Source organism: Vulpes vulpes, chromosome 13 (assembly GCF_048418805.1).
Source record: "Vulpes vulpes isolate BD-2025 chromosome 13, VulVul3, whole genome shotgun sequence".
NCBI classification, from domain to species: domain Eukaryota; kingdom Metazoa; phylum Chordata; class Mammalia; order Carnivora; family Canidae; genus Vulpes; species Vulpes vulpes.
Genome location: NC_132792.1, coordinates 33,824,406 through 34,112,763, shown reverse-complemented (window position 1 = coordinate 34,112,763; position 288,358 = coordinate 33,824,406). Strand labels below are relative to the sequence as shown.

General features: G+C 41.7%; 1 protein-coding gene across 6 annotated transcripts; it reads left to right on the top strand.

The window, feature by feature from the left end:
• Positions 1–128,350: 128,350 nt before the first annotated feature.
• Positions 128,351–286,533, top strand: GRHL2 (grainyhead like transcription factor 2). 6 transcript variants are annotated; one of them, XM_072734126.1, is made up of 16 exons: positions 128,351–128,945; positions 175,518–175,713; positions 181,561–181,628; positions 186,232–186,625; positions 198,348–198,403; positions 201,750–201,906; positions 206,162–206,273; positions 226,723–226,817; positions 243,802–243,960; positions 250,302–250,389; positions 250,851–250,990; positions 255,446–255,477; positions 266,369–266,460; positions 270,563–270,648; positions 281,664–281,728; positions 283,648–286,533. In XM_072734126.1, the coding sequence occupies exons 1-16, from the start codon at positions 128,926–128,928 to the stop codon at positions 283,760–283,762; spliced, it is 1,875 nt and encodes a 624-aa protein (XP_072590227.1). In that variant the 5' UTR covers positions 128,351–128,925; the 3' UTR covers positions 283,763–286,533. The 6 variants fall into 6 exon arrangements, with proteins under 6 accessions (XP_072590227.1, XP_025850567.1, XP_025850565.2 ...); XM_025994782.2 differs by having other exon boundaries at positions 266,366–266,460; XM_025994780.2 differs by having other exon boundaries at positions 128,592–128,742; positions 266,366–266,460.
• The last annotated feature ends 1,825 nt before the right edge of the window (positions 286,534–288,358 follow it).

The following is a 288,358-nucleotide window of genomic DNA, read 5'->3' as shown; positions in this document are numbered from 1 at the left end:
TCCCAGTGGGGCTGCCACGCAGAGTGCTTGGGAGCACCTTGGCTTGTCTAGGTTCCTCTGAAATTTTTTCTTAGTTCCATTTCTTTTCAAGATTTTATTTGTTTATTCATGACAGAGAGAGAGAGACTTTGCAGAGACACAGGCAGAGGGAGAAGCAGGCTCCATGCAGGGAGCCCGACGTGGGACTCGACCCCGGGTCTCCAGGATCACACCCCAGGCCGAAGGCGGCCCCAAACCGCTGAGCCACTGGGGCTGCCCCTCAGTTCCATTTCTAAGAGTACTCCCTACCTTAAAATAACTGCAGATCTGGATTCTCTGACATAAATCTTGAAACCTTTAATTGGTTTCACCAATGGGTGCTGGATAGAGTCCAGGTTTCAATCTTACTAACATTCAAAAATTTGAAGACCTGCCGATCTTCATGTCTCTATGTGGAAATTTACCTATATGCAAACAACCATATCTACAGAGCCCAACCAAATGCAAATCAACCCTTCAGCTCTGTCTGCTCTTCTTTTTCAGCTCTGCCTTTGGGAGAGTTGGATAAACAGAATCAACAGATCCTTGCCAGAGGGGGAACTGCTAGCTGCTCTCTTTCTAACTCCATGAAACAAAAATATCTAGTGGGGACCTCGGAGGTCCCTAGTTTTGCTTATTGGGCTTTCCTGTGTGCAGCAGACTTCACATCTGCATTAATTATCCACATTCCCAGGGGGCCTGTATTTCTCTGGGGTTTGGGGTTTTTACCCTTTGGAGCAAGATTACGGGCCACCAGCAGCCAGGTACTCTCCACTCTCCACTTGGAGCCTGCTTCCCCCTGGCCTTGCTCAGCCAGCACGGAACTCCCGGAAGTTGTAACCAGAGGAGGAGGAGGAGGAGATGGAGCTCTTTCCTGATGGGTAAATATTGACTTGTGGTTTTGTATCATGGCAATCAAGGCCTTGCTTGCCCTGGCCCTCCCACACTCTGGACTCCTACTCCTTCCATACACTGCCCCCACCATTCAATGGCACAAATGATTAGATTTCCCATAACCTGAAAAATAAGCATTAAAAAGGCTCTATTTGGTTCATTCGGGTCCTTATATCTTGGATTGTCTTTCTTCTGTTTCTCTGTCTGGTAGAAGCTTCCTCCTACTTCCAGGCCTTGGAGAAACCTTGCTGGCTCAGCCTGACGCTCTACCCCACACAGCAGCACTTCATACCTCGCCTACCTGGGACCAGATGGCCCACCAGCTTTGAGCCGCCTGCCTTTGGGAGTCACTGTTAGCTGTTCCTCACATGTGCTCTCTTACCATCCGGACAAACATCTCCTCGAAGCCCTGTCTCTGTAACATAATGGCCCCTTGCTATCAGGCAAGGTGGGAGCTTCTGGAGGGCCAGACCATGTTTCTGTGTGATTGCTTGTTTTTGTGGCCTCCGATCCTGGGCACAAGAAGTAGCATAGGCAAAACACATTCAGTTCAAGCTGATTGAATTAATTAGAATTTCAAAGACAAAGACAAAATAATTTACTTCAGAGATTATCACATGTCCAGAGAGACAAAGTGGTTTGACTCTACTCACCATCAAGTTATGACGGAGGAAAGACTAAGCCAAGTGTCATGAATAAATGTTTCCGGAATACTTGCCTTTTGTTTAACACTCTACACAGCATCATGGGGTCAAAAGAGAAACAAGAACCTTTGTTTTTTCCATAAGAAAGGTATACTGCAACCCCCTAACAGTTAAATTATACTGTAGCCAACCCTCAACAAAGGCTTCCTGAATTAATTAATGAAGAAATCAGTGAATGGGTGAGCCACATATCTTTTTATTGTTTAAACTCTCTAAAGTGCACACATATACGGGAAAATGCACACATTTTAAGTATACCACACGAAATTCTCACAAGGTGAGCATTCGTTCACCACCACTCCTGTCAAGAAATGAAACTATGCTGGGACCCAAAAGCCCTCTTTGTGCTTTCTCCCTCCTCTCCAAAAGTAACCATTTTTCTGATTTAATCATAGATTTGTTTTGCCTGGTTCTGCTCTTTTTGTAAATGGGTAGCGCAGCATGGTTCCCTTGTGTCTGGCTTCTTTTGCTGAATGTTATGTTTGAAAGACAAGTATGTTATGGTATATTAGTCGTGGTCTGTCCATTTTCATTGCTGTGTAGAATTTCATTGTATGATCACACCATCTTCACAACCACTAACTAGTCTGAACCTTAACATGCCTGGTTTTAAATACTTGTCTCCGCCACATGGTACCTGTGTGATGTGGGGTAAACTGAAAAATATCTGGTGCCTCCGTTTCTCCATCTGTAAAATGATGATACTAGTAGCTTTTAATATAAAAAGAATTACCTTATGCTCACAGATCTGTATCATTTAAAAGAAATGGCTACACAGAATCTCATCATATAAATGCATCATAATTTATGTAAGCAGTCACCTGTTGATAGACATCTTAAGTTGTTGACAGATTTTGCTATCTTAGTGCAAGAATTACTAAGAATATACTTTGCTAAACTTTTGCAAATATATTTTGGGTTAAATTTCCTGTCAATTGTGTTACCAGATCAAAAGACACCTGCATTTGAAATTTTGATCACATTTTTCTCCAAAGAAGTGGTGCTAATTTATGGCTTCAACAACTGCCTGTCAGACAACTTGATTCTCATCAACAATGAACATTACCAAATGTGTTGATTTTTGCAAATTGGATGGGTATAACATTTTTATCTTATTGTTTTGTTTTACATTTAAAAATTGTAGGAACTATCTGCAACCATCTATCTGCTCTTATTTTTAGTTTATTTTTCTACTACATTGTTTTAGCTTTTGTAAGAAAATTTTAAGACCCTTTATAAATTAAAGAAGTTTATACATTCAAGAAATATGGAACATATAGTTTCCAGCTTATCATCTGTCATTTGATTATATTTAATGTACATAGTTTAACTATTTTGTTGTACAATTTATCAATACTTGCCTTATGGCTCTAGATCTTGTGTTTTGCTACACCATTCTGAGATTATATATATATATATATATATATATATATATATATATATATTACTTTTATGGGTTTTTTAAAATATTGAAATCTCTACTCTATTTGGGATTTATTTTGATAAGTGAACATGGCAGGGATTGAGCTTTATATTTTTTTCAATCAGTTTTCTCATAATTTATTGAATAATCTAACTTGTCCAACTGGTTTGGAATGCTACCTTCAAAAGATACTAAATAAGTGTATGTGTTTGACTTTCTTTGTGAATTCTCTTCCATTTCATTGAATTACTTGTCCATTTCCTCTCCAGAAGAAAATAGGACTTAAAAAAAAATTATTTATTTATTCATGAGAAACACAGATAGAGAGAGAGAGGCAGAGACACAAGCAGAGGGAGGAGCAGGCTCCATGCAGGGAGCCCGACATGGGACTCGATCCTGGGTCTCCAGGATCACACCCTGGACTGAAAGCTGCGCTAAACTGCTGAGCCACCCGGGCTGCCCGAAAATAGGACTTTATTCAGTCTTAGGCTTTAATATCTGTTAGGGCCAATTATTCTCTCCACTCCCACCCCCCAAGACTTTATTTGTATTTATTTCTTTGAATTACAGTATCATTTTATAATATTCCTTGTCTTCCAAGATACTATTTTATTGAACTGACATTTATGGGCTAATTTAGAGAAGTTTGATTTTATATTATTGTTTTCTGTTTATTATTGTTTTCTGAAATTTTCTCTTATATTGCTCATTTAAAATTTTTCTGTTTATTGTTTTCCACATTTCTTCTACAATGTCTTAATATATACATTTTTTGCTTGTGATGGTAAAACAAGATGTTCTTTCTATTATATTTCCCAGCTGGTTATTGTTTATTCATATTCAAACTATTAATTTGTATACTTTAATGAAATCACTACCTCTTAAAACTCTCTTTAGTTCCCAAATTTTGGAGTAAGCCTCTTTACCCCTCTAAAAATATAACCACATTCATTAGTAAGTCGTGGTCACTTTACTTTCCAATATCTGTATTTCTTGTTTCTTTTTCTAACTCCATTGGAGGGTGCTTCTGGAACTCTGTTAAGCAACAATGGGAGAGTGAGCACACCATCTTATTCTTGATTTTCATGTAGTGCTTTCTTTTGGTTTGTGGGAAGACCTGTGGTTGAGTCAAGATCAGACCCTCTTAACTCTATTCTAGGCCATGCTGAAAAACTAAACTTCGGTAAAGGAATTTCTCCATGAACCCTGTCACCTCACAGGAGCTGTGCACTGGAGTTTGAGGTCAACTCAGTAATAAAGTATTTGTTGTCTTGCTTTGTTTACCAAGTGTGTTTCTCTTTGTCAGTCTCTGTAGAGGTGAATAATGTGAAAAGGGTAGTGCATGAGACCGCATTTCAGCTTCCTGGTCTCCCTGCCAAGCAATTTCCCACCCCGTTATGTCATTTCCATTAATATATTTTTCACTTGTTAACTATAACTCATTTACCATTTGACATTTGTAACTTATATATGTTTATTCAAATAGCCTGATTTTCTTCCCCAGTATCATGTTTTTAAAGTTCTGGGACCAAGTTGCATTTCCTCATATAGACCCAGGCCCCAGTATGAAGTCCTGCATGCAGTAGACTCCAGATAAATAATTAACTGAAGTTAATTATGTGAGGGCACTTTGAAATTAGGAAAGTTTATGTAAAACTTGAAGATCTTAATAACAATGAGAATGGTCAGTTTAGTTACCTCTCAGTGTTGTTTCCAGAATAAAATGAGATAAATGAAAAGGAGAGTATCTTGAGTATTTGTAACATTGCTAAGGCTGATTTTCCACTCCACCTACTGTGTTGTAATGAAATGATGATTCTTGTTTGTCTTCTTCCTTTTTTTTTTAAGATTGTATTTATTTATTCCTGAGACACACACACACACACAGAGAGAAAGAGAGAGAGAGAGAGAGAGAGGCAGACACACAGGCAGAGGGAGAAGCAGGCTCCCTTCAAGGAGCCAGATGTGGGACTCAATCCTAGGATCCCGGGATTACGACCTGAGCCAAAGGCAGACGCTCAACCACTGAGCCACCCAGGGATCTCTTTGTTTGTCTTCTTGACTAGACCATACACTTCTTAGGACAGGACCAAGTCTTATTCATCCTTGAATTCCTGGTACCCACCCCAGGTCTTGGCATAGAGTAAGTACACAATATTTGTGGAAGTGAATAGAACAGCAAAAGGTCTTATTCTGATATGGGGCCAGTTGTACTCTTGGTCTGAGGGTCACATGAGACACAGCTCTAATTCTAAATGGCCACAACAGACCAACCACCAAAAATGGGACCCAGCTCTGGAGATCTGCCAGTGCCTTGGAGCTCCCCACCTTTGGTTTCTGATGGTTTGTCCGGTAATTAATCACATGGTGCTTGGGGCTATTTCTTCTTCAGTTAAATGCTATTAAATTATTTTATAATTTGGGTTTTAATCTCATACATTTAGGTCATTTCCTAATTAGATGGCATTCAACTTGGGGAAAAGTATATTATTATATCTGCTAAAGATTCCTGCACTCCTGGTACAAAATATTGTCCCTGGCCCTGACCCAAGCTCATAAAAAAGTCTTTTTTTCCTCCCTTCTATTTTTGGACTGATCTTTTGACTTCCTCAGCTAGATTCTTTTTATACTTTTAAAATCCAAAATCTTTTTTTTCCTACCCTTTGGATTCCTGGATCACTCAGTGAGAACAATAATTGCTATTTATAGAGGGATTACCATATGCCAAACACTGTACGGAGCACTTGACATAGAGAAGGTATCACGACACATGCTTTGCAGATGAGGATATACTTGGAAATTACCTTACTCTATTCTGCTCGAGTAGGGCAAGACAGTCTGGCAGCCTGTATTTCAGGATGCATGCAAGGTCCCCATAGAGAGCACTGAGGATGGGTTGCACTTCTCGAAATGAAGAATAATGTGACAATATTAAATAATTGTTAAATTGCTCAGGTGACTTAGAGGCATTTGGAAAACTGGGTGTCATAAGTGCCAAGGCATACAGTTTTCCAAGGTGCAAACTATGGCTTGGGAGTTTTGAAAGAACATTTGCTGCTTTTGCTCTGCCTTTGTGAAGACCTTATTTGAAAACCATATTCTATGTGAGACCTCATCACGAAAGCATATTTCAAGGACCTTGGAGAGGTCCTAGGAGAGTAGACCAAAGTGACTCTACGAACACCCGGGAGCCTGACTGGAAAAGGCCTACCAGGGGCTTGCATTGACCTGGATGGGAACAGTAGGTGCTGAACTTTTTAAATCATGTCTCTTATCAGTAATACTAAATAAACATTGTGCCCATGCCTTTGTATTTGTATATTATTTTAAAACTAACCATATACAACTATACCATTATATTATGTATGGTATAAAATACACAGAAGAAAGGATTAAAAAAATTTTATTTGTTTCTTTGACACAGAGAGAGAGAGAGACAGAGAGACAGAGAGAGCACAAGCAGGTGGAAAGGCAGGCAGAGGAAGAGAGAGATGCAGCTTCCCCGTGGAGCAGGGAACCAATCAATGTGGGCTTGATCCCAGGACCTTGGGATCATGACCTGAGCCAAAGGGAGCCGTTTAACCAACTAACCCACCAAGGTGCCCCCCAAAAAAGGATATTTTTAAAGGACAAGAGAAAAGGAAAAAAATAACATTTTAACAATGATTTAAATGATCTATGATTACCAAATTACTGAAAACTGTATGACTAAAAGTCCATTCTTAGTAGCAAGTTCTTCTTATTATTTAAAAATCGTATTTCATACTTAAGCCTAAAGTCAGTTGATTTTAATACCAGGTTTTAATGCATGTCCTAGGTTTAAATGGTACCTCATAAATATATACAAAGCCAAGTGCAAGAATAAATCTTTGGCCACATTTACTGAATCATAATATTTGTTTTTCAATATGTTTACATTATCTACTATATAGAAAAGAAAACAAAAGTGCAGGGAAATACAGAACTTTCCAAAGCCCCCAGCTAGGGCCAGAGCCCCAGTCTCTTGATACCCAGGACAGCACTCCTCCCATACTCAAAGGAAAAACATTTCCCACCCAATGACATCTTTGCTTTACAAATACTGTCATGTCATTTCATCTGTATATGTTTGGGGTTGTGTCCCTCCAAATAATTACAGGGCTTTTTTTTTTCAAGGCAAGAACTATGTCTCTATATTGTATTCCCCTGGTACTCAGGGGACAGTGGTAAGAAAAAAGGAAAGAGGTAAAGGAATCTGCTTTCACGTCTTCAAACGGAGCAGCTCCACTAGCTGGGGATACCAGAATATGAATGTCCTCCTCCTGGAAAAATGATTTACTCTTTGTAGCACAGATGCTTTTTTCTACCTTGGCTTTTCCCATCTGTTCCTGGCACCCTGGACCCAGGGTGTAATGATCAGGGGTTAAGCTAACTTTACTTACCTTTTCAATCATAAGTGTTGAGCCAGTTTTTTCCTTGTTTGCAATGGCTTATTAAATTGCACATCGGTTAATTAAGCACTACAAGCACTTCAAGTAGCAGATTTAAAAGAATCATTTATTCAAGTAAAATCTCAGCAACAGGATTAACCAGGACCTAGCCTGCTCCTGAGGGAAACTTGCAAAATGGCCCCCCCAAAATCTTCTTTGGTGTGTCTCCCATTTCCTGATATATTTCTTCTTATTCCTCATGGCACATTGTTTCTCAAAACACATGAAATCATATCTAGATATTTCCCACTGGACTCCTGAGAATAAGTGTCAGGTAAGACCCAGCTATCTCTTAAGAGAGAAAAGAATATAGGGTTAAGTTCTCCTGGTAGGATTTGCAGGGTTCCAATGCCATTTCAGTCCAACAAAACCGAACTGGAGCCCTATGGTAGAAATTTGCCTAGCACTCATGTAAGCTTCTAGTAAATTCATGTTTCCCTCCTCACCTCTTTTGGGGAAATTGATCCTCCTTCCCTACTTCAATTGTGCAGTTCTATCCATGGCTGCCAATCATGATGTCCCACTCTACTTACATTAGGACTAGAGATGGGATACAGGCCATGCTAAGGAGACACCTTCACTATGCCAAGGAGACTTTTTAAGATTGAATGTCTTTGGTGGTGGTGATGGAGGGGCCCTGCTTTCTCCATTGACCAGGTTGGGAAGATTTGAGAGAGTATATATAGCAGCCATGGTTCCTCTGTGTGGAATGAGTCCATCTGCCTTTAGAAGAGAAGAAGAGCTTCTAAGAGTACAGAGAAGCAAAAATGAGAGTGGAAAGACAGTCTTCTTTAGCTATAGCTTTCCTTGTTACATAAACTCTAAATTGCCCCTTTTGCTTAAACTAGTTGCACTGAGTTTCTGTTACTTATAATCAAAACTCTCCTGATTAGGACAACTCTCCCTTAGTGGGTGCCTGGTTTTGTTCCCAGTGTTCAGGCAACAAAGAGGAGTATGATTCTGTATCTGTTTTCAAGGAGCTCAGAACCTATCTGGAGAGGAGAAGAGAGGAAATTTTATCAACAAACAACAACTGCAAGGCAATGTGATGGCCGCCAGAATAGGAGTCAATATAGCCATAGGGTTAGGGGAAAGAATTCAGGAAATGTTAAAACTAAAGATGGAAGGTTAAACCTTCAAGTGTCTGGAGTCAAAGCAGATAAAGGCCCAGTCGGATGGGCATTTGTATCCAGTCCTTTTCCCTTGCTAACTGGGCAATCTGCTCACCTTCTCAGTGCCTCAGTTGCGTCTGTAAAATGGAGACAAACATCATATCTACCTCATGGGTTACATTTTCTATGATGCTGGCTGCTTGCTTTCTCTGGGGAACAAGTGGGACAGAAAAGTCAATAAAGTCATTAAATAAGGCACCCCAGCCCAGGAGAGTTGCCCTTCTGTCTAAAGGACTATCCTGGTTGGCCAAGTCGACAGTGGGACTGGTCCCTCCCCCTTCCTGCTCACCAGGAAAAGAAGGTGTGGAACTGTGGCACGGTCATCAGGGAGCTGGCTCTAGCAAGCCAGAGGCAGGCTGGAGCAGCTTACTAGACAGATTATGCACATCTCGTCCTAATTCAGTGTTCAGTGATCTCGAGTTGGTACTTAAAATCAGCCATGGTAGGTTTATTTACACCAATAGAATTAGCAAATCCAAAGCTTTCCTGTTTAGAGAGCTTGTTGTTACAATGTTTACCAGCACACCTTGGCTGAAGCCCTGAGAGCTGAGACCAGGGCGGGTTAGGAGATGAGGGATGACAGGCCTTCAGCCACGGTTTAGTTGGTCATGTTGCAGGAGAAAATCCAACAGGACTGGTCTGGTGAACTGTTCAGAAAAGCATGAACCAGCAGCTTGACTGACCTTCTAGGCTCAGGGTGAGATAGATTGGTTAAGTAGCCTTTCTTCTTCCACCCAGCTGTTTGGGAGAAGGAAAACACTTGTTCTTTTAGATGCGGATCTGGCCTATGTTGAGAACTAAAAAAGATGTCAGCAGGTATTCCAGAGTAGAAATAGGTTGTACACCACCCTCAGCCCCCACTTTTTAAAATGAAAACCATATGGTCCCCTTTGATATTAATTACTAGTTTTGAATGAAAAAAAAGGAAATTAGACAAAGAACTAATTTTACTTGAAAAAGAAAACCTTAATCAGAAGTGATATAGAAAGAAAGGCTTGCATAGTATTTTTTATATGTCCTTATCATGTTGGGAAGGTGTGTCCTCAATTTTCCACTGGACTTCGCATATGTTTATATATCCTGGCAGAATGTATAAATGAAAACCATTGTGAATAATAAAGCACCATCACCCTTGATGAATTTGGATGGATGGAATATCTGCTCTTCAAAGGTAAATGTTGAGAAATCCAGAGCCGAATGTGTATCGGATAGTCTGTCTTCACTGTTATAACCTCTGCTGGTGTGAAGTCTCAGTGTGCTGCTTCCATTCCAGCTGACATTATCTGAACCAGAGAGGATGATGGATTGAATCACTTAGCAAAATGACATGGGCAAAGTAATACCGAGAAGTGTATTTTTCTCTCTGCAAAAATGAAATGATTTCTTTTTTCTTCTTTCAAGACCAATATCCAGTTTCTAGACTCATTAAGCTGTCATTTTTAAAAATCGTAAATTGACATTTCTGGTCACATCAATCGTAGTCGCATTGAAAATTGTGAATACTGGGACGCCTGGGTGGCTCAGTGGTTGGGCATTTGCCTTTGGCTCAGAGTGTGATCCCATGATCCCAAGATCGAGTCCTGCATCGGGCTCCCCGCAGGGAGCCTGCTTCTCCCTCTGCCTGTGTCTCTGCCTCTCTCTCTCTCTCTGTGTCTTTCATGAATAAATAAATAAAATCTTAAAAAAAAAGAAAAGAAAAAGAAAATTGTGAATACTAAAAAAAAAAAAAAAAAACAGTTACATAAAATTCCCACTTCAGAAATGTCTGGAGATTCTTTTTTATTTCTGTGTGAATATGTATGCAGAAGAGTATGCACAGCTATGGGAAGTGTGAGAAATAGGTAGCAGTTAATTAAATGTATTCTGGATATTTGGGGTAAACATTCTAGGTTTACTCAACATTTAGGCATCTGCCATCTTTGTGGACTACAGCTAATATTGTTCTCTGGAGAAGAAAGCTCCAAACCCCAGAACTTATTAAATGCTAAATACCTTGTCGAGGAAAGCTTGAAGCTAAAAATGTCAACTCTAAAATGTCAGAAAATTCTGAAGTTCTCATGGCAATGTTAATTTGCTCTTCTCGTAAGACATTTTGATGTTAGTAAGAGTATTATTAACATATGAGGAAAATGCATCTCCTTCTGAATCATGTTGAGTAAGCTCCTCTTAATTAACCTACAAGATTCCTCCATTTCCTGGCTGGACTCAAAAAAGACTATCTTGGTGCTGTGGAACAAGAAATAGAAATGGGTAGAATCTATGGATGGTAAGCATCAAGAGGAGAGAAATGTTCTTGGAAAGGCTCTGAGTTCAAAAGGGCCATGGCCAACTGCACATTATTTTATCATGACGCAAGTTAATGGCAATTGAATTTTATGCCAGCCCCATCCAAGGAGAAGAAGGTGGCCCTGGGACTTGGGAGGGCTTGGAATCCAGGGAGAGTCACACAATGATGGGGCTTTGGATCCCACAGCCCACAGTCTGCTTGGGTGAGCGAAAGCTCAAAGCTTTGGCTAAAGTGTTCTTAATCCCTGAATGGTTCCTGAAGCTACAGCCAATGTCATTGGTTTCAGATCGATTCTTTTGTCCTGCTTTCCAGTAGATCATGAATATAAAACTGTTGAAAACGGCACTCCAATCAAGGAAAAAATCTAAAATAAATCTCTGAGATCATTTGATGCAAGTATCTCAAAACTGACCCTGGGCAGGGTAAGTGCTCAAGGCACCAGGATTGAGACCATGTTAGAGTCCTGGCCCTTGCTAGCTAACCGTATGATCCTGGACACATCATTTAAATCTCTGACTTGGACCTCTTGTAAAATAGAGCAATACATATTCCATATTTCGTATGTGTGTCTCTGTGTGTAGTGTGTCAAATCAAATGAAATAATAAATTATAAATACTTCATCAAGTACCCAGCCTAAGATATTATGATTTATTTATTTAGATTCTCTCCTTCTCCCACTCCATGTCCCCATCTTCCTGGCTAAATACACATGTTGTTCTAAAAAGAATTTAAAAGAGGATGCTTTATACATACTCTTTACTTCTTTCTCTTCCTAACCAAATTATTTATCTATGTACCTGGGGTTTCTTGTTTGGTGAGAACAAGCAATGCTGTTAAAGTAATGTACAATTGGTTAACGTTCCTTGCACTAAGACATCCCCACTGCCACATCGGTATCTGTTCCATCCGTGAAGAATTTTTTTTTTCATCTGTGAAGAATTTTGATTGGAATCAAGTCCAACCAGGTATCAGGGGTGGCTCAAGGTATATTCCCCCCCCCTTTTTTTTTGAGCAATAGTAAAGTTTATTGAATGATAGCATACAAAGTTCCCAAAGAGAGAGGGGACCCAACAAGGTTGCCTCAAGGTATATTCCTTAGAGAACAAATCTGAAGCACTCCATAAACCAACGCAATGATTCTCCACTGTGGCTGCACATCTTGTTCCCTGGAGATCTCTAAAAATACCAATGCCCATAAGAATCAAGAGCCTTTAAAAATTTCATACCATTGGACTTGGAAATTACACTTTTAGGAATCAATCTACTCTAAGGAGACATGTGAACAAAGACATATGGGCAAAGCATCTCATGCATCTTTTTAAAAAGCATCTTCAAAGTCTAATTAAATGAATGGAGAACAGTTACATAAAATATGATGTACCTAAAAGCAATAGCAGATCTGTTAAATGACACTTACGCTGTGCTATCAGAAGTCAGGATATCATTATCCTTGGGGTAAGGATAGTGACTGGGAGGTTATAGAGGAGGTAAAAAGGGGACTTACTGGGTGTTGGCAATATTGGATTTCTTCACCTGGTTGCTGGTTATGCAAGTTGAATTGCTAGAGAGAAATGTACTTTCTAGATGTATGTTGTACTTCAATAAAAATTTAACTTAAAAAAATACTAATGCCTGTGTTTTACCTCCAGGGGTTTTTATTCAATGCCTTGGGATCAACCTGGGCATCAGAATTTGTTATGCCTTCTCAGTGAATTTTAACACTCAGCCGAGATTGAGAGCCACTGACGAGGTTCGTTTCGAGCATTCTCACACACAGCTTGCAGAGAACAGTGTAGAAGTAGGCATCATGGACTGGTATATTCATTCTTCACACAACCTATGCCATCCCTTCAATATTTTAACATAGAATCATTCCCATCACATGGTGACCTGGGCCAGGTATAGTATAGTATGTCAGTCCATGCTTTGTGCCTCTCATCAGTGGCAGGTAAGGGAGATGGCATCCCTGGGTCTTCGTTTCAGCCCCTGCCAGAATGAGTGCATGGCCTGGTCTTTCTGCCCATGGAGCCGGTGGGTGGGTGCTTCCACGATGAGACCATAGGGATCACCAGGAGGGCCTCCCCAACACACACATGCAAAGTATTTCTCCCTGTGGTTTCCTAAAGGTCTTCACTTCCTTTTTGTGAGGATTTAAATTCCTGCCAACAAGTGAGAACCTCTTTTAAATGCCAACTGACCCTGGCAGGTTATATGTAGACTATTGGCCATTTAAACCATATTAGTACAGGGATGCCTCGGTGGTTCAGTGGTTGAGCATCTGCCTTTGGTTCAGGTCAAGATCCCAGGGTCCTGGGATCGAGTCCCACCTCGGGCTCCCTGCAGGGAGCCTGCTTCTCCCTCTGTCTGTGTCTCTGCCTCTTTCTCTGTGTCTCTCATGAATAAATAAATAAAATCTTAAAAAAAATAAACCATATTAGTACAAATAGATGCTTTTAAACAATAATTAGTACAAGTAGTACTAATAGATGCTTTTCAATAATAAAATTATTATAAAAAGCTGTGGTGTCAGGACATAGAAGCAAGGTTTTTTTCAGCCGCAGGACTGATGACATTTGCGCTGAATAATTCTGATGTGGGGAGCTCTCCTGTTCCTGTCAGGATGTTGAGCAACATCTCCAGCCTCTACCCACAGAAGATGCCGGCGGCACTCCAACTCTCAGGTGGAATCACTAAAAATATCTCCAGACATTGACAAATGTCCCTTTGGGGGTAAAACCCCCTCCAGTTGAGAACCACTATACTATACTGAAAGGATGAGAATTTTGATGGAAGAAGTAAGAAATTTTGCAACATAGGGAGAGTTAGAGGAGGCCAAGCCTGGAAAACTTCGGGTAGAGGGGTGTCATACCCTTTTACTTCTCATGATCCACTTGTGTCTCAGCCCAGAAAACCCTCCTCAGTGTTCTGAGGTGAGAGACAGGTACATCACATGGAACAGCGCCCTGCACCTGCATGGAATCTCTGTGTCCTCTGGAACCTGCCTGGTCTCCTTTCCTTCACTGCCTCCGAAATGTGAGATGTTGTGAAGTTAGGGCTAATTGTGAGATGTTGTGAAGTTAGGGCTAATTATGGGAACCATCCTACCCTCGCTTCTCCCCTTCAAAAACATCTCCAGTTTCTCATGATGGCACAGCTGCCTCTTGTGAATGTCATGACTCCTGGTATTCACTGGTATAACCTCATGTCATTTATCACCTGTGAGACCATAACACATATTCCCAAAGTTTCTTAATTCGAATCTGCCCAAATTCTAAAGAACTCCCTTTTGTTTTAACATTTAGAGGCATTTTTAAGCACCTAGAGGGAAGGCAGAGGAGCAGGCTGGCAGGGGGCTGAGGCCCTGCTCTCCAGGGTGACCAGAACTGCTGCAAGCCACCTTCTTTCCCCACGGGTCCTCTTCCCACCTCAGAGCAATAATCTTAAAAGCTGTTTTCTGAGACTCTCTCTGACAGTGTTTTCTGCCTATGTCTTTCCATTCCACTCTCTTCACCTGAGGCTTCTGTTTTATTCAGGTGACAGGACCCCAAGCCCCTCTCTCTGAGGAATCAGCAGCCAACACTTTCTCCCACGGGCAGAGGAGCCAGCACACCTGTGGATGCAGACACCAACACCCGCCCATCACCATCACCATCACCAAGATCCTCTGTCCCCTGGTCCACCCAGCTGTGCTCCTGACCCTAAAGGGGCTGCCATTTTGCAATGAGAGACGCTGAATAAACAAAGCACTAGCAGAGGAGGTTGGCTCAGACTTAATAGAGGATGTGTGCAGGCCTTCAGTGCTCCTCGGCCCACAAGCTTTAACCACTGTACAAACTGATTTAGAACACTAAAGCCTAACTGTTTGTTTAGTGCCTTTATTGACTCACTTCCCGCCTCTGAGGCAGGTGGCCTCGGCCAGCCACATTGTTCTGATCTGTTCTCCTCCGTGACACAGTGGTTCCCCGTTGAGAGTTCTTTTCTTTATTTCATTTTCTGGTCCTCGAAACGCTGGGCAATCACCTCGCACTTACAGGTGGAGTGTTGCATTTTTAAAGAGGCATAATTCACTCTAGTGTGAATTTTCAGCTGTCAAATTGGGTTTGTGGCAAAATAGATACTCATACTTTCCTCTTGGAAAGTGAAGGGCCCATTTCCCCTGCGACCATGAGCAGCGTTGTCCCTGTTCTGGTATATTAACTCTCTCTGACCTTGCTTGTTAATGGCCTCCAACGTGCCCTAATATATAACTAAGATGGGCCAGAAAGCTTCTGCCAACCTCCCAAAGTGGCAACTTGAGAGAAAGAAACAGAATCGTTGTTCTCATTGTCTGTTGGAACAGTAATATCATTTATTAAGCATATATTTTGTGCAAAGTACTAAGCCTAGTTTTCTTGTTTTTAGATACATTGGCCCCTTTGATCCTCACCATAAACCTTGTGCTGGGTATTATTGCTCTCTTTTATCAGATGGTGAAGCTGAAGACAGAATGGTTAAGTAGCTTGTCCATAGTCACTCAAAGTCCTGAGGCACAGCAGGAATTTGATCCTAAGTCTGTATGACTCCAAAGCCTAAGCTATTCCCTCTCTAGCACTCGACTGCTCATCTAGGAGAAAAATAAACCCATAAGACCCCAGGTCGCAGGCAGCATGCACATGGAGTGGTCCAGGGAGCTAGGCCTGCAGTGGCACCAGTGGGCTTGCTATGGTCCGGCCAGTCAGAGTCCACCTGGCAACTTCCTGCAGTGGCACAGAGCTGACATCCTCTTTTCTGTGGCCAGAGCTGTCCTTGGACAACTTCCTCAAGCTTTCTTGTCAGAGAGCAGAGCTCGTGTGTCACTTGATCTTGCCACCAGTAAAGGAAGCTGGGAAAAACACACATATTCACTCAGTCACACACACACACACACACACACACACACACCGTGGACACACACAAGTACACTTGTGTGTTGCTCAGATATGCGCACATGCACATGTATTCATTCACAGACTCACACATGCACACACTTGGACATTCACACACATTTGCATGAACGCACATATATATGCATATGTATGTATGCACACACTGATGTACACACACGTACAAATTCATCCAGACACATTTACACCCATCCACACACATCTACCCTCAAAAGTTCACTTTCATACTCATTCACACTTCCACTTGCATATACTCACATATACACACACATCACACACACACACTCACAGATGCAGTCAAACCCCTCCACTTACATAAAGTCATACCTTCCCACTCACAAACATCCATTCACATACACATTCATACACACACACACAGCCAAAATTCACATAGACACACAGGTATGTACACACTCACACACTCACTCACACACATCTACCTCTTCCTTCCTGCATGAAAGCTGAGTATCTGGTGTGGTGCAAGCCAGGAGGCCGACAACCAGCATAATAAATTGGAAGAGGGTGGCACACTGTGGGATTTTGTGACTCTAAAGCCATTTGAAATCATTGGAGAGCTTACAGCAAGGGCACTGGCTTTGTTTTAAGGAAATGTGGTCTCTATCCTAACTTTATTTGCTTCCAGCTTTCATGAGTCAGGTTTTTGGCACCAGGCCCTTTGCTCAGAGTACCCACTTTGGAATCACACACTAGCTCTGCTACCTTGGGCGAGTTGCTTTGCTTCCCTCTGCCTCCATTGTCATCTGTAGAATGGAGATAATAACGGTACCTACTTCATGGAGTTAAGAGCACTACACAGGCTAGTACATGTGAAGTTCATGGGCGAAAGAAGGGCACATATTGTTCAGTAACAGTGGGCTATGAGTGGCCCAGGTTTACCGTTTCATTAACCAGGGAGGATGGGTATCAAAAGCAGGCTTCAACTGAGATTTTGATATGGAAGCGAGGTCCAAGGAGAGATTTGCCAAGTTCTAAGCGCTTTCTGCCCTGGTGGCTGTGATCTATAAGCTCTTACCCTTGAGAAAGCTTCAGGGCAGGGAAAAGCTATCTTTCCTCCTTCTCATTCTGAAGTGTCCTTGAGTCCCTTAGACCAGCTAGTGATAACTCAATCACCCGAGGCCAGAAAGGCGGCATCTCAGATTGCTGAAAAGCCCAGCTTTGCACCTTACTATCCTCATCCCCCTCCACCACCATGTCCTCCCTCTACCGCATCTCCACTTCCACCCTCAATTAAATGAATCCTTATCTTGTGAAAATTTTGTTAAACCCTTGGAGAAGGAGGCGCGCAACAAAGAATTTTATTTTTGTGCTCAGCTCACTTGAAAGCAGCTAGAGTTTAAGAATTTGCACAATCAGCAGTCCAAGAGATCTCCTCTTAAAAGTTACAGAAGAACGTAGAATTATTTTAATTAAGAGTAGTTAGACCAGTGACAAACTATGTTGTTTTATTTCTTTCCTTTGGTCAGATTCAGGATCATTTTACAAAACTTCCAAGTCTTCATTATCCTGATCACCTTTCTCTTCCTGTTTGTTCATTTCCTCATGGGCATCCCTCCTCCTTCCCCCTCTTTCCTCCCTCCCCCTCAGCAGTTTATTACTTAGGCAGCAGCCACTCTGGATCATGCTTTCTCTTTCCTTCTTTGCTCTGTGACAGTCCACATCCTGGTTCTGTCCCCACAGGGAACTTCCAACCTGCCTGCCACCCAAGTAGGCCAATGCTTCATCAGAAAGGCACTATTTGCCTTAGAATTCCAACTATTTTGTTATCAGAGCACTCATCTCATCAAAGGAATGACCTGAAAAAGGTTTGGCACAGAGATAAATGGAGATTTCCCAAGCAATTTTCCTTCGTAATTTGTTTTTTAAGTTTGCGCCCATGTTTACCAAATAATTTCTGTCTATGCCTAGAGACTAATTGGAATGATACTCACTTAATGCTAATAATCATTGGGGAGGTGACTTAGGGTGATTTTATTTAATATATTGATTTCTGCTTTGCACTGTTCCATATCAATTGACTTAAAATGAAGAAAAAATTTAAAAACATATACATAGCAATACAGTAAAAGTTTTTTTCAAATTCTTTAAAATGCACCATTTTTTTCTGCAGTAGTTTTTGAATATCTCATTCAGCTGGCCAACTAAGGAGTACTTTTTTCTGAGCTCTGTTCAAGATAGGTTTTGAGGTAAAAAGAAAGTTACTTTGGATATGGAACCAGCATTTTACTTCATTTTGGAAGGCATGGTTGAATTATCAACTCAGAAAGTGTTTATAAAACAAACCTATGGAGGCTCAGTTGGTAAAGCGTGTGACTCTTGATCACAGGGTTGTAAGTTCAAGCCCCACACTTGGTGTAGAAAACTTAAAACTCTTTAAAAAAATTTAAAAATAAACAAAATACACCTTATGGGCATATCTTTTTTCAGATATTGTTTTGTCAGGTTTCCCTAAAGACAAGCAATATAGTCAGTTGGGAAGAGTGTTCAGGGGTCACAGTGTGTGGGCTCTTCCTGGCATCTTGGAAAAGAAAAGAAAATGAATGCCAGTTTTCCCTTAGCATAATTAGTTACACTTTGGATAGACATCTTGGGCTTAATTTCAGCTTCCAGTTGAAGTCTCACTTCTTTTATTCAAATTTATGTGGGTGAAATTCATCTAACTTTGTAAATAATTGCAGATAATTCATTATCTTTGTTGTGTGAACATATTACAATTTATCCATTCTACTGTATATGGTCATTTGGGTAGTTCACAGTTTTGAGCTATTATGACCTGTGAGACTATAAATATTCCAGTACATGTCTTTCGGTAAACATATGTTTGTATTTCTGTTAAGCATGTGTGTAGGAGTGAAATAGAATATGCAGATATTCAGCTTTACTAAAGACTATTAAATAGGTTTCCAAAGAGGTTGTACCAATTTACATTTCTAACAGACAAGTATGAGAATTTCAACAGACTGTCTTTTTCCCCAACATTTGTGATGGATGATAACCCTGGAAAGAAATACTAGTCTGGACCAGCAGACGATAATGCATATCTGCTGAACACCATTCATTTTCTCATTAATTTTCAGATCCAAACATCATTCTGAGAGAAGGAGGTATGTCTCAATGCCACTCCCTCTTGAAGCTGGAGGAAATTCTATGCAAGCAACTGAAGTGTTTTTCCTAAAAGCCTTACTAAGCTCCGTATCTCCCACTCTACCCCACAGCTTTGATTTTAGGTCCAAATGCCTGTCTGTTAATTTGTTACGGGAATGTCCTGGTCATGCTAGAATTTCTACTGTAACATTACTAGTTTCAAATAACAAAGTCTAATGCCATGATCCCTTATAGCATTTTCCAGGCAATCAACCAGTAAAAAGGGACATATTTATAAACTCTCAGGCCTGACCTTGAAGGTCTTCAGAAAGTTTTAAAAGGAAAAAGAAAGTCCTGTCTACGTTTCCTGGCCTGGCTGCTCATCAGACTTACATGGGTAGTGTTTCAAAATACAGCACCTCCATCCCCACTCTACAAGTGAATGGCATCCCTTGGGGTTGGGACTTGGGAATCTATATTTTATAAAGTTTTCAAGTGATTCTGATTTGACTAGAGACCACTAGTAAAACTTTAGAATCATTTTTGCTGCGAGATAGTTAAAAAACAAAATAAAACATAGTCATCCAATACAAATACAATAGTAAAATCCTAAAAATAAGGAGGAAAAAAATGAATGAAAAATGAATGAAAGATCACCCACATATTTTCCTCTTCCTCAAAATATTCAGTTGAAGTTTGCTCTGATTCCAAGGTAATAATAATTATAAGCAAAAATTACATGGCACTCAGTAGTTTGCTGCATGGTTTCACATATATTATTTCATTTAATCACTCAAGCCTTCTTTAAGGCAGAAATAATAAACCTCAATTCACAGAAGGCAATACTGAGGTTTGGAGGTTAAGTTACTCTTGTAATGATGTACAAGCATTACACGGTAGAGCCAGGACACAAACCCACGTCTCCTGATCCCCAATTTTATGTATTTCTCACTACCTCCCAGTATTCAAAGAGTCAGAAAGCTACCTGGAAGCCAGCAGGAGCTAAGTGTTCCCACAAGTCTGAATGATCCTGTGAGTCTTACTGGACTCCCCATCATTCTCCTTCCCCTCTCCCTTTTCTCTTCTCCTTTCCTATGATATGCTTTTAATGTCTCCCATGCACCAGGTACCCTGCAACATGTTAGGGAATCAAAGATTTTTAAAACTCTGATTAAAAATCCCCTTCAGTGGGGAGAGAGAGATAGATCCTTGTGTGGTGATCCACCGAATGTCACAGTCATTTCTAGAGAAACAACAGACTACCACAATTAGGCCAAAGTGAGAAGCAGAGATTATGTCCTGATTGCCCATTCAATTTGGCATGTGTATTTATACTTTCTACTTAGGCAAATGATTAAAGGTGAAAAGAGCTTGCTTTGATGTAGTCTCACTTCAAATAAGAACTGTTTTATTTTGACTGTTAGCAGACCCTTCAAAATGTGCCATTAGGTTTCTCATCTATATTCTATAACATGTGTTTACCCTCTCCTGACTAAATTTAGAAGCATGCTGTCTTATTAGTGCTTCATTTACATACTCCTTAGAGAATTGTCAATGTTCAAAATCGATGTTATTTTTTTTAAAGATTTAAAAAAATTTTTTTTTTTTAATTTATTTATGATAGTCACACAGAGAGAGAGAGAGGCAGAGGGAGAAGCAGGCTCCATGCATCGGGAGCCTGACGTGGGATTTGATCCCGGGTATCCAGGATCACGCCCTGGGCCAAAGGCAGGCACCAAACCGCTGCGCCACCCAGGGATCCCTAAAGATTTTATTTATTTATTCATGAGAGACACAGAGAGAGAGGCAGAGACACAGGCAGAAGAAGAAGCAGGCTCCATGCAGGTAGCGTGAGGTGGGACTGGATCCCGGGTCTCCAGGATCACACCCTGGGCTGAAGGCGGCGCTAAACCTCTGAGCCACCCAGGCTGCCCCAAATCGACGTTAAATAAGGGAGAAGCTCAGGGATTTCCTCTGGTGCATAGGACAAACAGCTTCCCATATATCAAGAAATAGATCTGTTTATGGTCAGCAATGGGGCTAGCTAGACAAAGTAGGAGTGGGTACGTCTGAATTCTATGTGTGTGGCACAGGTTGGTGGCACACTGATTTTTCCAACATTCTATTTCAATAGTGACAAGAAACTATTCACTTTATTTTCAAACACTTAACAATTATTCAACAATGATAAGTAGTTGGCAGATGCCCAGTGAGCACCAGCAGCTTCTTCAGCTTAGAGTCTACAATAATGAAGGAGACAGATATGTTCCTGCCCATACTCCCCACTTTCCAAGTTGACTACTGAAGGCAAATTAAACATTTCTGGAAGAGTGAATGTGGACAATGCTCTTAAATATGACACTTGACATCATTGCTTAACCCACTTGATGTTCCTGAAGCTCTGCGCATGACTGATGGCTTATTAACTGGATTCTTTTTTGCCCTTCGGTTTCTGTGTCTCTGTTCTTTCCAAGTTCTCATTTTCAGGAGTGCTCGGTCTCCTTCTCATTTTCATTGCATCTCTTCTGGAAAACCGTGGTATCCTCTTGCCTGCTATCTCTTCTCCAAGGTCTCTAACTTTTGTAGCATCTTTCATTTATTCATTGGAGTTATGTTTTGTTTTTCCCCTTTCCAGCTCAAAATAATCATAACTGACAACTTTGTGTGTTTTGAAAATATTTAAAGAGAAAGCTCCATCCATTGTCTGAATCACCAAGCACTCATTGAGAGCCTTCTTTGGACCAGGCATGGCACCTGGGTACTGACCCCAATGGAAAATACTGAGGCAGGTTCAAGATAACATAGTCTGGAAGTGACAGGCTCAAACAGTCTTCTCATCCTTAATTCTGGTTCCTTCCATATGTTGCAAGGTAGTTCCTTGGGAAGCAGACTCTGAGATGATGATTGGTGTGCAGGAGAGTTGTAAGGAATACTCTTGGGACCAGAGTCTGTAGAAGGGAAGGGGAAGAAGTAGGACTGAATAGAGGGAGAAGTTGGGTGGCAATGCAGCTTCAAAGGACGTCTTAGAGTTCTGAACATGGGATGGCTCTCCAGAATGGTCTGCTCTCAAATAAGACTCACAGCGCGAGGAGTGAGTTCTTCTGTCACGAGGGGTATCTGGGTGGTACATCTCAGCATCCACCACACCTCCCACATTGCTAAGATTCATTGCAGGTGACTGATTTGACTTGTTCCCTTGAGCTTTAGATAAAGGATGGGAAGCTTGTGGAGAAAAAGAGCTAAGTTCCTGTAGCCAGGACCATTGCCTTAGGTGATAGTAGAGCAGGAAGAGGCTGGAAGGATCAAGTTCAACCAGATAAATGAGAAAAGGCCAAGGTCAGGCCAAGGTAACCTGGCTCAGGTCTTTCTATCCCTTGTGCCTGGAGTATTCTTCACTCATCTTCATGTCTCTTGTCTGCGTGAGACATCCTCTGTGCTGTCTCCTTGGGCCCAATCCAAATTAACATCTTGGAGACCCACTTGCTTAATATCCTAAAATCTGCTTTTGTCACATACATCACTCTATGGCCCATTGGGGAATAATTTATTCAAAATTTCCCCCATATTTTGCCAAAAGCCTCACGACGGCAGACATTTTTTTAAACATGGTATCTCTCATGATTAATGGGTGCCTAGTACATATGCTCAATAAACACTTTTTTTTTAAGGTTTTTTTCTTTTTTTTTTTTTTTTTAAGATTTTATTTATTTATTGACACAGAGAGAGAGGCAGAGACACAGGCAGAGGGAGAGGGAGAAGCAGGCTCCATGCAGGGAGCCCGATGTGGGACTTGATCCCAGGTCTCCAGGATCACACCCCAGGCTGCAGGCGGCGCCGAACCGCTGCGCCACCAAGGCTGCCCAATAAACACTTTTAAAAATGATTAAAATTGCAGTAGAAGGCTGCATCGGAGTCCTTTGTTTACACCAAGTGGGAACTGACACTGGCATGATTAAGCAAAAAGAAGGTTATAGAAAGGCTATGGAGAACCCCCAAAGTCACAGAGTTAGAAACAGGCAATACCCAACTGCTCTGCAGGGGGTCATGAAGGGGGAGTTCCTGGACAAAGCAACCATTTTCAAATGTCTGCCATTCAGCCTAATGATCAATTTCCATAAGGGAGAGGGAGTATCTGACTGGTCTAGCCTGGAGAGATGAGAATGATCCCACCAAATTATATCCAAAAGGAAGCTGGGGAAAACCAACCAAACCAAACCAAACCAAACCAAACCAAACCGACTTCCGTGGTAGGAGCCAGAGTGAGAAAGGAGGCTTGACTACCCAGGAGGTATTAGGGAAGAATCGAAGATGGCAGCTAAGAGTCTACCCTGCTTTCCTCTATCCCAGTGCCAAGCATTATGCCTGCTGCTCTGCAGATGTTTTAAATATCTGTGTGTGTTGATGCCTTTCCCACTGTAAGCACTTGAGACTCTTGTCACTGGACCATGCTGAGTCCATTAGTAGGCCTGCTGGAGAGTTTACACCTTGGAAGCAGCCTGCAGCTGATGGCAGATGAGAGTTGGTAGGTGAATATCTCAATTTCCTCACCTTTGTTCTACAGTGTCACTCAGAGGTCCCACTGTGATTGACCTCAGTTGCCCACAGCAGGTACCTGCTCTTTAATGCACGCTATAGACTTCCTTCTCTTCCCTGCCTCACTTCCCCACACCCCTACTGGTGCTTCCTAGAATTACTTCCCAAACAAGCTACTCTCATTCATATCCTTGTTTCAGGTGGGCTTCCTAAGGCAGGCCAGAAGGTGGGGCCATGAGGAGTGGCGAGCTCTCAGCAATTACATGAAGATGAGTCACACCATCAGGAGGCATCAGAGAACCTTTGGTCTCAGTTTGATTCTTTCTTATGTTCTTCCCACCCTTGCAAACTTCCCCCCAGCTTTGAGCTTTCCATGGTCACCTGCACTGGTACCAGTGGGTATGTACTCAGAATGCTAACTCAGTTTTCAATGAGTCTGAGAGAAAAGTAGTCAGGCGGTGTCTTAGTACATTCAGGCTGCTATAACAAAACACCACAGACTGGGTGGCTTATAACAACAAATATTTGTTTGTCATAGTTCTGGAGGCTAAGAAGTCCAAGATCAAGGCACCCGGGCATATGCAGTATCTGATGAGGGCCTGACTTTTAGTTCCTAAATGGCCATCTTCTCTCTATGTCCTCACATGGGCAAAGGGACAAAGGATCTCTCCAGGGTCTCTTTCATAAAAGCACTAGTCCCATTCACCTCTCAAAAGCCCCATCTCCGAATCCTATCACCTTGGGGTTAGGATTTCAACAGTTGAATGTGGGTGAGGGGAACAAATGTTCTTCCACAGCAGGCAGATAAACTGCTGTCAAAGCAAACCCCTACACACTGCCAAAGCTGACTGGACATGCTCTGGGATCTTTGCTGCCTGGATGGCCTCTCTGTGGCTCCCCTACTTGCCTGGGATTTCCATAGCTCCTCTCCCAAATGATCACCTACATCACCCCTAAAGTGATGTAGGTGAACCCCACAGAATGATGTCACTTCAGTGTCAGGTCAAGGATTGAGGCCCTGTCTCCCAAAGATCTTTCTTAAACACAGATCCCGTCATGACCTATGTTTGCTCAAAACAATGACTCCCCATTGTTTGTAGGATAACATTCAGATTTCTAAGTGTGACTCTTCTGACTTTTCATACATGCCACGCACCAGCCTCTCTTAGCACCTTCTTCCACCACTCCTCCCTGTGGCCCCAGGGGAGCCACACCAGACTACTATTCTCACCATCCTGCAAATGTGCAACCTGTTGCCCTATCCCTGCAACTTTGCTCTTGCTGATCCTTACTCTTGAATGCCCTTCCCCCTCGTCTGGGGCTGTTCCACACCTAGCTGGAAGTTATTAGCTCTAGCTAATAACCACACCTAGCTCTTTCTGTCTGCTTTGTTTTTACTGTCAGCAAACTTTACTGCAGTTAGTTATATGCAAATCTGATTTCCCTAATAGAACTGAAACTACTTGAAGGCCAGATTTATAGCTTCAGATTCCGCATGCCACTAGAGCTCCAAATACTTTTCTGCTTTAAATGAATAACAATAAGCTCTTTATTTTTTATTTTTTAAAATATTTTATTTATTTATTCATGAGACACACACACACACACACACACACAGAACTAGAGATACAGGCAGAGGGAGAAGCAGGCCCCATGCAGGGAGCCCAACGTGGGACTCGATCCCAGGACTCCAGGATCATGCCCTGGGCCAAAGGCAGCGCTAAACTGCTGAACCACCCGGGCTGCCCCAATAACCTCTTTAAAAAGTATCTTGCTCCTTCATTGTTATCATATCTTCCAGGAAGGTAAGTTAGAGAGAAACCATTTCCACTGAAAAGTCACTTTAATATAGGGCTCTCTGAGTAATAGCAAAATTTTGCCTAAATAGCAAAATTGCAAGCAGCATAAAAAAAAATCTGAGAAATGTTCCTGGTACAAACCTGAAGGTTACTGGTGTGCCCAACTGGTTCAGTCTGTGGAGCATGTGACTCTTGATGCCGGGGTCCTGAGTTTGAGCCCCATATTGGGCTAAGAGTTTACTTTTAAAATAAAGCAAATCTGAAGTTTCCACAAGGAAATGAGCCTTCCAGTGCTAAAATCTTAGGCCATCTCCTGGAATGACCTTTCTCTCCCAGAAAGTTTTATTTTTTTTTAAGATTAATTAATTAATTAATTTGAGAGAGAGAGAGTGTGCACATGCATGGGGTGTGGAGGGGCAGATGGGGGAAGGGAGGAGAGAATCCAAGCAGACTCCACACTCAGCAAGGGGCACAGAGCCTAACACAGGACTTGATCTCAACACCCTGAGATCAGGACTCTAAAATCACAACCTGAGCCAAAACCAAGAGTCAGATACTCAACCAACTGTGCTACCCAGGTGCCTCTGAGAAAGAAAGTTTAAAAGAAAGAAAATATTTCAAATGAAAATTTCAAGTACAATCAACACATATATATGCAATTCCTCAAAAGGAGCTTCCCAGCATTCCCTTTCTCCTGCTGATAGCACCTTCAGCCAGGAACCCTCGGCAACTGCCACTTCAATAGTTTTCACTCTGCTCTTAGGAACTGGTGCAGCCTAAGTAACAGTTAAGAGTATTGACACCAAAGAAAACCTAGGCTCTCAAGGGACAAGCAGGGGCTTTGCTAAAACCTCAACAAGTTTCACCAAAAAAAAAAAAAAAAGTGAGGCAATAACTGCGACCAGGCTCCATAACCATTGTGGAGGAAAAAAAGCTACATCTCAGCTAGTGAAAAGCTTGTTGGTTACTTTGGACTTGGCGTGTGCCAGGCACCATGAGCAAAGCCCAGTGCTTGCAGGTCTCACTTCATCTTCACAGGAAACTAGGAAATAAGAAGGACTTCTATGATTTGCATTTTGCAAGCAAGGTTTAGAGACACCAAGGAGCTACCCAAGGTCATGGTACCTCTCAGCTGCAGGGCAGAACTGGAACCCATGACTGGATAACCCTGAAGCCTGTGCCCCAACCTGCTACTTGCAAACTTGGGTCATGTTAGAATCATCTGGGATCTTGGGAAAATGTAAAATAAATCAGACAAACAAACAACAACAATAACAAAACAAAATATATAGCATGTTACATGGTGATAGAGATCTAGAGAAAAATATAGTAGAGAAGAGGTACAGAATGGGGAAATGGTAGGTTGCAATTTTAAATATTGTCAGGACAATGGTCAGGAAAATAATCATTAAGTTAATATATCAGCAAAGGTCTTGGAGAAAAGAAGAGGGAGCTGTGTAGATATCTGGAGGAAGAGATTTCCAGACAGAGGCTAGATGGCAGGTATAAGGTCCTTTATAGAACAATTGGCCAATATGGCCTGAGTGATGGAGGTAGGGGTGGGTAGGTAGCAGAAGATGAGGACAAAGAATCACATGGGACCTTGTACCACTGTAAAGCTTTTCCCTTCTCACTCTGTAAGTCTACTGGTCAAATTATTCATATTCAACTTTTTTTTTCATATTCAACTTCAACACGCATTTAAAACATCTTATATATGAAAGTAGAATTGGCCTAAGCTACATTTTTAATGTAATCTTCAAAGTTGGAGCACCTGAATAAACATTTGGGACCAGGTCCAGAGAAGGGAGGCTGGAAAACTAGGGGAAATGGTGGAAAGGGGCATTTGGGTACACTGAAGGTGCTAAGGGGCTACCCAACCACCACAGCCCATCCTTCCTTAGAAATGAGAAAGATCACAGGGGTTACTTGGAAAATTTGAGCTACTTCATTTGAAAAAGTAATGGCACATGGATTTATAAGCATTCTCTTTCCAGTTCTCTTCTTTCTGAAACAGAAATCAGCAATTTTTTTCTATCCTTACCACCTACCTGGGTTCCTTAATTTTTATCCTGCTCTCCTAACCATGCCGTAGACAATCTCTGTTTAACCAGCCATGATCCCTTTTTTGGTCTTCTCAGCTTGATCTCCTTGTCCCCATCCCCACTTCCAACTAAACCATTGTTTGAGGTGGTGGCCATGTTCCTACTGTGGCCTGTGCTCATGTCCCATACTTATACTTTCCCATGCTTATCTCACCTTGTGTCTAGGGCTTGATCCCTGTGGCAGGCTGTTGGACTGGTGGCTCTCAATCATACCTCCACATAGTTGCCACCTGTGTAGCCCCTCCTACATTGACCCTGAGATGGGCCATGCAACTTGCTATGTTAGCAAATATGAAGCAAGCAGAGGCCCCATTAGTGTTTACACATCGAGGCTTGCACTCTGGCAGTCGTCTGCCCCACTGTAAAATTGCCTGAGCTAGATTACTACATATCGAGAGAGATCCTGATGGGTGAGATGCCCCCTTGGGTACCGGTCCAAGCCAAGTTCCCGTGGAATGCAGCCATATGATGTCAGCTGCAACAGGTTTAGCAGAAAAGCTACCCACCTGAGCCTGTTCCACCCTCAGACTCATGATTATGAAAACATAATCAATACTGTATTTAAGTCACTAAGTTGTGATTCAAATTGTGACAATAGATAACAAAAACAATCCCCATCTGATCTGGTCCCAAATCTGTCAGTCCCAGTCACACCTGTGGCAGGGTCACTTTCTGCGCGTCTACATGCTTTTACCGAGACCTGCTGACCCAGTTGTACCTGACTCCCAGGTGCCACAGGCATTTGCTTTGGGACGGTTTTATATCTTGGCTCTCTGAGCAGGAAACCGACTGAGAGAAAACTGGGCATACAAATATTCATTATTATCATGCTGTGTTGTGACTTATGTGTGCTTCACCTCATTCATTCCTAAGACTTTTTCTGTTATGATGATGCTGAGTCATTGTTTGGAAATGAATTCAAATATGCACTGTCAGACAAGGAGCACAGTACATATGGTTTAGGGTTTGTTTGTTTCAAAAATGCACTCTGGGATGCCTGGGTGGTTCAGTGGTTGAGCATCTGCCTTCGGCCCGGGGCATGATCCCTGGAGTCCTAGGATCGAGTCCCGTATTGGGCTTCCTGCATGGAGCCTGCTTCTCCCTCTGCTTATGTCTCTCCCTCTCTCTCTCTCTGTTTCTCATGAATGAATGGGTAAAGTCTTTAAAAAAAAAAAAAAAAAGGAAAAAAATGCACTCTTCATCTCTTCATAACAGTGTTGTCTTTTGTATTGCTTTCATCTTCCCCACAACCTTTAGGGTAAGAGAGAGTCCACAGTTTCATTATTTTTTTAAATTATTTTTTAAGGGACAACTGTTTTATTTTTTTTTATTTTTAAAGATTTTTATTTATTCATGAGACACACAGAGAGAGAGAGAGAAAGAGAGAGAGGGAGAGAGGGGAGAGAGGCAGAGACACAGGCTCCATGCAGGGAGCCTGACATAGGACTCCATCCCAGGTCTCCAGGATCAGGCCCTGGGCTGAAGCCGGTGCTAAACGGCTGAGCCACCTGGGCTGCCCAAGGGACAACTGTTTTAAAACAACTTAAATATTTCAAAATTTAGCTCCAGAAATATTTGAGAAAAACTGATACTTTGCAGTAAGAAAGCTACATTTTCAGTTTTGAAGGGCTACTTGCAAGCACAGGCTAATAAACTTATTTTTGGTCCATTAAAGGTACACTACAGGGCTCCAGAATTTTGGAGGAGTGGTCTTCATTTGAGAAGTAGTCACATTGTGGCCTGAGTGGTGGATTGACAAGATATTGACACATCCGGTGGCAGCGCTCCTGGCCAGGAGCACAAGGGCAAAGGTGATTAGTCTTGCCTGTCCTCTATTCTTGGCCTTGGGCACAGTACACACTGAGGTATGCTTCACACATATGTACTGCACAAGTGAATGGATTATCTCATGTATGAGGGATGCAGTACCTTGGAAATGATGTTCAATTTTCTATAGGAAACCGTATATCTTGATAAGTAAAAAAAGAAAAAAATCTATAAATGAAGCTGGTGCTCCAAAATTGATAAAAACAAGTTCAGTACTTTCCTTTGATCCCTATGTCAAATATTGATGTGAAAACAAGTTCAATGTATGAACAAATGAACTCTACAAAAGGTCAGTAAGAAATGAATTGCATGTGTGCTTACTATGCATTTCATTTGAAATCTGAAAGAGAAGGTGACATTTGGAAAGCAAAACAGATTTTAAGTACCATTTTTCTGATTAAAAGGAATAGTTGGCTTTATTTTTAAAAACAAAGATATGTACAATTGAACAAAATAAAAACTACCTCTATAAACAATAAAAACAAATTGTTGTCTATCCTATACCCACAAAAGTGAAGTTATGTTTTGCAACATGCTTTATTTTCTTACCAATGTGTCATGCATAACTTTTCATTTTTGTTAAATATTCGCCTTTGTTATCTTTTCAAGGGTTGAATTGTGTTACTCTGTTTATTGTGGGTACTAAACTATTATAGTCAATTTTCTCATTTTGGATGTTTATAAATTTTTTACCATTATAAATAGTCCTATTTAAACATACTTCAAAACGAATCTTTGCAAATATATGTGATTTTTATAGCCAAACTCCAAAAAATGGATTTCCTGAATTAAGTAGCATGCATTCAAATCTTTTGATACATATTGTTATATTGCCTTCCAGAAAAAAACATTGTTTTTATTTCTATTCCTCCCTACTTAGCTCCTGGACATTCATCACCACTAATTATTATGATTGTTTTTGTTCTCTTTTTAAATATGATAAATGAAAATAATAGCTCATATTTGAAAATTAGCTGATTATTAGTGAGATTGGGCATTTCTCTTATTATATCTTTGATTATTAGTGAGATTAGATATTTTAATATATTCAGGGACCATTTATGCATCTTCTTTTGTCAAGTACCAGTGCATATCTTATGACTATTTTTTCTATTGTAATGTTTTTCTTTGATGTCTTACATAGGAATGATATTAACTCCTTGTGATGTGATTTGCAAATATTTGCCTATGTGGTCATTTGTCTTTTAGTATTGTTTGATATTTTTACTCTTTTCTAAAATAATGCAAGAATCTTAGAACAATTTTCATGGATTTTAATAGTATCATTTGGTCTCATTTTGCACTTGATTATTTTTATTGAGTTTCAGATATTGTATATGTAAAACTGTAGAAAAATTTCAGGTAATGAGGATGCTATCTTCCTTCAGAGAGGACCTAACACTTACTTCTGGAAGAAAGCTTTGGGTTCTAACAATCCCGGATCACGCTAATTTCATTCCCAAGTCGGAGATGATTGAAAGCTGTGTTCAGTATAAAGGCTCATCTATTTCCACACTTTATCCAGATGAGATGTACCTTTCAGGATGCTGAACCAATGCATGGGAGTTTACTGGAGGCTTCCTTTTTCAATTAACCTCATACTTTATTTTGTCCCCTTCACTCCTCAGGCTCTCAAAAGCGCTGTTGTCTACAGCCTCTCAGCCACCTACTTTGGAATTAGCTAACACCTCTAGGAGTAAAGCATCCCCAGATGCTGAGTGCATGTCCCTGAGTTTCCTTCTTCTTTTAGACCTTGACCATGCCATTCTTCATGGGCTTCATTCAGCTCTCAGATGCCTCTAAGCAAATGTATTTCAAAATCTGTTCAGTTTTTAAAATTGTTTTCAGCAGTATGATTGATCTCAATTGCTTAGTCTGCCCTTGTTGGAAAACTGAAGTTCTTCTGAAAACATTAATTCAGTTGGGATGTATTTAATTTTGGGTGAGTTATCTTTTCATTCCCAGTATAATTCATTGAGTAATATTTTTATAATGACATGAAATATTATCACGATCATACTGTAAACGATTATATAAATCATGATTATATAAATATTTGGTCTATTTCTGGGCTTTCTATTCTGTTCTACCCTTTTGTATATTTCTGCACCAGAACCATGTCATTTACTGGATACAGTCAATTGCTCTAATTTTATATTGCATTTCAATATCTGGTGAGAATTCTTTTTTCCTTTCTGCAAAAATTTCTTGGTTCTTCTCATGTCCTTGTTCTTTGGAGTGAATCTTAGGATTTTTAAATTATATTCCCCCCACCACCAAAAAAAATCTCATTGAAACTTTAATGGTAATTTTAGTAAATTTATGTATTAATGTGATAATTCAAAATTTTTAATATTTAGTTTTTAATGCAGAAGTACGGCATAAAATCTATCCATACAGGTGTTTTAAAACTTATCGAAGTCTATAAGTAAGTTATCTTTTATTCCTGAGCTTTCTTAATATAGTATCATACATTACCTGTGGTTTTTCAAGTAGTCAATGTCTGCCATAATGATCAATTTATCTCATCTTGCTCAATATTCATACCCGATTTCTCTCTCTCTCTCTCTCTTTTTCTTTTTTTGATTTCCCTTTTTATCTTATTGGATTAGCTAGAATATCCACTATCCAGAACAATGTTAAATAATGAAGATGATAATGGACATCCTTGTATTCTTTCTGATTTTTAATTGGATTGCTTGTAGGCTTCTCTCATTAAGTATAATGTCAGCTATTGATTTGAGAGAGGTACTTCACTGAATGAAGTTTTTTTTAATGAAGTTTTAAAAATAAATATTGATAAAAGCTGCATGATCTTATGTAAAATATGAGATGTAAGATAGATTATAGCTCATCTGCTTCCTATAGCTTATATCTGTCTCTTCGGTTGGGGTATACCTGCTTCTTAGGGCTGCTATAACAAAATGCCATAAACTGTATGGCTTAAAATGACAGAAATTTATTCTTTCACAGTTCCAGAGACTAAAATCCAAAATCAAGGTGCTAGCAGCCTCAATTCCTTCTGGAGGCTCTGAGGAAAGGCCTGTTCCTTGCCAATCTCCCAGCTTCTGGTGACCTTTAACAATTCATGGTATTCCTTGGCTTGTAGATGTTTCATTCTATTCTCTGCCTCCATTTTCACATGGCCATTTCCTTTGTGCCTGTATCTCTGCGTTCAAATTTCCTTCTTCTTAGGAAGACGCCAGTCATACTGGGTTTAGGGCTCACTCTGATCTAGCATGACCGAATCCTAATTGGTTACATTGGCATATTAATAAGGTCCCCCTGACAGGCCCCAGGTAGACATGATTTTTTTCAGGACATCATTCAATCTAATGCAGTTGGGTTCTCCAGAAGCAGCTTTAAGATGAAGATTCTGTGCAAGCCATTTATTTAAGGAGGAGTCATTTATTTGCTCCCAGAAGAGGCCAGGAAGAGAACAGAAGGAGCCAAGCGAGGTTGTAATGGCAGGTAAGCTTTTTTTGGAGACATGGTTCTTTGATGTAATCAGGGAAGATCTAGCATAATAAAAATTATGCCTCATATTGGTCCTAGTTGAGGCAAGGGAGCTGGACTCCAAACCATGTTCATCATGAGATAAAGGTTGCCTGGAAAGGTATAAAATCCCAGGCACTTCTATCTCTGCACCTGCAAGTAAAGTGTTCCAGTAACTTGAAGGACACGTTCCAAAGCAGAGTCAGAGTCACAAGTGGTTAGAGTAAAAACTCACCAAAACTAGGCGAAGGGTACACAGAAATAGTGGAGATCCCAGGAAAGTCAACAGTGTCTGCTGCAACATGTGGTTATTTTTGGTGTATGTAGATTTATCAGTCAAAAAATTTCATCAAGTCTGCCCATTATTTTTTCTGGAAATCTGCCAAGCCTACTTAGTATAGCTTCTAGCATTCTTCCCTTGGTAAGCCCCAGAATCCTTCAGTTTCCTTCAGTTCACCATTTACAAACAAGGTACTATACATCCTGCTTTACTGTGCTCATTTATAACTCTTCACATTTTATTTATTTATTTATTTATTTATTTATTTATTTATTTATTTATTTTAAGATTTTATTTATTTATTCATGAGAGACACACACAGAGAGAGAGGCAGAGACTCAGGCAGAAGGAGGAGCAGGCTCCATGCAGGGAGCCTGACATGGGACTTGATCCTGAGTCTCCAGGATCAGGCCCTGGGCTAAAGGTGGCGCTAAACCGCTGAGCCCCCCGGGCTGCCCCTCTTTACATTTTAGTACAATCTTAACACTAGATGTGTCCAACAAAGCTCTGCAGTATGCAGTGACAAAGAGTTGCCAAGCAGAAATATTGGCAATAATAAGAGAGCATCAGGAGTGAAGGCAGCCAGCTGAGAAAGTAACAAGCGGTGAGAGACAGATACTTTATCATCCAAGTGATGGATGCAGGGACTTTACCAGGCAGGAGAGAGAGAAGCAAGAGTACACAAGTTCTGTTACACACCCTCCCATACACACACACCACATACACACACACACACAGCAAACATACAAACGAATCCACAAAATCTCAAAAATCAGAATATTGTAGGCCCTGTTTGGGTCTGTGCTATAACCACTCTGGAATCTAGACATTCTGGGGGGCTCACAAGAAGACTCTTTGAGGGGCACCTGGGGAGCTCAGTGGTTGAACGTCTGCCTTCAGCTCAGGGTGTGATTCTGGGGTCCTGGGATCGAGTCCCGCATCAAGCTCCCTGCATGGAGCCTGCTTCTCCCTCTGCCTGTGTCTCTGCCTCTCTTTGTGTCTCTCATGAATAAATACATAAAATCTTTTAAAACAACAACAACAAAATAAGAAGATGAAGGATTGATTATAAGTTCAAAGGAAAGGAGACTGTAGGCAAAACAAAACAAAACCGGGATGACTTCTTCTCACAAAAAATGAAATGTGACAACGGGAGCACCGAGCAGCTCTGCACAGGGACCCTTGCCGGGGTCAGATGTCAAGGGACCGACTGAAGACAATACCTGTGAAGGGACATAGAGGGAGCCAGCGAAGGCAGGGAGGGCCTTTGGACTGTGTTGCATGTCTGAGCCCTGTGAAGGAGTTAATAGGAAGAGTCTCAAACAGCGGGCCGGTCCTCAGAAAGCGTCAGCCAGGCTGAGGGGAGCCCTGGAGCCAAGGTCTCCCCGTGGAGGAGTCCTGTGTCCAGTGACGCCCAGGAGCGCCATCATGCTTGGTCACTGGCTGGGCACAGCCCCTGGGAAACATGGCCATGGGTGACACGCATGTGACAGTAGATCCAGAGGGGCTGCAGTGGGGGCCATCAGACAATCACACTCCCCCTTCATGGCAACCACAGTCCCATCTAAGCTGCTGGGGCACCGCAGAGAAATACCATTTGTTACAGTCTATGAGGCTGATATGAACTACCTGGAGAAACTTTGGGCTGCAAATGGTCACAAATTATAAAACTCTTTGGAGCTTAAAGAGTTATACTCTTGCAGTTATCTGAACTCCTTTACCCAGAACTGTGCCCTTATTGCCTCATGACGCCTGTTACCTAGGGCTCATCTATAGTAGATAATATTAGAAGGCATCAAAGAGATTCTGGAATTACTGATAACTTGTGCAGACATGGCCAGAAAGAGAACTTTGAGCCTCAGAATATCAAAAGATAACAGAATTGTTTGCATTTCTCTAAATGTACATAGGGTTGGTGAGGGTGATCAAAGTGAGTTTTTGTGAAGGAACCCAGGTAAAAGAGAAACAACCAACACCCCTACTCCAGTTGCTCAGAATTCTCCAGCTGTTCAGTTGTCAAAGGAATAGAAAGAATGCTTTACATGCCCAAGATTTCAGAACACCGCTGAGGGGAAGAGTTTTAACGGGACAATGTGCATCTGCAATGATGCAGTTTGTCAGAACTGTCAGTTCAAGAATTATTTGTTCAACTGGTGCTTCCTCTACATCAGGTTGAACTTGTTTACCAACATACAACACCTAGGGGTTACCGCCTGGAAATTATGAGAGGTAAATACAGAACACGGCAAAAAAGGAAGTGCCTAGGTGCTGGCAACTTACTGACTTAGTTATGTCAAGAGCTGATGACAGCCAAAACCATAAATAGCATCAGTATTAAAAAGTTTAGATGAGGGGCACCTGGGTGGCTCAGTCAATTAAGCATCTGCCTTCGGCTCAGGTCATGATCCCAGGGTCTTGGGGTTGAGCCCGATGTCAGGTTCTCTGCTCAGCAGAGGGTCTGATTTTCCTCCACCTGCTCATGCTCTGCCTTGCTCTCTGTCTAAAATGAATAAATAAAGCTTTACAGAAAAAGAAAGTTTAGAGGAGTTCATGCCTGACAAATCATTAACCGTGATTTGAGGGTACCCTGTTTGGGTCTTCAGAGGGTGACACCAGAATGATTTGTCTTGTTTGGGCCATAACAGTATCAACCAGGGCCTCTGTGAAAGCCAGATTGCTGGACCAGATGTACAATGGTTCTAATTTAAATATTCTTAAGTAAATGAATGTATGTGAGGAAATTCTAAGGCAGCCTTTAACTCCTGTGGTTGTGTTAGCTTCCAATCATTGCACTTTTGGTGGCATTGCCAGGCTTTTCAACAAGAAGACAATTTCATGGTCACCACGCAGATATCTTCATCAGCTCAGCCCTGGAGGATCTTGAAGCCCACCTAGTTTGTGAGTTTCTTTCGACACAAGATGTTGAACCACAAGTAACAGCAGCTGAAAGAACAGAGTTGGTGGAAAACTTTTTTTAAGATTGATTTATTTCTTTTAGAGAGAGAGGGAGCACACGCGCGCGCACGCGCACACACACACACACACACATCCGCACACATGCATGCGCAACAGTTAGGGGGTGGGCAGAGGGAGAGGGAGACCGAATCCTCAAGCAAACTCTCCACTGAGCACAGAATAGGACGTGGGGCTCAATCCCTGAGATCATGAGATCATGACCTGACAGAAATCAAGAGCTGGATGTTAACCAACTGAGCCACCCAAGCACCCCTGTGGAACCCCTTTTGAAACATAGGATTCCAACCCATAGAAATGGAGCAATTCTGGTAGAAGAGATAGTTGGGGAGTATTAGGGATGGAGTGTAGACAGCACTTTTTTTTTTTTTTCAATACCAGACCATTTAATTCACAGCTCAAGATTTCTCTTTCAGTGTCAGGCTTCCATAGACAAATGGCGAATTTTACTCTGTTATTAACCCCAAATGAGAAGAAATGGAGGCTCCACCCCATCCCAAATGATTAATAGTTGCCTTGTGAGTGGTGGATTTAGTTTAATAACTAACCCCTCTTTTACAACAACACATTGAATATGATTAAAGATGTGTCTTGAGATTACATTTCCTGAAATTTTAAAATATTTTTTAACTAGAATGAGTTTTATATAAAGAACTATTGAAGGGTTCCCTAGACTCGATCTTCCGTCTAAAGTATAAGCCTTTATATTCTGTAAAAGGGGCGATGGTGCCCTGTACGAGTGGTGTGGTGACTGGAAGACCATTATGGAAAGAGGCGAAGAATCCAGAGCAAGCTACCTGGTCAGCTACACATGCCCATCCTCTTTCACTGTTCCCAGTGTAGTCCCTGAGACACCTCTTCAGGGCATGTGGCAAAGGAAAACAATGTACTTAGAGTTAGAATGGATGCTTTTTGACTGTATGATTACAGAATGCCACACCATACACAGCAATCAGAGTTTTCTGGTGAATGTCGATGGGCTTTTCTAAAAAAGCAGTATGTGATGACCTGGAAAGAACACAGACTTGAGTCAGAAGACTTGGATTCCAGTCTTGACTCTGACACTAGCTTTGTAACTTGGGATAAGAACCCCTCCAAGTTTTACTTTCCTGGCCTTTATGATGGGGAGACTCCCTCAAGGAACTCAAAGAGAGATGCCCATGTTGTCTTGGCCAAGAAGGGATAATCCTGCCCACACAAGCATTTTTACAGCCTTTTGTACCTTGATTCCCAATATCCCCCCCAGGGCTCCTGTCTTTGGCCATACACTCTGTAGACACCATTGCGGTCCAATATCAGTGTTTCCTGGGACACAACCCTGATATCACCCTTTGATTCAACCTACCATTGGGGGGGGTGGGGGATGCCTGGGTAGATCAGTGGTTAGGCGTCTGCCTTTGGCTCAGGGCATGATCTGGCATCCCAGGATCAAGTCCCACATCAAGCTTCCTGCATGGAGCCTGCTTCTCCCTCTGCCTCTCTCTTCTTGGTGTCTCTCATGAATAAATACATAAAATCTTTAAAAAATAAAAGGCATCAGGGCACTCCTTGAACTAGCTTTCCAGGACTCTAGCTGCAGGAGAAGAAGGCAATAGGTGGGCCTCAGACTCTTAAGGCCTACTTGGTTTCTAAACTAGCTCATAATCTAGTAGCTCATAGCTTTCCTACTGGGACTTGGGTTCTGGGCACTACCTCAGCTGAGAGAACAGGCAGTGACTTCATCCTCCAAACCATAAAACCTTCTGCCAGTTGAATTCAGGCAGCCTGATTCTTCACCCTAGATAAACATCTGTCCTGACTATAAGCCACAGGGGGATATCTTTAAGTCTGAGGGTGGAAGACCAAACATTAGCCAAAACCAAAGAGTTAGAGGAAAGGTTGGGCTCAGCCCAAATGAGTCCTGGCTGCATTGAACAATCAAAAAAGTCACCAAGGAGAATCTACTCCAGCCATGAGTGTGGAAGGCAATTAAGGGCTCTGAAGAGGCAAGAGTGGTAGCCTGAGAGCTAGGAGGCCTGGGCTCCTGGCTTGGCTTGGCTAGAATCCAGCTGTCCCTATAGCTTCTGCCCTCCTCATCAGTAAAATGAAAAAGTTGGATGAAGTCATCCCCTGGTCTTTTATAGGAAAGACTCTATGAATACAGGGATTGAGTGACATGCATTATTTATTCCTCAGTGGCACCCCTCCCCCACCCCCAAATGGACACGTGGGAAAGCGGAAGAAAAGCTAAACTTTCCAATCTGGTTGATTTGGGAAAAGAGGCCCTCAGTTCTTAAGAAATTGAGTAGAAGCAACACCTTGGACTTAAGCACAATTTATGCTAAACGATGCACCACTGATCTCTATAACACATGTTCTCATAATTCCTGATCTCAGGAGATAGGCTCCCTTCTGTTCATTGTGAGGAAGTTAGCAGAAGTGAAAGGATGTGGGTAGCAGGTAATAAGGAAAGCACGATTGTCAGGCTCCATCACTGTGGATTCCTGGGAATTCAATTTGGGGAATATCAGAGAAGTAAACAAATCTGTTAATGGTGGGAAACAGAGTTCAGCTCTGCAAACTAAGAAGAGAGACTGGGCCAGATACTAAAGGCCCCTTTCCTTTCAGAGGCCATCATTTCCATCTTCTTGCTGATAAAGAGGATGAGGCAGGAGCTTACATTTTACCTGGAATGCAAGGTGGTACTGTAAATCACATGTTCCAAATGTTGAGCAGCCCGACAGGAAATAAGAATAACAGAATTTGGCAGAAGGAAGGTGAGAAAACAAGAAGCCAGAATGCCAGTGATTCTGAAGGAGAGAATCAAAGGAGCCAGAACACATGTCTCCTCCAGGATCAGCACAGAGGACTTTGGGGTGGAAAAAGGTCCCAGGCCAGTGGAGAATGCCCAGTGGGTTCTCCTCCAAAATCTTCCTTGAACCTGCATTTTGTCTCTTAGCCTATCAGAGGAATTTCATGACAACCCAAACCCATTTTACCACTGTTTGATCAAATCATTTATGTGAAAACTCTTTATACTGTGTATGCCACGTATGCCTCTTATATCATCAGGCTTCCCGTGTTTCAGCCACCTTTGGAATATTTTTGGATATTAGGGAGCCAATAAATAAGAATGACCATGATGATGATCATCATCATAATAGCTAAGGGCTGGAAACTGTCCCATTCACTTTAAGCATATTTTCTCACTAAGGTATCACTGTTTTACAGATAAGAAGCCTCAAGTCAAAGAGTTGAAGTAATTTCCTCAATGTTACAAGGCTGGAACTCTAACTCAGAACTACTTGCACCCAAATCCATATTTTTAGTAAACCCATATCCTCAAATAGGCTGGACAATGCAGCCAACAGTGAGCATGGGGGCATTTAGTGAGCACTCACTAATTCTCAGATCTCCCATGCACTTTCTATCAATAATCTCACTTAAATACTCATGGAAGCCTACAATATATGTACTATTATTACCATTATTTTTTGTTATTGTTATTGTTATTGTTATTGTTATTGTTATTGTTACTGTTACAGAAGGCAATGAGGTTCCACAATTTACCTGGGATTACCTGGGAATCCAAGCAATAAATTTCAGATGCAACTCTGAGCAGTCTGACTTGTAAAATCATGCCATTAACCACTGAGTTAAATTTAGAGAGAACCCTTTCAACTCACTGACCCAGCAACACGTGCTGTATGTTGAAAATAATCTGAATTTCCAGGGCAAATCCTATCTGTTCAGCAAGTTCAATTACATATTTTAACTGCTTAGGGCTCTTTTCCCAAGAGTGGTGTTTGGTACTTGGTTGATCACCAACAGTGAGGATCTTGGAGCAGTTTCATTGCTCCCTGATTCATGCTTGGACTTGAAATATTTATTGCACATCACCAGCAACTTCCCAGGCAAAGGAAATACTCCTATGTGAAGTGAAAAATGATGAGTTTTATATCCCCATGAAACTTTCTATAAATCTTCCTAAAATTGATTCATAGCCAACTCCATACTTACTTTGCTGCCATTTACCATCCTGCCAGGGCATGAGCCCTGTCACTAGTAAGCCAGGCTCTCAGAACTATGCTGGCTCTTCCGAGGAGAGCCTCTGTGTCATAAAGGGCTTTGGGATTTTCCAGCGCTGGATTTCTATTTGGCCAAAAGTTCTAATCTGTTCCAGGCTTCCTTCCCTCCCCCATCACTATTTCCAGACTTCCTACACTTTTGAAAAGACCCACTAAAGCGTTTCTAATGTTCACCTCCATTTCCTTCAGTGAGTTTGGAGGTAAGTTTCCAAGAGTCTTATCAGCATGAAGAATCTTGAGCTTTTTCTGATGTAATCTGCCCACTTCCCAAATCCTCCACATGAATCCATCGTAATTTGATTCCAGATTAGAAAAAGAAAAAACATCGGTTCTTCCGTACAAATAAATGCAGGGTGCTCCAAGGGCTTCACAATTTCTTTGTCCTTATCTCTTGTATAACACATTATCCATTGTCATTTGAGGAAGAAGTTTCTTTTGCTTCCTTAATCTTTTGTTTATTGTTCATTGTTTTTGTCTCTTTGGATGCTTCAAAATGGCTATCTGCATCTTTCTTTCTTTCTTTCTTTCTTTCTTTCTTTCTTTCTTTCTTTTTTTTTTTTTAAGATTTTACTTATTTATTCATGAGAGGCACAGAGAGAGAGGCAGAGACACAGGCAGAGGGAGAAGCAGGTTCCATGCAGGGAGCCTGACGTGGGACTTGATCCTGGGTCTCCAGGCTGAAGGCGGCGCTAAACTGCTGAGCCAGCCAGGCTGCCCTTTCTGCATCTTTCTTTCTATAACTATGTTTTTGTCTTTTTAACCAGAACTTGCCGAATCTTTAATTTTCTCATCTGTCAAGCAGTTGGACTAGATGAGGGGCAGCAACCTTTTAAATGTAGAAGACCAGATAGTATTTTAGGACACGGTCTCCATGGCAACTCCTCAGCTCTGCCCTGGTAGTGCTAAAAGCAGCCATAGTTGATACACAAGCAAGTGGGAATGGCTGTGCTCTAATAAAACTTTATTTATGGTCACTGAAATGTAAATTTTGTATCATTTTCATCTTTCATTAGATACTATTTTACCACCCACATAAAAACATCAAAGCCATTCCTCCCTTGCCATTTATATAATGAAGCAGTGGGCCAGAGGTGGCCCTAAACTAGATGATCCTAAATTTCCTTCTTATTCTTAGTATCATGGCATTTTAGAACTAGAAGCCTCAAATCCAGTCCCCCTTGTGCCACAGAAGGGAAGAGTAGTCCCCAAAGGCAAAGAGACTGACCCACACTTATACAGTCTGCAAGTGAATGATAGCTCAGGACCATCACAGGAGTCTGTTGGCTCACAGTCTGGGTCACCTCTACCACTGTGCCCTGCGTACAGCATGTAGACACATGTGCTGGGTTCCATTTATCAGCAGAGATCACTAAAAAGTTACAAGTTAGAGGTGCAGTCAGTTAAGCATCCACTCTTGGTTTGGGCTCAGGTCATGATCTCAGGGTCTTAAGATCGAGCCCTAAGTCGGGCTCCTCATTCTAGTGCAGAGTCTGCTTGAGATTCTCTCTCCCTCTCTCTCCGCCACTCCTGCTTCTGCTCTCTCTCTCTCTCAAATAAATAAATAAATCCTAAAAAATAAAAGTTACAAGTTAGGGTACCACTCTATTCTTTCCTGGAAATTTGATATCCTAGTCTTTAAGTAAAAACGTGACTTTGAACACTTTGAGTAAATGCATAAAGTACTTGCTTCTAATGAAACACTAAAGAACTTGTGTGCATATGCCTTTCATTGTTGGTGTTATAGTTAAGGTCAAATTAGACAATGGCTTAAATCAACTCAGAGCAATTTATAAATATCTAGCATTTGTGACACTTTGATTAAAAAAATAAATTAAGTAAACGTATCTAGAAAATTTGGGGAGTGGTGATCTGAAGTACTAAATATAAGAATATCCATACATAAACACATATACACACAAAGAAGGAAAGATTTTGACTTGTCCCCTCAAAGACTGGTAATATTAGCACAAACAAATTAAAAACTGCCTTAGACAAGCTGTGTATGGGACATGTCACCTCTACCCACTAAGGAGTCCTACAAAGGTTTAGTGAGAAAAGCCTTGTTGCAGCAAGATTGAGGGAATCACAGTGCAGCCAGCCTAAAATATGAGGCACTATTGTAAAATCTATCATTTCCCATCCAAATGGATTGACCAGGCAATAAGACAAATCATAGAAAATCTCACATTTTCTTCTCCCTTTTCAATTGTTAAAAATGGATGAAGTATTTTGAAGGGATGTGTGTGTGTGTGTGTGTGTGTGTGTGTGTGTGTGTGTTGAAGGGGGGAGAAGGTAGCTGCTTTAAAAATTCAATGCTTTACCTTCTCTTTTTGGTAACAAGGAAAATAGGAAGCTGAAGTTGGGATAAGAGGGAATTTCATAAAAAACAGCCTAATAAAACAAGTTTTAGAATGGTAGCATAGGGAGGAGGAAGTGGCCCAGAAAGAGAAGCCTGTTCCAGCAACTCCCATCTGGAAGCTGGCTTACACTTTCTGATTCTTCACACAAAGTGTACAGTTTCTTAACTTCCAAGAGGGTTCCTGCCTTAGCAGCCATCTCTGGCAAGTGATACAGGGAGAGACAATATCGCAAAGAGAGAGATGAGAGACACTTCAAGTAGCTTTGCGGATGACACATGTTTTTCCATAGTCACCCCATTGTGAAATGCAGGCTCACTCACCTTTCTAACCCATCCCTGAGGCTGTCTGCACACCACTGGGAAGAGGAGGGATTAGGGGTTGTAGCAGCCCCAATGATGCAAGCTCAGGTCTCCACGTAGTGGCCATGAGACTGATCTCATAACTAGTCAGGCCTTGGTGACTCAATGACTCAGCAAGATGCAGTGAAGCTCCCAGTCAAGAGCCAGAATACATCCTTAATATGTAGGGCCTCATTTTGCAGGTGCTAAACCATTGCCCCTCTGCTCCCCAGACCTTTGGGGAGCTCAAGGCTTCATCCCACAAAAGGAAAAGATCCAGGCTTACTTTGCAGAGTAGGAAACGATTGGCTTAACTTTTTTCTCTAGGGTCAAGAGGCCCTTGGGTAGCCCAGGTGGCTCAGCAGTTTGGTGCCAGCCTTCAGCCCAGGGCATGATCCTGGAGTCCTGGGATCAAATCCCACGTTGGGCTCCCTGGATGGAGCCCGCTTCTCCCTCTGCCTGTGTTGTGTCTCTGCCTCTCTCTCTCTGTGTCTGTCATGAATAAATAAATAAAATCTTAAAAAAAAAAAAAAAGAGGCCCTTGGCCTTGGTTTATCATCTCAAATGTGGTGGTGCCTTCTCTGTTACCTTAGCCACAGATACCACCCAGTCCACACTTGGAAAAGAGAATCTGGGCACCCCATGTCCACTCAATCAGAAGTCATAGTATTTTTGCTTTCTGCTCACCTGACTCCATTCTTGGACATATTTGATTCCTCACCGCTCAGTGCTGTCTTCCTTTTCCTACCCATTTCTAGATTTGTGGACTTTTATTTATGTTTGCTTATTCTGTTATTATTTATTCCTGCCACCAGTATCATATGCCACCACATGCAGGCTCTGCGCCAATGCTGGTGGAGAGCAAGAAAAAGGAGGTCTCTGTGTGCTGGGGATGTAAAGCTTAGCAATGAACAAAACAGATGAGACCTAAGAGATTTCACATCTGTTCCATGTAGTGAGTGCTATCAAGGATATCAACTCACTAAATATTTATAAAGAACCTACTAGAGCCAGGCTGAGGGACCAATGGTGATCATAAAAAGACTCTTCCATCCCTATTTTCGTGAAAACAGACCGTTAATCAAAAAATGACACTCATGAATGCTACTTACAATCTGAGTGTCTAACAGGGGAACTTGGAGTCCTGGAGTGGGAGTCAGGGGTGGCTTCTGGGAGGAAATGGTGTTGAAGCAGAGACCTGAAGTGGGGGTAGGAAGCAATGAGGCCCACCTAGCACAGTGTCTGTGCTAATTGGCAGCCATTCACTAAATTGTAATATTTAATATAAAATAAGTAATTAGCATTTCTTTGATAACACTCTGATCTTCTGGGTGGAGGTCCCCACTCACATTATTCTCACGTTCATTTGCTTTCTGGGAGGAACTTATTGCTAACAAGCTTCTATCTGCCTGGGCTAATTACTACCCACAAACATAAGACCAATAGCTAATTTATATTTTGGCTTCTGGGATGGAGGTCTTACCACTCTGATGAACTTAAATCCATAGCAGTCCACCCTTCCTTGGCTTCTGTACAAGCTGGAAGATTAAGGGGGAGGAATAGGTATGGCTTGATGGATTTGTAACAATAGGAGGCTCAGGGAGTGAACAGGTGCACAGAAGCATGGCTATGCACTCAGGACAGAGCGTGGGTCACAAGTCCTCATTTCCCTCCACTGCTTATTCTTTTCAGTGCTTACTGTCCTGAAATACTGGCCAGAAACATTCCCAAACCCCAGGAACACAAAGTTCTTGTTTTAGATCTTCTCTAGGAGGGTTGGGGGTTGTCTCTGAGCAAGCCATTTAGTGACCTATTGTACTTGCCTGAAAAAGAGTCATGGGACAGCCCTGAGCTGACTTCCTAGAGGGTGGAGGAGAATCCTCATTAAGGTAATTTGAAGGCACTTAACAAAAATGAAGTTCAGGGTCAGTACTCTAGTGTGGCTCCTAATAAAACCCTTTTAGGAGGAGGGCTGTTGAGGAAGCAGGGGATGGGCAACAGGAGGAGGAGAGAGGGTAATGCCTGGCCAAGAAACTGGCACCTGTGCTCACTGGACAACATCTTCTCCCATTATTCCAAGGCAGTATTTCTGCAGTGGGAACAGGCTACAAGATCTGATCACACTCAAGTGGTCACCCGTTCTCCTGAGCTTTATTTGGGGGACTGTAATTCACATCCCAGCCAGCAGGAGGGTGTCCGCTTTTTTTTTTTTTTTTTTTTAAAGATTTTATTGATTTATTCATGAGCGACACAGAGAGAGAGAGAGAGAGAGAGAGAGAGAGAGAGAAGCAGAGACACAGGCAGAGGGAGAAGCAGGCTCCATGCAGGGAGCCCAACGTGGGACTCAATCCCAGGACCCCAGGATCATGCCCTGGGCTGAAGGCGATGCTAAGCTACTGAGCTGCCGGACTGCCCGAGGGCATCCCTTTGGATGCACACAGCCACATCCTCTCATGCCTTTCTCTAGTCCCAGGTCATTTTCAGACGTATAATAATTTGAGGGCCTCACAGATATTACCCAAATTGCTCAGATATGAGCTGTAGGAAGAATTGTTTTAAACTGTCTACATAACACAAAGAGATGGAAAAATATTCCATGCTCATGGATTGGCAGAATTAATATTGTGAAAATGTCAATGTTACCCAGGGCAATTTACACGTTTAATGCAATCCCTATCAAAATACCATGGACTTTCTTCAGAGAGTTAGAACAAATTATTTTAAGATTTGTGTGGAATCAGAAAAGACCCCGAATAGCCAGGGGAATTTTAAAAAAGAAAACCATAGCTGGGGGCATCACAATGCCAGATTTCAGGTTGTACTACAAAGCTGTGGTCATCAAGACAGTGTGGTACTGGCACAAAAATAGAAACATAGATCAATGGAACAGAATAGAGAACCCAGAAGTGGACCCTGAAATGTATGGTCATCTAATATTCGATAAAGGAGGAAAGACTATCCATTGGAAGAAAGACAGTCTCTTCAATAAATGGTGCTGGGAAAATTGGACATCCACATGCAGAAGAATGAAACTGGACCACTCTCTTTCACCATACACAAAGATAAACTCAAAATGGATGAGAGATCTAAATGTGAGACAAGAGTCCATCAAAATCCTAGAGGAGAACACAGGCAACACCCTTTTTGAACTCGGCCACAGTAACTTCTTGCAAGATACATCCACGAAGGCAAAAGAAACAAAAGCAAAAATGAACTATTGGGACTTCATCAAGATAAGAAGCTTTTGCACAGCAAAGGATACAGTCAACAAAACTAAAAGACAACCTACAGAATGGGAGAGGATATTTGCAAACGACATATCAGATAAAGGGCTAGTTTCCAAAATCTATAAAGAACTTATTAAACTCAACACCAAAGAAACAAACAATCCAATCATGAAATGGGCAAAAGACATGAAGAGAAATCTCACAGAGGAAGACATGGACATGGCCAACATGCACATGAGAAAATGCTCTGCATCACTTGCCATCAGGGAAATACAAATCAAAACCACAATGAGATACCACCTCACACCAGTGAGAATGGGGAAAATTAACAAGGCAGGAAACAACAAATGTTGGAGAGGATGCGGAGAAAAGGGAACCCTCTTACACTGTTGGTGGGAATGTGAACTGGTGCAGCCACTCTGGAAAACTGTGTGGAGGTTCCTCAAAGAGTTAAAAATAGACCTGCCCTACGACCCAGCAATTGCACTGTTGGGGATTTACCCCAAAGATTCAGATGCAACGAAACGTCGGGACACCTGCACCCCGATGTTTCTATCAGCAATGGCCACAATAGCCAAACTGTGGAAGGAGCCTCGGTGTCCATCGAAAGATGAATGGATAAAGAAGATGTGGTTTATGTATACAATGGAATATTCCTCAGCAATTAGAAACGACAAATACCCACCATTTGCTTCAACGTGGATGGAACTGGAGGGTATTATGCTGAGTGAAATAAGTCAATCGGAGAAGGACAAGCAGTGTATGTTCTCATTCATTTGGGGAATATAAATAATAGTGAAAGGGAATATAAAGGAAGGGAGAAGAAATGTTGGGAAATATCAGGAAGGGAGACAGAACATAAAGACTCCTAACTCGGGGAAACGAACTAGGGGTGGTGGAAGGGGGGAGGAGGGCGGGTGTTGGAGGGGAATGGGTGACGGGCACTGAGGTGGACACTTGACGGGATGAGCACTGGGTGTTTTTCTGTATGTTGGTAAATTGAACACCAATAAAAATTAATTAAAAAAAAAATAAACTGTCTACATAAGATAGCCATGTCTTAGAAATAAAATAGGAAAATTAGAGGGAAAATACCCATGATCCTACTAACCTAACACATTACTACTATTCCCATTCTGATGGGAATGATTCCATTCCATCAGTAATGATTCCCATTGCTACTATTCCCATCTTTTCTGAAATGCATTTTTTTTTACAATTGTGTACATTAAAATCAGTGTCCTGTTTTGCTTTATGTTTCTATGTAGTCTTCATAATAGTCAATTTGAATGGCTGGATACTGTTCATTGAAAACATAGATCATATTTATCTTAATTTTTCCTTATGACTCTACATTTTCTCACAACCAGATTTCCCAGGATGGCACTGGTATTGGTCCAGGAAAGGGCCTGAATCATGCTGGCAGAGCAGCTCTCTGCTGAAGGCTGGCTCAAGTCATGGATGCCTTCTTGGAGTGAGGCTAATTGCCTATCAGTCAGGCAGCACTCCGTACTGTAGATGATAAGACTGTCCTGGACCCTGGATTTGCAAACTCAACAGGAACCTTTCTCATTTCTCATCTCTACAGGTTCTTGCCTCATGCTCTCTACTTTCTTGAACACATGGTGGATGGAAAATGGCCACTCTTTATTTCCTGGGTTCAAATCACCATTCAGGAGACATTCCCAGACTGACTTCTGTCTCTTAACAAATTTCCAGAGAGGGAATCTGATGGCCCCACTTTGCCTAATATCTCTTCTCTTCTGTCAAATACAGGCAAGGAGGTGGAGTCACTTGGTACTCACTGGAGGCCTACACTGTTTGTACTATGAACGATGAGTCCCCAGCCTCATCCCAGGCCATCCCTCCAGTTGTGCCCTGTATTCTGCTACTCCTCTCCTTTTCAAAGTCGTGACTCCTGCAACCATCCCAGCCTTCCTTCAGGCCTTGGCTTCTCCCATCGTTCACGTCATTTTTGGGTCAGCAAACACGTTCTATCTTTTGACTTAAATAACAAACCTTCTTTGGCTCCATGTCTTTCTCCATTTAACACCCAATCCCTCTGCTTCTACTAGTAATAAGATCCTCAGAAGAATTATCTATATTACTGGATCCAACTCATCTTCCATTTTCTTCTCGGCTCCCATTTGAACTTCATCCTTCCAGGTCCACTAAAATTACTCAGGTTAAAGTCACCAAGACCTCTATCTTGGCATATTTCTATCCTCATCTATGTCAACCTTTCAGAAATATTTCATATAGTCAACCACTCCTTTCTTGAAATATTCTCTTCTGGGCAGCCCCGGTGGCACAGCAGTTTAGCGCCGCCTGCAGCCCAGGTCCTGATCCTGGAGACCCGGGATCGAGTCCCACATCGGGCTCCCTGCATGGAGCCTGCTTCTCCCTGTGCCTGTGTCTCTGCCTCTCTCTCTGTCTCTCTCATGAATAAATAAATGAAATCTTAAAAAAAAAAAAAAAAGAAATATTCTCTTCTCTTGGATTTGAGGATACCAGATATAAAAGATGCTCTGGTGTGCCTCTCAGACTCCCTCAGTAAGGCCAAGCAACTCATTCCTCTAGTTGTCAGATGTGTTGGTGGTTGATAGCTCGAAGCTCAGTGCATCTCTGAGAATTGCTCTCAGATAAACAAAGAGTCTTGCCTAAACTTAAGCGCCCCTTCCCAGAGATAGCCCATACCCAAGGACTGGTTGATGTGAGTTGATGTAAGGGTGCAAAGCCCATTTGCCTCAATTTGGGACAACTCTAAAGGTCTGTCCCTGCTCCAGAACTCTCAGTCGGGCTGGTTAGACTGTATCACATCTGAATTTCTCCTCTGCCCCTTCCTGCTTCCCTCATTTCCATAAAGATGCTATTCCTTAAATCTCATGAATCTCCATCTCAGAATTTGTTCCTGGGAGACCTGACCTAGGATAACAAAGCCTCCTGGTTTTCATCTTACTTCTTTTTCTGCCACTTGGATTTCTTACAAGTTCATTTCTGCGTATCTTCATTCCTGGTTTCTTCTCTGCTTCAACAACTTTAAAATCTCTCTTTTTTTCTCTTCATCTCGCTCCTTCTGATCTCTCTCTAGCCTTCTTTTCTTTGTTTGTATTATCTGGTTGTTACACAGGTGCTAAATAGAGAACTGATAAGATAGTGGTCCCAGTCTCTCAGGTTCCTTTAGAAATAACTACGTAACCCAAAGGCTGTACTCCGATTGTCTGAAATCTAAAGAAGAGAGAAACTGTAGGATGGATTTCATCCATTGGTTCAAGTGAAATGAGTGCAGCAATATTTATTCTTCCATAATTGGTTAAGTAAATAGTATTTACCCACAGGCTCCTGAGAGGACCTGATATACAAAATCAAACCAGTGATGGTGAAATTATGTACTTAGCAGCTATTTTGCTATGAGTACATCTCATTCTTTCTCTTAATTCTATAATATAGAATTATTAGTAATCATAAATTATAATTATAGAATTCTATAGAATTCATTTCTATAACAAAGAAGAAGAAAGAACCAAAAGTTTGAATTTGCAACAGCTGTAAACTCTTCAGCAGGGTAAAGGGAAATAGAACACTTTGTCCCAAAGAACTTTGTAAGCTAAGGCATCAAGAAGAAATCAGCTTCCTGGACTGTTAGGTACAAATGAGATCATCTAGCAAATTAGGAAATATCTGTTATGTAATGTAGTGCTCATATCCTCAGCATATTACGATATATCGATCACATACAGGTGATGCTTAGCCCTTTGTTCTGACCCATGCACCATGATTATGTAAGATGTTAACGTTAGAAGAAGCTGAATGAAGAGTATAGGGGAACTCTCTGTGTTAGCTTTGCAATTTTTTGGGAAATCTAAAGTTAAAAGGTTCAGTAATATCCTGTTTAATCTGTAAGTCCAGTTTGATTAGTCCCTCTGTGATGCTGAAATTGGGTATTTGGTGACTCCAGCCCAGAGTATTACTATAAATACCAAAATCAGAGGGCAGATCTTTGGATAGCAAAAAGCTCTCATAAACTCATAGGAAAGGCAGAGTCATCCTCAGGCCTGCTCACAGCAGCTATGCACAAAGATACTGAAAAGACTGGAAGCTGCCCAGAAGTACAGACTGCAGCAAGCAATGCTAGAAGGAAACTACTGATAAATGCACAGCTAGTTGGGCACATTTGGTGCACAGGCAAACAGAACCACATATTTCATGGAGTGTGACTGAATTATAATGCATTTCAATGGAGGACACTCATAATGATGCTCTTAGATGACAAAAAAAAAGATTGAAGTTCATTTTGGCTTAGACAGAAAATGCTTCTTAGAAGGTGCTGCTCAACTCTGCTCATACACCCTCTACCCATGAGAAATGTAGTGGAGAAGGAAAAGCATGGGATTTGGAGCTAACATCCCACAACATCTGACCTTGGGTAAATTCCATCATCTTTTTGAGTCTTAGTTTCTCCATCTATAAAATGAGAATAATGATAGATATCCTGAACAGGTTGTAGTGAAGATTCTGTATTAAAATCTTTATAAAACAGTTAGCAAATACCTGGCATTCAGAGAGCATGAAGAATCCAGGAGGTGATGATATTTATTTGCACACCTGACTGTCTGGGATTTAGGGTTGATACTCAGATCACCCCTCCAACTGTGGCATTTTGGGGCTTCCTCCCTGTGTGATCTCTGGGCATAGGAGGAACTGATATGGGTCAGGTCAATAATAATCAAGTTATTGAATATAATATTCAAGTTATCAAATAATATTCAAGTTATTGAATATTATATTCAATAATAATAAGTTCCAATGATCAGGGTAAAATTTGTGGGTTGAAGAGCAAAGAGGTTAGGAGCCCTAGCATCTTTATGGTCTTGGCTTGACTCTGTGTCATCTTCCCTCTGCATTTTTTTCTCACCCTTGAGTTCCCATGAGTCTGGCAAAGTAGATGGATCTGGGGCTCCCATTGCCCTCCAGCTTCAAGATGGTGGTGGGTTGCTCATGCCAGATCTTCTCTGAGCCTTCAGGAGAAGCACTCCTCCTTTGGATTAATTGTTCCTGAACCTTTTCACAATAAGAGTAATAAGATCCAGAGAGCCATGAAAGCCATTAGCCCGGTTTTAACCGAGGCCAAAAGAGTCCTTCCTGCTCTGAGGTACATCCTCATTTATCAGGGCCAAAAACTCCGGGTGGTCATTTGGGGCCAACGTCTGGAATAGAGAACTGATGATTACCTGCAGATCCCCCTCAGAATCCTCAATGTAGGAAGAAGTAGAGAGTTCTTTTATGACTAACATGGTTCCTTGAACCCCACCAAACTGCAGACAATACTAGATGCCCTAAAGTAGTTATCTTTTGTCTGTGTTTTTTTTTAAATATTTTATTTATTTATTCATGAGAGACACACAGAGAAGCAGAGACAGGGGCATAGGGAGAAGCAGGCTTTGTGCGGGGAGTCTGATGCAGGATTCAATCCCAGGACCCCAGGATCACGCCCTGAGCCAAAGGCAGATGCTCAATCACTGAGCCACCCAGGCGTCCCTGCCTGTGCTGGTTTTTAGGACCTGTCCATATCCCTGATTCAGGCTGAGCCCTGGTTTACCAGTGCTCCCATTCTCTATCCTTTGAGTCTTGCTGCAAAGAAGCTTGTCTCAGCCTCATGTTTTGTGTCTATGGTCTAATGCCCTGGCAAGAAATGCATACCCTATGCCTTAGAAAGATATCTGTTCAAATGGCTCAATAGTTAAGGATTGATAGTAAAGAAGAAAGTGCCAGATACCATGAAAATTCATGCATATGAATGTCTTATGGATTCAGATGTTACGAGAGCACAGTGGCCAAGCATAGTTTCCTTGTGGAAAAAGTTGGTAATTTAAAGTAGCTGCTCGAGTTCTCTGGAAAGCACTGTCACTTCCTAATTCTCACTTTTCTACTGATTTCCTGAGTCCCTGCTCACATGCTCTTACCTTATCTGCCTCCAACTGGGACTTAGAACATGCTTAAAACCAATTCTCAGCTGCCAGGCTCTTATTTCTGATCACAAATGTACTGCATCGTTTCAAGGTTTAAACATGATAATAATATCACATAAGATTTGGTTGATAGCAGTGCCCTGGTTTGAACTGCTTAAAAAAAGAGATCAAAATCCAAACTAACTGGCCATGACGTTGTGAGTCTAGTTTCCTCTGGAACTGCTGACATTCAACTCATTTCCTTTCTCAGGAGGAGGGAACAGGTTCCCTTTCTTTTACCTCCTTGCCTCTTCCTGGTCAGATCTATCCTGTCAGTGTCCGCAGGCATCTCCTTATTAGGTTAGTGGCTTCCTCAGGCCTGTCAGCTCCTTTCATTTGATCTTTGGTCCCCCAAATCCTCTTTCCATCACCCACCACCCCCTGATCAGTGGGCACCATGATAACTAATCAGGAAGGGGTGAGTAAATAGGCTTTTTTTTACTCTTAGATGCAAGTGTAAATAATGATGCAGTGAGACAGGAATTCTATTTCAGCCAAGCAAGAGGCAATTGTCTGTGCACATTGGAAAGATGAACTTGGGGTGTCTGGATAGCTCAGCTTTTGATCTCATGGTCATGAGTTCAAGCCCTACTTTGGACTCCATGCTTTAGAACATCCATCCCCATAAGTGTAAAATGAATCTATGGGAGAACCCAACTAGAAACATGAAGAAATCAGTTCATTGTTAAGATGATAAAAATAGGGCAAAATGGACAGATATTCTGTCTTTAGCATTCCTTTCTTCATCCTCCTGCATCCCCTCTTCATAAGACTCAGAGCTCTAGCTCAGCTCCATTCTGCCTGCCTGAAAGCTAGCCCCATGGGCTCACTTTCAAAATGGGGACCGAGAATCTCAAACATGTGGTAGTATTTGAAACAGAGGAACAGGTTACTAATGGAGAACTTAAAAGATCCTAAGTGTTGATTTGTTTGAATTAAATATGGACCATGAACATGGGAACCAGGCTTTCCTAGCCTACTTAATTACTGCATGCTGACTTCTGCTGGTATCTTTCATGTATCAAGCTGGCCCAAGGAAGGGGAACAGCTTAGACATATGCAGAGACATGCCAGGGTACCAAATCATCAAGGCGGGACTTTCTGAATCTTTACCCATTTTCATCTTATTTCCCCAATCTTCAGATGGGTGGATGGCCAAATAAATGCAAGGTTCCAGGTTCTGGGGAGAAAAATATAGCTAAGCCACATTTATGCCCCTGCAGAAAGCAGACATATATTTTCATTTTCATGAGAACAGTTTCAGCAGAAAGAGCTCAAGACTGGACAACCACAGGAAAAGTAGAAAGGGAGATAACTAGAAAGAATAGGTATATAGAAGGGCTTTGTGTTCCAAACTATCCCAAGCCTAGGCTCCAGGAGTCTTAGGTTCTGCCCATCTAAGCCTCCAGGGATCCCTGTGGTGGGGTTGGGTAGAGTCCCAGCTAGTCTCCTCCACTTTTCTGAGGAAGCATTCCCTCGGGAGGCCACTTTCTCTTTTTCCCATTCAACCATGTGAATTCTTAGACCTCCTGGCCTCCGAGCCCTGCTGTGATTCCACTGGGGGTCAACTGACCCTTTCCTCAACACCTGAAGTTCTCAGAAGACACCAGGGCATATTTCAAGAATGTTGTATATGAAAGCTGAACATCTCAGTAAAATAACAACTCCATCCTTCTAATTGCTCAGGCTAAAACCACGGGGTCATCCTTGATTCTTCCTTTCTCTCACATTGCACTTTTAATGGTCAATATCCCTTTGGTCCTACCTCCAAAATATAGGTGGAATCTGATGCCTTCTTTCCATTGTTACCACCTTGACTAAGCCACCATCATTCTTCTTTTGCATATTTGCAGAAGCATCTTAACTGGTTTTCTGACTTTATTCTTGTCCTTCTGCAATCTGTTCTCAACGCAGCTGTCAGAAGGATCTTATCACTCCTTTGCTACAAATGCTCCAATGCCTTCCCATGTCACTCAGAGTAGGAATCAAAGTGCCACAGAGTCATGACCAGCCCAACCCAATCTTGCTGACTTATCTCCTCCTTCATGGTTTCACCAGCCTCCTTCTCATTTCTTGGAGACACCGAGTACACTTCTGCCTCAAAACCTTTGCCCATGCTCTTCCCTTGGGGAAAATACTCTTCCCTCAGAAACCAGCCCAGCTCTTTTCTCACTCCCTTCATGCCTCTACCCTCATGTTGCCTAATCAGTTAAGCCTTCCCCCATCACCCTCTTTCCTAACCCTGACCCCGATTTATTGTTCTCCTTACCACTTATTACCTAACTCATTGATTAGATTTGGTAGTCTCACTACAAGAATGCCAGCTCTGTGAAGACAAGGACTTTGTCTACTTGATTTACAGCTATATCTCCAGGGCCATGGAAAGGAGGCACCCAGGAATTTTTTGAATGGCTAAGTGAATAGAAATTAGTTGGGGCACTGTATATTACAGTGAAGGATGACGGTAATCTAGATTACAACCCTGATTCTCAAACCTTTCTGAACCATTGGATCCCTTCTTAAAGTGAAACAAAGGGGTTGAAGGATGGGAAGAGTTAGGAGAGTAGAGGCCAATTCCCTGAGGAAGTCCCCAGCACACCAGCATATCTTGGCTGAACTACATGGGTCAGGAGCACAATTTGAAGACCGATGATCTAGGAGATGATTTTAATATTGTGACTATTTATAGTGGTTTAGAGATTGTTTGTCTTTGGGCTATAAATTTTGGCACAAATAGGGATTCTTTCAAGATGTTCTCTAATTAAATACCTTTACCTCAAAAGAAGCTCACCCTCTTTCTGAGAAAATAGAATTTGCTTTGTAGCAATCAACTTTATGATGCAGTCTTCTGGAACACTATGTGGTGAAAAGTAGGGACTTCTTGTGATGGTATTTTGGCATTGAGGTCATTGAGGTAGAACCCAGGAGAAATGTTTCATTTGACTTTTTTGGTGATAAGAGAAGAATCAGAACCAAGATATTTGTGTTCCAATAACCTTTCATGAAGTGGCTATCTTGTGCCAGGCTAGATGCTGGAGATGCAGTTAAGAACTAGACAAAGGGGCAGCCTAGGTGGCTCAGCGGTTTAGCGGTGCCTTCAGCCCAGGGTGTGATCCTGGAGACCCGGGATCGAGTCCCACATCAGGCTCCCTGCATGGAGCCTGCTTCTCCCTCTGCCTGTGTCTCTGCCTCTCTCTCTCTCTCTCTCTCTCTCGTGAATAAATGAATAAAATCTATAAAAAATAATAAAAATAAAAAAGAACTAGACAAAGTTCTTGTGCCATGAAGCTTCCATTTGAGAGGGCCAGGCAAATAGTAAACACATACACAGATAAATGAATTATTTATTTTCAGTTAGCCTTGCATTGGTATAAAGAAAAGAAATCAAGACTATGTCATAGAGATTGATGAGATCTGTCAAATAATTGTAGACTTACTCACTATTTAATTGTCCAAAAAACTGGGCACCTGGGTGGCTCAGTGGTTGAGGATCTGCCTGTGGCTCAGGTCCTGATCCCGGAGTCCTGGGATCAAGTCCTGCATCGGGTATCCCATAGGGAGCCTGCTTCTCCCTCTGACTATGTCTCTGCCTCTCTTTCTGCATCTCTCATAAATAAATAAATAAAATCTTTTTAAAAAATTGTCAAAACCATTAATAAAAAAATTAATCAAGCTAATTTCTATACCTCAAAACTGAACAGTGAATTTCGCGTTCAGAATGATTGTCCAGAAAAGCCAGGCAAATTATTTCCCTTATACTTATTTTTTAGAAGGAAATGAGAAAAAATAGGAAGGAGAGAGGAAAGAAGGAGAAAGGAAGGGGTAAGGCTATGTTCTAGAAAAATTTCTTGCAAGGTGGAGAAAATCCAGTTAACCAAAGCACGCCACTCCAGAAAAATTCCAATCAAGGATTTTTTGAACCAATTAGAACTGTATCTTATTACTTTGGCTATTTAGATTGAAAATCTAGGAAATAGTGCTTATATTTATTTATATTTCCTGATTTTTAAAAATTGCCTTCTCTCTAATAGAGGAAATCCTGGTGTGGTTTTTATAAATGTCATTTTGCTTTCAAGCATATCCCATTACTTAATCTAGTTCCTTTTAGATTTACAAAATGACATCCTAATCATCTGTAGCCTTTATATAACTGGAAAAAAATCGTGTCTGCAAAAGTGACACATTTGTAAAAGTGATGATTTTTTAATATCTTTTCTAGATAATGCAATTTAACTCAAATTGATTCACATTATTACTGACTTTGAAAAGAGCTGAAGACCACTAGACCATACCAATTGCTTCCATTTTTCTTGATTGACAAATAAAAGGCAAAGGCATCCTTCTCAGAATGAGTGCAATTAAACCGAGTATGACATGGGTGGGGGCTACATGATTTAGATGCAATTTCCTTCCCATCCATAAATACAGCTTTTAGAGCCAAGGATAAAGGACATGATGGGGGCATGAGCTTAGAGTAGAACTGATATTTTTCAAAGCAAATTTCTGTCATACTGGGTTTTGTGGAGAAAACCAAGTGCTTGGTCACAGTAGAGGTACTCTGGAATGTTCCTAGGTGGTGGTGGTGGCATCAATCTAGGTAGACATAAAATTAGAACAGTGTAACCAGTAAGATCTAGAGTTCTAAAGTATGGTTCCAGGAGATCTCTGAGCCATAACTGGAAGTTGGTTCATCCTCTCCTCCACCATCAGGCACCCCCATAATAATTGCTAACTTTTGAGTGCACAATAGATGCCATTTGTTTTTTGTTTTATTATCTCATGCAACTACCTTGCAGATGTGAACCATTATTATACTCAGTTGCAGATACAGAAACTGAGGCTTGGTTGGATAATTTGGACAATCTCACATACCAGTAAGTAGAGGAATTAGGATGCCAACTGAGGCAAGTGGCTCTAGAAGCTACATTCATAAATACTACATCATGAAAAGCTCCACTTTGATCCATTGTATGTTGGCATCTCTTGTAAAATTTTGTTAAAAGTGAAAAAAAATTATATTGTTAAAACAAACCACCTCCTCCCCAAACTAGGTTTGAAGACCACCCACTTAAAATAATCAGAACAGCTGTACTCACTGCAGCTGTACCTTGCAAAGAGGGGTAAATGGTAATCTCCAAAGGAGGCAAAAATGTCCTGGGGAAAGGACTTAGAGCCTTCTCACTAAGCCCAGACATCTGAGAGAACAATAACAAAGAGGAGACAATAACAGTAATTAATAACAACACCCATCATTTATTGAGTGCTTGCTCTGTGCTAGGCATTAAGGCCTCATGCTAGGTATGTTACATGGATTATCTCAACTGATCCTTCCCCAAACCTCCTGAGGTCAGTACTACTGTTACTCTGAATTTTAAAAGGAAGAAACTCACACTTAAGCCTTGTGTCCTGCCCAAGGTCATGCAGGACTCCTAAGTAACACATATTTGAAACTTATCTCTCTGATTGCAGAATCTGCGTTCTTAACCACTAAACTCTATACAGCCCAAAGTCAAGCCACGCTGAATGTCATGAGGAGTTAGGGTCAGGTTAATGGCCTGAGTCCAAAACAGGCAGATATAAACCTGCTAAGAAGAAAGTGCAGTAAGGTACAGCACCGCAGAACGTATTCATCAATCCATTGATTCAATCTATTATTCAATAAGTCTTTCTTTTTTAAAAATTAAATTTTATTTTAATTCCAGTATAGTTAACATAGTGTTATATTAGTTTCAGGTGTAAATATCGTGATTCAACAATTGTATACATAATCCGTGCTCATCATAATAAGTGTCCTCTTTAATCCCCAACACCTATTTCTCCATCCCCCCACCCACCTCCTCTCTGGGAGCCATCAGTTTTTTTCTACAGTTAAGTGTCTGTTCTTAGTTTCTCTCTCTCTCTCTCTCTGTCTCCTTTTTCTCCCCCTTTGCTCATCTGTTTCGTGTCTGATCTTGTACATATGAATGAAATCATGTGGTATTTGTCTTTCTCTGACTGACATATTTCACTTAGCATTATACTCTCTAGCTCCATCCATGTCACTGCAATGGCAGGATTTCACTCTTTTTTATGGCTGGATAATATTCTATTTATCTTGGAATGGATTTTTTATGGCTGAAATCCATATATTCCATTATACATATATATATATATAGGTATATATATATATATATAGCTATATAGATAGATATAGATATAGATACATATATATAGAGATTTTTTTAGATTAAAACATTTTTAAAGATTTTATTTATTTATTCATGAGAGACACAGAGAGAGACAGAGACACAGGCAGAGGGAGAAGCAGGCTCCATGCAGGGATCCCGATATGGGACTGGATCCTGGGTCTCCAGGATCATGCCCTGAGCTAAAGGCAGGCACTAAACTGCTGAGCCACCCAGGTATCCCTATATATATATACATATATATATATATATATATACACACACACACACACACACGTATATATATATATACAGATATATATAATAAATATATATATTTATTAAAAAATATATATATATGTTTTATTCAACAAATGTTTCTTGTATGCTCACTGGTTCCACTCATGAGCTCTTTAATTCACTCAGCAAACATGTACTGAGTGCTTCATCCTGAGGAGATAAAGATAAGTAAGTCCCTGTCCTCAGAAGCTCCAGCCTACCAGAGAAGTTGTGTTGACAAATCTCTAAGAAAATAATCACTAACTCAAACAAACCAGGGCCCACTAACCAAACCCCACCGCTTTCTGGATGGCTCCCTTCCTGTTCATGGAGCCTGGTATCGGAAAGAGCTACCTCTCTGCCTATGTATTTGAAAAACTGATTTCAGAGCTCCTGCTGTTGCTGTATGCTGCTAACAGGGACCAATCTGCGGGAGACAGCATTTTTTAGAAAAAGATTATTTGTTTGTTTGTTTATTCATTTATTTATTTATTTATTTATTCATCTGAGGGAGAAGGTGAAAGAGAAAGAGCATAGGCCAGGGACGGGGCAGAGGGAGAAGGAGAAGCAGACCCCCTGCTGAGCAGGGAGCCCGACACAGGGCTCCATCCCAGGACTCTGGGGTCATGACCTGAGCCAAAGGCAGATGCTTAACCAGCTTGAGTCACCCTCGCGCCTGGAGCCAGCACTTTTTTACTCACTTGTGAGTTCTGAATATTCAGAAGTAGACGCAGGTCTTAGGGGAGGGGATGCAGACGGAAAGGCCTGCGCCCAGGGACGCCAGGATTAGGGCCGCTGAGGGCAGGCAGGCACGTGCAGCTGGGGCTGGCTTCAGGGGGAGAAACACCCCGGGAGAGTCAGACGCCAACGGGGCTGAGGGCAGGGAGGGTGGGGACAGTGACATTGAGCACCTGCCTCTAAGCGGTGGCCCTCTGACCCGGGGCCCCCACATGCCGGCGGCTGGTGGCAACTCAGGCTGGAGGCGGGCGGGGACCCAGCCGCTTGAAAGGCTGGTTGGCCGAGGGACCGCAGACCCTACACGGGGCGGGGGGGGGGGGGGGGGGGGTTGCGGGAGCACCGTCACCATGAGGGCTTCCTGGGGAGTCGGTGCCCAGCCAGTAGGCCGAGGACAGGGAGCAGGGCCGGCTGCAGGGGCAGGTGACTCCGGGCTGGGCCTCGGGCGTCCATCCACAGGCTCTGGTTCCTAAAGAGCCTTTTGTGATGGAATTTTCACAGGCTTTGCTGAAATGAAGTTTTCTTAAGTTTTGGTTTGGTTGCAATGACCTTTCTTTTGTGAAAAAGTAGTGATCGTTCAATGGTCACCGTTTCAGACGGCTTACCTGACAGAGCAAGTTGGCAGCGCTACATGGCTCTCCAGTATTGTCTTATTCTGCTTTACTGTTTATTTTATCTTGCTTTGCTTAACGTTCTTTTCAACTGCCTTACAGAATCCAGATGTCTGGGAATGAGGCTCAAGGGGAACGGCAGAGGGTCTTAGCAAAGGAGTGACGCACATCTGCATTTTGGAATGAAAAGTGGTCAGGAGGTGAGAGTGACTTCGGAAGGTGGGGTGCAGGCAGGGAGGTCAGGAGGGCGGAAGCGCAGCTGGGTGTGGAAGAGGCCTCACCCCCCGCAGAGGTGCTCAGGGCAGGATGGACGGAGCAGAGGCAAGAAATGGGGGGTGGGGGGCTGTGAAGCTCCAGAAGCTGAAGGCCTGCTTGTTCCCCTCTGGGGTCCTGGTGTCTGAGGCCCTGCCTGGCCCAGCTGGTCACCACGCACGCTTGCTGACCACCAACAAACTCGGAGGCTGACCGAGTGCAGGAAAGGAGGGGCAGAGGGGGCGGGCTGGTGATTCCCGGCCCCCGCAGCTAGGTGGATGACAGTGCCCACAGCTGGGATGGAGGGACACTGGGGGACAGGCAGGTCTGGGGGAAGATGGCAACTCCTGCTTCGGAGGTGTTGAATGTTAAGGGTTCATGGGACATCCAGGCAGAGAGGCACAACGGGCAGACCCATCATAGGCCGGGAGGGCCAGGGAGGGGTCAAGGCTAGAACCCTGCCAGCTGGGGGAGATGGGGGAGATGCTTAAACAGCTCTCTGAAGTGACTGTAAGTCAGCAAGCGAAACTTTATTGAACATTCCAGAATACATCAGTGGGGGAAACACCCGCCAGCCCCCACCATACTTCATTATGAAGTGCGACATGGTGATATGGTGTCATGGGTGATATGCTGGGACTCAGATTTACTTTATTATCCCTGCTTCAGAAACCCAGAATCTTCTCTATCATATCCTTGATATACCCAACATCCTGTAGCAACTTAAATGTTTCCTAGTTTTGCTTGTTATGAATTTCAAATCTTGAATATATATGAAAATCTTCCAAAAGATGAGAAAATATTCTAAAGAAGTTTATGCACTGTAGGCTTTATCAGACACACAGTTTGAGAAGGTTAGGGAAAAAATGCTAAGATAGTTCTTTCCTCGCAAATTCAGATTTGACTGGTTAACCTGGTTTCTTGGATAATGTGATACTTATTCTAACCTGCCTTTGCTGCAAAACTTACAGGTAGGGCACCTGGGTGGCTCAGTGGTTGAGCATCTGCCTTTGGCTCCCCGAGTGATCCTGAGGTCCCAGGATCCAGTCCTGCATCAGGCTCCCTGTAGGGAGCCTGCTTTTCCCTCTGCCTATGTCTCTGCCTCTCTCTTTCTCTCTGTCTCTCATGAATAAATAAATAAAATCTTTAAAAAAAAAAAAAAACTTAGAGGCAAAAAAAAGACAAGTGAATAAGCATTTGAGATGGGGATGAGGAAGGACACGTTGTTGGAGGCACTCAGCGTTTGGCAGGCACTGTGCTGGGCACTTGCAATAGACTGTCACCGAATCTTCCCAAGTGCACGGCAGGGCAGCACCGTTTAGCCCTTACAAATGAGAGAACCGAGAACCTTCAAAACTTGTCTGCAGTCACATGCTCGATAAAGTGGTAGAGATTAGGTTTGAACCCAAACCTGTCTCTCTCAAGCCCTCGGCAAAGCCCAGGATGTACTCTGATTTTTGCATTTGCTGTTTACCTCAGGTCCGGTTAGGCAAGTCCCCACTCCAGAGAGAGCTGTGTCTTGGGCTTATTAGGGCTTGATTTCCATGGTCACCAGGAAGGTATCCCCTCCCCAAATCTTCCATCATCAGATCATTCTGCTGCACTTGAGGCAAGAGGAAACAGAGAGAGAGAAGAAAATCAATGGAACACAGCATGTTTACACCCCAACAGCTCTGAGCAAAGTAGGCAATGGTCAGCCTATGAGGACACTTGATCGTCATCAGGCCAGGAGACCCCCACCCGGGTCAGGGCAGAGGTGACCTGTCCAGGCAGATAGCCTATTAACAGATGTCACTACAGAAGCTGGGAGGAACCCCAGGCAGCGACGGAGAGGCTCTGTCACCACTCAGCTTACAATCCAGCCACCTTCACTCACTTGGCAAAAGGTTTTTGGAGAAGTTAAAACGGAGCATGTGGCCAGCGTTTGGGGAAATATTGAAGACCTGGGCTCCAATACAATGAAACTTACTGTTGTAATTTCACTCATCTCTTTAACAAATATTTTTTGAGTGCCAGTTTTGTGACTGACCATGGGTGGTGAGTAAAACGGACACAGGTTCTTGCCTTTGTAAAGTTCATCATCTGGAGGAGAGGGCACAGACAGTAAACAAACCCAAGTTATAAAACTACCAATTGGAATCATTGCTCTGTGGGGACAGTGGTGTCAGACCTCTGGGGGTCTTCTGTTCAAATCACCATCTTGGGGAAGCTATTTGGTGGAGGGTAAGGCACCCAGCAAGAGTCAGCTCACACTTCCTGAGCACTAACAGGTGATGGTCTAGAAGACAGAAGTTACCTTCTACCTCTCATGCTGCTCTTGGGTGAGTATTGGGAATTGAGAAACGTTCATGAACGTGAGGGCAGTAGATGGTTGCTTGTTTAAGAATATTTATGCCTCAGGGGTACCTGGGTGGCACAGTTGGTTGAGTGTCCAACTCTGGTTTTGGCTCCGGTTGTGATCTCAAGGTTGTGACATTGAGCCCCACATCAGGCTTCTTCTCAGTAAGAAGTCTGCTTAAGACTCTCTTTCCCTCTCCCCCTCCCACCTCTAAAATAAATTTAAAATCTTAAAAAGAAAAAAAGAAAAGAATATTCACGCCTTCCCTTACAGCTCCATTGGTAAAAGTATATTTCCCTATCCCTTCACCTGGGTGACTGGCAATGGGGTGCCAACAGTTGTAATGCAAACTCAGACGGTTGGGATTGTCCTTCTGTTCCTTTGTCATGGCTGTGAAAAGAGCTTGCCCTTATAGCTGCTGCCCCTTTGGCTTGGACCCCAGAGAGAACACACAGACTATTAAACCCAATCCACGAGAGAAGCCCAATCCAGCTGGAGCTGGAGCCCAGTGCAGTCACCACGGATCCACGCAGACTTGAAAGCGTGAGAAGAAATGCCTGCTGTTGTAAGCCACGAGTTTTGGGGTGGTTTGTTACACAACAGTATGTGGCAATCGCTCATTGATACAACCAGTAACAGTGCCAGGAGGTAGTTGGGAGAATTAAGCTCCTCTTGCTCAAGCTATCCCAAAACAAACAATCTAACTGAAAACAATGGATATACTATGCAAATACAGCACCCAGAAAAAATCCTCTCTTAACAACTGCCTTCCCACCATATTCTAACTCTCAGCTGCCACAGGAATGCTGGAGCTGCCACTGTAGAGCACTGCTTCTGCCTCTGGAAGTGGACATTGCTGCATGGGCATTGCCAGCTCCAGGGGCACAGGTGACTCTCTTCATGCCATTCTTGACCTCCTGGTGGTTCTGAACTTTTAGGATTAAAGGCAGAAACTTTCATTTCCCCTGCACCTTCCACTGGTTCTCTCTCTCTCTCTCTCTCTCTTATTTTCCTTTCCTTCTCCACAACCCACCCTGACATTTACTGTAAATAGGCTCTGACTGGTTCTGTGTGGATCAAATGGCCACCTGTAGTCCAATCAGCTGGACCCAGGGTACAACATCAAGTTCAGTGAGCATGACTGAGGGGTGTCTGGGTGCTCAGTTGGTTAACTGTCTGCCTTCAGATCAGGTCATGATATCAGGGTCCTGGGATGAAGCCCCCACATTGGGCTCCCTGCTCAGCAGAGAGCCTGCTTCTCCCTCTACCTGTGTCCCTCTCCCCACTCGTTCTCTCAAATAAATAAATACATACATACATACATACATAAATAAATAAATAAATAAATAAATAAATAAATAAATAAAATTTTTAAAATGAACGTGACTGCAGGGAGCCAGCTTTCTGTGAATGAGTATAGAGTGGGAAGTTCAGGGGGCATTACAAGCTGAGCAAAAAGCCCCAGAGCAGCCTATTTCTGGGCTGGGCCATCTCTGTTATTCCTCTGTATACAAATAGTGCTGAATACTCACCTGTGACTCCTGGGAGCTGCAGACACCGACTGAGTGATTACAGTAGCATCTTTACCCTGGAACAGAACATCGACCACGGTAGTGATAATAAACCCAGTTACAGGGCAGTGTTAGGGGACCAAGATTTCTCATCATCCTCAGGTAACACTGGGCAAAGAGCCAGTTAAGCGATGACACTGAAGCCCTAATGTTTTCCCTCCAGAGTTATAGGGCACCAGCTGAAGTGAACCCCCATTACCATTCTCAATACCCTCTGAAAGAAGCACATTTCCCAGAAAGTCAGGAGTGTCTGTTCCCCATACCAGCCTCAACTAACCATCACAAGTACAACTTCTCCACTATCAGGTAATTTTATCAATAGCAAAATCCACTTACTACTAAAATATATATTTAAGGAAGGCAGGCAGTTCTTACTGCAAAGTTTCAATGGCTAGATGGCCACAGCTTCGGTTGGCCTGGGGGTAATAAGGCCAAAATCAAGCCATGAGTCAGGGGAGCAATAAAAATCTGAGTCAGGTGGCACCTGGGTTTCTCAGTGGTTGGACGTCTGCCTTTGGCTCAGGTCACAGTCTCAGGATCCTGGGATCGAGTCCCTCAGGGACCCTGCTTCTCCCTCTGCTGTGTCTCTGCCTTTCTCTCTCTCTCTCCCCCTCTCTTTGTCTCTCTGTATCTCATGAATAAGTAAATAAAATCGCAAAAAAAAAAAAAAAAAATTCTGAATCAGACTTCCAGTCTAGGCTTCCAAGTATAGCAAGGTTTCCTAAATTATATGCCAAGAAGCACTGGTTATAGGGGACATGATGAGAAAAACAACAACAAAAGAATTTCGTGGTTAAATAAGACCCAGGAGATCAGATTCAGCTTGCTAAGCCAGCAACTAGAAGCTAGAAGCTCAGAATCAAGAGTGACGAAGAAGCTCCAGAGTTCAGGCTCAGAAGCTAGAGTAGAATGACAGCCCGGCTGTGTAAAAGCTGGAGTAGAGTTAGAGACCAAGTGCTAAGAGAATACTGGGACAGGAGAGCTGATTCACACCAGGGAGACCTAGGACAATTTCCTAGATTGGGACATGTGCCTACCGTGCAGTTGGCATTCGTGTAGACGCAATGGTGTAGATAGGATTTGCACAGCACTTGGCAGAATGGCAGATAGGGAGGTAGGAAGGCCATTTTGGGCAGAGGAAACGTTTGCACAATAGCCTGGAGTGTGGGGTTAGCTCTGTCTGCAGGTGGTTGGAAAGGGGGGCATGAGACTTTCGCTTTGTGCATTCTCAGCATCTCCCCAGGGAAGGAAGAGCGACTTTCAGCCTCGTGCTGTTTCGGGGCACAGCCCTGGAATGAAACAGGACCCGGCGCCCTCATCAATGCCAGCTTTTGACCGAGATTGGGCTGAGCCGGGGCCAGGCAGCCCCAATTCCCGCCTGGACAAAGCGGAGACCCAGGCTCCCCTGGCACGCGCCACCTGGGCTCAGCAGGGCTGAGTGTCCATTACCCCGCGCTGCAGGCTCCCAGGCAGGGCCCCGGCTGCTTTGTTCACGGCTGCTCCTTGGAGCGAGAAGAGCAGTGGTGCTGGTATCTCCTCCCCAGTCCAGACTCTCGCTTTGTTCTGCAGGACAGCTCTACCGTTGTGCGTCCTGCCACCCACCCCTAGGTCTTCCTCTCCTTCCACACTGCAGGCCAAGGGAGGGGGGGATGCTGTGTCCTCAATTTAAAAGGCTTCAGAGCTCTTGGGTAGGAAGGGAGGGTGGAAAAGAGTCGTAGGCTGAGAACGTCTATGGGAGTGCAAATGTCCAGCACTGAGCCTCTGGCAACACTTGCCATGAAACTCACATTTAAAATATAACATAAAACAATTAGAAAGTTTTCCCTTGGTTCAGTAGTATTTATGAGAAACCAAAGAAGCCTGGGAGACATTAATCAGAATCAGAATCATTTTCGGGCCTCCTTCACCAGCTGAAGTGAACCCCCATTACCATTCTCAATACCCTCTGAAAGAAGCACATTTCCCAGAAATGTGCTTCACATTTCCAGCTGGTGATTTTTTTTTAAAGATTTATGTATTTATTCATGAGAGACAGAGAGAGAGACACAGGCAGAGGGAGAAGCAGGCTCCCTGTGGGGAGCCCGATGTGGGACCTGATCCCAAATTCCAGGATCACTTACTGAGCCAAAGGCAGATGCTCAACTGGTAGGCCACCCAGGCATCCCCTCCTCCAGTGATGATCTTTAATTTCTTAACAGTCTTATTAGGCTCCTAATAGTTTTTCCTGCCTATAAAATGGGCCACCTCAGTCCACAAGGCAGCTCCTGTGACATATGATGATGGTGCTGATACTCCAGAGAAGAGAAGTGGAGCCCTCTTCTGCAAGAGATCCTTCCAGTGAACAACTAGCAACTGCTGAGGACAGTGAGCAGAGAGAGGTACTTCAGTATGTAAGTCAGAGCCAATGTACTTAACTCCCTCTCCTGTCAAGTGGGGATAATCACATCTACTTTACAAATAGTTGCGAAGATTCAGTGAAATAATAGGTATAAAGCATTTCATGCAATGCCTGCACTTCACAAGTGCTCAATAAATGTTAGCCCTTTGGTGTGAAAACCACTGCCCTACCTGTCAAAGGTGTCCCTTTTATACCAAACAGGTGAGGGTCCACACATTCATAGCCCTCGATCCAGCAATCCCTCCACCTCTGCCCAGAACTCACCTTAAGAAACTATACAACCAAGGGGTACCTGGGTGGCTCAGTCAATCGAGCAGCCCACTCTTGGTTTTGGCTTAGGTGGTGATCTCAGGGTTCTGATCTCAGGGTCATGAGATCAAGCCCTGAGTTGGGCTCTGCATTCAGTGCAGAGTCTGCTTGAGATCCTCTCTCCCTTTGCCTCTGATCCTCCCCCCTCACTCATGCATGCTCTCTCTCTCTAATAAACAAATAAATAAAATCTTAAAAACAACAACTATACAACCAAGAGGAAATGAGGTATAAACAAAAGGGTATTCTCTGCAAAGTTAGAAAAAATAGAAAAAAAACTGGAATGGTTAAATGATGAAGTACGCTTAATTATAAAACATCCATTTTACGGACTATTCTTCTGTAACAATTAAAAAGTGTCACAGGCAGAGGGAGAAGCAGGCTCCATGCCGGGAGTCCGACGCAGGACTCGATCCTAGGACTCCAGGATTGCGTCCTGGGCCAAGCAGGTGCCAAACCACTGAGCCACCCAGGGATCCTGAGAAAGGATAGTCTTGCCAACAAATGGTGTTGGTACAATTGGGTAGGCACATGCAGAAGCCAAAACACTTAGACCTTACATTATACCAGACATAAAAACGAAGTCAAAATTGATCACAGGCCTAAATATGAGAACTAAAACTATAAAACTTTAGAATACAACAGAGGAGAAAACCTTAGTGACCTTGGATTAGGCAAAGATTTCTGAGGTATGATACCAAAAGCACAATCTGTAAAAGAAAAAAAACCAAAACTGATAAGTTGGACTCCATCAGAATGAAAAAGTTTTTCTCTTCAAAAATACCACTAAGAAAATGAAAAGAAAAACCAGGGGGGGAGAAAATATTTGTGAATTGTATATCTAACTAAAAAGAAAAACACTTATAATTCAGTGACAAGAAGACAACCTAATTTAAAAAGGGGCAGAAGATTTTAAGTCATCTCACCAAAGAAGACACATAAAAGGCTAAAATCCACAAAGAAATGTTTCACATCATTAGTCATTAAGGAAGTGCAATTTGAATTCAACAAAACCACTTCCCACCCACTTTAAAGGCTACAATTAAAGAGAGACAATGGGACCACGTGTCTCGCTCCTCCGTAGAGCATGCCATGCGAGACCTCAGGGCTGAGTTGGGCACAAAGCCTATTTTTAAAAAAGAGAAAGAGAGAGAGACAATAATAAGTGTTGGCGAGGATATGGAGAAATCGGAACCTTCATGCATGGCTGGTGGGAATGTAAAATGGTGCAGCCACTTTGCAACAGTTTGGTTGTTTATTTAAAAAGTTAAACAGAGTTACCATATGACTCAGCAATTCCACTCCTACCTATCTGGCCAAGAAAAATGAAAACATATGCCCACACAAAGACATATGTTCACAGCAGCAGTGTTCGTAACAGCCAAAACTTGGGACCAATCCAAGTGTCCATCATCTGGCGAGTGGATAAACAAAATATTCATACAATAGGATATTATTCAGGAGCAGACTACTGACACATAACTACAATGTGGATGGACCTCAAAAACATTTTACTAAGTAAAATGAGCCAGACACAAATTTACATAGAATTTCTAGGAAATACAAATCTCTAACACAGAAAGCATATCAGTGGTTTCCTAGGGCAGGGGAGGAAAGCAGGAACTACAAAGCAGGCACAAGGGACTTTGGGGAGTAATGGAATTGTTCTAAACCTGGGTTTTAGCGATGGTTGCACAACTATACAAATTTATTAAAAGTCCTAGAATTATACACTAAAATATGTGGATTTTATGGTATATAAGTTATGCATCCACATAATACTTTAAAGATTGTATAGCAACATAAATAAATTATGGTATGTTAAGTAAATACAAGAAAGCTAAAAAAAATATGTAAGTATTCAAAATACGTGAATGATGACAACCAACGGATGAATCAGAATAAAGGTGAAGGAACTATGGAGCAATAAAATGGGAGATTTTGTATGTGTATCTTTTACCAAAATGTTCCTTAATCATTTTTTGTTATTTTGAAAAAGATAAAGAGTGAGACAGACTGTTTGGTATTTGGTCCTTTAGCTTTGCAAGGGATCGGAGAGAGGATAATAACACCTCCTCATTCTCTGGTTCTTTTCTCCAACATTGCTAGAGAGGTTTACAGACATTAGAGCTCATTAATCCTCAACAATCCATGAAGCAGGTAGAGAATAATATTACCTTCCCCACCCAGCTTAATCTGATTCATTTAATGGTATAATTTATTTGAATTTAGGATGAGGGCTTTATACGAAGCCATTTGTAATCATATTTTTCTATATTCTGAATCTCTACATATGTATATCCAAAAACAAATGGATTACATTTTAACCACCGCCTCTGAACCTGCCCCCTTCTCATTGTCCTCTTATCCATTCTGAGTTAAAGCTGAGGTGTCTTGTTACCTTAGCTTCAAAACAAAAAACACTTGGCATGTCTAATGCTTCTGGTGGGCCCAAATGGAATCTTTTTGTGCTATCCTTAACTCATCTGGACTGCAGAAATGAGCGTTCAGGCACTAGCTTAGCCAGCTGATGAATAATGGATCACTGTGTTTCAGGTAGGACTTACTTTCTCTACACCACAAACAGGTGAGATCCCATGCTTGAGAACAAATGATCCCTAAATAACAAATCCTGAAGAACGTCCTTGTTTCACAAGTATTCTACTGCATGTGCTGTCGCCCCAAATGACCTTCTTTACCTATTTCTCCTTGGCTTCTCCTTTAAAAAAAAAAAAAAAAAAGATTTTATTTATTTATTCATGAGAGCCACACAGAGAGAGAGAGGCAGAGACACAGGCAGAGGGAGAAGCAGGCTCCATGCAGGGAGCCTGACGTGGGACTAGATCCCTGGTCTCCAGGATCACGCCCTGGGCTGAAGGCAAGCTGCCCGCCTTGGCTTCTCCTTAAGTACCCTCTCCCCACTCCACACTGAGAAGCATTTCTCTCCATGCTTTAATGGATACAGACCTGGGTTTTCCCCCTTAACAGGCTGCATTACAAAGCATATTTGCTTAGGTGCTTCTCTCCCTCTATTAGATTGTGAATTCATGGAAAAAGAGTTAATGGCATAATCACTTTTGAATCCCAGCGCGTGGTGATGGTGAGGATCCTATTAGTCTCCTAGGGCTGCCATAACAAGTACCACGGACAGGGTGACTTGAACGATAGAAATTTATTTTCCCACAGTTCTGGAGACTAGAAGTCCACCATCAAGGCATGGGTAGGGTTAATTTCACGCTCTCTCTCCTTGGTTTATGGGTAACTATCTTCTCCCTGTGCCTTCAACATAGTCTTACCCAGTATACATCTGTCCTACTCCCCCTTCCTTTTTTTTTTTTTAAGATTTATTTATTTATTTTAGGGAGGGAGAGAGAGAGAGAGAACAGGGAAGGGGGTGGAGAGGCAGAGAATCTCAATCAGATTCCACACTAAGTGCAGAGCCAGACATGGGGCTTGATCTCACAACCCCAAGATCTTGACCTGAGCTGAAATCAGGAGTTGGACACTTAACCAACTGCACCACCCAGGAGCCCCTGTCCTAATTAAGGACACTAGTCATATTAGATTAGGACCACCCATATGACACCATTTTACCATAATGACTTCTTTAAAGGTCTTGTCTCTAAATATAGTCATATTCTGAGGTACTGGGGTTTGAGACTTCAACAATGAATTGTGGGGGGGGGGGGGGCACAATTTAGCCCATAACAACAGTGACGTAGAGGACAGAAACAGCTGCCATTTATTCAGTGCTTACTACTATATACCAGACTCTTGACTTTCCACCTGCTATCTCTTTTAATCTTCAATAATCCTATGATTATGATCAATATTTTGTCATTCCCAATTTATAGATAAGGGAACCAAGGAGATTCCCTTAAGTCACTTACCCAAAGTCAGAGAGCTAATGTGTAGTGGAAATGAAATTCAATATCAAGCTATTTTGCTTCCAGAATTACACTTCCAATCACCATGTTCTGCTAGGCGGTACATAAGAGAAGTGCAGTGTATGTTTGAAGAATGACTGAATAAGTAAATGAAATAATAAAGAACACAGACATGTAACATGTAGATAGAGTTGTACCACAGACCACGTCATAGTTCTCAAAACTTATGGAAATTACATGTATCAAAGTTTGCTAGATGGTTACCCTAAAAGGTAACTTCATTTTTGTATTCTGATGCCAGATTTTTATTTTATTTAATTTTTTTAAAGATTTTATTCATTTATTCATGAGAGACACACACAAGGAGAGGCAGAGACACAGGCAGAGGGAGAAGCAGGCTCCACGCAGGGAGCCCGACGTGGGACTCGATCCTGGGACTCCGGGATCACGCCCTGAGCCCAAGGCAGACACTAAACTGCTGAGCCACCCAGGTGTCCCATGATGCCAGATTTTTTAAGGAATTCTGTCAAATTTAAAGTTTTTTGCTTAAAAAATAAAAGCTGGGAGATGCTTAGGTCATGTAGTTAAGTGACCCACTCTTGGTTTTGGCTTGGGTTGTGATCTCGGGGTCCTGAGATGGAGCCCACGTCGGGCTCCTCGCTCAGTGGAGTCTGCTCGTGGATCTCCCTCCCTCCCCGTCGTACGCCCTCTCATGCTCTCTCTCAAATACATACATAAAATCTTTAAAATAAATAAATAAATAATAAAAGCTGAAGTTCTATATTCAAAGAACTATATAGAGCCCCCAGAAGTTTCACACATGGTCAGTTTCAAATTCTGTCTTTTTTGACTGAGGAAATGAGCTCAGTGAGGTTAATGACTTGCTGTTACTTCGTTAGACGATAACGCATTAATTATGCATCATTGTTATTATTTATCATCACTGTGCTTTTTTTTTTTTTTTAGCAAGACCTTTTCAGGAGGTCTTTTTTTTTTTTTTAAGATTTTATTTATTTATTCATCAGAGACAGAGACAGAGAGAGAGGCAGAGACACAGGCAGAGGGAGAAGCAGGCTCCCTGCAGGGAGCCTGAGGTGGGATTTGATCCCAGGACTCCAGGATCATGCCCCAGGCCAAAGGCAGTGCTAAACCACTGAGCCACTGGGGCTGCCCCCATCACTGTGCTCTTAGGTGTGGAATAATCACCTTAGGTTCTCCTTTTCCCCAAGATCATTCCAGAGAAGTAGGGGTGTTAGATAGTCTGGTGGTGACAGTAGGGGCTAAATCAGCCACCTTTCAAAGCCACCTTCTAAATTCCTTTTTCCACTTGCCTTTCCCCCCACCACCATCACAAATCATCCAGTCTAGAGAAAGGGGGCTTTTTCTCCCATCCACTGGCTTGGAGCAGTATTTCCTACCCATTGCTGATGAAAAGAAAAGCAAAGTTCTGCAAAATTCCCAGGAAGATTAAGCACGTTATGGAGTGCTGCCAGAAAACCGACTTGTGTTCACAGCCACCTGCTCTTGACAGTGTCTCCTAGTGGTGTGTTGGGCCCCAAAAACAGAATCATGGAAAAATCACAGGTCGTTAGAGACAGAAAGGAACTCACACCCTATTTAGTCCAACTTCCTTAGAGGAGGAAATGAAGTTGCAGGGAATGACTGACTAACCCAGGATTGGTTGAACAATTAATGAGAATATTGGAAGCAACTGGCCTCTTCCAGGGCAGAACTAGGCAGTCTGCATAAAGTTTCCCTCGCACCTCTCATCCTCTTTACAGCTGGGCAGTATGTTCTAACACGTGACCTGCATGCCACTCATGGTTACACAAGATGCTTTTACTTATTATTTTTCAAAATGGGCCAACAGTTTTTTCTTGTAATAGCTTTATGTGTTTGTTTTCAATTGATATTAGAAAAAATAATTAGTTCACAAAAGCTATGACTCCACAGGTAAAGCAGATTTAAAAAGAAATTAACAATTTTATTAAAAATATGTTTATTTGGAATGCCTGGGTGGCTCAGTGGTTGAGCATCTGCCTTCAGCTCAAGTAGTGGTCCTGGGGTCCTTGGGATGGAGTCCCTGCATCAGGCTCCCTGCAGGGAGCCTCCTTCTCCCTCTGCATATGTCTCCACCTCTCTCTGTGTCACTCATGAATAAAATAAAACCTTAAAAAAAAATATATATATGTTTATTTATATTTTTTTAAAGTGAGTTGATTTAAAGAAAAAATCCATAAATAACTTTATAGACAGTATGATTGATGATAGGGCAAAAATTGTGCGGTGGTACGCAATTTGTTGAACTGTGAGAGACACTGAACAAGGATAATTCTCTCCTTTTCATAGATGTATTAACTGGTGGGTGGAGAAGAGATGGTATCTGCTCATAGATACAACAAAAATATTTTTATTTACAGATCGGGAATCTGTTTGCCCAGTCCTTACAAGCAAGCACCAGGACTACTGGTTTATATTCACAGGCCATCGGATTACAATGCTTTCAGAGTGGCCGTCGGATAAAGCCTTCTCCCCTTGTAGATGAATATTACAAATACATTGTGAAAAGAGCAGTTGTATTGAACTCTTACTGATACACTTACATGTGTAGCACTGAAATGATGAACCAGAAAAGATCCTGCTGTAAATGTTCTCATGGTAATCTGTCACTTATCAGATCCCAGTCTTTTATCTGAAAATTGGCAGACTGGACAGCAACCAGTCTACACTTGTCTATACAGTTGCTGTTCTGACATGTTTACTGTGAAAAAAATACACTTTGTTTTTATAGGGTGAATAATATCCTCAAAGGGCAACTTAGGTTTCCCATTGCCCAATTTAAGCTGGTCCCAGATATCCTTAGCCTTTAAGTAATCTCTTTCTTTATCTAAAAATGTCTCATTAAGTCCTCAAAATTCGCAAAGTTGAGTAATGAGTTAAGGTAAAGCTTTCTGCAGAGTTTTTCTGAGGCTGTTTCATTGTTCACAGAGTTCCCACCTTAAAATTTGTGTCTAGAACATTTGGAATCAATGAGCAGAGGCTTAAGCCCCCCCTCAGAGGAGGATCAAGCATTAATCCTCAAATTTGAAGACTGTGGGCCCAAAATTTTAAATCCAGTATCTTCTTCTTAGCCCAGTCCCCGGAGGCCCCGGGATAATCCATCAAATCTCCCATTCCTACAGAGACACTTGTGGTAGTGTTTTCTTAGAGAGACATGATGTCAAAGGAGTATCCCCAAACAATTGCAATGATGTGAGCCCCGCTCTGTGGTCAGATCTCACAAGCATCTGAATGGCACGCAAGACTACAACAAATGACAGGGCAATCCCTGGGCTGGCTTTCAAAACTTCTCAGGGAACATTATGTTCAGGGCCCTTTTAGAATGTTTACACTCTCCTTTGTTTAAATATGTTTTAAGACATTTACCTGATCTTAAAAATGTATCCTTCTTCTTACCCCTGAAACTCCTTTTAATCAGAGGCCAATGAGACCATCGTAGCTTAGACCTTCCAAGTGTTCAAACTGAATACACGCTGATGATTAGAGTCTCATGAGATAAACACAGCTCTGAGCCTGGAGAGAGTTTACATGCCTGGTGCGGGGTTGGCACTCCACACAGTCACTGGAGCCAAGCCCTCACCAGCCAGGCTCTCTCATTCTACCTGACGCTGTACTCTTTTCCCAGTTTCACTCTAGGTGTTCTGGGACCCATGAGGGAAGCAGCATGCTCTTGTCTGGTTTGTGGTCTTGGCTGGCCTGCCTCCCACTCTGAGCTCCAGCTCTCACTTGACCTCTTGCTCCTCCCCAGCTCTCTCACCTAACTCCCTTATTACTCTCATCTTCTCCCCATTCCCATGGTCTGAGGTCCTCCTTCCATCTGTCCTCTGACTAGAAACTAAAGCCTTTTGATTAAACACTTCCCTCTTAGTTCACGAATTTTATGCAACACATCTGAAAGACCCCGTTGCTTCAAGTCGACATTCTATATTCACCACCAAAGGGAAATGTCCATATTCTCTAGATTTTCTTCAAGGGGAAACCACATCATAAGGAATTTGGGTTGGAGATATAACCCTTAGAATTTTTCTGTAAAAACTAAAAGAAGGGGCACCTAGATGGCTCAGTGGTTGAACTTCTGCCTTCCGCTGGGGACGTGATCCCAGGGTCCTGGGATCAAGTCCTGCATCAAGCTCCCCTCAGGGAGCCTGCTTCTCCCTCTGCCTGTGTCTCTGCCTCTCTCTCTCTGTGTCTCTCATGAATGAATAAATAAAATTTTAAAAATAAATAAATAAAAACTAAAAGAAAATGGCAGAAAAATACAACTTAAAGGAGATGTTTAATATACAAGAATGCATCTTGTATTTTGGTATCATCACAGGTAAGATGCCTCTTACGAGATGTTGCTAATGCTTCCTGACCAGTCCACATCTCCTGCTGCATGGGCAATAGACCAGGTGAGCCTCTTGCCCCAGACTCAACTGACTTCACCTGATAAGAACATCAGTCTCTGGGATGGCCCATGAGTAGCCTGTGACATTTATGACTCAATGGTCAGTCAAATTCTTCTCTCTGGATTTAGGTAAAGACACTCAGGTGGAAGTTAGTTATGGTGGCTGGAACTGGATGACCATGCAGACTTGGGGACCAAATGGCCATTTTAGGCTATGCGTAGTAGACAAATAACTGGAAGTAGCCAGCTAGCAAGGAAGAAGTTAAAGGAGACAACATACAGAGAGAGACTTTGCTGTGAGGGAGAGAGTTAGAAATGCGAAAAGAAAAAAAAAAAAAAAAAGAAATGTGAAAAGAGCATATCACAGAGCTGCCTTCCTTTCTGTTGGCTCTTCCAGGACTCCAATGCATGTGTGTCCTTTCAATAAACTTTATTATTTCTGGAGTCAGTGTTCCTGATTAAGACAAAACTGGTGGTGAGGTGCCTGGGTGGCTCAGTTGGATAAGCACCTGACTCTTGATTTCAGCTCAGGTCATGATCTCAGGATCATGAGATCGAGCCCTGTGTTGGGCTCAGTGGGGAGTCTGCTTGAGATTCTCTCTCCTTCTGCCTTTCCCTATTTTCTCTCTCTCTCTCTCAAATAAATAAATCTTAAAAAAAAAAAAAAGACAAAAACTGGTGAAAGTACTGAGTTAGTCTATAGGACACTAATGGGTGACCAATAGAACTCTCTTCTACAGCAGGTTGCTTGTGACCTCTCCTCAGTGTTGGCTTGGACTTCGGCCTAAGAGATACACCCAACCATGTTCAGTCCTCATTCCAAGACACTTGCCTCTGTCATTTTGATTTAAAGGAGCTGTACAATCTCCTGCTCATCCAGTGCTAAATCTCTTTAGTATAGAATCACAGACCCTCACTGTAAGAAAGAAATGATGCTATCATGCTCAACAACTCATCTCATGGTGGAATCACCTCTGTAAATCTCTGGCCAATCGTTTTCTAGCCCAGATTTGAATACTTTTAGTGACAAAAAATTATAACTAAACCCCTTGCATAGCTATCATTTACTATACCATTGATTGAATACCTGTTGTGTACTAGTCACTGTGCTAGCTATCCTATAAACATTTTATTTTCTGAAAACAGAAAATTTATGTTTTAAAGGAGAAAGAGAACCAGCATTTATTGAGCACTTACTGTGTGCCTTTCTCTTTATAGATGCTGTCCCTTATTAAACTCTAAAACCCACTGGGATCATTTTCAAATGAAGGAGCTAGGGCTCAGAGAGGTCAAATCATTTCCCACAATCACAGCCACACATCTAGTCAATGGTAGCCAGTTAGAACTTTTTGCTCTCACTGAAAAAATTCCTATTAACTTAAGCAAAAATAGAGGCTATTGGGAAGATATGAGTAGTGAATGGAATTTAGAGAATGCTAAAGAAATAAGAAACAGGGATGGTAATAATTCTATTCTGTAGGCAAACCACATCATAAGGAATTTTGGTTGGAGATACAAGCCTTGATGATTCTCTTTATTTTTTATTTTTGGGGGAAGGGGCTCAGCTTCATTCTTTTTTTTCTTTAAAAATAATTAACATAAAGGGACCCCTGGGTGGCTCAGAGGTTGAGTGTCTCTGCCTTTTGCTCTGGGCATGATCCTGGAGCCCCGGGGTCCCAGGGGAAGCCTGCTTCTCCCTCTGCCTATGTCTCTGCCTTTCTGTCTGTGTCTCTCATGAAAAAATAAATAAAATCTTTTAAAACTAAAAAAAAAAAAATTAACATACAGCGTATTATTAATTTGAGAGGTAGTGTTTAGTGATTCTTCAGTTGCATATAACACCCAGTGCTCATGATGATTCTTTTTAAAGACTGGAAGCTGGGCAGCCCAGGTGCCTCAGCGGTTTGGCGCTGCCTTTTAGCTCAGGGCGTGATCCTGGAGACCCAGGATCGAGTCCCACATTGGGCTCCCTGCATGGAGCCTGCTTCTCCCTCTGCTTGTGTCTCTGCCTCTCTCTCTGTGTGTGTGTCTCATAAATAAATAAATAAAATCTTAAAAAAAAAAAAAAAGACTGGAAGCAAATGGTGGGAAAATTGAACTTGAAGGAGATGTTTCCTATATAAAATGTCTCTAGTATTTTGGTATTCTCATCAGGGTATTCTTGTCAGGGCTCTGCTCAAGGAAGAATCATCTCTGGCCATTTTCCACCCTCATGTCTCTCAGCTCAAGAGAGAGGGTTCTGGGGAATTGAATCCGATGGGGCCAACTTAGGTCACATGCTCAACTCTGGGCCAGGAGTGAATAGTACATATTGATTCATTGAGCCACCAAGACTGCTGTCAATGGGGAAATGTCATTTCCCCAAAAGGAACCAAGCCATTGCTTTTAGAATAAAGAGGAATGGATTCTGGAAAGCAAAACAACAAATGCTTACCACAGTGATAGAACTGGCATTTAAATATTCTCTCCACCACTTTCTAGTCTGAGGAATAACAAACTTGTCTTTCTGGAGGATCAATACCTGTTTCCCTCCAACTTCTCCTTATTGGTCCCGGGTTTCTAACTTGGAGCCACACAACACCAGCCTATTCTTTCTTGCATCTGACAGTCCTTCAATTATTTGAAGGCAATTAACATACTCTCCTCCCTGCTCCACCCCAACACCCCAATCCTAGTGTCCTCAAATCTGGCTATAAATATTTCTGGTTCCATAAACTCTTCCTCACATGACATGGTTTGAGTAGCTTCTCCACTGGTGGTTCTCCTTAAAACCTGTTTCAGACTTTTTCTTTTTTCCACTTAAAGCATGGGGACCAGAGGAACTCAAGGTTAACACTTCTGATAAGCGTTGTTCAAAGCAGAGTAGAGAAGAGCATCTCGGAATCACAAAACCTTAAAGACCAAATGGTCGTTTGCTTTTACATGCTGCCTAATGCAGAATGCCCACCAGTGCCTAGTGGGCCTGGTTCTGCATCTTAGCACTGCCATTAGTTAGCTACATGGCCTCAGGTGAGCTCTTTATGCTTTGTGAGTAGGTTTCCTTCCCTAGTACCTAATCATAATACCTATTTATGGCCACTGTAATTATGCAATGAGACAATGCATGTAGAGTATTTGGCCCACTGCCTAGCCCATAGTAGGCCTTCCATATACTTACTATTATTACCACTTATTATTATCACTCTACCCCAAAGGCCATTCAGCCTTTCCATGGCCACTAAATGTGGGTCATTGCCAGAGAAACCATGTCTGTCCTGGATGCCTGGGTGGCTCAGTTGGTTGGGTGTCTGCCTTCAGCTCAGGTCATGATCCCAGAGTCCTGGGATGGAGCCCCACATCGGGTTTCCTGCTTAGTGGGGAGCCTGCTTCCTCCCTCCCGCCCCCCCCCATGCTTTTTTTCTCTCATGCTCACTCTCTCTCTCAAATAAAAACATAAAATCTTTAAAACAAAAACAACCAAAAGACCCCATGTCTGTCCTTCAGCGTTTGCTCAAAGGCACACACAAAAAGCATGAAGTTCAGAGTTTATAGACACTATCAGAAGGAAATATCAGTTGGGAAATAAAACGATGGGGGAAAATGTGCAATGCCACAGGGTAAGGAAACTGCTTTTTGGTACTTCCCTTTGGGTAGATAAAGTGCAAGCTAATTTTGCCTTTTTCGTTTGTTTTTTTTCAGGATTTACCAGAAGTAGTCAGTATGTCAGAATCTGTGGAGATCAAGGTCTAATTACCAAGGGGTAAAAAGTATCATGCAAATATTTGTTATTGATAAAATACTTAGTAATTGAAGTGGCTTCTCATACCCAGAGTAAGCTCTGCTCACAGGACTCTCAAACTTGGATTTATGGTTCTCATGCTAATTAAGCAAATAAAGCAGGCCTGGAGTGTACATGTAGCATATGCCTTAGAAAACAGCCATCATCCTTTGCCACTCAATGACACTGACTTTGAGGGTGTCTCGGCATGGCTAGGAACCAAAGAAATGAAGGTAGTGGTCTCTGGTACAGTGATAGGTGGCATCAGACACAACTGCGGCCATTAAAGGGTATGGACTAAGGGGCTGTCTAGAGGATGGTCAAGAGAATTGGTGTTGGAGTCAGAAACAGTAATTAGGGGCACCTGGGTGGCTTAGTCCGTTATGCCTTTGGCTCAGGTCATGATCCCAAGGTCCTGGGATTGAGCCCCACATCTGGCTCCCTGCTCAGCCAGTAGCCTACTCTGGCTCTGCTTTTCTTACCTCTCCCTCTGCTTGCAGCTCCCTCTGCTTGTGCTCTCTCTCTCTCTAATAAATAAATACATAAGCTTAAAAAAATAAGAAAATAAAAATAAAAAAATAAAGTGTGTGCATCCATAAGGGGTCATCTAGAGAATAGTCAAGAGACTGGGTTAGAGTCAGAAACAGTAGCTAAGCGTGCTTGGGTGGCTAGGTTGGTCAAGCCTCTGCTTTCAGCTCAGGTCATATTCTCAGGGTCCTGGAATCGAGCCCCATTTTGGGCTCCCTGTTCAGCGGGGAGTCTGGTTCTCCCTCTCCCTCCCCCTACTTGTGCTCTCTCTCTTTCTCACTCACTCTCTCAAATAAATAAAATCTTTTAAAAAAGAAAAAGAAAGAAACAGTAACTAGATTCTGTGACTTCTAATTTGTCCATGAAGGATGAACTCTAAGACTTCATCATGGTCCTGTGAACCCCTGGCACTGCGCCTCTTAGAAGAGGAGTTCAAAACTATATGAATGAATGAACTGCCTAAGTTCAGATCCTGGTTCTGTACCTACGAACTGTGTGATTTTAGGCAAGTTCTGGAACATCTCTGTGTCTCGATCTTGTCTGTAAAATGGAGACCATAATAATACCTGTCTCAGAGTTGTTGTGGAAATTAAATGAGAAAATGTAGACAGTTTAGAACAGCACATTTCACACAGTAAGAAGAGCTCAGGATCTGGGAGTTGTTACTGTTCTGACATTTCGCTATTATTAGTACTGACTTTTGATCAGTCCTGGTCAATGATCTGCACACAAGAATCTTCACATTATACAGATACCTAAAGAGTTAAATTGCCACAGTAGCAGCTGTTTTACCACCAGCAATAGTCAACAATGAGACAGCTAAGTTTTTGTTTGCTTGTTTGTTTCTGCCAATTGAATTTTAAGATCCTTTGCTTCACTATAATTAACTCTTTGAACTAGCAGGGCTCTTTCTATGTAATCACCAGCTGCCAATCCTTTCTTGCCCTCCCATCTCACTACCAGGACTCAAGTGATGTGCATCCAATGATGGACTCCAGAGCTTTGGGAGCACACAGAGGAAGGAGAAGCAGCCACCATTTATTTGGAGGTGACTTAAATAATTTCTGCAATGAAGATGGACTGTGAAAGAAGGGGGAGGTTTGTTGTTTGTTTTTAAAGAAAACTAACTTGGCAAAAAAGTTTTTAAGGTTTATGTATTTGAGACAGAGAGGTAGAGAATGTATGAGCAGCGGGGAGGGGCAGCGGGAGAGGGAGAGGGAGAAGCAGAGTCACTGCTGAGCAGAGAGCCCTACATGGGGCTCGATCCCAGGACTCTGAAATTATGACCTGAGCCAAAGGTAGCTGCTTTACCAACTCAGCCACCCAGGTGCCCCTAATTTGGCAAATTTTTAAAAGCTAATTGCTTGGAGGGGCACCCAGGTGGTTCAGTGCAATAGGCATCCAACTCTTGGTTTCAGCTCAGGTCATGATCACACAGTCATGGAATCGAGCCCCACATCAGGCTCTGCGCTCAGTGCCGAGTCTGCTTCAGATTCTCTCTCCCTCTGCCTCCCACTCTTTCTCTCTCAAATAAATTAATAAAATCTTTTAAAAAATTAATTACTCGGAAATTTTCAGAGTGTCGACTTTGTTTTAGCCATGTTCCCTTTAACATTGCAACCAATTTTCAGGTCCCAACTTCCTTGGCTTCCCCCTTCTCATCAATGATAAATATGATACAGGGAAGTTAAATTGATATAAAAAAAAAACATTGGAATCAAAAGGAAGTCATGTGCTGCATGGGGGTGTATGTTTGTGTAGACTCCCCATTATGCTATATATTATATATATAATATTATCCTGATCTTTCGTTATTTTAACACAAAACTTTCTTCCATTATGTTTTATCAAAACAGTATTTTTAACTTGAAAAATATACAGATTATGTACAATTTATTGAGGAAAAAACTCAGAACTTTACTTTCCTGGGTGTCTCTTTCAGCTGTGCTAATAAAAGTAGCAAATGTTGGGCAGCCCTGGTGGCTCAGCAGTTTAGCGCTGCCTTCGGCCCAGGGTGTGATCCTGGGGACCCAGGATCGAGTCCCACCTCGGGCTCCCTGCATGGAGCCTGCTTCTCCCTTTGCCTGTGTCTCTGCCTCTCTCTCTCTCTCTCTCTCTCTCTGTCTGTCTCTCTGAATAAATAAATAAAACTTAAAAAAAAATACAACATTGCAAATGTTACTGGACTGTCCCAAGCCAGACACCATCCTTCAAGGAGTCTATGTTTTGTTCTCAATAATACTAGAGCCTTTTAAAATGAAAAAAGGGGGGAGAAAAGTCAGGGGACAGGGGAATGACTTTTCACAACTATTACCTTTGGCATTTTGTACCAGTCCGGACCTTCTGAGGAATTGAGACAAGAAGCACATATTCATTTTAGACATTTAAAAAAAAGGGCGGGGGGCAGCCTGGGTGGCTCAGAGGTTTAAGCTCCTATCTTCAGCCCAGGGTATGATCCTGGAGTCCCAGGATCGAGTCCCACATTGGGCTCCCTGCATGGAGCCTGCTTCTCCCTCTGCCTGTGTCTCTGTCTCTCTCTCTGTGTCTATCATGAATAAATAAAATCTTTAAAAAAAAAAAAAAGTCCTGAATGTCTTTACAGTTTCTTCCTTGAGCTGTCTAGAGGGAATTATTTATTTTGCCTCTTTACCTTGCAAATAGCTAACGGCTTCCAGCCAAGGCTCAACCCAACCCTTTGTGCCCTGCAGTCATTTCTGTGTCTTTAAAAGAAAACTGATTCTCTGGAATGCTGTGCGTGCACATGCCTGCCCGACTCAGCAGGCCCCACCTGCTGAGCAGGTAAACCAGATCCTCCTGCCGGCCTCTGCAGCCACATTCCAGCCAGGCAAGCTCCCACTCTCTAATTGTTACCTGTCAAACAGGTCAACCAAGCACTTGGGTCTGGTCCAAACATGCGCATGTTCCCACGAAACCCTAAACCTGCAAACCTTTGACCTTTCTATAGTTCCCCCAATTCCCTTGATTATTTTAACCAGGGCCGATTTAAATCCAAAAGATGACTTTTTAACGGGAAAGACCTAGGTTCTTTCCTCCCCTTCTTTTCCTCCCCTAGGTTCTTTCCATGTACCCTTTGGGGTTTCTGGACTAGCACACTGGTCGTAATTTAAGTTGACTGGAAGGTGAAGATAGGGGTAGCAAAGTTCCTGAAATGAAATCTCCTAGCCCTAAATCATTCATGGAAATCACAGGTTGTCCACCCTGACCAAATGGAGAGTGAATTCCCTGGGGTGGATAAAAATCAAAGTGCTTCCCAGGTAAAAAATTCCCTTCCTCTCCTTTCTGGCACTGGGCTGGCAGCAGAGATTATGGCCTGTGGGCTCAGCCCCAAACCTATGACAGGTGAGACCTTGAGTAAGTCACAGCTCCCTCAGCTGTGCTCAGCTTCCTTTCTTTAGTAAAGAGTAGAAGGAGGTGACACAAGTTCTAAGGCCTCTTCCAACACTACTCAAGGTAAGGGGATCATGTCACAGGACTGCTGATGCTTCTTCAGCATCTGGGATTGGGTGAGAGGCATGGGTGCTACTAGGGGAGCCCTGGATCATCTTGGGTCCATTGTGATGAGTTACCAGGTCTGGGGACTTTACTCACATGTGGGCTTCCCGTCTTGGGACATCTGGATAGAATACAAGACATCCTTCTTCCCCTGTTTCCCTTCAGTGTCTCAGCTAATGAGTTCAGTCTTTTTTAAGTGGGAGAGGGGATTATTTTGATTGCTTGGTAGTATGGACTACCCTTTTTATCCTACTGATAAGGAATTCAGAACCAAAACTGTAAGCTCACTGAATCCAAACACTTCGTTTTACAGATCAAGAATCTGAGGCCTAGAGGGGGATATGAGTTACCAGATGTTCCTCAAGTAGTCAAGCTGTGGACTTAAGGGACTGTGGGAGTTGACTAGCACGATCACAGCCAGAGAAGTAACGTTGGAAGATGCTCCCTCTGCTCCAATTAAGGAATTTCAAAAATCCAGGCAAGGAATATAAGCTCTCTTCTGAGATGGGAGGTGCTATCAGGCCAGTTGGCTGGGGCAGTGGGGGTGGGGGGTGGGGTGGTGGAGGAGGGGCGTGGGTATGGGACGTTCTCCTCTTGGGCTGGACAGGTTATTCTACAAAAAGCTCAGGATCACTGTGTGCAGAGCAGGATCTGGCACTTCCTGCTCATTCATCCAGCTCAGACTTGTCTGCCAGAACCAAACATGCAGGGCTGGCTCCCAAGAGAGAAACTTCCTTGAGGCTCTGTGATGGTGGAGTCAGGCAGTCTGCAGGCCTGCTTAGCATCCTTTCTTACCAGCTGCTCACTTTAGGGAGGGCAAAGTGTACAGTGCATGGGCTCAAGGAGGGGGACTCCAACCAGAAGCCTGCCTGGCTTGATCCCTGGAGAGCATTAACTCATGAGGACACTCTGCACTGTGGGTGCCGTGACCCCCTGGCCCACCTCGTGCCCTGACACACAAAGGGGCTGTTCAGATGGAAGGGGTCTTCAGAGGTCAAACTGGACGAAAGGGCACTTTGTCTCCTTGTGAAGACCTTTGGGAACATGTAGACCACTTTGTGGTTGCTTTAAAATAAACAGTCCCCAGGATTTACAGAACACACCTGATTAGCATTATTTTCTCATTACCAAACACAAAACTTTCCACACATGATGTATTGTTTAGCCATCAGCTTCCATCAAATGCCAAATGTCCTAACTTTCATGCTCTTCACAGGCTCACTCCACCATGTATTGGCTGCGGAGCACTGAGCCAGTTACACCAGCTCCCTGGGCCCCAGCTCCCTGATCTGCATACTGGGAACAATTGTTCTACTTAAGACATGGCTTCATTGTGTGGAATAAATGAGATAGTGTTTCCTGCCTGGTAATGGGGCCTCCCACATAATATGCATTTAATGTCAGCTTTTTGTTGTTGTTACTGATATAAAACTTATAAAGATAATGACCCACGTGGCCCAGTTTCAGAATGGTATGTCTAATGATCAAAAAGTAACTTAAAAATAATTTGGAGTTCCTTACTTGTCATTCTCCAACACTGTGAAGGGGGGCTTCTTACACACCAGAGCTGTTCTGTCCACAAGCTGCCTTCAGTCCCAGGCTCCTTCCCCTGCCATCCCTCACACTTCTCGATGTCTCTACTTGCCATCTGTTGGTGAAACAAACAGATTTTAGTATCAAAGAATCCAAATTGTTTTTTTTTTTTTTTCTAAGATTTTCTTTACTTATTCATGACAGACAGAGAGAGTGATAGAGACAGAGACACAGGCAGACAGAGAAGCAGACTCCATGCAGGGAGTCCGATGTGGGACTCGATCCCAGGTCTCCAGAATCACACCCTGGACTGAAGGCAGAACTAAACCACTGAGCCACTCAGGCTGCCCAAAGAATCCAAATTGTGATAAGGAAAGGCACTCTGAGGGAGAGGGTCTTCTGGATCATGGTTCGGGTTTTCCTCCCATCCTCCTCCTCGGTTGGCTACAGCTCATCCAAATGACTACATGGCAGTAGTGATAATGGGTGACTGTGCCTCTCTGACCCTTTCTTTAGGTCACCACACTGATCACAAAGCCAGCTTTCAGAGAAAGGAGTCTAAAGGCTGAGAGAATCTTCTCACTGGATAATCAGCTTCCAAATCCTCAAGTGTTGACAGCTCTCTTGAAAGCCTTGCCTTTTCGAAAATCATAATGGCCCAGGGCTACCCCAAGCACACTCCACAGGGCAGGGTCAGAGCCCTGCCCCAGGCAAAAGCAGCCGGGCCTCTGGGAATGGATGAGGAGGTTTGCACGACATTTGGCCTAGGGGTTGATAAGGAAGTCAATCGGTCAAGGTCCTACCTGGAACAGAGGCTGTACTCCACAAACCGTTGTTGAATTGGGGCTGTCAGAACCCAGCACATCCAATGAATCACCAAATCCTGTCAGTTCTACCTCCTAAGTCTCTCTCAAATCTACTAAATGCTCCACATCCTCATTGCTTTGAGGTTTTGCATTTGAATCAATGTAACAGCATCCTAGCTGATCTTCTAAGAATCCTTTATGTGGCCTTTGATGGTTGAGCTGAGATTTCTCTCTCCAGTCTCACTCCTGGCTGCTTCCCAGCTTTGATCCAGGACACACCGCACCTGCTCTTCCCTCTCCCTGGGATATCTCTCCTGCCTAGCCCCTACCCATTTCCCAGGGATCTGCTTATGCATCTCTTTCCTCAGGAATGTCTACACTCTACCAAAACCAGTTTGTAACCTCCTCCCAGGCTCTCGGCAGCACGATGACAGGCACAGCGTCCGTCCTGGTCACTGCTGCAGACCCTTCAGTGGGCCCTTCAGGAGGTGTTTTCTCATTTAATCTGTAGGACCACCGAGGAACACAGGTGTGACTGTGCCCATTTGACAGATGAGGAAACTGAGTTTCAAGACATGAAATAACTTGCCCACAGTCAGCCACCTGAGACAGAGGCAGAGTCTATACTAATCCAGATTTATGCGATTGAGGCCTATGCTTTTAACTTCTACAAGAAGCTGCCCCCAAGAAGGCTCTATTCTCTCTGTAATTAAACAAGTCAGAGGTCAAATAATTAGTTAATGAGGCTCTGAGGCAATAATGAGAGAGATCAAAAGATTCTCCCGAGCCTCAAATTCTAATTCAAGTGAACAGGAGACCTTTCAAAGGAAGGTGTGTGGGCCTTGTGGGAGCAGTTGCTTTTTGAGCCACTAGAGTAGCCATTTTCACTCCCGTAAGTATTTAAAAGACACCTTTACAGCCACATTTTGAAGAACTTTTTGATAATGCGTAGAAAAGAATTCTGGGGTATAGCTGCACATTCTTTAAATATTTTATTTGTTTATTCATGAGAGACACAGAGAGAGTGAGTGAGAGAGAGAGAGAGAGAGAGAGAGAGGCAGAGACAGAGGGAGAAGCAGGCTCCCCACAAGGAGCCTGATATGGGACTTGATCCCAGATTCCGGGATCAGGACATGAGCTGAAGGCAGACGCTCAACTGCTGAGCCATCCAGGCGCCCCTAGATGCACATTCTTGCTTGTAGTCTAGACACTAGCAGTTAGAAAGTTTGAGGAGAGAATGAGGTCTAAAAAATCAGTGCTCCAAAAACCGAGATACAGGGAGTGGCCAGAGTGACCAGAAAGAAGAGTCCACTCTGAGACTAGGAGGTGGAGGCTAGGGAGGATGACACATGGGAGAGCTCTAGGCGATGTGTGGAGGATACAAGAATACCAGTTCTCTCCACTTCCAGAGACCACCCCCACCCACCCACCCCCACCCCCAGAGCTCCCAAGTTCAGAGGAGAGAAACAAAATTAGATGCAGAAGGAACAGACTGTCCTGGGACTGGTAGTGGTTAGAGACATAGTGGAGGGAGTTTGAATTTGAACTATTTTAACCAGCATGGAAAGGACATAGCAAATAGTGTGAACCAAACGCTTTCTAATACCTCACCCAGGTATTCCTAAGAGGGCTTCAGAATGAAATGTCTTGAGTTAGTACCAAGAAGGCCATGAGGACAACAACTGATCTGGCCATCTGCCCTTACAGAGAAAAAAAGTAACATTATTTAGGCACAGCTTTTAGTTAGAAATAAATATGAACAGGAGCAGAAAATTAAGACTCTAAGTGTGAAGGGAAGAGTCACATCCAGTTGTTTTGGCTCCTTCCCATCTTGCCTTTGCTATGTTCCAGAGCCCTCGCCTGCCTGACCCTTGGTTTCTCTCCAGCGGCTGGTATATATGGGATCCTGAGAGGATGAGTAAGATTATTAATTCAAAACTTAGAGAACAGCAAGATTTGCTAAACAAATGATGTGAGAAAAGAACGTTTTTCTTAAACCAGCCATTCATTGTTAAGTCCTTTCCAAGACAAGGTAAGGTAAAAAAAAAATAATTAAATAAATTAAAAATTAATATCGAAGTTAAATAGGGAGAAGTGACATTGGTGCTTATAAACATTTCTTGAATGTAGAAATATACAACTAAAATCCACCAAGTCATCAGTAGCATCCATAAAGTCAGCTAAAGAAAAAAATCACATCAGAAGGGGAACCATTTTGGGGCACCTAGATGGCTCAGATGATTCAGCGTCTGATATTTTATTTTAGCTCAGGCCATGATCTTAGGGTCATGAGATGGAGGCCCATGTTCAGCTCTGCACTGGGCACGGGGTTAAGAATCTCTGTGTCTTTGTCTCTCTTTCTCCCCCTCTGCCCCTTCCCTGCTCTCTCCCTCTCTCTCTAAAAACAAGACAAAACAAAACAAGACAAAAAAGAAGGAGAAACATGCTTTACAGAAGGTGCAGTGATGGTCTGCAGAAATCAGCCTGTGCCTTAAGAGTGAGCGTCATAGAAGAATGTGCAGGCCATATCCCCAAATGGAAAGTATTGCTTCTGTTTATGGAAGAAATACGTTTAAACTTGAATGTCAGAAAAGCACATGAATCAATTAGTGGCTGACTGAAGCAATTGAAATGCATCCAATTTCCTACCTGTAAAAGGTAATAACGAATGATAATGGCCTACGATGGGATGTGAACACTGAGAAGCTGAAACACCAGTGTAAAAGGGAAGTGTTTGTATGTTCAAACAAACACATGTATGCACACATACTTACACACACAAAACAGGATTTGGGCTGCTCAATTACATCAACAGGACGTCCTTCTCTGGAAAAAGTAATAGGGCTGAAGATTGATCTGTGTCCAAAGCAAATAATCAATGCTGTCCCTGATGGGAGCTTGGGAGGAAAAGGAGCCATACCCTGGAGTAAATGGCTGAAGCTACCTGCAGAGGAAAACTAGCCTAACTTCTCCAGTGAAGAGGGAAGGAAAAGCTACCCTGTTCAGGTTTCATTAATACATTTATAGAATATATTAAGAAAGTACAATTCTAATGTGGGCCAAATCCAGAAGGACTTTGTAAGTTTATACATAAGCATTCTATCAGTCTATAATGTGTCCTTGAACTTGCCAAGGCTTTCTGAGAAGACATCATCACTTCCCTCCAATTCTATTCTTTTTTTTTACTTTTTCTTTTAATTTAAATTCCAATTAGTTGACATACAATATTGTGTTAGTTTCGGGGGCACAATATAGTGATTTAGCCCTTTCATACAACACCCAGGGCTCATCACAGGTGCCCTCCTTAATCCCCACTCCCTATTTCCCCCATCCCCCTCACCCACCTCCCCTCTGGGAACCATCAGTGTGTTCTCTATAGTTAAGAGTCTGTTTCTTGGTTTGCCTCTCTCTCACTTCCCTCCAATTTTAATCTAATTGGGTAGATAAAAACAAATGCATATGAAAGTACAGGCTGTCTACAGCAATGGATGAATGAAGAAAATGGTTTAGTTGCCTGGGGGCACAGGGAGTCAGAGAGCAGAAGAGCATGTGCTATGGGATTAGTCAGAGAAGGACAGTCCCATTAAATAAACAGATCTAAAGAATTTACTTAGACTTGAAATGTCCGGGATCCCTGGGTGGCGCAGCGGTTTGGCGCCTGCCTTTGGCCCAGGGCGCGATCCTGGAGACCCGGGATCGAATCCCACGTCAGGCTCCCGGTGCATGGAGCCTGCTTCTCCCTCTGCCTATGTCTCTGCCTCTCTCTCTCTGTGTGACTATCATAAATAAATTAAAAAAATTAAAAAAAATATTTAAAAAAACTTCTTATTAAAAAAAAAAAAAAAGACTTGAAATGTCCTAGCTCTGACCAGGATGCCCAAATAAATCATCACAAGGAAACTTGCTGAGTATCTCCAGGACTTAGGACACTGTGAGGCTTCCTATCTGCAAAGTACCTTACATGTGTTACCCTCTTTAATCCTGCCACCACCACCAAAGGCATGTTCTAACACCATCCCCGTTGTTCAGGTGAGGAAACTGAGACACAGAGAGGCGAATCACTTTGCCTCAAGTGACAGAACTAGTAAGTGGCCTGGGATGTTGACCACCACTCTCTCCCTAGCTAGAGAGTAAATGCTCAGTAACTGTTTGGGTTTCCAGTCAAGCAGAAAGGCTACCAGAAGTCTCAGCATTAACCCAGTATTTCTGCTAAAGTAACAACTGCTTTGAAGCACAGATATTTGGTTTGGAAATCTCAGAGATATCAGTGTATTATACAACACAGCAATCATGCAGAGGATTTTCAGTGAACTACTACCACTCAAGATATTCGCCAATTAAATGTTGAAGGGTCTTCTCTAAACATTCCATTCAGCTTATGATGTTCATTATAACAAGCAGAATCTTGGCAACATTTTTCTTTCCCAAACTAGAATGTCTGACTCTGCCTAGTTGTGTCAGTAGAGGTTAGGTCTAATGCATACAACCTGATTTCTGGGCTTAGTCTTTGCCCCTTTTAAATCTATAAGAGGCTCAATTAACATCCATAGGAGTTGGAAGTCTTACGCAGTGACATTTTGGAACAATCCAAGAAATATTTACCTTTCACCGAGGTTTCATTTGAGGTGATCCAGTGGTCTCTGGTGGAGACCACCCCCTTAGACCACCCCCATCTTTATCTTAGTAAAGATGCGGCCTGATAGAGTATTAGGGTTAAACAGCACAAAATGCTAAGATTCCCAGCACTTCTTGTGGCATCAGGAATGTGTTACATTGTTTTCTTATAGCCACTCACACATAATGTTTGGGCCCCATTATTACAGTTAATATATTACACAAATCACTTGGATTTTTCTCTTTGGTATATTAGTAGAAGAGTATCCATTATGCAAAAACACATAAGTAATGTGCGACCTAAAATATATGGCTAATAAACCAGAGAGAGCACTTAACCCTGATAAATTCTAACGTGAGTACACAAGGGAACATACACAAGGATGGCTCTTGCAGTGCTGTGGTGTTTGGGAACTGGAAGCAATGTGGGTGAATGCCCCTGGAGGTGTGGATGGGGAAAGCATGGTGGAAGCACAGACTGGAAGCCTCTGCAGCAGACAGGAACAACAGATTGGATGGAGTGAAACATGGATGGAGCAACAGGGATGGAGTGAAACATTAACTATCTGAATGAGCCTAGAGTACAATGCATTTACATTAAAAAAAAAAAAAAAGTACAGGCACAAAAAGCAGCAAAACACATTTTTATAAGCATCCATATGAACACACATATATACTTGTATCTGCATCAGGTGTGCTAGGATGGCTGCCCACAGTGAGGGTAAGAAACTTGCAGGGAGGATGGAGTAAAATGGAATAAAAAAATCAAATGAGAGAGGGCCTCGCGTGGACCAATGAAGACCATACTATGAACTGACAAATATGAGGAACTGAGCACTGCCTCTGAGGTCCCAATCCCAGAGAAGTACATTTAGCCCCAAAAGGTTTTAATCTTGGGTGCTCAGCCCTGTGGCTCCTGAGTGAGGTGTTTGTAAGGTTAATGATTGCTAGGTGGGTTTCTTAAGCTCCCTGGATTTGCTTGGATGCTCTTTAGGTCAGAGGCTTTCAACCTTAGCTGCATGGGAGAGACACTTGGGGAGAAGTAAAAAACAAAAACAAAAACAAAAAAAAGCCACTTCTGGGCCCCACCCCTAGAGCTTCTGTGATGAGCCAGTGGCAAGGCCCAGGCATCTGTATTTTTCCAGAGCTCCCCCATATAATTCTAATGTGTATCCAGGATTGAGAACTCTTGCTTTAGGCTTTTGCGTTTTCTTTTCTATTTGCCAATGTTGCATTCTTTGGCATTGGAAAAGAGACTGCTGAAATCAGATAATTTCCTTTTGCCAAACATTAATCTCATGGTTAACAGAGAACACCAAAGATAGCGTAATTCATGTATTCATTTGATTATACAATTAAAACTGTTGGCTGGGTCACTGTGTATGCATAGGGTGGGTACTGCATAATTCTAGGGGATGTATGCACAGGGTAGTTTATGCAAATGAAGCTCCTTGGAGTCAACCAGTGCACAACCTGCTCTGTTGTACATAGCAGCCTGAGTGTCCACTGTGTGACACACACTGGGCTAAGTGTCTTGGCTCCATTGGTGAACAAGATGACATGGTCACTGCTCTGGTGGAACTTCTAGCCTCCGGGGAGGGTGGTCGCAATGTGATTTCCATGAAGTATATGGCTGTGCAATGGTGGGAAGGGCACCTCAGGAGCTCAAGTCAGGGCCCCTCACCCAGTCTAAGGGTCATGGAGGGCTGGTGGGAGGAATTGAAATTTGGATCAAAACGTGAAAGATAAGCACATAGGATGGTCTGGGGTGTAGCAGAAGGACAGTGCTATCCACCAAGAGGAAGATCCCTGACAGGGTACAGAGATTTTACTGTGCTCATAACATAACAGATGAGCTGAAAGAAAGAGTGAGTGGACCTGACGCACGGTTGAGAAACTGGTACTCCAAAGGAGGGCAAGGTCTGGCTACAAAGGCAGCTGTGGACCAAGAAGTTAAGACCAAGTTAAGAAGTCTGGGCATTATCACATGGGTACTGGGGAATAAAATAATAAAATATGAGACTTTGATAATTCTGGCAGCAAGTACAGTTGAGCAGTGGGGAGGCAAGAGTAGGCACAGAGGACAAGTTAAAAGACTATTGTGCAGATAGTGGTAAGAGTTGGAGTGGCTTGGACAAGGCCTGGGAAAGAAGAGAAAGGGACACATGTGAAGGATATCCCAGAAACACAGGCCATGGAGACTGCCCAAGGGAGAGGGTCGACAGTAGACAGAGGTGGGCCATTCACTGAGTTAAGGCACAGAAAAGAGAAGATGGGGTAGAAAGAGGCAGGGAAAGTTGGGGATTTTACTTGAACTTGTTGGTTTTGAGGGGGGCTAGTCTTGCAGGCTGAGTTCCTGGGAAATAGGCTCTGAGTCACAGTTTGATGAACAGGGTGTTTCTTAGGGTATGCTCTTGAGTGCAACACAGGAAGGAGGGCGAAGAAATAGGAGTGGGCAGAGGTAGAGACGGAGCTGCAGGGCAGGCCTAATGACAGCCTTGGCTGAGGTAGAGTATATTTTCCAAAGATGGCCACACCTATTTATGGCCCATCCCACATGTTCTTCTTACAGTGAGCTGGATGCTCCTCCATTAAGAGGTAGGGTCTACACTCCATGTTCTTGAACTTGGGGAGATTTTTAAACAGCTTGACCAGAGTGATGCTGCATGACTTCTGAGGCTAGGCCATAAATGGCAGTAGGGCTTCTGCCTAGCTTCCTCTCTTGCCATATGCATTTTAGGAGCCTGGAGTCAACAAGTAAGAAGTTTGGCTTCCCTGAAGCTTCCACACTGGGAAAAGCATGTAGAGAGATCACACAGAGCTAGAGAGAGATGTGCAAGGAGGCCAGCGGTCTAGCCCTGTGCCATTTGAGTGTGCCCAATCCAGGTGCCTAACACATGAGTGAGTGAAGGAGTTTTTAAATGCACCCCATCCTGGGGCACCTGGGTGGCTCAGTGGGTTGAGAGGCCAACTCTTGGTTTCAGCTCAGGTCATGATCTCAGGGTTATGAGATCAAGTGGGTTCCATGCTCAGTAGTGAGCCTGCTTGGGAGTCCCTCTCCCTCTGCCCCTCCCCCTGCTATCTCTCTCAAATAAATAAATAAAATATTTAAAATATATATATATCCAGCCCCAATCTCCAAGCCACCCCAGCGACACTGAGTGGAGCAGAGATGAATGATCTCTGCTCCTTCTCCAACCTGGAGCCCAGCCCAGACTGAAGATTCATGAGCTAAATAAGCGTTGCCATTGTCTAAAGCCATTATATTTGGAATGGTTTGTTACACAGTGCTAGAACACCGGCCCATCACTTCCCCTCTCAGGGAACTTTAGACCTAGGATGGCCTTTCAGAGCCGTTCCAAGTTGGGCCAAGATGGTGGAGGCTTTATATCCCACACTGATGAGTGATTGGATGCAACTGCCCAAGAAGTGGTGTGACCTTGGACAAAGGGAGTCTCTCTAACCAAGGCAATCCTGGAAGGGGTGGAAGGTTGGATGCAGACAGCATTCTCTGCAGCTGGGGCAGAAAGTACTTCCCTGAAGGGAGATCTGGACAGCACATTGCCGTGACTGTCAAAGCCAAGGACATATTGAGCCAACTACACAGTCTAGAGCTTGGGAGGGCATGCTGCTGAGAAATACTAGCCTGTGGCACAAAGTTTCATCCTGTGGTCTGGGGACAACCTGCACTGCATCATGTGAATGCAGCCCCTCCCCTGACCTGACAAATCGGCACTCAGGATGGTGAGTCTCCTTCAGATGATCCTCATGCCTGCTGAAATTGAGAATCTCTGGATAAAGATGATATCAAAACCACAGGGGAGTAGATGAGGGACTCCAGGGAGATTACATAGGACAAAATGAGAACCCTGGAACCCCACCACCATTTGCCAAGGTAAGAGTGGGGAACACAAGTGGTTTCCCATAGCAGCAGGCACCAGTAGCAAATGCAGATGCGAGTCCAGGAAGGGTGAGAACACGAGTATTTATTGGATTTGGAAACAAGGAGGTTCTTGTTGGCTCCAGCCAGGGAGTAAGGGTGGCTATTAATCATGCGGGGGAGATATGGTGAGATTTATCCTGAGCTGCTTCCTGGCTAGGGTTCCTGGGGCAGAGGAAGGGCCTAGAGGTAAGAAGAACCACTGGAGGATTAAATGAGAGTTGTCTAGGGATGGGTCTTGGGGGCACCTGGGTGGCTCAGTAGTTGAGTGTCTGCTTTTGGCTCAGGACATGATCCCAAGGTCCTGGGATCAAGTCCCACAGCTTCTTCTCCTTCTGCATATGTCTCTGCCTCTCTCTTTGCATCTCTCATGAATAAATAAAATCTTTAAAAAGGAAAGAAAGAAAGAAAGAAAGAAAGAAAGAAAGAAAGAAAGAAAGAAAGAAAGAAAGAAAAAAGAAACTGACAACAAAGGCAGCACAGAGTAAAATAGGAAAGAGTAAGTGAGTTGAAAAGCTAAAGGTAAGACTATAACCCATCAGGGAGATGAAGGACTAGATAAAGGAGCTAAACCCAGAAAGATGTTTTACTATCAAATAATCCTCATCTTTACACAAACCAAGGCAATTCAGAGGGGCTCTCATTTAAACAGTCACTTTAGTAGCCAAGAGAGCAAATGTGTTTGGAATCAACAGAATTTGGTTGGATTCCCAGCACACAAACTAGTATCTCCTTGGAAAGCCACTTAAGTTTTCTAAGCATTCATTTCCTTATCTGCAAAATGGAGATAATTATGCCTAACCTGCTACTTTGCTGCAAGGACTATAGCTCATCCATTCATTCGGTGAGGATTTACTAAGCTTTGCCATGTGCCAGACACCACACGAGCACTAAGACAGAACACCACAGGCCAGCCCATCTCCTCCTGGAGCTTGTCCTCTAGTGAGAGAGCCCAGCGTTGAATCGATTGTAACAGTATTAACATCAGTGCAGTTGTGGTCAGTGCCCAGAGGCAAAAGAAAGACCAAATACGTTAGATGCTAACTAGTGCTTGGGACATAGCAGGGCCGGGAGGAACAGTATTTACAACCATCCTCACCGCGGGGCAGGTGTTGATCAGCACCACGGTTCGGGAAAATTTCGCCAAGAGAGAGTCTATATTCAGTATCTGTAGCTTCTCTCTCTCTCTCTCTCTCTCTCTCTGCTGCTTTCCCCTCCTGAGGAACTGTAGTATTTCACATTTTTCGTATCAAGATTAGTACTTAATTAGCACCATTAAGCGCTTCAGGGAGAAACCAGCACCCGGGGAGGAGAGAGCATTGTTTCTCCGCCTTTGAAATTACGCGTGAGTTTGGAGGCCTGCGTCACTCGAAATATAAACTTGCTCTTAAAATTATCACATATAAAAATGAAGAGTTTTTAAAAGTGTTTTCTCCTTGTGCACTCATTTATTAGAAACAGCACGAAGATACTTTCCTGTGATGTTAATCTGTGCAGTGTATTGGCACCTCTTTTGGTTTTTAAAAAAATGTTGAAGTTCCTGTTGGCATAAAGCTGATTCATCTGGCAGGGAAGTTGGCCGGCATGAGTCAGGAGTGAGTAGGAGAGACATTCTACAACTTACCAGTCAGAGGAGTCACTGCCAATGGCCCCCACTGGACTCGCACGTCCATACCAAGCGTGGGATTTATACTCTGCACGACTCAGCGACACACTAACTCCATTTTACAGCTGAGGAAATTGAGATTCAGGAGTTGACAGAGCTTGTCCCAGGCCTTGGAACGGTGACTTGCCCCAGGCCATATGTTTCCCAAAGCACCGTCCACTACACCCCCTGTCTCTGGAAGAGGAAGAAGCCAGAATGGAGCTGTGATGCTGGGGAAGGGGAGGGCCCCTGTGAGGAGGTCAGCTGAGGGGCTCCAGCTTCTCCCCCAACTGCCACTCGCTGAGCACACCCCCGCCTACGTCAGCAGGAGCCAGTCCCTCACACCTGGGCGGCTTGGAGTCAGGGACAGTGTGGCCGGGCTCTGAGGGAAGACAGCAGGGTGGCTCAAGTGAGCCTGGGCCTGGGAAAATGCTGACTGGGCTGGGCCCAGAAAGGAACGTGGGCAGGTTAGCACAGCTGCAGCAGCTTTGCCAGAAGTATGTTGTGCAGGTGAGAGAGAGAGAGAGAGAGAGAGAGAGAGAGAGTGTGTGTGTGTGTGTAGGAATGTGTGCATGAGAGAAGGTGCATGTGAATATCTGAGTGTTCCATGAGCTGGCGTGTGTTCTGCACATGCATAGGTTGGAGAGCCAGCGTGCATAAGAAAGCACATGTTCCTGCATGTGCCTGAGAGCACATGTGTGAATTGTGTGTGGTAAGTCTAAGTGTGTGTGTGTGTGTGTGTGAGAGAGAGAGAGAGAGAGAGAGAGAGAGAGAGAGACTGTGTGCATGAAGGGTACAACTGGAAAAGTTCAGAAATAAAGGTGCTATTTAGTGCCTCTGGGTTATACTGAGGCACACCCGCCCCTGACTACCTAGGACACCACTTGAAATTTCTTTACAGGGGAATCTGAAGGAACAGAACCCCAGCCTGAGCCATGAATCCCCGGGAGTGAAATTCCTACACACCAGCAGGTATTATTTAGAGCCTTTCTCAATTAGCAATCATAACACCTGAAGCTTTGAACAGTTGTTGTATGTTTACCTTTCTCTTCAAATTTACTCTGTTGGCTCTCATAGCCAGCCAAGTTCAAACAACCTTCTGTCTGGCAGCCACGAAAACAACGCCCCCAGCCCTCACCCCAAAGCAGTTACAACCAGACAGAGGTTGGAGCCGATTTCCACAAACTCTGTGTGTGTTCTTCTGCCTTTTTATTTAATTGTGCCTTAAGATGTACCTATTTCCATCAAGGATTCGAGGCAGCTTACAATATTAAAAACATGCGCCTCCCAAAAATGCTTTTTTTAAAGATTGTACTTATTGAGAGACAGACTAAGTGTGGGGGGCAGAGGAGAGGGAGCTGAGAAGGGGACTCGACATGGGGCTGAATCTTAGGACCCCAGGATCATCACTGGAGCTGAAAGCAGGTGCTTAACCAGCTGAGCCACCCAGGCACTTTAGAAACACACACACACAAGAAAACTCAGATCAAACCTCAGGAGAAGCCACCGGAGAAGAAAGATGTTTCAGGGTGTGTGTTCTGGTGCTTAATTTTCACTGATGGTAAAAGAGACACATTAGAAGCATAATAACCGAGTAATGGTTAAGACTGAGTCATTAGGAGTTACCCTGTCTGGATTTTAATTATTGTGCTGTTTGCTGAAATTCTCCAAGCCTTGCTTTTCCTGTCACTAGAAATGGGGACAACAATAGTACCTACCTCATCGGATTAAGAACCAAGTAAGCCAATACATGTAAAGTGCTTAACACAGTGTCTGGCACACAATAAGCAGTCAATTCAGTTGTGTTGTCACACAGTTGTTTCACTGCCATTGTGGAATTTTAATTACCCCCACATTGCTGCTCTTTTTGGTTGTATGAGCAGACCTCGGTGGGATTTCTCCTTCTTTGGCCCCATGTGAAGACAGGTAAAGAGAATGTATTATTGGAGTCTGGCCATCCACTAGCCCCAAAGCGGACACTATGGACGAGTGCCCCTGTGCATGGCAGCAAGATTATTTGGGCTGCACCAGGGCCTGTGAAACTTGGGATTTCTTTTTAATTTTCGTTTTTAGTTTTGGCTTTGTTTGCAAGCTCTGTTGGACATATATGTGGGCCAGTTTGGCTTGTGGATTCTGCAGTCACAGTTGTGGAGCTGAGCTGAGCTGAGCTGAGTTGAGGTGATGCCATGTATTCAGCTGCAGGTCAGGTCCACTGAGACTATTCCAGGCGTATAGTCCTAGAAGACCCATGGGCCTCTTTCTGGGCCAACTTGAGTTCTGTTGCTCTCTGAGAAACAACCTCTTCAGTGGAACCGATGTCAGAGAACACTGGTAGCCTATTTGGTGGACACAGCCTATAGCACAAATACGTCTGTGTGGGTTCTGTATTCCACCCAAAATACTTAGACACGCAGCCATCATCATATCCATTATTTTCTAATTATTGTCAGTGGCCAAGTGAAAGATGATCAATCACTTCTCAAAGATAATTAAACTTTCAGGAGAATCCCTCTGAGCCCACCCACCTCCCAGCTTCCCCTTAGCTTTGCCTTAGTTCTCTAGGTTTCTGAGGCCAGGGTCATCTGGACAGGCAGGTGTGGGGGAATTACCCCAAGAGCTATCCATCTAATCCTGCCGCACTATTTGTTTTCCATGTGGATATCTCCCATTCTCTCCCTGCAGCCAGCGAGATGGATTCAAGGGCTGCAGTGGTTCATTTTTTACCTCTGCATCCCCACTTCCGTCTCTCCCCCTCTGATCTACTTCGTGCCTGGCACTCAGTAGGTATAAATGTATATTTATAATTTTATAAATATATAAAATATCTATAAATGTTTGTTGAATCAGAGTATGAGTATGAAAGCAAGTGAACAAAGGAATGAGCTATTTCACAGAGAATATGTTAAAGTGGAAGTAAACTCTAGAGGCCGACATGTAACACTCAGGGAAACGGAGGCTGTGGCTGACTCAAGATGTGCGGAGCCTCAGCAGCAGGACTGGGGGCCAGGTACCGCCCTCTCGCTGTGCAGCTCTGCTGCTTCTTATCTCCCTTCTTAATCTTCAGTTACCACTCTTCTCAGAGAGAGACTTTGGGAGTCTGTTGGGGTATGTGTCAGTCCCACCTCTCCCTGAAGTCATCATCAGCTCATTAACTAGGGTACAACTTGGCCTAGCCTCCCAACAAAACCAAATCAATAAATATTGATTAAGAGCCTACTATGTCGACAGTCAGGTGAGAATGAGGGAAGGCAGGAAGCACAGAAGAGAGAAGCTGTGTGCAGCTTCTCTTCCTTATTAATGGTCAATCTGACACCCCAACGCGGCCGGGTGGCTCAGTGGTTAAGTGCCACCTTCAGTCCAGGGTGTGATCCTGGAGACCCAGGATGGAGTCCCACGTCGGGCTCCCTGCATGGGGCCTGCTTCTCCCTCCGCCTGTCTCTGCCTCTCTCTCTCTCTCTCTCTCTCTCTGTGTGTGTCTCTCATGAATAAATAAATAAAATAAATAAAAAAAAATCAGACACCCCAGTTCACACTCACAACACAGTCCTGAGGAGGAGGCAGCAGGCATGCTTGTTGGCTGTCTGCTAGGAAAGACAAGGTGGGAAGGTCTGAGGTCTCCGCTGGCTCTAGAGAAAGCCCCTTTCTCCCTCAGGCAAGAGGGAGGGGAGAATGTTGTGTAAATAATGAGTTCAAAACTGCACCCTGTTCATGTACCAGAATTCCAAGAATGATTAAACCTGATGATAGCTCCAGGATAAACAGAAATTTAACATTGCAGTTGCCTGTGCACTTTCTCTCTGTCTCTGTCTGCCCTGCTCTGTCATACACATGTACGCACACAGCCGGAACGTTTCCGACCTCCTAACTGGTCCATAAGAAGGCGGTGTAGTCTGCTAGGAAGGTAACACTGGGTGCACTCAGAAGATGTGACTGCTGTCGCTGCTCAGGCACTCCTTCACCATGGTCCTAGCTTCCTAATTGTTCCAGGGCCCTACTTGTCCATTTTTAAAAAGTAGAATACCAATATCATTATTTACCTACTTTGCAAGGATGCTGTGACTACACAGCTTGATAGACATAAACAATCCTTAGAAACTGAGCTACTTTACGCTGAAATAGTCTTTCAAAGTTGAGTGTAGACTTCAACTAATTGATAGTAGGATAAATGTCCTTTTTTTTTAAAGATTTTATTTATTTATTTATTTATTTATTTATTTATTTATTTATTTGAGACAGCACAATGTGAGAGAAGGGTAGAGGGCGAGGGAGAAACAGCCTTCTCCCTGAGCAGGGAGCCAAACGGGGTTCAATCCCAATGACTTGAGAAGAAGGCAGACATTTAACCAACTGAGCCACCCAGGCACACTGGTAAGTGTGTCCCTATAGGAGGAAGCACTAGAGAGCTTTCTGTCTCTCTTCTCTCTCTCTCCCTCTCTCTGTCTCTACCATGTGAGAACACAGCGAGAATGCAGTAGGCTGCCTTTGGCTCCCACCAAAGCTAAATGGGCTGGCACCTTGATCTTGGGCTTCCCAGTTTCTAGAACTGTGAGAAAATAAGTTTCTGTTCTTTAAGCTACTGTCTATGGTATTTTCTTACAGCAGCCACATAATGAAACTCAATAAATCAAAAAGGATAGAAATAATAGAGTATGTTCTCCGATCACTATGTAATGAAATTAGAAATCAGTAGTAGGAAAAAATTGAGGAAACTCATAAATATGTGGAAATTAAACAATTTCCAAATATGTGGAAATTAAAAAAACACCTTGAGGTGAATGAAATGAACATACAGTATATCAAAATGTACAGAATTCAGCTAAAGCCCTGCTTAAGGGAAATTCATAGCTGTGACTGTTATATTAAGAAAGGAGAGGGATCCCTGGGTGGCGCAGCGGTTTGGCACCTGCCTTTGGCCCAGGGCGCGATCCTGGAGACCCGGGATCGAATCCCACGTCGGGCTCCCAGTGCATGGAGCCTGCTTCTCCCTCTGCCTGTGTCTTTGCCTCTCTCTCTCTCTCTCTCTCTCTGACTATCATAAATAAAAATTAAAAAAAAAAAAAAAAAGAAAAAAGAAAGAAAGGAGAAAGATCTTAAACCAATAACTTGATCTTCCACCCTGAGTTACTGGAAAAAGAACAAACTAAACCTAAAAATGAGCAGAAGGAAGGAAATAATAAAGATTAAAGTGGAAATAAAGGAAGAGCTAATAAGAGGGCAGAAGGAGCAAAAATGATGCACACCTTTTGTGAGCTCACCAGCAGGATGGACATTGACCAACTGCTGGACATGGCCTACAGGCAGTTGATGCAGCTGTACAGCACCCAGCAGGGACAGTCTCAGCCTGGATTTTTTGAGGAAGCAGCACTCACTGTTGAAGTACCTGCACAATGCCAAGAAGGAGGAGGCTCCCCACTTGGGGAAGCAGGAGGTGGTTAAGAGAAACTTATGGGACATGATCCATCCTGCTAGAGATGGTGGGCAGCATGGTGGGTATCTACAATGGCAAGACCTTCAACTAGGTGGAAATTAAATTAAAGTAAAGTAAATTAGGTAGAAATTGAATAAAATAGAGACTAGAAAGACCATAGGGAAAAAAATCAATTAAACCAAAAGTTGGTTCTTTGAAAAGAACAATAAAAGAGACAAACATTTAGCTACACTGACTAAAACTCACCTATAAATGGATTTGGATTTAAATGACATTTTACTATGGATAGAGACCTCAGACCTCTACTCATACTTTACAATTGCCCAAGAAGCTGAAGTTTTTTGGTTTTTTAAAAGATTTTATTTATTTATCTGAGAGACAGTGCAGGAGCAGGGGGAGGAGTAGGAGGGAGAGAGAAGCAGACTCCCCACTGAGCAGGAGCCTGATCTGGGGCCTGATCCCAGGATCCTGGAATCATGACCTGAGCTGAAGGCAGATGCCCAGTCAACTGAGACACCCACATGCCTGAGGCTGAAGTTTTAAGACCCGGTGATTTGGCTAAGGCAGAGGCAAGACTGGAAACCAAGTGTCCTGATCCCCATCTAGGGCTTATGACATTCTACCCCCTTATCTAACTTCTCACACTATATCAAACGCTTGTATGTCAACTCATATTTGAAAGGCAGTAGAAAAATCAATGAAGAGAACTTTGCCATGATATAAGCCGAGAGATCCTTGAGTAAGTCAAATCCTTGTTTCTTACTTTGTCTTCTGTGGAAGTCAACAAATGTCTTAATTTGACTCATTTGAAGAAGGGATCGCTCTTCCAAGCATTGGTCCTATTTTCCCTGGTTGCTTAAGAACAACCCAAGGCTATAATAGATGTGCTAAGAGAGAATTTAAATCATGCTTCAATAAACAGCTGTTCTCTTTCAGGGTTATACTGATTCTTTTGGGATTATAATCCTGCACAGGAAAAAGTTGAACAGTGGAGGAACCAGGGTATGCACTGTACTAAAGCATATGGTCTATTTTGGGGTAGCAGATTCCCCAGAACATTCCCTGAATCTCTCATAGTATTTCAGAAACACTGCCGAGTGTGTATGGCAAAAGCTGCAATGACCCAACTCTGTGATTTCTGAGAGAATTCTTGATTCTTTTCTGAGGAAAGATGAGCCTAGTGTTACTTCCAAGAACATAATCAAAATTTCAGATGCTGCTCTGCTGGGAATCCCTAAGCTGGTCTCCCTATTGAGCAAGCACTTTATGGTAGCCCCTATCATCCCGTGTAGGGGCATGACCACTCTCAAACATCTAGATTTTGCCTCTTTAAAGTAATATTTTCTCATAACGAGAGACATACCTTCACAATATAGCTGAGCTCACTCTTCTCCTTGATATGAATTTCATTCAGCTAATGAGAGAGTTAGGCAGGGAGAGGCAGGGAGAGGATTTTAGTTGCAGTCAAATGAACCTGGGTCAAAGGACAGAGTCTTATAGTCATAATAACAATAGATATTTCCTGAACACTTGCTATTAGCCAAATCATGTTCAAAGTACTTTATGTGGATTAACTCACTTAATCTAAAAAATTCTGATATAGGTACTATTTTTTACTCCATTTTATAGATAAGAAAACTGAGACAGAGTGGTTAAGGAATCTGCCCAAAGTCACAAGAGGCTGGGCTCCATTAAGTCTTTTATTTTTGAAACCATGCCACGTATCCAACCTTTTAAAGGAATTAGCTTAAGATTTGGCTCCACCAAGCAGTGTTTGGAATTATATAAACAAAGCCTCTGTCTTACAGTTGAAAAGACTAAACTCTAGAGTGTTCACGAGTGTTCATGATAGGAGAGTTAATTACATAAGGCACAATCATATAGCTTTAGTTTCAGTAGTTAGAGACCATGACACCACACGTCTAGATAGGTACTTCTAAAACAATTCTGGATCTTTCTGGGAAAGGAGAGAGCCTTGCCCAAGGGTTCTAGAGCCTGGCTGCTCATTAAAATCACCTGAGAACCTTTAAAAAAATACTTACGCCTAGGCCCATTGAATCTGAATTTCTGGTGCATAGCTGGGACAACCGTATATATATTTTTTAATCACCCAGGGGAATGCCATGCATAGTGAAGGTGGAAACCCACTCCCTTTGCCAGTATTTGATATATTCTTGCTGCTTGGCCATGCCAACATTCTATTTAGTTAAGAACTCACATGGTGACGGTAGAACAGGATTGGGGCATTTTAGAAAAGCAAAGTCAGTATGGCTGTTGGGATCCCGAATTCTTTCTGTAAATTAAGCACCACTCATATAGCACGTAACCATTTCTATATAAACATGACAAGTTAAAAGAAGGTAAGTGCTGGAGCAAACACAAGCTTTTGGAAGAAAACTGGCTTGTGTTTGTCTAATCCAGAAAGGCATCACCATACTTACCTGATACTTGCATATATCTCAGCCTTTGCCTTTCCCTCTCTTGGCATGCAAAGGCCTGAGGGTCCCAGACTAATCTCTGGCCTCAAAGCTAAAATCAGGTTAAAGTCTAAAGAGATTCAGTTATTAAAACAAAACAAAACAAAAGCAACAAAAATAAAAGTGTGGGCCAAATGAAGGACAAGCAGTCTCTCCCAACAGAAAAAAATTAGCCCACTTGCCCAGAGGGCAAGTGCTAATGTACAGGACAGGAGGAAAGAAGTGGGAAGGAGATAGAATGCCATCTCTCCAGCAGCCCCCCACGCCCTCCTGAACTACATAAACAAACACTCATTTGAGTCACTTTGCTTCTCCTTTTTTATCCTGCACAATGATAAAGACCATCCCTATGGTGTTTCAGGGCTCCTTATATAAAAACTGCATTTTGTCCATTTGAATAAATCAATTTGAATGAGTCTTTTTTTTTTTTTTTTAAGCCTGAGATCAAACAGAGGTGAAGGAAAGTGGGGAGTGGGGTTAAATGATCCATTTGAGATGTTTGCCTTGGGTTACATGAGAGGGAAAACGGAGCATGCACCACTGGGCCATGCAGTGCAGGGCTTTCCCAGCTTCGCACAGCATCATACAGGAAGGAGAGGCATGGGCTTACCCTGATCCCTAAAAGATTCAAGGTGCATGTTGAAATCCAACTCCCTTTCTAAGGCAGAATTAACCTGAAGACGTGAGTTAATAAAAGCTCTTTGATGAGCAGTGATGAGCAGTGACTAAAGCATCAGGATCCAAAGAAAACAATTACAAATGGAAAAGTAGCTGAAACCGTTCCTTATATTTGCCAATGAAATGCAAAGTGGGTGCTAAGAGCATTAAATGTGCCAACGATTTGTACCTAGGATCAATTTACCTGTGATCAGACACTGAAGACAAGACGATGTTATTAAAATGGTCACAGTGGTGACAGCTAGTGGTCTTGCTTTGAATTCCAAAACCTCTGAATTTTTTTATGAGTTGTCCTCTCTTTTGCACATTTCATAGCACACGCAGTAGGACCCAGCTGCAACACTCTCATTCCCCACCCCCTCTCCTACCCCCTCATCTTTTAAGTTTTGGCCCACATGCTAATGACAAAGGGAGCACCAGGAGGGAAGGCTTTCCACTCCAAGATGCTTTGGTGCCCAGCATGGGCTGGAGTCAGAGAAGGAGGGGGTTCATCCCCACCAGAGGCTGAGTGTCTCAAACAAGAGCCTCTGCTTTTTGTCTGAGGAGGAAAGCCTTCATGAGGAGGCTGATCATAAGAAGAGATAGGGATACTGTTGGCCAAGGTTTCTTAACCCTCTTTATTTCTGGCTTGCATATTCACTGACAAAAATCCGCATTGTTAAGGAGCCGTCTGCAACCTTTTTATATGCATTTAAACAAAGTGAATTTGCTTTCTCTAATTCCCTAGAAGGAGGGAGGAGAATCACTATTTATTAAATTTTGAAGTATTCCAGGTCCCTTACAAACGCCCTCATTTTAAATGCTGTAACCACCCAGTGAGGTCAGCATTATTAGCTCTCTTTTATACAGATAAAGAAAATAAGATTCAGAAAGGGGAGATAACTTTTCCAAGGTCACTCAGTAAACCCATGGTGGAGCCAGGTTTCAAGCTTAAGTGTGCTGCGTTCTGGGACCCTCATTCTGCTTCTCTATAGAGGTAGAATGCTAGTTTTTCCTTTTTGGCCCATCATTATCTTCCTCCAATTCTCTTGCCTCCTATCCTGAAGGGTGGTTTTATCAAGGACAGCATCTTCCCCCCACATGTTCCTCCTTCCTAATGACGGAGCAGTAGCCCCTGATTGGGCCCCTAGAAGGCCTTAGCACAAGCGTGGGAATTTCAGAGCAACTGCAACCTTGACAAACTTTTGTGACTGGAAGAAAGGATAAATGATAGCCTGTCTTCTGATATTCCAATCTTGCTTTTCTCTAGCTCTTTTCATGGTCCTTCTTGTTAATATGGGGACATTTCTGTTCCAGCTTAGGTCATAAGGAAGGGTTAAAAGCGTGGGCTCTGAAATAAGATAGAGCCGAGTTAAAATCAATGGCTTGGCTTTGCGTGACTTCAGTTTGTAAAATGAGGATGATTGTGGAATTTTGTGAGCAGTAAGTGAAATAATGCAAGCAAAGAGCTTAGAGTGGCAGCTGGCACATGGAAGTGACCTTGTTATTGTTTCTCCTCCTCCTCCTCCCCCTCCTCCTCCTCCTCCTCCTCCTTCTCCTCTTTATTACTATTATGACTTCCTCTGGAAATAGGAGGCAGGGCAGGGGCGCAGAATTGTATGTCTGCCAAGACGGCACAGTCTGGTGTGTCAGTTCTCAGCCATCAGCAGGTTCTCAGGGACCAGTAGGGAAGCTGTGGGCAGGGGAGGCAATGCGGTTGGCAACTGAGGCAGGTCCTCTTGTCTTTGCCCTTTCCTCTGGCTCCAGAGACCTCATTGGTAACTTGATTAAGAACTGGGGATGGAAGTTGGAAGATTGTGGGGAACAGAATAGAAAGAGCTACCAAGATTGGACCTTGTGTGAAATACAACTGTATGAGCACAACAGAAACAAAGTGGGCTTGGGATTTAACCAAATATGTTCCAATTTGCCTTCACTGCTTTTGAGCAATTTACCTTCGGGCACATTATTTCATCTCTCCTAGTCTCAATCTCTCTACCCTAATGTTTATTGAGCTGCTTCATATGCCAGGTACCTTGCTGATCACTTTGTATATATATACAGGCTTACAATCGCATGCACTCTGCAAGCTGTATTGATATTCTAGTCTATTTTATGCCACTGCCTGTGAATATCTCTTGAGCCATATATTGTGCTGGAAATAGGGATGGGATTGTCAACAAGGCAAGCTTGCTCCTTGCCCTTATGTAGCTTGTATTCTGGGGGTAATTTGAGGTATGAGTGAGTTACCATGTCTGGCACGCTGTGACCTCAGTAAATGTCTGCTCTCCTCCTTTGCTGTAATTCACCCCATTGTGCTCCAAGTTCAACTATTAAGCTGATCACATAAAATTGACAGTTTTAGAATCAAAATGGGTAAGGAAGCAGCAATTGCATATGGTCTGAGATAGCATGAAAAGGGAGAAGGCCTGCCTTGATTTAAAGCAGTAATAGTAGCAACAACCTCCCAGTGGAGCTCCCAGTGGCACTGTTTTTCTTGACTTCCCAGGAAGGCAATTCCACCCCTTGCTTTGTTAAACCTGGTTCTAAAAGCAAGGCATCAAAACAGACTGTTGAATGCTCACTGAGGTAGAAAACCAGAGCCCAACAGCAGCGTCCCACACTAGGAGCCAACAGGTGGGAACAGGGGAATGGCAGGTGAAACAGCAAACAGAGATAGGCTGGCTGGCTCGCTGCCCACCTGGACAGACTGACCGACCAGACAGCCTTATCCCAGAGCAGGAGAACACTGCTGGCCTTTCTCCCGGAAGCCAATCTAATGAAGAGACAAGTGCTCCAGAAAAAAACAGTGCCTATTTGAATCCAAGTGAGGGGGACGCCCAGAAAAATGTACTTTGCCCAAAACTAATTTTCCTTCTGTAAAAATTGGGCAGCTCAAAGAATTAGAATCTGCTAATTTCTAAATGCCCCCACATAAGCATTTGATTATCAAATCTCATTAATAGTGCTCTCAAGGACAATTACCTATCATTATGGATGTATTGCTTTACACTTTTAATTAGGATGATAATGTCCAGTGTAAATAAAGCCTTCTTTGCTAATTTCAATTGTGCACAATGAATAGACTTCTTTTCTTTTTTCTTTTCTTTTCCTTTTCCCTCCTTTTCCCCTAGGGTTCTCTGGACTGAATTTACTCTGGTTCTTGAAGTGTGGCAAAAGTAAACAAGATTTTGTTTGGATTCTACTCTTCAATTTCTCTGGATTAAAACACACAAAAGTGCCAGAAAGTTATCCCAATGAAAATAATTATGAGACTAGTATGAGACTAGTTTCAGAAAATGTTATAGAACAAAACAAAACTAAACAAAACAAAATCTAGAGGTTTTTATAATCAAAGAGTTGGGTGGGAGAATAACTGACTTATTTCCAATTGCTTTGTATTTCCACAGAATGGTAAACAATTTAAAAATTCATGTTAAGCATGCCTGGGTGGCTCAGTGGTTGAGCGTCCGCCTTTGGTTCAGGGCATGATCCTAGCATCCCGGGATCGAGTCCCACATTGGGCTTCCTGCATGGAGCCTGCTTCTCGCTCTGCCTGTGCCTCTGCCTCTCTCTGTGTCTCTCATGAATAAATAAATAAAATCTTTAAAAAATTTTTTATTTAAAAAAATAAAAATTCACATTAAATTTTAGCTAAATGGGTATTCAAGTCATTACAAAAAGGATCCCACATGGTAGATTAAATATTTCACATGATTACATCAAATTCAGTTACAAGAACTAAAAATAATCTATATAAAATTTCTGAAAAATGAGATGAAATAAAGAATACACACACTCACAAAGAAATAAAAATCATTGAAATAAGTGACTTTAGTCTTTCCTTGTGGCTCTTAGTGATCTTCATCTAGTTAGTGAGAATTGACTAATCTCTGGGGAATGTGCTAATGGTCCCCAGGGTACAGGTGTCCCTCACCTGACAGAGCCAGCTTGTCTCTGGAGAAACCGCTGGGCTGGCGGAGAGCAGTCAGGAATGGATGCCACGCCTCGCTTAGAAGAACAAGAACATCTCCCCAGTCTGTTCTGAATGCTGTTCTGAGGCTAAAAATAGAGCAAGACTTATTAATGGGTTTGAAGTTTGAGAGCGGAGTGGAAAATAACTCGTAACAAAAATGCCAACTTAGGTGGTTAAGATTGAATGATTATTGTATTCTTTCTCTCTACAGTGCTTATTGAAATGAATTCCATTACTTTTGCAGTGAAAAACTAGGAAATAAAAAATATGTGATGCTATTGGGGTGCCTGGGTGGTTCAATTGGTTATGTGTCTGGCTCTTGGTTTGGGCTCAGGTCATGATCTCAGGGTTGTGGGATCCAGCCCTGCTTGGGGCTCTACGCTCAGTGAGGAGTCTGCTGGAGATTCTACTTCTCCCTCTGTCCCTCTCCCTACTCATACACAAACTCTCTCTCTCTCAAATAAATAAATAAATCTTTAAAAAATATATAATGATACTATATAGGGTAACTAAAAATACTATCTTAATTGGCTTATTTAAGGGAGTTTTATAATTGTTTTGATGATTTACTCCTGATCCCTCAGTTGAATAACTGTTTATTTTTGTGTACCATATCCAGGTGGGATTTATTCTAGGAATGCCAGGCTAATTAAATATTCAAAAAGCAATTAACAATCAACCCATCATACCAAAAGGCCAAAGGAGGAAAATCATATAATCACATCAATAGATGCAGAAAAGGTATTTGACAAAATCCAACACCCTGAAGAACAGTTTAACTTAATTAAGGCTTCTTGTTGCCCCAGGGAAAGGACCCCCTTCTTCCTCTCATTGCTTTTCTTTTTCTTTTTTTTTTTTTTTGATTTAGAAAGTGGTCCAAAATCTTTAGGGATGAGTCAAACTTAACCAAAGCCATGTTGGTCCAAACTCCTATCCAGATCTACTCTATTTAAGAATGTTGGATAGCAGGAAGCGTAGTCAGGTGACATTCCTGGGTGGAGTGCTAGCTAGTTGCCAAGACAGGAGAAGGCCACTAAGAGACTTTTTGGCAGGCAAGGTGAATGGACTGGACAACGGCCAGCATTTTCCATTTGCACCTCACCAGAGACATAACTGTCCTGACAGTCTGAAAGGCCCCTGTAGTGACCTCTGTTGGCTTTTTCTATTGGGACTGTATTCCTCTTCCCAGCATTGCCTTGGGGACCCTTCCCCTTGTCCTCATGGATACCATTTTGGTGGGTCTATTGGTCAAGGTGCTGGGGTGGGCAGGCAGGAGGCCATTTGGCCAGAACTAGGCCAGTTAGATGTTTTCTCTCTGGGATCTGAGTCTTGAGGTAAGGGGCAGAAGACAGTGTGCCAGCCTTGTGAGGAGACCATCCACCCATTCCTGCTGACTCAGAACCTGAGAGTAGCCCCAGTTTTTGTCCCTCCCGAGCCTGAATATTTGGATTTCTTCTTAAATCTGTCAGTTATTTATATGTTTCCACTGAAATCCATTTCTGGCCAAAGTATCCAGAACTAATTTCTTCTGATTGAATCTTCAGAGACATAACTCATCCGGTCTGTGTGTGCACACATGCGTGCATGCACTCATATGTGTGTGTTTTGCCCTGGAAGCAGGGTCTGTTCTCTGTATTCTTAGTCAATCATATAACAAATACATATTCAGTCTACTACATATATTCCTTTCACTAACATCTAGGTCACTGAGCTAGAAACAGAAAGTGAAAAAAGGAGTAAGAGTCACTGTTTTGCTTTGAAGCTATGGAGTGTGTGTGTGTGTGTGTGTGTGTGTGTGTGTTTATGTGTTGCCAGGAGAAGAATCCCACCAACTTACCACACCACATTTTAGAAAGTGCCTTTTGGATTATGAGCCCAGTCCTTCTAAATTGGTGGCATTGGGGTTGGTGTGGGGAGTGGTAGCTATTTCTCCTGCATGCTGCAAGGTGAACACTTGATCTAATCTAGACCAATCATATTTTTATCCTAGAAACTTAGAATGGGAAGGGACAAGAGGAGTGGGAGAGAAGGAGAAAGAGAGGAGGGCCAAGAGGGAGGTTGAGAGAGAGTCAGTGGGTTTCCTCCATTTGGGTCAACCATAAAAACTTGAGTGGAATGGGAAGTCATCTTCTGCCCATCGAGTGGATCGATAGCAGAGCAAGGTAGTATGCCAAGAAAGAAGAACCATCAGAACCATCAGAGAGAGACCAGGAGGAGAGGCAGTGAGAGGGTGCCCCGGGCTCTCTAACCACACAGCAATGGGCCACAGCTCCTTTCTGAGACTATCTGCACATCTGCCTTTGGATTCTGTGATCCCTGGACCCCAATAATGTATTCCCACTGGCAAAACAAGTTCAAATACTTGCAACTCAGAGTTCTAATTAGAATGACATTCTCTAAGGGTAAGAAGAGACAAGAGCCTTGTAGATGTTGCTTGTACATAGTAGGTAGTAGCATTTCATTCCCCTTTCATTAGAACACCACAGAACATTCACCTTTCCTTGCATCCCTAAATGCTACGGTAGGTCTTATATTTCAAATTGTGCCCTTCGCTGACTCCTTTAAGTGAGATTAATTGAATTCTGTTTCATAATGGAAAATAACTATATACAAATGCAAGTTCCTGTTTTTTATATTTAAGGTAACTAACTACTCCCAAGATACTTGTAAAATTAGATATTGCAATATTGGCATATTATGCTTTCGTTGCTGTGTTCTACTGCAGCTCAATAGCCTCCATTTATATGTTCCATGAACACAGAACATATTATCACCACAGACTAAGATTTGAAGCCAGTCTGACATTCACATTGCCCTTCACAAGGACACCATCAGAGGTCACATGGTGAATTTTACCAATATAGGCTGATAACTGCACAGGACATAAAACCAAATCTTTTCCTATGACAGTTGCCATGACTAAGAATTCTTTGATCCCATTTAAATTCTCATTGACATCATTCATTAATAGAGCTACCTAGAGGGTACTGTTTATACCTGTGCACTCACCAATAGAATATACAACTAATTATTTTATTTATTTATTTTTAAATTTTATCTAATTTATTCATGAGAGACACAGAGAGAGAGGCAGAGACATAGACAGAGGGAGAGGCAGGCTCCATGCTGGGAGCCCAATGTGGGACTCGATCCGGGGACTTTGGGATCACGCATGGGCTGAAGGCAGGAGCTAAACCGCTGAGCCACCCAGGGATCCCATTGGCCTCCATTTTTGATCTTTATTTTGTATCTCACCTTGTTTAGAACCTAGGTGGGAAAAAAATGCAATCTATTGGAGGGTTCTTTGGCAGTCCCAACAAACCATTCTTCTCATTTTTCCAGTCCTATTTTGCACATGCTGAGAGCTCCAGTTTCTCCCAGTTGCTAGTTAGGGCAGATGTATTTTGCTACATTCAGAAAATACTTTCATAAACTCACATCTGCAAAAAGTTTAAACATCCTGACGTCAAATTCATAACTGCATTCTGCAGCAACGTCATTGACTTTATTCACACATTACAAAAAACTCTTGAAATGTTTATCCTCTTTTTCAGTTTGGCAATGTCTTCATCCTGTATGGTCTCATTTATCCTAGTTCTAGTTACAGGTTTCTATGACAATGACTAATTTGTGTTCTTTCGATAGTCATTCTTTATGTAATAAACACAGCAATATACAATTCTTGTCAGAATCCTCCCTATCCCCCCGAGGGCTGCCAGTTTGCCTATTATCAGAGGCAATAAGGAGCTCCTAACATGACTGGACACAGATGGCTGTCAATGCCATGTAATTTGTGGGAGCTGGGATTGGAGCCTCTCTTTGGGGACAGGCTGTTCCTTTCACAGGGCTGAGATGCCTGGAGCCCAGAACAGAGAGGGTAGGGAGGTGGGCTGATCCTGGCTAAGGACCCATTTTGCATTTCACCCCTAAGGCAACCAAGCACCAGTGTACTCACCAACGCTATCTCCCAGGTTTCAAACTGGCAAATTCCATTCTCAGACTTTCCTTCCCTTCCCTTTTCATTCCTTCCAAATCTGCCCATCCTCACTGTTGGTATTTTTTTAAAGTACAAAAGTTTAGTCTCAGTTCAGATTCTGTAGACTGGTGGATACTTGGTTAATTCCTACCAACCAGGGGACACAACTAACATCTGAAACAAGAAAGACACAATCAGATTAAAAAGGCAAAATGTCTGTGGCAAAATATAGCAGCGAGGAAAAACAAAAAAGGATTTTAATTATTGTGGAGAAAATATAACCATTGCAGAATCCAAAATGAAGGCTGCTTTTTATAGGAGACACAGAATGCTCTAAGCTCTCCTGTAAAATTGAGTTGATACTCTTAAGAAGCATGCACACCAACAGATTACACAGTGTCCTCACACATATATAAAACTTTTACAAGCCTTTGTTTTAATGAATTATTAAAAGCAAGTTTTAGAGTGTATTATATATGTTTATTAATTTTTTGAATATTCACTTTTTGGATTTGCTTGTTCAAGTTTATTGGCTCATTTGCCATTGGATTTTCTTTTCTTTTTTGGGGGGGTGGGGATTGTCTTTTTCTTATGGATTTATACAAATCTTTCTTTTTCTCTTTCACTCTTTCTATCCTTTCTCTTTTTCTTTTCTTGTTTCTTTTTCTTTTGGTCTATTCCAAGGTCATGAAGGTATCTCTCTGTGTTATCTTCTAGAAGGCTTATTGTTTTACTTTTAACACTTAAAATTACAATCCACCCGGAATTAACTTGTTTTATGTAAAGTAGAGGTTAAGTTCCTTCCTTAATTTAGATATCTTATTGGCCCAGATTCATTTTTTTAGAAGACCATCCTGTTCTTCCTACACTGCATAGAGCTTTGTCATAAGTGAAGATGTGTGAGACCATTCTGTCCATTTGTTTTTTGGGTTTGTTTCTTTTTCCTAAGCTTTAAAAATTACCCATATGTGGAAGGCAGTATCTATGATGGCTCCAATGAATAGCAGGTGGAGACCTCCTTGATATTCATATCCTGGTTTCATTCTCTCCTACGCTGCACCAAGATTGGTTTGTGTGGCAAGAGAAGGAAAAATGAGGTTGTAAAAAATGCAGATGCTTCTATTTCCTTCTCTCTTTCTCTGTCACTTGTTCTAGGGGAAAGATGTCATCATTTGAGGATACTGAGACATCCTTGTGGAGAGATTAACATGGTAAGTAACTGAGCCTTCCATCCAATAGTCCATGGCACAACCACGTGAGAGAATTTGGAAAGAGATCCTCTAGCCATTGGATGACTGCAGACCTAACTAATGGCTTGACCACAACCTCATGAAAGACCTTGAGGTAGAACCACCTGGCAGACCTGCTCATGGTTTCTAAACCTTCAGAAACCAAGTGAGATGATGTATGTTGTTTTAGTCTGCTATATATTGGCAGTTTGTTTCACAGCAATTGATAACTAATATACCATTGTTTCATTTTAAAATGCTTATGCATTCAAAAATACAAACAGAACTCCTAAATTGTTCTTTATGAGTTGCTCCTGTTGAAATGTCAAAGGCATTTTTAAAGCAGAGAATTGTCAAATAATTAATGCCTTACATGCCATAAATTTACAGGCAACTCTGACTTTGAGCACACTGTCGCTACAAAAACTATGTAGCAGCAGCTGACAGAATGAAAAAAAAAAAAAGCAAGATTAAATCTAAGATGCCAGGATAATTTCTGAAGATCCTTCCTTCTGGAGTATTGATGATTCTGATGGAAGCCTAATCCTTTAAAATCCTTAGAATCAAGAGCAATCACCTATCTTCTCCCTTCTTCTCTTTTTTATTCCTACACTGACAGTCTTTTTGAAAAAAAAAAAAAAAAAGAATCTATTTATTTTTAAGTAATCTGCCCAATGTGGAGCTTGAACTCACAACCCCAACATCAAGAGTTGCACACTACTGACTGAGCCAGCTAGGCAGCCCTCCAGTCTTGAGGTACTTGAGTTAAACTGCTTTGAATACTCACTAGAAAATTCAGTGAGTGCCTAAGAGACAATGTACACAGCTGTTCACCTGGAACAGAGTCGATGAAGGGGCCTGTTAGAAAGCAAAACTGAGAAAAGAAAGTTGATGTCCTTTCTTTCTTGGCCCATAGAGCTGGGATAAGCAATACATGATTCTCCATGGGCTGGCCTTATTTTCTACAAGTCTTGTGTGCTCATTCTCTGCATCTCTGACTCCAAGGCCTGGCCATGAACTTGCTCCTGATAATTTGTGAGGCTTCTTTGTTCCTGGGGACCTACCTAGCTTTGGGGAACCTGTTTTCTCATCCAGTTTCTTTCTGCTCCCTTTTCTTTCTTGGTTTGGACATCACCTGATATTTTGGGAAAGGAATTTCCTGTTGCAAATCTGGTCCTTAGGAACTTTATCCTTAGCTCTGTCCTCAATGGCTCCCAGTAAAGAGTTATATCATTTTCCTTAAGTGTCATATTTTCAAATTGAGTGCCCCCCCCATACATGTGCACACACACATACACACACAGACCTCTGTAGCTCTCACACATTCAGAGGCCGATGAAGCATGGAGACCTCAGCCAGACCCACATATTCTGGTTGTTGAAAGCCTTGTTTAAAGCCCTCCATACCAGGCAGCCTGGGTGGCTCAGTGGTTTAAACTCCTGCCATCTGCCCAGGGCGTGATCCTGGAGTCCCAGGATTGAATCCCATGTCAGGCTCCCTGCCTGGAGCCTGCTCTTCCCTCTGCCTGTGTCTCTGCCTCTCTCTCTCTCTCTCTCTCTCTCTGTCTATCATGAATGAATAAATAAAATCTTAAAAAAAAAATAAAATAAAGCCCTCCATACCCACCTCCACCTGTCCACTCCTTTCTCTGCAGCATTACAGCTAGACAAAAATGGAAATTGGGTTCTGGATTTTGTTGCTTTTTTAAACAAATTTTTGCTTATTAAAAAAGTAAGCTCACATGGCAAGTAGAGAAACAGTACAATGAATCCTCTCATACCCATTTGCCTAAATTCAATAATTATGAAAGATTTTGCCACATTTGCTTTATCTAATCTTTTTCCACTTCTTGTTGAATTATTTTAAAGCAAATTTCAGATATCATGTCATTATACTTCTACATATTTCCCCATACATTTCTGAAATGTTAGTTGTCTAAATCAAGATCCAAACGAGGTCCACAAATTACATTCAGTCATTTGTCTTTTAAAGATTTATTTATTTATTCATGAGACACACACACACAGAGAGAGAGAGAGAGAGAGAGAGACATACATAAGCAGAGGGAGAAGCAGCCTCTTCTCAGGAGCCCGATGCAGGACTCGATCCGGAATCCCGGGATCACGACCTGAGCCAAAGGCAGCTGCCCAGCCACTGAAGCAGCCAGGCATCCCTCATTTGTCTTTTAAATCATTTTAATGCAGATTCCTCCTCTCCCAACCCCACTTTTTTTCCCCCATGTCATTGACTTGTTGCAGTGAATCTGTTTCTTATTGGCTTCCCAATAGTCTGCATTTGCCTCTTTGGCCTTTTGGGGTGTCCTTAAATTTGTTTCCCTATTTTCCTTATTTCCCAAGGCTTGATAAAATTTGGCTTCATTTTTAGTCAATAACACCTCGAAAGTGGTGCCATAGACAGTGGTACTATGCCTCAGAAGGCTCATAGAGTCTGCTTGTTCTACTTTTAGTGATGCTAAGACTGATCAATAGATTTAAGGTGGTGACCACATAATAGCTCATTCTAAAGTTTCCCATTAGCCATTCATCATATTAGTTTAGTTGGGATCCATTGATGATCCCAAGGGAGTTTGGAAGAGGAATCTTTGCTACAAAGACCTGGCCCACTGGTTACAATTTACTTATACAAATCAATTGTACAGTTGACCCTTGAATAACACAAGTTTGAACTGCACATGTCCATCTTATGCAGATTTTTTATAAATACAGCATAGCACTATAAATGTATTAGCTCTCCTTATGATTTTATTAATAACATTTTCTTTCTCTAGTTTCATTTACTGTGAGAATACGGTGTATAATACATGTAACATAAAAAATATGTGTTTATGTTATTGGTGGGGCTTCTGATCAACAGTAGGCTACTAGTAGTTAAATTTTGGGGGAAGTCAAAAGTTGCACATGAATTTTTGACTACACTGGGGGTTGGCGCCCCTAATCTTTCTGTTATTCATTCGTTTAAAGATTTTTATTATTTATTTATTCATGAAAGACACACAGAGAGAAGCAGAGACACAGGCAGAGGAAGAAGCAGGCTCTGTGCAGGAAGCCTGATATGGGACTCGATCCTGGGACCCCAGGATCATGACCTGAGCCAAAGGCAGGTGCTAAACCGCTGAGCCACACAGGAATCCCTCTTTGTGTTGTTCAAGAGTCACTGTACTTCTTTGCCCTGAACCCCCAAAAGATATGGCTGCCACTCATGGCTATATCTCCATGCTCTAGACACATGCTCCATAAATATTAATGTGCATATGAATCTTGTTAGAATATAGATTCAGTTCAGGAGGCCTGAGACTCTGCATTCCTAATTAGCCCTCAGGTTAGTCCAATATTACTGATCTGTGGTTACACTTTATGAAGCACGGTCCTAGTGTACCTCTAACATCTAATATCTCACAGGAACCAGAAGGAGCTATAAGCCACTCGGAGATTTTCAAGAAATTTCCTGATGATATATGACAACTGGCCCTAAGTATTAGAGAGAACCTCAGAACTGGACAACACTATAGGGCTCTCTTCCTGGCAAATCTGCCCTTTTCTTTTCTTTCTTTTTTTTTCTTTCTTTCTTTCTTTCTTTCTTTCTTTCTTTCTTTCTTTCTTTCTTTCTTTCTTTTTTATCTGCCCTTTTCTAACTTGGAAAGTACCACACGGGACCAGTCATGGCCTCAGAAGTCTTCCATATATGACTTCTGTCTCCAACGTAAGAGCTTATGACCATCTCCTTCCTGCTGGGTTGGACCACCTAGACTTAGTTATCTCCTTGTCCTCTCTTCATGCACATCTCTGCCTGAAGCTCTGCAACTAGAGATGGGAACAGTACAGTGAAAGTTATACTGTGTTCTGGTTTTCTCCTAAACCTAGTATTCTGAGAAGGGCATGGACCAGTATGCGACACAGAGACCAACCTACTATCTCCACAGTACCCTGGGAAATGTCAGGGCTTTCTGCCAGAGCCACTCAGGAAGAATTGAGATCATGTGATGCAGGGGATGGAGGAAGCTGTATCAAGATTAGGGCAGATAACAAAAATAAATCATCCCCATCAAACAAATGCTACTGGCACTTGCCCTAGATTTTTTACAGTCTGAATCTCAGTGCTCCCAACTGGCCTTCACTAATGCATGTGTCTTGGCTTGATATCCTAGATCATGGCCTACTTTTAGTATTACCTTTTGGCCCATGTACTCAAGTTTCCTCCAAATACCCTTTCTGCCATTTTTGCTCCACCTCCCAATTTTCATTCCTGGTCTGTGACTCTGCTCACACTTGTGATTTTGGATAAGGACAGTTCCCTCTAGTCTGTAGCCCTGCAAATCTCACATTGGACCACATTCAACTTGGATTTCCTTAGCAGAAGACAAGAGTAGCTGGATTTAGGCAATTGGACTTAAATTGGGGTAGGTCTCAATTCATAGATTAGATTGGATTAGATTACCCTATGTGTACTGCAGAATTGCTGAAGGTTTACAAACAAGGAAGGGACAATCTCATGATATTAGGAAATTTGAATATATTTTTCCAGGTTCAGACATTTTCAAGAGTATGTTGAAGCATCAACAGTGAGCATGCCTCATTAAAAATCTCAGAGAGAACATTTTGTTCTGCAGTTGCCCCAGCCATGGTCTCTAGGTTCCCATTTTGGCATTTTCCCTTGGGTAAATGTCCACCTCTTTTCAGTTTATTTATAGTTCATTTAGACCATCAAAGCAATAATCATTCCCCAAATAGGGAGTGATGCTCTGATGATCAGTGGGATACATGAAAAGAATTTTTATATGAAAGTGAACATGAAGAGAATGGTATTAATATAATACCCGACAACTACCCTTCCATTTTCTCCATCAAATCAGTTTGTGTTATTTCCTTCAAAATTTTGCCTAAGTATTTTTCTTCTATGAAGTCATTCTTGACTAAATCTACCACATTTTTTAAAAAAGATTTTATTTATTTATTCATGAGAGACACAGAGACACAGCAGAGGGAAAAGCAGGCTCCATACAGGGAGTGGGACGTGGGACTCGATCCAGGGTCTCCAGGATCAGACCCTGGACTGAAGGCAGCCCTAAACCCCTGAGCCACCAGGGCTGCCCTTTTTTCTCTTTTTAAGCAAAGGCCAGTCTCCCAATTCTTTCTTGCTAAGATAACCCTTATTTGTTCAAATGTTGAGTGGAGATTCCTTGATCTCGTGGAAGGTGGATACAGCTCCTGATCTATACTGGTCATGTGACCCAGTGCTGATCAATGAGATATAAAGGGAAGTTTGATGAGGGATTCTGGAAAAGATTTTCATGACTGAAGTGAGTGCCCTGCCTACCTTTTTCTTGCTTTTCAATTTGGTTGTATATGATACTTTTTACTTGAGAGGTAGACAAGCACAAGGACACTGAACCCAACCTCTGAGTTATGGAGTTGCCAATCTGATGCTAGCAATCACCTCCCCCTGTTCATCCTAACTTTTTATCACATAAGATAAATTAACCAGTCTTGGGTAAAAGCCCCTGCTAGCTGGCTTCCCTTTGACTTGCTGTTGAAAGCATTCTTAACTATTATAATTACCTATCTCATAGAGTACTGTTGAAACTTAAATGAGGAATCCAGTTTAGCACCTAGAATATAGAAGGTACACCATATATACTCCTGGAATTCACTTATTTATTCAACATTGCAGGTGAAAGCACTCAATTTGATATCTCTCTCAATCGAAGTCCCTTGACCATGGAATAGTTGTAGGATGGGAAGGATGCACATAATTCAGAGTATTTGTCATTTATTCATTCATCCCATATTTACTAAATGCTAGGTAAGGTATTAAGCTCTGGGGAAACAATGATAAGCCTAAAATAGGCATAATTTCTGTCCTCCTGGAGCTTAAAGTGTAGTGGAGGCAGATGGCCAATGATCAAACATCACTCAAGTAAATGTGAAATTACAACTGTGATAAGTGGTTTCAAGAAGAGGAGCATGTTGATCCTCATTAATAAATAATGGAGAAACGCATCTTCCCAATATAACTACCCTGAATCTGAGAGAGAGAGAGAGACTTCCCTGATGATGAAGTCCTGACCTGAGGGGAAGATAGGAGCTAGTTAGATAAAAGAGAAAAGAGAGTCAAGGTTTAGGGAGGTAGAGTAGTAAATTCAAAGACCCTGGGCAAGAAGGAACAGGATCTCTTTGCACTTTTATGTTTAAATCTTATTTTTATCAAAATTGTATAACCATGTAGACATATGTGTATAAGGTATGTATATATATATATATACATATATATATATACATATATATATATATATATATATATAATGATATCCATAGCTTTGTCAGCCAAATAATTACATTAAGTAATAATATAGACTATTACATTGATTAATGCATATGAAAAATAGCAGTCCATGCCTCATCCCGCCCCACTGTCCAATCCCACTCCTAAGAAGCAATCTATTTTTATGAGCTTTCTTTTTAAAATTCTAGCATTTACTTCCATATTTCTAAATAATAATGCTGATTGGCTGACCCAGAATATATTTCCATTTTTTTCTTTCTTGCCTGCCTCCACCTTAGGGTTTGGGAAACCGAGATACCAATCTTTCCAGCCACTTTTGCAGAGAGGGATGACTGTGTGACCCAGTTTTTGATTAAGGACACAAACTCATACTGGCAGCTTCTTCTTCTTCTTCTTCTTCTTCTTTTTTTTTTTTTTTAAGATTTTATTTATTTATTCATGAGAGACACAGAGAGAGGGAGGCAGGCAGAGACATAGGCGGAGGGAGAAGCAGGCTCCATGAAGGGAGCCCGATGTGGTACTTGATCCCAGGACCATGGGATCACACCGCTGAGCCACCCAGCCGTCCCATACTGGCCAATGTCAGCGAGGGAATTGCTTTCCTGATACATGGTACCACTGAGGCTCACACCCTCTCTTTCCTCTTCTTACTGCCTTAAATATAATGGTTAAAGTTGAAGGGGTCCTCTGTATCCACAAGAAAAAGGCCAAGAGACTCTCAGAGATGTCAAAACAGAGCATCAGAACTGAAGCAAGCAGCTGCTAACTCTCAGATCTTTTTTCTTTAAAGTGAAGAAAACGAAATTTTATTTTTCTAAATCACTATTAATCAGCCTTGATGTTACTAGCAGCTCAAGGCATCCCTGACTCAGTATTTATGTCGCTAGTTTGTGATTTATGAGATTTAGGCAACAACTATTGACTTTCTGTTATAGTAGATGAGGACATCACTCTCCGTCAAGACCTGCCATTTCCTCCTCCCCCACACGACACCACTGTCTTCCTCCCTCTACCTTCCTGATTGAGTTTTATCAACAGTTTTAATAAATTACCATTCAGTAACTCCATTACTATGATCACATGAATATTATTTGCTGTCAAACCAAGTATATACTAAGATTAGTATGATAGTATTTCCATTCTTGTATAATTTCTTTCCCCCTGGAGCTACTGAATGCTAACTATGTATTTTGTTTTCTATGGCTTTCCACACCCTCAAAAAATTTCTCAATATAACTTTCCACAATGTTAAATGTAATCGTTGGGTTCCACCTCCTCCTGCCACCCAGAGACCTCTGTTGAAAGAGGGTTTCATTGCTCTCTGAGCCTGCTACAAAGCCACCATTCTGACATCCCTCCAACTGCCTCTTCTGCTGACTCCCCTATTTTCTGAGTTTTAAGACTATCTTTCTTGGTTCTGTCTCATTCTCCTAATTTCTAAAGGAGTACATTGTCCAAATTTTTCTGAGAAAGAGTGCATGAGAGGCACTTTTGAGACTCCATTTCTGAAGTTGAATTTCATCCTACTTTTATACTTCATTGATAACTTGTGTAGGCATACAATTCAGTATTCAGAGGTACTGCTTTTAATAGCTTCAAGCTGGCAATGTTGTTGAGAGAGCTAATATATTCTGATTCTTGAGCCTTTGTGTCTGAGCAGTTTCTCTGCTCATTTCACTTTATTTTTACTCTCTGGAAAGGTCAGCCCAGAAATTTAATCATAATTGCCTCAATTTACGTCATTTAGAATCCACTGTACTGCACACTACGTGATCAATCAGGAGACTCACAATGCTTGAGTTCTCAAAAGTAGTATTTTGTCTTTCCTCTAAAAGTTTTCTTCCCAACCTTTTTTCCATTCTTTCTGAAACACCTATTGGTCACATATTAGATCTTCCTAACTGATCCTGCAATTTTCTTATCTTTTCTCTCTTATTGCCTATATTGCTGTCTTTTTATTCTACTTTCTGGAAGGTTTCTTAGATTCTATCTTCAAGTATATGACAAATGGCTCTATTTCAGCTTTTCTATTCTATTTGTATTTATTTATTTATTTATTTATTTATTTATTTTTGTTCATTTATTCATGACAGACACACACACACACACACACACACAGAGGCAGAGACACAGGCAGAGGGAGAAGGAGGCTCCATTCAGGGAGCATGACATGGGACCTGATCCTGGTCTCCAGGATCATACCCAGGGCTGAAGGTAGTGCTAAACCGCTGGGCCACTGGGGCTGCGCAGCTTTTATATTTTGAAGTCCACAATTCATTTTGGTTCTCTGATTATTGTTTTATTGTTTTTAAACAGTATGCTTTTTTCATGACTGTAACACCTTCTTATATATTAATTTTATAATCTTTATCCCATCCCTGTACTGTTTACCTCAAGATCACTCTCTTAATTAGATTTTTGCTCTGGTCTTTATACTTCATTTTGATGGCTTCTCTCAAATCTGTGATCTCATATTTATATTTAAGAGTGTGGCATATTAGACATTCCCTGTGTGAGCATGGGACTTGCTGACTAATGCGGGGAGGCATGAGTGGTGGTAGTATACACTTGGCTCCAGGTTCACGAAGCTGAGTAGAGAGAGTGAGGAGATGGTGCCTTCCTGATGAGCATTTGGTCTTTCACTTACTCTCCTTGCTGTTAGGTCCAATGCCTCACTCTTGATGACTGATGTACCTTAGATTAAAGTCCGCTGGGTTCCATTTGACACGTCTGTCTCCTGCCAGCATGGAGGAAGGATAGGGTTTGGGGCTGAGCCGTGCCTCCCCTAAATGTTAAGTTGTGATCCCCAGTGCCACAGAATGTAATTGTAGTGAGAGGGCTTTTAAAGAGGCAATTAAGATAAAATGATAATATGAATTAAGAAAAAAGATAATATGGCTGGGTCCTATTCCACTATAACTAATGTCCTTATAAAAAAAAGAGATTAGGGGCAGCCTGGGCCCGGGGCGTGATCCTGGAGACCCAGGATCGAGTCCCACATCAGGCTCCCTGCATGGAGCCTGCTCCTTCTTCTGCCTGTGTCTCTGCCTCTCTCTCTCTCTGCATGTGTGTGTCAAAAATAAATTAAAACTTAAAAAAAAGAAAAAAAAAGAAAAAGAGATTAGGGGATGCCTGGCTGACTCATTTGGCGACTCTTGATCTTGGGGTTATGAGTTCCAGCCCCACATTGGGTGTAGAGATTACTGAAAAATAAAATCTTAAAAAAAGAAAAGAAAAGAGATTAGGACACAGACATGCATTCACAGTGAAAAGACTATTTGAGGACACAACCACACATCGGCCACCAGCTTTAGAATGAAACTAACTGCCAAATCCTTGACTCTTGGACTTCAAGCCTTCAGAACTATGAGAAAATAAATTCCTGTTGTTTAAACCACATAGTCTGTGGTACTTTGTTAGGGCAGCCCTAGCAAAGCAATAAGGTGGGAACTTGATTATGCTGCTTGGCATGAGGACGTAGGGGCCTAAGAGTTTTGTATCCAGATTTTGAATCAATCCCTCTGGTTTCAGCCCTATTACTCACTCCCACCTTCAATGATAACTGGAACCTTGATTGCTCTAATCTTTATGAGGTTCTGCAGGCTAACCAGGCTTGATCTTAGAGCCTACAGATGCTCAGGTTCATCTTTCACAGTTCAGCTAAGTCATTTCTTTCTCCTTTAGTTACTTTCCAGTTACTAGATTTTGTTGTCATCTTTAACCTTATCATCTCTTCTCTTATTCTTCTACCAGTGGGACTGCAGGAGGAAGTAGAGATAAAGACGTGTTCAATGCACCCTGTTTTATTTTATTTTTAAACAAAGAGGTTTTTTTTTTAAAGGTTTTATTTATTGATTCATGAGAGACACAGAGAAAGAGACAGAGATGTTGGCAGAGGGAGGATGCAGTACTCATCCCAGGACCTTGGGATCATGACCTGAGTCAATGGCAGATGCTCAACCATTGAGCCACCCAGGTACCCCAGTGCACCCTGTTTCAACAGGACCACTCTTTTTACTAAAGAGTTACTAATGGCCAGCCCAAGAAACTGAAACATTTGCTAACCTGAAGGAAATATGCAAACCTCAGCTAACTGCTAGCTGGATTCCACACCATGGTTCAAGTGCCTTTATAGAATCAGTAAATGTCCATGCAAATACACCTATCCATGCAACTGTGAGAAATAGAAGTGGCCCCAAACAACAAGGAAACTGCTCTTTAATGCTCAGGTGATTAAGTAATAAATCTTTTTGTTGATTTCAAATTCAGGCATCTGGGTCCATTTCATTCTTCCCAGGGTTTCTTCTTAGGGATAATAGCCAATAAAACAAGTTAGTGTTTTTATAGTACAAAATACTATGGCTCTGCAGTATATTCAATGACAGTCATACTGTAGTGGCCCATTGTATGATAATATGTGGTGGGCAAACAAACAGTAGCCAGACTTGTTCACTAGAACTGTAAGCCATTAAAACTTGAGATTTCTGTCCAGATTCTGCAGAAGTGGCATCCTTCTCCCAAAGCCTCACTATAAAAGATTCACCATAAGGGTGCCTGAGTGGCTGAGCTGGTTAAGCTTTTGATTTTGGCTCAGGTCATGATCTCAGGGTCCTGGGATTGAGCTGCCACTGGCTCCCCACTCACCAGGGAGTCTGCTTGCCCCTGGCCCTGGCCCTGCTCATGCTGTCTCTTTCAAATTAATCAATAAAATCTTTAAAAATAAAAAATTAAAGATTCATCATGATAAAACAGCAATTTAGTATCAAACATTAAACTTTTTGCTTTAGGAAAATGTAATTAGTCATCATAATAGATGCTAAAGATTACTACTAAAATGTTAATAAAATAAAGAATTCTATTTTCCTTTTTTTTTTTTAAGATTTTATTTATTCATTCCTGAGAGACACACACAAGAGAGGGGCAGAGACATGAGCAGAGGGAGAAGCAGGCTCTATGCAGGGAGCCCTACTTGGGACTTGATCCCCGGTCTCCAGGATCCCGCACTGGGCCGAAGGCAGGTGCCAAACCGCTGAGCCACCCCGGCTGCCCAAATTCTATTTTTCTTGCCTGTGAATTTAACTACAACTTTAACCTCACAAATGAAATAATTTAGTTTAAAAACAATATTCTTTTATGACTAGCTTTTTATCTGAAAATTTGCTTTGTTGCTGCCACCAAAAGTGACCATCAAACCCTAAATTGTGCGGAGACTTTTAAGTCTATGATTAATACTGTGGCAAATTCCAGGCTCATTTTTTGATGTGCTAATTGCTCCAATTAAAGACAGTGGTCAACCATTATATAAACAATCACTAGGTTGGGAATGGAATGATGCTGGAGAAGAAGAAACGAATCCTCAACATCACTGACCAATAAAAAGAAAAGTTTGGCCAGAAATGCATTTGTTTTGTTTCCACCAACAAATTTGTGACAAATATGATAAAAGCTTTTGGATATTTTTTTAAAATGGCTGCAAACTAAATATGATGGACAGACTCACACTTGTTTATATTTATTGTCTCCTAAAAATGACAGTAATGAAACACAAAGAATAAATACACAGGAACAAAGGGCATGAAGGAGGGGTCATCTGCAAAAGATGTACTTCAACACAATTCTGCAAGATGGGGTGGGTGGACCAGTAGAAACTGGTTTAAGAGAGCAGCAAAAGCTACTTTCGAATATTGTCTTAGGGGCACTAGGGTGGCTCAGTTGGTTAAGCATCTGTCTTTAGCTCAGATCCCCATCTCAGGGTCCTGGGAACAAGCCCCACATCTGGCTTTCTGCTCAGTGGGGAGTCTGCTTCTCTCTCTCCCTCTGATCTTCCTCCCCCCTTGTGCCCTCTCTCTGTCTCAAATAAATAAATAAATAAATAAATAAATAAATAAATAAATCTATCTTTAAAAAAGAAAAAAAAAATCTAATATCATCCTAGAGGTCAATAGAAAAAGAGCTCGATAGGCTACCAAGCCTCAGAATGCCCTGGGTCCAGAAATCAGAAGGAGGTGCTGATGAGGGGCTCAGGGTCCCAGAAGTGGAGAAGAGGTGAGAGGCAGGGGCTTGAGTGAATGTAGGCATTTGGAGTTATTAGATCTTCAGGTCTCCTGTCCCATTTCTTGCAGCCAGATGATTACCTCCAGCCAGAGAAACAGCAGAGAGACTTGTACACCAGGCAGGAGCAAGGCACCTACAGGAAAGAAAAGAACAGGAAAAATTACATAGTAAGCAATGACTTACCTGGACCCCTTCCCCTGAACTGCTTCCAGAATATTGGCAGCCAGCTGAAAGTCCCTTCAGGTAAAAGATTGTAGATATTTCTCCTGAGAAACTGAAGAGCTCAAAATAAAAGAAGAATCTATGGAAAGAAGAAACTCCATCTGATCTCTGAACAGCAAGCCCACTCCTGCCCACCCTTAAACGTAAAATTTCAGGTGGGTTATAGGACTTAAGTATGAATCGGAGAGTCAAAGGTTTGCAGACATTTGATAGAAGCCTTCAACACAGTGAAATTTTAGAATACTAGAGAACTAAGGAGCATAATTATGACATTTCAGAATATTAGAAATAAACAGACTACTCTTCACAAAGAAAGAAAAATTCCAGGTCACAAAGAAATGGAAATCAGGGTTTCACTGGAATGCTCAATAGAAACACCGGATATTAGAGGAGAAAGAGCAATTTTTATCAATTTCTGAATGAAAAATTTCAACTTAGAATCCTACACTTGGTCAAACTTTCTTTCAAAAGTAAGGACTGAATAAAGCCATTTGAAGTTTTGCCTTCTGTACTCTTTCTTGGGTTGTTACCAGAACATGTGCCATGAAAAATGAAGCGGTAAACCAAGAAAGAAGGCACAGGACAAAGAAATGGAGTTCTTGCTCTGGAGATGAGAGAATGTCTCAAGATGACAACTGAGTCCTGAGACAAATTCATCTCCTTTGGAATAGGAGGACAGTGAACTTTTGGAGGGATGTTTTCGGTGGGGGGAAATGGGATTATTTGATCTTTTGGAAAATAAATGTAATAGTCATTTGATAGATACGTTGCAGGAAAAATATAAAGATTGGTGCATTACTAAGTAAACAGATGAAAGGTTTTGTAAGAAAGAAAACAACCACAGTACACTAGTTGGCTCTGTTGTCACTGGTATTTGCAGTCACCAGTTACTACCGCTAAATGGTGAAAGAGCTATCTATGCTGGTAGAATGGTGGAAAGGGAAACTGTATGAAGTTTGAAAGATCTAAATCCTTTTCGAAGAGCGACAGGTGGTCAAAGCACAACATCTAAATTGATAAATCAAAAGATATCAGTATAAATTATAAAGCCTTTGAGCCTCTTCTGTAGAGGAAATCCTGAGCGCCTATCTGTGACTTCAAAGGAGAGCTCTGGGTGTCAAATCACTTTAAGTGCAGTACAAGTTTTATAAGGAGGAGCCTGTGTGAATGAGCCCATGGTGTGGCACCTGTCAGTGTAAAGTGGTAACATCTGCCTTTATTTCCAGATGTAAACAAAATTAATTATTTTGGAGGTCTTTCAATTCCTTTTTCCTGAACGATTTTTTTTTTCTTGGAGTCTTGTTTTTGAGTGAAGAGAAAAATCTTAACATAAATCTTGGATGGAATTGCAGCTCTAAATAGACAGTTCAGAGTGCTATAGTTTAATTTCATGGAAGAATAAATCCCTCTCAGTGGCATAAAAAAAAAGTATAAATTGTTAGAAATGGGGAGGTCGGGGCGCCTTGGCTGGCTCAGTCCTAAGAGCATGCAATTCTTGATGTTGGGGTTATGAGTTCAAGCTCCACCTTGGGTGTAGAGATTACTTAAAATCTTTATCCAAAAAGAAAAAAAAAAAGAAAGAAAGAAAGAAAAAAGAAATAAAGAGGTCAATGACAGAAGAGATGGCTAAAAGTGGAATGTGGATGCTTTTAGAAAGGAGATTAAGAAGGTAGAGAAACAGTGGGTATTGTATTATATTTAAATGTTATATTTAAAAAGTGTGTGTGCTTATACTGTGTGAGAATAAAAGTTTTAATTGATTTGCTGAGCATGAAACATGGAACAAACAATCAAACAACCTGTCTCAGGGCATAATTTTTGGGAAATATCTGGTCCATAAAGATTAAAAATAGAAGTTGGGTATCATTTCTGGCAATGTAGTATTAACTTGAAATAAAATATGACATACTCTCCATGCTTTCCTTAGTTCAACGATTCATAGGTATGGACTACATTCCTGTCAGAACTTTCACCAATGTTCTTTAGGAACAAGTGGTTATAAATTAAACCTTTGGTAATCTGCGTTGTTCCCAACCAGGAGAAACAGAACCGCAAAAAAGTCAGCTTCATCCTGAATTGTTTCCATAGCAACCATATTAAGCTGGAAGGATAAAGCACCTTTGTAGTCGCTGCTTCTATTGAATTACAATGTAAATGTTGATGCCTGCCTGGAAACGTCAAATGACAACAGGTTTGTAGAAGGGATTCGGTGGTTGTTTGCAGCTCTGGAATCCCAGGCTAGAGTGGAGATAGAAGACACAGGCCTGGGCCATCTTAGCGTCTCTTCACCCCAAATCTTCTCACCCCATCAAAACCACCCCACTCTTCATCGGCCTAGCCCATGAAAGGATGCTCATCGATGTGAAAATCTGTCATCTACCTGGTATCTTTTACACATCGGGACACGAAAAGTGTTTGTTCTGGATAAGAATGTTAAAAATGCAATTACACAACAGACTCGGCAATCTTTGTGTCTTTACCCTTCGGAGCACAAGGTAAACTTCAGGCCCTCGCTCTTCTGACAACGTCAAAAAGTGGGTGTTCAAAGCCTTGCGGTCGGGCCGCGCGTTCGACCCCGGCCGGCTCGGGGTACCTGGTTCCGCTGTCCTTAGGCCTTCCGCCTGACCCACAGTCCCTGGTGGTTGCACGTGTTGCTTTTTCCCTCCCGCCCCCCCGCCCCCCCGCCCCCGGCCCCGCAAGAAGGAAGCGTGGCGTAGGTCTGCTCAGGGCAGCGACCCCAGCCCCCCGCGCTGCCGCCCCGCTGCGGGCGCGCCGCCGCTCCACTCAGGTACACTACGGCGTGAGCTACCTGCACTTGGAGAAGGGCCTTACCTGAGCGCGCCTCTGCCAATAGCAGCTCACCTGAGCGAGCTTCGCAGCCAATCACCGCGCAGCTCGTCCCTCGGGCTCGTATCCTTTAGTGAAAGAATTCAGCTCCTTGCGAGAAAGTTACCTGTGGCCGCCCAAGTCCGCCACTTTCCGCTCTGTGGCCGCCCACTGCCACGATCCAGGAGGACTCCGCGCCGCCCGGCCGCCTCCGAGCTCGGGCCCCATGTGAGGGCCCCCCCTTATCCCACCTTTCCGGCTAGGTGAGGGCGCGAGCGGGCGAGCGAGCGAGAGTGGTGAGGGGGGACGGAAAAGCAGAATTACCTGTAGCTCTTGTTCTGCCATCTCGGGCGCTCTCACACACCTTCACCTGCACAGACTTGAAAGTCCAGTTTCACCAGAGGCTGAGGCTCCAGGAAAAGGGGAGCGAGTTCATTGGATCAAACATGTCACAAGAGTCGGACAAGTAAGTGGATCACACGCGCCGGCTGCTGCTGCTACCACTTTGGGCTGATGGCAACTGGTTTGTTATGTTTTTGTTTTTGGTGTGTGCTTTTTTTTTTTTTTTTTTTTAACTTGCTATTGTTGGTATTTTTTTTTCTTTCTTTTTTTCTTTTTGTTGTATCCAGACTCTTCCAGATTATGTTTCTACCTTGGTTAAGTGGAGAAACCCTACCAGGATGCGAATGTTTAATCCCCCCCTTCGGGCCTTGAGAGCCGCAGCAGGTTCTCCTTTTTCCTCCTCCCTTGCGGGGGATCTCCGCTCCCGCCTGCCAGGCGAGCCCTGGCCCGCTGGCCGAGCTGTGGGCAGGCGAGGCGGGAGGCCTGCTCCTCTCCCCCTTAGTTGCTCCCACCGCTTCGGGCTTCTGAGGCCATTTGGAAATTCAGCCGCGTTCCCTCGATTCGTGCTTAGGGCCTGCGAGCAGAGCGGGTCCCGGCCGCTTTTGTGTGAGCGCAACAAAGAGCCTTTATACCGGAGCAGAAACGGCCATGTTCCCGGGCCCGCCGGGCTGCGTGCGCGCCCGCCCGTCGCCCCTGTGCCGGGGTCCCGGGGGCCCGGGGTCCCGGGGTCCCGGGGGCCGCCCCGCCCCGCCCCCGCCCCCGCCCCGCACCGCGTGTCGCCTCCCGCAGGTGCGCGAGCGCGGGGCCCCAGGAAGTGAGGGCAACTGATTCGGGGCCTCGAGCGGGCACCTCCGTGGGGGCGCCAGAGGGCCCCGCGGCCGCCCGGCTCACCCCGTCGGGAGGCGCGCGCGGCCCCGCGAGCGAGCCGGCGGCCCTCCGCGGCCCGGCCTGCGCGGCGCGCCCCGGCCCGGCCGCCACCCCGGGCTGGCTAGCGAGGCGGCGCGGGTCGCGCCGGGCCTTCGTCGGGCCTTCTCCGGGCCTTCGCCTGGCCCCGGGCGCCCCGAGGGCGGCGCGGGCAAGCGCGTCCCTTCCGTCCGGGACGGGACGGGACCTCCGGGCGGGCCCGGGGATCGGCGGCCTGCGCGGCCCCCGCCTCGGGGCGGCTTTGTGCTGGCCGGGGGGGGGTGGGGCCGAGGGCGGGAGCGGAGGGAGCCGGAGGTGGGTCCCGCGGCCTCCTCGGGACTAGGCGGCGACACTCCCTCCCCCGCTCGGGCGCGCTCCGGGCTGGGACTGGCCGAGTCCCCGGGGAAGGGCGAGCGGCCGCCTTTCTGCTTCCGCGGCGACGCCGCCCTGGTGTCTGGGCCTCCCCAAGGAGACCTTCCCGAGGCGCCGGGGCCGGGCCGGGCGCCACCAGGCCGCCGGGGCCCCCCGCCCTGGCCCGGGACCAGTCCCGGGTTGACGGGCCGCGAGCGGGCGGCGGGAAGGCCTTAGGGACCCGCCCAGGGCGCGGTGGGCCCTCTGCCGAGTAGCGCCGCCGGTAGAGAAGTGCCTAACGGCCCGGGCTGTCACCCTTGCGCGGCAGCGACGGCGACACCCCCCAGAACCACTACCGGATGATAGCGCGGTCCCACCCATCACCCCAGAGCGGCTTGCCCCACGACTGGTGCGGACGGCGCGAGACGGCCGCGCGGGGCAGGGACGGGGCGTGAGGGGTCGTGCGGAGCCCCCCGCTGCGCCACTCACATGCTCGCTGGAGCCTTTAAGAAGTCATTGCCCGAGCTTGAGAATCCCGGTGGCCAAAACCCGGAGATGACAGCAGGAATTTTTGGATTGTTTTGATCTTCGTGTCGAAAATGGTTGCAAACCTAGTGCATATCAGATGCGACTTGTTGCAATTCTTTAATTAAACCCCACGATTAGCATTTGGTTGCCCTGCTTAGTTTTGTGATGCAACGTGACTCCACTGAATTCGGAATGGGAGCGGACCGATTTTTATTTTAACCTGCTGTTACTCCTAGCACCAACAGACTGTTTAGTATTGAAAATAAGTTCTGCTTTAGCAATCTGGTTTCACCATGATGCATTACTTAATTTTTATTGGTAATAACTATTTGGGATTACATATACTTATATGTAATGAAAGTAGCTTTTATCTAGTCATACTTTCCAAGACTTAATTTTGTATCCCGGTAAAAGTAATGCCATTAAGAACAATACCCACAAAAGACTGTTGGACCCCACTTGCCTCTCTCTCTCTGCCTGGACTATTGAGAAACGCTTAAAATTAATAAATGATAACTTGGGTTTTTAGGAATTCTAGCTTTGTTTTCTTAATGTGGAGGACCGGAGGGGTGGGTCTGGGTTTCACCGGCCTGAAGCTTATGCAACTGTGTGTGTTAGGTGGGGTGGGAGTGTGGGCTCTAACAAAAAAGAGCTGAAGAGAGAAACCTATTCTGGCTTCCTTCCTGCCAGAACAAGCAAAGAGTCCCGAAGCTTGAGCTTTATCCGTTTCATGGTAAATCCACCCAGAAGGCCTGTCTGTTTTCTAGAAGTAACCTGAAAGAATACGCACGGGATATTTTTGCGTAAACCCATCAAAGTGTAGGTAATCTTTTGGATAGCACAGAAGATCATTCCAGGTCGCAAGTCTCGACTGAAGTAGCATCCAGTCATCTTTTTTATGATTGTGGACTTTTCAGATTGTAATGTTCTGCTTTTTATGTTCTGTAATGTTGATGCTATCACTATTTTTAGGACAGCTTGTCTTTGTACATATTTGAAGATTTTCTGTTCCTCCTTAAATTCTATAAGATTTATGGTCTTTGACAACAAGCTTGTGTATTTTAGTAAGGCAGTGATAGATTTAGAAACTTTATTTTTATTGTCAAAATATATAAAATATATTCAGGGAGAATATAATATTACATATACGGATATAATTTTATTTGATACCCACAGGTATTTTTCACTACACAGATGTTTTCTGGTTACAAACTATTTGCAACACATTCACATAGGCATTATGGGAGGGTAAAAAAATGTATGAGATGAACCAGCCCTCAAGGGGTTCACGCTCTCAAGGAAAGCGAGCTGTGCATAGACATAATTTTAATTCAGCCAATACCTGGCAAGTGCCTAAAAGCCACAATGTAAGTATGATAATGTATTTATCAGGTCATGATATCTCGATCTTTCTTCTCCTTACTCACCCCGCTTTTGCCTAGGACAATTTCTTTTAGTCATTCTATGTGTTTAAGGAGTCCGGCCGTTTTTCTAGAAAGGAAACAGAAAATGCTCAAAGTTATAGCTATCTCATACGGTAGGAACTTTCAAGTAACAGGATGAAACATTTTAATTAAACTTTCTACTCTAGTTTCATAGATGCATGCTTGTATATTTTAAGATCACAAGTATTAAGAAGTAATAAGACAATATCCTCCTCAAACCATTAAAAATATCTTTTCATTTATTTAACAAATATATCTTGAGTGCCACTATATACCAGGCATTGATGGTGGCATTGAAATTCACTAAGTGAATAGAACAGAGTTCTTGCCTTCATGATGTTTACATTCTAGTAGGGGGAAAAACAGACAGTAGATCAATCCAGAAGGAATATATAACAAATGAGAGGTAATACATGGTATGAAGGAAAGCAAAGTAGGCTAAAAAGATTAAGAATAATGGGAAATATTTTATATAAGATGGTCAGGGATGGCTTCTGTGATGAGATGACCTTTGAGCAGAGACCAGAAGGAAGTGAGAGATCAGGCACTGAAGATACCTGGGACAAGAATACAGGTAGATGGAAGAGCAAGTGCAAAGACCCTGAGGTAGAAGAATACTCGGCATATTCAGAAAGGAGCCTGTCATTCAGGGAGGTAATTATGTAAACTAACAAAACTATTCTCTCCTTAATAGTCCAGATATTTGTACATTCAAGAACAGACAAAATCATACTAATAAATGATCCTGGCAATGGAGAGGTAAGTACATAATAAGCTAATAGCATCAGCCTTATCTCTTTCCCCAAGTATCACCAGTTTAATGGTTAAGGTCTAGTGTTCTTTTCCCTATAATGGATTAAATTCTGCATACTCCTTAACTTAGAGATGAACAAGTACACACATCCTAGAAGACTCCTGGGAATTAGAAGTGAAGAAGAGAGACCAAGTACAAATGGTGTTTGCTCTGTCACCCTTAGTGAAACCTACCACTCTTCAGCTCCTTTGACATTAGCCACCTGCAAAATAAAGCTTGCCTTTCCTGTCTTCCTCTTGCCCTCATTCAGTTTCTACAAACTTATATCCTCCAGAAAACAGGAACTTATCCACTGTGTTTGGAAGGGAGACACTACAGTGTGCTTGGTTAGCTTGGTATATCTTCAATGAAGTGAAGTGTAATACACAGGCAAAGGTAACCTACCTGAAAAATAAGAAAATCCTAGACAGCAAGATAAAAATTTTAATTGACTTAAAAAAAGTTGAATTATGCATGTGCCTAATAAATACACTACTGTGGTTACGTGTAATGTGCTTAATAATAGAAATCTCCAAGAAGCCCTTTAAATCATTGCTTCCCAAACTCATCTGATTACAAAAATACCACTTGAGGCATTTGGTAAAACTACAGATTCTTGGGTCCTACCTCAGAACTGTGAAATCAGAGGGGCTAGGGCATCTGAATTAAAAAATTATCCCAGGAACATTTTATATACATTTTTATGATAGGGTTTATTAGTGAGATCATGCTTTGAGTGCTCAATGTTACTTTACATAATAAATTCAGTTTATATGCTGACTTCTCCAGTGTTTATCCAGTGCGACAGGGAAATGAAACCTGGGGGCTTTATTTTACATTCTTTGTGCTATCCTGTTTAAGCAGCTTCTGATACAGTTTTAACTTGGCTTTAGAATTCTTTGGCCTCTTGTCAATTTTGTTTGCTTTCATTGTTTTGCTGAACTACCCCTTCTGGAAGAATGGGGTCCTTTTGACAGGTCATATATTTCTAGAGCTGCTAAAGAACTGATTTGGAGTGATGTCACTCATGTGGGCCTCTGCCAAGCCTGTAGCTAAAAGGTCAAGCCCAGATTTTAGGCTGGAGCCCACTCATTAGGGTGCTAGGTTAGAATTAGGTCAACCTTGACCTTCTGCTGTGTTACATTAGAACCTAAAACTGGTGTTCATTTTTTTTAGGGACAGTCATTTCATTGAATTTGGAATCTATTTTGTAGTACAAAGTCAAAGATAACAAGTTCCAGTCAGATGTTGGTCCCTGGTGAAATGATTTAATGGGATGATGGCTGCAGTTTCATTTCTAGGGCTAATGGTAGCTTTAAGTATTAGCCTGATAAGATGGTACTAGACCTGTTGTCCTGTAATTAGGTTCTGTTTTAAACTGAATGCCAGGATCAGGCCACCCAAATGGGCCCAGTGCCATCTGATTTAAGGAGGATTAAGAGTAAGTGCCGGATCAGTTGATGAGGAGCTATATCTAGCAATTTCTGTTAGACTCTGCAAAGTCAAAAGGAGAATTTAAACAAGTGGTCAGGTAAGTCAAACATACATAGGCACATTTAAACAACAATATCCAATAACCCAAGAAGTATTTGTTTGAAATCTATAGATAATTTAAACAAGATTATTATTTTGATGTTAGGTTTTTAAATCTAGGCTTAGGTAATTCATGCAAATGCTTCCGTTTCTCTTGGTGACTTTGACATGACTAGGCATACATTTCTGGTTAAAAAATGAACAATTGAGATAAAGAATATTTTCCCTCTTTCTCCCTAGTCTGAGCCAAACATTCCCACCTCTCCCACTCCCCCCCCGCCCCCCCCCCCCCCCCCCCCCCCCCCCCCCCGGCCCTCCTTCCCTTCCTTCCTTTCTTCCTTGGTTTGTCTCTTGATAACTACTTTCTTGATGTTTTTTCCTCTCATATTACTTGGTGGAAATTGACACATGCACAGGTTTTATGCATCGAGATGAACATGATTTTAGTTGTCATTTTAGTCAGCGAACTTTGCTGCATTCTCTTAGCATTTACATTGAGCATCAGCACCCCATCCTTGCTACCTGAGCCAGAAGTTAAGATGGCCGAAATGATGTTGCCTTATTTAATTGAAGTCAATGGAGTTTAACCTTGGAAAACGTTTCCTTTTGAGTTATTTTTAGCCTAAGTAAAGCCTTACCCTAAGTTACTTAGAGTCCTCACTTATGATGCCTGGCCTCCTATCAGGGTGTGGACCTTCTCTTCCTTTTCGAGAGGTATTCAGGGATTCATGCTCAATTATAACAAAGTCGAAGCTGAAATAGAGTAGTGATTGGTTGGCAGACTTGTCCAGGAAAAATTCCTTAGCGAGCAGCAACAGGTTGAATAGGAATTTTTGCTTTGGCCCAGGAGGACTAGTGGTTGCTTAGTAACAACAACATGTACCTGGGAGTCCCGCAGACAGCTTCACAGGTCTTGGGAAGGCCCCAAAAGTTCAGATTCACTTTACTCTCCACCTGCCCTGTATATTTCCATCCTTTAGAGAAGTCCCAGTTCAGTTCAAATCCATCCATCCATCCATCCATCCATCCATCCATCCATCCATTTATTACTAGGAAATTATTTTTTATTCTAAGGCTTTTAATGGTAAATGGTAAAAAGGACTGGACCACAATGGATTAAATTGGATAAAAACAAGAAAGTATCTCTTTGAGGATCTACCTCGCAACCCCCACCCCCACTCATTTTTAGTGGGAAGAGGATTTAAAAGTGTTTAACTTGTGTTTTGGGGACTACCAGGATTAAAAAAACATTATTTCTAAAAACAGAACATTTTGAATTGCTATATGCCACACAAGTACACCTTTTTAGAGTTCTTTGGAGAATCCTAGAGAAGCTGATCCATTTTAGGGGATTTCAATGTACATTTCAACAATAAGTTGGGTTATGGAGATTGTTTATGCATTTGAATGGGCATTCAGTGGGAAGCAATTGCTGCCTGCAGCGGATGAAGAGCCTAATTTTACTTTGTAATGAACATGGCAATGAACTTTGTGGGAAGCACTTTTAAAGTGATCTGACTTCACATTCTCTCCCAAGGAAATGCTTCCTTTACAAGTGTGAATGCAGACACCCTCCAGAGCAGAAAAAGAAAGCAAGAATTGCTTGCTGCTTCTCTTTACTTTGGCGCGGGCCTTTCATCTGAATGCTGGATGTACAAGTATATGGCTCACCCCCTGGGCTGTAGTCTTGTTTTTTAAGGTCTCTGAATTTAGATTGGAGTTGCAGAAAAGGCGTTGAAGTAAAGAATGGAGAAAAGAGAGGAAAAGAAAGAGGAGGAAGAAACCGTGCTTTAGCCACTGTTGAGTTGCCAGCGTTTTTCTCAGTAGGAGGGTCCCAGCCAGACTGAAGTCTAGTATGGGATGGCATGTGGTTTCCCCTTCTGGGGATTTGATATTGACTTTAACTTGAAGCCTAGGGCAGCCCAAGTGGCTCAGCGGTTTAGCACCGCCTTCGGCCCAGGGCCTGATCCTGGAGACCTGGGACTGAGTCCCTGCATGGAGCCTGCTTCTCTCTCTGCCTGTGTCTCTGCCTCTCTCTCTCTCTCTCTCTCTCTCTCTCTCTCTCTCTCTCCTCCCCTGTGTCTCTCATGAATGAATAAATAAATACAAATCTTAAAAAAAAAAAAACTTGAAGCCTAGAATCCTGGAGCTAGAATGAGCCATAGAGATCACACAGGGCATGTGAGTAACCAAGTATAGGATTTGGAGCTAAAAGTTTTGTTTAAGGAGAAAAGTGCCAGGCATTTTTTTCTTCTGTGTTGCATGTTGAGGTTGTAAGTATAGGTTGAAAATCTGACTTTTTAACTAATTTGAGAAAAATACGCTGTCTTTTTTGGGGGGAGAAGGGAAGGGAGACTGGGGCCGGGGAAGAGGCATTGCCTATTTACTTCTTAAAATAGAACCATGAATATATGAAACACCTGTTTAAGATTCTGATAGTATTAGTGTGAGTTGGAATGGACTTTCCTTCCCACACTCACCCCAAATCATTGTTTTTAGTTCTCAGTTCATTGAGCCCCATAAAATAACTGCTTTCTGTACTTCTTGGATCTAACTTCTCAAAGAAGCAAGGAACAAAGGTAGTTTTTGCCTCCTTCCTGAATTGCCAGGAAGATAATTAACATAAGATCAGAGAATTCTTTTTTCATTTTTTTCATCTGTAAAACAAAGTTGAAATAAATGATCTCTGAGGATAAAATCACCTGCTGCAACATTTTGTGCGTCTCATTTTCTCCCTCCAGAGGGGTCTAGACTTGGTGGTGGCTCAGAAGCAGTGATGGATCTTAGCAAGATAAGAAAGTACTGGACACAGTGGGACCTGCTTCCACTCTCATGCCAGCCTCATCCTGTTACCAAAATAAAAGGTGAATCTTTTAATAAAAGATGACAGAGAAACAGACTTCTGGCAGGTGGGAGGAATTCAGAGGGCTCATGGAATTCAGAAGGGCAACTAGGAATAAAATCAGTGGTTTACCTAGAGGACACCTGCACAGCTTCACTGTGGGCTGATACATAAATGATATAAGAAAATTAGATAAAAAGAGCTGGCAGGTACTCTGAGAACTCTTTCCAGGGAGAGCCTAGGGAGTGGGTTACTCGGGGCAGGTTTGTGGAGCGAGAGTGAGGCAATATCAGAATGGATGGAACACTGAGTAAAATTTAGAAAGCTGAGATACTTAAATGGGATAACTTCTCCCCCTCCCTCTTGCTCCTCCTTCCCTCCTTCTTTCTTCTTTTTTTCTTCTCCCTCTCTCCTCCTCTTCCATACTCCGTTTCCTCTTAATAAAACGTAATTCAGGGACACCCGTTTCCAGACAGTATTATGAAGCCAATAGTTTAGTAAGTGTTTAGAGAAGGTATTAAATAATACATGGATGAAAAGAGTATCTGTGGTTCGCTTCAATTATAAGATAATATATTATTTCACATCAGGCACTTAATGACCATTCACTTAGGTCTGGAATAAAATCTCCTTCTGTTACTGAGTTATGTATATATATAGGATTCGCCGAAGTCAGTTTTCTCTGAAGTCAGTACTGATACCAGGACGAAATAGATAATGATAGATAGATAATAGATAGCCCTTGGAAGGTTTACGTGTTGGAGGACTTTTTATAGGTTACATGACCCTTGAGGTACATTTATACTTCCTCTGCAGACCATGATTTTTTTAGCTGCTTTGAAATCTTGGTGTCTACTTTAAAAAAATATGTATATCTTACATATTTTTGAAAGCATTTTAATAAAGGACAGATGCCTCAGTAGAAATATGGTCAAAGAACATGAGTAGATAATTCACAAAAGCTATAAAAAGCTAGGTTTGGGGAAAATCCATTTCTAGGGGGATTATAAATGAATACAAACTTTCTGGAAGGTACTTTGGCAAAACCGGCTGAAATGGTACTACTTGTTGACAACACACCTGAATTCTAGTTATAGCCATCTGTCTTACGGAAATAAACGAGGATATTAATTGTAGCATTATTTTTGAAAGTGAAACATCCGAAAAACCCTTATGTTCCCAGCTACCAAGGATTGGTTTAGTAAGCTGTGCTCAGTGAGACGGATACTCTGGAAGCTTTATAAATCATATTATGGAAAAATATTTAATGGCAGGAGAAAATATTCATGACGTATTTTACTAGAATGTTTATAGCATAGAAAATAAAACCTAAATAATAATAATAATAATAACGCCACAATAGATCAACAGTGATTTGACAGTGATTTGCTTTCTGTATAGAGAAATCATAGGTACTTCTGTCTCTGATTTGTGCCTCTCCATGTTTTTCTAGTTTGCATTATGAGCTTGTACTGCTTTTGTAATAAAAGAGAAATATTTAAAGGTTATACTTTAAAACAGTCATTCTGCCAGGGATTTTTTTTTTTTTTTAAGTAACAATATGTACTCTAAATAAAATGGAAAAATGTGCCTGCTTACTACTGGTTCAAGGTAGAATGTATTGGCTCCCCCACAGAAGAGGCACGCCACCTTGCACTTCACTGCTGGTGCACCACATGTGTCTTCTGCACTGTGCCTCACTCACCTGTAGATTTGTTGACGTTATGTCTCAACAACTCTGTATTTTTGGATTTGCCCAATGATCAGATTCCAACTATTTTTCAGAATAGCACAAATGGGTGTAGGAGTTTCCAACCTTCGTATAATTTGAAGCAGAGGAATGACTAAGAAGGACAGAGTATGTAGGCTGTGCCTGCGTAGCTTCCCTTAAAGAAAATTCTCTGTAGGGGAGGCAGCCTTCACTAAGACTCCACCCGAGTGTTCTTGGGAGAGGCTCTGGGTGGTGAATCCAGTTGTATTTAATCTTTAGGAGTAACAGGGAGAGCCCAGAATATGGCTTCCTTTAAGAATAAAAAGCAGTTGTAGGCAAGTTTGAGTTTCTATTTTTTTTTTTTTTTACCACAGTTTATTTTTTTCCATAACATAGACTTGCATTTTCCCTGGAGGGCCCGAGTGTGTGACTCATCTACCTGCTTCTACAAGCTGGTACATAGATCATGCCAGATGCACGCTGGAGTCTGTTAGTTAAGCTGTATGAGATTGCATCACTGGATTTCCTGCAGGCTCTTTCATGGAGCCTTTGTAGAAAATGTGAAATTATTTGCTTATCAACATATCCAAGGAGCATCCACAGCAGGAGAACAAAAAGTACATGATGGGAACTCGAGAGAGAAAATAGCCTTACAGAATCACTGAAGTTATGTCAGGAAGGAAAAACAAAAAAACAAAAAAACAAAACAAACAAACAAAAAAACGAGGGGTGGGGGGAGAAGCTTAAAAAAAATGGAAATTGAACTTTGCAAACAGGAGCAAACCAAAACAACGCTTGGATGTGGGAACAACACAAGAGTTTGTGAAGCAGAAACTGATATGGTGGGTATGCCTTTTGGTTGTGGATTCAAAAGTGAAATTTGCAATTACCTCTTTCTCTCCTAGGCCTGCCTGGTTTCTCCTCCCCAACATGCTCCTTCTTTTTGTGCCGAAATTCATCAGACCTCTTATACTCTGTCTTACATTTTCAAAAATCATTATTTTCTTTGAATGTTTAAAGTCTAAACATAAGCACGTATTCTTACGGAACTTGTGGGAGAGATGAATGAGGACTTTTTTTTTTAATCCTGTATTTATTTTCAATTTTAATCAACAACCCAGAAGGTATGGTTTGTATTCTATTCAGCCACACAAAACCTCAATTTTGCTTTTTGAATTTGCCCACACATTTTTGGGACACAATTCATTTGACTGCTTCTAGTGTCCTAAAATTGAAATAAACTGGGGTAAGCGATGGTTTTTCTCTTTCCTCTCATTTGAAGGGCCCATATGCTTTTTTTGTCTTCCTGATCCTTCCTAAACAATGAAATATGTGTGTGGTAGATACTGGGATACATTTAATTACAAGTCGCAAGTTTTTCTATTGCGGCATACCCATGCTTGGCCAGGTGAATAAAATTGCACATTCTATTCAGAGCTTTCAGGACTAACCAGATTTTGTTGTTGCTGTTTGTTGTTGTATCACATATTCCTGGAATATGGAGGAAATTGAAAATGTTATGATTCCGAGATTCTACTGTACTGGACATATGATGGACTATTTTATAAATCACTGTTTCTGAATGACCCACTAAACTGCTTCCAAGCCCATCTCCCAGATGGACTTTCATTGTAACTATTTTATGAGGCACTTTGGGATTTGCATGTGTGTTTTTTTTAAGCACCATTTCTTGGGGAGACTTTTTTCTAATTCTGAACATAATATAGAGTCCTGAGGAAAACTGGAAATTAGAAAAAGGTATATAGAAAAAAAAATCACTCATAATTCCAGGATCCTAATACTATGTATTTCCTTACAGTTTTTAATAAGTGCCTGCATGTGAATATGGTTATAAAAGAGCATACAAGTTATGACAACTCCCCCCCCCCCTTTTTTTTAACATCACTCCTGCCACTCTGGGTTTTCATTTAATGTTACATTATTAGCATTTTACTAGTCTTTTAAATATTCTTCCACATAACGCTTAAAGATGAAATCAACCATCTTCTATTTTTATTTAGGTTGTTTTGCTTTTTCATTATTATAAATCATGCTTATACACAAATCTTTGTATCTTTGGTTATTACATTAGAATAGGTTTCTGGAAGTATTGAAAAGACATAAATATTTTTAGGTTCTTGATTCATAATTTGAAAATGACTTCTAGAAAGATTATAAACATTTTTCTCCCAGCAGTGTTAGTGTCTTGCACATCGTGTCATCAGTAAATGAGAACTACAATTTTTTTGCCCATTTAAAAGGCAAAATAAAAGTGTATTTTTGTTGTAATTCTCAGTTTCATAATTAATGAAGTTAAACATTTTCTCAGATGTTTATTGGTCATTTATACTTCTTTTTATTGAAGATCTGGCTCACTGTAGCTACTACATATGGTTGTGTTGTTATGGTCCTGGATGCGGGGACCTTGGGGCTGAGATCCAGCTATGCTTCACTCTGGCCCCTGCCCAGGGAAAAGGGTACCTTCCACCATCTGTACAAATGCACCATATGGGTTAGCAGTGCCCTTTTCTTATTTTCCACTCATTAAAACAAACAAACAAACCCTGTGATGCTGGTATTTTTATTATTGATTTGTGAGAACTCTTTACACACCTGTAATTATTAACCCTTTTGTCAAAATTCTGGCTATTGTGTCCCCAACTTCTTGTCATTTAATTTCATGATTTAAAAAATGTTCAGAGCTTTATGCTTTCTGATGTCAAATCATATAGCTCTTGTGTGTATGTGTGAGTACTTTCATGGCTTTCATGATGTGCAGTCTGAGATCAACCTTTAGGGGCTTAACTCATTACATTTTTTTCCCTTTATTTTAGCCTCAGTTTTAAGGCACTTGGGGAAAAAAGATCCTTGATAAGGTAAATTAATTCATACTTACTTGTAAAAACATTAGAATATGCAATCATTTTCAAAACTACCACAGAGAGATCTGAACACTACTAACACTTTGACGTCTATATTTTTACTGTGTTGTCTATATACATACATACAAATGTGTGCAAAGATGAGATAGTAATTTACATACTGTTTAATAACTTATCTTTTACATGAATATTGATCATGGGTAACTTCCCATGATGATAAGCATTTTTAATAGCCCCATAGTTCTACATGGAATGGAAGTGTCCAAATTAACCAGTTCCCTATTGTCATACATCTAGATTTTTTTTCTCAGTTTTTTACTATTAAAGTGAATATTTGCATGATTATCCTTTGAGCTAAATTTTCACATACTTCTTAGTTAGGAAAACTAAGTTAGTCCTTGAAAAACATTCCAGTGAATAGAAATCCCTGATCATTTGCATGCTCTTCTTAAAGGCATTTGGTTCATATTTCCAAATTGCCATCCAGATATTTTCTCCTCATTAACACTCCCACCGACAGTATATCTGAGAGAGAAGGATTTCTCGTTCCTTCCCAACAATGCATATTATCCTCTTTTTAGTCTTTGCCAGTTTGGTAGGGTAAAAATGGTAAGTTATTTGGGACTGTATTTCTTTCCATTTACTAAAATCGTGTTTTCTATCTCAGGAGAGCTTTATTATTATTATTTTTTAAGATTTTATTTATTCACGAGAGACACAGAGAAATCGGCAGAGACACAGGCAGAGGGAGAAGCAGGCTCCATGCAGGGAGCCCGATGTGGGACCCGATCCCGGGACTCCAGGATCACACCCTGAGCTGAAGGCAGACACTCAACCACTGAGCCACCCAGGCATCCCATGTTTTGTTTTTAAGGTGTAAAATATTTTGATATCTTAAAAGCTCTTGTTGGGATTCTGTAGACAGTTTAGCATCAGTAAAGAGACTCTGTTAGCAGAACATTCAGGCATGGAGGCATGGTCTCTTCTCCCAGTCACTGGGTCTGAGAACTGTCCCTAATGCACAGCACACATTCTTTGCAAATGAAAGCAATGACCCAAGTCTGCACTCAATCTTCCTAACCAAAGTTCACAAGTTCGGGGAACTGCACCCAGGGACAAGGAGCCTATATCTCCAAGCTGACTGATGATGACTGAATAGAGGATGACTATATTCAAACAACAACAAATAAGTGGCCACCACACACATCTATTCCACCTTGTGATTTATCGAGTGCTTGTTGGTCAGGCACTGAGCTGGGCACCATGCCAGGTGCTGAGACCCCAAAAGATGAAACAGACCACTAGTGTAAGGTCTGAGAACCTTAAACAATATAATTCGAAAAAAAAAAAAAGTAATTTAGAAAAAAATGTACACTTACCTTCCATTTTGGAGGCAATTAGTTGTGGGAAAATTGGAGGCAGGAAGGTCCAGAATAAGACAAAATAGTGCAAGTCTTCAAATTTTCTGCTTTATTTTGCTTTGAAAAGACCTGTCACTTTATTTCATTTCTGACTTGGTCAGGCTTTCATCCTTTTGCATTTTTAAGGGGGTCTATTATTAGTGGTTTAAGAAACACTTCAGTAGGGACGCCCGGGTGGCTCGGCGGTTGAGTGCCTTCCTTTGGCTCAGGTCATGATCCTGGAGTCCCGTGATCGAGTCCCACATGGGGCTCCCTGCATGGAGGCTGCTTCTCCCTCTGCCTGTGTCTCTGCCTCTCTCTCTGTCTTTCATGAATAAATAAATAAATCTTTAAAAAGAAAAAAAAAAAGAGAAACACTTTGCTTGTTTATCTAAATAGTAGGGCTATTTAGAATGGAATCACTTTTCAAAGATAAATCTCTAGGGCTCTGTAATTAAACTTTATGTTAAAAAACTCTTCTAGAGCAATGGGGTTAGAACAAGTTTGTGTTCTTTGTCATATACATATTGCTTGAAGCGTTAAAGATAGCATCTGTGGAAACTGGAAATTTATGGAAGTGATTTGGTACTTTTCTCGTTTAGAGATTTTATTTATTTATTCATGAGAGACACTGAGAGGCAGAGACATAGGCAGAGGGAGAAGCAGGCTCCCTGCGGGGTGCCCGATATGGGACTGGATCCTAGGACCCAAGGATCACACCCTGAGCCAAAGGCAGACGCTCAACCACTGAGCCACCCAGGTGTCCCAGATTTGGTACTTTTCTAAACATATACAACATTAAAACATCTAGGACAATTAGAAATTTATTTTAAAATGTTGGTGGCCGGCTGCATTAATCAGGAACCCGTATCTGGTTTGTTAATTATGGAGGCTGTTTTCTTCAATCTTCCTCTAATGGTTAACCTTTTGGATATACAACTTTTTTCTTCCTAGAGACCTAACAGAGGGCATGCAAAGGAAAATTCAGCTAAATTAGTTTGGCTACTGATTAAGGAGGAAAAAAATATTTAATTCCAGTCGAAGGTGGAACTCATTATTCTAAATATATTCTTTGATTATCTAGGATTTCCTGTGATATGTGTTACCCTTTCTCCTGTTATTTCCAATTTTCCTGAAGCTGTAAATTTAAGAGTTGTTTGATTGGGAAGTCTGCCATTTGCAAGGTAGAAATAATGGCCTTCCCCCATAAAAACTATAAAGCACCATGCCAGGGAAGGGCAATCTTTAAGTAATTGGTCATATTGCATGTTTTTCTCTTTTTGCCAGTCTGACCCTAGAAGTATTTGTCCATGACTTTATGATTTTTTTTCTAAATATTTTAGTGGCTACAGATCATTACCTGTGTGTTTGCTATCATTGACTATATATTTAAGGAGAAAAAAAAACAAGTACCCCTTCTGTAATTCTTTTGCTCCTACCATTTTCAACAGAATTTTGAGTTTGTTGAATAGCATTCTACATATGTTTCTAGGTATTATATCACAAATTAATGTGTATGTATTTGAGATTTTTTTAAATTTTCATTTTTTTCTACATAAACGATTTTATACATGTTGTTACATGATTTTTGATTGTTTCATGTCAATATAGAAAACATTTTTTTTAATGGCTGCACAGTATTCTACAGTATGAATATGTGTGTGGCTAAAGGATGAATTCATAGAAATGAGGCAAAGGCTATGCATATTGAAAGACAGATTGTCCCCCCAAAATGCTACTTTAATTTATATTCTAATCAATAATGTTCGAATATATCCATTTCTGCCTACCCTCAAGCAGTGGATCTTATCAGTCTTCAAAATTTTTCCTAACATGTATCTATTCTCTTACTTTACATTTCTTTAATTATATTTATTCATTTTTAAGATTTTATTTATTAGGCAGAGAGAGAGAAAGAGCATGAGTGAGGGGAGGGGCGGAGGGAGAGGGAGAAGTAGAGTCTCCACTGAGCAGGTTCACCGGTATAGGGCTTGATCCCCTGACCCTGATCATGACCTGAGCCCAAGTCAAATGCTTTAACCAAATGAGCCACCAAGCACACCTCATGTATTTAAAAGCCGTTTGTTTTTTTTCTCTTTGGTGAATTGTTGATGCTCTTTGCCTATTCTATTTTGTTGTTGGTCTTTTTAAAAAACGGCTTTGTTTAGGTGTAATTGATATACAAAGAATTACATGTATTTAATGTGACATTTGTACATACATTAATGTACAAATCAGTGAGTGTGGACAAATGCAAACACCTGTGGTACATCACCATAATCAAGATAATAGACCTATACAACACCTCCCAGAGGTTTTTCTGTTCGTGTGTGTGTGTGTGTGTGTGTGTATGTTAAGAACACAACATCAGATTTACCTTCTTAAGAAACTTTGAAGTGCATAATACCACATTGTTAACTACAGGGACTATGTTGTATAGAATTTATTAATCTAGTATGATTGAAATGATAAACCAGTTGTATAATAACTCTCCCTTTCCTTCCCCAGCTACTAGCGCCAATATTGTATTCTCTCTTTCTGTGAGCTTGGCTACTTTAGACACCTCATATAAGTGGAGTCATAGAGTATTTGTCTTTTTTTTTTTTAAGATCTTATTTATTTATTCATGATAGACATAGAGAGAGAGAGAGGCAGAGACATAGGCAGAGGGAGAAGCAGGCTCCATGCCGGGAGCCCGACACAGGACTCATCCAGGGACTCCAGGATCGCGCCCTGCGCCAAAGGCAGGTGCTAAACCTCTGAGCCACCCAGGGATCCCCTGTCTTTTTGTATGTGGCTTATTTCACCTAGTGTAATGCCCTCCAAGTTTATGTTGTTGAAAATGGCAGGATTTCCTTTTTTTTTTTTTAAGGTGAAATAATAATCCCTTGTATGTATACACCACGTTTTTCTTTATTCATTCCTTTGTTAATGGATACTAGGTTATTTGCACATTTTGCCTTCTGTGAATAGTAATGTGATGAACAGTGAAATGAAGACATCTCTTTAAGATCCTAATATCAATTCTTTTCAATAATATACACAGAAGTGAGATTACTGGATCACATGGTGCTCTTGGCTTTTTCCTGATGATTTTTTTTTCCTGATAAATTTTAAGAGCTTTGTATGTACTCAGAGATTAGCCTGTTGTCTACAAGTTTGTCATGTGTCTTTTGACTGTGTTGTGTTTCTGGCTTTGCAAAGATTTTTAATTTTTTGTTAGCTTAATTCGTCTGTTTTCCTTTTCCTTTTTTTTTTTTTTAAGATTTTATTTATTTATTAGAGAGAGAGAGCAAGAGAGCAAGAGAGAGATCATGAGCGGGGTGAAGGGCAGAAGGAGAAGCTGACTCTGCTGGGCAGGGAGCCCAATGCGGACTCCATCCTGGGACTCCAGGATCATGACCTGAGCCGAAGGCAGACACTTAACTGACTGAGCTGCGCAGAAGCTCCATGTTTTCTTAAATGGCTTCTAGGTTTTATGCCTTGCTTAGGAAGGCTTTCTCTGTTCTAAAGTTCCAAACAACCCCTCCTCTAACACTAGTTTCTTCCAAACTTTATTCTGCCATTCTCTGATTTAGGATTTCACATTTCCATTGAAAGCTTTGATCCATCTCGAATTTACTTGATGAAGAAGTGAAGTAGAATTTTTTACTTGATTGCTTTTCTAGATGCCCACCCTATTGTGTCAGTACCACTTATCGAATAACACAAACTTCCCTTTCTTATTTAAAATCCAGCTTTTATCACATATTAAATATCTATGTGTCTTGGGACTGTTTTTAGCTCTTTTATCTGTTCCACTGACCTAACCATTTATGCTTCAGAAGCAACCACGTACCTATTTATTCATTTATCTCTATATAATGTTTTCATATCTGAAAGTGCCGTTCCATCTCATTACTCTTCTTTTAAAGTGTCTTCCTGGTTGTTTTTCCCTTTTTTTTCTTTTCATTTTCATTATAAAGTTTAGAATCAGCTTCTGGGTTCTCAAGAAATCCTAATTTGGAAGTGGGGAAGAAGGAAGTGACTACATTAAATTTTATGGATAACTTTGGTATAGAGTTGATACTTTATTAGTTTTATAAATTATCTTTTATTAATTTTGTATCCTTCGGTGCCTGGGTGGTTCAGCTGGTTAAGCGTTGGCCTTGGGCTCAGTTTATGATCCCAGAGTCCTGAGATCGAGCCCTGCATTGGGCTCCCTGGTCAGGGAGCCTGCTTTTCCCTCTCCCTCTCTGCTCCCTCTGCATGTTCTCTCTTCTCTCTCTTTCTGTCAAATAAATAAATAAAATCTTAAAAAAATTTTTTGTATCCTTTATTAATTTTATTAATATTGCTAATACTATATCTATTTAAGAGCAGAGTATGTCTTGCTTCGTGTATTTTAATCTTTGATGTTTCTCATCAGAGATAATAGCTCTTGTGCATTTATTGTTAAGTTTATTTTAAAAACTTTTCTCAAAAGTATTTTTTTGTATTATTTTATTTTTTTATACTTTTTTTTAAAGATTTTATTTATTCATTCATGAGAGACATACAGAGAGAGAGAGACAGAGAGGCAGAGACACTGGCAGAGGGAGAAGCAGGCTCCATGCAGAGAGCCTGACGTGGGACTCGATCCTGGTTCTCCAGGATCACGCCCTGGGCTGAAGGCAGCACTAAACTGCTGAGCCACACAGGCTGCCCTGGTATTATTTTAAGTGGAGTCTTTCTTTCTTTACATGTTTTAGCTGGTTTTATATAGGAAAGATTGATTCTTTTTTTTTTTTTCACATTTTAAAAATTTAAATTCAATTTGCCAACATATAGTATTAACACCCAGTGCTCATCCCATCAAGTGCCCTTCTCATTGCCTGTCACCCAGTTACCCCATCCAGATACTGATTCTTGAATGTTATTTTGTATCAAGCCACCTTATTTTATTGATTTTTGCTTGTAATAGTTGTTCCCTCAATTCTCTTGGGTATCAGTCATGAGGTCATAGTGTGTGCAAATAATGTTTATTCATCTCTCCCAATTTTTAAACCTTTTACTTCATTCTCATTTCTAAGTGTATCAATTTGTCACTATAGAACAATGTTAGTTAATAGTAATAGGTGTGAGAGTGGACATCCTTGTCTAATGTCCTCAGGGTTTTAGCATTAAATATGATCTAGTCTTTGGAAAGCTCCTGGTTTTATGTGATCTTGTACCTGACTACCCATATGAACTCCTCTATTCTAATATCTTTCTATCCATTTATCTCCCCGTTTTCTGTCTCAAATTGTCCATTAAGTAATTATGTTGTCTACAAAATAATTATCTTTTTCCTCTCCTTTCAGTATTTCAGATTTCTTTCTTTCTTTCTTCTTCTTCTTCTTCTTCTTCTTCTTCTTCTTCTTCTTCTTCTTCTTCTTCTTCTTCTTAAAGATTTTACTTATTTATTCATGAGAGACACAGAGAAAGAGAGAGAGAGAGAGGCAGAGGGAAAAGCAGGCTCCATGCAAGGAAGCCTGATGCGGGACTCGATCCCCAGACCCCGGGATCATGTCCTGAGCCAAAGGCAGACGCTCAACTGCTGAGCCACCCAGGCATCCCAGTATTTCAGATTGCTTAAATCTTTCTCTCTTATTACATTGCTCAAGATGTCAAGTACAATATTGAGAAATAGGTAGCAGAGGCCATTCTGTAAAGGAAGTGGTTGTTATGTCTCACTTTTACATGTGGCAGTACTATAGGTTTCTTGGCTCTCAAGAATGATTATCATATTATATTATTCTCTTACGGGGATCCCTGGGTGGCTCAGCGGATTGGCGCCTGCCTTTGGCTCAGGGCGCAATCCCGGAGTACCGGGATCGAGTCCCACATCGGGCTCCTGGCATGGAGCCCACTTCTCCCTCTGCCTGTGTCTCTGCCTCTCTCTCCTCTCTCTATGATTATCATGAATAATAATAAAAAAATTATATTATTCTCTTACTATAATGATATCCATTAATAAATTTCCTAAGTGTTTTTGGAGCTGTCTTGTATACTTGGGATAAGCCTTGTGTGGCCATGATATAAAAACATATTGATAAATTCAGTTCTTCAATATTATTTTGAGGATTTTAATGGCTATATTCACCCCAGTCCCACTACATACTGGAATTAGGATCTTTGTGACTTTGGGTAAGCCCCTTAGTCTCTCTATGACTCAGTTTCTTCTCCATAAAACAGGAATAAGAGTAAGAGATCTTGCCTCCCAGCATTGGGGTGAAGTATATAGGTCCATGGTACATAGGAAACACTCAGTGAACTTCCTTTTCATTGTCATTGTTACTGATCCTGTTCTCTTGCTTCCTGTGTGTGTGTGTGTGTGTGTGTGTGTGTGTGTGTAGGTGCATGCTATCTTTTGTGTTTTAATATCCACGTTATGCTATTTTGCTGATTAGAGTGAGATGGGACTCTTTCCATGTCTTACTAGGCTCTGCAACAATTCACACAATGTTGGAATGATCTATTCCTTGAAGGTTGCCTGTGCCTGGTGAAGGTCCTTGACTAACCTTTTAGTTTCTTGTATGCTTCCTTTGTCTATTCAGGCTGTCTACTCGAGGCCAACTTTTAACATTTATATTTTCCAGGAAATCATCAGTCTCTGATCTTTTCTTTATCAGTGGTATGTCTTCTAATTTGTCACTCTTTTTTTGTTAATTGAATTTCCTCTTCTACTATTACCTTCACCCCAGCCCCACCCTTATACACACACATACACACACACATTCACACACATACACAGACATACACAGAAGACAGCTCATTATTACCTTTATGGATAACTGACTAGAAAAAATGGGGCCACAGGAGAAAAGACTTAGTGATTCATGTAGATAGAACTGAGACCAACACTTGAAAATGAGATTTTGTCTCATTTCAGTTAAAATATACATAAGATTTTGGCTCAATTTATGTATAAGTTAATTCAGATCCTCCAAGAAGCCATCATTAAGATGAGATTAAATAAGTAAGGACTTGGGACGCCGGGGTGGCTCAGTGGTTGAGCGTCTGCCTTTGGCTCAGGTCATAATCCCGAGGTCCTGGGATCCAGTTCCACATCAGGCTATCTTCTGGGAGCCTGCTTCTCCCTCTGCCTGAGTCTCTGCCTCTCTCTCTCTCTCTCTCTCTCTCTGTGTGTGTGTGTGTATCTCATGAATAAATAAATCAAATCTTAAATAAATAAATAAGGACTTTATAAAGGAAAAGACTTATCCCAGAGTCCTCTAAGGGAGTGTTGGGAGGGCCCTGGGTAAGGCAGGGAAAGCCTCAGGCCCAGAGGCAAATCTGACCCTGAATGTGGGAGAGAGGGGGGAATTGGGTGGAAGCCTCTTGCCTGCCCAGCAGTCTATGGAAGTGTCCTCAAAGCCTTCGGAGTCCCAAGTTTGTGCCATCAGAGCAGTTCTGCACCTGTGTTAGCACTCAGGCTGAGTTTAGTCACTGGTGGGGGCCGTCTGTGGGAGGGCTGGCTTCAGTGGCAGCTGGGCCGTTGTCTGTTCCCTCTAGGCTGCTGGAGGTCTACAAGGGTGCACGTGAGTGTCTGTCACAGAGTAAAAGCTTCCTAACAATGAAAGCTTTCTAGCAGGGCAATGAATCATTTTGTAAGGTAGAGACTTCTTACTGGAGATGTTTAAGCAGAAGGATGTTGTGCACAGGTGTAGGGTGTGCTTACATTTGAGAGAGAGTCTCTGTCCTTCTGTTCCCACACCCCCCAACCCTTCCTTTTCTCTCTTCTGTTCTCCCCTTCCTCTACTTCCTGCTCTTCCCGCCCTGCATCCTTCTCATTCTCCTCCTTTCCTCTCTCTTCTCTTTGTCTCTTTTTCTGTCCCTGTCTCTCTCTGCATACCCGCCCCCCCCCCCCCCCCACATGCATGTGTGCACAGTCACAGGCACACGGTTGGGGATGTATAATCACTCTTCCTATTTCTTAGGCTTTGCTTACAAATAAAAAGTTTCTTTTAATATTGAAATGAAACACTTCAGCACCTCTATCCCTTCCCCCTCCGCTCAGGCTGCCTCCCTCCATCCACTCCCACCACCCAGGGTCCTGTCTCTTCATTAAGCTCATGAATCTTGCAGGTTCCTTGGGTCAACATTTCAGTCCTGGTTCACAGCAGTCAGGAAAATAATACTGTGACATGGGGCCAGGGAGCCTCCATTCCTTCTGCCCTTTCTGCTCCTGCTGTCCTTTGGAGTCACTGTTGGAAACCAAGGTGTGTTGTTTGTGGGTCACTAAATTTTCAGGTTTTGATGAGAGGCAGTTTAAGGGTGCTTTGTCCCCCCTGAGGCACACCTATAGTGCTGGAGGCTGGGGCAGGAGAGACTGCCTACATCAAGCATGTAGGATGCCCACGAAGACCTGCAGATCACACCCAAGGCGTCAGCCTGATGGGCCCCTCTCCTTCTGGTGAGGTTCCCAGTAGAAACTCCTGGTGGGGCAGCTGGTTGGCATGTGACTCTTGATCTTGAGGTTGTAAGTTCAAACCCTACGTTGGGTACAGAGATTATTTAAAGAAAATAAAATCTTTAAATCTTTAAAAAAAAAAAGCTTCAAAAAAAAAAAAAAAGAAAAGAAAAGAAACTTCTGATATCTTTTGGCAGCTGACTGGCATTGCAGTCACTTCCATCTACCAGGGATGGCTTAATAATTTCAAACTTTCAAATGTCAATGTTAATAGCTAATATATAGTCTTACTGTGCCACAAGTAGGAGTCTAAGGGCATTACATGTATTAACTCAATTATTTCTCCCATCAGACCTCTGAAACTTGATGAGAAAATGGGGCACAGAAAGGTTAAGTAACTAAGCCAGGGTGCCTGAGCTAATTGGCAGCAGAGCTGGGATTAGAAGCCCTGAGGTCTGTCTCCACTTCTGAATTTAGTCATCATGCTTCCTTGCCTTTGAAAGAGAACAGGCTAGGTAGGGGTCATGATCCCCTTCTCAGGAGAGTCCTGTGCCCACTCACCTACTTTATTTCACCAGAAAGTTGGTAGTTTAGTGGGTGAAAACTGGCCATCACGAGCTGCTTCTGGGCTGCAGACATGCTTCATATGGCTCCTATAGTGTTTTTGTAACATGTATTTTTAATTTTTATAAAAAAAAATTACTTCGTTTAAAGTATTGAACAATACTAAAAAGGTTTGTGAAAAACAACAGTTTCCTAAGACCCATCTGCTCCCTGGATTCTGGTCTCCAGAGGCAGCCATACTGAACTTTCCCTTCCTACTCGCCTCTATGTCTCAGTGACAAATACTTCATGCATTCACTTTAGGTATTATCTATTGACGTCCAACCATGGAGAGGTTTTTTTGCCAACCAAAATAAAAAATAGTGTTATTAATTCTGATGTCTCTGAGGCAAAAGGAAAGGAAGGGGGGGAGGGGGGAGGGAGGGAGGAAGGAAGGAAGGGAGGGAGGGAGGGAGGGAGGGAGGGAGGCAGGAAGGAAAGAAGGGAGGGAGGGAGGGAGGAAGGAAGGAAGGAAGGAAGGGAGGGAGGGAGGGAGGGAGAGAGATGGAAAGAGAAGGAAACTATTCCACATTTCAGCCTCAGGTCCAAGTCAAGGGGCTGCCCGGGAAAGGCAGAGCAGGGCGCAGGGGCCCCAAGGGGGACCAGCCCATGGGTCTGGCTCCTCGGGCCCCACCGGGAGGCCGCCTGCTTCAGTTTGGGGAGCCCAAGCTCTGGACTAGGAATGAGAGAGGAGTCGGGGCCATTCCGTTCTGGTGCCCTGGCTAGAGCCAGAGGTCAAAGCTCCCCCGTGGAAGCCAAAGCCACTGTTTCCTGGTGCATTAGAGAAAGCCAGAGGCCAGCGTTACTGAGCCCTGCGGTGGCACCCAGAGGGCACGAGCCCCTCAGAGGTGATGCTCCAGCGGGGCTTGGCAGCCCGCCTTGTGCTCCTCCGGGGTCAGGCCTCGCTCAGGGGCGCTGCCGTCTGAGCTGGGACTGCCCTGGGCTGCTCCGGGGGTGAGCTCCTGCGCTGCTTCCTGGGTTGAGTAGGGGCGCCCAGGATTCGGGTGCCTCCCGTGGGGCTCCCGCAGGCTGGCTCCCCTCAGACTCTCCCAGTCCCTGGCCCCAAGGCTCCCCTTCGCGTCGGACCCGCAGGACCGGGGAGGCAGGGCCGGGGAGGCAGGGCCGGGGCGGAAGGCCCGCATAGGCCCGCATCCGTCAGTGGGGCCAGAGCCGCAGGGAGCCGTGCAGGGCACGAGGTGGGCGCGAGGTGGGCGCGAAGTGGGCACGAGGTGGCCGCGGCTCTGGCTCAGGAGAGCGGCGCGGCTCCCACGGCTCGCCACGGCCCCGGGCGGGGCCGCCTCCAGCACAGTCCTCGCCGCGCGGCCCTCGAGGCCTGTCCGGGCAGGCAGAGGCCAGAGGCCAGAGGCCAGAGGCCAGCGGCGGCGGCTGCGGCGGCCAGGCGGGCGCGGAGCAGCGCTCGGGAGGCGGGGGCGCCCGCAGGCCTGCGCACAGGCGCCCGGCGAGGCCCGTGACCCCGTGACCCCGTGACCCCGGGGCTGCGGCCTGGCACCAGCGCTCGAGTGTGGCGGCGGCGCTGCTCCCGGTGGCGCTCGCGGACCCCTCGGAGGCCCGCCCCGCGCTGCCTCCCGCGCTGCCTCCCGCGGTGCCTCCCGCGCTGCCTCCCGCGGTGCGGGGGACGGAGGCGGAGGCGGAGGCGGAGGCGGAGGCGGGCGCGGGAGTGCAGGTACGTGCCTGAGCCCCTGCCTATCTGCTGTGGTGCGTGACGCATGGTTGGTCAGACGCGGAACTCCTCGTCCTCAGTTTCGGGGGCGCTGCTTCAGCGGCCGGATTCCGAAGACGCTGACCCTTTGCGTGTGGCTTTTTCTTCTCTTTGGAAGCTTTTAAAATCATCTTCGTATCCTTGGTTTTCCGGAATTTCATGATTAATACCTCGGTTGCCCCCGCCCCGGCTTTTGTACTAGGTATTCCGTGGGCTTTCTGATCTGGACCTTCAGGTGCTCTGTTCTGGAGAGTTTTCTAATGTTATTTCTGTGATAATCACTTAACATTAAGTTCTCTTTTCTCCGAGGCCCGGTGGCTCAGCGGTTGAGCATCCGCCTTTGGCTCAGGTCGTGATCCGGGGGCCCGGGATCGAGTCCCGCCTCGGGCTCCCTGCCTGGAGCCTGCTTCTCCCTCTGCCCGGGTCTCTGCCTCTGTCTCTCTCTGTATCTCCCGTGAATAAATAAATGAAATCTCTCAAAAAAAAAAAAAAAAAAAAGTCCTCTTTTCTCATTACGGACCTCATACTTTCTCACGCGGGGCCGCTTGGACTGCTTTTCCACTTGGCTCACGTTTTCCCTCCGTTGTCTCTCTGTCTTTTACTCTGCTTTCTGGAGTTGCACTCACCTTCATCATCTGAACTTTCCATAGGATTTTTGACATTTTAGTCATACCTTTTTTTTTTTTTTTTAAGTTTACAAGAGTTTTTTCTTTCTTTTTTAACAGCCTCCTCTTTTCACAGTATAGGTGCAGTAAGCTCTTTTATCACTCTGAGGATATTACATTTATTTTCCTCTGGTTTTTGCAGAGTCTCTATTACCTGAAACTTGTTGTGTTTTTGCTGCAGCCTGCTTTTGTGTTGCCCATCATGATCGTGCCTCTCTGTTGAGCTGTTAGTGGCTGGGTATTTGATGGCTGAGTGCAACGGCTACTCAGTAGCTGGCTGGAAGCTGTGTGCCTAGAGTGGCAGCCGGGGCAGCATTGGGCTGGCTCCTTGACTGGCTCATTTCTCTGAAGGGTGACAGGCAGTGCGTTTTCTTTGGGTTACCCCCCAAAGTCAGTATCTCTAGGTCTTTTCTCTAGTGACTCCAGAAGCCAGTGACCGTCTCCAGAGGACTCTGTGCTTATAAGTGAGGAAATGGGATTTTGGAAACTGGTAGACTGAGGAGAGTCTCATGGTTTATTATGTTGTCTTGTCACACAGTCCCTCTATTTTTATTCAAGGGCCTTATCTCTCTCCAGTGCTTGGTGCCCCCAAACCCAGGGCCTTTTGTGTGCAGTATTACCTGAGAATTCACTGTCCATCTACGCTAGGATGTGGGAGAGGTAGATGGTAGATGCCTGACTGACTACTGGGGGTGGGAAAAGAGATTTAGGGAGGGAGAGGCTCACTGTTTCAATTATTATTATTATTTTTAAAAATTGTATTTATTTATTCATGAGAGACAGAGAGAGGTAGAGACATAGATAGGAGGGAGAAGCAGGCTCGCTGCAGGAGCCTGATGGGGAACTTGATCCCACGACCCCAGGATCACAACCTGAGCCAAAGGCAGACATACAACCACTGAGCCACTCAGGTACCCCTCTTCCAATTACTTTTAACCAGCTTCCTGTTTTCAGCCACTCCCCACACTCCTACATTCCAAGATCCAGTTTGCTTCTAGTTCCTCCAGCTTTCGTGTTCTTTTTAGTACTACATGATGCGCTCCTTGTATATTCCTCTATATGCATTTAAACTTCATTTACTCCACTGTGCTGGGGCAGTTGCCACTTTTCTAATTTATGTCTCTCTCTAAATTGATTTATCTGATGGGCTTTTGCCTCCTCTCCCAATCTTTTGACCTGTTTACCATTTTAGTGGGGTTTCTGATAATATGTTCAACCTGCTATATTTAACCAAAAGTCTCTCAGGACTCTTTATACCATTTCCCTTTTCTTTGTTTGGCATTCTGCTTCTGGGATATTTATTATCTCCACATTTGTTCCTCTTTGTCCCTGATTGTCTAAAATCTAGTGACTCTTAATTTCTGTTTCCCTTCTACATTCACTGGGATTATCTCAGGCCTTTCTCCTCTCATTGATTCCATTTTCAGTTCCCTTTTTGTTCTACTAATACTGTTGTTCTGGTCCTCTCTTTTCTTAGCTCTGCAGTTATCTTTTCTACCTAATTCTGTTGTGCCATCCCCTTTGTACTTTCGTTTTATGGAATTCATGTTCTTATTATATTTTATAGTAGAAAGCAACTTCTGGGAATTTTATTCTTTTTGGAGGGGAGAGATTAGTTCAGTTTTCTTATGCATGCTATGTTCTTTCATTATTTGATATCCTGTAGCATTTTTTGCCCTATTTTTTTTTTTTGCCCTATTTCTATACCCCTTCTTTTTGACTTGTTCATGCTTGATTTGTTCTATTCAGACCTTGTTTTGTTATAGTCAAAATGAATGATTTCTTTAGTGTCTTCCCCCCATCTGAGACCTGTTTGCATAGCTTTTTAAACCCAGCTTGAAGCCTGGGCACTTGAAGATGTGGCAGTGTGGAAAAAGTTCAGCTTGGCCTTGTGTAGCCTATGAGTGACTTGGTGAAATGCTCTGTGTGGCATTGACTTTACAGCTGCAGGAAGGCATCCTTTTCTGGTGTGTGTGTGGGGTCTTTTGGTATTAGGTCGGTTCCCTATGTGGCCAGGGAGTACTGGGGCCTCTGCTTCTGCCAAAGAAAGTCATCCTAGCTGTTCATGTCTCTCATTTGCATTCTCACTCCCGATAGCCACTTGGGTTAAAAGGAAAGGGTACCTGAAAATGTTGGCACCATTGTTAGTAATTCATAGTGGAAAATTGTCAGAAACTTCAGCTAGAGCTTTTAATAGTCTCTCTGCCTCTTCTCCAGTTTTCCCTCCTTCAAAGAATCTTGCTGAATTTATCTACCATTTTGTTTCCATTTCTGCTAAGTTCCTCTTCACTTCTGGGAATATTTATCAGCGATTTCTTCTTCCATTCAACCTAACCCCTCTGGCTAGACCAGAGCTCCCAGGACAACAAAGTTGACAGAGAGAGGGTCCAGACAGCTGCCACGATAATGTCAGCAAGTCACAAAAGCCACCGGGACAAAAGACTGTGCTGACTAGCAGTCCAGTGACTTCTTCCTGTCAAAGAAATCAGAGTGTGCACTGTATTTGATTGAGCTCTGTAGGACTTTTTTATTGGGCAGAATTCTAACATTTGTTGAGGAATCTGTGTAATTTTTTAAAATGCCCACTTTCCTTAGCAACAAGACAGACAAGATGAGGTTTTCATAGAGGGTCGGCTAATATGAAAATTACTGACGTTTGTCTTTTCTTCAGACTTTCAGGTATGTTTGAAGTAGTTTGTTACAAGCTTCACAAGCATTGTAATTAAGCAGCTACAATTCCTAGAAAGCTTTATGTCTCCTACAACCCCACCTCTATTTCTAATTGGCTTAGCACAGATTTGGCTATAGCATCTGCATAACATGGTTGACGTCAAGGAACAGAACCGCACATTTTCCTGCAGCAGTGACTCTAGGGAGGGGAGGTAAGGCTAACCTTGGATTTACCAACACCTTGCTTATTCACACTGATCTTGTCACGTGGTTAGCAGGAGAGTTGGCGTGTCAGCAGAGTCCTAGATGTTCTAGAGCTTCCAGGCTCAAAATGATCCCCTTTATTCATAATGTGGGTTTAGCCACTGTGATTTTGTGCTTTGTCTGTAATATAGCATGCTCTCTTTGAACTCTCTAGTATCTCTTCCCTCCTAATTATCATTTATTAAACTTCCATTGGCTTTTCCCATTACAAAAGTATACTTGCTAGGGCACCCCGCAGTAGCACCCACACAGTCTCCTCTTCCCTTAGTGGAGCTCCACCTGAGTTCCAGTCTCTCCTCATGTGTTTGGTCATAAGAACATAACCATTTGGCACGCTGCTGATCTTCATCTTAGGTATTTCTGCTAGTACCTCCCTGCAAGTCACTGAAACAACTTACTATCTTTCCATCAATGGCCCTTCAGTACTGAATGATTCACTCTTAACCAATCACATTATGTATCATGGTTGAGCTCATTCTTTTCCTCTTTTCTCCTAGATGAGAAAGACCCCAAGTCCTTTTCATTTCTGGTAAAGTCGGATGGTGGAAGTAATAATTTATCTCAAAAGATTTTCCCAAGCTGTTATTCATCTGTCCTTGGGCTTACCGAGGAAATATTAGTGAGAATGTTCCATAATTTGGTGCTTTAATTTCTGTCTCCTGTATTGCTCTGTGTGAGGCACATTGGTACCAAAACCTTCTGTTTCTTCACTTTAAGCACCATCTGTTGGACTGTGTGACATGGCATCATGCTCCTTCACTGATGAAATTTTGAGGTACACACACAGATATGCTATTTTTTCCTCATTTTTGTTAGGTCTTATGAGAGGGAATTTGTATTACAGCCTCACTTCTATGTGTTTAACTTGACATTCTTACACACTTTTAATGTTTAAGTGGTCAGAGTTATCTGTTTTTTCTTCATGGATTCTTCCATTGTTTCTGTGTTCAACAAATTCTTCCCAAATCCAAGAACAAATTAAAGATTTATTTACATATTCTTCTATATTTTAATATGTGTGATTGAATACTAAACTGCATTTAAAAATTGTCTGGAGTTTATAGTAATGGTCTCAAGTAAGGATCTAACTACACAGACACACAGATGAAATAAAAACCCTCATCTACTTGCCCCAACATTGTTTATTCCAAGAGAAATTCCTTCAGTCCCTTTCCTTCCTACTTCTCTCCATCCTTTTTTCCCACTCTTCTTTTCTTTCCTTTTCCTTACTCTTCTTTTTCCTTCCTTCATTCTTTTAAAATTTCTTTAAATGTATATAATTTTATACACACACATAATTTACATAAATGCACAGTGTAGTTGTATTATACACAGTGTTTTTTTGTGCCTTTCTTGATTTGGTTTTCCTGCTACTGCTTTCTGCACTCCTCCCCTTTACCTACATCACACATGCCACACCCCAAAGTGTGTGTATGTAAAGATACAAGTGTGTATATATATATATATATATATGTGCATATTCCTATTCATTCACATAACATGTACAAATGTAAAATTAGAGAATCTTTTAAAACTTCAAGCACAGAGGAATAACTGAGTGTTTCTGATAATTTTCCAGAAGAAGATAAACAAGTAATTGGTTCTTATTTTTCTCACAGTGTTCTCAGAAGCCCATCTAAATTCTAATGAGGTGGGCAGCCTGGGTGGCTCAGCGGTTTAGTGCAGCCTTCAGCCCAGGGCCTGATCCTGAAGACCTGGGATTGAGTACCATGTCAGGCTCCCTGCATGGAGCCTGCTTCTCCCCCTGCCTGTGTCTCTGCCTCTCTCTCCCTCTGTGTCTTTCATGAATAAACAAATAAAATCTTAAAAAATTCTAATGAGGCAAACCAAAGTTTCATGGTTTTTCTTATTTCCAGCATTTTTATTTTAGGTGAAGTTTATTATAGAGTAAAGCCTACGTAGTTTCTCTATTTTGTTTTAGAGGAGGAACATCTTGCGTTATCAGTGTGTGTAGTGTGGACTTTGCATAGGCTTTCACATTACTTCCGTGTGTAGCATTTATGGGTCTGTAATCTATTTCCTTATCTATTAAGGATAAGGTGTAGTCTAACGTTTTTACCATTGAGTATTTCTGTTAATTTTGAAGAATATGAACTAATTCACATGTTATGTCAGATTTTTCCTGTTAGGTTCAGATTAATCCTTTATCTCTTTGCTGGACCATTTCAGTGGTCTTGATTTCCTAGCACCCTCTTTTCTTTTTGATCCATTTACTGCAGCTCCAGTGATCTTTGCAAAACACACATTTGATCAGGTTGTTCTGTTGCTGAAGACCCTGTCTACCTAGCCCATCCACCTAGAAGAAAGTTTAAAATTCTTGAATTAAATGATAAGTCCCTGCATAATCTGGCCTTTGCCTGCTTTCTTCCTTGTTGAAATGCTGTGGTCCAGTTATACTGCCCTTGAGTTAGTTCCTTGACTGGGAGAAGGTCCATCCTGCTTCAGGGACCTTACATATGCTATTCCTGCAATGCCCTCTTCACCTTTCCTTTTCCTTTTTTTTTTTCCATCTGACTGATTTCTCTTCCTTCGAGTCTCACTTTTTTTTTTTTCTAAAAAGAGAGAAAGTACAGAGTTGAGAGGACCAGAGGGATAAAGAGAATCTTTTTTTTTTTTTTTTTTTTTAGATTTTATTTATTTATTTGAGAGAGATCGAGGGACAGAGAGAGAGGGAGCAGACTCCCCCTGAGCAGGGAGCTTGATGACACATGGCTCTATCCCTGGAAACCGAGATCATGACCTAGGGTGAAGGCAGATGCTTGATGACTGAGCCACTCAAGCACCCTGGGACAGAGAGAATCTTGATGTGGGGCTCCATCTCCTGACACTGAAATCATGACCTGAGCCAAAATCAAGAGTCGGACACTGACCCAGACACCCCAGAGTCTTAGTTTCCCAGTAACCCAATCCTAAATAGCTCATCTCAATCTAAACTAGGGCCTGTGTTTGCACTCTCTGAGATGAAGGTTCAAAGATGGAATTGAGCCTGTAAGAATTTCATTAGGGTAACCACCTGTGAGAAAACATGGGAGAGGAAGCTGGCAGTGATGGGAAGGGCTCTCAGACCCTCAAGGACATCTGGCCCCCAGTGAAGGAGAGCGGCAAGGTGTGTTGAGTGGAAACCCTCAAGACTCCCCTGTATTCTTTTTTTTTTTTTTTTAAGATTTTATTTATTTATTCATGAGAATACACAGAGAGGAGAGAGAGAGAGGCAGAGACACAAGGCTGAGGGAGAAGCAGGCTCCATGCAGGGAGCCCGACGTGGGACTCGATCCTGGGTCTCCAGGGTCATGTCCGGCGGCGCTAAACAACTGAGCCACCCCGGCTGCTCGATTCCCCTGTATTCTAAGGAAGGTTCAGCAAGGCCACTGGGGAGTCTTTTTTTTTTTTTTTTTTTTTAAGATTTTATTTATTTATTCATGAGAGACACAGAGACAGAGAGAGAGAGAGAGAGAGAGAGAGAGAGAGGCAGGGACATAGGCAGAGGGAGAAGCAGGCCCCATGCAGGGAGCCCGACATGGGACTTGATCCCTGGTCTCCAGGATCACACCCTGGGCTGAAGGCGGCGCTAAACCACTGAGCCACCCAGGGATCCCCTCACTGGGGAATCTTTAAGCCAAAGTCAGCCATAAGAGGAGTTCCCTGCCTTCCAGGACTGGGCCTGTCCTAGTAGTCCTGCCATGTGTAATGATTGGCTAGCAGCAGTCCATGCCTTCACACAGATATCACGATAGATTTCAGAGCTGGCAGTGGGCCCTTGATCATTATGGAGGACGGTGAACTGGAGGCCAGCACAGGATCCACATGACATAATTCTTTTATAACGCCCTGTGCTTTTTCTTCATTAGCACTTGTCAAATCTGCAGTGGTGTACTCATCTGCAAAAGCTTCACCAAGGCAAAGACTGAGTCTGTGCCTTTTTATCACTGTATTCCAGTAGTTACAGCGATACCAGCCCATAGTTGGCATTCAGTCAATGTCAATCAATGTCTTAATTTCGAGGTTTATGAAAGAAGTGCCTCTGTGTATGAAATATGTGCCTTCCACGATACAATTTTCTGTTACATCTTTAGACCTGTTCTCCTGTATCTAAGGATTGGAGCCTATTATGAAAAAAAGTCCTCAAATGAGAGCACTGGGATTAGATTTTTGTTGGTTTCTAGTGGAAGCTCTGGTGATAAGATTACTGGAAGGAAGAAAGATGGAAGGAAGAAAGGAAGAGCTGGCTGATATTTTGCACAAAATATGAGATGCTTTTTAAAATTCCATCTCTCTTCTAAGTAGACCTTTTGGTCACAAATTGGGAGGGTTCACAGAATAGAAATCTATTCTTAAAAGGAATCAGAGGGAGTTTTTCCATTGGGGTGAAGAGGGAAAGGCGTACAGTAGAAGCCTCATGCTTTGGAGCGACGAGTCAAATAAAGGTTGCTGTGACCAGCCTTTATGTGTGAAGCAGAGAAAGGAAGATCAAGAATTCTGGATGCCACAGAGAAGAATATGCCCAGCTTATTAGTTCTTTTAAGCTAATTCCTTCAATCCAGTACTTGTCTATCAGCTTGGATGGTCTTTTCTTTCATTTATATTTAGTTGCATAAACAATATTAAATAAAATCTAAATAGAGACAAATCACTGACAGTTCCATCTGCAAATGTTCATTGTTTTAATTTTATTTTTCTAGCTCATGACCTTATTTCCTTATTTATTGACTCACACACTTACTTGATTAAACACTGTAATAGGATAGTCATCAATAATCAGTTACTTAGCAGAATGCCCCTCCATCTGGGTGTGTCTGAGGTTTTTTTCATAATTAGCCTGGAGTTACGGATTTTTAGAAAAGAACACCGCAGAGGTGAAGTGTCCTTGTCGCATCATGTCAGCATGTGAATGACATCATTAGTGATGTCAACCTTCATGACTTGGCTAAGTAGCAGCTGACAAGTTTCTCTACTGTAAAGTTAACTTTTCCTCTTTCCAAATAATTGAATCAGTTTTGATTATATTTTTTCTAGAAGTATTTCCATTTTGTCTAAGTTTTTAAATGTATTAGTACTAAGGAATTCAGAAACTTTTAGGTGTACTGCATCTGAAATGATGTCTTCTTTTCTTCTCTAAAATTTGACTGTCTTGCCAGTTTGTTAGTTTTCTTTGTCATTTCAAAGAACTGACTTTTGATTTAATTTGTCCTTTTTATGTCTTAATTTGTTTTATCTTTAGTAGATTCTTCTTTCTTTGGAGTAGTTCAATTCTTTTTTTTCTAATATGTATACTTTGCTCTTTAACTTTTGGCTTTTATTCATTTCTGATAAAAGCATTCAAAGCTAAAAAATGTTTTTACCTTTAGGTGCCGATTTATGTATATCTCACAATGTATAGGGTGTATTTTATCATTTAGTTTTAATTTTTAAAAATTTCTTTTAAGAGTTATTTTTAACCTGTGAATATTTGGAAGAGTGTTTTGTAATTTTTAATTGTAGAGCATTTAGAATCCATCTTTTTTGTTGATTTAGAATTTAATTATGTGTGGTCAGAGAATTAAGTTGATATTATAAGAATTCTTTGAAATAGACAGTCTTGTTTAATGGCCCAATACAGTGTCAATTTTCTTATGTATCATGGGAGCTTAAAAATTTCTTATGTATCATGGGAGCTTTCTCTTTTAAAATTCATTTTGAAAGCATCTGTCTTTTAAAGGCAAGGTTAAATCATTTTCACTATTGTAATTGCTGATATATAGGTTCTTATTATCCCCGTGCTATATCATCATTTTTATTCTTATTTTTTCATTGAAAGATATTTCTTTTACTGTTATTTTTCTATAGCAATTCTCTAGAATAGCAGTTCTCAAATGTTTTGTTCTCAGAATCCCTTTACACTCTTAAATTATTGAAGTCCCTGAAAAGACTGTTTGTGTGGATTGTAAATAGATACATATTGAGCCTTCCATTTTAGAAATTAAAGATGAGCAATTTTTAAAGATATATTTACGTCTTAATTAAAATAATAATTATATACCTAATACGTATTAACATAAAGTGAAAAATTAAATAATCTGAAAAAAGAATTTAGTGAGAAGAGTGGTATTGTTTTACGTTTTGCAATTCTCTTTAATTCTTGGCTTAATAGATGAAGGCTGGGTTCTCATCTGCTTCATTCAGTTTGTTGCAAAATGTTATTTTGTTTGAAGTGTATGAACAGAGTCCAGCTTTACACTGATAGTTAGAAAAAGAAAGCATTTTTTATAGCCTTTCCAGACAATGTAGATATTCTTTGATTTGGTCTCAAAATTTGACAAGTGATTTCTTTTTAAAGGTTAGTTGCAGTGTGGAAACCAAAATCATGCAGTGAACTTTCTGTGACATTACAGTCCCTAGGTTTGTCTTGTGCTTTGAATGGATATTTTACATGTGTGTGATTTCATAATGTCATGTGTTGGTATTTGGTAATATTGGTTGACTAAGTTATTCAGATCTTCCAAATGTTAACATGTTTCATGATACATTAATAAAAAATCACATCTGTTAATATCTCCATCGATCTCTTTGGAAATCCTTATCTCTTAGGAAGCGTATCAGTAATGGTGGATGCAAGTTTTTAAAAATTATAATTTTGGTTTGAAAGCTCAAATTTTATCATTGGCGACAAATACTGCCAGTTGTTTTCCTTGAAGTGACGGAGTCACACTTGGTTTCTTTTTGAGAAGATGTTAGCCAGACACTCAAGTCTGAAAGCATAGTTCGTTGGTCTTTTTTTTTTTTAATATTTTATTTATTTACTCATGAGAGACACAGAGAGAGAGGCAGAGACACACGCAGAGGGAGAAGCAGGCTGCTCACGGGGAGCCCGATGCCGGACTCTATCCCAGAACCCTGGGATCACAACTTGAGCTGAAGGCAGACGTTCAACCCCTGAGCCACCAGGTGCCCCCTGTCTCTTTAATGTAAAAGTTCAGTTGTGAAAAAAAAGCAGCTAGTTCAGCTTCCACTCAAACAATTGCGCAAATGCTTTTCCTTGAGGCAATCATTGTTCCTCAGTGGGCAGAAATGCTTTGTAGGTATTGTCCATGTTCCCACAACGAATATTAGAAAGATGTGTATCCAGAGTTTGAAATTAATAAAATTAATATTTCATACTGCTTCATCAAGGACATTCCCAAGTAGTACTTTTGCTTGTTTGTTTGCTTGGTTTGTCTTTATTGTGAATATGTGTCAGTAAGAACACAATGACTCAATGTCAGTGCCTTGATTCATGTCAGGAGTGAAAACTTTTACCCACCATTAGCTTTGTACCATCAGTGCCAATGTCAACAGAGTGAATAAGACAAAAAGTGTCTTAGTATTATTACGAAAATGATTTTGACCTCTTGAATCCCTGAAATATCTAAGAGACCCCAGGGGTTTGCAGACCATGTTATGAGAATTGCTGTTATAAAATTTCTACATCTTATCTTTATCCTGGTAATTGTAATCATGGAATTTTTAATAAACATATTTAAAGTTATAGTTTCTATCAGTATCAAGAATGAACCATTATCCATTACTGGTCCTCTATACAAAGCAAGATTTTCAGTATACTTTTCAAATAGTTACTCTCCTATTACTTCTCGGATATTTCCTTTGAATTTGGTATTATTCTTTTTCTCTTAGCAAAATGAATACTGCCTCTAATAATCCAAACTGATGAAATGATTAAAATGAGAGTTTTCTCACCACAAAGATGTTTTCTCAGATAAATTTCTTTTTAAAATTTTTATTTAAATTCTAGTTGGTTAACCTACAGTGTAATAGTTTCAGGTACAAGTTAGTGATTCAACATTTCCATACACCATTTGGTATTATTCTTAACAGTCCTTTCTTAGTAGTATAAATTTTATTTCTGTGATCTGAAATTATTTACAATGAATTTAACATTTTACTAACTTGATACTGATTGCTGTGTCACTTTTCTTCACTACCCATGACTGTTTTCACCTTAAAATGAGGAATCATTCTTTAAAAAGTGATGTATGAGTAGAATAGATTTTGAATCCTCTCATGACCAAACATGTCTTTATTTTGCCATCACACAGAATTTGCCATCACACAGAATTGATCTTTCTTTTTTGCTGTGTTCACAGTTCCACATTCAGATTCCTGTCTCTTCTCTTGCAGAATTTAGTGATATAGACGAAAAGTTAGTTGACTGTTTCTTGTTTTTTTTTTTTTTTGAAAGTTACTTAGTTCTTTTTCCGTTTGTAGCATTTTCCATTTAACTTTTAACAAAGAAGTTTTGCAGGATATGGACAGATGTGTTTATTTTTATTATCCTTTCCAGTACTCTGGAGCCTTTCATTCTCAAGGCTAAAGTTTTTCTAAAGCTGGAGAACATTTTCTTCTATTATTTCTGATTATTTATTTTTCCTTTTCATCATCGTCATTGCTTTCTTCTGTAACTCTTGTTAATTGAACATTATGCCCCCAAATCTATTCTTTATGGTTTTAAACTACATCTCATAGTTCCCTTTTTAAAAAAAAAAAAATTGGCAAAATTCCTTTCCTTGTTCTCCCAGGTTATTAATTTTTTTGCTCTAACCCTCATAGAATTTTTTTTTGATTCCTGAAATTCTGTATCTTGTATGGTTATTTTCTTTTCATAGTCTCCTACATTTACTTTGTAGATGCATTATCTTTTTTTAACATTATTTTTTAATATCCAACATTAATTATTTTCCTCATCAGTAAGCTGTTGGAGTTCTCTTTCATTCATGTTAGGTTTCCTTAAATATCTGGTGATTGTTAGTTCTCCTATTAAAGGTGAAGAGTGTGACTACTTACCTTTCAGAGCTGGTGGTGTTTGTTAGCTGAGTGGAGCTCACTCTTCCCAGGGTGGGCTGTTCTCTTTAGTGGAAGGAGTGGCCCACAGGTGCTGAGGGTACCTGGAAGAGTACTCTTTGTGTGTACAAGTGAGGTCCAAGGGGGTAAAGTGGGAATTGAACACATTAGAGGATTTTCCTGATTTAGGCTGAATTTTTTATCTTTGTTCCCATTTGGTACTTTGAAGTTACTCTAGGCATTTCATCGAATTATTTCTCTCTCTTGTCCTAGGGCCCCCCAAAGGCAAACTTCTTCTGTATTTAAGAAGTAAACATTGGGGTGCCTGAGTGGCTCAGTCAGCTAAGCGTCTTGATTTTGGCTCAGGTCATGATCTCAGGGTTGTGAGATTGAGCCCTGTGTCAGGCTCGGCACCAGATGTAGAGTCTGCTTAAGATTCTTTCTCCCTTTCCGTCTGCACCCCTTCTACTACCTGGCTCACTCAAAAAAAAAAAAAAAAAAAAAAAAAAGCAAATCTTGAATGCTGCATCTAGTTCCTCTGGATACACCATGTAGGAACTGGCTTGGTCATGGATGCCAAAGGCTCTGTGTTACAGTTTTCTGGGCTCAGTGGGAAAACCAGTTCTCACTTTCACATCAATCCCTCTTGCCCCAGAGTTGGGGTGCAGTCTTCTTGATTTTGGTTTCTCCTCCATTCCAAACTCTTTTGCTTTCTATTTTTTAGAATTGCACTAAAATTTCTATTTCGACATTGGTTATATACATGGTTACTTCTCTCACTTCAGGGAAATCTTTGAGATAGAAGTACATGCATGGAATGATTTGAGATAGGAGTCTGTCCTGCAGCCTTTAAAGAGACTTTTGTATTTTGTTTTATCTGCTAGAGATTTGAGCATGGTAAGATCCTCAACAATTGATTCTTTTTTTTAATTTGTAAAATGAAGTTAGTTTAAAAATGATTTTTTCCTTTAAAAATTGTAGTTTTGGTTGCTATCTAAATATAGTATATCTATTATATTCTAACTATTTACATTTCTGTCATCTCAGGTTTTTGACATTTTTCACAGGATATTTAAAAACAGATGGCCTCTATCTATGTCATGCTGAAGATGAATTAAGGAGTTACTACCCTTCCTCTACCCACCCCCCAATTTATTTGTGTTGCTTAATATGATATGGAGCCTGCAGAATGTTTTAGTACCTTGGAATTCTACAAGTAATTTAAACATGTTGTCTTTATTTTCAAGAACCTTATAGACTTCCCTTTTGCACAATTTTTCTAGTACTCTGAATTCGGACATCCTCTCATTTCCTTCCATGTAAGAAATCCCTTGTGATTTTGGACTCTTGTATCCAGACTCTTTTCTCGTTCCTTCTTTTCAAGTGACTTTATTTTTTTTTTCTGATTATGAAAGTACAGCATAGTCAATAGGCAGAAAGGAAGGATGCTTAAGAGCTCACCCTCTGGGATGCAGTTCTGAGCTTATTGCTATGTGACCTCGGGCAGATTACTTAGCACTTTCTGCTCAGTGTGTTCATCTGTGCAAAGGGCATCATTACCATTGCCTGACTTTAAGGCTATCGTAAAGAATAAAAGGTTAACCCATGTTAGGGGTTTAGAAAACTCATATCTGGCATATGGGGGTGCTCTCTAAGTATGCGTGACTTATTATTGAACACTATTTGAAAAGTGTAAAAGTAGAAAGAAGCAAATAAAAGCTCACGTTTGATCACTGGTAACATTTTGAATTTTGATTTACAGGCAAACACGTGTTAACCAGTTTTAGTTTAGCACAGATTGAGTCTCTGCAAAATCTTTTTACTTTGTGATTCTTTCTTGTCTTCTTCCTTCCACTTCCAATTGTAATACCTTTCTCCTTATGGTTGTTTCTAGTGCCCTGTGTTTTACCTTTTCTCCTATATCTTAGTTATTTCTATATCTTAGTTATTTTCCTTATTCTCTCCGACTCAGTTCTGGATTACTTACTAGGTGGACTAAGGACACTAGCAAAGCTGGGACACCAATGAGAGAGAGAGAAAGATGCAGGAGGGCGGGGGAAGGAGGAAGGGAGGAGAAGGGAGAGAGAGGTAATAAGCGTCAACCAGTGAATCAGCATATTTGGCAATGAGTATATATAAAGTGAGACTATTATTTTCAATAAACATAAGTTTTGTTTTACAGTTTATTATGATTTTTTTGGTTTTAATTTTTTTTCAAAATATTTTATTTATTTGATGGAGAGAGAGCACAAGCAGGGGGAGCAGCAGAGGGAGAGGGAGAAACAGGCTCCCACTGAGCCATGGACACTGGGTTTGATCCCAGCACCCTGGAATCATGACCTCAGCTGAAGGCAGACACAACCCGTTGAGCCACCCAGGCACCCTCACTAAAGTTTATAATTTTAAAACCTATCCATTTTGCGTGATGGAGGGCATCATATTATGTATATTGAATTAATTGGATCTTTTCTTTTTTTTTTTTTTTAAGTTTTTATTTATTTATTCATGATAGACAGAGAGAGAGAGAGAGGCAGAGACACAGGCAGAGGGAGAAGCAGGCTCCATGCAGGGAGCCCGAGGTGGGACTTGATCCCAGGTCTCCAGGATCACACCCTGGGCCAAAGGCAGGCGCCAAACCGCTGAGCCACCCAGGGATCCCCGGATCTTTTCTTTTTAAAATATATAACTGTCATTAATATGAAGATTATCAATATTACCCGAGGCTCATGGATTCATTTCATTTTCCTCGAATTCTATATGTATGAGGTCAAAGGCTAAGGTTAGAGTCATTAAGAACAAGTGCTCAGTGTAGATACTTCCTAATAAATTTCAACTCTTGTTCTAACATGGAAGCTGTCTGCTATCTCTTATGATTTCCTCTAGCAAGCACCAAAAGGAGAATATTCACTGCTGAAGGAAGACAGCAGTGGAATGACTAACATCATTGGCATTTATTTATTTATTTATTTATTTATTTTATTATTTTTTTAAAATTTTTATTTATTTATGATAGTCACAGAGAGAGAGAGAGAGAGAGAGAGAGAGAGAGAGGCAGAGACATAGGCAGAGGGGGAAGCAGGCTCCATGCTTCCTGATGGGAATTCAATCCCGGGAGCCTGATGTGGGATTCAATCCCGGGTCTCCAGGATCGCGCCCTGGGCCAAAGGCAGGCACCAAACCGTTGCGCCACCCAGGGATCCCACATCATTGGCATTTAAACAGTGATTTTAACCCTGGCTAGGATGATTGGTTCACCAGTTTCTATTTGCAAGTATTATTTTGTTAATGGAGAAAATGCCAAGATTCCAAAAGAAAGAATAATTGTCACTTCTTGAAACTTCACTCTTAAGTTTAGGGTCTGAATATGGCATCACCTCCACCCCTGGAGCTAAAGTAATTATATGCCAGGAATCAGCTACAGTAGATCAGCTTCAAGCTATTGAAATAGAGGAAGACTAAACCCCAAGTGCTGAACACTCAGAGTGTAAGATAAAATATTCTATGTGGAGAATAGAATTCCTATTATCTCATGATAAAGTCTGTGTGTGTGAGAGAGAGAACAAGAAAGAGATGAGAATGGGGTTTGGAGGGGGAGATTGAAGTACAGGATATAACATGAAATCCTGAGAATGATATAAAAGCTGCACTTCTGAGAGAGAGGGATGTGGCTTGTCCCGAGTGGAAAAATTATTTTGTCCCCAACTCAAGTCACTGTTGAGGATGATGGACAACAGGGTAGAAGAATGGCCCATGACTTTCAGACCTTTACTGATTGGATTTTAGTCTTCCCTTGTTTTGCCTCTGGTCTGTTATGTAAATCTGCTTGGTTTCTTAGTGTTGTAGCTCAAATTTAAGGAAAATAGAAGAATGAATCCTTAATTTAATTGGTGAGAATTAGGAGGTAAGAGAAAGTTTATATATGATCAATGCTGGTTAAATGTACAGTTATACTTCCTAAAATAAAGGCAGCCTACATTTGTGTAGCACTTTATAGCTCACAACCAACTTTACAAGTACATCATAAATTGATTTTATGAAAACATGAAAAATATGGCTCCTCCCATTCCCTGTATCACTCTTGAATCTATAACTTCTACTTAGATGTTCTGGGAAGATTATTCCACAGGGCTGCAATCTGGATTGAAGAGGGGAAACTTGAACGATAGGGAGACTGGGTGGAAGCCTGAAGAGAGAAGAATATGGTAATTGACTCTGTGTAAAGGGCAAAGAGAAATAACAGTAGCTCACGGGTACGCAGCTTTTACACTGTGTCTGTGTTTAATTCTGACAAAAATACTAAGGATATCATTATTCTACTTCATTTGGGGGTATATCCCAATTTTACAAGTTAGGAAACTGATAATACAGAAAGATGAACTAACTGGTCCAGGGTTACACAGCTAGTAAGTAGTGCAGCCAGGATTTATGTCTCCAGACTGTGGTTTTTTTTTTTTTGTTTGTTTGTTTTTTTTGTCTTTTCAGACTGTTTTAAACTAATACACAAGATTTTATGTCTCCAGAGTCTGTATTTTAAACTAGTACACAAGATTTGATTCTAGACGACCAGAGACAGAGGTGATGGTGAGGAATGCCCAACTGAGAAATGGTGGTTAGCTTAGTTTGGATATGTTTAGTTTAAGAGCATCTGAGCAGAAAGTGCAGAACTGGCTCTCTGGCAATATACATGTTAGTCATTAGGGTAGAAAATCAATGAAAGTCATAAGAATCAACAATGGAGACAAAAGAGCAAAGACCCCAGGATTATCAGAATTAGAGGAATAGGAGGAGAGTTGAGGTGGAATAAAAACTAGGAAAGAATGATGAGCTGCAGAGAAGAACCACCTTCCTACAATGTCTGGGAAGCCAGGCAAGGCAAGATTCTACAGAAGTAAGAAAAGTCTGAGAAAATTCAAAGAGATTAAAAACTGGGAACAGTCTATTGGATTTTTGAACAGAAAAATAATATAACTGTTTCTAAATAAAAATAATTAATAGAATTAATGGTGATGAATAGAATCATTCTTAAAGTAATACTTCCAACTATTATTAATTGAACTATTTATGTTATGTGCCATAAATATCTGAGTTATTCCTTTATAACAGCTATGAGAGATTGATACCATGTTACAGATGAAGAAGGAAGCCCAGAGAAGGAAAGTAACTCATTCAAATTCAACAATTGACAAAACTGAAATTAAAACTGAGATTTATTCAACTCCAATACCATCCTCCCTCTGGATTGACACCCCACCACCCCCAACAACAATAACAAAATAAAACAAAAAACCCACAAAAACCAACGGTGACCTTTTAGGAGGTATAAAAGAAGTGGATGATGAGAAATGGACTGAAAGTGGTAATTTGTGTGAATATGTCATGCCCTTATTTTTGTTTTGTGGTCCCAAGTGGAACAGATTTATGTCTGGTTTTATTGACTATTACTGCACATATTTTTAGAAGGTAAAGACTTGGTACACTACTGTTCATTGGCTTCTCCTTAGCAAAGCATTCCTGCCTTAGACTCTTGCTAATGCTCACGGGGGGATGGTAGGTTGCCTCTGGCGGAGAGATCTGGAGCTTTTCCTGACTTGTGAGTTGTGATCTCAATCACATGACTGTTCCACCTCTTTCCCTACTTCCGCTGATGACTCATCTCTCAACTGTTTTCTCAACATCCACGAAGTGAAGTAGTGGATTAAAGAAAAAAAAGGAGAACACAAAGTTGTATGTGTGACCTAAAACAGCCTTTAGCCTTGCTGTGAATGGGTCTTAGGTGTTAATCTAAACTTTTCTCCAAAGGATCAGGGATCGAGTTTATGCTGCTGTTTACAGTTCTGTGTTTGAGGCTACCCAGAACATACTATACCTAAAACTACAAAAAGAATGTTTAAAAAATTGACCAGAGATGAAGTAGAACTGCCATTCCAAAAGATTGATTGACAAAACTTAGCTCCAGAATGTGTTCCAAACTCTGGTAAAATCTGCTCTGTGAAACTTTCCTGTCTTTATACAGGTACACGTTTGCTTAGTGTACCAGAGATTATTATTTTTTTATTAAACGAAGCTTTATTCAACAATGCTCTGTACCAGAGATTATAGCTTATGAAACAAACAAACAAACAAACAAAAAAAAACCCAAAACCAAAAAACAAAAATCAGAGTCATTATGCAGTTAAAGAAAAGAGCATAAAAGCTCCTTTGGCCATCAAAAATGTGAAAGTAAACAGCTAGTCAAGTTGTACTTTCCCAGAATATCTCTTTCCACTGGTCATGTAAGGATTCATCAACCATTTCATCATAGGGGTAAGGCTGATGAATCTAAATTTATGACTGAACATTTGTGTGAAGAACCAATGAAATTGGCACTCCAGAAGACTCAGCAGGGTGGAGGAGTAGGGACTTGAAGAAGGAAGACTTGAAGAAAATCTCTCCAGTGAATCAGGATACCACTAAATGCAAACCAGGAGTTGGCTCTTATCCTGCAGCCTGGCACTTCCTGCCAGACTTTTGGAAATTAGCCAGTGTTGTAATTAACACCTTCTTTTCCCCCAGCAATATATGCTTCTCTCAGTCATCAAAGAGAATCAGATCCAATTCTTTTTCGATAATGAGGTCACTGCAAATAACATGAAGCTCTCATTTCTTCCTGTAGGATGAGCATTTTAGGAAGGCTGCATGATGGCTGGACCCTCATGGGCACAGAATTTGCTGTCTCCCCCCTCTACATGGGGGAATCACCCAGGATGGCCCCAGTTGAACAACTGCAGAAGGGGTGGTGGTGGCATTGCCACACCTGGGTTTACCATCTCTGCTGTCTTGGTTCTCCCCAGAGGCCTCATTTCTTCCACTTATAGACTCTTAGGATGTCAGCAACATTTCTGTCCCCAAATCCAACGCTATCCTATGTAAATGAGTAATTTTTACAACATGAAAATGCTATTTTACTGTTAGATTGGAATAGTATAAATTTCTCTAGCTGATTCCAAAATGAATAGAAATGTGCTCCTTTTGTCAAATATTCCATTATTCCGAATTACCCAAACATCCTTCAGTTTGCAAAATATTTTCCACATCTACCCATTTCAGCATGGACCACCACATCCCTACCTTTAGGTCTTTGTTGAAACTTCAGCTCCTCTTTGATTCTCGAGTTAGGTTGGTCCCCTTTGTCATATACCCTCATGGCACTGTCCATTTCCCTTTCTCTCACCTTTGCTCTTGTAATGGTGGTGCTGTCTCTCCACTTGGTTATAGGCTATGTGGTCAGGGGGACAACATCTGTTTCCTGTGCCATACTGCATCCTTGATGACTAGCATAAGGCCTGGCTCCTATCCAGTTTGCGGTAAATACTTAAGGAGTATTGCTAAGCGAACAACTTCAGTTTCCCCCTAACATGGTTATCTTTAACACTTTTAAACTATAACTGACTTCACCAAAAATTGTTGCACCAGAAACTTCATAGAAACAAAGAACTGTGCATTCATCATTGTACCTGCTATTTGTATAGCACCATGTAATTTAGAGCTCTATTTTCTCTATTATGTTATTTGCTTCTCACAGGCATACTGTGAGCCTGGTAGGGTGGGCGTTGCTGTCCTTATTTAAGGCATGAAAAAGCTGAAACTCAAAGTTTTCTGTATCTGTAAATGGTGAGCAAGGACTCACTTCCAGTACCCACTGCCAGTCCATGTCACCTCACGGCCTCATGCTCAGGAAACCCTTCCAGGGTTTTCCCCCCTTACTTCCAGAAACCTTATTAAGACCCTTTTAATCCACTTCATTTGCAACTCATTATCATCTCTTTCTTCCCAAACAGTTTCACCAAACACCAGCACAGAGTTGAAGTCAGGGGCCTGGAGTCTATCTAGCCTAGAATTCCACTCTACTAAATGTGGATTTCCCAGTGTCATTCCCTAATAGATCTTACCACCAATGACAGTGTCATTTTCTGACCTCACACAGGCATGGCACTGTGCCAGCACAGAAAGGGCCTTCCATGCAGTCTTTATCGAGAGTGCACACCAGTTCTTTATCACAGAGTGAGCTGAGAGACCATCTCCCATTGGAAGGTCCCATAGGAGTGTCAGCAGAAAGGTTCCTCTGAAAGGAAAGGTTAGAGCTGAGTGACCATAGAGGACCCATGGTGGCTCAGTTTCCATTCATTAGTTCAGGTGTTGTCTTCACCAGTCCTGTCACTTGTCTGTATGATGTTATTAAGAGTTGTAGTGGTTATTGAATTACAATATGTCATCGTTACATTTTGGTTCTTTTTCAATGAACAAACAGTAGAGGGCCAGGAAACAAATGCCAAAGCCTCTCCAGGCTCCTTTACTTAACACCTCTAGTCCCGGCCCAGGGACCTGCTGAGGACTGTCACTGTGTTTGGGTATTTGAGTCACTGTCACATCCTCTGCAAGAAATTGCCTTGTCAATTGCTACTTTACCCAAGTTTGGCTTGGTTTGGATTGATAAATGACTCCATCCCCTTTCTGTTTCTACTGAAAATTCTCTAGATACTCTCCTCACTCTCCATGAGGATTTTATAGCCTGGAGCTTCTGTGTCATTTCAATATGATCCTGGGGGCAACACAAAATTCTCATATAGAGTCTGTGTGTTGCTTCATATTCTTATCATGCAGCATATCAGCAATGTCTTACTTACAAAATAGCTTCTGCCATTTTTAATTAAGAGACTTGGATGGGCCTATAATTTGCAAGCAATTTCAAATGTAGGTTAAACTAGATAAAAGTTTTTGGTAATTGCTAATGTATTGACTGCATTTAATATATTATACATATTTATTTATGTATGTATAATTACAACTCAGAGAGTTAAATGTCCTGCTTCCCACAGGGTCACATGCATTCTAATATTCAGTAATAAAGAGCAGTCAAATAAAAATGATTTGGCTCCTAGAATGACAGAATAGGAAAAATCAAGTGTGGAGGGAATCACCTTGCATTACTTATCCAACCTTGTAAAGACCATCATTACTTCTCAGGGCTCCATAAATGCAGTGTGGCATCCACTTCCCTTCTCCATTCTAGGGAAGTACAAATTAACCATTTAATGTATGTATTTTTAATGGAAAAAGGAACATTTCTCTGATAATGAACCCCACACTTCTCTTATTTTCCAGTAATAAACGACTGGTGGCATTAGTGCCCATGCCCAGTGACCCTCCATTCAATACCAGAAGAGCCTACACCAGTGAGGATGAAGCCTGGAAGTCATATTTGGAGAATCCCTTGACGGCGGCCACCAAGGCGATGATGAGCATTAACGGTGATGAGGACAGTGCTGCTGCCCTGGGCCTACTGTATGACTACTACAAGGTAGATCCTCAGCCCTGCCTCCCTCCTTTGTCTGACCCCAGAGACTCTCCTTGTTGGTATGAAGAGGGGAGAGAACATAGTATTTCCACACTCACTTTGGAATTCAGCCTGTTGCTATTCTCATTGTCTCCCTGTGTTCCCGTCAATGGAGTACAACTTCACCACTCACCCAGAGGAAGTTTTCATTTTGGAATAATTACTTCTGTGGCCTCTGTTCACATATGTACATACTATCTCCATGTAATTTGTACTTCATACCATATTGCAAATACTTCCTTTCTGCCATTTCTCTTTATGATTTTTGGTGAATAAAAATATTACAGGGGCACCTGGCACACTCTGTCAATAGAGCATGGGATTCATAACTTCGGGTTTGTGAGTTCAAGCCCCATGTTAGAGGTAGAGATTACTTTAAAAAAATTACATTGCATGGCTATACCTCAATTTAGTCATCACTTGGTTATTGAGCATTTAGGTTGCTTTTAGATTTCTCATTTTATAAGAATCATTCAGGGTTTCTAGATTTATTGTTTTTTTTAAAGTTTTATAAGGAATATTCTAATGAGTGCTTTGTGGTAGACTTTTGTAGCAATTTCAAAACCTAATTTTGTTATAATCCTTCTTCTATTTGTTTTGATGGGTAATAAATATTTATTTTGAAAAACCTTTAAAACAAAATGAATATAATTCACTTCCATTTCAAAAATACCTGCCACACAATACCTTCAAAATAGGAGTATTTTAGGAAACCTAAGGGACACAGTGGTCTGTCTGTTAGAAAGATACGATCTACTCCGTTAGCACTGGTGAAGTGTAAAAAACCAGCATGTATTTACTGAATGAGGAGAGTGCCAGCTTTGATTGTAAACAGCACTGGCTTATGCTGGGAATTGGCACAAAGGTGAAAATGGCTGTGTTTATTTTGTTGGTTGGGCACAGTGAACGCTTTATTTTAGAATAAGAACTGAGTCCCCGCCTCCTTCTCTCCCTCCATCATGAGATCATCCAAGAAGAACAATTCTCCTTTTAGTAAGCTTTAGTCTCTTCTTCCTGTTTTCCTCCTTGTTTCCTGCTTTCTCCGTCCTCCCAGCAGTTGTGTTGCACGTTTGCAAGTTGTGTTATTTCCTGTCTCCTAAACCAGAGTTCTCATACTTCTGAAGACCTTCTACCATTAATGTGACCCTGATGTAATCATTTGGGCCATGACAACTTCCTTTTGTGGCTTTTATAACTATATTAAACCAATATGTTAGCTAATAGTTTTGTAAGATGTTGAAGAAAAATGTCAAGATATATTTTGAAGACATATTGTTCTAATTATTTAAATAGATTTTATTCCATCTCTGTGAAATGGAAATCATTTCAGATACCTGTATTAGATGGCAATTCTTTTTCATTAATGAAAAGAGAAGTATACCTCAAAACAAAATACTTAGTAATTTATTAAAGCAATGTATTTTATTTCCCATAGGTTCAGAGAATAATTATTAGTAAATATGGTATCTAGTTACCTCTCTCTTGCATTTTTTAATATTTAAAGGACAGTTGAAACATTTACTGTCTTGAAATATGTTCAGATGCAGAATAGAGAGTTTATGTAAAACTGAATTTGTTGCCAAGTCTATAACTCTTTCTATTGAATTAATATTTTTCAGGATTAATTTATTAATTTAAGAAATAAAATATTGAAATAAAATGTTTCCTGAAATTGTGTGGATGAATAGAGAGTTATATGGCCCCTTTTATTTCATACAAGCTATATTATATTTTTACTTGAAACATTTTAAACATTAAGAATTAGTCTTGTTTCCAGAAACTGTGCAAATGATAATTTTCGGGGCTTTGTCAGATCTCTGGCATTCACAACTTTTGTGATGGTACTAAAGTTACAACAAAGTTAAATCTACTTAGAGGGTAGACTTTTTCTCTGTATGAAGTAAAATATTAATGAAAAAAGATTCTATTTTTTGAATATGCTTTGGAAAGTTAAATTATTGTAACAGTTACTGATATATCATCACTTAAATTCTATAGATTTTTTTATACCTCTTTGGAAGTCCTAAATACACTATTTTCCCTCACTTCTAAGGTTGGAGTACATCGCCCTTCAGGGGATGATAGTGGGCTTTGTCAGAGAAAGGAGTGTGTAACACAGCAGGCACTCAAGAAATGGTGATCTGTGTCCTTGGAAACTGCAAAGACATATCTTGGTATAATACCTCATACATTTCAAAGTCTTTTCATGTATAATTTTAAATTGTCATCATAGGATCACTGCAGTGAAGCCCATCATATTTTATTTTGTTTTGTTTTGTTTTACTTTATTTTATTATTTTTTAAAATTTTTATTTATTAATTCATGAGAGAGAGAGAGAGAGAGAGAGAGAGAGACAAAGACATAGGCAGAGGGAGAAGCAGGCTCCATGCAGGAAACCTGATGTGGGACTCAATCCTGGGACTCCAGGATCATGCCCTGAGCAGAAGGCAGGCACTAAACCGCAGAGCCACTAGGCGTCCCAAGCCCATCATATTTTATAGTTCAGGCTACTAAATGGGATTTACTTAAGGTCACTAGACAGTCCTGTACATTTCCTAATGCTGAATAATTACACTGTATTAGTCTGCAGGGCTACCATAACAGAATATCATAGACTAGGGGGAGCTTAAACAGCAGACGTTTATTTTCTCATAGTTCTGGAAGCTGGAAGTCCAAGATCAAGGTAGTGGCAGGGTTGTTTTCCAGTGAGGCTTCTCTTCCTTCCTGCCCTTGCAGATGGCTGCCTTATGGCTGTGTGCTCATATGTGTGTGTATATTTCCCTGAGTGTATATGTTTCTTTGTGGTGTCTCTTCTTCTTATAAAGACATGTGCTATTGGATTAGGGCCCCACTGTTATGACCTCATTTAATCCTAATTACTTCCTGAAAGCCCCTATCTTGGGACGCTTGTGTGGCTCAGTGGTTGAGTGTCTTGCCTTTGGCTCAGGGTGTGATCCCAGGGTCCTGGGGTTGAGTCCGACATTGGGCTCCCTTCAGGGAGCCTGCTTCTCCCTCTGCCTATGTTTCTGCTTCTCTGTCTGTGTCTCTCATGAATAAATAAAAAAAATCTTAAAAAAACAAACAAACAAAAAAAACAACCCTATCTCCAGGTACAGTTACATTGGGGTTAGGGCTTCAACACATGATCTTTGCAGAGATACAATTCAGTCCATGACACTGTCCACCATTAGAAATTGCCTTTTTGAACCCCCACTTAAAGATGGGTTCAGCTTTTTAGAAATCCATTCAAAGTATATTAAATGAGATTATTAAAAAATAACCAATTGCTAGAATTTTCAAAATTTAGGGGCTCAAATAAAAGCCCAATTTTCTATCCAGTTCAAGCTACTTATCCATAGCAGCTTTAAAGTCAAATGTGAACTTTTGATGAATTTCAGGCATGGCAGAAAAACAACAAATTCCGTTAGTTAATTTTAAAAGTGGTTTCATTCACTTTATCTTACTTCATTTTCCTGTGAGAGAGCTGGTGGTTCATTATTATCTGATTCCAGCTCTATGAAAACATGCTTCTTTGGCTAATTGGTTCCTATCTGTTTTGTTGACCATGTAGTGCTGGAAACCAGTTTGTTGGTTTGCTTGTTTGTCCGTTTATATAGCCCATTTATCTGTCTTTCTATCTGTATATCCACCTATCTATCCACCCATCTAATATTCATTAACTAGCTGTGACCGTCCAGCAATGGTGGTAGATATGGAGGTGGAATGGATATCCAAAGACAGAGAGGACTTTGATGGCTCTGCTGAGAGAAGGAGCATTGTGTGTTTGAGATACAGTGTGGCTACATGCACAGCACTGATCGAGGCTGCTCAAGTTGAGGTGGGAACTTTTTGGAGCCGTGTTTTCAAGAGTAATAGAAAGCATTGAAGAATTTCAAGTTTGAGTGTAATGAGATTAGACTTGCATTTTTAAAGTGAGTCTGGATCTTCTTAATGGATCCAGTGGATTTGCAGGGACTAAGTGAAGAAGAGAAGAGACCAGTTGGGAGGCTGAATCAGTAGCCCAGACAAGAGGTATTGGAGGCTGAACCAGGAGGCAAACATCCAGAAGGAAGTAGATGGATTTGAGACATATGGGATTTAGCATAAGTGTCTTCAAGACTCATGTTAGAACATGTATCCACAGTTCATTTTTAAGGCTGAATAATATTCCATTGTATACATATATACCATATTTTGTTTGTTCATTATCTGTGAACAGACATTTGGTTTTTTTCCAGCTTTTGGCTATTGTGAATAATGATACTGTGAACATTATGTTTTTCTGTCAACTTCAGTTGGTGGTAGAAGCTATGTTTCATTCACCTCATTTCTATCTAGCACTTAGCAATGCCTGGCACATTGTAAACCCTCAACATTGACATGTGAACAAAAGACTTAAAATTGATTTATTTTATTTTTATTTATTTATTTTACTTTTTTAAGATTTTATTTATTTATTTATGAGAGACAGAGAGAAGCAAAGACATAGGCAGAGAGAGAAGCAGGCTCCCTGTGGAGAGCCCAATGTGGGACTTGATCCCAGGATCCCAGGATCACAACCTGAGCCAAAGGCAGACATTCAACCACTAAGCCACCCAGATGCTCTGATTTATTTTATTTTTGTTTAACAAATGCTTATAAAGTACCAGATATTCCAAGTGCTTTGAAAAAAATTAATTCATTTAATTTTAGTAAAAATGCTGTGAGACATAAGACTGCCATTGAGCATGGTTTACAGATAGGGAAAGTGAGGCAGAGTTTAGTTACTGATAGAGCTGAGATTCGAACCTAGATAATCAGGTCTGGATCTTGACTGGTAGCTACTGTGCTATGCTGCCTCTCTTATCCAGCTGACTGGGCTTGCCTATGTATCCAGGTGAGTGGAAACCATAAAAAATTCTGGAAGAATCCAGAAGAGAGATACTTTTCATAAAGGCTCTTTTATGTCAAAATAATGAAGGCTGCATTTGCGTACAAGGGAGTGAGGCTAGCATGAAAATGTGGAGATGTGCCAAAAAACCACAAAAATAAAAACAAAGCAAAACATCCAATCAACCACAAAAACAAATCTAAACCTTTTATTCATGTGTTTGAAAACTATGGCAGAGACAAGAGAATGTTCTGTACTGCAGTGGGGCGATTGGATGGTGGTCAGAAATGTGGCTGGTAGAGGCATCTCTTTTCTATAGTAGCACATTTTCACTAATCTTCCAGGTAATGTGTTGGTGTTGTGGTTGCCAAGACAATAACAAAAGTGCATTAGAAGAACAATTATGGAAGCAAGGCTACAAGCTATGGAGGGGTGGTGGTTCAAGGATGGTCCAGGTATACTACATGCTGCTGTCCTTCTGCATGGGACAGCCTCATGCCCTTTGCTCCTCTCAGTGTCAGCACCTGAGGTCCTTCCTCAGTGGAGGGTCCGCTCCTGTTCTTTGAGAGGATGCTAAACCCAAGGTGATTTCTATCTGTTCCAGGGTCCAGTTTCCCCCACCACTCATGGTGTTCCTTTCTCCTCATTCACTCCCAAGGTGGAGCAGGGTTGGTTGGGGAGGGTGGTCACGTCCAGGCAGAGTTGCCTGTGTCAGCAGGTGCACAGCACAACCAAGATCGTTATGGCCTTCTGTTTATCATCACCCCTTTTGTGTCTGAGTGTCATTGCCACTCAGACTACTCATCTGCCTATAGCAGATGTGCCACCTTTTCCTGGAGAACATTCCATTAGAATATCTTTGCTTATGCTGGTCTCTAGCTCTACACTTACTCACAGTTACATCTACATAAGTCTGACTGATGCTTGGTAATATTTCTAGGTTCCCCGAGACAAGAGGCTGCTGTCTGTAAGCAAAGCAAGTGACAGCCAAGAAGAACAGGATAAAAGGTATGGTGTTATGTAAAGGAATATGCCGGGCTCCCCAAATAATTCTTTTTCTGTATTTTTGAAAACAACAGCATTAAACTATAATTTTTGCTTTTGAGAGGAGATGGGATCAAGGAGTTTAGCCTCTTCTGTCTTTTAGTCTGGACCCAAACTGGATCTCTTAGTAGGGAGAGCAAATTGCATATTTTGGTTGTGTATTCAAAGGGTCATCAGCAGGTTCTTGATATATCCTATCTTCTTTCAAGAAGGCTGAAAATCTGTGGTTAGAGGTGAAACACTGGCAAGTTTGCCAGGGCAAACTTTTCTGATCATTTCCATGGCTGGGTAATTGTAATCAAGTCCCTGAGGGAGTGAGCCATGTAGAGATTGCTTTTGATGAGTGGGAGAGGAAGGAGACTGGGCTGTTTCTCCCTCCAGGAGGCAGCTGGTAGAGAGCCATGAATAGCAGCAGACACCATGAGGGTGCAGGGTCAAGAAAGATGTTAGGAGATCATTATGTGACCCCCACCTTTCCTGCAACCCTGAATTAAGAACCAACTGAGAAACAAGATGCAGACAGATTGAAATTAAAAAGTAAAAAAAAATCAGTTTTATTTCTGATTAAGCCAATGGAGAATGAGATTTTAGAATCCAGAGTTTGCAAGGTGTCCATCCTGATTTAGATATGTCTACTCACCCAATCTCAGGCAGGTCTCCAGGCTAGACAGGCCACCATGGTATGGCAGTGGTGACTAGAGTTCTCTCTCTTCAGCCAGGATGATCCAGACCTAACGAGGGAAAGGGAGGGATTGAACCTCCTCACTCAGCTGCTTCTCCCAGACCCACCAATCAAATGTCTCCCTCTTCTGCTGAGGAATGGGGAGAAGCCACAGTGTTTTCCTCTTGGTGGTTCTTTTATATGGGAATATGAAGCCAGGAGAAATGAAATCCCCTGCTAGCACATACATCAGAATCTTACCTGACCTTGAGAGGAACTGCTTGTGACATGATGATCTTGTTATATGACTACCACCCAGCAGCTCCGGGCTGTGCATCACCCCCAAAGTACATCCTCAGCAGAGATTAAGCTGTCTGCATCTGGTTTACAGTTTCAGAGGGATCTTCTGATGCTCCATAGTGTCTTGGGGCCATGGGCTCTCGTTAGTAGCCCACAGGGAGAAAGAGCCTGACATTCTTCAGGTCCTGTGGCTTTTCCTCCATTTAGCCAGTATTTATTAAGCTAAGCATGTCCTGTCTGCTAAATCGTATACCAGTATCATAGAAGAGTCAGGGGAAAACACGTTTGAAGATATGTGCTCTGTCTGTATCATAAAGGACAAAAGAGATCATTTTTCGTAAAAGCATCTTTTAGAACAACATTAAAGGGTGACAGCCCCTCATTTTTTTTTTTTAAGATTTTATTTATCTTTTCATGAGAGACACAGAGAGAGGCAGAGCCATAGGCAGAGGGAGAAGCAGCAGGGAGCCTGATGTGGGACCTCGGGATCACGCCCTGAGCCAAAGGCAGATGCTCAATTGCCAAGCTGCCCAGGCGTCCCAGGCCCTCATATTTTAATGGTTATTTTTGTGATTTCAGTGGAGCACCTTCAAAAACACTGGCAGTGAGGTATAGACAAAACCACCTTGTATAGACTAATTATGACTGAGACTTCTGGTTGAATTTAATTTGGAAGGATATCATTTGGTCTGCAATGTATTTTCATGAATTAAGGTGCCATGTGCTAGCATGATATCATTACAACCGTCTGTATATAGAAGTTGGTATATGGAAAAATAACTGAAAATCTTGATGGCATGATCCAAAATTTTTAAAAAGTATTTTTAATGCACTATTCTTAGCATTGCATTTTTCTCGTATTACAATATTCTGTTCAGTTTTAAATTCTATTGCAGGTGATTCAGTAGATCCAAATAATTCTTACTTTGTTATAATCATCCATTTTTTGGACATCTTTCTGAAGTTCTTGAGCCTCTAAAACTACCGTTCTATCAAGGCGGGTACACATTGTAGGATGATGCTGCATCTAATATTCCCATGTATGGTAATGACGATTTGACTAGGTTTATACAATTCTATAGTTCACTAATAATTGTTTATTTTTATTTTTTTATTTATTTATTTATTCATGAGAAACAGAGAGAGAGGCAGACATAGGCAGAGAGAGAAGCAGGCTCCATGCAGGGATCTCCATGCGGGACTTGATCCAGAGGACTCCAGGATTGTGCCCTGGGTTGAAGGCAGGCGCTCAACCGCTGAGCCACCCAGGCGTTCCACTAATATTTGTTTGTAAGAATGCCCCAAATATTTTGACTTGTGTTTTGCATGAATTTAAAGACCTAATAAATTTGGCCTGAAATGGAGTTAGTGAACTTTGAATATTTTGTCAAAGGCAGTAAGTCTGTGTTTGTGTAGAGTCCAGAGGAGCAGAACTGGACACTTGCTTTGGTAGCTAATCAATGTAGACCAGCTCCTTTTACATCCAACTTATAGGACATTATCCACAAATATTAATAGTTAATCCTCCACGAAAGAGTCTGAGGTAAAATTAGTTTGGGAAATTCTGGGTTATAATTAAACAGGTGAAGGAATGCCTGGGGGCGTTTACTGTGTTACGTTTGTGGCCCACAACAGGCTAGCTTTGTTATGGCAATTTTAAAAAAAATACTGATTTTGTCATAGAGTGTTTTCTTTGAGGAACATCTATTAACATTCCATGCAGTGTTCTAAACAATGGAGTTTAGGAAATGCTGACATAAATGGGTGGTCTGGATTTGGCATCATCTAGCTAACTGGACTCAAGTTAAACGTAATTTCTAAATTTTTGCTGTGTCTTATATACGGAGTCATGTTATTGCTATGACCATGGAAGCAGGTTAGTACTTAAAGCAGAATGTTTGTAGACTTGCCATTTTATACTTTAAAGGATTACTTTCTAGAATGATTTCTACAGATTTGTGACAGGCTCCAAGAAATTTCAGTAGTTTTCTGTTGGCTCTGTTCATGTGAAGCCATGTTTTCCTCAAGCTTCATTCACGTTGAGGATTTGTCTGAGAAATCAAAGCTAAAACTACAGAGTCTTGCTTGACAGGTAAGCTCAGAGGAGTCAGGAGAGATTAATTCTGGGAAGAACCAATTTTATTCAAGTATTTTTCTATGAGAGATGCCAGTTAGCCGCAGAAATCACACTAATTTAAAAGAAAAAAAAAACAGACATTGGAGACAGGACTCCATGCAAAATATGTATTTTTTTCTCCATATCATTTAGAATAATCTATAAATAAGTGAGAGGTGACCCCAAATTTAACTGACTGCAGGGACTTTGCTAGTAAAATCGTTGTGCTATTAACAATACTCTTCCATTGACGGATTTCTCTTTGCTATTGCTGTCTCCCAGAATTCTATAGTATAAATGGAAAGTATTCCTGGTGAGAATGAATTTTCCAAACCCTCTCCTTTCTCTCTGTACCAGTCAGGAGGTCTGAGATCTGAGAGATCTTGTTTTACATTAGCCCAAGTTATACCACCACTGTTCCTCAAGTCGTGAAAGTCATTCAATGAAGAGGATATCAATGAGCCCATGTTGTTTCTCAATTTAGTGAAAATATCTTAATGATAAATTCTCATTGCCTTTTTTTTTCTACAAGGAGGTTAACCCACAGAACTGTGAAAAATATTCTTCCCACTGCCCCCCTTTAAATTATTGTCTTCCCCTCACCCTTTTAAAAAAGCTATTTTATTACTTTTTCCTTTGAAAGTTTTCAAACATATCTAGGTGTCTCATACCCATCCAATTCTCCAGATTCGCAGTGGTAACTTTTTGTTATATCTGCTTAATTTCTACCTTTCTCTCTTTTCTTTCTTCTTCTTCTTCTTTTTTATTAATTGCAGTAATCTTTAAAATAAGTTCCTGACATCGTGTCATTTCATCTTTAACTACTTCTCATCTGTATCTCTAAATAAAAAGGATTTTTTATAGCATAATCCAAAATCATTATCACATCTAACTAAATGAACGATACTTCCTTAATGTCACCTAACTCCCAGTCCATATTCAATTGCCTCAAAGATCCTATTGTCTCATAAATGCCTTTTTGGTTTTTCAGATCAAGATCCAAACAAGATCTACTCATCCTATTTGTTATAACTTTCAAATCTTTTAATCTAGAACAAGCTTCCCATTCTCTTTTCTTTTTTTCATGCCTCTAACTTATTGAAGAAACCAGGTCAGTAAGATGTACTACGTTGTGTTTGTATGATTGTTTCCTTTTGATGTTGTTTAAGTCATTCTTCTAGAGTCCTGTAATTTCGGAGAGCTGGGAATTAGATATAAAGACTTGCTTAAATTTAGGGTCACCTTTTTTTTCTCCCCAATTGCACTTTATAGGTGGGTTGATTGCATGGTACTACGAAACACATGCCCTACTTCTATTGATGTGCAAAGATCCTCTGCATTCCATTGTAAAATTCACCATCAACTTTTCCCCTAATGCTATTAACATCTACCGATTATTGCTTGTATCAGTTATTTTATTAGGAGTTGCAAAATGCTGATTTTTCTAATTCTGTTATGTTGTGTGTGGGGGCTTGGGTTTCACCATGCAGAAACTGTCTTGGCACCAGTGAAGCCCAGGGTAATTTGAGTGGAGGAGAAAACCGAGTGCAGGTCCTAAAGACTGTTCCAGTGAACCTTTCCCTAAATCAAGACCACCTGGAGAATTCAAAACGAGAACAGTATAGCACAAACATCTCTGAGAGCCCAGCCATCATCCCCGTGTCAGGAATCACAGTGGTGAAAGCTGAAGATTTCACACCTGTTTTCATGGCCCCACCGGTGCACTATCCCCGGGGAGATGGTGAGGAACAACGTGTGGTTATCTTTGAACAGACTCAGTATGGCGTGCCCTCCATGGCCAGCCATAACACCTACCTCAAAGATGACCAGCGCAGCACCCCGGACAGCACTTACAGTGAGAGCTTCAAGGATGGAAACACTGAGGTGAGTACCTGGCGCTGTCATCTGCAGCCAGAACCTAAACCCAGAGACCCCAGCTAATTTTGTTTCTGTTTGCTTTTTAAGTGGGATAGTTTAATTAAACTGCGAGTGGGGTTTAAAAAAAATGTGTCTGTATCTTTATAAAAAGTTTTTAATAAATCTTTGATCTATGTGTGCAGAGGAGTATTTCTATTTTTCTTGACCCCTGGATGCCTGCGTGACTTAGTTAATCATCCGACTCTTAATTTTGGCTCAGATCATGATGTCAGGGTTGTGAGATTGAGCCCCACATTGGGCTCCGCACTAAGTGTGGAGCCTGCGTATGATTCTTTCTCTCTTCCCTCTGCCCCTGCCCCACACCCTGCTGGCATGCTGTCTCACTCTCTCTCGAAAAATAAAATAAAATAAAATAATAAAAATTTTTCTTGACCCTTAAATGATATTTCGTTGTTTTAGTTTTAGTCTTGAAATTAAATATTTATGAGGAATGAAGAGATGTTTGTGTGGAAACTTCCTACTTTGTAAAGTTTTTCTAGTTTTAACCTTCCAAGTGGTAGCTGAAGGTGTTCCCTATGCATTTTTGAAAGAGTGTAACTCTTTAAGAGCTAGTGTGATGAGATACTCAAGAAGGAATCTGTATTATCATAATCAAGTATGTATATGTATACCTTTATACTTTACAGATAGAAACCACATATTCTACATGTCTGTAGAACTTACACAAACAAGATTCTCTGATTTTTTTTTTTAATTTTTAAAGTTTTTAAAAAAGATTTATTTATTTGCTTTAAAGAAGGAGGAGGGGGGCAGAGGGAGAGAGAATCTCTCCAGCTCATTCCACACTAACTGTGGAGCCTGGTTTGGTGTTCTAGCTCACGATCCTTAACCGACTAAACCATCCAGGTGCCCCCTGCTTGTTTGTTTAAAATTCACAAGTTTTAAGTGAAGTTTGAAAGTTTTGATTAATTGTATATAATGTCAGAATCCATAGATATTTCCCTCACCCTAAAAGTTTTCTTGACCCCCTGCATGTGAAACCTCCTCCTCTCTCTGGCTCTGGGCAAGCACTGATCTGCCTTCTGTCTATAGTTTCACTTTTTCTTTTACTTTTTGAGTTGCTGTTTTGTTGCTTGTTTTAAAAGCTTGTTTTGTTTCCTTGCTAGATAGTATTCCGTAGTAAGCTGTATTACAGTCTGTTGATCTGTTCACCAATTAATGAACAGATTTGGTTGCTTCTGGTTTTGGCTAGTTTAAATAATGGGGCTGTGAACGGTCCTACGTATGCTTTCATGTGGACGTGTGTTTTCGTTTCCTAGGTAAATACCTAGGACTGGAATTGCTGGGTCATGTGGTAAATGTGTGTGTAACTTTATAAGATACTGCTGTACAGCATTTCAAGGTGGCTGTACCTTTTACCTTCCCACTAGCAGTATATGTGGGTTCCCATTTGCCTTATCCTCGCCCAAACGTGGTACTGTCGGTCTTTCTAACGGGCTTTTTAGTGGATATGTGATGGTATCTCATTGTGGTTTGAATTTTCTCTTCTTTCATGTGTAGTGATGTTGAACATCATTTCATGTGCCATGTTTGGTCATTCTTATAACTTCTTCTATGAAATATCTTTTGAAATATTTTGCTCAATTTTTAAATTGGGTTATCTGTCTTCCTTTAATTAAGAGTTCCTTAAATAATGTGAAGTCAATTACATGTTTTACAGTCTGGTAGCCTTTTTGTTTTTTTAACTATGTCTTTCAAAAAGCATCAGTATTTAATCTTGATGAAGTACATTTAATCAATTTTTTTTTTCTTTCGTAGTTGATGGCTTTTGATGTATTGCTTGAGAAATCTTGGTCCAACCCAATGTTGCAAAGATTTTCTCTTGCTTTTAATAGTTTTATCTCTCACATATAGTTTATAATCCATCCTGAGCTAACTTTTGTAACTTTCGTAATGGCATAACGGAATGGTCAAGGTCCATTTGTGTGTGTGTGTGTGGGGTATCTATATCCAGTGGGTCTAGCACCATTTGTTAGAAAGACAGTCTTGTCTCCATGTAGTTGCCTTGGGATCTGGTGTAATCTTGAATTAGTTCTCTAATGTTTGACCTAGAATTCTTAACGCATTTTTTTTTTTTTAATTGGTTCATGTCAGCTTCTTTGACACTTAGGAGCAATGCCTCTGTATTTGAGATGAGGGTCATGGCCTTCCCATTTTTTCTGTCTACCTAGGACAATAAAAGACAATGGCAACAGGCAAACCTCCTTTTCCTAAAAAATTTCCTAAAGAGGAGTTAGTGTGGTGGCAGTGTGCCAAGTGCTTGCAGCCTGTTGCCCACTTAGTTACCATTGGGACAAAATGCAGCTACCTCATGTTGAGATTGCATCCCAAATAATATTTAAAAATAATAAACATTTGATGGGCCTACTTACTATATGCTGGACATCATTCTGAGTGAAATATACTCATTTAATCCTGAAGAAATCCCTATGAGGTATGAACTATTTTTGTCATCTCTATTTTCCAAGTGAGGAAACTGAGGCATAGAGAGCCTGCCGATGTCCATGGTCATATTGCAGTAAGTGGCAGAGATGCGACTCATCCCAAGCTCTCAGGCTTCAGGAACAATGTCCTTACCGATTATCTCTACACTCTTAAAGAAGACTGTGTGGGGTCTTCTAATCCTCAGTAGTTCCATTCTTTTTTTTTTTTTTTAAGATTTTATTTATTTACTCATGAAAGACACAGAGAGAGGCAGAGACATAGGCAGAGGGAGAAGCAGGCTCCCTGTGGGGAGCCCTATGTGGGACTAGATCCCAGACTCTGAGATCACACCCTGAGCCAAAGGCAGGTGCTCAACCATGAGCCACCCAGGCGTCCCAGTAGTTCGATTCCTAAACATTTTTTTTTTTAAACTGAGTGTCCTTTATCAATGTCATTGCACCTTTCTTATCTTTCAGATGGGGGAAGAAGAGCAAAGGGACTGGCTCTCTGCAGTGTTGGCAGGGAGTTAGGTAGATAGGCTGCTCTGGTAGCCCTTCTTCTTCGGGCACCAGCCATTCCTGAATTCCTGTTGTATTCTTTGAAATTGGGGAAAAGCAAAGTGAGACAAGATAAATTCCCTGCCCTTAAGAGGCTACCATATTTCTTGAGTTCTGGTAGTTTTGTAATCAAACTTTTAATGTCCTTGTAATAAAAAATATTGTCTTAAACTTAGCTTTCTTAGCTTCCTGGGCCATATTGCTTGAAATAGTTAATAACTGGAGTGCTTCTGCAGGAAATGCAAATTACTCCACATGGGAATGTCAGGCTCATGCTTTTTCACTAAAAGTTTGCCACTGATGTTTTTCTCACCAGGTGTGGAAATATTCCATTAGTCACAGAAGAGCCCATGGATGTGGCCCAATGTCAACAGAACCATCAAGCTGTTTGGGGGGTGTGTTATCAGTTGTGTTTGTGTTGTAGATAAGGAGGCCTGTGAAAGGAAACTATTGTGTTTGGGTTTTATTTGGAAGTAGATGAGAAAGTAACTTACCAGAAACTCAGTGTGAAGACTGTTCTCACTTAATATGGTTTAGCTGCCCTCTTAGCTTTGGAAATCAGTGTTTATTTTGCATATTGTATTTAAATCTGACATAAATTAAATCATGGCATTCCTAACTGGTTGTAAGATTAGGTGAGTTCAGAGTAATTTCACCAAGTGAATTTCACTAAGAAAAGCTTGTCTAAAATCTAGTACTTCTGTTAGGCAAGCTATTAAAATGTTTAGGATTCTTGTTGGATTGGCAAATTTCATTTCTTTTTTAAAAATTTATTTGAGAGAGAGAAAGGAGAGAGGGAGAGCCATCATGAATGAGGGGAGGGGCAGAGAGAGAGGGGGAGAGAGAGGGAGATAAGCAGACTCCCTGCTGAGCACAGAGCTGTAGGGCCCTATCTCACAACCCCAGACCACGACCTGGGCCAAAATCAAGACTTGGGCACCTAAATGACAGAGGTACCCAGCCACCCCAACAAATTTCATTTTTTATTAGAGACTGATTCTTCTGTATGTGTGTGTAGGTAGGTATCAGAGAAGGGAGCAGTTTGGCTCAACTCAGGCTGGGATTTTTTTCTTAAGACAGTGGTAGCATTAAAAAGTTCTTTAATAGGGATCCCTGGGTGGCGCAGCGGTTTGGCGCCTGCCTTTGGCCCAGGGCGTGATCCTGGAGACCCGGGACCGAATCCCACGTCGGGCTCCCGGTGCATGGAGCCTGCTTCTCCCTCTGCCTGTGTCTCTGCCTCTCTCTCTCTCTCTCTCTGTGTGACTATCATAAATAAAAAAAAAAAAAAAAAAAAAAAAAAAATTAAAAAAAAAAAAGTTCTTTAATGGATTGGGCAGCCCCCGTGGCTCAGCGGGTTAGCGCCGCCTTCAGCCCAGGGCCTGATCCTGGAGACCTGGGATTGAGTCTGCTCCCTGCATGGAGCCTGCTTCTCCCTCTGCCTGTGTCTCAACCTCTCTCTCTCTCTCTCTCTCTGTCTCTCATGAATAAATAAATAAATAAAATCTTAAAAAAAAAATTTGAAAAAAAGTTCTTTAATGGATTGATTTTAGGGAATTTGATTTACATTTTATTGTACAGCTCCTTTGTAAAAAACATTTGGTAAATGTTTACTACTAGTGTTAGGTGCTGTGCTAGATGTTGGAGTAGAGGACAGAAGGAAGGGTGCTTTGATTTTTATCCTCTAGAAGCTTACTATCTGTCTATATCTGTGAAGAGAAATAATGATAGTTGCCATTTATTTTGTAGTACTGTGTGCCAGCCACTGTGGCTTACACATTTTATTTCTAATTCTTACTATAATTCCAAAAAGATGTTATTGTTTCCATCTTACTGATGAAAAGATAGAGGTTCAGAGAGGTTAAGAAACTTGCCAAAGGTCACACAGCTAATAAGTAAAGGAGTATAACTGATAAATACAATCAGGGAGGTATTAACACCTAGGATGTTTTTAGGAAACATGTAAATATTAAGACATGAAAGGAAGAGTTTGTATAGAAAAATTATTTATATAGTAATAATAAGAATCAAAATAGAGGAACATCTGGGTGGCTCAGCGGTTAAATGTCTGCCTTTGGCTCAGGATGTGATTGTGGGGTCACAAGTCCTGCATTGGACTCCTTGCAGGGAGCCTGCTTCTCCCTCTACCTATGTGTCTGCCTCTTTCTCTCTGTGTCTCTCATGAATAAATGAATAAAATCTTAAAAAAAAAGAATCAAAATAGAAGGAAGAATTCTATTCTATACTGTGATTTTGTGTCAGTTAACATTAGTTTGTCTAGTTTTGTGAATAAAGGAGCACTAAGATCTCAGTGATTTAATACACTCAAAGTTTATTTCTTGTTAATAATAATCCTGATACATGTCTGCAGACCTCTTTTCTTATTAGTGACTCGGAAATCCAAATTCCCTCCTTTTTATGACATTACCATCTCTAAATGTGGCTTCTGAGTCACCCTTACTGGGGAAGTGAGATCATAAGATTGCAGACTGACTTGCAAACACTTTGACCTGGAAGTGACATGGGCCACTCTTGCTCATATGTTATTGGCTAGAACTAGTCACAGGGTCTTAACTAACTGCAAGGGGGCTGAGAAGTTCAGTCCTGCCGTGTACTCAGGAAAAGAACTATATATGGGCAAGCACCAGATATTTCTCCCATGCATTTCATAATTCAACCCCTGGCATATTATTTGTCAAATTAGCATAGTTTCTAGGGAATCCTGAAATGAAAGCAAAGAATTATCATTTGTCATACTCAATAGACATATAATGGTTAGTCTACTGATTTTATATTCATCAGCAGACTGATACTAGACGTTAGCCTGAATTTAAGCCCTGTCCAGCATGATTAATTTTTAACTGGGAGTTCATTTCCTTCCACATATTTAAATAATGAAACCTTAGTAAGATAGGATGTATTACACACACACACACACACACACACACACACACACACACTATGGAATAATAAGCAGTCATGAAAAAGGGTGTGATCTTGTCATTTGCAGCAAAGACCTAGGGGGTATTATACAAAGTGAAATAAGTCATTTCGAGAAAGACAAATACCATATGATTTCACTCATGTGGAATCTAAAAAACAAAACAAATGAATAAACAAAAGCAGAATCAGACCTATAAATACAAAGAACACATTGATGGTTGGCAGAGGGAAGATGGGTGGGGGGATGGGCAAAATGAGTGAAGGGGAGTGTGAGATACAGGTTTCCAGTTATGGAATAAGTTGTAGAGATAAAGGGCTAGCGTAAGGAATATCATCAGTGATATTGTAAAAGTGTTGTATGGTGACAAATGGTAGCTACATGTGTGATGAGAGTGGCAAAATATAGAAAAGTTGACTCACTGTGTTATACACCTGAGACTAATGTAACATTGTATGTCAACTATACTAAAAAAATTTTTTTTAAAGAATAAAATCTTAATGTGGAATCAAGTACTAAATTGGAACATAGCTTCACTTGTGATTAATACACTTGATTTTACTATGTTTATTGTAAACATATGACATAGTGCATATGTTACTATCAGACTTCTATCATTTTATTATATCAGTTTGTTTTTGGATCAAGCAAAATTTTGGAAAATCTCTAGTGTATATATTTTATACTTTAGGAAGATTTAGATTTCTCTATGAGTAGTGAAATTTGATGAGATTGGATGAACCATTACTCAGATTCGTAGTAGTCATCTTCCCACCTCATGAATATCATGGCTATGGAAAACCCTCATCTGTTGCAGCTGGTACGTTGCAGCACCATTTGATGCTTTGATCACTCTTTCTTCTTTAAAATGCTCTTGGCTTCATGTCTACAGCTTCAGTTATCATGTATATACTAAAAACTTACAAATTTTTTTCTCTAGCCCAGTTCTCTTCTCTTTGCTCCAGACCTTTATATCCAACTGCCTGTGACTCTCCACCTATCCCAAAACTGATTTATAATCTTTCCTTGTGTTTTCTACCTTAGTTGGTAGCATCAGCATCCTGGTTTCTTAAGAAACTAGGATATTTGCTTGATAATCTGCTCTCCTTCATCATACATTGTCAATTATGTCAGTATTACTGTTTTTTTTTTTTTAAGATTTTATTTATTCATTCATGAGAGACATAGAGAAAGAGAGAGGCAGAGACACAGGCAGAGGGAGAAGCAGGCCCCATGCAGGGAGGCCGACGTGGGACTCGATCCCAGGGCCTCCAGGATCCCACCCTGGGCTGAAGGTGGTGCTAAACCGCTGAGCCACCAGGGCTGCCCCCAGTATTACTTATTAAGTATCTCTCAAAGCCATCTAGTTTTCTCCATTCCACTTCCACCATGCTGGAACAATCTGTCATTATCTCTGCCTGTTTTTGTACACTGTACCAGGGATGCTGTTTTTGACATGCTTCTCTGATTGTATCACCACCGCATCACTTAAATCCCATTGCTTTTAGTTTTAATATCTAAATCTTTAACAGGTATAGAAAGCATTGTATATTCTGCTTCTCCTCTGCCTTCCCCGCTTCATCTTGGACCTCTTTCCCCCTTATGCTTTCTGCTGTGGGCTCCATACAGTTCTGTGAAACTGATATACTTCCTCCTGCCTCAGGACCTTTGTACATGCTGCTCCGCGTTCTAGAATTGTGCTTTGTAATGCCATAGCTGCTAGCCATGTGTGGCAGTTACAATTAAATAAAATCAAGAATTTTAGTTTCTCAGTCCCACTAACTACCATTTTAAGTCCTTGATGTGAGCAGTACTACCCCATTGGACAATGAAGATAATTCTGTATCTTCCATCTTTACACAAAGTTCTATTGGACAGCACTCTTCTAGAATATTCTTTGCCCCTTCCCTCACCCTTATTCCTGTGTACTTACTCAAGGAAGCCGTCCCCATCCTCCCTTCTGTTCCCAGTAGAGTCAATTTTCTCTGTAACTAAGTTTCCCAGCTAAAGACCACCATGAACACATCTGTAAGCAGGATTACATTTATTTAGCCTGCTTCAGCAGGGGACCCTTAGGAACAACTCAGAAAGAGTGTTTGGGCTTACCGTGGGTAAGTGTAAGGAGGGATTACGGATGACCGGTCCAGTGACCGTCAGCTCTGGACTGGATACAAGACATTGGGGCATCTTGGAAACTGGGTAACCATGGTTCAGGTGATGAGATGAGCAAAGCAGGACTGAAGATGCCTTTGCCAAGAAAGCAGCAGTCCCTCAGAAGGAAGACATGTTATTCACTTTTATAGCAGTGTGTGATTGTCTTCTGGGCTTCTGTTGGAATGTTGCTGTTGGCCTTGTCTGTGTGCCACTGGAAGTAGTACACCAAGACTGATTGTCAGTGGGACTCATTTTTATTTTCTCAGTTCCTGGAACTCTGTTGCTCTTTTCAAGTAATGTGTTTTCTCTGCTAGACCAGAAGCTTCATGAGAGCAGAGGCCTCTTCTGGTTCACTTTGGTACCCGTAGCACCTAGGACACTGCCTGATACAAAGTAGATGCTTAGCCTTTATTGAAAGAGTGGATGAATGAATAAACGAATGATAAGACCTAAAAAAAATGGTGACTGATCACAGACCACAGACATGGAATCAGAAAGTATCTGATTTTCTGACAGTTGAAGAATCATTTGTCTTTTCACACTAGACTCTTAGCAGGTGTCTCTTTGCTCCCACCTAAGAAAAACACTAGAATTCTAATATTCAGAATTTAAATATAACATTCTAATATTGCCTGGTATCTCAAGTCCTTTCAGGGTAGTCTTTATTTATTTTTTTTAAGATTTTATTTATTCACGAGACACACCGAGAGATAGGCAGAGACATAGGCAGAGGGAGAAGCAGGCTCCATGTGGGAGCCCGATGCGGGACTTGATCCCAGGACCCCCGGGATCACATCCTGAGCCGAAGGCAGACGCTCAGCTGCTGAGCCGCCCAGGCATCCCTCAGGGTAATCTTTAAAATATGTTATACCTTCTTTACTATCATTTTTGTCAGTCCGAATGAAGAAATGTATGGATGCATTATATCAGATCACGGTAAGGTATAGTGATGTTGGCTGCCTGCCTGCCTTTTGGCATCCTATGAATTATATTAAAAGTTTTCCAAATAGTTGGTAACTGTAATGACCCAAATGTTTCGGCTGTAATTCTCACCAAATCACGTAGGGCCATATGATCCGTCAATGTGATCAGGTCTCATAAAGAACTGTGATGTTTTCCAGGTGGAATAATTTTTTTTCTTAAATTATAAAGACAATATAAAAGAATTAAGGATAACATTTTAAGCTTGAAAAAAGTAGTATTCATGTTGGTAACATGTCTACTATTTTTATTTTTTCATAGTTCTTATCCACATACATTCATGTTCCTGGAGTAAGATTCTCTATTTTAATCAGCATATAGCTGACCATCTCTTTGAATCTGAACAATTGTAGTGTATCACACCTTCTTGCATCACCTGAGGGATTAGAATCATTGAATTTATTAGTCCAATATGTTGTAGTAGGCTAGTTAAGCTTAGGCCTCAGAGTTCTATGGCATGGACAATAAATTCACTGAGGGCCATGTTTACTGATACTGGTTCATCATGTGTTGTTATGGGTTACTGCATATTCCTTCAAAGAACACCTTGGAAATGCATCTCCTCTGTCTTCCTTAAATGCCCTTTTCATCATGCTCCCCTCCTACTCAAAAATTTCCTAATTCTTAACTATACTAAGCATAAATACCTTTTCACAGATCAGCCTGTCCAGCAGAACTTTCTGCAGTGATGGAAATTTCCTTTATTCTCTCCAGTGTAGTAGCCAATAGCCATATATGTAGTAGCCAATAGACACATATGGCAATTTAGTATTTAAAATGTGGCTGGTTGCTTGAGAAACTAAGTGTTTAACCTAGATTTTTAGATCCTCTCTTCATACTCAGATCAGGCCTATGTGTTTGGCCCCATATATGAGCCACATTTATATCTATCATTTTGTCTTGACTCATGTTGGTCCTCTGGATTACTTTTTTTCTATTCCTTCAATTAATCCAGCTTCTCTTGTAGCTTCCCGGGGTTAGAGCAGTCTCCACAATTTCCACGAAATCTTCCTGTGATCTTGGTGATTTTCCTTTCCTGGCAATGCTCATTTTGTGTTTCTCCAGCTAGGACACATGAATGAATGAATGAATGAATGAATGAATGAATGATTCAAAATAGACTTTCACATCTAGTCATTTGCTGTATTTTACTTCCATTTGTTCTTGTTGTTAATTGAATTTACCTATCTCCACCACCAGTATATCTCCTCAACTATATTTGTGAGGCCAGGACAGTGTTTTATATATTTTCTGTATTTCTCTGGGCACCATTCAGTTGGTGGAGCCCCAGAATATTCCCATTGCATGCTTTGTTGATTGACTGATTGTAAAAGAAACACAAATCTGTTATCTTTGATTCTTTGTCACAATTACTGAATCAGTCAAGTATTTGTGAAATGTTCCTAGGATGCACTTTGAAGGGCAAACCATTTGCTTGGATCCAGGGAATTTATAAGACTGCATAAAAAGAAGATCATATATATGTACATATAAACTGAATTCTAAAGATGGTGATTAGGGATTGTGAAGAAAATGTGGAAAATAGCTGAGTAACCCTTTCCTGAGAAGGAAACCTTCAAACTGTTAGTCAAGGGATGGAAGCTTATGGCTGGAAAATGAGAAGCAGGAAAGTTATTTCTTTGAAAGAGATCCTGCAAAAAGGTCACAGTGGGAGGACCAGGTGTTTGGGGTCAATCAAGTGCTTTTTCATTCTGTTATATTCACTTAAGGATCAAGAGGTGGGGCTTCTGTGCATCTGCTTTTGAAAGGGTTTTAAAATGTAACAAAGTGTATCCTACTTGCACCTAACAACAACTGGAGATCCTGTATCCAAGCTTCATCATGTATAATACTAGGACTTAGAGTTTCCCTTAAAAGTTTTGTGTACAAAACTTACAATATTGTGATAATGACAGTCTTAGACAAGGGCACTGAATATGCACAAGTGATTACTATATAATAGAATTGAATACAGATAGAGCTTACTATGTACCAGATACTGTACTTAGTACTTCACATCTCTTATCACATTTATGCTTCTTATCACTGCAAATGAGCATTTTATAGATGGAGAAAATCTGGCCCTTGCCTCAGTTTATACAGGTAGTGGGTAAGAGTTAGAACTTGATGCTAAGGCAGCCTTTCCCTAGAACTCTGCCCCTAACCATTCTAAATACTGCCCTATGCTGTGTATGCATGTGGCCTCTCTGTAGTTAGTGTTATATTAACTTAGAATTTGTGACTTTCAGAGTAAGCATTGGAGATAATAGGAAATGGAAGCGATGTTTTATATGTTTGAAGAAATAGGTTCCAGTACCTACACACTTTCAGAACTCCTGCGGACATGTGAATATGGACATATGAATAATACACAAAGCACAAATGTCTTTTCTGTTAAGTATAATCCTCAATGTGCAGGTGATTTGCAAGTTCTGTGCACAAATAGTAAGTAAATATTTTCATTGTAATTGAAAACAATACTAAAAAATGTATTATCTTTCTTTCTGAAGTGAGGATAAAACTGTTTGGACACATTTATTACTCCCCCCCCCCCTTTTTTTTGCATGATGACTTATGTATTTGTTTTAATTTTGATGACTTTTAAATTTTGCAGAAATTCCGGAGTGCTTCAGTTGGGGCTGAGGAGTACCTGTATGACCAGACATCAGGGTAGGTTATCAGGAGATTCCCCAAGAAACTAATGAACTGATCACACTTTAAATGTATCCCCAACTTATACTTTTGAACCTTTAAAGCAAATTATTTTCTCTATATAGTGACTTCTAAATTACTGTTTCCAATCTTGACCTATATTCTGAGGCCTATTCCCTTTTTCCATTCTTCTGTTAGTTAGATATCCTTTCTTAGGTGGTTCTCTGAATCTCAGACACATGGACCTCCAACATAGTATGTGAATAATTGGAACTCTTTACCTTTCTTTTTCTTTTCTTCCTTCCTTCTCCACTTCTTTGATATCTGTTCTGCTTTTATTTCCTATTGTGGCTAATGATGCAACCATCCTCCAGTTACTCACCCTACAGGTGTAAAGATCTACCTGACTTTTTGCTACACTTTAATCACACTTGCCAAGTGCTGAATGTTCTTTTCTACGTGTCCTGTTCCTTGTAGCTTGCTCTTATTCATATTCTGAACTGTTGTAATATAATTGATCTTCCTGCCAGCACTTTCTTTTCTCTTCTGTTCCACTTTGCACATAATTAGCTACCAGCTATCATACTGGTGCCTTCCATGTACAAGTAATGCAAAAGGTATGGGAATAAGATAGAACCTCTCCTTATAAGAAGCCCATCGACTTTTGGAGGGGACAAATGTAGCGATGGACAATTACAATTTGCTAAGTGATGAATCAGTCCTGCTACAGAGATACATAAACAGATAGTTGAGAAGACCTATGGGTCTGTGTGTGGTGGGGGTTAGGAGTGGTGAGGATGGGAAAAGCTTGCAGGAAGGGGGCATTGGAGCCAGTTGCTAAAGGATTGTGAGCAGGAGTTTTCCAGGGAAAGAAGGAAGATTAAGAACATTCTAGGTGGAGGGACCGGATGTTCAAAGACTTTGGTCATGGTCATGCCCCATAGAAGAGAATGGCAAGAAATGAATTGATCTCTTTCGTTTCACAAAATTTATCAGTGATGTCACCATTTCAGACAGGATTAGACACAAATTACTCATGAAGGTGGGCAGGGCCCTCTATGTGCTGGTCCCTTTGTACTTTAAACCTTGTGTCCCACCATATTTCTTGCTCCTTTGCTTTTACATTTGTGGGCCTCTTCTATTCTCTCTGTTTCCACCTTCAGTTCTCCTGATCCTTCAGGATCTTGCTCCAGCCTCAGGCTCCCCAGTCATCTGCCCCAGATCATCCAAGTCAGTTTCAGTGTGTGGTGTTTGTGAGTGGGAGGGGTGAAGTAGGGAACATAGAGTTCCAAGTCCCCTTCTAAAATGTGGAAATACATGTATAATTTAAATTATATATGCTATATAAACCCAGATTGCCATGTAATCAGCTATCAGGCTGGTAAAAAGAGCATTGATTGACTTGCCAATCACTGGATCTATCTTTTCTTTCTGCTGCATTGTCCACTGGAGTGATCAAGTTTCTCACCTTTCCTCACCTGTGAAATGAGGAAGGTGCTTTTATTTCCTGTGTTATTGACACACTTGGGGAGCATGAAACCCCCCAAATTATATTCAGAACGATTTCTGTTCCTATGTGCTTTTTTCCGGGGAGAAGGTTCACAGCTTTCTTCATTTTTTTTTTTTTTTTTAAGGCAGCCTGTGCCCTGACAAAGTTGCAAGCTGCTGGTCTAGGTAATTCCTAATATCCTGTCCAGGTCTCAAATTTTATGATTCAGTGGTTGTATTTAAATTGCTTTCCAGGCCAAATAACAGTGAAATTGGTTCTGTCTTGAATGATTTATTTCCCACCATGTCCTAAGATATGTATTCCGGAATTTGCTTGGTTTATCAGCTCATGTGTAAGGTTGTTCTCATAAAAAGAGGAATATTATTGTGCCCTTCAAATTTCTTTCTCCTTATGGAAGTTACAAAAAATTAAATGTTGCAGAAATATTTAACCTAGAAAATAGGGGTCTCTCATAATCTTGTAAGTAGACCATTTCCAGAGGTGAACTTTGAGGCATTTTTACACCTAGCCTTTCAAAGACTATGAAATTAAAGAGCTAAGAAAATAGATAGGCCTAGTGAAGAGTTTCTGGTGATGAAGTGCACAAAGCATTGGTTATTGGATCATCACTATCAGCCATCCTGTAGTATAGCAGAAATACATATTTCTGAATCAACATATTGAACAAAAAAGACTCTGGTCTTTTTTGACCACAGTGGTCAAATCTCTTGACCACTGGTGGTTCTTACCTGTTGTTTATTTTAAGTAATTGATACATTCTTCAAAGTTGGGAAAATCAATGCTTTTATTTTGTAAATTAAGTACTATTTTAAAAATATTAGGGAAATTGTGTAGAGCAGAGATTTGCAAACTTTTTCTACAATGGGTTAGATAGTGACTGTTTTAGATTTGACACACTATACGTAACAACTACTAAACCCTGCTGTTGTAGTGTGAAAGTAGCTGTAGACAAGATCTAAATGAATGAACATAGCTGGGACGCCTGAGTGGCTTAGCGGTTGAGCATCTGCCTTTGGCTCGGGGCGTGAACCTGGAGTTCCAGGATCAAGTCTCCCATTGGGCTCCCTGCATGGAGCCTGCTTCTCCTTCCTCTGCTTATGTCTGCCTCTCTCTCTCTGTGTCTCTTGTGAATAAATAAATAAAATCTAAAAAAAAAAAAAAAAAAAGAATGAACATAGATTTGTTCCAATAAAACTTCATTTACAATAATAGGCAGGGAGCTGGATTTGACCAGTGGTCCATTATTGACAAACTCCTGATTTGGAGCAGTAGTGATCCTTTAATGAGTTCTTTTGCAGTCTTAAAATAGAAAACGAAATAAAAAAGCAACAGTTACTATTATGGAACTAGATTCTCAACAGTGAGGGTCTGAGTTTTAGATTTTCAGTTTTGAAATGTTTTAAAGTGGGATATAGATATTTGCGACATCTTAGTTATGCAAAAAAGACGGTTAAGTACAGGTATGAATTGAACAAAAGCTTTCACACATTTGGCTTGTTGCTAGGATGAAAGTGGCAAATTCTATCAATTCTTAAGCCTCAGGCATTACTGATTGCCACCCAAGACCTAACAGGTTCTCCTGGCATAGCCTTGCATAATTGGACAGGCACCTCGTGGACTTTCTCCCCTTCTAAACCATCAGGTTTATGAGCCACTATTAGAAATGTTGTATACATTGTATTGGCAGTGACCTTTGGTCAGGTTGTGTCTCTTTTGCCATATGCTTGCTGTGTTTTGTCTCTGAAATAGAGTAAGTATTGGTTAATATTTACACAAAATACTGTAAATGTGAAGTTGATTAGGAAGGCAGAAATGTCCAAGTGAGTGACTCTGACCACTGTTTTCTGTTCACAGCGGCACATTTCAGTACACTCTGGAAGCCACCAAATCTTTACGTCAGAAGCAGGGGGAGGGCCCCATGACCTACCTCAACAAAGGACAGTTCTATGCCATAACGCTCAGTGAGACTGGAGACAACAAATGCTTCCGACACCCAATCAGCAAAGTCCGGGTATGAGCCTCATTTCTCAAATAAAGCACAGAGGGATCAGATGAAGGGAATTGCTATCTAACAGTCTTGTGGAAGGGCGTGGAAAAAATTCCAAAATAAATAATTCTAGAACAAATGTCAGAGAGCTGGAGCAGGAGAACTTACTGGCTTCCAGTTTATCATTTTAATCAGTAACCAATAAATGCCGGGGAAGGGACATGGTTGGGGCATGCTTTCTGACTGTATCCAAGATATTTTCCCAGCTTCCTTCATTGCCTTTGTGCTACCAGTTGTTCTTGTTTTCAATCAATTGATCTTAATTTTTCAAGCAAGTGGCTGTACATCCGACCTTATTTGTGGGCAGAAAAAGAGCTGCTGCTGTTTCCAGTATGGGGGGATGTAGTTTATTGTGTCCTTTGCAACTTGGTTAAATTAAGCCTTCTGCAGCCCAGTGCTTGCTTACTCAGGAGTAAAGTGAGGCATGATATGATCCCGACCAGGAGTGACTTAGTGGAATTTTCACCTTCGTAAGTATTAGTCCTGTTTGTGGGAAATGGAACCATGCTGGAAGTTTACCAGCTCTGGCATTCTTGCTGCTGCCAAGAAAGGGGGGCAACTGGTAACCCTTCTCTACTGAAAAGGAAAATCATAGCAGAGCTCTCTGAAAGGAGAATGAAGGGCTTTCCTGCCCTATTGTAAAATGATTTATTTTACATGCACTGTGCATAGTGCCCACCCTATCTTATTTTGTCCATAGCTACTGCCTCCTAAGCACTTCAGCACACTGAAAAGAATGCCATGCTGTGCCTAGAGCATAGTGCGTTTGCCCCCATCCTAGAATCCCCTGCAAAGATAGCAAGTAAAGTAGAAGAGAAAGAAGAGTATTTGGTCACTTGCTGGGCAGCTTGTCAGTTACTAGCTTTAGGTACAAATTTCTTTGGTGATCTCTGAGACACCTAGATTTTCTGGCTTTGTTTTAATGAGAAAGAGAAGGAAGTATTGCCACTCATTTCTCAATCCTAAAGTTCTTCCTCCCTCCAAGCCTGTCCCAGTCCCAGATCAGAGCTATAGGAGGCAGGGCAGTTGAGAGTGAGAAGAAGATGTGGAGCTCATGTCCCACCTAAGGCTGAGCCCATTGCAAGTGGAAAGGTGCCTGGTTTGTTATGTGCCTGCCAGGGGAATTGGAGTGTTCCTACCCTCTGGTCAAGGCAGAGGGATGCCATCCTCCTCCTTCTTATCTTCATAATGGTGGAGGATTATAGTAATAATAACCAAAATAGTAATAACAGGAGCAGCCCAGGTGGCTCAGTGGTTTAGCGCCGCCTTCAGCGCAGGGCATGATCCTGGAGACCTAGGATCAAGTCCCACGTCGGGCTCCCTGCATGGAGCTTGCTTCTCCCTCTGCTTGTATCTCTGCCTCTCTCTCTCTCTCTCTCTCTCTCTCTGTGTCTCTTGTGAATAAATAAATAACATCTTTAAAAAATAGTAATAACAACAATAATGGCAGAGAGGTGCTATAATTAATAATAACAACAATAACAAGAGCCACAAAATAACAACTAATATTTATTGAGTATATCTTCTATATGCCAGGCACTATGTTAAGTGTCATATATATATATAGCAATTCATTTGAAACTAACAACAACCCTATGATATAGGCACTGTTTTCATAATATTACAGATGAGGAATCTTGGCTTTTTAGAGGCTAGTGACTGGCCAAGGTTACACAGCTAAAATGTGAGGGAATTAGGACACATCCCAGGCAGTCAGATTCTTAGACCTACTCTCTTAACCACTAGGGTACACTGTGTTGAGTCCCATGGAGGGCTAAAAGCCAGAGGCATTTTAGCCTGGGATTCACCTCTGGATATATATGCTAGATTTCACACTCCACAGCGTCCCATGTAGATGCCAGGTAAAAAGACTCTGGATAAACTTACTTTTTAAAAAATAATCTTGTATATTACAAGCAAGCATATAAGTCACAAACACCCTCTTTAACAACACCATTATCATTACCATGAAAAGATGATGGACGGTTCACATTCTAATGCCATGACAGGAGTTTTAAGTACAGAAACTTTTCCAAGAATATTGCTTCATTGAAATCATGTAAATAATTTAATATGGAAGTTTTCTTTCCATCTGTTTCATTTTGGCTAAATCGAGCCCTCCTTTCTCAAGGACTTCAATCTAACAGCCTTGGTGAGTTAGAATGGTGCCTCTCAGAGGGGATCTTTCTTATGCCTCAGCCCTAGGAGAGTAAGTAAGCACCCTGGAGAAAGAGGGATTCACTTGGAACTTACCTGCATTACTTTGGAGAACTGTATTTCATTCTGAGTTGAAGCATGTATGCCTGCTTGGTAATAGCATTTTCAAGCTGACATTCGCTTTATCAGTGAAGACAAATTTCCAGATCAAGAATATGCCATTACTTGGGCTAATAATATAGTTATTTGCTAAGGAAAGAAAATATTACCTGTTATTTTTATTTTGGAACAGAAAGACATAATAAACACTAGAAGGCCACACAGTGAACTCTTACATAAACAGTAGACCTGCCCCTTATGTGTGGGGAATACATTCTAGGACCTCCAAATGGATGCCTGAAACCATGGATATACTGAGTCATATGTATGCTATGGTTTTTCCTCTAAATACATACCTATGATAAAGTTTAACTTATAAATTAGCACAGTAAGAGATTAACAACAACAGATAATAAAATAGAACAGTTATAACAATACACTGTCATAAAAGTTATGTGAATGTGGTATCTTGGTCTCTGAATATCTTATTGTACCGTACTCACTCTTCTCATGATGATGCGAGATGATAAAATACCTATGTGATAAGATGAAGTGAGTTGAATGACGTGGGCATTGTGACTGTAATGTTAGGCTACTACTGACCTTTGGATGATATATCAGAAGGCACGCATCTGCTTCTAGATTATGGTTGACCAAATGTGGGTAACTGAAACCATGGGGAAGGGGAACGACTGTAAATGGCAAAGTTTGAGGAGGTGGGAGAGAGAAGAATGAAGAGCTTGTAGCTCATATTCCACCAGCACAGCCAGTGGTTCCCCTTGTCATTTATTTGTACCTTGCCTTTGAGGTTCATGCCGCTTGTGTATTTGAATAATATGGATACATATTTCTAAACTAGTTTTCCTAACATCTGGTCTCTAATCCAACAAATATTCACACATACTTTGGGAATGAGCCAGATTTTGAAAGAACAGTACAATTGCAAGCATGTATTTGGTATCTATTATTTGCCAGGCTCCAGGCCACTGTCCTTGTCCTCTTTGAGTTTGAAGTCAAGGGGAACACATTGTCATCGACTGAACAATTATAAATAATTAAGTAAATGACGACAAGTGTGCAAAATGCTACAAAGGAGAAGTTATTAAGGAATGAGAGTCAATGAAGTATTGTGGAATAGTAGGAAAATGTCTAAGGAATATTTTGGTTATGAAGTAAGAAGGAGAGAGGCAGTATCCCTGCTACTGTAGTTAAGGGGATTTTTGGGGGTATGTGTTGATAACTTCTCCATCTCATAAGTGATAAGTGTGTATTTAGTTTAATGAGGGTTTTTATATTTTAGAACCAAAAGGGGTTTTGGATTCTTATTTCTACAAGATATAATTAGTTTCTCAAGCAAGTACATCCAAATTGTGTTGAAATAAATAAATAGTTGGCCTTACCTCTTTTGGTCTGTGAAATATCTGTAGTTTGGATCTGTGTTCCTTGGTATGAACTCATCTTGTGGTATTTCTCTCATTACTTTAGTATTTCTCTTAGTACTCCAGTATTCCAGCCCAAGGCACTTAATTAGTCTAGAAACAGATGCTTGCTTCTTTACAAATGGTGCCAAATTCTACATTTAAGAATACAATATTTCAGAAATGTGTTTGTTTTCAGTACAGAAAAGATTTTTTTGGTATTCCCATTCACCTCACATGGACGTGCTGTTAATTGGCGAATTTGGTTATGATTCATGGTAAAAATTATATGGAGGGCGCCTGGATGGCTTAGTTGGTCATGAGTTTAAGCCCTGTGTGGAGCCAACTTAAAAAAAAATGATGTAGGATTCTTTTTCCTGTGTACTGTTCTCATTCCCCAGGCATTTTTTAAGGAGGCCCAGTTTTAAACAACTGAGCTTGTCTGGGCTTTTGTCAAGCAAGAGAAGCAACATTATAGAAGCACAGCTCTGCCAGAAGCGGAGGCTGTGAACAGAAAGTAAGATGCATGGCTCTCCCCTCTGCAGAGCGTGGTGATGGTGGTCTTCAGTGAAGACAAAAACCGAGATGAGCAGCTGAAATACTGGAAGTACTGGCACTCCCGGCAGCATACGGCAAAGCAGAGGGTCCTTGACATTGGTAAGTTGATCCTGACTTCCCTTTGTGGTCTTCCATGAACTGACATGTTGTCATGATGCCAAGGAGAGCCTGGCACACGACTCATAGCGAGGACCCACGTAGCTCTCAGTAAGATGTGCCAGGCACTAGTCTGGACACTTTTCCTTTGTTAGTACATTTAGTACAGGTCAGGCGGAGACATCAGAATCAGGCTAAGCTGAGTACAAAGCCTGGTTTGTTCTATGGAAGTCATCTGTGCCTTGTATAATAGCAGTGACACATTTGGATTTGCAAGGACTCTGTCAGTTTCTAAAACATGTTTCCATGCTCTCCTGTGTTTAGGCCTAATGGCTAGTCGGGCAGACCAGATGAACTCTTATCCCCCTGTGACATGAGTAACCTCAGGGTCATTTGACTCTAAGGTACTTGTCAAGGTACATGACTGGAAAGTGGGTTCTGGTTCCCTGATTCTTTTCTTAGTGTGCCTTCAGCTGCTCATAGTACTAGGTGGTCTGGCAGACAAAACCTTTGAGAGATCTTTTCTAGCAGCAGAAGAGGAATGAATCTGCCAGGTACATTTTCTGTAGTCTCTGTATTCTTCAACACAACATCTGTGCTCTAGAGACCTGTAGTCCGTTGGGTGGGAGTCAAGTTCAGCCAGGAAGGCAGAGCCCATGCCAAGTGGTCCCACGGAGGGAATTTGTTGCAGAGATTGGGAGGGCTGCAGGCACCATGAGGCAGTCCGGAGATAAGCAACAGCAGGAATCTGTTGCTATTACTTGTAGGGCTGGAGGATCAAAGAGAGGAGGTTGTGGGTGTTGGGGGAGCCACCCAGTAAGAGCTCCAGCCATAGTGGGGGCTGCCTCAGCAGGAGCTGGGACCACAGACGGAGCAGCTTTGCAAGAGGAGGAAGAAGCACAGAAGAGTCACTGCCAGACACACCTCTCAAAGAATGCCAAGAGGGAGGAGAAGGAATGCCCGGTCTTTTCCCTGTCTTGTACTCTCCCACCAGTGCTTTCCAGGAGCCAAATTTTCCCTGAAGCCATTGGGTATGTGATTGTAGCAAATGCAGTTTGTAGGAATCAACCTCTGGGATACAGAATAAAACTGAGGAAGTCAGGGATTGAATCTTAAAGTTACTAGAGATTATTAAAAATGCAGACAGTAGGGATCCCTGGGTGGCGCAGTGGTTTGGCGCCTGCCTTTGGCCCAGGGCGCGATCCTGGAGACCCGGGATCGAATCCCACGTCGGGCTCCCGGTGCATGGAGCCTGCTTCTCCCTCTGCCTGTGTCTCTGCCTCTCTCTCTATCTCTCTGTGACTATCATAAATAAATAAAAATTAAAAAAAAAATGCAGACAGTAAAATATTTGTTTCTAAGTAATTTTAGTATTTTTTATGCTATTTTTGTAAGAAGTAAGTAAATTCTCATCTATGGGCTTTCTTACCTCCTTTTGCAGACCAAGAGGCTGCAATCCCAGTGAGCGTAGGCAAAGCAAAGGTTTCCATTGTGTGGGGTATCAGAAGGTATTACTGAGTCATTGCTTTAGTTTCTTACACACTGCAGTGATGGATTTTTTAGAGCTTACATCTCACCTTTGCCAAAGTCCTTTGACCAGTGGCACAGAGGATAGTGATTAGGTTAAGGTTAGAGACTCACAATAGAACATACTGAAACTAATTGTTGGTTTATCCTACAAAATGGTTACACCCCTACTTACCCCAGTGCATGCCATGTGCACATGTATGTGCACACACACACACACACACCTTCTATTAACTAGTCAAACATAATTATCTAATAAACCAGGAAACTGAAGCTGAGAGAGCCCACTGACCAAGTGGCTTACCCTTAGATAATTAGTGCAATAGGTAGGATTAGACAATCTTCTTCACCCAGTTCATACACAGAAACCACAAGATCGATTGACTAGGACAAGGGGTTAGGAATACTTGCCTTAACCTGCTTTGTAGCCAATCTACGTAGAGCAGAGGAACAATTTTATTTTATTTGAGAAGTTAGCCTTATAATTATTACCTAAGAAAATGAGAGGAGCAATTAAATAGAAATATGGACTAGATCCAAATAAGGCAAATAATAAAAGCATTTTACTGGCTTACCTGTTGGTTCAACTTTGATATTATTACAAGGTTTACTTTTCTTAGACCAAAATGATTTCTCAGCCCTCACAGGACCTCAAATCTTAACTTTCTTATTGCCTCTTACCTGCCTTCGGACTTTTCTCTGTAATCTTTACACACACATGTGCACACACATGCACACACATGATTTATCTTTGAGATTGAGCTCTGTGACTCCTTCGGCTACCTGCTCTGAACCTGAACCTGAAGGGTATTAAATCAGTCCCTTAGCTTCAAATGGAAAATGGATTTTCTGCCCACAGCTTCAACCTGTCAGCTACTCACGGACGGTGAGGAAATATGCAAAAATTTTATATAATTCATTACTTTACTAGACTTAAAAAAAAAGTCAAACCATGTGTTCCTCTGGATGGTTAATACCATCTCCAGCATAAAGGAGGAGCTGATGCTGGGATGGTGTGCACATCTGTGTGTGGCACAGTGTCAGCAGGTAGCTCTGGAGGGCAGTGCTGAGAAGAACATTTATGAAGGCCTTACCTTGCTTCCACCAGGGGTTTAGCAATGCCTGCTGAGGGAGAAGGGAGGCTGACGGGTGCATGTACCATGTAGTTGTTAGTGTGGATCAAGAACCTTCTAGTAGCCTCAAGAAAAAAAGGAAGACTCCAACATTTTAACCTCTGTGAAGCTGGAGGCTGCAATCGGGGCTCCCAGGTTGCAGGTTCCAAGTCTCCACCAGTCACTGTGGTCACCCAGTACAACTGGGCCGTCTAGGTAGTGATCTTGAAACTGGAGTTAGAGACCAAGATAGGGCCCCTTTTGCTAAAGCAGAGATTCCTAGCCCGTGGTCTTGGGAGTCTGTGGGTGGACTTGCGGGAACCTCAAGCTCCTCGGGTTATGCACAACACAGTTTTGTGTGTAGAGGTGTGCTTATTCTTTCTTCTCATTTTTCAGGGTTCCTGGGCTAACCAGCCCTCCTCCAGCTCTCTGTCTCTCTACCTCCGCTCCAAGCAAAGCCCAAGGAAACTTTCATCTCTCTTTGTATTTTTCCTTATTCCCCATCCCTTTAGCACTTATGCTCAAGGATTGCTCTGTTGTCTCTTGTCCCAGCTGTTGTCTGTTGTCTTGATGGCTGGCAAACAGTCTACATCTTTCCTGACATACATTTATCTCACTTGGATTAGAATGGTGTTTGCTCTTCAAGGCTGTTTCCTCATCTCCTACAGACTTCTGATCCTCTGATTAGCTCCTCAGTGCTGGTTGCCAGATGGGGAGAGGACGCTCAGTGTCTCTGATGGAGTCCTTCCTGTAGGTCTGTGCAAGGAACAGTGGGGGCCGGAGGGCCTTGGGTGCAGGAAAGGAAGTGGCTTCTCAGAGCACATGGGGCCTTGACTCTTGGGTTCCTTGTATCCTGATTGGAGCTCCCAACGAGGCTGCTCCTACATCACACCAGGCACGGCTCTCCTTGGCAGATACTCGCACATTACATGGTTTGTTCTCTCACTTTTTGCAGGTCCTTGCTTGTTGTCAACTTATCAAAGAGACCTACCCTGCCACCTTACCTAAATGGCACACCCTCATCACTCTCCAGCCCCTTTACCTTTGTTATATTGCAGAGCATTTATCTCCACCCTACATTTTACTTGTGTACAGATGTTTCTGTTTCTTATTGTGCCCACCCTCCAACTGGAAGGTAAAGCCCATGAGGCCAGACCCTTGTCTGGGTTAGCGCAGGACCTGAGACATAGTGAGCTGTCAGTAAATCTTTTCCTGAATGAAGGAGTGAGTTAGTGAGTGGATGAACAAACGTGTGGATAAAACTCTAATTCCACTCTGGACGGAGTGAACTGGGTCCTCATAATGCTTCCCATGTGTTCCTTGGTTTCTGTGTACCAGGCTCTTTCTAGACGATATATGTAAACATTTTATCCTTTGTCCTCAAAACAGCTCATTTTCTTGTTTAAAAAGTGAGCCGGTGAACGGTTAAGAATTTTACCCAAGGTCATGTACCTGGTGACTGATGTAGGTGGAATGGCAGCCCAAGAGTGTCTGAGTTTGCACTCCTTGTTTTTTATTATACTCCGGTCCTCACTCCACTGTAGTTCATCTTTATATGGCAACCCGTAGGTAGTTCTTGGCCCTACCAGGCCCCGATGCCTCGCAGAGTGACTGCAGACATCCGTGACCTGGCCTGGCGCTGATGTCCCCTCCTCTATGCCTTCCTCTCCAGATGTCGAGAATGTTTTGCAGTCTGGGAGAGGGTGGAACTCTTGGCTGCTGCTAGTTCTGACATTTCTGTAAGCCAGTTCAGATATGTGGTTCTTGTACATCAGGCCATAAACTATTTTGTTTGGGGGAGCGGGGAAGGAAACATTAGCAATTAGTTCTTACCTGATAAAAGTAAAACAAATAGACCTTGGCCCTAGTGTGAGTCCTGCTGCTTTTCAAAGCACACAAGCAGAGTTCTCCAAGCCTCACAAGTTCTTTCTTGTGAGCTTGTTGAATAACAGCAATTATTCTAGGTCATAAATGAGTTTACATTCTGCAGCCCAAGGAGCATTCCTGTGCCGATTAGACCTCATATCTCCTGTATAGAACCACTTAGATTGTTTCTGTTGTTTGCTCGTCTCTGTGGATGTCCCTCTGTAAGGACGTGGAGTTAGTGCTGGTCCCGTGTTCCCACCAGCTTGCAGAAAGGTATAGGTACTCCATATTCATTCAGAAAACAGGCCAGACCCTTCATTAGGAACTAGCAATTCAGAGGTAATTAAGACAGAGTCCCTGTCCTCAGCCTGCTTGAGTCTGGAGGCAAGCAGATCAGTGGCTAAGATGTCACGTGTCATATGGTGCCTTAGAGGAGTGCTTCCCTGAAGTGTTTCTGAGACCTCTCCGAAATGACAGTGAGAGCACATGAGGTCAGTGAGGTGGGGGAGGGTGCTGCAAGCCAAGAAACCAGCACAGGCTTATATAGCAATCCAGGCAGAAGAACCAAAACGAGATTGGCCGATTATCTTATAAAGTCTGATAGAATTGTTAGCACAGATGGGGGCAGTGGCAACTGTTGTACGTCTTAGTAAGAGTGTCCCTTGATTGAACTAACACAGGCAGTAAGGTGAGGGAAGTTCTGATTCTTAACCGGCTCACTTTTTAAACAAGAAAATTAGCTGTTTTGAGGACAAAGGATAAAATGTTTACATATTTCGTCTAGAAAGAGCCTGGTACACAGAAACCAAGGAACACATGGGAAGCATTATGAAGACCCAGTTCACTCTGTCCAGAGTGGAATTAGAGTTTTATCCACACGTTTGTTCATCCACTCACTAACTCACTCCTTCATTCAGGAAAAGATTTACTGACAGCTCACTATGTCTCAGGTCCTGTGCTAACCCAGACAAGGGTCTGGCCTCATGGGCTTTACCTTCCAGTTGGAGGGTGGGCACAATAAGAAACAGAAACATCTGTACACAAGTAAAATGTAGGGTGGAGATAAATGCTCTGCAATATAACAAAGGTAAAGGGGCTGGAGAGTGATGAGGGTGTGCCATTTAGGTAAGGTGGCAGGGAAGATCTCTTTGATAAGGTGACAACAAGGTTGAGGAGATGAGGGAGAAGGGTTTGATAGTTGTGGAAAGGCTTGCATTTGGGAAATGCTATCTTAGGGTCTTCACAGAGGAGCATCAGCACAGCTACATTGCACATGTTGAGAGGGAGTAAGCTCAGGATGTTTCTCCCTTGGCTGCTTTAACACTATCTTGGCTTCATAAAGTCTTGCTGTGAAGTTTTTTTGGGGAGATATTCAAATATGTGTGTGTCTGTACTTTTTTTTTATAATGAGCGGTAGCATGCATACCTTGTTTTTAGTTAATCCTGTTTTTCTGTTGTTGAATCAGGTGGATTCTAGAGATCCAAGAATAGGTAAGAGAGGGATAAAAATCTTACCTGTGTGTTGTCATTCATCCAAGTGGGTGTATGCCATTTGTACATCAGTCTTCCCAGATTGTTGATAAGGGCAGATGGAGGGGAGTTTGCAAAAATACCAAGCAAATAGGATATTGTAATGAAATGACATTTCTTTGTAATGAGTTGAAGTACATGAATTCAGAGGCTTTGGATAACCGTTGAGGGTTTAGCAGCACTGTTGTGGGGTGATATCTGTACTTCAGGGAGGTGATTCCAGGCCAGCACGGAGGATGGCAGAAGGGAGAGAGAGACCAGTAGTGAGAAGACCATTCGTAGCCAGGTGAATGATGGAGTGCAGCCAGAGGAGTGCATTATAAAGGGGTGATGCAAAGTTATCCCAGGAACAAGAGACAAATTCTAGAACTGATAGAGCCTCCGTGATGACTGGCTGTGAGGATAAAGGAGAAGAAAAGGATCACAGGTAAAAATTGTGGCCTTGCTAAGTAAATGGGTGCCTTGCTCCAAGGTAGGGGTGTCAAGAGGAGCGATTGTGGCCAGAAAGTACAAATGGTTGACCCTTTGTCTCTTTGTTCTCCTTCAAGGAGGGAAGGAAAGTTAGAAGAGGTTCAACAACTAAGTAACTGAATGGAATGTGAGCCAGAAGCTACAATAGATAAATTGAAGCACGTTCACATACAATTTCTCTTTTCCAAACAGAAATAAGATTTACTTTGCCACTTTACAGATGCAGAGGTTCCAAAATAAAGAACTCAGTGGTTTTTTGCATTTTCACAGTGGGTGGTATGGATTGTAATGTAATGACACTAATTCCACAGGCACATCCAAATAAGCCTTATTACTTTATAGTCCCATCCAATGAACCATTATTGATAGAAATGGGTAGGAAATATCAGAAAGGGAGACAGAACATGAAGACTCCTAACTCTGGGAAATGAACTGGGAGTGGTGGAAGGGGAGGAGGGTGGGGGGTAGGGGTGAATGGGTGACGGGCACTGAGGGGGGCACTTGATGGGATAAGCACTGGGTGTTGTTCTGTATGTTGGCAAATTGAACACCAATAAAAAATAAATTTATTATTAAAAAGAAAGAAAAAAAAAGAAATTTGCAGTTAATTGTGAAACCAACTATTTGCTCTTCTTTCCTTCTCTGTCTTCAGCTTTGATTCACAGTAATCTGGCCCTGTAGCAGGATGTGTCAGTTTTGTTGTTGATATTAATCTTGTAGTTTTCCATGGTAATTAGCAGGTAATTATAGTTCATCTTTGATTATTAGCATGGGATTATTGGATTTTCATCTGTACCCTCATACAAATCTATTTTGTTAGAGCCAATTTTTAAATACCAGTTTTATGTTAAGGTAAAGCTTTTCTTGAAAATTTTAGTTCCAACAAACTGGAAACATTTTTTTTTAAAGATTTTATTTATTTGTTCATGAGAGACACAGAGAGAGGCAGAGACAAAGGCAGAGGGAAAAGCAGGTTTCCTGAGAAGGAACCTGATGTGGGACTTGATCCCATGACTCCGGGATCATGACCTGAGCCAAAGGCAGATGCTCAACCACTGAGCCACCTAGGGGTCCCTCTTCAGAGATGCTTTTAATGAGATTGCAGGTAACCTGATAGTCTCGTTTTTAGCATTATTTGATTGGCTTAAAAATTACAAAAAAAAAAATACTTGGAGATATATCCTGATAGTTTCATGAGGCTCATCTATGTACTGAACAAAATACAGAGCGAGCTGGTATTGTTAGCTATCCATGAGCACTTATTAGAAGCTTCTCTCTTGCTACACTTTTCAACAGAAACAAATTTATGTCTTTGCAATATCCCCAAGTGCGAAATTGTGCAAATCTAAAGTTTTCCTTCTCTGTTTACACAACCTAAAACTTGCCAAGAGAAAGTTTTTACCAAAATTAAATTAAGCTCTTTGAGGTTGGATAAACCAAAATAAGGTGAAGCTAATGTGAAGAAAAGTCTTTGAACAAGTTCCAGGAATGCAGAGCCACCACTAGTTTTTCTGCTTTTGAAAAGACTAGCATTGAAATGAAGAAGCGCTAAATAAATGAGCGTCTTGTCATTGTTTGGTGATCCTCTGAGGTACGTCTTGGTATTATCTCCATTTCACAGATAGGGAAACCAGCTTAGAGCAGTTAGGCGGCTTTACTTAGGTGGCTGCTGATGATGTTGAACCCTAACCCACAGTTCCCAGATGCTGTGGTCCACATCACAAGGGAAAACAGTAACAGAAGAAGGCACCTGGATGGCTCAGTGGTTGAGTGTCTGCCTTTGGCTCAGGGTGGGACTCCGGGGTCCTGGGATCGAGTCCCACATCGGGCTCCCTGCATGGAGCCTGCTTCTCCCTCTGCCTGTGTCTCTGCCTCTCTCTCTCTCTCTTCTCTCTCTCTCTCTCTCTGTGCCACTCATGAATAAATAAATAAAATTCTTTAAAAAAAGAAAAAGAAAACAGTAACAGAAGTATCAGCTTCCCTCCTTTGAAGGGCAGATTTGGCTTCTTAAAGAAATATATTTAAGAGAATTGGAATTTCAATTGCAAAATGATATCTAAATCCTCTAATAATTGGTGGGAAATAAGTAAACAGGAATAGAAGCGTGAGTAATTCAAGTAGCAGTTGAAGCAGAAATCACTTGTATAATGAACTAGAATAGCTCATGTGGTTCCCCCACCCTGTGCCCATCACACATGTAACACACTCACCTTCCTATGTCTGGTAACCAGTTTGGTGTGTATGATTGGGCAGCCAGGGGCAGCTTGGTAAGTTGCAAAGGGAGGTTAATCTACAAGAAATGGCAAGTGTCGATGAGGATGTAAAGAAAAAGGAACCCTCGTGCACTGTAGGTAGGAATGCAAACTGGTGCAGCCCTTGTGGAGAACAGTATGGAAGTGCCTCAGAAAATTAAAATTGAACTACTCTCTGATCCAGCAATCGCACCACGGAGTATTTACCCAAAGAACACTAGTACACTAATTCAAAGGACCCCTGTCTTTATTGCAGCATTATTTACAATGGCCAAATTATGGAAGCAGCCCAGGTGTCCACTGATAGATGAATGGCTAAAGAAGGTGTGTGTGTGTGTGTGTGTGTGTGTGTGTGTGTGTGTGTACGTGCACAATGGAGTATTATTTAGCTATAAAAAGAATGAAATCTTCCTATTTGCAGCAACATGGATGGATCTAGAGAGTAATTTTAAGCAAAATAAGGCAGTGAAAAAAAGATAAATACATGATTTCACTCATATGTGGAATTTAGAAACAAAACAGAGGAAAAAAGTGAGAAATCAAAAAACAGACTCTTACCTATAGTGAACAAACAGATGGTTCCCAGAGGGGAAGTGGGGGCGGGGGGGATGGATGAAATAGGTGAGGGAGATTAAAAGTATCGTTATCTTGGTGAGCACTGAGTAATATATGGAATTATTGAATCACTATATTTTACACTTGGAAGTCGTACAACACTGTGTGTTAACTACATTGGAATTAAAACTTTTTAAAAATGGAGGTTAATCTTAGGGGAAGTTGAGCAGCTGAACGGGTTGGGTTTGTGGTTCAGATTTATTGGAAGATAATCCATGTGAGGATTTACAGTTTTTGTAATATGTCTGTGTCCTGCACCGTTACCAAGAAGTCATTTCTTTTATTTGAATGTTTTCAGTCCAAAACTCAGAGTACAATTCTTTGTATTTGAAACTGATTTCTGACATTGAAGGCCGACAGGCACTAGAATGGGTCTTTGAAAGAGACTGGAATATCTTCTCGTAGAATGGCAGTTCTCAGGTCTCTTTCTAGTGATAAAGTACCATCATCTAAGAGTTCAGTTTTCTTTTATAAGTCAGAGTTGGCTTAACTGGGAAGTTACAGTGTCTGGAAATATCATCTGGGGTGGAAAAACTTTGGGGACTGTGGTGCTGGAGGGTGGGAGCCCCATCTGTAGGTCTGAGATGATTATGGTGGATTGGCCACTGTGGGCAGTAACTTGTAATCCTGTGTGCCTATAACTTCTTGCCCCCACCCCTACCTCTAAGAGTGTTAGTATATTAAGTAAGAAGATGAAGAATGAGAAACTAAAATTAAACATGAGTCGTTCATGCAGTATACAAGAGTAAATTATTTACCCAAGCGCTTATCCATACCTTCATTCATTCAGCACACTGTCAGAAAGTACCAGGCATGATTTCTCAAGAGACAAAATAATTTGAGTTAAAAATAGACTGAAGTTAAATCTCACTGAATAACATAGACTAATGAGAAGTGCTTCATTTTAAGCCCATCCAAGCTTATTTAAATTCAGTCAGAATTCATAATGCATATATAGATCCTATAAAAGGATATGTGTTTGTGTGTCTACAGATAGGATATGACTTATTCTCAGTTTGAAATCAAGTTTACAAATCAAGACCAGCATTCCTTTAAAAAAGAGTAAAAAATACTAGCATACATGGGCTATAGTCATAGGCTACAGTGAAAAATGCTTTCCTACTGTAAGTTTATTGCCATTACAGTTGAAAGCTAGTACATTGGTTTATAAATTCCTTTGCTAGAAACAGAAGGGTGAGTCAGACACAAATAAAATACTGATTTAGCTCAAGAAAGATTCCTTCTTAGATGATGTCTATGAAGGTAATATAAGCAACTATGAAGAGTAAACAGTATATAGTATTTAATTCTAGTTTTAATACTAGAGTCACACTATATCCATCACATTCTATGAGTCACAAAATTGTATCTTCATAACTTTAGCCATTATTATTCTAGATTATGTGTGGAAAGGTGCTCATTTGAAAGGTTGTACGTCACAGAAATCGAAGGGTTCCGGCTTTGTCTGTAGACAGAACTTCTTGGGTTCCAACCCCAGGTTGGCAGCTTAAAAACTGAGTGGTTGTTAGTGAGGGGAGGTGCTTAACACATTTACCTATTTCCTATTCTACTCAGTAAGGATAATTTAAAAAGCTATTGATCAGAATTGTGTGAGGTAATGTTTGTGAAATATGTATATTTAGCACACACTTGGCTCTCAAAAACTGGTAGCTAATCCTATTGTTTGCTCAGGGGCTGGAACCAAATGATGAAAATACATTTAGAGCCTCTAAAAATCAGCTCAAGTGTCAACACACTTAAGGAAACCCAGGTTACCTCTGACTAGGGGAAAGCACGATAAAGAATATAATAGACTCATTAGAGTTCTTATGAGTCATCCAGGCTTTAAGAAGCTGCTTCTTTGATTTTGAAAAACAAAAAAATCTCAAAACCTACTTGGACTAGGGTTTATTTATTCTACCTATTTTAAGTCAGAACAAATACTTGTAGAATGACCCTCGAGTGTTTCCTGAATTTGAGCTCATTCTATTTGGTCTTTGCAGACATAGGGAAGCAGATGTTTGAGGACAAGTGGGTTGGGGGAAGTAGGGACCAGGGTTGTTCCCCTCACCCACTAAAGGACTAGCAAGGTCTGTTCTTTAGGTATTGTCTCTCTCTTTTTTTAAAAGGTTTATTATTTTAGAGAGAGTGTGTGTAAGCACAGGGAGGGGCAAAGGGAAAGGGAGAGAGAAACCCCAGCAGACTCCTTGCTAAGCTCGGAGCCCAACATGGGGCTCGATCCCACGACACCATGATCACAACCCTGAGCTGAAACAGAGTCAGATGTTTCAACTGACTGCACCACCCAGGGGCTCCATATATTGTCTCTGTTTTGTAGATAAGGAAATACAGGCTCAGAGAGCTTCCATAACTCACTCAAGGTCACAGGGCTTGTTGAGAGGAGGATAGAAATTAAGTTCTGGTCTGTGTGTCTCCACCCCCAGTGTCCTTTCTTCCTATGCTTTGGGTACTACCCTATAAATTGATCCCTTGTATGTCCCACCCTATAAATACCCCAAATATAAACTTCCTCAAATCTTTGGTTTCTTTCTTTTCTTTCTTTCTTTCTTTCTTTCTTTCTTTCTTTCTTTCTTTCTTTCTTTCTTTCTTTCTTTCTTTCTTTCTTTCTTTTCTTTTCTTTCTTTTCTTTCCCGAAACAACATCTTCTTAGGCTGTGGTGTAACTTACTAAATTGGCAATCGTGCCCTGAGCCATTTTCAGCATTCCAGGCTCATTATTTCACTAGTCCAGACAGAATCTATACATTTCGGAAGAGCAACAATTTTTATATTAATTATACCATTCCTTTTAATCTCCAACAATATATACAAAAAATAATTAAAAGGGATAGTTGTAATTTACCAAGCACGTGAAGCTTAATTAAGGTGAAGGAATTAAGAGTTCCTTTGACGGCATTCCAGAATCACACTTACATACACAGTTTGAAGAAAATTCAACCTACAAAAGTCTGAGTCAAAAAACCTATTAACAGACCACCGATTATATACACAAAGTAAAAGAATAAGACAGCAGAAGGATTCACCATCATATTTTCCATAACAATTAATATAAAATTGAATCCCATAATTTCTCTGCAGAATGTAACTTGCCAAAAACATACATGAAAAGCACTGCTTATTCACCCACGCGCAGCCGCCCTTCAGTGAGACGTTGTAGTTTGTCACCTTTCTTCCTCAAACCTCTTGTTTTCTCAGAAGGACTAACTTTGGAACTTGTCTTTCAATCTTCCTGGTACCCCTCAGGATATAGAGATGCTTTCCTTGTACCCACTCCTGCCCTGCTTTGTCAAGGAATTTACAGTGGGCCCAAAATGTATAGTCTCTGCCTCATGGAACTTCCCCAAGTGTTTCTCTACCAGCTAGTTACCATGTAGGATGTGCTATGTTTTTTCTCTACAAGATATTAATATCTGGTGACAATTTAGTATTTAATTTGTGAGATAAATATAGGCAATGATTAATAGTATGATTTTTAGCATCAGACAGACCCAGATTCAAGTCCCAAGTTGGCCAACCATCTGATTTTCTACAAGCCACTTAACTTCTCTGTGGGAGGAGGATGCTAACACCTACCTCACAGGTTGTGAGGATTAGATGGGGTAATGTTGATAAAAGACTACACAGGCTTGGCACTCGGCAAGCTCTTGGTTTATGGCACTTATTATTATCCAAAGAACATTTGCATTTTAATGTCGCGAGATGACAATATCCTTACCCAAAGGAATGGATGTTTCAGGATGGGACTCCCAGGCAAGAGAGCAAGCAGACATTTTGGAGCAGGTGGTACTCCAAGCTCACCATATAGGTAACTGCCTGGTTTTCCTATATGTGTAGTTTGTGTCCACCCGAGGGGAAATCTTTGAGGAAAAAGAACAATCTATTACATGGATTTCATCGATAATCAATAGAGAACTTTAGTGACAGATGTCTCTTTCTCTAAGAATGTATGTGGACTGAACCAGATGCACCCATAGATTCAGTCACTTCACTCTGCCATAGAACAGTGCTACTCAAAGTGTAGACCCCAGACCAGCAGCATTAGCCCCATCTGGGAGGTCATTAGAATGGCACATTCTTTGCCACATCCCAGACCTACTGAATCATAATTTCTGGTAGTGAGCCCAGACATCTACATTTTACTAAAGCCCTCTAAGTGGTTCTGATGCACCCCAGGATTTGAGAAGCACTGTTATAGAACATCCACACAAGCCTATAAGCTTTGGGAATCCAGAAATACTCATTCTCCATCTCTGGGGATTGTCCTAACAGGCCCTAGAGAATGTATATGGCTTTGCATTCCCATCCACTTCACTCTGACATTCCAAGGACACACACACTGCTAGAGAGGACCCTGAAAAGTTTGACTCTCACCAGCTACATGACATTAACAATGAAATAAACTTCATTCCTATTTCATTAGATAGACTCTCACTTCTTCTTTCATGGTTCTGTTCTTTTTGACGCTTCAGGTCAGTTGTATACTTTATGGTTGTTCTTTTGTGTGTAAATTATTAAGATTAATAAGAACTACCTTTAAAACTCAGATTAAAAAAATAATAAAATAAAATAAAACTCAGATTAGGGATACCTGGGTGGCTCACTGGTTGAGCTTCTGCCTTTGACTCAAGTCGTGATCCTGGGGTCCTGTAGGGAGCCTGCTTCTCCCTCTACGTCTCTGCCTCTTTCTCTGTGTCTCTTATGAATAAATAAATAAAATCTTTTAAAAAATTAAGAAATAAAACTCAGATTAAATTGGCATACATTTTTTTAGAAACCTATTTCAGCTAATTATAATTTTGTTCCATCATGCTGGTTTTTGGAAACATCTAAGCCATTTTCCCACTTATATCTTCATTCTCACTAAGTAGATGTTAGTATTCTATAGATATTTACACACCAGGGTAAAATACATGTAGTTTTTATGTTGCCTTGTCATCTTTTAGGGAAAAAAAAAGTCCATTCAAAATGTAATATGTTCATAATTAAGTGCTTTATAATTCTTTTTTTGAGTGGGGTGATTACTTTTTAGCTATGATGGCTATCATACAGGAACAAGCTGTGCACTCAAATCACCTGACTTCTGGTCATAGGAGGGAATCCCAGGTGCAGGAGGTTGAATGGTGACTTTCAGAATGATTTGTCCATGTCCTAACTCCCAGAATCTAGAAATAGGACCTTATTTGGGAAAAAGGTTTTTACAGAGGTACTTAAGGTTCTCTAGATGAAATCATCCTGGCTTAGAGTGAACCCTAAATCCGATGACAAATCCTTAGAAGAGAAGAGAAGAGGGGAACAGACACAGAGACACAGAAGAGAACATGATGTGAAGACGGAGGCAGAGATTAGAGGGATAGGTCTGTAGGTCAAGGGACACTAAGGATTGCCAGCAACTGCCAGAAGCTAGGAGTGAGCCTCTTAACTCTCAGGGTCTCCAGAACGAACCAACACTGCCAACACCTTGATTTGGAATGTCTGGCCTCCAGAACTGTGAGAGAATACAATTCTGCTGTTTTAAACTACCAAGTATGTAGTATTTTGTTATGACAGCCCTAGGAAACTAAGCTTATTACACCAGCTCAACACAGTGCCTTTTACTAGTTGAGCAGCTATCAACATTTATAAAATTTGGGTTTGAGAAACTTTCTTGAGTAAAGAAGGAAGGCTTAACAATGGGCTGCTGAGTTTCTGTTTCTATACCGTGAGTCATAAGCCTTTAAGCAAACAACATTAACACAGTTTTCAGAAATGGGAGATGTATCTATTGGCATTTTATTCATTGGACAAAAAAGTACGTGGACAAAACAACATCAATATTCATAAGCTGTTTGGTCTTAGAAAATTTTCATAGTCACAAATAAATGATAGAGCTATTTTACCATCTGTAGGAATGTGTTAGAGACTAAAGATGAGCAGATATTTCTTGTATTGCATAAGGTTAAGGAAGAAGGCGTGGGGCACCTGAGTGGCTTAGTCAGTCAAGTGTCTACCTTCCCCTCAGGTCATGATCCCCAGGTCATGGGATCTAGCCCCATGTCAAGCTCTCTGCTCAGCAGGGAGCCTGTTTCTCCCTCTCCCTGTATCTCTGCTCCCCCTGCCCCCACCCCAATGCTTGTACTCTCCTCTTAAAAAAATCTTAAAAACAAACAAACAAACAAACAAAAAAAAGAAAAGTAAAAGGGATGACATCAATCTCTTAGTTATAATTTTGGTTTAGAATGCTCGTGGATACATTCATTCATTCACTTAACTCATTTATTTTAACAAATGTATGAAGTGCATTTTTTCTGTATGATGTTAAGCACTGAATAAACAGCAGTATTTAAGAGCAAATGGGAAATGGCTGGTGATAAGTAAGTAAACAAATAAATAAAATTTTGGCACACGGTATAAAGGAAATAAACAGGAATGCTTGGGTGGCTCAGTGGTTGAGCTTCTGCTTTCGACTCAGGCCATGATCCTGGTCCTGGGATTGAGTCCCACATCGGGCTCCCTGCAGGGAGCCTGCTTCTCTCTCTGCCTGTGTCTCTGCCTCTTTCTCTGTGTCTCTCATGAATAAATAAATAAAATCTTAAAAAAAAATAAATAAAGGAAATAAACAAGGTAGTATAACCACCCAGTAAAAAGTAGCCTTACCAACCTTTTTGTTTTTTGTTATTGGCACAAAAAAGCTTATTAAACATAATTGTGTTGTTCATTTATTATTTGTCTACTTATTTATCTTCTGTCTCCTACTGGAGTATAAAAGCCGCATGATCAGGGACCTAGTCTTGTTTCCTGCTGTTTCCTCAGCGTAGGGACACTGCCTGGCAATAGGGAACACACAGTACATATTTGTTCAATACATTTGTTGATGAAGTGAATATGATAGAAACGACAGAGGCCCTGTGCCAGATTAGGGAACCCAGAAAACATTGTATTTGTATTTGTATTTGTATTTGTATTTGTATTTGTAATGCATTTGTTTTTAAAATCCTTGGTCAAAGTGTTTGACCAAACCACTTTGGTTTGTCTTTATTTCTAAATATGACATTGTTTTTTTAATTTACAATTGAACTAAAGCTGTCTTAAAATGCTTATTAAAAACTAATTAGAGGGGGATCCCTGGGTGGCTCAGTGGTTTGGCTCCTGCCTTTGGCCCAGGGCGTGATCCTGGAGTCCCGGGATCGTGACCTGTGTGGGGCTCCCAGCATGGAGCCTGCTTTTCCCTCCTCCTGTGTCTCTGCCTCTCTCTTTCTCTCTCTATATCTATCATGAATAAATAAATAAATAAATCTTAAAAAAAAAAAACTAATTAAAAAGCTGTTAAAATCCTTACTAAAAACTTCAAAAAAATTATAAGACTGTCTTTTAAAACAAATAGATATAAAGAATTAGGGAAACTCCCTTTCTTTAAATTCCATGATCTACTTCTCCCTTCAGAATTTTAAGAGATTGGCTGGCCTGATAAAAAAAAAACACAGGTTTGCATTTAAAATCATCCCATATTGGGGCAGCCGGGGTGGCTCAGCGGTTTAGCACCGCCTTCAGCCCAGGGCCTGATCCTGGAGACCTGGGATCGAGTCCCACATTGGGCTTCCTGTGTGGAGCCTACTTCTCCCTCTGCCTGTGTCTCTGCCTCTGTCTCTCTCTCTCTCTCTCTCTGTCTGTCTCTCATGAATAAATAAATAAAATCTTTAAAAGAAATCATCCCAAATAAAGCCATAAATTTTTACTCTAAGTTTGTAGGATGTAAAATTATTTTCCTTTGCTCTCTATTTTATCTCTTAGCTTTAGATATTTACTTTAAAATCAATAAGAAAATTTGAATACCCTATGAATAAAATGAGCAAAGGATATAACAAGAAGCTATTATGATAAGTGAGTAAATTTCAAAAACAAAGAATATAAAAACACAAAAATCCAGACAGTAAAGGAAAGCCTGTTCTACCTCTTTTGCAGTTAGGGAATTGCAAATTAAAATAGGTACCACATTTTGCATACCATTTTGGAGAGAAACAGTTTGAGGAAACAGGAATTCATACACTCTTATCGTGAATATGTATTGTTTCAACCTTTCCAGGAGCAATTTGACAAAATGAATTAAAAGCCCTAAAAACACATTTGCTTTTGACCTATTAATTTTACTTCTGAGAATATATCTTAATGAAATAATGAAGTATGTGTGAATATTTAACCATAATGATAATTAAATGAAGTACTGTTTAAGGTAGCAAAGTATTGGACATCACTTAAGTGACCAATAAGAGCAAAATAAAGTTATGGCACTCTTAAAAATTCAATATAATAATAATAGTATTTGGCAATTATAAGTATTTTCCACAAGTGTATTTATTTACTTAGAAAGATGCTGCAGGCAGCAGCCCAGGTGGCTCAGCAGTTTAGCGCCGCCCTCAGCCCAGGATGTGATCCTGGAGACCTGGGATCGAGTCCCACATTAGGCTCCCTGCTTGGAGCCTGCTTCTCCCTCTGCTTATGTCTCTGCCTCTCTCTTTCTCTCTCTCTCTCTCTCTGTGTGTGTGTCTCTCATGAATAAAAAAAAAAAAAAAAAAGATGTGGAGTTATTAAGGAGGGAGAAAGCAAATTAAAAATAATTGTTCCAATATTGTGTAAAAATATTTACATATTTTGGAGAAAGGGATTCAGAGACTGAGGTAGGAAACATGAAGTCTGCACGCATGTGCTTTTAGTGGTTGTGGATGAGTAGATTCTGGTCTCTCTAACTATGGAGAACACACATACTTCTGTATTACAGGGTATATGTTTTATTTAAAATATAAAGATACATAGTTTTGCTTTAAAATTTCCCTGGAGGAACCAATAAAAAAGTGAACAAAGGCCATGAACAGGTAGTTTCTATAAATAGACACCTTGGTTAGCTATCCTGGATGTGAAGAGATGTTTGAATTCACAAGTGAAGAAATGCAAATATTATGTCAATAGGATACCACTTTGTACCCATTGGATTGACAAAGAAAAAAAATGTGGAATCTTGGTAGGTGAAGGGGAAATAGAGTTCTGGCAGAAGTCTATATTGGGACAACTCATTCTAGAGAGTGGGTCTCAGCGGCCATTCTGGAGAGCACATTAAGTAGGTTTTTCTGGGATTAGCCATCAACCCAAATCCTGGTAATAAGGAGAAAACCAAATCAAACTGACTTTATTTTATTACGGATTAATATGGATTTGTTAATATCATGGACTTTTATTATTATTTATATCATGGCTGAAAGAAGCAAATAGGACTATTGTTTCTCTCAGCCCAATTCACACAACACAATGAGTTGTATTACTAAAAGAAAGTAGCTAAAATCTTGATAAAGGATCACATGAACTTAGAATTTATAATAAACGAGGAAGAAATGGATAAAAATGATCAGATATGTGAACTTTAGGAAAGCAGACTTCAAAATGGCCCAGCATTAATATAGAGAGCTTGTTAAAGCCTCAAGAAGCCACCAGCCTTGGAGTAACACAGCAGCTTCGAAGAATGTAGCTTGAAGAAAGGACCACTTGGCCAGAAAAATGTCAGATTTTGTAGACAAGGAACACTTGATACATCCTGGATTTCGGTCATAATACCTAGTTCCTGTCCTAGCTCAGAAAGAAAAATAATGCAGAAAGATTTTATAAACAGAAAGACCTCTAACTATCTGAAGAATTGAATCTTCCTCAGGCCCCAGTTGTGGGGCTGGAGTATCAGGGCATAGAGGAATCTCCGGGCCTGATTGTGAAGGACATGATAGGTCATAGTGTAAGTTTTAGTCTTATAAAAAATTATAAAAAACAATCATCTGAGTTTCATTTTAGAAAAATAATCATGGGGCTTTGAGAGAGAGAACATTTGTGATTATGTGACCACATTGTGAATGATCCAGACCTCATAGGAAAGCAGATGGGCTGTGTACCATGATGCCAACCAGGTAGGACACGGCCGATGTTTATGTAGTACAGAATCAAGGTAGGCCAGAAATAGGGGGAAAATCCAGATGGTAAGTATAAGCTAAAACACTCCGGAGGTAGGGAGGATTAAAACTAGGAATATCATGTCCAGACCTTAATGCCAAGTAAGGCAGTGACCGTGGAGAACATAATAATGTGTAGTCTGTACCAGAAAGCTGGAGACCACCAAAGTGTCTATTTTTGGGGAGAGGGGATAAGTGAATAGGGGCCGATAGTTACCTTGGAATTCTCTGCAGATGATGAGAAATAAGCATGCAACCAGCAATGTGATTTGATCAAAAAAGGGTTCAGAGCTAGGGTTGCCAGATAAAATATAGGGTGCCTAATTAAATTTGAATTAGTGACAAGCAACAGGTACTTTTTCAGGATAAATATACCCCAAATAATTGCTAAATCTGGCAACTCTAGCAACCAACAACCCAGTTTCTGAAAATAAAAGTTATGCACACAGGCAAATCAACCCTACTTATTTCCTAAGAATATGTAGCAAACACATCGATAGCTGTTGCATTTGTGGGAGAAGATAGTAGGAATAAAAATGAATAAATAAATATCACATAAACAAATAAAGGAAGAGAATGGCCTCGAAAGGATAAGTGGTGATAGTGAGCTGAGTATCATTAACTTAACTCTTTGTGCCTAAATCCAAAAAGAAGTAAAAAAAGGTTTACTCTTCTGGAATTTCTTCCCTGAAGTCTTGCTGGCACTGCCTGGCTGATAAACAGCATACTCTATTCTACAGAACAATCCCTTGGAATTCTCTGGCACTTCCAGGAAAATTAAGCTGCAGGAAAGTGAGTAGGTGAGGGAGTGGGTAGGTGACAAAAGATCCAGGAGGGGAAAAATTAATAATTTTATAAGCCTTGTAAAAAAAATGAAACCAATCTTTTAGGAACATTACTTGACCTCGATTTACTCTTCTAATAGAGGAACATTCTTCTAGAGTAAATATTAGTAAGAGTATCAACAAGCACAAATCCTTAACTGTTGCTGAGGGTCAGCTGGAAGAGTAAGCCAAGTTTAAGTTCTCCCCATTGGAAAATGGCAGTTCAGTACGTGTCTTACTCTCTTAAAATCTTTTTCTTTTTTAATATTATAGCTGATTACAAGGAGAGCTTTAATACAATTGGGAACATTGAGGAGATTGCATATAATGCTGTTTCCTTCACCTGGGATGTGAATGAAGAGGCGAAGGTGAGTGGAAAAATAGTATTGATTAACTTCTTGTGCCTTTTAAATAATGCTACCATTCTCTGCAAATGATTCTTTTTGCAAAAGCCTCTGTAAATAGGGGAAGATCTGTTAACTTGAGCCAGGAAAAAAGGAACCGAACCTGTTCTCTTTCTCTAGAAGTTATACACATTCAGTTATGTGCAGTGAAATCACCTTTTTGGGGGGTAAAGGAGAAAAAGTGCATGCTTCTTTGTGGCCTCCCGCAGGACAGGCCAAGCTGCCTGTCCCCATCAAGTCCTTCAGGTCCCCATGCTTTATTTTAGCATGTGGGGCTGGCAAAGCTGGGCTAGAAAACCTTCTCCACCTACACTGCAGTTTCCTCCAGACAGCCCTGATTGCTCCCTTCTGCAGAGGCAGCAAAGTGTTCAGAGCTAATGTCTCCGTAGGTAAGTGACTGGGTAGGCCTCTGGCCCCATGAGTCCTTCCAGGTGTACCCTCTTTGAGGGAGAGGTACAGAATGCAGGGCTAAGGTCTCTGACCTTCACTCGCTGCAGTATAGCCACCACTGTGACCTTGAGCCTAATCTTTCATGCTGAGTGCTGAAGCTTTTCCTGTTTTTCTCTGGTTAGAAAGGGCAGTGGTAAAATCTTTGGCGAGTTGTGTCCTGAGGACAGATGTCCACCACCATGCTGATTTGGGTAAAAAAAAGTAAGACTTGGTGATATTCGGATTTGCTTTCCAGGCATGAGTCTCTGATTTTATGAAAACTACAGACTTTCTGCTTGTGCCACTCTTCTGTGTTCTTTAGCTTCTCTGATCCTTGATCCTTATTTTACACTTAGGGGAAAGTTCCAGATGAAACCTAAGCTTGTTTTCTGCCTCAGTTATGTACCATTTAGGAGGGTGTTAGAAGACTCTGTCTTCAAACTAATGAAAAGGTCAATGTAAATAGTTACCTTCAATGCTTCATTGTCTGTGAGCAGGGGGAAGGCTGGGTAAGAAAGGAAGCTGGATGGGAGCTTGTGGGCATGAGTTATGGAAGAAGAATTGCTCAGTGTCTCATTTCACTCAGGTATGAAACAATGTAAGTGAAATTGGCTTTAAGCCCAAGGAAGGTGACCCAAATGGATAAGCAGCAACAGAGTGCCAGAACAGCCTGGAGAATGTTCAGTGGCTCAGTGCATCTGAGGGAAGGAAGCCGCCTTGCAACAGGTGGGAGGTCAGGTCCCACACAGAACTGTAGGGGAAGTTTGTCTTCTGCAGTCCACTCCGCCTCCCTTTAGAGTTCCTCATGCAAACCTTGTGCTGCCTCTTCATTCCGCACTCTCTCAGAGGCTAGATGACTGGGGTAGATAATGAAAGGCCATCTGTGCAGTGGCTCCATGGGGCAGAGGTTGGAGTCCTTAGTGAGCCGTCTGACCTCCCTGGGCTTCAGTTCAGTTCCCTCCCATGTACGAACACAACACAGTTCCAGTTGTCTCTGCTGCACCACACCTCATGCCTAGGTTAGGACAGGGTGGGGGACAGGGGATCCAGGAACCTTCCAGCATTGTGAGGGGCAAAAGGCAGGCCCACTGTGTTGGTGGTAGGGGGATCCTGTCATCGAAAGTACTGGTCACTGTAAAGCCAGCTCTGTGAACTGCATTCATAGCCCAGTTTTCATCATCAGTCTGTGACTATGAGTGCTAGGAAGTGAATGCATCAGTGGAGGCCTGTAGGGGAAGAGAGGAAAACAACAAAACAAGTGAAATGAGAGAGGGAGACAAACCATAAGAGTTTCTTAATCATAAGAAACAAACTGATGGCCGCTGAAGGGGAAGGGAATGAAAGGATAGGGTCACTGGGTATTAGGCATTAAGGGGGGCACGGGATGTAATGAGCACTGGGTGTTAAATAAGACAATGAATCACTGAGCTCTATCTCTGAAACCAATAATACACTACATATCAATTAATTGAATTTAAATAAATTTTTTAAAAAATGCCTAACCGGAAAGGATAGCTTAAATGATGGCAGCTCTTTGGTGAACCAGCGAGGTAGTCAAGTTGGGGGTGGGCTGACCTTCCTTTCCTTCTTTTTTTTTTTTTTTTTTCTGGCTGACCTTTCTTTTAGCCCAGTGCAGATGCTCATCTCCGACAGGTAGGAGCTCAGTGTTCTTTCAATGTGTGTGGTTGTGCATATGTGTTGTTCCAGGCTGACAAGTTTAAGCTTATGTAGACTTTGACAACTGGCAGTGGAGAATCCTTTATCTTGTTTATTGTGGCAAAATTTGTTTGTTTAATATCTATTTTTAGTGACTTTTACTTGGTGCAGTCGTATGCAGTCTGGGTTAATGGATAAGTAATAAAAAAAACTAATAATTTCCCCCAAACTACTAGAAGGGTTTATTTTTAAAGAAACATCATAAAAGTTAAATTCACTTCATTTAGGAGACTAGAATTTTTTTTTTCAACCTATAGACCCCAAGGTATTTCTTTAAAATATTATTGATTTTAGGGGCATCTGATTTTAAGCATCTGACTCTTGATTTTGATTCAGGTCCTGATTTCAGGGTTGTGAGGTGGAGCCTTGATAGGCTCTGGGCTCAGCAGGCAGTCTACTTGAGATTCTTCCCTCTGCCCCTCCCCCCTGCGCTCCCATGTACTCACTCTCTCTCTCTCTCTCTCTCTCAAAATAAGTGAATAAATCTTTAAAAAATAAAATAGTATTGATTTTATAATAAGCAGTTTGCAAAAAACAGATTCTTATGGTTGTTGAGAAAAGAGCTTCAACAAAGTAAGAAGTAAAAGTGTCCCTCTCACAGAAGAGTTTTAATTTTTATAAGATGGGCTTCTCAGGAGCTGTTGTCCATGCTTTCAAGTTACTATTTGTAATATCAACAGAGAAATCTGTGGGCTTCAAAGCTGGCGCTCCAATCAATGTCACATGTTATTTTGGTGTACATGGCCAGAGGACACCAAGTTATGACTTACACCTCTCATGTGGCCCACAGAATGTGTGTGTGTGTATATGTGTGTGTGTCTTGCATTTAGGTAGCTATATTTCAAATTTTAAAATTTTTGCTCACATTTAATAATCAAGAGATGATGATTTTTTTAAATCTAGGCTTCCAGATTCTTTTGTGTAATGAAATATTCTGGCACCCGTGAGGCCAAGCATTTGCAAGGCCAAGAGTGGTTCTTCTGAGGTACTAGCTGTTCTTTTTAATACTTTCTTTGGCCTTTTCCATTCTGGAACTTTCCTTACCTGGTCCTCAAGGACATCTGAGTTTTTATGCCTCAACCACACTCCCTCAACTGAATATGCAGTTTCCATCACTGGTTTTCAGAGTTGGGGAAAGTAATAGCCAATTGAGGTTGACACAGGATGTCAGAGAGTAGTGGGGTCAGGAGCCCCTCCAGCATTCTCTGGTTCCTTTGGCTAGGCCTTTGGCAGCAAGCCTTGTGTCAGCACTATTCGAGAGGGTTGCTGTGACCTTTTGAATGCCCGTGACGGTAGTAAATCTTTGAAGATGTTTAAAGAAAAACATCAAAAATCACTTGGGCCCAAATATAAGTACATATCAAGTTGGATAACACCACTCCACAGTTAAAAATGAGATTTCTCTTGTACAAGACCAGCTTTAAAGATGGCAATGTCACAAGAAATGCTACAAATATACTTTGAGTCATAGCAGCTTCATTTGAGAAAACCATATCTTTTTTTATGATAACTATGTTAGAGGGTAACTTTTATCTGGAGATTTACGTTTTGGGACACTCACTAAAAAAACAATAACAGGGACACCTAAGTGACTCAGTGGGTGAGCCTCTGACTTTGGCTGAGGTCATGATCCTCGGGTCCTGGGATCGAGTCCCACATCAGGCTCCCCACAGGGAACCTGCTTTTCCCTCTGCCTATCTATCTATGTCTCTGCCTCTGTCTCTCATGAATAAATAAATAAAATAAAATGTTAAAAACAAAAACAACAACAACAGCCTAGTATTTGGTAGTCTTACCACATATCTATAATCAAGACCTCATGATAAAGGTTTATAGCTTTTTCTAGAGTACAGTTCCTACTTCTTTCTTTTGTTGCTGCCTTACATTTTATTTCTAGCTTTCCTTAAGCATAAATAGAAGAAAGGACGTGAAACTCCAATCGTTTAATGTAAGGGTAAGAAAAGTTGGGCTAGGGAAGGTGTTAAAACTATTAGTTAAAATGAGGTCTGGGGATTAAGGCCAGATTCTGTCTCAATTGCAGCATGGTTCTGCCAGGACTATCAGAGTTCTTCCACCCAGAACCGGTTTTGCTGGTTGTACCACAGTGCCCCTCTGCGCAGTGACACAAGCGGCAGAAATAGTCTTCAACAGGACATTATTTTCCCCTCAGGGTCTGTGCAATCTGGGAGCTCATGTAACATGAACTGGAGTCCCTGGGAATGACTCAGGCAATATCTGGGTGGGCGAGGGTCTCAGGGCCCATGCTGTCACAGATTGGAAATTGATGGGGGGATGGAGCACTGCATCATACAGGAGAAACAGCCCTGAAATGGAATCCAAGCCATCAGGTGCTAGTTGTGGCCCTGGAATAGCTGGCTTTGTGACTTTCCCTTCCTGAGCTTCAGTTTTCTTAGCTGGCAGATGGCAGGAAGGGGAGCCAGGTAGATGTTGACAGAGTGTTAGGGTCCAATCCATGTGATTCTAATGGGAAGATCACAGTGCTGTGTTCTTTCAGGACTCCCATTTACAAGGTCATTTCAATTCTTTTTTCCACTTAGCCAAACATTGGTACCTACAAAGTAGATTTGCTGCTCAGTAATCCCCAAGATGAGGAATTCCCATGCAAGACCCTATTGAATTATTGGAGAGCGGTGAGCTCAGATTGCTGGCACGGAGCACTGCCCTTCTCCAGGCAATGACATCACCCCCAGAGTAGGAGTGCAGCAAACCTTAATTACAGGCTCCCCTTTCTCCCAGATTTCTAAAGAGATTCTTGAAATGGGGCCCTTTATTTTTGTCCAGTGCTGATTTCTCTATTCACCATGATTTCAAGATTAAACCAACCTCAATGTGCTACAAAGGCCTCTCTCATGTGACCACAGACAATTACTTGAGCATTAAGATGCTACTTAGTGCTTTGAGAAACAAGTTTCCTTTTTGTGTCTTTCCACGGGAACACCGTAGCAATTCCACACACACCCCCACCCCCCACCATTTCTATGCTTCAGGCTTCTTAATGGTTTATAAACTAAGATGAAGGAAGCTTCTTCCCATGAAGACTTTTTTAATCCCTCTGCATCCAAGCCTTTGGAATGATCTTGATCCAGTAAGAATGTTCATCCTCCGTCACTTACCAGCACTGCTAGATAACCAAGCAGTCAGATACACCCACTACTACCCTATCTCCCATCTCTGATTTTTAAAAGAATCTATAATAATTCAATAATATGAAATTGCATCTCCTGGGTTACTTTTTGCTGCCTGTCACTTCTGTTTGCAGAAGGAGTGATTACCCTCCGGAGTGGTGCCTATTCTATGCCTCCTTCCCCTCTCTGTGCTGAATTGCAGGAAGGACTTCAGGGAATAGGCCAGTCCAGGCTTCTGCTCTGTCATATCAGCAGTGAATGTTCTTCCTGCATTTGGGGATTTGGGGAGGAACTCATAGACAGAAAGTTGTTGCAATTTTAGAAAGGATCAAGGACACAGATAAGGTATTATGTTTTTATACCTGTTTGCAAATTTTTGTGCTGAGATTGTGGGGGGTAGGGTTGAGACTTGGTCAGGGTGGAGTGGGGAGCAGAGAAGCTCTGAGACATCTTAGGTCATTTTCCTGTGTATCTCAGTTCTGATTCCATAGGAAGCATTGTAAGATTAGGCAAGTGGACAAGGCCGACTTTAAACATGTCCCTTCAGAGTCCAGAGTCCATACTCTTAATCATCCCAACAGAGAGAAATCTGTATTTCTTTTTAGACCAAAGCATACTATGATTTTCATTCTTAAAGAAGTTTATGGAGTACAGGTCCAAAAAAAAAAAAAAAAAAGACAACAAATGATGAGTCCCATCTCCTTGAGCAAAGCAGTTCAATTAAATCACCCTGCTTTTGCCAACCTCTATCTCTTCTCTGTACTTCCCACCAACGAAGATGGTCTCACTGATCCAGTACTTCTAGCACACAGGTCTCTCCCTGTTCGTGTCTTTGGTTACCCTGGTGTACATTATCTATGGATATCATATGAGAGTGAGGACTGTTCAAATGGGTGTGTGTTTACCTAGCATTAGTGATCTCATTTGCATAATCATTACTTCACTCTGTATTAATTAAAGGTCAGTGCATGCTTTGCAATGTAACTTCTTCACCACAGTGTGATACTTTTGTACTCCGTGTTCCTCACTTTTATCTAGCTCCTTTCCCTGGTATCCTGAATTTCGTTTCAAACTAATTTACATTATTTACGTACATGTTTCTTTTACACTTTTTCTTCTGTTATGTGTTATGTGTTACGACGTTGTTATGAACCATGAAGACTATTCTCTTTTTTGCAATACCATGCAGGAAGTACAACAACAACAAAAAATACAAAGCAAGACTGGTGATCATTATTAGAGAAAGTAAAGGTTGCACATGGCACACACATTGGCTATTAGCTTTCTGTTTGCAACCTAAGAAATGCAGTAAATGAAAGCCCACATTTACCAATCTAGTAAATTTGAAGCAAATATTTACACATAGGCCATATTTATTTTAGAGGTTAGATTCCTCTAACTTTGAGTCCCTTTGGATGCTTTAAATGACTGGATTATGAAAGAGATTTCCACGTAATTTTTCAAATTGTGAGGAAATTCAAGGCAAGGGGATGCATGTTGATATTTCTTCTGGGCTCTATTTCCCTTAATATTTGGGCCTTATACTTATTGTCCTTATGTCTGATTTTGCTCTGATCCCAAGGGGATATTATATGAGAACTGAGATCCAGTTTGAAGGATGGAAGCATGGATGTCCTGAGATGAGTCAGCTGGTTGAGCCAGAAAATCAAAGTGGAAGTTGAGAGTAAAAGGTTATCTCCTATATTTGTAAATCCATCCTTAAAGAGGGACATGAGTTCCTTTAATGTCTTAGCATGGTCCTGCAGCTGCCCTGGACTTAAGGACATTTGGTGCGGCCTGTGTCACAGATTCCTGCGTACTGTAGAACTATCATGTAGGGTGACTTAACTCTGTTCATGTAAAGTCCAGGGTTCTTCCTTTTCTCTCTGTATGGGTCAACTCTTTCTCTTCCCATGCTGTCTTTTCAGGGTACAACTAGTGGTCACCAAGCAAAGCCTAGCTTTTTGCTCCATCAGCGGCTAATGGATGGAGAAAACAGCCTTTCTGTCCTCATTATCTCAATTTTAGTAGTTTAAAAGACAGGCTGGTAGAAACACCAATGCTTTGATCACAACCTACGTAAAAGTCTTGTACATTGCAAATTATTCAGTCTCTTTTTGTGGAAAATAACCAAAACATGGCAAATCCATTAAATTGGTATTTCTTCCCTCTTTCCTTCTCTTTCCCTTCCAGTATCTTGGTTTGGTCTAAAATATTTAATCAGCGTTTATTGGGCCACCGTACAGCACTTAGAAAATCATAGTCTTGGTAGTTTTGACAAATCTTGCCTTTCAGGAAGATGTTTCTAAATGGCCTGTGTTCTCTTTCTGCCAAATTCCAGTGCTGGACACCAAGAAAGGAGACAAGATATGTAAATATTGATTTTCAGGATGAAAAAAGAAGCCAGAGGACTAGCCAAAGAAGACTATACTCTTGATGCTCTGTGGGTTCATGGCCTAGTTCATTCCCCCAGTCCCCCATCTCCTGCCAGCAGTCTGAGGAATTCTCTCTCTGCTTATAAGACACTCTAGGATGACATCAGGTTGATAGATATTACTGATTAAGAAAAAGTTACATCCCAATTTTTTGTCTAAGTAGGACACAATTTTAAACTAGTAGTCTAATGGAAGGGTCGAGAATATTATAAGGCATCTTTCATGGTCTCAAAAGTAAAGAAAGGTTTGGGGGAGGCTCCTGCAAGGGGTCTTGAAAGGTCAAGATACACACTGCAAAGCAGGGGAAATGGCATTTTTATGTATTTGCTGGGGCGTGGTGTGGGTGAAGGAAGTTTTAGAAGGGAAAGGTAAACATTTGCTGGAGTCTTTGGTATTGAACTTAAACAAAGCCATGCCTTTGTTCCAGTTTTATAAGGTAATGGATGGCAGGAAAAACTATAAAGCTAGACTTGATTCATATATAGAAGGAATAATCTGTGGAAGGCATCTCACTGAAGAAATCAACCCCCTGATCTTTGGTTAGGATGTGGTGTATCCATGGTTTCTGGACTGAATTCTGTTTAGGGCTCTGTAACTTCCATGCATGAACTGTTGTAAGTGCTCAGAATTAAGTTACAGATTTGGATTTCACAGGCTGGTGTGTGTGTGTGTTTGTGCACGTGCACATATGCACATGTACCACAGTTAATGTTGCTCAGTGATTACTGTATACTAGGCAGCCTGCCAGGTATTTTATATATATTATGCACTATTCATATTTCAAGTGGATAGCATTTCTTTGCATTTAAATAATGAAGAATTTGAAGCCCAGAGAGGTTAGTTAGCACAGCTAACACAGCAGAGATGGAACTCCTCCTTTGGACTGTCTAAATCATGTGCTCTTTGAATACTGCCTTTTTGTATGGGGAGGATCTAGCAGTAATATATTCTACACCATCCCCGACAAAGGGACAGTCACTCCTTTGAAGCAACTTGCCTGCTGCATATTGTGTGCTAGGCCAGGTGGTGGAAATTCATGGACAGATAAGCCAGGCAAAAGTGTCTGCTCTCAGAGAACATTTTGGCCAGATTAAGAAGTAAGACATAGCTGTAACTAATGTAATTCGAGAGGAAGAGTTATGAGGACGCTAATAAAAATAGAGTTAAGGTGCCGGGAAAGTTCTGGGAAGGGAGAGAACTCTGTTTTTTATTTTAAAATGTCCCAACTTTTTACTTGAAGAAATTACAAATGAAAAGTTGAAAAAATAATACAGTTGATGCCGCATACCCTTCACTGAGACTGACTCAATGTTTTGCCAGATTTCCTTTATCTTTTCTCGCTTACACACACACACACACACACACACACACACACACACACACACACATTTATACTTCCCTTGGAAATACTCCAGCACTTAAAGATTCCAGGGAAGACGTGGGGAAGGATTTGGCTTATGAGCAGTGTCTTAAGGGTCAGTTGTAATTTTAAGCATGTGGAAGTTGGAAAGAAGAGCATGCCAGGTGGCAGAACAGGGTGCTCAAAGATGCAGAGTAGAGCAGGGAATTATGGAGCAGGAGAGAAGTTCAGAATTGTTTGTAAAAAGGGGAGAATAGAAATCATGAAAGAGGAGGAGATTGCCGCAGAAAGAATTGGACGTGGGCAAATGGGGGTCAAGGATGGGACTTTAGACTCATCCCAATTAGGGATGTTGGAGGAGGAACCAGACAAGGAAGGGATAGTCAGGAGGAAGAGTACAGGAGAAGGGAGAGGCAGGGGAAGTGGAGAGAGAAGGAAGAACTGAGCAGTGAAGTCAGTGCTGTAGGCAGTGGTTTCCCAAAGCATGGTCCCTCACGTGCATCATCCATCTCAACTGGGGAAAGAGTTAGAAACGCAAATACTTGGATCTTTCACCTCAGACCTACTGAATTGGAAACTCGGGGATCTGGCCCTATAATCTGTATGTTAACAAGAACTCCTGGATACATACTATATTCGAGAATCCCTGCTTATAAATTTGCTATAGAGAAGGCTGGCCTTGAAGAAAGCGATTTCAGTAAAATAGTGAGGAACAAAAGTCAGGCTCAAAAAGTCAGTGACGCCTCTATACCGCCAATCATTTATATGCACACGTGTACACAATCTGTGTTGAAAGACATGCATTGTGTCATTGTAAGATGAAAAGACTAGAAACAACCCAATGTTAAAGAAATTATCACTCCGTATATCATGGCTCTTTAAAAAAGAAAAGATATCTTTCAAAATGTATTTAGTAAAGCAAGGTGCAGAATTGTATGTTTACTGTGGTGCCATTTGTATAAAAATAATATGTATTGCGTAGCATATTTTTAGAAGGATACACGGGAAACTGAAACTGTTGGTTGTTTGGGGAGCTATGCAGGGTGGCTGTGGTTAACTCTTTAAAAGGCACCTGGGTGCCTTTTGAATTTCGTGCCATGGTATTACAGACTCAGTACAAGTTTTAAGTATTAAGCATGAACCGAAAAGGATCACAATAGTAATAAATGATCGGCAAATTGAGTAAGTAAATCTTTCAGTCTTGCGGACATTCTTCCTCTGACCGGGAGCTCATTATTTGTGAGACAGCCCAACCCACTGTTATGCAAGGCCCACATTCTTCCTTATCCTGAGGTGCTGTTTCACAAGCTGTGTTCAGATGACACAGCACGATGGCAGAAACCAGCAGTCAGAAGAGCCATAAAGGTTCTGCATGAGAGATTTCTCTCTTGCTTTCTCCGTCAAAACCTGTGACTCCATCCCTCTAAAAGTGGTGTGCAGAGATAGGTTTTTCTGCTTTTAAAATCAGTTCATCTCCATTAAATACCTTTTTTGCTCAGATTAACAAGTGTCCTAACGAATCTGCCTTTAAACCATTTGGAGATAGCATCACAAAATGCCTTGAGAGAGAATCCAGAGAGGAAGGAAGACTCGAACTGGGATCCGAGAGCAGCCTTGCAGGGGCAGTTTGGAGAGCAAAATGGATGGCCTATGGGCTGTGTCCTGGGGGTGAGGAAAGGCTTGGGGTCAGAGATTAGGAGCACCTGGGAGACCAGGTATCTGCAAAGATAGGCACCATAGTGAGGAGGAAAAACTCCCTTCGATTTTCATAGCACTTTACAATTTAAAACGCCCTCTCATTTTAAAGTGTCACACTTACCAAGGTAGGGATTGTTGTACCTATTTAAAAATGAGGCCAGTGAGGCTCAGAAAGGTGAAATAATTAGTCCAAGGCCACACTGCTGTGATCTACACTGGGTACATAATTTTGAGTTTCCTGTACTTTTTCTTTCTTTCTTTCTTTCTTTCTTTCTTTCTTTCTTTCTTTCTTTCTTTCTTTCTTTCTGCTGTGCTTTCCTCTCACTTGGCTTCTGATTTCAGAGAAAGCTCTGACTTTTTTCTTATAATACTTCACTTTTGAGTCAATCCTATTTAATCTTTGCTTCCGAGGCTCTTAGGTCCCACACTCCACCTTTCTGCAGCCTCTTATATTCATCCTCTCTTATTGTGTGAACACCTCCTCCATCTTGGAAGAACACTTGCGTTTGGCCCTGCTGCTTGCCGCCAGACTTCTCAGCTGAGATGCCTTCTCTCCATCTCCAACTCCTGTCTCACCCCAGCAATTTAGCTTCCTGCCTCTGTCTCCATTAGTCTGGCCTTTCAAAGGGGTGCAAACACTAATTACTTCTGAACTTCTGCTCAGCCATCATTCCCCTTTTCCTCTTTGTAACATGGACTTTGGATACTATGGCCAGAGTTCTATCTGTCCTGGCCCTGATAATACACACTTGACCTCATCAGGTGTTCATTACTTGATCACAGAGACATAAACATCTTGGTTGGCCTCTTCCTCACCAGTTCCCTTCAGGCTCCTCAACCTCCCCAACACAAACCCTCCTCTCTCATTAGACTGACCTCTTCACTCTTTTCAGAGTTGCATCCATCTGTCTTTAAGCTCAAGACTCCTACATCAGATCTTCCCTGGCTACCTTGCTGATTTCTCTCCTTTTCATGAAGTCTTAACTGCATGTATAGTCTGGGATTGTCAGTTTGGTATCTAATGGTATTCATTCCACAGTAGCAAAAACTGTTATATTCCTCCTTTCCTTTGAGGATAGGCATGTACTGTATACTTCTGTTTTTCCCATAGCATCTATAAATAGCATCCTCCATGGCATATATACATGTACATACATACACATATATATTTATATTGAATATATAGTTGGTGCTCAATTTACATGTGTTGGTATACAGACAACAAATTTCAAGGATAAAACTGGCCTGAGCAGCTTACTGCTGTATTATTTCGATGACTTCAGCTACTTGAAGCAATCCCAGCTCCTAGAAGATTTGGCTTATGAAGGAAAGAGCATGGATAAAGGGGAAATGTGTATTTGGGAAGGTAATTTTCTCTTAATTCATTGGATAAATATTTGTTGAGTGTCTGTCATGGGACTGGCACTAGGAATAGAGTGACCTTGAGGCAGACAAGGGCCTCCTCTTATGAGCTTGCAGCCTCACGGAGCAGACAGGAGATTAAGCATTAAACATAAACGACAAGATAAATCCAAACAATATTAAGTACTATGAAGAAAATAGAAAAGAGCAAGGTAATAGAGTTTGCTTCTGGTCATGGGCTGAAATGGGAAGAGGAGGAGGAAGACAACTCTAGATGGGCTGGTCGAAGCCAGTATTTCTGAAAAGTTGACATTGGACTGGAATCTGAATGAGAACAAGGAGCTGACAGTGTATGGGGTAGTCTGTGAGGACAGCATTGGAGATAGAGGGCATGACAAATAGTGGAGGCTGTCACCTGGGAACAGGCTTGGTATGTTCTTGAAATGGAAAAAGTTGAGGTCTAAAGAATATGGAAAACTATGATACACTGTGTATGTATGTATGTATATATATACAAGCATACCCAGAGTATCTGTAGGAGAAGATAAAGACATATATTTTCAGGTTTTAAATCATCCCCTAAAAGTGCTATATAAATGGAAGTGTCAGTAAATCTAAGACTTTCTTAGATCCTCCACAAAATAGCAACCTCTCTTAGGGTAGGGAGTCTACCCTAAGACACAGATTCTTGTGTCCCACTATGTGGCATAATGCCAGGCATAGACAGAAGATACTTGATAAATATTTGATAAATGAATGCACGAAGGCAATGAATGAATGCCCAAGGCTGAGATATCACATGTTCATATCATCTACTTTTAGCCTTTCTGTCTCAATTTGGCATTGCATCTGCACCCAAATGCCATCATATAAAATAGAAGAAAACTGCTGATGTTTAAGAAAACCATCCATATGGTCTTTAATAATTTCAAGAACCAAGAGGAAAACAGAGTGGGGAAATTGGCAAGAGAACACTTATGTATTTATATATTATTTGTGTCTTAGATCGAAAATGCTGATATCTTAGTGTATGCTATGTTGCTGTAATTTGGAGGCTAATGCATGTGCAATTTCTTGGAAAAGAGCTCTTCGGAGTCTCAATATAAGGAAATAAGTAGCTTTCTCTGTCTTTATGTAGAAGATTCTTAAAGATGCAAAATACAGTGTTTTATTTTTTTTAAGATTTTATTTATTTATTCATGAGAGACACACAGAGAGAGAGAGAGACACCGGCAGAGGGAGAAGTAGGCTCCATGCAGGGAGCCCGATGTGGGACTCAATCCCCGGACTCCAGGATCATGCCCTGGTCCGAAGGCAGGCGCTAAACCGCTGAGCCACCCAGGGATCCCCTACAGTTGTTTTAAAGAGGAAAAAAATAAATGTTTTGCATCAAGTCAGAGACATTGTGATTTTTTAAATCCCAAATTGTTTTGTAAATTGAAGACAGACCTGTTTATTTTAAAGACAAGCTCTTGAAAAAAAATCTTAGGAATTAATAATTAAGTTAATGTAGTAATTCTAAAGCCCATTGATCTGTATTTATTTTAATAAATCTTACTACATGCACAGTGCACAACTGAGGGTTACTATAATCTGGAGAAGGTCACTTGTCTTAATGTTGGAACTATAAAATGGAAATTGCAATTCATATGTAAAAATATTTTATTAAGAAATGTCAGTTGTGGGGTGCCTGAGTGGGCTCAGTGAGTTAAGCATCTGCCTTTGGCTCAGGTCATGATCTCAGAGCAAGGAGTCTTTCAGCTCATGATTGAGCCCTGCATTGGGCTCCCTGCTCAGCAAGGAGTCTGCTTCTCCCTCTCCTGCCATTCCCTCTGCTCGTGCTCTCTCTCTTTCTCAAATAAATTACAGTGTATCTGAATCGATTTTTGAACCCATGACAAAATTTAAATACTATCTATTATCTGCCTAGATATACCTGGTTTAATTAATATTTTTCTAAAGAATAAATTATGTACTGTCAAAATTATAAGAAAATTAAAGACTGAGACTTTGAAAACGTTATATGAACATATGTAACATTCATAATTATTGGGTGACAGACCCAATTTTCATGGCATTTATATATGCTCTTTACATAATCAGGGCTCCTACTGGAGTTAAGAATTTTCTGTGCTTGATATTTGGATGAACATTTAGTGGGGGAAAGCATACCATTTCCCTAAGTTTCTGTAATACACATTTGCAAACAGTGCTTTGTAGATAAACTTCCAAGAAATTGGGTTTCACATTTGCCTGCTGTGCATGGAACTGGGACATGGTTGGGTTTGCAAGATGAAACAAATAAATGCTTATCAGTTCTCAAGCCAAGGTTTTAGTTAGTGCCCTTCCATACCTTCCCAACCCCTCTACCTCCTAACTGCAGTTAAAGTTCAACCACGTAGGCTTTGAGTGCAGCACAGCAAGACTCTGATACCATCAGGCACTGAAACTGTGCTTTGCTATTGGTTCAGGCAGCCAGGCGAGGGGAGAGCAGCACCAACTCTACTATAAAATCCCTGCCTGTTAGGATAATTCTGGGCGCTGCCAACTCCCCCAGCATAGAAGGTGGATTCTCATGTTGTTTACTCTGTAGAACCAGGATGCCACAAGTCAAAGAGAGCCCATTGGACCTTCCACTAAGAATCTGTTTCTATTAAAGGAAACTAATGTAAGCATGTCTAGGTAGAATCAAGTTGTGTTGTTGCTCTTTTGGCATTCAAAGACTCTAGCTACGGGTGGCTGGCTGTTCCCACTCCTCCAACGAGGTGTTAGCCTATTTCTTGTAGCATATGGCCAGTTGGATCTGTCCTACTCAAGTGGCCCTTCTAAATATATATGTTCCATCAGCCCAGCTCTCTTACTTGTGATTGGAGCTGACAAAGGTCACCGTTAATATTGCATCCTGCCTGTCGGAGTGTGGTCCACTATGCCTGATATATGGGTGATTCCATTTGGCAGAGACTCAAAGGCAGGCAGAGTGGGACAGCTTCATAGCGGACATGGGGGAAGGTGTCCTGTAGGCCCTGAGAGACCAGCGGCAGCTACCTGGAAGTGGGGCATCCCATCTGTGGTTAAGGGAACACTGACCTGACCTGAGTGTGAATCCTAATACCTTAGGAAATGGGCCTCTGAACACACTGTTCTCTTCCTGCTTCTGTAGCACTAGGCAGATGTTATGAGGGAGAACAAAAAACCAGTCTGCATCGAGGACCCCTGTGGATGACAGTTATTACAGGAAGATTTCTTTATGAAATATGTGGTCAAAAATAGGGGCAAGTGCATGGCTCCCCAGAGTGATCACTGATTTGGGGGCATAAAGCTGTGTTTTATACATTCTGGCCAAGATAACCCCGCTGTCAGTAATAACAATAACAATAAAAGAAGTCAAGTGTTCCCAGGAAAGTTGCTTTTATTTGTTTGACCTAAAAATAGATAAAATTTGATGAAGTTATTAGAATCTTTAGGGCACCATCATATTGCCTCTCTCTCCCCACCTAGCCTCTGATTTCTGTGATTATAGGACCATAACTAGTGCATCTGTGCTAGTACCTAGCGCAATCTCAGGAACATAGTAGGTATTTAAAAATATTTGTGTCATACATGAAGTGTTCTCTGTAGTTAAGGCATCTCCAGGAGCCGCAGACGGCATTGTCTATTTTTGCCCTGCAAGCTCAGGAGGAGAAACAGGCATGGTGTACTCTTTCTCAGTGGTCTTTATCACTCAGCTCCCCTGAGTCACTTGACATTTTCATTTTTAGCCATTCTTTTTCTCTACTATTCCTAAATAATTCACAAGCATTTGTGGAGTCCATCATCTCATCCCAGTGTCTACAAGGGTTCTGTTTCACACATGTCTTCCAGGTTTGGTGCTGTGTTCTATGTTTTCATAGCCTCTGTACACAGCTCTCATTAGAGAGCCTTGACCACCCTGTGGTGGTTCTTACTGGATTATTCATCTTCCTTTTGAACTATCCACTACATGAAACTGGGGTCTGGCCTTCATCTCTGTCCCTAGGGTATATACTGTTGTGTTTGACCCACCGTGGGCTTATGTTGATGTTTACAGGATGAATGAAGAATCAAATGAATAAAAAGAATGATTGAATGAAATGAATGTATCCATCATTAGATCATTTCTAGCCACTTGTTTTCAGATGGTGGCTGGAAAAGTGAGAGTCTGTGGCATGTTTCACAAGGTAGTCGTAAGTAGTATGTCATAAAGACCTTTCATCTTAGCCTTCCTATGGATGTGGTCCTTTACTGATATGTAAATTAGGTACCACTAATACAAAAATCTAAGAAGTGGTCTCGAATCTCAAAGTTAAGAGTCAGGTAGGAAAAACGGGTATATAAACAAATCACTGTTTCAGTGCAGTAGTGTGCAAGGGAAGATGCTATTGAGTTTTGTTTTTGTTTTTGTTTTGACCCCACAGGTCAGAGATTTGAAAAAGTGATATAATTAGAAGTTATAGCTTTAATATGTTGCAGAGATAATGCTTTACACATCTGGTTTATTCATGTTTGAAAAAGAAGTAAGATTTTGTGACACACTTGAAGGAAAGTATGTCTATTTCAAGATTTAATGTGAAAGCAACAATTTTTATATATTAAATCATAAATTCTGTAATATATCATGTTTTATGTGCTCAGCATGTTCTTATTTCAGAGTATCCAAATATTCTTCAGCTGTCCTTATGAGATTATTTAGTATTTTGCTTCTAAGTCTAAGGCTTATGCATTTTTATAATGGATCCTTTTTATGGTGACGTCTGAACTTTTTCCTTTCTTTCTCCCACCCTCAGATTTTCATCACTGTGAATTGCCTGAGTACAGATTTCTCCTCCCAGAAAGGGGTGAAAGGACTTCCTTTGATGATTCAGATTGATACATACAGTTATAATAATCGTAGCAATAAGCCCATTCATAGAGCTTACTGCCAGATCAAGGTCTTCTGTGACAAAGTGAGTAAAGATCATAAAGGTATCTTTGTTATTAGATATTACTTGTAATGACATTTCCTCTTTGTCACTTCTCTTGTCTAGTGGTGTCAAATTAATCACCTTATCAAGCACACTGGGAGTTGTAAACTTTCATTTTCTTTTTTTTTTTTTTAATTTTTTTTTTATTTTATTTATGATAGTCACAGAGAGAGAGAGAGGCAGAGACACAGGTGGAGGGAGAAGCAGGCTCCATGCACCGGGAGCCTGATGTGGGATTCGATCCCGGGTCTCCAGGATCGCGCCCTGGGCCAAAGGCAGGCGCCAAACCGCTGCGCCACCCAGGGATCCCGTAACCTTTCATTTTCAATTCATATTAGATATCTAGGGAGTCATCAGTCGACTATTTTTTTTTTTTTTTAGTCAATCATTTTACCACTAATTTAATGGCTGATTGACATTGCACTGTGCTATGAGTCTAATTCACTTAGATAAGTAAAATAATAGATTAATACTTTTTACTGGGTATCAGCCTGTCCCAGAGCATGTCAGTATATTTTATGAATTAAATGGTGTCTCATCTAGAGCTTTTGGAAATGGAAATGGCACCTATGAAATAAGTTCATTAGTAAACATGCATTCAAGAGGAGATACTGTTTTTTAATCTCTCTGAATCCCACCATAAGAAGATAGAGCAATTAGAATAGCAAAGCTTAAAATCCTCTAATTATGTGACATGAGATCCTGACAAATCCCAAATATAAGTGGGAGTAAACAGCAATAGTTTTGAGACCTGTATGATACCAGCATCATAAGGGAAAGCAATGTGACTACGTGATAACCAGAGAACAGGAAACCTATAAAATTACCCCAAGGCACTCACTAGGGAGTGAAGTGTGCCATCCGAGGATAGCATGTGAAACAAGGGTGGAAGGATTCAGATTCTGTAGACTCCAATTTGCTATTGTTGATAGATGCAAAGGGATGGAACGTTGAAGTGTTGGGGCTCTGAAAACTCTGGAAAGTTATAAATTAAAGTTCCCTTCTAGGGCAAAACTCTGCTCTGAGGAAAAGCTGCTGGGAGTAGAATCCAAGTTAAATTGGACTCCTTCTACTCCTCCAAAAAAAGGTGCAAAGGAAAGAGAAGTTCCAAATAAAAAGGATGAGGAGAAAGGATACAGAGTAAACAGATCTCAGGAAATACAGACTTTTTTGATTTTTTTTTTTTTTATCACTGTGTGAACACATCAGAAGAGAAGAAGAAAAAGCATGAGAGCTGTGAAGCTGGCAGAACGATCTTGGTCCACTCATTTTACTTAAAAATGACTATCAGAAAAGAAAAACAGTTGAATCCCAACAGAGTCTCATGAAAAAAAGATATTAAAATCAGACTGACATCCCTGGCGGCAATGGGTACCTGCCCATGAAACAGGTGACACCTACAGCTTAATGTTCAAAAATGAGCTAAATGAAATTAAGAAAATCATAGAAGTCATGAAGATCAACATAAATCCCATAGAAAAACTCCAGAGCTGTTTTGAGCATAGAATGATTTGAAAAGGTTTGTGAAAGAATTCAGAAATCAAAGATTAAAATATTTTAGAAGTAAAGACTATGCTAGAAGCAAAGCAAGAATGAATAAATATACAAGAGAATGCCTTAAGAGAAATACAATTTGAAGCGGCAAAATTTTAAAAATCAAAAGGAATAAAAAATGAGATGCAAAAGAAAATAATATAGGACAGAGGTAAAGAAGATCCAGTATACATGTAATAGGAAACTTTGAGGGAGAAAACTAAAACAATGGAGCAAAACAAATGCTAAAATATGATAAATCAGGAAAACTTAAAATATAAATAATATATATATATATAAATGAATATATCTATATTAAACAGCCTAGTAAGTACTTGGGAAGATTGGCCCAGGATCATCAATACCAAGTTGTTAACTTAGTAACTTTAGAAATATTCTTCAGGCATCTAAGTAAAATACACTAGAATAGAAATAGAATAGAATAAAAAGTCACTTGTAAGGAAACTTACCATCAAACTTTTCAACAGCACTCTCAGGTCAGGGACAGTTAGGTAGCCTTCACAACGTGGGGGACCAGTTAAGTCAATAGACACAGTTGTGTAAATGAGAAAAACAGTGGGTCATTTGCCAGAGTCACATCGCAGAAAAGAAGTAGAGAAGCCGGATGCAAATGCAGGTCTGATTCCAGACCCATACTCTTTGAATTAATAAATAGCTGTATACATAAAAAGCCAAAATGACAACTGATGATTCAAAACCTCAACAAAGAGCCAAGGTAGCCTTTAAAAACAAAAGAAAGCAAACGAAAATCAGTTAATATCTTTAATTTAGCATATTAAACATTACGAAAGCATTTTATTTTAACGAAAGCATTTTCAAATGACATATAACATTGGGCTTTTAAAGTACAAACGGACAGCGTTTAAATAGTTTGAATATCCTCAACTGTATTCCAGATACAGCAAGGAACGTTACAGAATCCTCCTCTGAGGATCTCCTCCTTGAAAACAAGGCATGGGATTACAGGCAGAGAGAAGGGAGGGAAGGATGGGATAGAGACACTGGGCAGTCCATTTACCTTTACATTGCTGCTGGGAATTGAAGGTGAGAAAGAGAGGCCTTAAGAGATGCTCATATAATTATTTTTTTCAACAGTGTTGATATGATAAATACTGAAACTCAAAGAAAAGGAACATGCAGGATAAATAGATAATGTTACATTGTTGTTCAGCTATGTCCTAGAACTCTAAGAAACTAGTGATATAAAGTGTTTCCAGTGGGTGGTGTTTAGATTACTTATCCTGATGTTAAGGATAGGGAAGAAATCTCAAGCAGAGTGTATTAACCTTAACTGCTAGAAAAGTTTCGAATAACTCAGATACAAAATCTTATGCTGTAATTTGCCAGTAATATTTGCAGCTCTAATTTTAAAACCCAGACAAAACTTACTCCTGGGAGATGCAAAGAGAAAAATGTTTAATTTTTACCCCTTTTAAATGAGGATGTAAATGCCAATGATTGAATTCTCCTCTAAAGCAAAAAAGTAAGAGCTATTCCATTTTAAAATCCTGTTTCCCAGACACAGTCAAGATTCGTAAACAGATGGAGTTCTGCACTATTTATAGTCCTCCAGCTTGATTTATAATTAGCACACCTGTGAGAATCAAATAAAGACCTTCTCTATTTTTTATTTTAATATTTTATACTTCTATGGAAATGCATTTTTTTTGCATTTAAAAAAATTTGGAATCTGTCTATATATCTACCCTGCGTTCATGTCTTTATATCTATGTTTAATTACTTCCATTAGCTTTCCTGAAAAACAAGAATTGTATTAATGTAAATAGTAAGTACATAATTTGTAAAACTTGAGAAATAAAGTCAATTTCTTTTTTTATAATAGTTTTTTTCTCTTTATTAATTCTTGTTTGGAAAGATTTGGAGATGATGACTGTTGAAAATTATGAAAAGCTAAAGATGCCCCTGCAAACCATCTTGGTACATTGGCCAACTTTCATTTAGTTAAGGACACATTCTTAAATTTAAGAGAAATTATCTAAGTGTGCAGTAAAACAAAGCTAACCATCACTTCTCAAAAGGTTGCAAGACATCACAATATAATCAGGAAATCTTAAGGCATATTTTTTAAATCTAAGACTCCAAAGTGAACATTTAGGTAGGAAAGTTATTTTTAAATGATAAATTTGGTCTTTGTAGCCAATTATACTGTTCTGGAAGAACTGAACTTTTGTGCACTTTGATAAGAGTGGAAAGAATATCTTTTAGAAGCTTTAGGTCCCAAATATTCAAGGGAAGTAAAGAAATTCATGGAAGGCCATGTTCAAGGAAGCTTTCTCCACCTTAATTAAAAGTATCTAAGCTTCTCTGGGTCATTGTGAAGTCAAAGCTTTATTTTAGAAATGGGAGCTGTGGTTCTCCTAGAAATGTTTGGGTACTATCCAGACTTGTTTTGTCATGCTGATATCTGAGCATTCTGGGCAGGAAATTTCTTATATAGAAATGGCACCAAGATTAGACTCTGTAGGGAGCCACTGTAGGTTTTATGTTGATCCATTTGGTTTGGCATATCAAAGAATGCCTGTCAAATAATAATCAGTTTACTTTATTGCCTAAAAATTGACACTGAATATATGTAAGTCTTGGAACAAATTAATTGCAGGCTTTTTCCTCAAAGTAATAGTACAAAATAAAGCACCAATTTAGAAATAAAACTGCTTGACAAACCTTGGGGTGTATCTACAGTGAGTCATAATTTATGTAGATAGATAAAGTTTTAAATTTTTATTTATATTAAATAATATGTTGTAGAGAACTCCAAGTACATAGAAAAACATCTTATATGGACTCAACAAAAAATGAATGATAGGAGACTTGTGCTTATATCTCACACCAATTTCAACAAGGCAATGTCTGTATATTAACAGTTTGTTTTTTTCAAAATATTATATATTATCTAGATACAAAACTATGCAAAACCTTAATATATCATAAAGAAACTTCCAAAGGATGTATTTCTATATTTTTAAATCCCTCTTCTTCTACATCTCCATGGTTTATAATTATAAATGACAATTCAAAACTTTAAAATGAAGCACTATAAAATAATTACCCCCTTTTTGTAGTAAGAAGTTTTTTGACATAAAAACATCTTTAAAATATCTGGCTAAACTATTATTTCTGTCCAGATCTTATCTATGTAAAGCTCTTAGAACTCACCTGGCACAGAGTAAGTGCTATGTAAATATTAGTTATAATTACTCATTTTTCAAGAATTAGCTCTAATGCTATCTCCTTTAGGATGCTTTCATTGCCCACATGTGTCCATATCTCTTGTGTCATGGATTTACTTTGGCCAGAATTGGGAATCTTTTTTTTTTTTAAAGCTAATTTGATAAGCAAAACATGTATCTCTGTGTTTTAATCAAAGCTTTGTATGTCTTTTTCTGTGAAGTGTATTTCATGGCTCTGGTCCATTTTTTAAAGTGGTGTATTAGTTGTCTTTTAAATTTGAATCATTATTTATATTAAGGATTTAATACTTTATGCATTATTTTGTTGCAACTATTTTCACCAGTTTGTCTTTTGCCTTTTAATTGACTCTTTTTTTTTTTTTTTTGCATAACTGGATTAAATTTTTATATTTTCAAATCTTTTTTGTGTGAGATGAGTTAGGGACAGTTTTTAACTAGAGGCTGCCAGCCAGCACATGCTTCACCACTCCTCACCTATACTGTCACAAAGGGAAGGAACTGTAAATGCACATCCGAAATCTAGGGGAGGAGTCTAGTCTGGGGTGTGTGTCTGGATGTCACCTGTCTAGAGCATCATGGAAATAGAGGTGCAGCCGAACTCTTCTGCAGCAAGAAAGGAGAAAGAGAAGGGAAAAGAAAACCATTGGAAAATCTGTATTTGAAAGGGTGAGAAGAAAATGAGTTGGCAAAGCCAGCACAGAAGAGTGACAATAATAATGATAATGATGTCAGGGAATCCTTGTAGGCCAAGAAGGAAAGAGATATTAGATGATGGTCAGTTGGTTACAGAGGGTAGAAAGCTGGCAAGAGAAGCCAATGAAAAGGTCAGATTATCAGGAACAGAGGAGCGGAAAGGAGGTGAATAGATCAAACTTTTTTCCTATTTGGTTGAACAAGCACCATCTCCAAGCACTTGTGAACACATTAAAACAAAAACCAAAATCATACTTGTACATGCAAAGCGATCAAGCACTTGTGAACACATTAAAACAAAAACCAAAATCATACTTGTACATGCAAAGCGATCATACCTTAGTTTGAGGTATGTGTAGTTTCCTTAGGTCCTTCCTCATTTCCACTGCTGTAATGATTTTTAAAAGTTTCATGACATCAAGCAAAGGGAAAGTTTTATAGGGAATTCACACTCAACTTTCATGCTCTCTCTGTGCATAGGAATGATGTTAACAGGCCAATGCTTTATCTTAACAACATTTTATTATAATCACTAAAGTTACTTAAGCAGCCTCACTGTGATAGGAACTTGGGCTGGGTCTTTCTGTATGGATTCAAAATTGAAGTTGTATCAATAGACAGGATTTCAAAAAAAGGGGGAAATCTGCAAGAAGTGGCATCACTCCGAGGTCGAAATGTGGTACAGATATATAAGGTTCTGTCTCAGCTTCAGAACCGAGGCCTGATCTCCCGGGAGGGGCAGCAGTGGAGCTGCCCACTCTCCCTTCACCCCCCAGTTTGTTTCTTATCCTGGAGACACGTCTGTGGACACTGTGTTGGCATGCTCTAATAACATACCTGGCATTGTTTGCTTTTCCCTGTCAGGGAGCAGAAAGGAAAATCCGAGACGAAGAGAGGAAGCAGAACAGGAAGAAGGGGAAAGGCCAGGCCTCCCAAACCCAGTGCAACAGCTGTGAGTGTTGCTGAGGAGGGGTGGGCTCTGGCCAGGCCACGTCCACTAGGGGAACAGGTGGGAAGAAGTGGATGGTGGGTAAAACCATGAGCCTGTGAGGGATGGCTTGTCTTCCCTAGCTGCGAAGCCTGGGTGCGTGGTCTCTGTGAGAAGCAGATGGAATCATGTGACCATAGATTGTTTGCGCTGGGAGGGACTTTGTAATCTCACGGAGACCAACATCTTCCTCCTCCAGACAAGGAACCTTGGGTACAGAGAGGGACAGAAGGGCACGAGGGGCTCCAGCTCAGGAGTGCTCACCCGAAGTTCACGCTCTCTTTGTTGTTTTGGCGGTGGGAGAGGGGGTGATAAAGTCTGTTCACATCTGTGGCTTTTGGAAAGATTTGAAGGAGAAAACAGGGAACTCAGGCTAGGGCTCACAGCTAAGAGTTTCTAGTCATGCATAACCCTCTTACATCCAGCCTCTGATGGGAAGTTGGCAGCGATACCATTACAGAAGAAAAGTGACATCACCTACTTCAAAACGATGCCTGACCTGCACTCACAGCCAGTCCTCTTCATACCTGATGTTCACTTTGCAAACCTGCAGAGGACAGGACAGGTAGGCTCTACCTGCTAATAACCACCTGCCGTCCCTCCCCCTGGGGCCGGTGGAGCCTTAAGACAGTCACATCACACCGTGATGACCTTGAAAATAGCACCTGCACTCCATGCATTCCACGAAAAGTCAGTCATTCCATAAGAAAATGGATTTTAATAGAAAGGAATGTCTCAGGAGAGGAAACTGACTTAGTTTGGGGAAGAAGAGAGTGAGCTGATAGTAGTGAAGTGTTGACAAAGCAGTGAAGGGGAAGAAAGTAAGGAGGCTGATAACCTGAGGAAGTTTTGTGTTGTGGCTCTGGTCATGTGGGATGCGCCTGGTGTGGTAGAGCTCCACCTGATGGTGGGAAGTTGAACTGCACCTATAACTTCAGAAAGTTGCCCAAAAGGAAACACTTTTTGATTACATAAAACCATATAAGCAGTTTTTCCCTTAGTAAATTAACAGTTTTCATTGAATAGGTGAGTCACTTCACACCGAAAGAAAAATGAGATTGTAGACAAGCCTTTTTAAAAGTAATTCCTGTCTTCTAGTCATACCTACAAGCAAAATTAAAGACTAAAATTAAAATAACATAAACACCCAATAATTAACTCATTATGGTAGCTCAAGTTGATGGAATATTATATGGCCACTAAAATTATAATTACAGAAATTATGTAGCAACATAGGAGCTAGTTATGATAATGTTCAGTGTAAGAAAAAATTAGAATACCCGTTTGTGTCTGTAACATGAATCTAGATTTATACCTGAGCTTGCAGGTAACAAGAAAAATTACAACACTTGATGAGTAGGATTATGTGATGGATGATTTTTCTTTCTTTAGTATTTTTAGTTTTATTTATTTTATGTGATAAAATAGAATTGAAGAAAAGAACCTCCCTAGCATTAGCCAGATTTGTCTTTCACTAAATTAGTTAGGTTTTAGTGCATCGTGTATGGGCTAGTTTTCTTTTAAACTCAGAATCCTCTGAGGAAGAGTTTGTTTTGAGAATAGGGGCATACCGACATACTCAGGTTTTTCTTCCATTCCAAGTGTTCAGACACTCAGTGGAATTGACCTTAGTCAGGAGGAGAAATCATTATTGTCTCAACTTGTTCTTTCTTAAGAATATATTGTCCCTCCCCATGTTGTTTCATTATAGGTATGAGACAAAGTACTTACACAACTGGGCTTCTTTGTTGCTGTTCATGACATAACATGGTAACAAAATACCTATAGTTTTTTCTTAGAGTGGATTCCACTAGAAATTAATTTAACATTCCTTTCTTGTCTTACTTGTTTGATAGGAACAAGGACACAAGGCAGAAGAGGATTTAGCAAGCTATGAGTGCCAGCACCTCATTCTATTTATTTTTTTAATTCCCAAGAATATGGTGATTTGTATATTTACAGTCTTAGCCCCATAGGATTTTGTGAAGCTGGGTATCTACACTTTCCAGAAGAAGGGACAATTGAGTTAAATTGTTCTTAGCGTTCACCATCATGATTCTGGCTTCGGCTCTGTGTCAAAGCTGACAGCCTGACCTGTTCTCTTGGCAACACGTCCCTGAAATATACAAAGCTGTAAATGACTCTTCAGAGGAGCAGTGACCAAATCTGGCTGCTCATGACTCTGAGTTTACTGGCCTCATTGGCCTCATTGGCCTCTCCATGTCCGAAATGGATTCCTAGCCTGTGGCCATATTGAGTTGGATTCCTAGCCTATGGCCAAATCGGAAGGAAAATGTAGCCTTTACAGTTTTTTGGTTTTAGTGATTGCAAAGCAGCTCAGGCAGTGCCCCCAGGCCTCTGGCGAAGTTAAGTTCTACAGTCCAGGGCCACCCTTACAGAGCCCTCAGGCTTCCCCTGTGGCCTTGGAGGCAGAGTTACAGGGGTCAGAGCCTGCCTGATCTCTGGGCAGCAAAGGAACACAGTCCACTGTGCTCTGGTACAACGGGTGAATATTCTATGGTTGATCAACTTACTTGGCCAAGGTCAGGAGCACCTACAGTGGCTGGCTGGGACTGAAAGTCTACCTTTTCTTGGAAGAGCTAGAAAGTAGGGAGATGGGTTTGAAGGCAGGAGGGAAGCCAGCAGTGCCATAAAGTTAGAAGTGGGTGTGGGGCAGGGAGTGGCTGACTTAACATGCCAAATAAGATCCAGCATTAGCCTGTCAAAATGTGGGGTCCGGGGTTGGGGGTGAGGGGAGAGGTAAGTGTTGGTGTGCAGCAACATCAAAACTGCACAGCTGGAAAGTGTTCAGCTCTTCAGCTCTTAGGGTCAGTGAGAGACACCCCCCCTCCCCCTGTCATGTTGAGGGCTCATGAGCTGTGGCACAGCAATTCCAAGAACATGGGTGGGGGAGTAGGTGTTTTCACTGCCAGCCCACATGTTCCCTTTTCCATTATCTCATCGATTCACATGTGGGTTGGAATCATCAGATAATTGTCAAAAACTAAAATCAGGGAATGAACCCAATGTGCAGGCACCGTGGAAATCGTTGTTAGTCTCTTTCTCTTCACATTAAATCCCAGATAGTCACCGAGGCTTTTCTCTGGAATGCCTTTAAAAACAAGTGATAAGGGGAGTTTGGGAGAAATTGTGAGATACAGAGGCATCATCTTTCTGGTCAGACTTCCTCAAGGAACCTGAGCCCAAGGAGGACTTTGCTCCTCCCTCGTGCCCTATGGAGCAGTCTTCCCAGTTGTGGTTTGTAAACGGACTTCTCCCAAACCACAGGAGTGCTTGCTAAGAATTCAGGCTCCTAAGTTCCATTCCAAGTCTTTTGAATCAAAATCTCTGAAGAGGGTTCCAGGAATTCACATTTATAACAGTCTCCAGATATTTTTTATGCATTCTAAAATTTGAGAAACAGTCTAAAAATTAAATTCCTGCAATAAGGCCTACAGCCCACAAGGAAGAAACAGTGGGTTGAGGGAGAGAAGTGACAATGCAAGGAACATGATAGGGACAGTGTCGTAGAGACCATTCAAGAGGGCAGGAAAACACTTAAGAGAAGGCTGCTTCATTTTGAGGTCACCAGTTAACTTGCAGGGAGCCCTCCATGACCCTGTCATATAGTCAGACAGGGCAGATACATTATGCTGCATTTAAAGAAATTAGCAAAAATCAGGCCAACATCAGGAGCTTTTTCCAGAAAATTCAGTTGTGTGACCAGTGATATGACCCAGGCTCCCTCACTCGTGTGTATCATTCCATATGCACTGAAATAGTCGCATTTCTAGAACGTCACAGTGGCAGATGCTCCAATGCCACATTGAAATTTGGGATATGGTGGAAGAAAACATCTTACATTTGCTATTTTGTGTTAAAAAGAAACAAAGTATACAATACAACAATAGATACAAAAGATTTTCAAGAGGAAAGTTCCCTGTGGAAATCTGACTAATAACTAGAATGACTCATACCCCAAGGAGTTCCAGGTAACTAGCTTCGTTATATAGCAAAGTCTGGGAGTGGTGGCATCCCAGGAACTGCCAGGAGCCTTTAAGAAAGTGTGTAGGGAGGGTGTCAGTCTAGGCAGAGCTTTTCTCCCAGGCAACTGGGGCAGGGGCAGTGATGAGGTATGCTAGCACCACAAATAACTTTTGAAGTTAAAGTGTAAATCTCTGATGCTAATTTGAGTATTGTCCCAAACAAAAATGATCCCGAAGCACATAGATAAAGCTCAAGAAAGGCCCACAATTAATTTTTATAAATAATTGGCCCAAAAGGATCTAGATACATAGCAGGTCCCTTCTGGATTTCTGTAGTTTCATAAAATAATAAGGATGCTGCATAATTTCTTTAAATCTGATTCTGCCTGCAACCATGCTGACCACCTAAAGAAATCTATTCTCAGGGGTCTTCTGACCAGGAGGATCTCCTAGAGCTATATGATCTTATCCCAGCCCGAAGACAGTTGACTCTAAGTGTTTGTGGTTGTGGGATGCCAGGACAGCCCAGGCCCTTTTGGGGAACACACAGAGGCCTGGGGTTTCTGCTGCATTGCCATAGGACTCTCTTGCTCCCCTGCCTTGCCAGAGTACAGTATCTATAGCTTGCTCACCCATGGACCCAATGGAATTGGTTATTCACAGGCCTTGCCCCAGAGCCTTTCTAAACAATGATTTTTAGATCCTGCTAAAATACTTCTTTAATGTCAAAGGCAAGAGCTGGCTTAGAACTGTAGATAGTCTGATCAGAATGACTTGAGCTAGAAATAATCAGATTTCCAACTTTACTTCCTTAAAACCCAAGAATTAACCCTAGAGAGAATATGAGGTTAAATTTGTCTTTCCTTGGACACACACACACACACACACACACACACACACATAGGCATCATTAAACAGATTTGCCTTTTGTCTTTTTAAGACAGTGTAAGAGCCTAGGAAAGTATGTGCATCATGTAATATATTTCCATTTCTTGTGTCTGACCTACAGTAAGACTGTTGTTTTGTTCCCACAGATGTATTACAACACGGATGATGAACGAGAAGGGTAAGCACTCAGTTCTTTCACTTTACACCCAAAGTCAGTTCATGTCAGTAGCCGTGGCTCTTGGAGTACAGGATAACCATGAACTTAGAACTGAGAAATGAGAAAGGCTTGACTCTTGAGAACTGTCTGAGATGAAGGCTAGGAAAATGCTGTTCTCCTTCCAAGCCTTTCTTTATATCTCTCTCCCTCCTGTGATCTGCCTTTGAATAACTAGCTGTTTTTCTAAGTGACACATCTCTTTAATTCTACTTTTTCACCAATAGTCCAATTACTGAAATCTCTGGCCCCAGTGCAGGATCAAGGTGGGCTTGAGGTGGGAGCCAGGGAGAGCCAGGGAGCTACAAAGCCTACCCTGCTTTGTAGTGCTCTGGTCACCCACACAAACCTCTTGAAGCCCTCACTCTGGGAAACTGTTCCAGGGGGTCAGTGGTGAGGCTGGTGTGAATGAAACTAGGCAAGCTGAGAGCCTAGTCACTGTCCTTGGGATTGTAGGTAAGAGAGGGTTTACGTCAGGTCACTAAGGCTCCCAGGTGTCTTGCATAGTGCTTTCTGTGTATTTACTCACTTTATACCCTCTTAGAATTTTAGAAACAAAAAGGAATCTTCAAGGTCATTTAGCTAACCCTCTCTTCTAGGCAGTGTAACATGGTACACCACATTTTTGGTAGGTAGTCAGCCAGCTTCTACTTGAATACTCTCACTGTATGTAAGGTAGCTCATGACACCATTGGACAGTTGCAGCTCTCAGAAAGTTTATCTATTACACTGATGTCCACCTTCTTTTGACTTCCACCTATGGGCTCTAGTTCTGCTCTTTAGAAAAGCCCCATCCATTCCTATTATTACACTTCAACATCTGCACTCCAGGGGATACCACCAAATTTCTAATCATTTCCTTAGAATTGGTTCTCAGAAATAAATATCTGTTCTCAACCACATGAGTTGGAGATGATATTGAGATAATTTCTTCTTGTGACCCACATCCTATTTTTCTCTTAAAACAATCTAGAACTACATTCATTTTTCAATATCTATGTTACATTACATATATACAACTAAACTTGTGGTTTGTGGTATATCTATATAAAATCTCTAGATCATTTTTTCAGATGATAGTCAAACCAGAGCATCCCTATGGTTATACAATAAATATATTTATTTATAAAACATTTCAAGATGAAGTAAGTAGAACAGATATTGCTGAGTTCATTTCCTAGAGCAGAGTTTTAAATAAACTACAGCCTGAGAACCAAATCAACCCATTGTCTATTTTTGTACAGTCTGCAAGCGTTTTTTTTAAAAAATAGGCTCCACACAAAACATGAAGCCCAATGCAGGGCTTGAACTCATGACCCTGAGATCAATACCTGAGCTGAGATCAAGAATTGGATGCTTAACCAACTGAGCCACTCACGTGCCCCTGTCTGCAAACATTTTTAAATGGCTGAAAAACAAAATCCAAAAGAAGAATAATATTGTGCGACATGTGAAAAATAAATGAGATTCAAGTATCCATTAAGTTTAATTGAAACACAACCCTGTTCATTCTATTATGTCTTACCTGTGGCTGCCTTGGTGCTACAACAGCAAAGTGGAATAATTGCCGCAGAAACCGGTGTGGGCTAAATATTTGCTCATCTGGCCCTTTGCAGAAAAAGTGTGCCACCCTCTGGCCTAAAGGATAGAGAATCACAAAGAATCCCCAGCTGGTTAAGAGCAGAACCTTGTCCAGGATCTAACCTCTAAATTCAGAGTTCTGAATTTTCAAAATACCTAATTGGATTGTTCTTTTGATCTTGGCACATAGGTAATGTATTCCCAGTGGCTGGAATGAGCAGAAACATTAGCACTATTGGATTCTAATCTGTTGCTCATGTATTTTACAAGGGACAGTGTGGTGTCATGGAAAGAACAGTGGCTCTGAGCTTAGGAAGCCCACATTCTACTCCAGGGCCTTTGCTTACCGATGTGAGGCCTTGGGCTGGCTCCTTGACCTTTGGCTCTCAATCTCCTCAGCTGTGAAATGAGGATTTTATATGAGGTGATCCTCGAGGTCTGATCTAGCACTAACATTCTCCTCTTCTCTTCTCTGGAAGAAGTTAACCTCATAAGGGAGAAGTGCCTGAGACCCCAGCTCTGCTTCACATGCAGAAAAGTCGACTTCAGCCTTTGTCCTTCCTGACAAGTTGGCAACATTTAGGTAGCCAATTGACTTACTTCTGACTCCCATGGCTTGGCCTCTCTGTAAGAATTACCCTCTGTTATTGCATCATCAGGAAGCCTGAGGCCCGAGTCTCCATCTCTCATACATCTAATTAGAGTTCAGTTGAACACTGTGGGTGGCCTTGGAGCCTCCGTGTTAATACATGGTTGGTACTTGGCTATTGTTATATGTAAAAGGAATAATTAACACTCACTGGATATCCTGGCTAGGCACTGTACTAAGTAAGTGCTTTATATGCTTTGTTGCAGTGAATGCTCCCAAAATTTCTATGGGGAGGATGCTATAATTACCTCCACTTTGTAATGAGCAGGGAAATGTGTTCTAAGTCATACAGCTGGCCGTGGTAGAGGCAGGATTGGAACCCGGTCTAGCTGACTCCTGCTTTTAGCCATTATGCTCGTCACCTAACCCTCTTAATTCTTGAACTGTGGCTGCCAAAGAGGCACAGAGACAGGCCTCGTTGTGATAGCTTTTTGGCCTTGATACACCTTTGGCTCACCCTTTGGAGCTCGGAACCCATATTGTGACAAGCCCAGATGAGTGTACCTGGCTAAGGAGATCAGCTCACTGAGCCCTGAGGAGTGCCACCTTCCCTGGCATTTGCATAGCCTCCTTCAGGGCTATCCCTGGCCTGCAAAATCAATACATATCAAAGCATCTGATTAAGTCTAGACAGCAGCATTCACTCAACCACCAGCCAGAGGAGGTAGCACAGCTAAAGCACACCACAGTCCCCCCATCCCCACCCCCTGCAACTCAGAGGCCAATGTGGTGGTCAGAATAGATACAGACTTGTTCATAAATACAGCCTGCTGGCCTGAAGTGCTGGCAAATCTGAGTGTGATTAAAGGGGGAAAGTAGAGAAAATGCAGATGAGGTGGATTGGAAGCAGTTATCTGCCAAATGCCTAAACAGAACAAATAGAGGAACACTGCTTGCTTCTGCCTCTTTGATGGTAAAGTGAGTATTAGGGGTGACTTCTGGTGCTGAGTTTGAGCATCGACAGACCCCACTCGGGTTGTTCGTAAGCTGGGGTTACAAGTTTGATAGAGAGGCTTTGGACGCCACTTCTCAGTGGTAGGCCTCTTGCTGCAATTTGGAGTCACCCAGGGAGTTGAAAAATACTCACATATAGGTAACACCCCCAGGCATTTTGATTTACTTGACGTGGGATGCAGTTTAGGTACAGAGAGCCTTCTAAAGTCCCTAGGTTATTCTAAAGCTGAGCAGTATTTGAGAAGCACTGCTCTGGAGCCTGCCAACCATGATTTGAATCAGGCCTTTATAAGCTTTGTAACTCATATAACAACTTTTTGGAGTCTCATCTAAATATAGCAAATAATACCTACCTGATGGAGTGCTTGGGTGAGTCAGTTGGTTAAGCATCTGCCTTGGGCTCATGCCATGATCTCAGGTTCCTGGGATTGAGCCCTACTTCGGGCTCCCTGCTCAGCTAGGAGTCTGCTTCTCCCTCTCCTCTCTCTCCCTCTGTCCTCCCCACCCTGTGCTCTCTCTCTCTCAAGTAAATAAATAAAATCTTAAAAAAAAATTTAATACCTTTTGGGGAAGTTAGATATTATTAATCTATCACCAGTGAGTGCATTTAATCACCATGGTACTAAATTTAAAAAGTCACCAGCCTGTGTTCATCAGCACAAAATAAAATTTTTGAGAATTCTGCACTACTTTTTTTAAAGGAGCACCTTTGCAGAGCTCCAAGTACTTTGATAAGTTTCTCAAGGATGCTAAGCAAACTATGAAATGTAAGGTATGATGGGCTCTGTTATACCACAAAAACATAATTATAAGGTGGCTAAAAATAAAGGACAACTTCCTCAATTTCCTAAGGAGGAGCTAAAAACATAAATTAAAGCTTTGGGGCCAGTTTGAATAGTTAAACCATTATGGATATCGCCAAAAGAATCAATGATTTATTATACTTACTTTGTTAATATAACTTAATCTATGTTTAAGGAGTAACACAATTCAGAAATGTGTGTTACATCTTATGAAACAGTTTTTTTTTAATTATTTACAATTCATCTTTGACATAGTGTCTTATCACTAAAATTGATGTGCATCACTAAAATAATGTGTTTGCTGTCATCTCACACTGTTTATCAGATAAAGTCTTTCCCACTACTGTCGAAGTAGAGATACAGCACTTTTTAGATCCTTATCTTCAAGCCTAAGAAATTTTATCTGAAGCCACAGATATTAATTCCTATAACATTAGAAATAGTTACACAAGTGTCTGCCACAATGTTGCCTCTTATTGTCAATTGTTTTTAGTTAAAATTTTTATTTCATAGTAATGGCAGATCCATATGCAGTTGTTAAGAAGCCCACCCCTTGGGATACCCAGATGGCTCAGTGGCTGAGCATCTGCCTTCTGCTCAAGTCATGATCCAGAGTCCTGGGATCAAGTCCCACATCAGGCTCCCCAGAGGGAGCCTGCTTCTCCCTCTGCCTATGTCTCTGTGTCCCTCATGAATAAATAAAATCTTAAAAAATAAAAAAAAAAAAGGAAGAAGCCCACCCCCTTTTCAATGGATATACTTTTATTTTTTACTGTTATATATTGCTTTTAAAAACCCACTCAGTAATACTCAAATCTGCATCAGATAGGCAAGGGACATTTTATATAATATTTAAAATATTTTCATCAGTTTCTTACATTAGTACCAGTTATTCTTACTTATGTACTAGATTGCTTTTTTTGTAAACTGGAAGATTTAAACTAAAGGCTCCTTTTAAAATTTTAATCTATGTTTATTCTTTCCATTGTTTCATTTCTTCCTCGATTTCTGTTTTTCCTTGGGATTCTTTTCCTACTGCCTGAAGAACTCTGTTGGATTTTTTGTATCGTTGTTGTAGAACTTTTGGCAAAGAATTCTCTCATATTGTTTGTTTATTGTAATTGCTTTCATTTCACCATCACTTTTGTAGGATATTCTTGCTAGGTACCAAATTCCAGGTTGTCAAGTACTTTCTTTCAGTTTTGGTTTCCATCATTACTGTTGAGAAGTTGTGTGTTTGCCTTAATGTTGCTATTTCAAAGTGATTGTCCTCTCTCTCTCCCTCTTACATTTCTTACTGTTTGAGGAGGAGAATGTTTTTCTTTCTCCTAGTTTTTCAGAATTTTTATTAAGATGTTCCCACATGTAGGTTTTCTTTATATTTTTTCCTGCTTGGTATTTTATGGCACCTATTGACTTTGTGGGTTGATGTCTTTCATCAGTTTGGGACCATTACCAGCTATTAACTCTTCAAACAGTGCTTCTTATCTGTTCTCTCTCTGCACTCTTTTGAGATTTGAAATATGTATTAGAACGTTTTATTGTGTCCCTGTGTTTTTTACATGCTTTTTCTGATACCCCCATCTTCTTTGCTCCCTGTGTGTCAGCCTGGACATTTTCTAGTGACCTAACTTTCAACTCTTTTAAATTCATCTTTTGAGTTCTTTTTTTTTTTTTTTTTAAGATTTATTTATTTATTTATTCATAGAGACACAGAGAGAGAGAGAGGCAGAGACACAGGCAGAGGGAGAAGCAGGCACCATGCAGAGAGCCTGACGTATGACTCGATCCAGGGTCTCCAGGATCATGCCTGGGGCTGCAGGCAGCGCTAAACTGCTGCGCCACCGGGGCTGCCCCCATCTATTGAGTTCTTAATTTCAGTTATTGTACTTTTTAGTTACAGGGTGTTTACTGAATTGGTTTATTTATTTTAATAGATTCTAGTTCTGTATGTCTTGTCATTTATATTCATGATTATTGTATAATCACAACTATTTTTAAGTTCATATCTGGTAACTCAATAATATGCTAAAGGTATGTTTTCTGTGGCCTGCTTCTATTGTCTGTTTTTCTCTTGGTCCTGTTTATTGGTATATTTAATAAGCATTATTTGAATGGTGAACAGTGTATGTAAAAATTACAGATCTGGATGACCATGTTTTTCTCTTGTGAAGGTTTTCTCTTTCCTCTGGAGTGCAGCCTGAGTGAATGCAGATCACTGTACTCCACAGGGCAGAAATGACTCTAAGCCTAGTTGCAATTTGCATTAGCCTCAGACTAAACCTCTAATTCATCCTAACTGCTAGACTGTAGCTCTGAGGGACTTTCTGTTGGCCCTCTTCCTTGGCGGGATCTGAAATCTGATTTTTGTCTCTTTAGCTTAAGGAGACCACCAAAACCTCTTCTATAGTTTTAAAGGGATTTCTGCTCAATTTCTTGTTCTGTGTAGCTTAGGGACTTGGCAAGTATCTTGGAAGGAATACTGCATTGTCTGCCTCACTTCTTTGTGCTTCCCTTCTCTCTGAAAGTTTTTCCATAAGTCCTAGATGCCTTTGCAGCCCCAAATACCAATTTCTGTTTCTATAACACCATAAGATTACCAAAACTGTGCAGACTTTTTGGCCCTTGCATATGTGTCCCCGCACATGTGCCCAGCTGGGATTATCACTTTTTGCTCCCAATCAAGAACTGACAAAGGCTCTGAGGGGACAGTGGTTCACTAATTACTAGCTCCTCTCTCAGCATTCTCTACCCTGAGCTCTCAGCTCTGCAAGCCCTGACTGCCCCATTAGCAATCTCCAGTACTTTCAAGAGGTCTTCCCTTTCTTTGTTTAATTTTATACAGTTTTCACATTGTTCTTGGCGAGAACATTGGCATGCCATAAACTACATCTTATCAGAACAGAAATATCTGTATTTTCTCTTCATATGATCCTTCTGGGACCTACTAAACCTAGTGAGTTATTACTTGCATTTTTGAGCTCTTAACTATAGTACTGGTTTCTAAATCTATGTGTGGGATTTGTTTGTTTTGCTAATTCAGCCAGATGAATTCTATCAATACCCCAAAGTGTAATTTGTTATTGAAATTAATTGAGAGGGACGCCTGGGTGGCTCAGTGGTTCAGTGCCTGCCTTTGGCTCAGGGCGTGATCCTGGGGTCCTGGGATTGAGTTCCACATCAGGTTCCCTGCATGGAGCCTGCCTCTCCCTCTGCCTGTGTCTCTGCCTCTCTCTCTCTCTCTCTCTCTCTCTCTCTCTCTGTGAGATAAGTAAATTATCTATCTATCTCATGAATAAGTAAATTTTTAAAAAAATTAATTGAGATCCTACTCCATACTGAGCGACAGCGTAAGGACTTGAACATAAGAGAGCTTCCTCTTTTCTGAGCTAATATGGGGAAGGAAGCTAAATTTATTTGGGGGTACACATGGTAACTTGCGCATGTAGACCATAAGCAGAAGTGTGAAATAGACAGACTGTCTCTGTGGTGCCTACAGCTCGTTTCTGTACTTTTTTTCGGTGCCTCATCACTAGGCGCAAATGGCTACTGCAGCTCAGCCTGGTGAGTATGACTAGAGACCCAGGCTTCAGATCTGAATGCCTTCCCAGAGTTTTTTTTGATGAGACTTAGCAGTTTTTTGTTTATACCTTGGGGACTCTTTCTCCCTGAGATTGATCCCACAAAGCAATGGCTTTATGTTCTGCTGAAGTCACCTCACATATTAGCCACACATTTGCCAGTGACATAAAGACTGACAACAGAGAAAGCAACTTCCCTTGGTTCTCTAGTCCTTCGATGGTACTGTATGGTGTAATTGGGCTGGACGTTAGGAGACCTGAAGTCTGTGGTTTTTTTCATCTATCAAATGGGTCTCCCATACCTGCTCCTCTTTTCTCGCTTTGCTTTGAAAATAAATGAAACATTTGAATCTAGACCACAAACCTTACTGACTCTTGCTGGGTTCATAGATCTGAAAGTGTGAAAAAGCATTTCTGAACCCCCAAGAGACATATGGTTTATCCAAGGTGTTATTTTAACAGCAGAGTTTGTCATGGCTTAGGATGGGGTGCTATCAAAAGTCAACAGAACTGGAAGATTATAAATAAATATTGCTTTGTGAGAAAAAGAAAATTACTGGTTTAAGAAGCCTCGCACAGCATGAAAGCATGTTTGGTGATATTTCAGGCTATTTACCTGTTATTAACTTACTGTTCACTGGCAGTTGTGTGGATTGATTTTTAATCATCTGCCCCCTGGGATCATGGTCACCCCCATTTCCAAGACACAATGGAATAACATGACCTGCTTTTATGATAAGGTAATGAGGGTGAAGACAGAGGGAACAGCACCCTAACAGCTTATTACCACTGTGACCTGGGTTTGAGTTTTCCCTCTAGTTGTTTTCAGTTTGACTTACTTGTGAATAAAAGAGAATGCTGACTCCTAATATCATTTCTCATACCCTCACTCATAAACTCAGATTTATTGAGTACCTTTATCATGAGATTGTCCCTCAAAGCAGTATTCCCTAAACAGCCTGTTTTACGTAACCACCTCATCCTACTTAGGCACACTGAGCCTCAGTTTGCTGTTTACTAACATAGGGGTAGGATTAATCCTTGCCCTGGCTGGCTCACACGGTGTTCCTGAGACTTAATTGACCAAGAAGATGAAAAGTACTTTGTAAAATGTGAAGTCTTTTAAGAAATTGATAGACCGTTTTGGAGCACCTAGCAAATGAGATGATAAATGAAAGCATTGTTGGTTTCATAATTTAAACTATCAGAATTAATAGAAATACTTTCTGGACCATCCATAGTTTTATACCCTGTGTTCTTTGGAGCCTACCACTAGCTTGACAAATAGCTTCCTTTTTTTTTTTTTTTTTTTTTTAAGATTTTATTAATTTGAGAGAGTGAGTCAGAGTGAGAGAGAGAGAGAGAGAGAGAACACATGAGCTCAGGGAAGGGCAGAAGGAGAGGAAGAAGCAGGCTCTTTGCTAAGCAGGAAGCCCTACGCAGGACTCAATCCTGAGCCAGAGGTAGACACTTAACCGGCTGAGCCACCCAGATGCCCCAACATAGCTTCTTAATGACAATGATGCCAATGGGGAATTGTCTTTGAAGCAGGGTTTCATTTTATCTTGGAAGCTTGACATTGATGTAATGTCAACCTCCCATTCAGGAAGCTTTTCCAACTTGGGTCCTTAAATTGCACCAATGCAGATTATTTGCTCTCTGAGGGTACACGGAAACTTTGGCATCTTTCAAGCTCTCTGCCATATTTATTCTTCTGCATATCTCTCTTTCTCTGACCTCTCCACCTTTATTATCACTGTCATCATCATCTCTAACACTTCAGTAGTACTTACAGTGTATCCAGCAACCATGTGAGTGTTTTATGTATGTCAAATGTATTTAATTCTTTCAACAGCATCCTTTTAAAGACAAGGAATCTGAGGCTCAGGGCAGTTGAAGAACTTGTCCATGTTCCCATAACTAGTAAATTATAAAGCAGGGGTTTAAACCAAAGTAATCTGGACCCAGAGTTCATTTCTTAATAATTCTGCTTAACTGCCTGTCTGGCATTGCTTCATGTACCTAGTTTCAAGAATCTCCAAAGAGAGTAAAAGTTTCTGAAAACCTGGCTGCTCCCTTGAAGGCTTGAAGAATAGCAAGACTCCATTTGGAGCATTTTCTCCATGTCTAAGCCAGTTCAGGCGGCTATAACAAAATACTGCAAACAGGATGGGGGGGGGGGGGGGCGGGATGGACTTAAACAACAGAAATTTATTTCTCAGAGTTCTGGAGGCTGGAAGCATGAGATCAGGGGCCCCTATGGTTAGTGTCTGGCATGGCAGTCCTTTCTTATTAGGATGCTAATCCCATCACAGGGGCTCTACTTTCATGTCCTAATTACCTTTCAAAGGCCTCACCCCTAATAACATCTTAGTGGGGAGTGGGTTTTCAACATATGAATTTGGGAAGACCACACACATACAGCCCACAACACTCAGCACCAATGACTTCACTTCAGTGACAGTCTGTGCTTCCAATATTTCCATTCCTCTCAAAGATTCCTCCCCTTCTTTAGAGTACCCAGAATGGACAGGAACTTTGGGAGGAAATGCAGGACCACCAGCAGGGCCACAGGTGGGGATATGTGGGGACTCAGCACCATGTGGGGTCCGGGGGATGCTGAAACCCCCCCTCCCAAGGAGGAGGGAAGGGCTGGGCAGCCAAGGTCTGGGTCTTTTGCACCACTGCAGGCAGCAAGGTCTGGAGAATTTGCACCACTGCAGTCTCATCTGCTCCAACCAGACGGAGCCATAGAACAGCAGGAAGTCAGGGCAGCCTCAGAACTAGAACCAGCCAGGGAAGCCCATCCCATTTCAAGGTCCCTGCTGTGCCCTTAAGGGCCTGGCAAGAGAATGCAGGACACTCCTCAATAGGAGGAGCTAATAACTTGGAGATCACACAGACCTCAGGGTTCACTCCTGCTCCCCCCACCCTAGCCCTGATTTTTGAGGAGGAAGGGGGATTAGGTGCAGGACAGAGCGGGTAAAACCCGGGGGTCTCATCTTTGTGGATCCATATGCAGTAATGGGGAGTCTGTCCTTGGTCCATGCCCTAAAGATACGTGTGTGTGTGTGTGTGTGTGTGTGTGTGTGTGTGTTTTCCCCCAGACAGGGATGACTTGGGACCTGCAGGGAGGAGGAAGTAGGTTGCTGAATGGATCCGGTTGTAGAGAACTAGGGATGGTATAAACAAAGGAAGAAGATAGCGCCAGATACATGCATGAACCTTTCTTTTGACTCCCTACAGGCTTTGTTTACTTAACAATTTCTGCTTATCTTTTCTAGCAGCAGTGTCCTTGTTAAACGGATGTTCAGGCCCATGGAAGAGGAATTTGGTCCAGCACCATCTAAGCAGATGAAAGAAGAAGGAATGAAGCGAGGTATTTCCTTTCTGGCATTGCAGGGTTACCCACCCTCCCATCATGAATGGTGGGGGCGCTTCACACAGAAGACCTTTCAACCCTGTCCTTATCAAGCACCTTAAGCAAACACTTATTCTTTCTGGGCACTGGTTCTTTCCTTTACCTTGGGAGACATGGAATGAGGGTGCTGATTCAGCCAGCCATGAAGTCCAAGGTCAGAGAGAAACTCTTGCTGCTCATGTGACAGTAGCATCTCACAAGCAGCAGCGGTTGAAAATCATTCAATAGATGCACACAATTAATATCAGACAAGTAAGGGAGCCTGTTTTCTGACATCACAGCTTCTTCACTTTCTCTGTGTTGAGGGTGTTATTCCACTTCATCAGGAGAGTAAGAAACAAAGTGAGAGTGGGTCAGTGTTTGGCTCTGCACGCTGATGCTGTGCGTGACTCGGTGTCCTTTCTTGGAGTAAGAGGAAAGCGTGGAGATGGCTGCTTTCCCTCATAGCCTGCTGTAGCTAACACCAAGAGCTACCAGAGATCTTAGACATACCACACTGGACTTTCAATCAGTCAGATTACCATGTTAAATACATTTGCCATCCACACAACCTTTGTGTTTTTTGTTACGGAGAGATTTTATTTCTTTTCTATTTGTTGTAATGGGATTTGCATGATGGCCAAGAGCATCCCCTCTGTAGCCCTCTTCAGCCCTTCAGAGTTACATGACCTTAGGAAGGCCCTTTGCTCTTTTGAGTCCTCATTGTAAAACAGGGATGACACGAGTACCTCCCTATAGAGTTGCTGCGAGGCTTGATGAACTTTAATATGTGTAAAACACTTAACTCAGGGGCCTAGCACATAGTAAGCACTCTTCACTATTGTAGCTGTGAGGGTTATTATTAGGTCTGGATCTAGTTATGTCTGTTCAGTGTGAATAAGTAATTAGTGTTTCAAAATGGAAACAGCATAAATACTTGGGTGGTGTTAATTACATTAGCAACATTTAAATCTTTAAAAGATTGACTTCACAGGCTCCCCATCAAATATTCAAGTGCAGTTTGAGCTCCATTCCTGCATGCTTTTTATATCACATACTTTAAAATGAAGGCAGAATTATATGGAAATCAAGAATCACACAGGCAAAAGTAATTGTAGCTTGCATCCATATTTAGTACATGCTGGCTAGTCCAAAGGTTGTGTTTTTCACATTATTTTGAGATTGTGAAGTCAGTACAGAAATTGCCACTGGGAATTTTATTGGGCTACGACAAAAAGCAAGTCTACAGCCTATGAAACATCTAAATCACAGAAACACACGAGGGCGCTGCAAGCTACCAGCAACAGAGCAAGTAGTGTCCTAGGAGTGGCTTTCCTTTGGAAAAGGACAGTGGAGTTACTAAGCCCCTTGCCTGGAGCTCCCAGTTGGAACTGGTCTTTGACAAAAAAGAGGAATCAGGGTCAGTGGTGGTTCCTATTGTTTGTTTATTAGAAGTTCTCCAGGAAAGAAAATGATCAAAATTATCACCAAAACCATGTTGTTCTGCCTTTGTAGCCACTTCTCTGGGTGGCTCGGTGGAAGTCACTTGGAGCTGGCCCCTGTGGCTGTCTGCCTCTCCTGTAGTGTCCGGGAAGCATGTTGGTTATTACGGCCATCGTAGTTGAGTGATTATTGTGTGAGCCCCGCCACAGATGCACAGATCCTAAGGCTACCACCCTGGGCAAGCTGTCGGGGTGTGCTGTAAGCCCAGCATGCTCATGTGTGGCACTGCCCTGCCTGGCCTTCCTCTCACAGCCCATCCATCCACATGCCACCATACCACCGTTAACCCCTTACAGTGACACCTGTAGCAAGAGTATCAGCCAGACTATTTCAAAGGCAATGATTTTAAAAGAAGAAATTTGTAAATCCAATGGAAGCAGTACTCAATTTAATAGAACATGTTTGGGGTTTTCTTGGGGTCAGCCTCCTGGAAATGACATTTTTCTATTGGGACCTGTGGGGAGAACTGATAGAATGGTCCCTGGAACAGCCACCACTTTTTTCGGTTTAATTTTCCTCATCTAGTTTAACGGAGGTCCTCTGGTGTAATTGTTTCTCATGGTGCCACTAACCTTGAGTCCTCTGATAATGCCAATAGGTCACTAGATGGTTTTAGCTGAAATGGAGACACAAAAATATTCCTTCCAAAGGACTACATTTTGAAATCGTTGGAGACTCATTCAATCTGTTTATTTAATTGGTAGTTTATTTTTATACTTGGTAAAGAGAAGAAACTTTGCAATACTTCAGAGTTCTTTTTTTCCTTTGGTGTCATACACAAACAGAACATCTGCTGCCTGCAGAAAGAAAATGTAGGCAGAACCCATGTCGACTTTGCCTTTAAAAAGCAGGAAGCTTTAATGAACTCCTTGGAGACCGGGGAGGAGTAGGGGAAGGGGTGAGAGTTTGGGGTAGAGCTGCTTTCATTTCCTGGCGCCAAGTTCATTCTTTCAGCCTGGTGGGGACTGTTGCTCCCTGGGTACCTGACTCTGGTCCGAAGCTCAGCAGGGTTTGTTTTGTTTTCTTCTCTTCTCTTTTCTTTTTTCTTCTTTTTTATTATTTATTTTTTTAAACCATATATTTTTAAGATTTTATTTATTCATAGACACACACACACACACACACAGAGAGAGAGAGAGAGAGAGGCAGAGACACAAGCAGAGGGAGAAGCAGGCACCATGCAGAGAGCCTGACGTGGGTCTCGATCCAGGGTCTCCAGGATTATGCCCTAGGCTGCAGGCGGTGCTAAACCGCTGCACCACTGGGGCTGCCCTCTTTTCTTTTTTTTCTTAAATTCAATTTGCCAACATATACTATAACACCCAGTGCTCAGGAGGGTTTCTTGACTGTGCGTTCTTCCTGTCACAGCCAGGAGGACAGGGCTGCAGCCTTGGCCCTTTTCTGTCCCTTTGAAGTTAGAACCAGAAGCCACAGCATTGGAGGACGGAGAGAGAGAGCACCGGTGCAGTGGGCTGTAGGGTTGCATCTGAATGGCGGGCCCAGTTCTTTCTTGGGAGCTGGGCCTCCATGCCCTCTCTGTAAGAAAGGGTCTGCCCTGACAGAGCATCTTCTCCTCCCTGTGTGGGGGTGTGTGGGGTCCCTGCCATCTCTCCTAGTCTGTGCATTATCAGATCGAGACTGCTACGTTATAGGGAATGAGCACGAAGCCGCGTTCGCCTTCACCGAGGGCCAACAACCACGACAGGTGCTTCATGCTGGCTTCCGCTGATTGAGGAATGGTGCATGCTGTGTGCTGGGCACCTGCTACTCATTTAACCCCCATGGCCACTCTACCCTGTGGGGTAGATGATATTATTATCACCGTGGTCCAGCGTGGACCAGCCCTTGGAGAGGTGAAGTGAGCAGGGCCCCGCAGTAGGCTACACTGGGGTCAAAGCCAGGCCTGTTGTGCCTCAGGTCTCGAGCCTCTCCCTCATGCCTCTGACACGCACTGGCTCCCTCCAGGCCGTGCCCCTGTTGGTCTGTCTGCCAGGAGGTGCGTGCACCCCCTGTCCTCTCTCCCCATCTCCCACCTCCATGAAAATCTCAGGCCCCTGTAAGCACCGTCTCATGGCTTTTTCCTTCTGAGCTCACCCAGCCCCGTCTGGCTGTCTGCTATTTGAGGGCTGCCTGCCTTTCAAGTGGCTACGAGTTCCCTGACAGCAGAAGGCGTCTTAATTCACTGCTGCCACCTCAGCTTCTGGTACACAGCCTGATGTTTGGCAATATTTGTTGAATGATCAAATGAATAAATAGAAGATGACACAGGTTGCATAAAGAGATGTCCTAAGGCAATCACCGACCTACCTTGAGAAATTCCAATGTGAACAGTGTGGGAAAGCATCACAGTCCATTGAGTATAACTCACTTATCAGTTTATGCCTCGAGAGGCCCCTGGGTCCCTGGCTGCCCATCATCTATGGAGGTGCAGCAGTCAGCCTTGGAGGGGTCACCTGCGTCAGGAGCCTGCGACCTCACAGATGCTGGCAGCCTCTGACACTTGTGACAGGAAGCAGTCTGGCAGCGGTGGTGGCTGTGTGGGCTCCTCAGTCACGCCTCCCCTCTGCTTCTCTTTCAGTGCTTTTGTATGTGCGGAAGGAGACAGACGATGTGTTCGATGCTTTGATGTTGAAATCACCCACAGTGAAGGGCCTGATGGAAGCGGTAAGCAGCGGACCCTCTCAGCCTCCAGGAAACCTGCTTGTGTTCTCCTGAGCTGGAGTCAGTTCATTAAAATGCAGCCTTCGGGATGGCTCTGGAATGAGCTCTGTAAGGAAAAAAAAATAGATTTATGGAAATACTGATCTCGCACCATTGTGGCTTATTAGTATTTAAGCAGAAGGAAACTGAAGAACTGCCAATTCCCTGTCAGTTTAAGGCTAATCAGAGCAAGGCGCCATAGAGGAAGGTTAATCTGTGAGTTTCCATTTGTCTCTTTGCATGAAACCAGATAAGATACTTCCAAATATGCACAGAACAAAAACAATTAGGAAGTATCTTGCTAGCTATAATAGTGTAACCCCCCAAAAATTATGACCTCTTTTGGTTAAAACACAGACACACACACATACATATTGCTGAGATACGGTGGTCCCTCCCTCCTTTCTCATGCCAGTTTAGCCTAGCATTGTGGAACCTGGGATCAGGAGAAGTAATTTTATATTTTGTCCATATGTTATCCATCTGAATATGACTTTAATATGACTCTGAATATTTCTCACTCCCACCTTTTATTTTCCCTGTACAACTATGCTGTAGAAGATCAGGGCTTTTTATGGTGATGGAGACAACAGGACTGCCAAGGGACAGTCTAAAATCATCTGTGATCTGCAAAACTGTAATATTGGCACATCTTGGGTTGTGGGGCAGAATGTTAAAATGTATAGGATAGGACCCATAAGTGGAATCATACAATTGTGGTCTTTTGTGGTTGGTTTCTCTCACTTACCATAGTTTCAAATATGGTGTTGTATAATCAGTACTTCATTCTTTTTTATCACTGAGTACTATTCCATCACATGGATATACCACATTTTGTTTTTCCAAATTTGTTGGGTGATAGACACTTGAAGTTTTTCCACCCTCTGGCTCATGTCAGTAATGCTGCTGTGAACATTTACAAGTGTTTCTTTGAATTCTTGTTTTCAGCCACTGAGTAACCACTGCCTACACTACTGCCACCACAGCAGAGTCGAGCTTCTGATCTTGTTTAGGGGAATTCCTTACACCTTCCTTGCTTTGCTTGGCTGTGGGTGTGGGGGAGAGTAATGTGTGGTATCCTTTGACCTTGGAGGCTGTGAAGAGATCACTCTGGGCGGATGCGTTGGGGGCAATTCTGACTTCCTCTCTCTTTTGTTAAACCCAGAAAGAAAGGTTTTACTGAAGCACCAACACAGTGATCTCCTTGCTTCTTGAGTGGTTCATATAGGCGAGTAAGGCCAGATTCCAGATTCTCAGGTGACAGTCTGCTGGTGAGCTCCAAAGGAATGACACCAGCAGCCCCTGCAATTTAGGGGTGGCCACCAAGGACAGTGGATTCTATTTAAGGGAAGACTCGAGTGCATCATGAATTAAGAAGGCAGGATTCTGGGCAGCTCTGGTGGCTCAGCGGTTTAGTGCCACCTACAGCCCAGGGCATGATCCTGGAGACCTGGGATCCAGTCCCGCATCATGCTCCCTGCATGGAGCCTGCTTCTCCCTCTGCCTGTGTTTCTGCCTCTCTCTCTCTCTATCTCTCTCTCTCTCTCTCTCTCTCTTCTCTCTGTGTATTCTCATGAATAAATGAATAAAATCTTAAAAAAAAAAAAAAAGAAGGCAGGATGCTGTAGTTGTATACTAGGTTTCTTTGGGGCTGGGGTGGGATAAGAAACGGCTTTCTCCATGGCATATGTTCTCTGAGGCCCAGCACCTTTCTCATGTGTGGCATTTTGCCATCCTGACACTTACCAACAGGCACATAGGGAGACAGTGTAGCCTTTTGAGCCAGCACTTGGACTTCGCACTCAGAAACCCATGTGTAGATCCTGACTAGCTCTTACTAGCTGAGCAAGCTTCTTAACCTCTTCTTCATCCTTCAAATGGAAATCATAATAATACCTACCTCATAGGATTGCTGTAGGGATGAAGTAAGATGGCACAGATAGAACTCTCTGTCTGGGTTCCTAAGGACCCCACAAAGGTTAGCTTTTATTACCAAACCATTATTTTGAGTAGGAATCAGAGCTAGCAAAGATACAGTGTGAAGACTTCCTCCTTTTCCTCAGATTTTGGATTTCTCAAATAATCAGCTGCTTTATAGACATGGTGTAAAGGATAAAAAGCTGTTTTGGCTTTTGATTCCATTGTATGATTTTCCACTAACTTGGCATTTTAGTGGAAGCATGTTTTATTTCATAGCACTGATCACCACTTGACATATTTAACATTTGCTAGATGTTTAATTATTTTTCTCTTCCCCAATAGAGTATAGAGCTCATGAGCACAGGGACTTTGTGTCTTCTGTGTATCCCCAGATCTTTGAGCATAAATATTTGACTGAACTGAGCACCTACAATATACATGCCACCATGCTGAATGCTATGGGTGGCATGATTTCACATGCATTGCTTCATTAGATCCTTACAATACTCCTGTGAACTGGTCAGTACAAGTATCATCATCACCATTTTACAGAGGTGGAGAGTGAGGCCCAAGAAGGGGGTCTCCTAAGGTAGGTAAAGTGGTGGAGCCAACTTAAGCCCTTGAACAGTTTAAGTCCAATTAGAGAGATGTCCATTTATGAAAAGTTATTTCAAAAGAATAAACTTTCCAGGTCACAGTTCACAACAACTGAAGAAAGAAGATGAGGCAATAAGAAACTATCAGGCAAGAATCCGTATGTGTAGAGGATGATACCACACATCGGGGTTCACATCCTAGCTCTAACACGTTTACCCACATGCTATGACTTTGGGCAAGTTATTCAACCTCTCTGTACTCCTGTTTCATCATTTCAGAAATAAGGATAATAACGTGGGATGCTATTATTAGGATAAGGAGAAAATGACATACAAGGTTGTTGTGAAGATTGAGTTTACATACGTGGCACTTAAAAAGTAGCACGTAGAAATCGTCTATACATAGATGGTAGGTAGGTACATCCATACATACTCAGAAGATGACTGTAAGTACTACGGGGTAGGGAGACAGATTGAGATCCTCCATGCCGAAGGTGCTAGAGAAAGGGTCAGGGATGTTCTCTCTTGGTGCAACAAGCTGAAGCACACAAAGTAAAAGTTTGCTCATGGACCCAGTAGCACCCTCTTCTATTTACCTGAGTTGTTCATGCATGGAGTAAAGGTCCTTACTCCCTGACTCTCTTGACAGGTTAAATTGCAGCCACTGAGGAAGTGTTTGCAAGAAAGAGTCCCCTGTTTCTTAAATGTATATCTTAGAGCCCATACTGAACAGTTCATAACTCCAAATAAAAGTCATTGGGTTCCAGAGCAGGCTGTTCTGTTGGATGTCTCTAGATGAGGCAGACTGAGGTCTCTGCTGGTGAAAATCAATAGGAGTCTCGAAGTTCCGCCTATCACATACCTGAGGTGCCTGGGCAAAGAGAATGCTCCACCAAAAAAAGTCTAAAAATTACAGATCATCAGACAACCAATAACACATTGATGAGATATGTCTAAGATCTAGGATCCTCCTGGCTGTAAAGGAAGTCTTTTGGATCTTTAAAAATATCAGTCTTGGGTTTTCAGAATTATAAAAGTGGGTCATTGTTTCAGATAAATTGAAAAGCAGAAATTAAAAAGCAAGCAGTCCTAACTAGTTATCCCATTTGTGAAACTATCACACCGCACCTCTTTTCCATGCATAGAAAGGAGGGTTTATGGGTGATATCATCCAGGTCCAGGCAGAAGGATTCCTTCTGTAACCCACTGACAGATGGCCAGCTTCTTCTACATGATGTCCAGCACAGTCTCCCTTCTTTCCAGGGTTCTGAATTTGGCCAAACACACTTCCTCACCTGGGGTGGAGGCAGAGGACACTGTGTCAGTGTGGCCTGTTACCACGCTGCCTCTGCCTTTGCCTTTGCCAGTTGCACAGAGGGCACAGTTTTGCCCTCAGTCTCACATATGCCCATTTTCCATAACATTCAAAGTCTGACACCAGACTGCAAAATTGTTACCTTTCCCATCTGTCTCTGCTGCTTACTAACAGGGCAAGTTATGTAATGACCGTAAGCTCGAGTTGCCTCACCTGAGAAACAGGACTCATAAAAAGACCTGTTCCACTGTCATGATGGGAGGATTGAGTCAGTTAAGAGGTGCAGAATGTTTTGCACCTGTATGATAGGACCTGAGTAAGAACCCAATGAGGCTAGCTGCTGCTGCCACCGCTACTCCCAACAGACTCAGGTCCAGACTGGAATTGTGCAGGTTTTATGCAAATTGCCCAGTTCTGGCTGACGGTTATCAATTGATTTATGAGCCGAAGTATTTTTCATGCTTTGGGACACTGGGAGTCAAACCCCTGAAAAGACCAAGAATCAGAATCAGTTTTCTTTCAGAAGAGGGGAACCTACAGTTATGAGTCTGGTAATACTAGGTAGAAAAATGTCCCTGTTTTATTTTAAAAAGAAATTCCAAAGGACATCAACAAAAGTTAAAAAAAAAAAAAAAAACTCTTTCAGACTGAGCAAGTCAGAATAATTAGGTACAAATAACAGGACTCCAGGACCCCAGGCAGACAACAAGTTTTTTTTTTTTTTTTTTAATACGTAGATTTTTTTTTTTTTTAAGATTTTATTTATTCTTGAGAGACAGAGAGAGAGAGACAGAGACACAGGCAGAAGGAGAAGCAGGCTCCATGTAGGGAGCCCGACGCGGGACTCAATCCCGGGGTCTCCAGGATCACGCCCTGGGCGGAAGGTGGCGCTAAACTGCTGAGCCACCTGGGCTGCCCAGACAACAAGTTCTTATGTACTGAATGTTTGTCAGGGATTCTCCCCTTTTTTGTGCCAGACATGTCTTTGATAGTGTGATGAAGTCTATGGACCCTTTTATGAATAATGTTTTTCAGTGTAGAAAATAAAAAAACATAGGATTACTAAGGAAACCAATTATATTGATAACATTGCTGTCATAATAAATGTTTGCAATATAGGAATATATGTGTTCTTATTCATGCATTAGCTATCATGACCTATAGGCAGGAGTAGTAAATATGGTACTTTCTCAAAGTATGGGTGAATGTGACTGATATTTCGGGATATCTGCAGTAATTCTAATATGACATGAAAATATCTACAATTTCCATTGGTAACAAAACATAGGCACTGCTTATATTACTGTATGTTTGTAACTGAAGGGAAGGCTAAATTAAAGTTGAAGGTTAGGGCAGCCCTGATGGTGCAGCGGTTTAGCGCCGCCTGCAGCCCAGGGTGTGATCCTGGGGATCCAGGATCAAGTCCCACATCGGGCTCCTTGCATGGAGCCTGCTTCTCCCTCTGCCTATGTCTCTGCCTCTCTCTCTCTCTCTCTTTCTCTCTCTGTGTGTGCATCTCTCATGAATAAATAAATAAAATTAAAAAAAAAATAAAGTTGAAGGTTAGTGAAAATAATGACGTAAGCTTTCCCCACCCAAGTTCTTGTACGTACTTTTTGGGCATCTGCAGACCCCAGGTTAAGAAGCCCCAGCTTAGACCAACCAGGAAGTGCTGAAGATATAAGCAGCTCCAGAAATGATGCCAAGAAGAGTTGCTCCCTCAACATTTGTTCTGTGCACCAGCTCTGTTACCTGACTGGTTTTAGAATCCTAGGGAGTGGGGTGAACTCACTCTTGAGGAATGGCTGCACCCACATCCTCCTGCCTTCATCCCTTGGGCACGGCTCTGGGTGTAGGACCAGCTCATGTCAGCATTTCTCTTTTGATTTGAATGTGTAGGTGTGGATACACCAGCAGACCTGACAAATAGTGCAAGTGCCAGGCTTGGGAAGAAGAGAGAAAGGAGGTAGAAATTCTCCCAAAGGGAAATGGTATTGAATTTGGGGAGGAGTGACAAAATCGGTGTCAATCCTACATTATTCAGAATATCTCACCTGATTTGGAAATAGCATTAAGATGCTCAAAGAAACTTGCTCATATTAGAGTTTATTTAGACAAGATATAGCATAATGTCTTCCCAAACAGTTGCTAAAGGAACTTGGGTTTCCAAGGAAGAGATGTTGAGCTGTTAGAAGGCCAGGGTCCTGTAGGAGTACAACAGCCACCCTTATTCCCAGTTTCACTTTCCATAATTTTACATACCTGTGGTCAAACACGCTCCTGAGGCAGATAATCCTCCTTCTGAGTATCTTCGGAGAGTCAATAGCCTAACTATGTCACAGTGCCTGTGTCCTTTGTGTCACTTCATTTTGCCATGTAGGCATTTTATCACACATCATCACAAAAAGAGGAGTGAGTACAGTATAGTAAGCTGTTTTGAGAGACCACATTCACATAACTTTTAATTACAGTAATAATTGTCCTATTTTATTATTAGTTATTAATCTCTTACTATACCTAATTATAAATTAATCTTTATCATAGGTATGTATGTGTAGGAAAAAACATGACATATAGAGGGTTTGGTACTATTTGAGGTTTTGGGTGTCCATTGGGGGTCCTGGAACATATCCCCCAAGGATAAGGAGGGACTATTAAGTATTTCTGGAAACCTTAAATCCTGTATTTGTAATTTTGTTGAATGCTGATGTAATTTGGCTTATCTTTGTAGTCCAACACATGATAGAAGATGCATGTGTGTATGTATGTATGTGTGTATAAAACAATAAATCTAATATATTGATTATATTCAGCTATTCTTATGCATTTGCCTTAGGTTTGTCCAATTCTGAAAGAGATGTGCTGAAATCTCCCACTCTAATTGTCCTTTCAGGTTTGCCCTATGTCTGTGTTCGGCTGAAGTGCTGTGCTGTTGGATGCATACAGTGTTACGATTGCTCTACCTTTTCATACATTGTGCTTTTATCAATACATAATATCCATTCTGACCTCATCAACCTTACCTCTTGCCTCTCACACGAATCTACTCCCTCCCACACTATTCTGTTTCTGTGTGTTCCCTGGGCCTCCAGCCTGCACCCCTTTATTCATTGCACCCTGTTAAGTGTTTTTCTTCCCAACATCCATCCTTCTTTTAACTTTTTTTTTTTACCCACTCTTTCAGTGGAAAAATGCATTTCATCTCATTTGTTATAATGACAGATGGACATGGTTTTCTTCCTTCTGTATTCCTTTTTCTTTTTTAAAATTTTGAGGTTTTTTTTTTTAATTTTATTTATTTTTTCATGAGAGACACAGAGAGAGAGGCAGAGACACAGGCAGAAGGAGAAGCAGGCTCCATGCAGGGAACCCAATGCAGGACTCGATCCTGAGTCTCCAGGATCATGCCCTGGGCTCAAGGCAGGTGCTAAACCGCTGAGCCACCCTGGGATCCCCTGTATTCCTTTTTCTTAATTATTGATTTTATTCTGCACTTTTCTCTTACTTTGTCTTTAGTTTGGCTGATATATTAACTTGTTTTCCACCTTTTCTTCAAACTTATTCTCTACTCTTCCTAGATTATTTCAGTCCCTCCTCCTTATTTCTCTGTGATTTGAAAATAAAATTCCAGCTACTTTTCTCACGAACACTCTGTAGCTCCCCGGCCCTCCTGGAGACGAGGCTTCGGAGCTTTTGTTTTTCCCTCCACTGCCTTCTCTGGTCAGCCAGAGCATGTCGGGGTGTGCACTCTGCTGTCCCCACAACCCCGTTCCCAGTTCTTGGTGTTGCTGAGATAGTTGAATGCTTTCAGTCTAGCAAACCATGAGATTTCCTCTTCATCATCTCCTTTTTACTTTGAGAATCTTTGTTTAGCACTTCCTTTGCATACCCACTCCATCTATGTAAACACACACAGATATATATGAGCTTACAACTGTCTATCTTTAGTTGCACATATATCAATATAATATAGATATGCATATATATAATATAGATATGTATATATAATATAATATGTAGATAGATGGTACATGTAGAGTTACTGTTTATTTAAGAATTTATTTATGGCACAATGCTAGTTGCCTGTTGTCCTCAATACCATTTTTTTCACCCCAAGGCCTGAGGTGTAGCTTGTTGGTGTACAGGATTCTTGAGGTGAAGTCCTTTTCTTCTGTAATTTCTAGGGGTTACTCCACTATCCTTTGGTTTCTAGGGTTGCAGATGAGAAGACTGACGCCAGGTTTATTCTTCTGTTCCTTTGGGGGCAGAGTGTGATTTGTTCTGGGAGGTTCCAGAATGTTTTTATTACCCTTTGGAGATTTGGCACTTTTCAGAATGGCCAGATGCATGAGTATTCCCACATTGATCTCTCCTGGAATTCAGGACACCCATCTTGTCCAAAAACATGAGTCTTTTTTTCCATTATTTGTTTAATTATTTCCTCTTTTTCATCTGTTCCTTTTTCTCTATCTGAGACTCTGGAGATTCACACCTTATAGGGCCTATCTTTGTTCTTCAAATCTCTTTTCCTTTCTGTTTTTCAAATCCTTTGTTCTGGTCATGAGTTCCTCTATGCTGTCTTTGCTCTGCACTTTGAAATTGTGTTTCTGATGGAGCTTTCCTAATACTGTTGGTTTGCTGTATTTTTTTTTTTTTTTTTTTTTTTTATTCATGACAGACAAACAGAGAGAGGGGCAGAGACACAGGCAGAGGGAGAAGCAGGCCCCATGCAGGGAGCCTGACGTGGGACTTGATCCCTGGATTCCAGGATCACACCCCAGGCGGAAGGTGGCACTAAACCGCTGAGCCACTGGGGCTGCCCTGGTTTGCCGTATTTACCACCCATCCTTCAATTAATGACTGTACTTTACATTGTTTTTAGTTCAATAATCATATCTTTAGATCAGAATTTTGCATGTGTGTGCTATCTTCATAAGTGTTCTTTTATGTTCAATTCAAATGAGTGCCTTCCACACAAGTGCTGTGGATTTCCTTTGCTGCCCCTAGGCCATGTTACTTGTCCTACTGGGCTCATTTCAGCTCATCTGTGGCAGCTGGGCAGTCCCATTGCTGATGGAGCAGTAAAGGTGGGGCAGGCAGGCCACTGGTTCCCTAGGCTCCTGAAGCCCTCTTAACCCTGGCCCACCTGTTCTACTCCCCTGGGTTTATTCTCAGAGTGAGGAGGCTTTCCTATGCAGGAGGAGGAATAAGGGATGGGGACCTATGATTCTCTGTAGGATAAGCTCTTCGGAGATCCAGAGCTGCCCTGCATGTGCTCTAGGGTTCCTCAGCCTCTTATTGGAGCCTCTGCCCCACTGCCCATGATTCCTGTCTCAGACCTCACCTGCTCCAGCTGGTTGTGAGCCCCACCAGCCTCTGGGCTCAGAAGAGCCTGGTGGATTGGATTTGGGACAGAGAAAGCATGAAAAGGCACTTAGGGTAGGACTCTCCAGAATCCATCTCCGAACTATGATTACTTTATATTCATAAAAGTGAATCACAATTGGGATGCTTGGGTGACTCAGCGGTTGAGTGTCTGCCTTCGGCTCAGGGCCTGATCCTGGAGACCCAGGATCAAGTCCCGCATCGGGCTCCCTGCATGGAGCCTGCTTCTCCCTCTGCCTGTCTCTCTCTTTGTGTCTCTAATGAATGAATAAATAATATCTTTAAAACAAAACAAAACAAAAAAAGTGAATCACAATCATTGTAAAGGGAAAAGAAACCACTACAGAATGGTACAAAGTAGAAAGTGAAAGGATCTCTTGTTTCTGTCCATTTGCCCAGGGTAGCCACTATTAATAGCTTAGCAGGTCCTTCACATATTTTCTCCTTTCTTACATACTTATTTCTTTAAGAAAAATACAAATGGGGTCATACTATATGTACTGTTTGTCAGTTTGTTAGCTTTTTTCCCCCTCAGTGTGTTAAGGACTTTTTTTTTTTTTTTCCATATAGGCTTGCCACGTTTTTTAAAATGACTGTATGGCTTTCAGATGTGAAAATAACAAAACATGCTTAATGGATGGTTATTATATACAGTTTTCTCTATTATGAACAATGTTGCTTTGAAAAGCTTTGTGTACACCTGAATGTATTTCTGTAGACCAGATTGCTAGATGAAGAATACGTGGGTAAAAGAACATATGCTTTTTGAATCTCAATAGCTTCTATCAAATTTCCCTCCAGGAAGGTTGAGCTTGTCTCCCATCTATGGAATACGAGAGTTGATGGTTTTCACACTCTGGCTGACACCATATTATCATTCTTTTAGTTTTTGTTAGTTTGATAACATAAAGTAATATCCTATTGTTGTTTTAATTTGAAATTTTAAAATTAGGAGTGAAGCAGTAATGTTTTTTCATGTGATTGTCCCCTTGTTTTTTTCTCTGTGAATTACTCCTTCATATTGTGTTCTTTCTTTTCCCATTGAATTGTTGGTCTTTTTCTGGATTCATAGTTCTTTCTAACTTAAGGAAGTTAGTTCCCTGGTTGTCATTTGCGTGGCAAAAAGGTTTCATAGAATATTATTTGTCTTCAGCTTTTTGTGGTGGTTTTTACTCTACTGGCATTTATGATTTTTGTATCAAACATTTGGCCTTTTTTCTTCAGGTTTCATATCTTTGTGGGAACGATCTTCCTTCCTTGACGAAAGTATCAGTATAAAGAACTTTTATGGTTTCAGCCTTCACATGTAAATCTTTGATCTGAGATTTATTTTGATGTGAGAAGTAGATGGGGTGCCTGGCTGACTCAGTTGGTCGGTAGAGCATGCGACTCTTGATCTTGGGGTCATGGGCTTAGAGCTACTAAAAAAGAAAAAAAAAGTGGAAAAGGGTTCCAGCTTGACTTGTTGAATTTTTTTCAATATGGCTTCTTATTTAATCCAGCATGTCAGAGTCCATCTTCTACTGACCTGAGATGACACCTTCATCATAGATTACATTGCTGCGTGACTGACTCTCTTGTTGAATGATTTAAGGTTTGCCCAAGGGAAAGCCTCATGACTGGGGCATATTGGGAACCTGACTCCTGCGTGAGGGACACTGACACCACAAGAATCTCCAAGAGAGTGAGACTGAGCTTTCCCTCCTGCCTCTGCTTGACTTCCCCTTCCGTGCTCATCTGCCTTTCTGTTACTGGTGTTACAGATATCTGAGAAGTACGGGCTGCCTGTGGAGAAGATCACAAAGCTTTATAAGAAAAGCAAAAAAGGGTAAGAAAGAAACAACTTACACTGACTTTCAGATCAGATCAATCTACATAGTACCTTAAAAAAAAAAAAAGATGGTGCCCATCTTTTGTTCTGTTGTCCACCTTTTATAAAAAGTGTGTGTCATCCTTACAAAGGATTGCTGAGCAGCTTGCAAATGCAGAGCATTTTGGAGATCTTAATAAGAGAGGGAGGGAAGGAGACAGCACATTGTCTTGATGTCGGCTGAGATGTCCCATTCTAATGACAGGATAAGCCGGTGGAATAGAGGGGTTTAGAAGTGGTGAAGACCCTGGGGGGAAGGGCAATGTCAACCCTGTGCAGGGAGCGGAGTTTATAAAGGATCACATGCTGCTCCTGGGATTGGTTTCATGTTGACACGTGAGAACCGTTCAGGGCATAGAAAATACCTGTGAGGTAATTATCAACAAAATAATCTAAATGATTATTGGACCTGCCTGTTCTCAGTGTTAAGAACAATACTTCATTTATTGGGGGAACAATACTTCATTTATTGGGGGCGTTCAGTAGATTCTGGGACTCTTGCACGTGCTTTTTATGCACCGCGCTATGACTCCTCCCCACGCCTCCAGCCTCTTGGGGGCTTCCTGTGTGTATGAGGTTCTAAGAGGAGAGGCTGTAGGAGCTAAGTTTAGTTCTAGGAGAGTTTCTGCTGAGTCAGCTTCTGGAGCTATTCTACAAAATGCAGAATATGGCTCTTTAAACTCTTCGCTGAGCCTCTGTCATAAAGGAAATTGATTATCTGAGATGCTCCGGCTTTCTGAGTGATGGGTCTCTTGGCAGATTGGGAATCAAATTTGGGAAACCTTTTCCACTGGAGCCCTTGTTGGCAAGTTCACTTAAATGAACATTACAATTTTCTCCATGGTCAATGCAATAGGCTGAGCCTATTCCTTTGATGGTGATATTTGAGCGGTGTCTCAGCGTCTTACTGCTGGGCAGAAATCCTCAGTGCAGACGTGCATGCCAGTGGTCATAACGTTTCACTTCCATCGAGTGCCATATTGGGCCCTGCACTAAATACGTTAGTCCTGACAGCAACTCTAGAGCAGGCTTGTTTTTCTTAGTTTGCAGTAGAATAAAACCGAAAAAAAAAAAAACTTGCCAGATGATACATAGCTGTCAAATGAGTCAGTTCTTCAATGGCAAACTGAGATCTGTCTGATTTCCAAATCACGGACAGACCCTGGAAGTTGTTGATTCTCTTAAAACCAAATCCACTTGGGATAGTTGACCAAGGAGTAGGTCACATGTGGTGAAGTGTAAGCTTCAGAGTGAGGCAAAGCCAGTTTGCAGTCCAACTCAGCCAAGACCCAGCTGGATGAACCTGGGGAGCTGATTTCACTTCCCCGTACTCAGTTTTCTCATCTGCATGGTGGCGATGGTCAGGGCTGCTGGGAAGAATAAAGACAAGGTCTCTGAAACATTGAAACAAATTACATGCTCAGCAAAGGATAGCCACAGTTCTCGATTTTCTTCTTCTCTCACTATGGAGTACTTTCTTAAAGTGCGTTTTCTAGAGGCAGTGGGCTTAATGAAAACAGTTAAGGACCTGATTCTGTCAAGAGCTAACTCAACGATTTCAGGCTTATCTCTCTGGGCCACAGTTTACCAGTCTATAAAGCAAGGGGGGGTGGGGGGTGGATCTCTGAAGACCCATTTAATGAGTCACCAGGTTAGTTCTGACAAATCGAGGCTTTATTTTCTTCAAGCTGGTTTCTGGGGAAAGAAAATATGATGAGGGTCTTTTCCTGCTTTATCTCCTCTCTCCTCCATCCTTCCTGGCCTCCCTTACCAAGGAATAGCTAAGGGGACCCCCTCCCCCCAGCCTGGAGTCTGCCCTTGCCCGCCACTTGTTGACGGCATCTTTGTTTCTTACCCCCCACCCCACTCCCTGGCAGCATCTTGGTGAACATGGATGACAACATCATTGAGCACTACTCCAATGAGGACACCTTCATTCTCAACATGGAGAGCATGGTGGAAGGCTTCAAGATCACACTCATGGAAATCTGAGCCCAGCTCTCGGCATCCCCTCGGCAGGGGCCCTCAGTGCATTCCTCCCCAGGAGAGATGGAGGCCCCAGCCTGGAACCCGGACACCCACCAACCCCAACTCAAAACCACTGTTACAGACCACACTGGGAGCTGGACGAGGCACAGAGCCCCGGTTCTTATCGGTGTGTTGGGCCCATCTGCAGGGTCCTACTGGAGCTGAAGCCTGAGGCCCTCAGGAACATGTGCTGGGCCTGTCAGATACTTATTTATTCTCCACCTTCTTCGGGAACCCAGGGTCCAGGCCCGCCAAGGGACTGCTGGTCACTGCTGGCCTCAGATGAGACCGTCCAGAGCTTTTCCCCTCCAAGGGAGACACAGCCAATCCGTTCACTCCAGAGAGCCTGAGAATGCCCGGGCCCTTCCGCCTCACCTGCACTTCTCCTGAGTGGCTAGACCAAATGAGCTGCTGCCACTTTCTGGTCACAGACCTTCAGGCCACTCTGGGGTAGGCCATCTTGCTAAATACCTCCCAGGGTTTGTCGCGAGTGGCTGCCAGGCCTTGTACAGGAAGACATTCAGCTGCCATGTAATTAGTAACTCAGAAGGCGTGCCTGGACATCGTGTACATAGTGTTTATAATATCACAATAATATATTTTACCCGTGGTACGTGGGCATGTTTACTGCCCCTGAGCTGTTGGGGAGGCGCTGGGAAGGGAAGTGGCCTCGGGCGTCAGGGACCCCGGGGATGCCGAGGAGGATGCTGGGGGCACTCCCGCTATGTAGGCCACCGTGCTGGGCTCCTGGTGATGCCCGGCCTGTGCCTCCCGAGTGGCCCAGGCAGTGGGAAAGGTCAGGGCGTGGAGGCCTCGGCCCTCAGTTGAGGGGAGCTCTGCCGAGAGGCTGTGCTATCCCAGGGCCACCGCCAAGCTCTGTGGGGCTCAGGAGGGCCTGGCCCCTGTGTGGCACCTCACGGTTTACACGCTCATCCTTCATCTCAAGCCCAGCAGCAGCTGAGAGCCATGCCCACAGCTTAGCTCTGAATCCACAGGCGAGGGCAGCCTTCTGTGGCCGCCTCTGCTCCAGGCTGCTGGATGGCGGGGGCAGGGGGGTGCCCCCCCAGAGCGCTCTGGCTCTTCTGAAGGCAGCCTCCTGAGACCAACAGCACATCTGCACGTGCCCTGGGAGACAAAGAGGAGAGAGAAACGCTTCCCTAAACAATTATGAAACCATGAGCTGTCTTGGGGCACTGTTCTCTTTGAAGGGACTGGTCAGTGATCTGGGGTTTGTGTTCACCCATGTGGCTGAAGCACTAGCCTTTGGTAGTCAGCACGCCCTCCCCTCAAGATCCTGCGCTAGGACAGGTTCTGTGTAAAGGCCCAGATTTATTTGAGAAGCACTTTGACGTCTTACCTGGGGGGCTATCTCTCTCCAAGGGCTCCCTGCCTCCCACCCCTTCTGCCCCTGAGGCCCAGAGCAGGCCAGAAGGGCTGTTTTCAGCCAGCTGTGTCTCCTCGAGGCTGCAGAGGATTTGAATGGAACAGAGGGCAGGGGCCGCACCTAGGGAAATGTCCGGGTGACCTTATGGGGGCACCTTTCAGTGTGTCTTCTGGACATCTTACCCCTTCCTGTGGTGCCAAAGGTTTGCATCCTGGATTCAGTTCTGCTCCAGCCTGTTCCCTCCTCCCCACTCTGTCATTCCCTGAACCAGTAGCTTGGGGACCTCGCTGGGTACTGATGCAGCTCTGTTCTATGACAGACAAATTCAGTGTTGGAAATAGGCACTTCCCATGCACCTGACTTATCCGTTCCGTCCTCTGGAGTCTGTGCCCCAGTAGTACCTGCCATTTCATCTGCCAGTCATGTTTGAACCCGCCCCTCATGTTTGAACCGGCCCCTGAGGCAAGGAGCATGGGAAGTGCATATTTGCACTTTCGGGCAGTCTGACACAGGTAGCCCCACCCTTCTTTCTCTAGTCTTGTGGGAAAATGTTTGCTAGTCCTGCCCTAAGCAGAGGATGAATCAGAGATGCTTTTTCATTTGTTTCTGATCCCTAAGCAATCACTGTAGTGACCCCTACCTACCAGAACAAAGAATGTGAGGCCAGTGCCACCCAAGGGTGGTGCAGAGCATCACCTCCCATCTGCTCTGCTCCCAACCCTTACCCTGTCCGCTCCATCCTCAGAGTGCCCGTGGCTTAGCTTGGATGTGTCTTCCACCATGTATGTCAGTAGAGCTTCTATGAGCACAATTTTCTGAGCAGAAACACTCTAGAAAGATAGGAAAAACTGACTCCTCTGCTTTTGTCCCTTAAGTTAATCACACTGAAATAAATATGCTTTTTAAAAAATCCATGTAAAATGGGGGACATGTCAAACAAGTATTTTTCTTATATGTATCCAAGTTGCTTAGACTTGACAGGTGTTTGGAAATTGGGACCAACAGCGAAATGCAGTCAGATATCATCTTGGACTTGGATCCTAAAAGACTGAACTCAGAAACTTAGGAGGCATGAAATGAATCAACATTTATTTTCCTTTTTATTTAAAGTTAGGAAAATGCAAGAGAAACAGGGTTTGTGCCAAATTCTGTGAATGGCCCGTTCTTAAAAACGAGTGAGGGAGATTGATAGATGGACAATTTGCTTTCATGTTTTAAAGAAAAAAAAGGCAAATGTAACTTAATAGTTTTGTAAATGGGAGAGGGGGAATCTATAAACTATAAATACAGTTATTTTATTTTTTGTACATTTTTAAGAAGAAAAAATAAATATTCATAATGTCAGAGTAAATGACAATGTCTGGTGTTTTCTGTGAAGTGGGTGTTGGGGCTTTTTGCCCTGTTGGAAAGAAGCTGCAGCATGGCCTTGGGAAGATTCTAGGCTGCCCCTGGGCACTTTCGGGTCTTAGGCCTTAGTACAGCAGGTGTGTCCTCTTCCTGTGGATTGTACTCCACCCCAAGGTTACATGAGAAGAGAGCTAAAGAAATCAAGAGGCCTTCACTGTGACAGTGACGTCCCACCTGGTGGTCATTCTTGGCCAACTCCCCAGGGCGGACGGTAGTTTCTGCCTGCCCGCTTTTACCTTCCTCACTCCCAGTGCACTCACCCCCACCTGAGTTATCTCTTTAGTTCATCTGTACCAGCCTCCACAGAGACTGAAAACTGATGGCTAAAACTCCAATTACAGCATGACAGTCTTGCCCCGCTGCCTCCCCACTGAGCCACCAAGCTCTTTGGCCATCATCCGCCAGAGCCTCTCCACTCCAATCAGCATTTCTACATCCTTCTGCAACTCACGTTGTCTACGTCCACAGCTGTCAAATCTTGGCTTAAAATTTGCCTCGAGAGGGCACCTGGAGCGGCTCAGTGGTTTAGCACCGCCTTCAGCCTAGGGCCTGATCCTGGAGACCCGGGATCAAGTCCCACGTCGGGCTCCCTACATGGAGCCTGCTTCTCCCTCTGCCTATGTCTGTGTGTGTGAGTGTGTGTGTGTGTGTGTGTGTGTGTGTCTCATGAATAAATAAATAAAATCTTTTTAAAAAATTGCTTCGAGAAAGTCTTTTCTGACAACTTCACCCCAGTGGCAACCCCACTGGCACCTCAAGCAGCTTCTATGCCTGGACCAGGGCAGAGGAGAGGAGGCTGGGGTGGAGCTGATGGAGGAGACTTCTGGAAGGATCATGGGATTAGCAATGGGCCACAAGGCCTTTTTGCCATGATCCATGCTCCACAGCCCCCATGGTGGTTGAGTGGACCCACAGGCCTATCTAGGTCCTGCAGAGGATGCAGCTGGTCTCCACATCTGCCCTGAGGTAGTCACTCCTGTGGCCCATGGCAGCAAAGGCACTGCTGCTCAGTGACCTCTGCTTGCCATGTGTGCCACCCTGTCCCCCACCTCCCTGTGCAGGACTCAGGTCAGGTAGGTGAGGATGACTAGTTGTCAGGGCCACAGGGGCCAATCCTGGCTCTTGCCTCCACTCTGCTAATTCAGTTCAGTTACTAGGGTCCAGGCACTGTGCCCCACACTGGGGACAAAGAGGCGGGTTAGACACAGTCTGCCCTTTGAGGCAGTGATTCATGTGCAAAGTGGCCTGGCATCATTAGTACGGTAATAAGGGCTCACCCCAGGAGAGCGGGGCTGGGTCATAGTCGCAGTTCTAAGACACACAACCTCTCCCACCCTTAACACTTCTTGTGCAACATGAGAAATCACCAATGTGAATCTCACTTTGGGAAGGCTGCCAACTCGAGTGTCTGAGCCCATATATCTGAGGGTCAATGGGAATGGGAGAGGGGATGTCACTGTGTCAGTTCAGGTCCTCTTAGATGCAGACCAAGATGGGATTGGACATTCAAGAGATTTATTGCAGAGAATGCATATGAACGATAAAGGGGAAATGAGCAGGGGGAGATAGGGAGAGCATGCGGACTAACCCCTGCTGAAGGAGGGAAGGGAGAAAAGAAGCCTGGGCCGGAAGAGCCTCAGACTGCCTCGGCCAGGACCCCCACAGAGTCCTTGCATGAAGGTCACATGCAGGAAGAATCCCGTGTGGGGCAAGAATGGCCCAGTTCTAATAGCCTTGCCTCGTGCAGTCGCTGACTGGGAGCAGCCCCA

What these genes read in the sequence shown, in the direction of transcription:
- GRHL2 (XM_025994782.2), top strand. Translation starts at nt 128,926, where the DNA reads ATGTCACAAGAGTCGGACAA. An exon ending in TCAAGGTCTTCTGTGACAAA is followed by an intron (nt 243,961 to 250,301) that starts GTGAGTAAAGAT and finishes TTTCCCTGTCAG; the next exon opens with GGAGCAGAAAGGAAAATCCG. An exon ending in AGAAGAAGGAATGAAGCGAG is followed by an intron (nt 266,461 to 270,562) that starts GTATTTCCTTTC and finishes CTTCTCTTTCAG; the next exon opens with TGCTTTTGTATGTGCGGAAG.